Source organism: Halichoerus grypus, chromosome 11 (genome assembly GCF_964656455.1).
Source record: "Halichoerus grypus chromosome 11, mHalGry1.hap1.1, whole genome shotgun sequence".
Classification (NCBI taxonomy): Eukaryota; Metazoa; Chordata; class Mammalia; order Carnivora; family Phocidae; genus Halichoerus; species Halichoerus grypus.
The window spans coordinates 94,497,526-94,785,883 of NC_135722.1; the positions used below are offsets into that span (position 1 = coordinate 94,497,526).

Genomic DNA, 288,358 nt, shown 5'->3' on the forward strand with positions numbered 1-288,358 from the left:
GATAATACTTTATTTACAAAAAACAGCAGTAGGCTGGATTTGGCCCATGAGCCATTGTTTTTCAACCACTGGTCTAACCGGGACTTGGAGCCAAGCAGAGGAGACTAAGGCAACTTCATCTGCTGGGGTGGGCCTCCCTAGAGAGAGGTAAAATTTATGGTGAAAAAATACAAGGTAGGGGGGGAGATTTGAACTCAGGTCTTGGTCAGGGTCCAAACTCTAGGGCACAGTCTTGCTCTTCTGTAAAATGAAAGAGTAGCATCAGTTTCTAGAGCCTCTTCTCTGAGACTCTAGAGCAGAGGTACGTACCTAATTTGGGGTACAGAGATGCCCCCAGGAGTCTAAGGATAATATTGAGCCATCTGTGAACTTGGATGGAAAAACACTACATTTCTAGTTTCATTAATTTCCAACTGAAATGTGGTGTTTATTTCAATCACAAGCGCCGGCAACAAACCACAGTCATATCAATAGTACCTATGACTTTGTCTCCATTATAAATCACAGATATTTTCATAGCATGTTACAGTTGGAGCATATATGTTGAAATATCATCTATATTCTTTGAATTTATGGTAGCTATTAGCTCTGCAACTAGACTTTGTTATTTAATATGTTAATAGAGACACATATATATCTATGTCATAAATTGGGGGTTTGGGGATATTTGATAACTATATTTCAATATAATTAGATTTCTTTGTAATCCTATGTAATTTATTTTGCCTGTTAAAAAACAGTATTCTGAGAAGGAGTCCATCCCCTCTCCCAAAATGATTACAACTCCTGGTCTAGAGCAATAAGTTATTCATTTATATCTATCATACTGGCAAAGTATTTCTTTAAAAAAAAAAAAACCCTTCTGGGGGGAAGATGTGGCAAAATAATACTTCCTTACATAGCTGATGAAAATACGAATCGCTACAGTCTTTTTAGAAAGTAATGTGACAATGTTTATTAAAATTTAAAAATGCATATATACTCTCTAATCTCACTCCTGGGAACTTAGCTAATATAAATAAAAACATCCACACAAAAGAAAGAAGGCATATGCACAAGCATTGTTCAAAAAGATCAATAACAAACAAACAAACTTGGAAGCAAAGTGAATGCCTATTGTTAAGGAAAAGGTTGGGAACTGATGCTAGAGTCACACGATGGAGTATTATACAGTCATTAAAAAGAATGACTTAGAGCTCTATGCCCTGGTGCAATTTCCACGCAGTATCATTGAATAAGGAAAAGAGTATGATTTTATTCCGTTTAACTAAAATACACCTTGACAAAAGGAATGCTGTATGTATATGATGTGTGTCTGTGATTACAGGAGCATGGAGAGAAGTGAGGAAAGATATATTTGGGTATTAGTACGTGTTACGTGAGAAAAGGTGATGCTAATGGCGAGAGTGGCTGGAGAAGGAAGGGGCCAAGCAAAAAACAGAAAAGAAAGATCACACTAACGACGAAAACAGAGAGTATATATAATATGATTGCATTTTTGTGTGTATATAAAATTATGTTTGCATGGTTAAAAGAGAATTAATTCTCTCCAGCCCCTCAGAAAAAAAATCTATGATATCGGGTAAATGTAGCCTGAGTTTACCTTCTCTAGTTTACTGTCAATACATCAAGGATCTTTTGAATCCCGCTTTGCTCCGAACGGATGACTGGCATCGTCTGGCAGCTTTCTTGGGAATTGCGAAGATAAATCCCAACACCCAAAATGGTTTTATTTTACCCATGAATATAGCTATTTTGACACAAACAACTCATTCATTCATTTATTTGCAGAGAACCAGGAGTACCAGGGACTACGCTGAGCTCTGAGGATAAAAAGGAGCCAAAGGACAGGAAGGGAGGAGTATTTTATATTCTTCTCTGTTTCTGACTTGTTTCTTTATCGTCGTTAATTAATATCAAACATGGATTTTTTTTTCTCATTTCCTCTACTTACTCTTTTGCTGGCTCACCAAATTCTCACAAAGATAAGATCGATGCCCAGTACATCACAGAGAGTCAATAGAGGCTGGCTGAGCAATGCACGCAAGTCCACTTGTCACACCTTTCAAGGTCAGGAGGGAGTAGCGTGGCTCCGGCCAGTCGCGATCCTGCTCAATGACCTAGAAGCTCAGGAATCCGATCAGGCCACTTTGCAGAGGCCACCCTCCACCAACGGCCCATCAGTTTCTGTTCCGACGGCCAAGAACGAGAACAAAAGAAGTGAATGCCAGCAACCCTCAGTCTCCTTACCCGGTTCGATGACCTTTTTGTTTTTACTTCCCCAGTTCTATTCTGGGAACTGTTAACCCAAAGATAGTCTGATTCTCTCCCACTGCTGTGCTTAACTCTTAGGAGGGGAAAAGGCTCTCAGTGTTCTCTCTGCACAGAGCGGAGGATGAGAAATAATCCTAGACACGCTGGCTTCTCTATTATAGGTGGCAACCACTACCACCTGATAAAAATTATAATTCCTTACAGCCAGCGCCACACATTTCAAAGCGTTCCCTACCCCGTATAAAATTTCATGGGGTCCAGGAAACGCAGGCAGTATTTTTAGCATGAAGCCAAGAAGCTGAAGCTAGGTGTAGGCACGCAACTTGCTGGAGATGAGAAACTAGTCAGGCGGGAACTCCAAGCCATCCGCATTTCAGAGAAAATAAATTGGTGCAGGTCAGCACTGCCCAGCAGGTAGAATGCAAGCCACACGTGGAAGTTAACCTTTTCCCAGTAGCCACACTCACAAAAAGAAACAGCTGAAATGAATGGTAATTTTTTATGGAACCCAATATAGTTAAAATGTTATTATTTCATCATAATTAATATTTTAAAAAATGTAATGAGCTAGTTTACCTTCTTTTTTTGCCCTGAGTCTTGGAAATCTGGTGTGTATTTTACGCAAGGAAGACATCCGAATTCGGATTAGTCCCACCCATTGCAAGGAAGCAATAACCACACGGGGCTGAGGACGACTGCCCAGGAGGGCTCACACACAGAGGAAAAGGGGGAATGCGAGACAATAGATTGCATTTACAACTCCAGTGAAATATCTCTTCCAAAAGACAGTTGTGTCCAAGTGTTTCACCAGAAAAGGAGCCGAGTTCGGCCAGCATCGGCCCCCAAATGTGGAACTCGGGGCCCTGATGCCGCACTGGTGACCCTCGATGACAGGAGCAGGGCCTGCAAAGGTGGTGGAGAAGCGGCTCCCTGCAGGATGGAAGCTGGAGCAGACGTACCGGGGGCTTAGACGGCCTCTGTCAATAAGAACCTGGCTCCACAATAATTTTAAACCACAATGAGCCCTGACAGGAAACTGACCTAGTAAACCAGACAAATTACCGCTGCAGCCAGGCCTGCCTGCCTCCCACTCCATCCCCCAGTGAAACTCGAGCTCTTTGCAAGCTTCAGCTCTGCTTTCTGGAGGGGAAGAGAGGGAAGGCCCCAGAGAGGCAGCCAGCGTTCCGACAGCCCTAGCCACAAGCCCTGGAGTTCTAGGTCACCATCACATCCTCACATCTGGGCGAGAGCACGTACGGGGGAGTGCACTAGGGGTTGGGGTCAGTCCTGCCGTGCATGCGGGGTGTCTGTGAGCTGGTTGGTTCCCCTCTGTCGCCTCTCAGTTGCTCTATCAGAAAGTGGCCATATTAATGCCTGCCCACCTGGGACCACATGCGTTCAGGTGCGGAGTTCTTCGGGTAGTGAAAGACCATAATACTTAAGCTACATTTGGATAAGGCGGCCTGTGGCGGTCACATTGGGATCCTTGGGACCTTGGGTGGTGGCAAGGATGCCAGCGGAACACAGAGGAAGCCAAAGGGGAACAATAGTTGGAACATGAAAGTCCGAAGCCCGAGGAAGGGATCTTGTGTGAAAATAGCTCTGGGAGCTACCAGCCCCAGTGAGTAAGAAACAGCCTTTGGGTTTGGAGTCTACTCCATTTCTCTATCCCCTTTATAGACAGGAAGTCTGTGCTCCTACTTGACAATTTTTGTTTTTACTACTTTGTTTGTTTGTTTGAGAGAGAGAGAGAGAGCAGAGGCGGAGGGAGGGCAGAGGGAGAGGGAGAATCCCAAGCAGTCTCCCCGATGAGCACGAAGCCTGACACAATCCCATGACCCCAAGATCATGGCCTGAGCCGAAATCAAGAGTCTGGAGCTCCTCCGACTGAGCCACCCAGGTGCCCCCCTACTTGACAGGTATAATCAGCGAACTAAACTCAGATAAAGGTGGTGTCACATCAGTCTGTTGAAATAGGGCACGTGGGATTATTCAGAATGCACTAGACTGGTTGGTTCGGAGCAGTCACAGCACCTCTCTGACCCCTGTTACCTGTCCACAAAACAAGTCAAGGTGTGTTCTACCCGTGATGTCGTCTGAATCCACTTCCAAAGCCTCTGCGCGTTCTGCAGGCCCCACGGGCTCTTACACGCTAAGTGGACTAGTCAGTGCATTCTATGCAGGAAGGTGAGGTGGTTCTCTTACGATTTTCTCCTTGACTCCCTTTTTTTTTTTTTTAAGATTTCATTTATTAGAGAGAGAGAAAGAGAGTGAGAGAGACAGCACGAGAGGGAGGAGGGTCAGAGGGAGAAGCAGGCTCTCCGCTGAGCAGGGAGGCAGATGCGGGACTCGAGCCTGGGACTCCAGATCTGAGCCGAAGGCAGACGCTTAACTGACTGAGCCACCCACGCGCCCCTCTCCTTGACTCTTGTTCAAAACAACAAGGTGCTAGAAATGTGTTCCATGGGAAGTGCAGGGTGGCAGGTGCATGTTGAGGAAGGACAGGGCTGAAGACCAAGGAGCCTGGTCATTTAGGGAGCTCCAGAGACTTGCCACCCCAGGCACGACTCCTCCTGCTTCCACGGGCACCTGCGACCCGAGCACCAGCATTTGGGCTCCTTGCAGTCCATTGGAGTCCCCTCGATCTGCGGAATTTCTCAAATGCTCCACATTTTCTGGCTGGTTTAACACCCTTATGGAGGGGTTAAAATCTCAAATTTAAACTGTCGAAGCTGTTTAAGGTCAAACAAAGCCTCAATGATCTAACTGAATCCAGGTTCCTTGCAAAGATGCAACTGAACGCCGTAGTCATTTGCTTTTTGAAAATTCCCTCCTTTCTATTGATGTTAAGAAACCTTGACATAATCCTAGAAGGCAAGTAAACATACAATGAAAATCAAGGCAATGCAATTTCTTAGTAATGCCTTGCGCTTGAATTCATATATGTCATGGAAACTCAAAGCAGTGGTTCCTGGGGGGGAGCTGCTCTACCATGACCTGCTGGAACCACGTTGGGAGAGGCACTCAACACACCTAACCTTTGTCTTGTGTCTTCACCCTGATTTCTGATGTAAAACTGAGCAGTTTTCTTGAATCTCCAAGCCTCGGTATCGCTACCCGTAAAATGGAGAAAGCAGCTTATTTTCTACCCAGAATCAAGAATATTGGAACAACTCCAATTGGGAGTAAAAACACCAAACTGGTAAGAAGGACTGTGATAGGATTATAGATGATTTTTTTTCTTCCTTTTCTGACAATTTTGAAATTTGATTGTGTTACTTAAAGAAAGGAAATTTAACTTATTGTAAAAATTAATGTAAAGTAACTTGAAATTGATGAACTCCATATGAAGGCAAATCACAGTCAGTTCTTAATTATCCATGTGCCACTGAATTCACAGAGTGTTTTGTCTATACTCAATTTTTTTAATCCAAGTGGAACCCCCCTGGTCACTATGAACAACCTCTGAGACAACCTCAATCAATAAGTCAATCAAAAAATGTAAATACATGTGTTTATTTTGAAGATTTATTTATTTATTTGAGAGAGAGCACAGGAACCCGGAGCAGGGCAGAGGGAGAGAGACTCTCAGGCAGCCTCCCCAATGAGCACAGAGCCTGAGGCGGGACTCAATCCCACAACCCCAATATCATGACCTGAGCCAAAATCAAGAGTCTGATGCTCAACCGACTGAGCCACCCAGGTGCCCCGTACGTGTATATTTTGAACTGTGAGTTCAGCATGGTGGGAAATGCTTGGGTGATCTGGAGGGCTCTGGTCTTGCCCTGAAGAAATTCATGGTGATCTTAGAAAAACAAGACCAGGAACTCCTACTGGCTGGCACCTACTATTCAGCAGGCCCTGCTGTAGGTATGCCACTTAAGTAATCTGGTTGATGCCTTACAACCACGATGTGAGGCAACCATTCTTAGTATCCCCATTGGACAGATGAGGAAACTGAGCCCCAGTGACTGTGCTATGTTCATAGGATAATGCAGGAACCTGCTTATTATAGGAGGCAGGTGTGCCTGATGACATGATGAAACATAAATTAGAATAAAGAGGGATCAGCGGATAGAAAGCTGTGCTGTTCAATATGGTAGCCACAAGCCAATATGCCTACTGACTATCTGAGACACATCCCATGTGACTAAGGAACTGAAACAGAGTGAAATATTTCTCTGTTAAACACAACCTTACTGGGGTGCCTGGGTGGCTCAGTCGGTTAAGCGGCTGCCTTCGGCTCAGGTCATGATCGGGCTCCCTGCTCGGTGGAGAGTCTGCTTCTCCCTCTACCTCTGCCTGCCTCTCTGCCTACTTGTGCTCTCTCTCTATCTTTCTGTCAAATAAATAAATAAAAAAATCTAAAAAAAAAAAAAAACACAACCTTACTGCTTGGTAGGACTACATTTTACTTTAACCACCGAAAATTTAGCTCCCAAATTGAGATGTGTTATAAGTACAAAATACACACCGAATTTCAAACCCTTAGTGTGAAAAAGGAGTGTAAAATAATTCATTAATAATTTTAGTATTGATTAAATGTTAAAATGATAATATGTTAGATACATTCGGGTAAAATAAGGTATAGCAATAAAATTTTTCAGCTATTTCTTTTTACATTTTTAATGTGGCTACTAGAAAAATTTAAATTACAAACGTGGTTCTCATTGTATTTCAGTGGACAGTGCAGATACACAGTTTAGAACTCTGGGCATCAGTAAAATATATGCCACAAGACTTTTTTTTTATTAAAGATTTATTTATTTATCTGAGAGAGTGAGAGAGAGTGGGGGGAGGGGCAGAGGGAGAGAATCCTCAAGCAGACTCCCCACTGAGCATGGAACTCCACACGATCCCAGGACCCTGAGATCATGACCTGAGCCGAAACCAAGAGTCGGACCCTTAATTGACTGAGCCACCCAGGCGCCCCACAGACTTTTTCTTTCTTTCTTTCTCCTTTCTTCTTTCTTTCTTTCTTTTCTTTCTTTCTTTCTTTCCTCTTTTTCTTTCTTTTCTTTCTTTCTTTCTTTCTTTCTTTCTTTCTTTCGTTCTTTCTTTCTTTCTTTCTTTTCTCTTTTTCTTTCTTTCTTTCTTTCTTTCTTTCTTTCTTTCTTCTTTCTTTCTTTTTTTTCTTTCTTCTTTCTTTTTTTTTTTTGTGTTAGCCTGAGCTAATATTTCTTTAAACTAAAAATTAAAACATTCCAAATGATGTTCTTTGGCTGTTGTTTAGGATCATCCATAATGGTGTTATTTGTACCTTACACTTTGCAAAGCATTTTCACCCATAATAAGTAAGCCCCTATGTCTCTATAGTGAGATAGAATGGGGATAATTACCCCATTTTACAGAGCAGGACAGCAAGGCTAGCTAATCCCATTGGTAGTGAGGAGCAGAGAAGGCTTCAGTCACTTTTTCAGGTTCAGTTGCCCATCCTTCCTTGGCCGGAGGCTGCCTCAAACACACACTTGTGCCCATCACTTCTCACTTGCAAATCCAGAGGCCTCTGCCTGCAGCAAAATTGCTCAAAAGAAAAGGAGTCCAGATGGATTTCTAGGATGTTTCCTATGGATGCACAAACACAGCAATACATCAGCCCTTGGTATGCAAGAACATTGTTACAGCCTCTGTACTTCCACCAGAGGCTTTCTGGATGCTTGCATGTGTGGGTGCTGATCCAGCTGCATGCTCATCCCCTTTCCACACTCCAGCAGGCATTCTGGAGCCGGCGGCTTGGCTCCAACAGGCTGCTAAAGCAAGTACCTCCAGACAGCAGGAAGCCCTGGGAAAACGTGTGTCTTCTCTGCATAAATTGCCTACTTATCCCAGACCCACTCAGATGGGCACCATCTTCCTGACTCTACCTGGAAGTTCAAAATTGCTTGCTCAGCTCTTGGCCTCTCATGGCACCCTCTTGAGAACCCCTTGCACAAAAGACATGTGTGACCTGGGGCAAGCTGCATAACCTTTCCGAGCATTGTTGCCCCATTTTTAAAACGAGGATGATGATAACGGTCAGAGTTGACTCCTAGGGCCGAGGAGGTAAGGTGGGGCTAAAACGTAGTTTGGACCCTTATCCCCAGGCCACCTACTGTTCAGGGCAGGGTCAGGCAGAAAAAAGGGTCACCATTCTCGAAACCACTCAGAGATGCTATCTGCCCACTAAGTCAGTGCCTGCAAGGCCACCCACCCGGGGAGTCTTGTTCTTGTTGCGAAGACTCGCTGTGAGAGATAATGCAGAGCACACTTGGTCAGAAGTGACTCTTTCAGGATGCTGCAGTTCAGGAGCTAAGGAAGTATTTTCTCTCTTCATGGAACTTTCTCTCCCTCTCTGAGGTAATAGAAAGGAGATGACAGACGTGCTTCACCCCTTTCATTTGTGTCTGTTGCCTCAGTTTCTCATTTGTAGACAGAAATGACAGTAACGGGGCTCTTGTGAGAATTAACGAAGGGCCATGTGGCCCAGTAGCGAGCATGGGGTAGGCCTGCGGTGATTCTGAGCCTTCTTCCCACTTGCGGAGAGAGAGGGAGGAGAACAGCAAAAGGAGAGGGGCCTGAGCATCCCACGGATGTCCCTGACCTCCTTTCCTGAAGTCTCAATTCCTATCCTACCCCCAACTACAGACAGATGAGAGGCTCACCACTTCGCATTTGTCTGCTGGAGAATTCAGCCATGATCGGCCTACAGGTTCCACATTCTTAGCACATGGCACCCAGCTTTCTCTCGACAGGGACCCCCCTCTCACCCAAGTTGTAGCCACATTGCTCTGACTGCGTGCTAGATATTTGCACTTGGAAGATCAATCAGCTCATTCAGTTCAACATGAGCAAAACCCAAATGACCCTACTCCTTCCAAAATCCCTACCACCCCCTGCTCCCTCCTCTGGCCACCGGTGACCTCACTGATTTCACTGTGGTGGCAGCAATCAAGAGAGCTTCTACAAGGCCCACCACCAAACCTACTAACCTCACTGTGTCAGTAATCACATCATGCCTCTATTCCTATCCCCAGAATGAGCTGTCCCTCCTCCTGCCCCCAAGGCTGACCCCTTCCCTTCTCATCTTCAACCAACCCTCCCTTTCTCTCCTTAAAAGTCCCTTCTCAATGGGCCATTCCCACCAACCTACAAACTTAAAAACAAACTGTAACATCCCCCCCATTAAAAAAATTCTCTTGACCCCACATCACCCCTTTCCTCTGCTTCCTTTTACAACAGGAGCCCTCAAAATAAGTACTGATACTTGGTGTCTCTACTCTTCTATTTTCTCCAGAACCAACTTTTGTTAGGCTCTCTGGTCACTGCCATCCGAGGTCTTATCATCCCGTTGTCCTTGTCACCAGAGACCACTGTGTTGACAAATCCAATAGCTACTTCCAGTCATCATATGACTCAACTGATGATCAGCATTTGACAAAGCTAATGACTCTCTCTTAAAACACTTTTTTTCACCCTGCCTCCACAATGTCACTCTCCCTTGGATCTCTTCCTAGCTCACTGTTTATTCTTATTCAATCTCTTTTGCCAGTTCTTTACCAGCTTCCCAACCTCCAAATCTTGGAACATCTATTCCTCTTGCTTTGTCTCTTCTCACTCCCATGGTGGTCTCATCCAGTCTCATGGATTTAAAGAATATCTATACACTGACAACTCCAAAAATTATATCTCCAGGCCAGAGTGCTTCTCTAAACTTCAGAGTCATGTATACAGCTGTCTACTTGATTTTTCTTCTTGAAAGTCTCAAATGTAATATGTCCATTTTAGACCCAACCCCCAACACACACACACACACACACACACACACACACACACACACACACACACCCTGCTTTCCCCTGACATAGCTCCATCTTGGTAAATGCCAACTTATTAACTTATTCTTCTGGTTTCTCAGGCTAGAAATTATAGGAAGAACCTTGACACCCTTTCCATCTCTCATACTTCAAAACCAGGTCATCGGTTCTACCATCAAAAAATATACAGAATGTGTTTTTCACCACTTTTGCCATTATCATCCTAATCCAAACCACTATCCTCTCTGCACATCAGTGTTACAACTTCCAACCAGATCCCTGCCTCTCTTGTGTATTTCATTTTCCACCCAGCAGCAGAATGACAGCCATAAAATAAGGCAGATCATAGCACTCACTCAAAAACGTACATCCTCTGCCCTGTCCCCTTGAAAGTCTCATAGTTGACATCAGTCATTGGCATTTAGCACATCCTGATATACATCTTTCATTCATTCAACAAATATTTATCTTATCAGGCTTCCATCATATATTATCAATATTTTCTTTCCATACTTGCACCTGACCTATTCAGTTATGTTATAAACTCTTTGAGAGAGAAAACCAAGATCTCAAACTTATTTGAATGGTCTCTGCAAATTTATAGGTATATGTATAATTATTGATCAAAGAGAACGTGGCCTGTTTCATGCCTCTGTATAGTTATACATATTGTCCCATTTGCCTGGAATGCCCTCTTTCCTCCAGCTGTTACGATTCCCATCTGCTGGGCAAATTCTCACCCTTCTTTAAAAAGACAAGTGAGGCTGATCTCGCCCTCCTTTGGATATCCTCTACCTCCAACACATTTCACTTGTCAGGCTCTCATGTTTTTCCTGTCTGCTTTGTTTGGTGACTGATTTCCCCTCCTAAACCCATGGACAATAATATTTTATGATATATTGAAGTACTTTACATTCTTCACAGGAAAAGCACTAATTAAATCTATGCAGGTACTATAGTTCTTGTTGTGGCAAATAGATCCATGAACTTTAAATGCATATTCTCATTATTAGTACCTTATGTATCTAAAATGTGTTTCCTCCTTTTTTACCCTCACGACATCCATGTGAAGTTGCTATGGAGCATCCCCATATTGCATCTGAATTAATGAGTTCTGCAGTTTCATGCTTCTGTTGTTCTACATATTGTTCCATTTGCCCACAATGCCCTAAGAGTAGAAAGAGATTAAGTGAATTAATCAATAAAGCTATTCGATACACACTAAAGGTCCCCATTTTATTGCTCATATTTGCCATTCCTTGGCTCTCGCAAATGATATTAAGAAACAAAGAAGAATTAAGGAGTCTTATAATAATAAAAATTCTGAAAAATCATGAAGAAAAAGGTGATAGTAAAGATCATCCAGTAGATAAACTGGCATTTTCTAAGGAAACCACCTTGATTCGGATTTCGGCTCCACCTCTTTCTAGTTGGGTGCCCTTGGGCATGTTATTTTATATCCCTTATTCTCAGTTTCTTTATCTACTAAGTGAAGATGATAGAAGAAACTAACAGAAAGTATGATGACTCAAAAAAAATGATGTATATAAAATACTTAACATGCTGCCAGGCATGGAGTAAGCACTCTATGAGTAAATAGATATTATTTATAAACATTATTGTGTCAATAATGCAATATATGTTAAGAAAGAAAAAAAGAAGAAGAAGAATGTAGCAGGAGGGGAAGAATGAAGGGGGGGAAATCGGAGGGGGAGAAGAACCATGAGAGACGATGGACTCTGAAAAACAAACTGAGGGTTCTAGAGGGGAGGGGGTTGGGAGGATGGGTTAGCCTGGTGATGGGTATTGAGGAGGGCACGTTCTGCATGGAGCACTGGGTGTTATGCACAAACAATGAATCATGGAACACTATATCTAAAACTAATGATGTAATGTATGGGGATTAACATAACAATTAAAAAATAAAAAAAAAAAACAAAAAAACATTATTGTGTCAAAAGACCAGAAATAGAAACATGCTTTCATACTTAAATTCTGGAAACAGCTTAATAGTGAACATAATCTACTCTGGCAGAATCCTAGAAAATATTATTGAACAGATGACTTACGAAGAGAAAGAGGGGATATCTTTAGGTTAGCATAGGTTCAGATGACTAAGTAAAATCCACTAGTTTCATTTCCTGCTTGGAAAGGATTGTTAGGTGAATTAATGTGATTATACAGAGGTAGTATATCTTCATTTTTTGTAATGTTTTATACTCTCTTTGGTGATTTCTTTAGGAGAAATATAGGCAAAATGAGAATTCTGCCTGGTAAGCTAGTCAAAAATATATCAATGCCCATGACAGCGTAACTGATACCAGGCCTGCCTTCCTGTGGTAAATATCTAGAAAACAAGGCACGAGCAATGAAACTATCATCTTTAAACATTAGAAAACAGGCTTGAGTGTGATCCCTGAAGAAAGAGATGCAAACTAGATGAGTCTTACAACTCATCTTACTTTCATCTGAAAGTGTTTCCAAAGATCAGTACAGGAGCCTGGTGATGGGTATTAAAGAGGGCACGTTCTGCATGGAGCACTGGGTGTTATATGCAAACAATGAATCATGGAACACTACATCACATCTAATGATGTGATGTATGGTGATCAACATAACATAATAATAAATAAATAAATACGTAACCAATTTAATCATTAAAAAATAATAATAATAAAAATAAATAAAAATGGACACAAAAGGGAGCTTCTGGCTGGTTCATTTGAAGAGCATGCAACTCTTGATCTCGAGGTGGTGAGTTCATGCCCCACATTTGGTGTAGAGATTACTTGAATAAATAAACTTTAAAAAAATGAACATAAAAGATTCGAACAACCCCTTCACAAATAAAGATATATGAATAGCCAAGCATGAAAAGAATCTCAACATCATGAGTCATCATGGAAATTAGAATTAATTCCACAATGAGATACTACTACACACAGTCACAGGGGCTTAGCAAGTATGTAGAACAACCGAAACCCTCATATATTGCTGGAGGGAGAACAAAATGGGACCACTCTTTAGAAAATTGACAGTTTCTAATAAAGTTAAGCATATATTTACCTTATGGCTTATTCTACTGTTAGGCATTTACCCAAGAGAAGTGAAAGATTTGCCCACACAAAGACTTGTAGAGAAATGTTTGAGACTGGATTAACCATATTAGCCCAAACTGGAGATAACCCAAATGTCCACCAACAGATGAATGAGTAAAGAAATTGTGATAATTCCTTACAATGGAATACTCCTTAGCAATAAAAAGATCAAACTAATATGTGCTACCATGAGTGAATCTCAAAAATATACTCAGGAAACATAGCCAGATACAAATAATACATTGTATGATTTCTTCATATGAAATTCCAGAATAGGCAGTACTGTACTAATCATTAGTGACATAAAACAGATTTATGGTTGCCTGGGTCCAAAGAGGGTTGAAGATTGCCTGCAAAGAAGCATCATAAGCGGTAGAAATGTTCCATATTGATGTGGTGGCACTTACATGGGTGCATACATTTGTCAAAACTCATCAAAGTGTACACTTAAAATGGGTTCGTTTTAATGTATGTAATTTACATGTAAATTACAGGCATGCCTCAAAGATACTGCCGTTGGTTTTCAGACCACTGCAATAAAGTGGATATAGCAATAAAGTGAGTCAAATGAGTATTTTGGTTTCCCAGTGCATATAAAAGTTATGTTTACCCTATACTGTAGTCTATGAAGTGTGCAATAACATTATGTCTAAAACAATGTACACACCTTAATTTAAAAATATTTTATCGCTAAAAAACAAGAACTATCATCTGAGCTTTTAGCGAAACCTCATCATGGATCACAGGTCAACCATAACAAATATAATAATAATGAAAAAGTTTGAAATACTGCAAGAATTACCAAAATGTGACCCAGAGACACGAAGTGAGCAAATGCTTTTGGAAAAAGGGTGCCAATCGATTTGTTTGATGCGGGGTTGCTACAAACCTTCAATTTGTAAAAAATGCAATATCTCTAAGGTGAAATAAAGCAAAGCGAAATAAAACAAGGTATGCCTGTATGCCTCAATAATGCTGATCTTAAATCATCAAAATTGGTTACATAAATTGAACTAAAAGTACAGGGCTTTGTTCTCAACCTCACTGGAGTCTACGTTCTTTTATAGCAAGAAATTATATTTATCAAGTTTACGAGTGGCACATAGTTGGGAGAGTTTCTTTTATTTATTCACCCAACAAATATTCTTTAAGCACCCACTATATGCTAGAGAGTTAGGGCTATAATGGTGAAGAAAAAAATCAAGTCTCTATTCTTACAGCATTACAGTCCTCAGGTGAAGCAGGCACTAATCAAATAAGTGGAATGTGCAATTTTAAGCCAACAGCTCTGTGAAACCACAGAAAAAGGAAGGTGGCCTAGTCTAAAGGGGGCAGGGTCAGACTCCTCGAGGCTCCCATCCAGTTGAGAGCTTAAGGACACATGGGTAGGACTTATCTAGTTGAGGGGTGCCTTTTGCATTACAAAGTCCCAGGGTGGGAGAGGAAAGCATTTTGAAGGAACTAAGGGGAGATCAGTGTGGCAGAAGCCCTAAGAACAAGGGACAGAAGGAAGCATGAGCTGAAGCATGGAAGGCAGGGAGCCAGGTCAAAGCCATGTCCTGGGAGCAACGCAAGGGATCCTGAGCGGGAGTGATGAGGTCAGACCTGCGCCATGAGGGGCCAGCATTGATGTAGCAGGAAATCCACGAAACAGGATTGGCTGCTTACACTTGGGTGATGGCAGTAGGGAGGCGGAGTCGTGGTAACAGGAAGTAAACTGACAGTTCTTGGTGAAGGACTGGAGAGGGGGGTGAGGGAGAAGGAGGGGTCCAGGATGACAACCAGGCTTCTGCCTTGCATACCTCTATGGGTGGAAACATTCCTCACTGAGGTAACAATACGTAGGTGAAGAAGCAAATTGGGGGTGGGAGGAGATGAGAGGCATACCCAATCTCAAGTACCGGAAGGACACTAATCGGCAAAGTCCCGACATTTGGAAGATCTGGGCTGGAGCTGTGGCATGGCAGCCATCAGGGAAGGACAAATCATCCAAAACTTTGGGAGGACAGGATCACGAGTGGAGGTGTGAGCACAGAAGAGTAGGGGCCCAGGACAGAGCCCAGAGGAGAACCAACAATCGAGGCCCAGCCAGAGGACACAGGTGCCACAAAGACAATGACAAGGAGGGCCTGACAGGTAGGAAGAAAAGCAGGAAAATGTTATACCTTGGAAGCCAAGGAGGGGTAGAGAGCACTTGAAGGAGGATGCAGGTGGGGACCGCATCCGTTCTAACTCAAGGTTCCAGACCCATGCCTAAGGCCAGTGGGAGGGTGGCAGTAATAATGTCTAATATGATTGAGTACTTACTGTCCATTCTAGACGCTGTTCTAAGCACCGTACCCATGAATCATCTGATCCGAGAGCCTTTGCTCTGACAGCAACAATGGGTAGGAGAGGGGAAGCTCTGCTCTAGATCACCCTGCCAAAGCCAGAATTAACTCAAGACACCCGACTCCCATTCCAGTGCTCCTTCCCCCTACTGCCTTTTTACTGGCCTAGCCTGCCTGGCCATCTGTTTCTCCAAAACTGCCCGTCGGGCTGGGGGACCCAAATTCTCTCCACCGTGGAATGTGGTATACTCCAACACATTTCAGACTTGGGACTTGTGGGTCTACTTCCTGGCCCACCCTGAAGCCAGCTGACTCTCAGGTCAGAGGAGGAAGCGGCTGCTAAGCCAGCCTCCCGGGAAAGAGCATCTATTCCTGCAGCTGCCCCTCCCGCCCCCACCCTTTATTATTTCTTGATGATTCCACAGTTGGTCACAGGACTTCTGCAGGAGTTATTATCCCCGCAACCAGTGGGGGGATGGATAAGGGGAGCGTGTCTAGCTCAGCCCCCTGCAATTCTCTCCGCTCCCTTGCCAGCCCATCCCTCAGGCTGGCACCGTGCTCTTTCCTTCCTGGGCCTTATATAGTCACGCGGTTTCACAAGTACCAACCAAGGCAGACTGTCTGCCAGCACCTCTAACCACTCCGCTTCCAAGGCGATGGCTGAGGCGAGCTGCAAACTCCGCGTCCGAGCCAGACACCAAATAGATCTATTTTCTGCTTCTCCAGCAGGGCACCCGAGCCCGCCTCCAGAGCCCTGGGTCCCTTCCCAGCCGTGCCACGGGCACTCCACAGAGGCGTACCAGGAGCCCAGGACGCCAGGCTGCACGGGCCTCAGTGCCTAGGACTGGGGGGTGTGGGGCGGGGGGAGCCCGGCTGGCTGTGCACGGTGCACGTGGACGCGAGCAGGTGCTAACCACCGCCCTCTCCCTCTCCCTCTCCGGGCGCGCGCAAGGCTGCCTCTCTTTGTGTCTGCGTCTCTCCGCTCTCGCTGTCTGCGCCAGACTGGGTGGGGTGGGGGAAGCCGGAAGCGGCAAATCAACGTCTGGGTCTTGAAAAATGCCTAGAAGGGTGGACATTTTCATTAGAAGCCCTTGCACATTTGGAGAGAACAAGCCTGCATGAGCAGAGGCCTTCCCCTCCTAGGCCCCCCTCCTCTGCTCCCCCGCCCCCCACGCCCCACTCCCTATCACCTCACCTCCCCCTCCTGATTTCTCTACCAACCTCCTTCCTCCCTGGTCATCTGGATCTCGTTGTTCTTGCATTTTCCCAGCTGCCTGTCTGCATTTGCAGCCCTGCACGTGCACAGACACACACGTGCTCACGGTCCTCCCACCCCGGAGCCCCTTACCGCGACAACCCCACACCTTTCGCAGATTCATAAGGCAGTTCCTTCCCTGGCTCCAAGACCCCCTTCATAGAATGAGCCCTTTATTCCAAAGTCGGAATAGAAAGAGCCTTGGGTATAGTTAACTGTGGCAAGAGAAGCCACCAGGAAGGGCTATATTTTTGTATGGGAGAGTGGGTGGGCAACTTCTGCGGTTTGGGATATTTTAGTCATTTCCCAAAGAATATACTATATGAACAATCTATTCCTCCACTCCCAGGGCTTCCCTGCAAGAGGACTGTTACAAGGCATGTTCAGGGAACACAACTAATGAAATGTTTTCCCCTCACTTCACCTGAAGGCCTTTCACTATATTTAATTACTGTTCATTTTATATTTCACATGTGAGCCTATGTGCTGGGGGGAAAAAATAGGTAAAAATCTAGGACATTGTCACTTTAAGAAACTAGACTAAAACACCTTAAATGAACTCCGTAGCAGACAGATGGAAAAAAAAAAAAAGAAAAGAAAGAAAGAAAGAAAAAGAAAAAAAGAAAAGAAAGAAAAGAAAAAGAAAAAAAAAAGGCCCTTCTCCGGCCCTTACTGCTTTTGCCATTATTCATGATGTAATTTTTCAGGTGTTAGTTTGGCAGAGAAAGATTGGAACAGGGCTTGTTGCTAGGACATGAATGGAGAAGAGGAATCCCATTGGTTCTCTGGGACTTCACAGAAGCCAATGGGAATGAAGGGAATGGAAGGGGGGGAAGCCACCCAAAAAAAAAAAAAAAAAAAAAGACTGGCTGGACTATTATTGTGTTTGCTATGTTAAAGTAAAGTGGGGTACTGTAAATTTATGGGAGTTTTTTTTTGGTCTTTTTTTTTTTTTTTAAGTTGTAGGTGGATAGTGTTGTCTGATGGACTAATGCTGAAGAATGAGCAATTAAGAGGCAGCTTTGTTCACACTGTCCTGGGTTTCACTAATAGCTCACTGTCACCGGCAGTCTGGAGCAGTATGCAAACGAGGCTGGGCACATTTCACACCCTCACCCTGCTGCCACACACCGTTCCGGGAATATAATTATGCTCGAGCTGCGGGGTGGGGGGAGGCTTTGATGCTTCCTCCAGCCCCGATCACAATTAGGTGAACCCCAAACAACCTTTTGCAATGTAAGTGAAACGGCTCTGTGTGCGTAAACCAGGGGCTCAGCATGTTCCCAGCCCAAGGCTTCAGAGCCGCCTCCCAACAGGCTGCCCTGGCATCTCACGGCAAGATCTGGCCCAGCAAAACCTCCAGTTCTGATAACAACCACGTGTGCGCGCAGTGCGGCAAAGAATGTCGCCCCCAGGTTTCTAGACCGGGGCTATAAAACGTTCACCCACTTAAGCCGTTTGAGCCTCAGCCTCCAGGCTAGGAAAGTAAGCAGTTTTGTGTGCCAGTCATGCTCAGCTGCTTGATTCTAGAAAGTTCCTTGCAAACTTAGGCTGGAAGAGAAGCTTTGATCCCTGCAGGGCCCCCTCTTTCCCTCCACTGACTGTGTAGACTTGACAATCATCCACCTCCCTTGCCATATTCCATTGTCTGGGCTCCGGCTGTAACCCACACCTTTTCTTTAATAAATGTGCAGGGTTTGGGCTGGGTGACTTGAAACACACATGCAATAAATTGACTTCTTATTGGGTTATAGACCTGGCCAGTTTATTTACACCCTGGAGGGGGCTCAACCTCTGCCAGATTCCTGCTTCAGAGATTCTGTGGCTGGAATCCAGCAACATAAAAGGATTTCTCCTTGTAATCGGAGCACTTCTTAAGACCACAGGCAGTTTCAACCAATTAACATCTCTGATTGCAGTAGAAGATCTTAGGAGACTCAGAAGGACCAACAGGGTTTCCGACCACAAGCCTTTATTGGATCCATGGCAAGAATTGATCTGATTATCAATTTCTTTCTTACAGATTTCTGTGACTTCTGAGGTTGTTGAAGATTTGGGGGGATGGAGGGTGGGGCATGCACAGAAAATGGGAGGAGATAAAAAGGGAGATTTTTTTTTTTTTTTTTTAATCGCTCTTTCTTTTCCTTTCAGCCAAACAAATGCCAGGCTCATGCTCACGTCCACCCCTCAGCACTGACAGAAAACACAACTCCAAGTGCAGACCCTAATTGCACCCTTCAGGTGACAGGTAGTGTGTGTATGCTTCAGTTCAAAGCCAAAGTCGGGGTTGAGTAAAATCTGATTTCAGACAGTCAGCATTTCAAAATAAAAGCATTCAACCTTGAGCCCCAAAAGAGGCCTCCTTGCAGCCTTTTCCCAGGAATCCTGAGAGATGTACTTCAGACAAGGTCTCCACTCAAACCTCACTTTGTTCTGAGTTCTCATAAAACCTCAGACTGCTAACAAAGCTGCCCCGCCTGAACTGAGCGGAGGCTCCGGAGACTAGTGCCAGGGAGTACAGAACGCATGGTAATGATGTTGCAGGCAGCCAGCCCACACTGGGGACTGTGGGGCCGAGCAGCCACCAATGGGGACAAACTGTTCCCAGGAAAGCCAAAGGGAGGCTACCTGGTGCCTTCCCTCCCTCTATCTTAATCTATGCACCACTTAAGGGCCCTTTTACATTTATTGTGGAAATGGATAAAAATCATAAGCTGTGCTTTTCATGGGGAAAAAAGAGAGAGAGGGGGGATGATGGGTCCAGTTGAACAATCAATATTAGAGTTCTGTCATTGAAGCAATACGGATTGTATTCAAGGCCAGGCTCTAAATTTAAACCTCTAAATATGCAACATATGTATTATTAACTCTGTATAAAAGCATGGTCACTCCTTGGTGCAAAGATCTAACAAAGGCCCCCAAAGTTAAATGACCTGCTTAGTGACACCCAGGAAGCCTGGGTCAGGAGCCAGGATGGGACAGCCCCCACTCTGACCCAGAAAGGACTCTCTCCACCCACAAGCAAACTTCAGAAATGAGCACGTTTTCATTGCCACTGCGTGAACTATAACTAATTATGTTTTCCTGCAAGGGAAGCAAATTATATTGATTGTACAATAAAAGCTATTGTATATTCCCAGTATATTCATCATGACTCAGAAAGATGCAAAAATATTGACTTGCTCTAAATAGCATTTTCCTCTTGTCTCCAAGACAGCAGTTTTTAAGGCACAGGATGACCAGAGACAACTTTGGTTAACCGATCACAGGCCGGGAATGGGACGAAAGGGACAGGAGCTTGGGGTAGAGCCCCACCCACCGTTTGAGAATGACAGGGCGCTCTGAGGGGAAAGGACACGCATCTCAGACCTCACGAAAGGGTTAACCTGTGTTCTTCTTCCACATATGATTTTTTAAATTTCTTCAAACTCCCAACAGTACCTACGGTAACAGGAAAATAAGGAAGTCCACTGACATCTCTGAAAAGAAGGTGATTAATTAAAGTAATTAGGCTGCACTGAATTATTAAAATACCGAGTCTTCTGCAGGGACGATCAAAAAAGGCAGAACATTTTTGCAGTTCAAAAATTAAAACCATATTCCGGTTCATTAGCTGAGACGGGAACTCACACGTTTTAGCCTCCAATCTTATTCACAGATGTGTAAGTGTCTAATATTTCACACCTTTGTAATGGCTCTTGTAAAAATAAAAAAAAAAAGAAAGAAGAAAAAGAAAAAACAACAACCTGACTTCAATTATTTTATTGCTTGTCGTGCAGAGATCTTTCGGAAGAATGACAACGAGCCTTTCAGGTTTACTTTGAAAATGCCCCCCAGGCTTTGAAATGCCAGGTGTGTTGGGGCCTGTGACTAGAGTCAGACTGGGGACAGCGAAGGGCAAAGAGGCTCCTCTTAACACATTCTGCGGCTGCATCTTCAAAGCAGTCGGTGTCTCTTTCCTTCCTACTAAATGGAACTCCTTGGCCTGACTTTAAAATCTCTCCCCTTCCGTCCCCGCCCCAGGAAAACTCGGAGCCAGTCAGGCAAATCCACCCCATCCCTCTCCTGCATCCCCAGTCAGCTGTCCCTGGCCCTGAATGGCCTTTATGCCTCTCCGATGGGCCCCCAGCCCCCTCACCTCTCAGCACTCAGCTTCAGGTCCTTTCTCTACCAAGCCTTCCACCTTCTTCTCCCCGAGCCCCACACTGGGGCCCCAGGACGTTTATGATTTCATGGCAAACGTGATTACCTCACTCCCCGGCTTGAAACCCTTCAACTGCAACTTCCACCTCCAAAATCGACATTCAGGCACACTCGCCTGGTGTTCATTGCCCTCTGGAATCTGGCCCTGGTTTGTTTCTCCAACCAGAGATCCATGGTCCCCACTCTGGAGTCGGACAGCCCAGCTGAGCACCCCAGCTCTGCCATACACTCTGCTACTTTGGCCAATTGCTTCACTTCTTTGAGCCTCAACTGCAGCCCAGGATTGTCCAGATGATTGCAAGAATGGATGTATGCGAAGCACTTAGGACTGCGCCTGCCTTATACTTGGGGCTCTAGTAAGTGTTTCTTATTAACATTGTCATTAATATTATTTTTCCTCATCACAGATCCTGCCCTCCAGCAAACTCCTCACTATTCTACTTCGCTTTTGCATGAACATCCATTGTTCGTGAAGCCTAATAAACCTACCAGTCCCCAGGGCCCCCAGGCTAATGCCATGTTCTCCAAAATCCTGTCCTGGATTCAGCTCCGGAAAGCTATCCAGTCCCTAAACTTTGTCAGCACTTTCCCGGCCCCTTCCTGATGCTGCTGAGCACCATCTGCTTTGTATCACGGTTCTGCTCAGGGATTGGGGGTAGGGGCTCTATCTACATTCTACATCCGCTCCCCACTTACGGCAGAAGCTGTTGTGTTCATCAAATATTCCATGGGTCCTCTATTTTCCAGCTTCCCTTGCACGACCGTAGGGTCATATGACTAGTTCAGGTCAGCAAATTATAAGCAGGAGTGGCAGATGTCGCTTCTGGGCAGAGGGATAAAAACCAGTGTAACCACCCAGCCTTCTCTTCCCTCCTTTGGAAACCTCGCTGGTCACGTGTCCCCAGAAGGTATGACTACACAATAGAAAGCTTCCATCAGTGTGGGCCCCTGAATGACTATATGGGATGGACAACTCCTGGCCACCCTTGTTGAATGTGTTACTTGAGCAAGAAATAAACCTGTTGTGTTGTGTTAAAGCTCTGGAACTGGGGGACTGCTGTTACCTGAGGACCGCCTAGCTTATCCTGACTGTTACACCACCCCCTCCTTTTCAACCCTTGATTCAGGAGATTTTGCACCTAGGAGATATTTAATATTCAAATGCTGCATGAACAATGTACAGAATTCTTCTTTTTTGTAAACGTGCCTCATAGTTGAATGTTGCTCAATCCAATGTCAAGCCTCGTATTTTGACTCCGTACCTCGAAAGCACACTCTTTGTGGGCTTTCTCTGTCAGCCAAAGGACCTAGTAGAGCACTTGGCGTGTGCTTAGGAAGACCTGGTGGTTAATGAAGGGTCAGCCTCAGTTTACCGGGTCACCAGAATGCACTCCATCTGAGACCACAGTTTGGCAGTAGGAGCTCCCAGGGTGGCTGGTTCCTCAGCAGGTCCTTCTGACCCTGTGACTGGCCGGGGCCCAGGGAGATGGTGGCTGAGCTGTGTGGCCACTGTCCCAGCTATGGAGACAGAGGACAAAAGAGATGAGCTCAAGCTGGTTTTCAATGCTTTTTAACCCATACCTCATTAGTCAAGCTCTTGTTAGGGCTTTTGCTAAGTGGTTTATAATATAAGCATTCATGAACGTATAATGACCATGTTTCTGGAAAGTTCCCCATTTTCCCTCCTTTGCCCACTCTAAAGATTCTGATGTATGCCAGATGGGTAGAGATCTAGCTAGACACCGCCCCCCCCCCAAGTCATAGTGCCATTTTCTGCCACCTTCATCCCAGAAGGACAAACCAGGAATCACACGTGACTCCTCCCATTCTCCAGGGACCTGTGGAGGGAATCTAAGGAGGCAGTTTCAAGTCCCAGATCCACCTAGTGGGTAACTCATCATTTCTATGTCTCAGCTGCCATCTGCAAAAAAGGGGAGGAAAAAAGACTCCTCTTCTTTCCTTCCCCCTTGGGATAGTAAGGGATGCAATGGGAAAATGCATTTTCTTGCTGGCTTCTTAATAAAGGCTCCTATTCCCCAGCACATTCACAAAAATGTGCTGGAAAAATTTACCTTTCTGAGCTGTCACACATATCTAGAGTATATGTTCTTGCTCCCAAGGAGACTGCAACGCTCTAGGCATCATGTTCCCCTCTTCACTGTCGGGGTCATGGAAAGTTTTCCACATAGGGAAAGACTAGCATACCCATAGAATAGAAGCAGCTCAGTTCAGAAGGATAAGGGTAAACTTGGGGTTTCTCTACTGGCTGGGGTTTAAGAAAAAAACCTTAGTTAAGAGGAGGTAAATTGGGTCAACTCAGCTGGGGGAAACTCTCCCTCTGGGGTCATGCCATAAAACCGAGATGTCATAAACCCATTAGCCACCTCTCCCACTTGGAAAAAGTGGGAGGGGAGCTGAACTTCTTTAGAGGGAGGATAGCTCAAGAATAGACATCCTTGGGATGAGATAAGCTAACTAAACCGGGATCCTTTCCAGGTTGTGAGAACATTGTACAGAGTATCCAGGATTCAGGTCATTACCCTCATCCCGACTTGGAGAGTCCATGTACAGTAGATTATGCCACCGGTCCCAAGCATCTCTCAACTGCCCTCTTCATTGGTTTTATCTTGTGCCAGATACTCTCAGAGCCTCTAACTGCCCTGTGTCCTGTGGGGCCTTCCCCTGAGTGGACAAAACTAGCTGAGAGCTGTCAGAGCCACCAGGATGTCAGGCTGCTCTGAACCCCTACACGGGCAGGTTCAGGACATCTCAGAGCAGAAGTGCAGGATAAAGGCAACCGAAGGACATCTCAGCCAGGAGAGATGGGTTCGTCGGGTCACTGCTTAAAATGCAATGGGGAAGCAAAGCTGGTCTCTCAAGCCAGGTAGGAGCCAAGGCTGGTAATTAAGAGGTAAGTGACACTGGAGTCAGTGGGCTGGGAATTAGCTAAGCAGATGGTGGAGGTGGGAGTGCAGTTGCTTTCCCAGCCAAGTGCCCTTGTGCACAAATGACATTGTTGGTTAAGTGTCCTACCAAGGCTCCAGCTCTCGGACACGGCGACGCCAGTGTCCCCACTCCTGCAGTACGGAGCCGTGGGCATACCGCACCCACTCCTACCCGTCCCCCAAGTGTGAGAGACACAATGCCATCTCAGCCAGAGAGTTTGTTCTCCTGCGTGGCCTTTGAGATTTTTTTTTCCATTCATTACATAGTGAGCAAGTACCAATGATGTGCCCAGCTCTGTGCTCTACCCTGCTGATTCTAAAATAATTAAGACGTGATCGCGGCACTCAAGAAGTTGTCTATTCAGACGGACAAGTAAATAAGTACATTAAGCCGATAGAGTTTCTGAGAGAGAAACTTCACTTGGCTGACCACTGATTTTCTCTGAACACCATCTTCTCTAAGCTTCGGGGATACCACGCTCACCTGGTTGTCCTCTGAAATCAGTGGCTTCTCTCTCCATCTGAGTTTCCTCCACTGGATCCTTCTCCTCCTTATCTCTACATTTCAAAAAGTCCCAGGATCCTTCTGTGGTCCTCTCCTCTTTCAGATGATACCGAACCCCGTGACTTTAACACCATCTACATACTGACGGTTACCAGATTTCTATCTCTAGCCCAGACTTCTCCCCAGAGCTCCATTTCAGACATTCAACTGGTCATTGGCATCTGTGCATGGACGCCTAATAGCTATCCCAAGCCTACTCCCTCCCTATTCACTTATTAATTTCCCTCTCCCCAAGACTGTCCCCATCTCCCTCACCAAACCATCACTCCCTCAGTACATGGCAAGACATCCACCCAATTGCTCAAATAGAAAATCCAAGAGCATTTTTGCTTCTGTCCCTACTCTAATGTTCTTCGTCCAGTCCTTCAATAAATCCAGAATCAAATCCAAAATTTGCTGCTTCTTACCACCTCTTCCGCTCTAACTCTTGCAGTGGTTGTGGACCCCATCCTCAGGATATGCATATGTACAACCTTTTCCCACATAATTCCAGAAGCTTCACAGGGAGAGGCAGTTGTCAATAGATTTCAGGTTAAGAACCCAGGTCATTGGCTGCTATAAATGAGTGTTTATATCTGTTTAACAGTTTTAGATGTTAAGCTACTTAGGGACAGGAATCCTTCGTGTGATTATCTCAGTAGGACACCTGGCACAGTGCCTCATACCACTAATCCCTTTATTAAATCTTTTTGAATATAATATAGAGGACAAAATTAACCATTCATCCAATAAATATTTATTGAACACATACCATGTGCAGTGCCCTGTGCTGGTTGTCATGGGAATACAAAGATTTAGACAAAACATACAGAGAAAGTGAGTCAATAACACAGTAAGGGGTACGGACAGAAAGGAGAAGCCAGTTGGAGCTTTAGGGTCCAGCATCAGCAAAGATGCAGGAGTGAAATGGGGCAAGATAGGTTTGCTGAAAAGTAAGGCAACCCAACCTGGCTAGAGCAAAGGATTGTCCAGGGGCAGAGTGGAGCCATGTTTGGGAGGTGAAGAGTGGTTGAAACAATGCTCGAGCAATAGCTTTATATGGCTGAGTTGGCAGGAAGGACAATTTGGCAATCTTCAAAAAACCATTAAATCAATGAAAGATGCCAGGCAGCTTCGTTCATTGCCCCATTTTTATGTTGGAAGAAGGAATATGGGTTAGGTCAAACCACTTAGAGAGCACTGGGCATTGGGTATCTTATGTGGGGCATTGGAGCAGTGGGGTACTCACAGAAGGCACTGGACATTAGGGTACTTGTTGGGGACACTAGGCACTGGGGTATTTCTAGAGGTCACTGGACATTGGGGTGCTTACAGAGGGCACTTTGTAAGTAAGCTCTTTGAGGGTGACAATAACCATAATGACTATCATTGCTGCAGTAGTTAAGAGCTTAGAAAACACTTGAACATGCATTATCTTACTTAATACTTAAAACCTCCTACTGCAAGAGCTGTTATTCTTTCTACAAACAAGTAAGCGATGCGATCAGTATTTGAGGATGGAGCTGGCCCCCTATGATTAGAAATGAGTGTCATGCTTAGACACCTAGCAGATATTTAATAAATCCAACCCTAATTGGTGGGTTAGTGGGTGGTAGAATTAATAGTGGGAAGAAGTGACTTTGGGGAAGCCTCTTCATTACAACGCGAAACACAGAAACTTCATGCGTCACCGTAACTCAAGAAAAAGCCGCTGCAGGAAGACCTCTGGAAAAGTTGAGCAAAATTAACTTCAAATTTATCACTCCCTTTCATCGAAGGTGCCTGAGCTCTCAAAGATAAAGCTTACCAGCATTTTCTTTTAGCCACTTTGAAAATCTTGCTTGTCCATCTCTTTCATAGTGAGTGGGTCTTTACCCAGTGCTCACAGTTCCAACTCTGCATTCTGATGGCTGTGGATGGTTGGCACCAGAGTCGTGAGAAGAGAAATGTCCCAGAATAATGAAAGTGGACCATTTATAGCCTTCTTATTATCAGTCCTCTGAATGGTAAGCAGAAGGATGGCTGTTTCTGAAGCCGGAGAATTTAGAGATAATATTTCTAAGGGAATGGGTCTTGGGAAATTGAATTTACAACCGGACTACTCTTCTATTTTTTTTTCCTTTTTTTTTTTTTTTTAATTCTTGAGAGAGAGAGGGCGGGAGAGTGAGTGCATGTGAGTGGGGGCAGGGGGAGGGGCAGAGGGAGAGGGAGAGAGAGAATCTTAAGCAGGCTCCACCCCCAGCATGGAGCCCAACGTAGGGCTCAATCTCACAACCCTGAGATCATGATCTGAGCCAGAATCAAGAGTCAGGGGCTTAACTGACTGAGCCACTCAGGAGCCCCTGGACTATTCTTCTTTTGCATAATGACTTTCATTGAAGACACTCAACTGAATATAACCTCTCTCACCCTACCCATGCTCCTGCCTCCTGGGATCTCCCTCCTCTACGCCAATTCATCTAATAGAATCTGTGGATGAAATCCGTTCTGTGGTCCTACAAGAACTGGGGTAGAGATAGGATATAGATCTAGAAAGCCTTGAGGAGAAGGATCCATGTCTAACATATAATACCTTACCCCTATAGCACCTGGTGCAGTGTCTTATTCATGAGAGTTGCTCAATAAAGAATCTCACTGAATTGAAATGAGCCAAAATGGTTCTATGAGTAGTGCTCACAAGAGAGTGTGGCATGGGATTCTTTGGTCACAGACTTAGTCATTTGTAGGTGGAGGATTCTTGTGCTTCTGGTTTCAGGAGATGGACTAAAGAGATAAGAAGCCTCTCTATCAATAGGGCTGGGTCCCTGCGCCCAGTCAGGTCACCAGGCACTCATTCTTCATCAGTGGAATACCTTCACCAAAGCCACTCCAAGCTTCCCCACGTAGGATTTAAGCTACTATTTGATTCCACATGAAACTTTTATTCCCTACAAGAATCTCTCAAACATGGTTGGCTTGGTCCTGAATTATGAAAGTAACTAGAGACTCATCTCCTATCATTCAGCAAGAGGGGGTGGGGAGTGGGGGGGCAGGGACAGAGAGAATATTTTGAAAACAGGAATCAAGGAAACATTGCCAGGACAAAACACACAAGCCAACACAATTACTCGCCATCTGTTATATGGACTAGGGAGAGTTATTTAGTGATCAGAACAGACCCTGTGGTTCCTGGCCTGGGCTCTTGGTGGAAACTGCTTTGTGTTCCGAAGTCGGTGCCTTTGACTCACTCTCTGCACACAGTTTATGGGTGTGCGAAACGGAGGTGACACGGCCGTGCCCCAGCAGATGTGATGAGCATGGGTTTGCCATACAGACTGCACAGGAAGACTGCTCCAGCAGTCTTTTGATTTAATTAGTGTTTGCTGCGTATTTGCCGGATCTGCTAGTGAAAAGGGCCACACAGAGGAGCGAAGTCTGATTATTATGGTTTATGACTCAACTCCTTTCCCAAGCTCTCTGTTGATACATTTTGAAATCCCACTGCGATTTCAAAGGCAGAGTTGATCTCTTTTACATGCATCGGATAAACAGCTTCCCACTAGAGACTCTCACTGTCTTAGGGAGCCATATTTAAGACTCACACTAATACAAATAAACACAGAGATGAAGCTTCAATAAGGTAGACTCTCTGTGACCTATTTATGGCTGTTGGTTTCTACACAAGTAGTCAATTCTCAATTATGCACTCAAATAAGGAACTAATGGTGCGGAAATCTAAATGGATGCTAATGAAAGATACTTCTCCTTCTGTCCATTCATTTATCCACTCACTTTTCAATAAGCATTTACTGAGCACCTACTAAGTACCAGGGAGTGTGCTAAGTCCTGGAGACTCAAAGCTGACTCAGACAAGGTGCTTGCCCTTTAAGAACTCATGATCTAGTAGGGGAAATGGGACAAAGAAAATACTCACACCACAATATAGTAGGTATTATACACACAGCAAAGGTATGCAGATTTGCTCTGACAACATGGAGGAGAAATGCTCTTATCTTCTGCCCTGGTGAAGCCCCACTGACACCAATCCTGCTGAGGTAAGTCCCTGGCATGACCGGGCCAGAAGCCAGGCCACTCTCTTACGGTCCTGACCCCTGGAGCCAGCGAACCAAACCAACATGAAGAAGCCGAAGAACCCTGAGAACTTGGTAGGTACCCTAGCAAGCAGAGCCCGAGGCCAGTGCAATGAACTGAGCTGTGGAGCCCAAGGATAAGAATAAGGAGCACTAGATTCATTTTAGAGAAAGTAGTTGGAAGTGGTTGCTATCAAGACTCACTGTACGTGCCCCCACAACAGAGGCAATGAGTGTGAGTGAGTTTCAGGAACAGGAATGGAAAAGGCCAGAGCACCTAATTCTCTCTGCTGAGGTCGGGGAAAACTTGAGAGATGGGTCACGTGTGCTGGTTTTGAAGAATCCGCAGGAGTTGCCACAGAAAATTCACGAATTAGATAAATGAGCGACGGGGGTTACACAGCAGACAGCTGTGGATAGAGAATCACGTATACATCTGGTTGATCTCATTTTGAGAAGGCTAGAGTTTGAATTTGTTTCCTATGGCATTGAAGGCCACCAGTCATCAGACAACAACCAATATTTAAGTCCTAGTGCATCCCTTCACCTGCTTACTATCTTCCAGTTACCCTGGACTGATCCTTGGTCCCCAAACAGCCTCAGGCTTATGCTTTGCTTCTATTGTCCCCTCAGCCTGGAAGCCCCCCACCATGCCCTTTCCTATTGAAATAGGACACATCTTTCTATACCGGACTCAAACTCTGCCCCACCGAGTTAGGCATCCCTCGCCACCACCAGCACCCTAGGGAAAGGGAGCCATTCTTTATTCTGAGCCCCCAAGATTTATTACTTATACCTCCACTGGCCATCCTTTCTGCTCTGCCTTTGATTAACCACAGTGATGCACATGTCCTTTTGCCCTTTTTTGGTAAAGAGGAAGTGGTAAGTAAATGGTAAGCTCCTTGAGGAGAGAGATACTTCCTTTTTGTCTTGCTTTCTTACTTTGAAAATGCTTTATCTACAGAAAAGTTGAATAACTAGCCAAGGAACACCAATATACTCCATCCTTGATTCATACATCACTAACATTCTGGCACATTTATGTTTGTTTGTTTGTTTGTTTGTTCCTGAATCATTGGAAGGTAAGTTGCAAACGTGACACTCATCCTTAAATACTTGGGCATGCCTCTAATGAAAGGACCTTCTCCGATAAAACTGCAATATCATGATCACATCTAAGAAATTATCAGTAATCCCATATGCAGTCTACATGCAGATTTCCCACATTGTCTCCAAAGTGTCTTTCATAGCTTTTTTCTCCTTGGATCTAGGATCCTGTCAAGGTTCACACATTGTATTTAATTACAATGCTTCTTTAGTCTCTCTTTGTCTGGAAGAGTTACTCCTGAGTATGAGCATTTCTTACTCATTTTTTAAACAGAGTAGGTACTTAACAAATGTTGAGTGATGGAGGAAATGGGTGGATGGACAAATGAACCCCAGCGATGCAAGATCCCTAGGAAGTTCCTCCAAGAAGGGACAGAATTCTACCAGAGGGATTTACAGTGAGTGTCCTTTGTGAAATCACCAGGCCATGGGTAGGGGACTGAGTCACCGTCTTTCTGTAACTGCCCATCTCCAGACTTACTCTTTAATAGCCATGAGCTGGTCCTTAGACCACTGGGGAAATGGTTCAAGGGTAATTGACTTAGGGAGAGAAGAGAATCTGGTCTCTCACATCTGACTGAAGATGGGAAGGTCCCAGAGAGCAGGGGACTCATTGCTTCATGGAAAAGTCAGAGCTGGAAGAGACCTCAGAGATCATGTTTATCCCCCTGGCTTTCCAGGGGAGGGGACTCCAGCCCAGAAAGGTCCAGTAGCTCCTTCAAGGCCCACGGGGAACCTCTGCCCCTCACTCCCTATTCAGCTTCTTTTCAAGTTTACCTGGTCACCATGACAATAGCTGGGCTCTTTGTCTTTCTTGTTCCCAGTGATGAATGGTAATTCGCTCAACCTCCAAGCATCAAAGATCTCAAAGTATTGAAGCCAAACCTCTTCTCAGAAACCTTGTCTCGTAGAGATGAGCTAGTGCCTATTCCTGGCCCATGAAGGATGGAGTTATTCTGAGGGTCCTTACTGCCTCCAGTAAGAAAAGACCAAGAAGCAAACAGCACCTTGAGCAGAGCTTAAGGCTGAGGGGCAGGATGCCCCGGCCTCACCCTGCCTCTGCCATCTATTTTATCCTAAACACGTCAGTGAGCTTTAATAGGACCCACTTGCCTCACCCGTAAAAACAGATCATTTTGGACCAGTTATCACCATGAGGGGGCCTTTGCAGGTGCAAATCCCTTTTGGAAACAGAAGGGATAAATGAGGGAAATCGGTGAAGGGTGGTCCTCATTTCTAACTGTCTGAGTATATGCTTTTATTTAAACCAGAAAAACTGAAAATTCTTCAAAAAGCATTTGTTCTTCCCAAATTTCTTATAGCAACAGCAACACAGGTGTGTGGTTGTTGGAGAGTCTCACTGAACAAGGAGAAGCAACTGCATAGAAGAGATGGCTGGCTCTGTCCCTAATGGTTTGAAGACTGAGGAAAAGCTCAATCATCACGGAGGGGCCAGAGGTCTTATACAGAAATTCCAGGCTTGGACTTGAACTTGTGCGACCTTGGCTGAACCCCTTAACCCCTTAACTCTTAGAAACCTCATCTGTAAAACGAGGAAAGTTGGAATAGAATAGCAGTGATTTTTTTCTTTTCTTTTCTCTTTCTTTTTCTTTCTTTCTTTCTTCTTTCTTTCCTTCTGGATGTACATTATAATCATCTGGTTGGGGGAACAGTGGTTTGAAATTATGATGTCTATCCCTCCCCTCATTTCCATTCTGATTTCAACAGCTCTGGAGTGGGGGCCAGGTGATTCTTAAGTAGCCAGGGTTAAGATCCTCTGGATTATAGGATCTGAAACACGGATTCTCAAAAGGGAATAAAGTCAGTGTGGCGGTGAGAAGGAATATTGGAATTGCTTAACTATTCCTAGGGTAAGGAGACTGTGGTAAGAATTGCGCTCGCTTGTCTGCTTGATTATTTCTCCAAACGGAGCATCCCCTATGATCAAGGTGCATCTTACCACTGACAGTCAGCCTTTCCCCAGCAACCTGTGGGGACACATGTATTTTTCTAGCTGAAAGGGAAACAGCAGAAGGCTTAGATCCTTAAACATTCTGGAGGTGTTTGGCCAGCTGTGTGGAGGTCCCACCACCCTTCCTGTGTGTAATGCAGGCAGTGGGGTGGCCCCTGGAGTGGGGAGGAGGGGAGAGAGGTCCCAACCACATCCCACAAGATGGCCGATCAGTCTGCCTGCCTGCCCTACGCCAGCGCCAGCCCCCGGCTTCCGACAGGCAGGACTGGAAGCATCTGCCAGACGGGTGCCGGCTTTTGATCAGTACCATGTCAAGTCAGAGACCTGCAGGGAAACGGCCAGGCTCCCTGTCATGCTAGCAGACATCTTTCTGCAACCTCGAGAGAGGTGCTAGAGGAATTTGAGCACAGGTTTAAAAGTGGGGTGCAGGCAGGGGGAGGGAGGACGGCATGACGGAGAGTAGCTCCTCGCACCGGATTCTTGCATCTCAGCTAGGGGAAGCAAGACGTCCTTTCTTAGCTGGTCATTGGAGCAGATTCCTGGACTCTCGGCATGCTTTGCTACTCGGCCCCAGGGCTCAGAGTCTTTTAGCCTCAGCTGACACGTCTGTAACCCTGAGACCACCAGAGTGGGTCCCCCGGCTTCCCCCAAGTCAAGTAGCAGGGTGCGGCCGTGACTGACGGCAGCAGGCTGTTTATAAGACACTTGAGGGAGGGTTCCCGCAGATCCCCTCGCCAGGAGACTTAAGGAGGGCCTCTGTCTTCTAACTGGGTCCCCCGGGGCCTTGAGCTGGTGTCCTTAGGAAACCTGGTCTGCACCCTTAGCATGGACACTCGGGGTACCCCTCAAAGCTGTGTGTTACAATAGGGCGGCCCCTTCCTGAGTGGCCAGGCCAAGTGTAAGCAGAGGCCCAGGCACAGACAGATAGTGTGTGTTTTGTGTCTGAGAATAGGAACTGCGTGACTGGAGGGGCTCTTCTCTTAGAAAACCAAATGCCCACCAGTTTTGCTTATTTGCTCTAACCGTTCAAAGAGCGCAGAGGTCCCTTCCCAGTTCAACAAATAAATCCAGTTCCACTCTAGCAGGCTTCAGCCCACAAAGTTCTATTGTTACGCCTTCCCTGAATTTCCCCTGTTCCGCTCCCTCTTGGGCACCCCAGCCGCATGCAGGCTCACCCTTCTTTCGTGTTTTTTTTTTTTTTTTAGGATAAATCAAACTCCTTTTTTTTTTTTTAATTCTTTCAAAGGGTAAGGAATGTTGACACCCCCTGAAACATGCCTCTGATGTCTGCTTCAGACGGCTGTATTTGAACGTGTGCTGACGCAATCGGGCAGATTGGGTTAAACCAAATATTACAATTGCAAGAACTCATCTGGAACTAATAATTTTGAGGCCACCGAAAGTAAAAGGGCCCTGCTCTGGGGCTGGCCCGGGCCAATGCTGCCACCTGCCGGGGGCGCGGGGAACAGGGCGCGCCCGCCCGGCCTTCCTGTTTTGTTCGGGGCGCACTGGCTCCCACGCAGACGCGTTCACCAGCCAGCCAGCCAGACCAGGGCTATTTTAAAAAAGCTAGCGCCTCTCCCCAGCCCTTGGTGTAAAGATAGCTAGTCTGGCTGCCCTGGCTTTTCTCTGGGAAAAAAAAAAAAAAGACAACCTCCCAATTACAGAGCCAGGGCTGCCTACAAAGGCGGTTGCAGTTGGAGCTCGATTAAACATGTGCCCCTTGGATTAAACAGATCATGTGTCCGTGGCTCACTTAGGAGGAAGGCTCGTTTAAGTCAGAATTTTTATTTTGCGGGCGATGAAGAGAACGCACAACTCTGGGTTATGTCGGCACACTGCTGAACTGCAAGTCACATGCCAGATCCAGAAATGATGAAAACATCTGTTTTCGCTTTAGACCAGCGAGGCTCTGGCCGCGGGGAGGGGCGGGGGAGGGAGGGGAACGGCTTTGCTCACCAGCGCCATCTGCCGAGCCTGGTGTAGAAGCGCGTGCGGCCGAAGCACAATGCAGGTTGCCGCTCACCCCGGGGAAGGGGCGATCAACAGGTGGGGGTCTCTGCCCCGGCGATCACTCTGTCCTTGGAGGGCAGCCCCGATTTTTGCCCCGGGGACTGTGCAATTCCGTATTGTCTCGGGTGTTCACAACAAAGAGCTTTGTCCCTGGGGACTGCTCTGGGGCAGAGGAGGAGGAGAGAGAAGCAGCAAATGAATTCCCAGGTTGGGAAGGACGGAGGTAAAGGCGGAGGGAGTAGCTTGTTGGCGGTTTGCAGACAGTAAAATTTGCTGTTCCTTCTGGCTGAAATCTACCAGAACAAAGAAGCCGCACCGCGTCTCTAGGAAAACTCCCAGCTGCACTTCCCCCAGCCGTCCCTCTTTCCTGCTCTGGTGGCTTTTACTCAGCATGGCTGAGAATGTTCCAGTATTCACAGAGACCATTCTGGTCAGGCAGGGCTTGGCCAACCCTTTAACAGGAGATCCACCCGGCCTCATATGAATGGAGCGCTGGGGATGGATTCTGAATAGGAGCCATACTGACAGCCAAGCCACTGCATTCTTTCAGTGTTCAGCAAATATTTACTGCCTGCTTGCTAGGTGCCCGGCACTCACTCAGCACAACTATTTGTCATACAGCTTAGAAAACAATACAAATATGTCAGAGGAAAATGTATGTTGAATGTCAAGATGAGTGTTGGAGACAATGACAGCTGTGAGTTCAGAGGCAGACAGAGAATTCTAGACCCTGATCCAGCCCTTTCTCTGTGTTTGGGCGCATTTCTGAGAAGTCTGTTCTCCTAGTCACCCCTTGCGTATCTAATCCCCTAAATAACTGCTTGCAGTCAACCTGCTTTCAGCCCTAGCCTCCATCCTCCCGGACTTAAAGTTCACTCCTTCTCTGCCAGTTCCTGGGGAGCACGTTGCCAGAGGAAATCACCGCTAGGGGACCAGGGTCCACAGTTGGGACCGTCCCAACTGCATCCGGTTACCCACAATCAGAATTGGGTGGGTCCTATATTGGACTCCCAGGCGTCGTCCCTGGGCCAGAAGCAAAATTTTGAGATAGACCCTCAGGAATGGTGTTTCCCAAAAACTCACGGGGCCGTGAGGGTTCATCTAGAGGAGAAAGAACTTTGGTCACATGTAGAGGTCCAGGATGGCAGATCTCATTTACCTCCCTCTGCGATCATCTGCTGAACACAACCTCAGCTCTCTGCTGCCCGCTTCTGAGGTTCCCGGAGAAGTCTACTAATTTGAACTGAAGTCTATCTGTCTGCTCATTTTTGCCCACCTTACCTACAAACTCCCAAGTTCAAAGGGAAGCTGAGGTTCTCTATTGGACCCCAGTCCTTTCTGTTCTTCTGTTTTACCTGCAAATAAGTATAGCAAGAGCTGTCCTCTGGGTGGGTACAAAAACCTGACTCTCATCTAAAGGATGAGTCAGAAAAAAAAAAAAAAAAAAGATTTATTCCCATTCTACAGCTGGACAAATGAGAGTCAGCTCCGTCCGTACGGATTTTGCCATACACTAGCTCTATCCCCGGTGCCCACACCTGTTTCAGTAAGACTCAGGTTCTTCCATTGTTAGGATGTAATCCTCACAGCTGCGTCCAAGTCCGCCAGTCACCTGCCGATACCCCGGCTCTGGTGCTGGAAACTTACTAGTTCAGGGGAACCATGCACATCAATACAGTCAGCTTCAGTGTTTGTTTCAGGCCTGAAAAGATTAGAACAGGAGACTTCCTTTGACTCTGCTTTGATATTGATCAGCCCTGGAGAGTTTTGATGAATTTTCTTTGTTTTATAAACTGAGGAAATCGGGTCACTGACCCACGTCTTTCCAGGACTCTTTCTTTGACCCTGTTTCTCGTTTCTACCTGGTCTTGCAACAGGTCGGTGTTTTGATCCAGTGGGAGCTGGATGTGGCATTTTTCATGCTGCATGGACATCTGCGCACTCAGAAGTTAAGGTGTGTTGTCAACGTTCAGCAAAATAGAATCTCTGAACTAGACTCCAACAATAGGGTAGAAAAACTCCAGAACAAAAGAGGTGGTATGAAGATAAACAGCAGTGACTCTGTGCTCCACTAGGTGCAAGATGCCAACCTTCCAAACTGTTCTTCGAGTCCTAGCTAAACTCTCTTGTCCTCGTTATAAAAATAAATTCTATTGCCCCACTTCACTCTGTATATCTTGGTGTGATTCTCTTCACACAGAGAAGTAACCTTTCTTCAAAGCTCTGCTCTCCTAAGCTGTGCTGAATTCTGCAAGATCACTCTCCACATACAAGATTAGCACCTCCTTTCCAGCTCCAAAGAGACTATAATCCAAAAGCTGCTCTTTTAAATAGAGGTTTCTTTTATGCTTAAATTCCTAAATAAAAGGGACATCAATGCTATTGCTACTCTCCCCAGTTAAATCCGATTTGCAAGAAATGCTGCGTGCTCAAAAATCTGGGTGTGAGCTGAAGTCTGGGCTCCGGAGCACATTTGGGATTCTCCAGTCATTCTCTATCTGGAGGGCCCTCCAGTGGCCAGAATAATTCCTGATATAAACAAAGACCACCAAAGCAAGTGGTTACAACAAAGGCAGGGGTGGACGCTAGCCTACATCCAAAATGCTACATGTAAGCCCCACATTTTGCCCCATAGGGGTGTGTCTCATTTAAAGAAAGCCAAGACAGAATCACTGCTCACGGAAGGGAGATGTTATTTGCATGACAAAAGGACCCTTCACTTGATAAAAAGAGGCAGGTTTGAACTCCATTAAATGACAACTCCCTCTCATCTCTTTAAGATTCTATTGAATTTGCAAAAAACAAAAAAAACAAAACAAAAAAAACCCAGATTGACACACAAATTTCCAGAATGCATCTGTGCATAAAACATGGTATATTTGTACTCGATCTGCACTCCTCGACCCACCCCTCCCACATTTCCATCTCTGAAAGGCTCAGAAGCACTTTGACCATGAGACACAGGGAATGTAGATGGCGGTCAGAACACGTGGTGGTGAGATCTGAAGGCTCGGTGCAAGGTCAAGATCCTCTGAGCCCCGCGTTGCCTCTCTGGAGCCTATTTTCATAGTATGACAATAACAGGAGGTTGCTCTAATGTGCTTCCCTCTGGACTTGGAGGATGCTGCTGGTGTTCTAGAAGATTCCACAAGGTTTTCCAGAAGAAGCTCTGCCACATATTGGCATGTCATGTCTGGGAGGCGTGCCTCAGTTTCTTCTGGTGTAAGGTGAAGGGGTGATTACATAAACCAGACACACTGTTCTAAGACCTTGGGTTCCCAGCCATGTAATGATCTTTGTGCCCCAGAAGCACTGGGGTAGGAGCAGAAGGAAGAGGGAAGGGAGATTTTTCTCCCACAAAGTCCCTGGCATCCTTCTGACCCTCACCCCAGCAGCCCCCAGCATATGACCTGCAGCAGCCACGGCAAACGTACGTCCTGACACAGACCAAGGTCCACACACCCACCTTCACCCCTTTCCCCACTAGGCAAACTCCTACTCATGCCCCATGCCCCAGGTCTAATGCCAATTCCACCCTGGTGCCTTACCCAGCTTCCCCAAACCTAAGGCTTGCTTCATCCCCTTTAGGTCCTTTGTGCATCCACCTCTGTCGTGGGTCTTGGCAATGCAGATTGCCAAGGGTCTAGCCTGCAGATTGTGGGTGGCCTCGTGCCTCCTTTGGCTCACGTCCCCAGCGCTGAGTGTGGGGACTGCTGAGTAAATGTGGAATGCGAGGGGCTGCTCCTGAAAGCAGAGCTCCTCTCTCTCCATTCCCTGGCGATGGGGCCAACAATGCCTTCCCCAGGCCTGCCCTGACCCAGGACCATGGCACGCCACAGCCAGGGGCCGGGAGGAGCAGAATGGGGCTCGCTCTCACAGCGGCTGTGGGAAGGACGGAAGGGGGCACTCTCCCAGGTAATGTTCTTAGTCATGGCATTTGACATGCAGTACCTAATGCACCTAATTATTCAATTTAATCCTCACAGCATCCCTATGAGGTAGGTGCGAAAAGACCCTTATTTACAGGAGAGGAACTTTCAGTGCAAAAAGGTGAAGAAGACACGGGGCACCTGGGTGGCTCAGTCGTTAAGCATCTGCCTTTGGCTCAGGTCATGATCCCGGGGTCCTGGGATCAAGCCCCGCATCGGGCTCCCTGCTCGGCGGGAAGCCTGCTTCTCCCTCTCCCACTCCCCCTGCTTGTGTTCCCTCTCTCGCTCTCTCTCTGTCAAATAAATAAATAAAATATTTTTAAAAAAAAAGTGAAGACACCCTAATCATCAGCTCCCCAGCCAGGATTTGAACTCAGGCTGTGATCCCAGAGCCCAGACCCTTGACTGCTTGCAATTCTGCACAGAGAAAGTGCTGAGATTCTACACAAAAGGCTTCCTGATGCCCAGGTAGTGCTCAGCTGACGTGGGTCATGGGTTCTCCCTTGTTGTATTTGACTGGACTGAATGCTTCCTCTTCAGACGGCTGTGTTCCTTGGAACCTGAGTGCTCCCGTCTCCACCAGCCCTCTGGCTTGTCCCGGGCTCCTTGACTCCGGGAAATTCCTGAAAATCTTCTCACTCCTGATGTAGGCTGCAGGCTCTTGCCTCCACGCACCCCTCTAACTACCACCAGCCTACATGTAACCCTCCAGCAAACATCCCCAGCCCAGTTGTCCCTGAGCTCCAGGAATTGCCCAAACCACCCTCCCAAATGTCCAGGGCTTCTTTCCAAGCTCCATTGCCCCCCATAGCACCATCACCCTCAGATATACTGTGTCATTTAGTCATCTCTTGTATTCATTGTTTATTTTTTTCCCCCTCTGCTTGCATGTGCTGCTAATCCTTTAAACTCAACATGTTCAGAAGAGAACATGTTGTGTGCCCTGCCTTTCCTATCCTGGTCAAGAGCACCAGGCAGCCACACGGTTTCACAGGTGGGGAGTGGCGACATCATCCAGAACCTCGCTCTCCCCGGGCCCCTTCTCTTCTAGGGGCAGTGTTGGCCGCACAGAGTTCTCTGTGAATGGTGGGTCCCAATCATCTCTGTGCTCAAGGAGATCCCTTACAACCTGATTGAGAACAGCTTCCCTTGATGAGACACTGGAAGAACAAGGAAAGACTGAATAATGAAATGTGGGGCACAAACAACATTGAAGGCAGTGAAATCGGTCACAAGGAAACAAGTCTGGGCTACAATTACCATTCTCTGAACACCGTCTCCTTTCTGTGAATGCCTGTGGAAGCTGTGTTCATACACACCTTCCAACTGAAAGGCGCTGGTATGGGGCGCCTGGGTGGCTCAGTTGGTTAAGTGTCGACTCTTGGTTTAGGCTCTGGTCATGATCTCAGGGTCGTGAGATCGAGCCCCGTGTCAGGCTGTGCACTCAGTACGGAGTCTGCTTGTCTCTCTCCCTCTGCTTCTCCCCTGACTCACATTCTCTCTCAATAAATAAATAAAATATTAAAAAAAAAAAAAAAAAAGGAAAGGAAAGGTGTCTATCTCTTTCTCTCAGACCTCCCCACACCGTGTGATGTCACCTTTCGCATTAACCCACCCATTTTATGGACAAGAAAATTAAGGCACCGGAGGGATATTTGTCTCCATGGTCTCGGAGCCAGAATTGCAGAAGCAGGCTGCTGCCTCAGCCACGGGCCCTCCCCTGTGCCTCCCTCAGAGGTGCACCTATCCGCCCTGCCCCTCTACCTGAGCTGACTTGTGCTGTTCTCCAACTATGTGTTGGTTGTACTTTCACCTATCAAGGACTCTGCGTGGCAAAGATCACTAGTTGCCTGGCCAGTATGTTTCCTCACCTTCTTCCTTCCAACGAAAGCCCTCTTTTGGTCATTGGAAGTGGCAATGAGCCAGGCTGTGGGGGGCTCACTCTCCCACTGAACGACCTCTCCCAGACTCCTTGCAGAAAGGGAACATGGCTCGTTAGGTGGCGATTCTAAGAAAACTCTTTCAAAGGAGTTGGTGCAGCAGTGAGGTTCTTTTCTGCCCTTCCCTCTGCCTCTTCCTTGATGCCTGGACCTTGGGTGTGATGGCTAGAATGGGAGCCCAGGCCAGACTGTGGACCCTGAGGGGACCCAGAAGAAGAAAATCATGCAAGGGCTGGCAGTGTGGAAAGATGGGAAAATCCTGCATCTTGAGAGGCTGAAGCTTCTACAGCAACCACAGGATTTCTTTTACACAAAAGCAAACAAACCTTCCCAACGATGGCCGTGTGGGTTTTAGGCTATTCCTGAACCTCAGGCTCACTGAACCTCAGACTTGCTGATTCATTCTTCAAGAACGGGTTAACTCATTCCTTCTCTCGTCCAACAGATTTACTAAGTGTCAAGGAATGTTCAAGGCTCTGTGGAAATAGAACAAATGGGGAGCTCCAATCTCAAAGACTCTGTATGTTCTGCTTCTTCACTCCCACCCTACCCCAAGGGTCACCTGAGATCCAGGATGATGAATGACAGGGTTTTACTCCATGGCAGTTCACCTGGATTTTGGTGAGATCACCAGGCTTCACTTCTGAGCTCCCCGCTCCAGGCCTATGGCCTCCAGGAGAAGGCTGACTTATGCTCCTGGAAAGGAGAGCTCATCCTCTGGGCAGGCTCTCCCACCAGGGGATTCTCACGGCCACTTCCGGCCTAGATACCTTTGTGTGAAGCGCAAACCCACTTGAACTTGGAATGCCTATTAAGGAAGAGTGAGCCCCCCAAAGGACTGCCTTGGTCTGGCCCTTATTCAGAAAGTTTGCTACATCTTGGAAATATGTCCCTCCACTCTCATCTGTTCAATGTATCATCAACTTTTGTAGCTGTAAGGAATATTAAAGGTCATATAGCAACATATAACAAATCAATCTCTCGTTCTCAGGGAGGATATAGGGAAGTCACATAAATCTCTGGGCCCGCTCTTCCATCCATGTCTTGCGGTCTCCTCTAAGACACAGTTGGTCTGTTTTTCCTTCCTGTCCACCTCCCCCTAGAACCTCTGGGGCTCTGAACACAGGAAGCACTCAAAAAGCAAGCGTTGATTCCACATAATCAGATCATCAGCCAGTGTGGTGGGGGTTAATAATCTTGGGTCAAACAGACCTGGGCTCAAAAATGGGCCTCATTTTCTTGTATGTAAAATGAGAGATTATATTTACTTCAAGTTTTCATCTTAAATGAAATGGTCGTGCCTGCCTGGCACATCATGGGTCCTCAGTAAGTGGGAGATATCCACTCATCCATCTGCCCACCAAACATGCTTTTCCAAAATAATCTGGAGTTCAGAGCAGTGTCGTAAGTGTGGGTAACAGGAAAGAAGTAAACAGTATGGCCTTTAATTTAAGAGATCCTAATTTTGCCATCCAAGATAGAAGTTACAGGCATTTTTACCAAATAAGAAGGTACGATGGATTTCCTGTCAAAGTGTTCCCATAGCCATGGATCTCTGAAAACAGAAAATTAATTCTCTAACGAATTCTCCCATGTGATTTATCTCCGCAATAAGCCACATCATGCCTTAGGCCCCATGCGCCTGGGGCAGTTCCTCACAGAGCCCGACCTGGAGATTAACAGAAATGATCTGCCCTGTAAATAAACAATGGCACATGGCAAGAGGCTAGCCTGGACCCAGGGATATAATTCTCGCTCTCTCTCCTGCTGGGCCCCCTGTTACTGAAGTTGACAAACACCAACATTCAGGGAAGGACGCCATTGTGACTCTCCCATGGTCCTGTGTGGAACGATGCTATGTTCCCAACAGGCCACCTGGGGGTGAGGATGAAGAGGTTTCCACCAATGTTTCCAGGGCTGTCTGAAAGATGAGGCAAGGGGAAGAAATCCCACCGTGGGGTTCAGAGCAAGGAGGAGAGGGCAACTTGCTCATGTATGTTGTGGGGGCTAATTTTCGGTATCAATGAGTATGGATTGTAGAGCTTAGGATGAAGTGGTTAAGATGGATGTATCCCCTGTGATCCATCATCCTGTGCTAAAGGAGGGGAGCTGAGAAGCCCTGGGAAAATTTTAAAAGGGGGGCTCTTCAAAATTTTATTGTGTGTTTTGTAAATAAAAAAGATGGCCTACTTTTCATGTTTTGCTGAAGTTATCGCAGTCAGCCTTCATTTCTTGAGTATAAAGGACAGTGTGAGGTTACAGAATAGTATTTGGGTACTGGCATTCTTCACTCATCCTCTCTTCCAGTTGAGGAAGTCTCTGTGTAGAAAGCAATTGCCAAAAGGAAACAATGTATCGCATTATTAATACAATCTAGGTAAGCATGATGACACACTCTTCTATCCCCAGTAGAGTCTCTCTTAGAAGCTGAATTGAAGCCTCTGGCTTAGGCTCAATATCCGATTGGAGCCTCCTACCTCCCCCCGTGGAATCATGAGATGCACTAGCAGACTTGACTTCAGGCTTTTAGAGGTACGTACGACTGATGAGCTAACTGATGAGCCCAACTCCTAGGCAAGTCACATAACATTCTCAGCCTCAGCTTCCTCTTTTATAAAATCATTGATATCATCTACACAAGACTCACAATGGCCTCACCACGCAGAGACTCTATCCTATGTTGTGCTGGAGGGCAAGAATCCTATCTGTCAAATTCTACACTGTTCTTCCAATGCCTAATACAGGACCTGGAACAGAGGGAGGGCTCAGTAAGTACTTCTTGAATGAACATCGCTCTAGGATCCATGAATCAAGTAGGTGCCTTCCTGACCAGGAGGGTTCGAATCTTGCCAGACTAGAGCTTGAGACCTGACATTCAGGAGCTGGCCCAATCCTCAGAACTCTCTCTTCGTCCTACTCAAGACCTCTCTCTCCTAGAGACTGCAGATATTTAGAAGAGACTCCAATAGGGGGCTCTGCATCTATTCACGTACAATCCACATTGTTTACCCTCTAGGTCTGGCATATCTGTCTGCTGCAATTTAACACCTAGAGAAACTGTTTTTACCATTTAACACATTCTCTTCGAGTTGAAGTGGAGAAAAAGTTCACTATCCAACACTAAATACCTCCAGAGCTCTTCCCAGTTCCTTCTTTGCATTCTCTATACTGGGCACACAGACGCAAGCATACCACCTAGCCAGCCTCTAGCCATCTCTAGACCATTCCCTTCTCTTCCTTAGAATCCAGACACACCCCTTTCAGCTAGCCAGGTTCATCTGTACCAAACATGCTCAGTGTGGCGACCATGTTTGCAACCCATCTTCGGCTTGTGCATTTGTCCTATGCTCTCTTAGGTCTGTTCACGCTATTTTCTTGGGTGGGAGGTATTAATGGCTGTTTCTCGCATGTTCCGCATAGCTGAACACCGAACAGGGAAACCTTCATGAGCCACCGATAATGAAGTGACAATGCTCTTGTTCCACAGTTCTTCAGAGGAAGTCTGTATCGTAAGTGGTTATAGGGACTAAGGGAAAAAGGATATCACTCTGCTTTTGAGATCTGAATTCACAGTTACCTCTGTGGTTGGAACCAGGGCCTAACGGAAGTAGCTGAGGTTTGGGGCACCGGGGTGGCTCAGTCAGTTAAGCATCCGACTCTTGATTTCAGTTCAGGTCTTGGTCTTAGGGTCATGGGATCGAGCCCTGCCTCAAGCTCAGAGCTCAGCGCGGAGTCTGCTTGAGATTTCTCTCTCCCTCTCCTTCTGCCCCCCCACCCCCCAGCGTGCACTCTCTCTACATAAATAAATAAAATCTTAAAAAAAAAAAAAAAAAAGTAGAGGTTTGGCAAACTCCCGTATGTGAATTCAGTCATACAAATGACAACAGAATTGTAAACAGATGCAATTGCTCATATAAAGTGATAAAAGGACACACACCAAATGTTAACAGTGGTTTTCACTGGGATTACTGGAAAATCTCATTTTCTTCTCGGGGCTTTTCTTTTCCCAAAATTTCTATAGTGGATACAGATTCCTTTTATAATCCCCCAAATAAAGTGTTATTTAAAAAGGTAAACTAGGGGGGTGCCTGGGTGGCTCAGTCGTTGAGCGTCTGCCTTTGGCTCGGGTCATGGTCTCGGGGTCTTGGGATCAAGCCCCGCATCGGGCTCCTGGCTCAGTAGGGAGCCTGCTTCTCCCTCTCCTCCCTGCTCATGCTCGCTCTTGCTCTCTCTCTTTCTCTCTTAAATAAATAAAATCTTTTAAAAAAATAAAAATAAAAAGGTAAACTAGCTGGTTAAAATTAATTCCAAGTGTATACACCTAAATCGGGCTATCAGAAGGGTCACTTGGAGTGGCTATGTGAACTCATTAAAAGGACAGACTCTGGTACCGGGCTACTTGGGTTCAAATCCCAGTTCTGCCCCTTCCTAGCTGTTGTGAACTTGGGCAAATTTTTTACCTTTCTGTGCTTCAGTTTCCTTATCTATAACATAAAAATAGTAGTATCCTCCTTAAAGAACTGGTGTGAGGTTTAAATGAGTTAATATATAAGAAACCCTCAGAATAACGCCTAGCACGGAGCAATTCCGTATTTGCTATTGCCATTCATTGCCACGGTCCCACCACTGCTCAAAATGTTTTCGGGCGTTGGTGGTATAGTGGTGAGCATAGCTGCCTTCCAAAATGTTTTCGGAACCGCCTTTTGGAAGCATTGTATTCAGGGTCTTAAGCACATTCCCCTGAATCACTTTGTGCGGATACAGTGGGATCCCATTTCCTCCTTTGAGGAAGTGCTAATTCTTGAGAGCAATCAAGCTTATTTGGGGTTCAAAATAAGGTGTGCGTATGAAGTCAAGAACTTAATGCTCCTGCATTGTTCATCTACTACCTATGAAGAATTCCAAAAAACACACGCCGGACACACACCCAGACAGTTCAGCACCATCTAGGACTTGATCAACCCCTGGCTAACTAATAGGTTGGGTTTCTGCTAGCAAGAGGCTGAAAAATAAATTTTAATTACGAGACCTCTTCATTCAATCGATCCTGAGGGCTTTACCGACTAGCCTACAACCAACGGGCAAATTTCATAAAAGGCTGATTTACATTTAAATCCAAGCCTTTTTTCTCCTTCAAAGTTGCTGATGCCAAGTTTTAAGTATGAAATGTCATTGTTTTCATACAAATATTCCCAAACATTACCAGTTGTCATTTTGGCATTAAATAAGTTTGCGGCATTAACAATGATAACATTAGCATTTTTAAAAGCGTTAACGTCATTGTTCTTCTGTAAATTATTGCAGGCTCAAATTACCCTACACAGACTCTTAAAAAAAAAAAAATTAACGGGGCACTGGCATCAAAGCCAGTTAGGGCTGGATGAAAGGAACAGCAGTTACCTCCTTCATGGTCCCAGCAAAAGGACCATAATGGTCTCGTACTAGCCCAGTTATCGCCCTACAACATGTAGCAATGGTGTGTCCCACCGTGTACATAAATAAGTGAACAAAAGGTGCGTTAAACATTCTTTTCCCAAGATGCAAGGAATTTTGATAAAATCTAACTGGGTTGTCACAAAGGAAAAGAATTCTCTGTGTTCCTAAGTACTGAATTCTTTACAAAAACATTTTCCTTTTTTTTTTTTTTTTTTAAAAAGGTTTCAGTGATCTAGCATCTTGGGGAATATCGTGTTCCATGTAAATGATTTTGCAAAGAAATTTAAGTAGATCTCTTTATGTCTCCAAATGTCATTTGTCATCTTTCTGGGGGAAATCCTTTAAAATCGTGTTACCTGTGCCCTTAAATTCCCTAACCAGATAGTATTACTATTCTAGACCTCTAATACTGAAACCAAAATGGCAAAGCAGCATGGTGAATAAGAACACAAACTTAAGAATGGAATAAATCTAGGTTCAAATCCTGATTCTGCTGCCATTGATTACATGTGAGAGCTCAAAGTTACTCTCCCTCTCCCCCTCTCTTAAGACTCATTTAACCCCTCTTCTAAAACAAAGATTAATAATCGAAATCACAGGATCACTTTTAACATTAACAAAAGATGTTTCTAGGTTAGCACAGTGACTGGCAAAGCACAGGGGCACCATAGAAGGGAGCTACTATTATTCTAATTGAGTGAGCTACTAAATGTGTAGGACTGTCCCTATGGGGTCTATAGGACTTAGGGTAAATGGCCTCAAGTTGCGAGTTCCTTTATAGAGGGTTTGTGACAGCCTAACTATTCTTAGTTTTTCCTTTATCATCAGGCTGTCCTGCCTTTAGCAGTCTTCCCATTTTTAATTTGCTGTGAACTAGGGAACGAGATACAGCTGATAAATGAAGTCAGAATTGGGGGCTACACTGAGGTGTCCCCTAGGACTCAGAAACAATGTCCTCCCAGAGTTAAACTTCAAAACCAACAAATAGGCAAATTAATCTTATAGACACAATGGCTCTCAAGCCAGAAAGCTATTGTAACCCAGTCTCACTTTATTAAACAGTAGCTATATGATGTTTTAGTGGGAGGGGAGGAGTGTGCTCAACCACAAAACCCCAAGAAAGGGGAGTCAGTGACAGATACGGACAGTGTCCAAGCCCTGGCGAGGGGAAACTTTAGTGAGGGGACTTCAAGGATCAAGACCCCATTGGTGGGGCACCTGGGTGGCTCAGTCATTAAGCGTCTGCCTTCGGCTCAGGTCATGATCTCGGGGTCCTGGGATCGAGCCCCACATTGGGCTCCCTGCTCTGTGGGAAGCCTGCTTCTCCCTCTCCCACTCCCCCTGCTTGTGTTCCCTCTCTCGCTGTGTCTTTCTCTCTGTCAAATAAATAAATAAAATCTTAAAAAAAAAAAAAGACCCCACTGGCAAGACTTTCTTAAATAGAAAGGGATACGGGGATTCACAACCTGAAGGTTTCAAATACTAAGTGCATATGGAGATTATTCTTGTAGTGGAGCGTCATGTGTTCGTTCACTCAATATTTGTTGGGCAACCACCGTTCTCGCCTGGACCCCTTCCATCTCCTTTCTTCTGAGTCCATGTCACCAAGCAACCTTCTAGTTGTGTCTGGCTTCCTGGGTAGATGCCCCTATGGGAGGACGCACTGGCCGTGCTCACATTCTAAGCGACAGGACTGTTTCCCAGGATGAGCTAATAAATGGGCATTATTTCATTGCAGATCAGTCTCACAAGCTTGGTTAAAGTGTCTTTACCCACAAGAAATGAACTCACTGAGGTGCTGACAAATTATCCAAGCCTGGAAACCTAAGGGCTAGGCCACGACCAGGTAAATGCATGCCTTGGGGTTCCCCTGGGTGTGATGTATTGGGACTGTGTTCTGACTCTGGACGGTGATGGGGCGCAGTGTCTGGGGTTAGACTGGGGGCTGGTCTTGCCATTCACACTCTGGTTTCCCCTAAGCTGGTTACTTAACCTCTCCGAGCCTCTTTTTTCTCTCCTACAAAACGGGATGAGAGTCCTTCAGAGTTCTATTTTGCCTCAGTATTGAAACAAAAGCAGCAAACGAGCAGGTCTGCTGAATTCAAAACACCAGGCTCCCCTCCTCTCCCGTTCCCCGTGCTCCTGTCCTGACGGATGGGTCCCCCTGCCATTCAGTCACCCATCCGAGGAGCATGCAGGGTTCTTGTCGACTCCACTGCCCAGGGAAACCTGGGCACACGGGCTCTCTGGCACATGGAGCACCACACTGCGGTGCTTTCTTCTGCCTTCGTAGCAAACGGTGCCTCAGCCGATGTGGTGACAGTTTTATGGGAGCCACTGCTCCTGTGGAATAATTCTGTTTACTTCACAACAGCCGCCTGGACATCTGCCCACTCCTCAGCCAACACAAAGGCATCATGTGCTTCGAGGATCCACCGTCTGAGACCACCTTGTTAATAACAGAATTGTTCAGCTCTTAGTGTTGTCTCGTCTATGAAAGAAACATCCTTCTAAAACAGGCAAATCGAATGGTGTTCGGAGACTGTATTAACCACCTTTATTGCACTCCAAAGAACGACTCGAGACACATGTAGAGAGTGGATTTTCAGAGAGGTGTTTCCTTGACCCAGTTACATTTTTATTCAGTGAAAAAAGTTGACATTGAGACAAAAATTATCGTAAAATTGTGCAACAATATAGTAAAATCTTCAGCAGAAATCGGTGATTTGGAAATGTATCAAGGCAATTGAAATCATAAATGCCTAATTTCACTTTGGAGAGAAACAAGTATACAGTGTTTCACTTTAAATAAGAGCAGAGTAGGCCTTTATTTTGCTGCCAATACTTTGATTTTGCCTAAAGTTTCTAATAATTCGTAACAAGAGTCTTTAAATGAGAAATGACACGGGAGGACATCTGAGAATAATGTTCCACTTCGGCACTCATACTTGTTTCCACTGGCATTAGTACACATGAGACGAATACCATTCTTGGGTTACTTGGCTCTGAGGATTTAATTCCTAATATGGCTGCTCAAAATTAGTGGGCAGAAACATATACACAACCTATCCTCCCTCAACCCACATTCGATGGTGGTTCCCATTCTGAGAACGAGCTCATTGTCCGTGTACCCAACTATCCATCCCTCTTGCTATCTATTCCATATCTCAGTCTTGCATAGAAAGTAGTCTATATAAACTTAATGCACTGGCTCTTATTACATAAAAATTGTACCTGAAAGGCAGCACACACTCCAGTTAATAAAAATAACAGACTAGGAATGTCAAGATACAATCCCAACAAAGTGAAGATTCTGCACAAAGTTTTAAGAGTCAATTCTGAAAATCAATATGGAGATGGTATTCAGTTGACTTATCTCCCAGAACCCTTCTCTGACGGGTCTCCCAGCTCTGTCGAAGGAAAAATCTTCTCGGGGATTCACCATGCCCCCCATCAGTAGGAAAGTGACCAACCAAACCTAACAAGATGAGGTTTCTGCCCTTAAGGAAGTAGCGGGACTATAATCTTACAAGATGGAGTGACCGTTGGGTGGATATTTGAAGACAGGGTTCTCCAAGGGGAAGTGGGCGATTATCTCTAAGAGCCTCGCCACACCATCGCTCTCCCCAGTTCCCCCCAAAACAGCCACTGTGTGAGAAGGGGTACATTCCTTAAATGGCTGAAGCATAGCTTAATCTAGTAGGCCAGGATGATGGGCAGGAGAGAACACAGAGCTGTGTGTCCCACACCTGTCCCACCCAAAGGTCCCGAGGGATACAAGCAGAGGTGGAACCCCAGGAATCTCTCTTCCCAAAGTCCAAAGTTTCAACCAGTTACCCAGCATCATAACCTTGTACCCAGTATGCCAGGGCAGCCAGTAATTACTGGGACTTCTCACGTGTCTGGAAAGGTCTGCGTAGATGTGGCTCCTCCCTGGACTCCTCTGCAGATTTCTACTCTCTGTCATTTCATCCGCCTGGACCCGTGTCTCACAAGGCTCGAGGGGCGTTCAACACATAAAGGGGCAAAATCAGCCTCCAGAGAAAATCTGTACACAATCGCCCTGCCTGCCAAATTTTAGTGGTCTGTTAGTGGTCCACCGTGGTCCACGTGGATGCGGGCTTCTGACATTCTAATGTGCGCTGGGAGAGAATAAAACCTTTTCCCTGTACAGTGTGAACTTCTGAGGTGGCATCTTCAACGAGGTACAAAAAAGCCCCTTCTTCACAAACAGGGGCTCTGACTGGTCACAGTGAAGACAATTATCTGGTCACTTTCAAAGGCTGCACATACTTTTTGTCCTCATCTCCTAAGGTCACTCCAACCTCTGGACTCTCGCAGACGACACACATACACCGAAACCCCACAAAGCTATGCAGAGGGAAGGAAGAGTGCGTGCTTGAAAAGTTCATAAAAATATACAATTTACATGTAGCTGCATCTACCTAGCTTAGTCTTCAGAAACTTAGCTCTTCTGTGTATATAAAATACTCTAGCCCTAAAAGGCTGCTTTTTCTCAAACAGCACAGTGGCGTTTTCCAAGGAGAGGGGCGATGGCCAATCTATACAGTACTGTGCACTAAGCTTTGGGAGGCACTCGTAACAAGAACTGGATGCTCAGAAGTGTCTCCAGTTGCCGACTGGAGACACAAGCTCTGTAGAAAGGCTTGCGTATGGAATAATGGAAAATAACGTCTCAGAGCCTTTCGGATCAGCTTTTACGAATGCCAACAAAAAGTTGGCAGAAAAAGAAAAGGAGAAAATATACTTTCTAGTGGTTCAATTAAATGACTCTGCCTCCCACCAGACTGTTAATCTTTCAGCTACTTAAAGAGCTTTACGAAAGGGGTGGGGGTGGAGGGTAGCGCTTGGAGCTTTGAACAAAACCCCAAGACAAGATAAAGCCAAAGAAATTCCATTCTTTACAAAAGTCACAAAGGAAAGAGAGGGGAAGAAGGGAAAAAAAGGCTGGAAGGAGGCTCATCATGACCACCGCTTGTTAAAATCAAACAGAGCCTTACCCACACGACATACTACATGTCTACAGTTGAAAATACTCCTCATTCAAAATATATATATGTATATATATATATAAATTAAAAATTTTTAAACTAAAAAATTTTAATTGGCTCTTTGTTTTCCAGACTATCACTAGATAGAACAAATCTATATTCTCACCCAAGAATGATACTTTTGGTTAAAAGAAAGCAAATACTTGTGAGAAGGTGATACGGCGCACCTCAGAGGACATGGGGTCTTTACAAAGCTTGCATATAAAGGACACATATTCGGAAACATGACTTTGGAATATCCCCCGAGCTCCCTGCGTCTCAGCTGAGAGGTTCTGCGCTGAGGCTCCTACGGGAGTCACAACAGCACTGGACGTCGGCGTCTACGGCGCTAAGTCTAAAGGGCGGGCATCGGTCCACGATGGTCAGGTGGCCATGATGTGAATACCGGGGTGGCATTTAAAGGCGTAAGGGATAAAAGCTCAGCTTGTTTTATAGAGAGAATAAGCTCTAGTGGTGCCGCGACCGTAAATTGGATAGAACGGTCTCAAATCCGTCCAGCTCCTCTATCTCTGTCGGAGTGAACAGCACTCTTTAAACTGGGCAGGGGTGCAGGGGAAGGAGGCGGAAGGAAAGGAAAAAAAAAAGAGAAGGCACTGATCCAATTCAAAATGACTGCATATATCAGGTACACAGTTTTAAAGACAGTACGTGGCCACCTCAACACAAATAGAAAACTTTACATTCGCGCCTGGGTGGCTCAGTCGGTTAAGCGTCTGCCTTCGGCTCAGGTCATGATCCCGGGGTCCTGGGATCGAGTCCCGCATCGGGCTCCCTGCTCGGCAGGGAGTCGGCTTCTCCCTCTGCCTGCCGCTCCCCCTGCTTGTGCTCTCTCACTTGCTCTCTCAAATTAAAAAAAAAAAAAACAAAAAAAAAACCTTTACATTCGAGATTCTTCAGTGGTAAGGAAAACAAAAGATTGGCAAAGGACAAATTAGGTACTCTATCTGCCAGTGTATCTCCCGTGGCACAGACCTAGTACTCTCCCACAAGCAGAGTCATTTGTGGCGGTGACCACGACACCAGGGTATAATGCAGCAGTGTTCCCATCTTGCAGCAAGGAGAGCTACGTCTTGTGCAGAGGCGTAGACGGTAAGAGTCCATCCATTAACGTAAGAGAAGAAGCTGTGGCTTGCAGGGCCTTGCTGAGCTGCAGCTGTTTAACTGAAACTGAGCAATGATTCAGTGTGCTCTCCTGCCAAATACCACTATGGGACACACGAGTGAATAAAAACGGACTGTTTCCGGAATGGCAACAAAACTGCTTCTGTTCCCCACCCCTCAACCCTGCGACCCCTCATAACGTGCAGAGTCGGATGACCACGAAAGCCCTGCCTTATACAGAGTCCCAATAAATTAACAAAATTACAGAAAAGAACCTTCCCCCATAATACACACAAATACTTTCATATAAACTAAATCCAAACAAAATTTAAAATTTGAGCACACTTTCAATGAGGGGGGGTGGGAGGGATTTCACCCATCACCCTCTCTTGAAGTTTTTATTAAATACATTTCTGTGTCTTAGAAAAATAAAAAGAATGGCCAATTTGTTGAACCAAAATTATCTCACAGACTTAAAAGCATGCCCAGCAAGCACAGCCCTGTAAGACTACATTAATATGAAATCAAAGCAATTTGGTTACTGAAATCAACCTGGTTTGAAGTTCACAGTTGATTACTACAAAGTTTATTCATTCCTTGCTTTCCTTTTTTTGTTGTTTTTGTTTTTGTTTTTGGCCCATATAAAAATAACATATTGCAACTCAAAGTGCATCTTTTAAAATAAACCATCAACTATCTTTATCAAATAAAATATTTACACCATTTGGTTTCTAGTGAGGACAGCTTTCAGGCTATCACCATGGGGACGTCATCTGAAAATCCAGTTATCATGGGAGCATCTTCATCATCCTCCCCTAAAGGCAAAACAGTCGGTCCTTGGTGAGTCCCAGCGCACCTGCACCCAACCCCAACTCCCACCGCTCCGCCCCAGCCACCCCCGACACCAGCGTGAGCCCCAGCCTGGAAAATTGGGACCGCAGCCTACCAGGCGCAGTAGCCAAAGCTGAAACCCAGCTCAGCTCCCCCACTGACACTCTTGAGTCCACTTCTCCCCCATCAATGGGTGGTCAAGCTTATTTTAATGGTAGCTTGAACTTAACCAAGTAAAGAAAGTAAATCTCGTAGGAAGGAGAATCTTATTACCTACCCAAAAGTCCAACGGGTGATTTAGCTTCCCTAATTTGAATTATCCACACCCTATGTTAACACAGTGAAACCTCATGGTCTGTTTTCTCCCCTGAACCCACACTGCTCTGAGGGTAGGGATCTTAGAGGGGTTTAAGCTTTTTGAGGACAGCTTCCCAGACTAATGGATGTCCCCTTGTGGTCCCTGGTACAATCCTGTGCAAATAAGTTGTGATCCACATTCAGTGATCACTGTGTGGTATCACCATGGGTCAAACTCCTTTTGCCCCCAGTAACAGAAGCAAAGAATGCACCCCATTCATGCAAGGCAGACCAAATACTTGTACGAAGCAAGACAGGAAACTGAGAAGAAGAAGGAGCAAAGCTAATATCAAATGATCAATGAACGGGGAATTCACAAGTACTTTACAAACAAAAAAAATTATAACTGGTTTACAGAAAAAATAGGTATGTAAAATGACATTCAGCAGTCTGCGTTTGGGGAAGACCCCCAAAACACACCTAATTTATTATATTAAGTGGTCTACCAGCTCTATTAGCAGTTACTAATTTGAGCATGTAGACATTTTAAAAGGGATCTTTCTTTCTTTTTTCCATACCATGTTATGGATACATGAAAGAAGAATGGCCGAGGAGATTTCACTAGCTATCAGAAAGACAGACAGCCAGATGGAAAGGCCGTCTTTGGACAGAAGTCATCTGGGAAAGCGTGACTTTTTCTCTTGACTAGGCTCTTCCAAGATGTCAGACCTCCAGGTCCATGAAGGATGAGAGGACTTGGAAATTCTTGAAAATCTGCTGATACTTTGGGAGTATCCCAAGCCCAGGGCCTTCCTATCCTTCCTGTACAAGGCAAGCTCCTACCAGTTCTTCCGCAAGACCACTCCCGGTCTCAGGCCGGGACCACACCGCAGAAGAGACTACAAGTATTTTCGTATAGAAGCAAGTTCAAAGCAAAGGGCTCCAACTGGTTTAACCTAAAGCAGTGAGATCACTGGTTAACGAGTCACTCCTCGAGTGTCAAAAGATGAGCTTAACATAGGTATTTCCTAAGCAAGGAAGCGGCTTTGCAGGGGTCCGCGCTGGGAGGAAGCACCAGGGCAGCCTGCCCCACTCACCCAGGTCGTCCCCCGAGGAGAAGATGGCCGAGCCCAGCCGGGAGCTGTAGTGGCTATTGGCAAAGGCAGTGAAGCTGTTCTGCAGCCTCCGATGCTTGGTGTACAGGACCGCAAACCCGACCCCCAGGCTCAGCAGTATCAGGAACAGGATGGGCACCACCACGGCAGCAACATCAGTGGACCTGGCAGCCCGGAACGCTGACGCGTCCCCACCTGCCAAGGCAAGAGGCCCCACAGTAAGCCTCCGACGTCAGGGCGGGAAAACGGACCAAGCAACTCGGACCCCCCCCGCCCCCACCAAAAACGCTGCTCGTCGGCAGTGACCCAAGCCACCTGCCTGGTGTGGCATGTTCCTGCACGTGGCGCCTGACTGTTTCCCGACGCCTTGCCACGAGCTGACAGCCCACGGGCCTTGTGCATGCAAATACGGTAATTACATTAGCCTAATCACGGCCTTGTTGTTTATTTAGATAATCTCTTGGAAGGGAGACCTTTGTTGGGGTATCAACATTGATTTCATTAGCATTATTACTTAAGACCACTTGCTTGCCTTACATAAGAGGATGTGAAATCAGACCACTAATTAACGAGATTGCAATTATTTCCCCCTACTTGGCACCAAAGTCACTCTGAACTGCAATTACCTGAAGCTCCATTAAGTGATACAAACGAGATTCCTTTACTGCAATGCTGACTTAACAGCTCATGAAGTTTTGAGTTTTTTTTTTTTTTACTTAGATGAAAGAGAGAAAGAACGTTTCCATACACATTTCACATTTTTAAAATGCTCTTTGCAAAGCCAGTTAGGTGTCTATGACCTAACAATGATGCTCACTTGCCCATGTCTTAAACAAATTCCAGCTCTATGATGATGTGCTGGTAGATCTGCCCCAATAGGGCTCTAGGGCAAAGCCATCCCCCTGTTGGGTTTGGGCCGGTCTTAAAAAATCCTGGGGAAAGTCTGAGCCTGAGGGCAGGAAGTGGAACTTGGGAGTCAGTTTGAGCTACAGAAGCACAGTGGACTTTTCAGGTCCCATAAGGAGCCTCATCAGGCTTGAGGTCATTCCCTGGCATAGGGCCAAGTGGTACGGGCCAGACCTGTGCCTCACGGGGAAGGCTCAGTAGCTACCCAGGGACTCATCCCAACCAGATGTTCATCGAGATGGGCCAGAGAACAGCCATTTCTTGCAAGCCCAATCTAACAACTCAATATCCATGCCTTTAATTTCTCTCATTATTGACCTACCAGGAAAAGCTGGGGCAAGATCTTATGTCGTATGTCCCAACCTAACCCCAGCTGTGAAGTGGTAAATTAGGGGATGCTCTTAGCTGGAGCAGTCAGGAGAAACCAGCGTGGTGCAGGAAACAGGAATGAGTGGACCCCCTCTCCCCCCCACACCCCACTTCTGAGGGGACCCAAACATCAAGGGACAAGGCAAAGACTAACTGAGGCCTCACGGAGAGATTCTTTCTGCTTGACAATCTCAGTTTTATAAAAGCAACACTTTTTCCCTAAGTCTATTTCACAGTCGCTAATTGGTTTTACTTAAAAAGGAGGCTCTATTTAGGAAACGCTAGGTTAACAAGACTTTTGTTGTCTGTTTTCTGTAAGACCTTCTCAGAACCTCTAGTATGCTATGATTCTCCAAAGGGAAGCGGTTTGCAAGGTTTTCCTTTTAGGGAGGTGCCTGGGAAGCATGACATGTCGGAGCATACAACTCTAACACAAGATTTTGGCTTGAGCGTTGGTGAATTCCTGGCTGGGAGTAAATGCTACGAAAAAAGACCAGTGGCAAAACGTCTGTTGATATCCTGGCCAAGGTACTACGATACAAGAAGAATTTCTGTGTAAAGGAAAGGTTCCTCTCCGCCATCAGCATGACCCAGCACCGATATCTGTCAGTGTTCAGAAGACAAGACGCCAGGCCAAATTCAGGTTCTGCTCTGGACCGACAGCTAAGAATGGGGGAGGCTATAAAATCAGTTACTCTATGGGAAGGAGATTATTTACTGACTTGGAAGAACCACAGGGAACATTAGCATATTGGAGGCTCTGAAAAGTCCTGCAAAAGACAAACACTAAAACTCATACTCAACCTAGTCTTTCCCAAGCAGAATCTCCTTTTGAAACAAAACCTATTTTTTTAAATTTTTTATTGTTATGTTAATCACTAAACAAAACCTATTTTTAACCCATTCCCTTTCTTGAGCTTTACATTCAGAATGTGGTCACTTTGTAACCCCAGCTCCTCACAGCACACCTGGCTCAGGGAAGTATTTGTTAAATCAGTGCCTGATTAAATTGATACATAAGTGATTTTCTTTTAAACTGAAAGAATATTTTATTTTTTTATTTTATTTTTTTTGAGAGAATATTTTAAATACACTTTAGAAAGACACATCTTGGGGTGCCCAGGTGGTTCAGTCAGTTAAGCATTTGACTCCTGGTTTCGGCTCTGGTCATGATCTAAAGTCCTGCTTAAGGGTCCTCACTCAGCAGAGTCTGCTTAAGATTCTCTGCCTCTCCCTCTGCCCCTCCCCCTGCTCTTGCACATGTGCGTGCTCTTTCTCTCTCTCAAATAAATAAATAAAATCTTAAAAAAAAAAAAAAAGACACAAATTCATCAAACCATACTACATCCTTCATCAATTTCCCCAGAACTGAAGACGGAAACTGGACCCATGAGTGACTTACCAGACCCCAGCTCATCATATAGCAGGACAGCAGGCTCCCCACAAATCTGGCTGCCAAAAAGGCATCTTGCTTGCACAGTGAAAGTGTAATTATGACCCAATTTCAGGTTGGAAATTTTAAAGAAATTGTCAGTAGTATTCCCAAGGTAAGCTGAGATATTCATGGCACTATCAAACATGTGTATCTCATAGCCCTGAAAACAAAGACACAAGAGATTGTTCAGGATGTTAAATAAGGAATCTGACAGCTTCTATTACTGGTTCCAACTTTATGTGAGCTCCTTATTGCAGGCTTTTATAGATGCTAAAGCACTTTGGTTTTCTTACTAGATCTTTTTACATTACCACTGAGATACTGGATTCAGAAAATGGTAATTTTCCCATCCCAAATGTCTCAAATAACTACCATGCCCACTTATGAGCTGCAAAGTGGAAGTGAAAAGCGTAGCCCTAATAAAAGCCATTTTAACAAATATTCCAGTACACATTCAAAGTTCTGGTCAACAGTCCAGATTAATATTAAATGCCACAAAGAATCCGGACAAGTCAGCAATAGTTCACCGTAATGGGATTTGACTAATAATAAATCCAAATCACAGTGGACTCCAGCAGTGGGGTAAGAAAAGTCAGGACATTTCTCCGTAGAACAGCGTGTGGGAACTCCATCTGCAGCCCACAGCTCGCTCACCAGCTCCTTGAGGCTAATGGTGGCCCCAGACCAACCGGGCCTTGAATAGAAAGCCCTTCAAGATCGGGCTGGGATCAGAACTGACTACTGGACTTCTCTGCTAATCTCTAAGTATTCCAGTGTCAAAGCTACCAACTTCCACCCCATCAACATCAAAAAAAAAAAAAAAAAGACCTCCTCTCTTATCTCTATCCACATACTGGGCCCCACTGCATACTCACAGTCTCTTGGTCCCCATTCCACTGACCTGTCTAGTCTCTGAACTCTAAGCTTGGGGGGGGGGGCGGGGAGAAGGACGTGCCACCTGCTTATGCACAAACCCTCCCTCTCCTGGGAGTGAAGTATTGACCTGCCATCTCAACCTGAAAGCCAGGCTTCCACCACCTCGGAGGGATCCCCGATGACAGCCGGCTGCCAAACTGGGCCTCCCAACGCCTCCTGCCCCGAATCCCATCCCTGCATTCTCCATTATAAACTGGCATTAGTTATTTTCTATCTAATAAACAGTTTCTGTAGAACATTTGCCAAATACATAAAGGTATAAAGAAAAACATTTAAATGACACAAACATCAACCATTTATTTAACTAGTCTTCTTCTGTTGGACATTAAAGTTGTTTCTCCTTTCTTACTATCAGAAATAAAACTGCCCTGAATAGCCTTGCACATAAATTCGTGATGTACATCGTTTCCTTAGAATAAGATCCTGAAAGAACTGCTGGGTCAAAGGGTATGAACGCTTTTCATGCTTCTGATACACATTACCAAAGTGCCTTATGGAAGGCATTTCCAATTCGCATTTCCAGAGTGCTAATCTCCCCAACTACAACTCATACTGGTAATACTCTTCCCCTAAAACTTAGCCTGTTTAATGTGAAAGTGTCCTATCTTTGTGGTTCAGATTATTAGTGAGGTAGATCCTTCTTTTGCTTATGGTTACTGTAGTTTTTGTTTTGTTACCTGTACCTTTTTCAAAATCAGAATATTTCTGTTTTGAACTGCTTTGAAAGCTTTCTTTATATCTGTAAATATTAACCATTTACAAGTCACGGTTGGAAGAGTTGCGAGAATTTTCAAGTTTTAATCTAGCTGTTTCTGGCCTTACACTGTGACTGTTTACAAACCTAGCACCCTTTGCCGCCACCGAACCCCAAAATAGCCACAGCTGATTCACGGGGTCTCTATAGCTCCTGCTTTGTTGACCATGGGGACAAGCCAGGTCCACTCAAGAATCTGTCCACCTTTGGGTGGCAGATCTGTTCCCAGGTGACGCTCTTCTTCTCCTCCTGCCTTCTGCTGTGAATACAGTAATTGGTCTGCCGATGACAAAACAAAATAGTGTTTTCCGTATGTCAAGAGACTATCTTCAAGCACTTCCTGCCCCCTCAAACATCACTGGAAAGAAACTGCGAGGCCAGGTTGAGACTGTCCCAGGCACGGGGGCCACAGCCCTGCTCTCAGACTGGGGCTATGAAGGATGGGGCCCTGGTTCCGATGCTGAGCCCCATCCAGCTTCAGAAGGCACAGCATGGGCTCCAGCCCATTCCCGTCTTTAGGGAAAGACAAGTTCAGGAATGAAAAGTGCTTAGTGCAGAGATTCTCATCTTTAATGGGCAGTACAACCATTTCACTAATTAGCAAGCCCACAGAAAATGGTCCTTTAATTCTCAGGTTCACTCCCTTGCCCTATTCTTTTTCCCCTATCTATGCCAGCATGCTGTTAACGAGCTCATCTCTAAAACTGCATTTCAATTAGATTCCCAAAGTCATTGAGAAGGAGGGAGGAACTCACCCTGCTTTCATTAAAATGCTTTTCCTTCAAAGCTAGACTTTTCCAAAACAGAAGAACGTGGTCATTTTCTGTTATGATTTTTAAGGCATCAGGTGCAGATAATGAAACTGAAAATTAATGATGAAACAGAATATAGTTAGTGGCTATATACTGGAATCACTGTTTTCTTGTCTGTCATAGAGAGATTAGATAAATGCTAACTTGAGGGGCGCCTGGGTGGCTCAGTAGGTTGAGCATCCAACTCTTGGTTTAGGCTCAGGTCATGATCTCAGGGTTGTGAGATCGAGCTCCGTGTGGGGCTCTGTGCTGGGCGTGGAGCCTGCTTGGGATTCTCTCTCTCCCTCCCGATCACCCTCTGCCCCTCCCCCCACCCCGCTCGCACTCTTGGTCTCTAAAAATAAATAAATAAAATATTAAAAAAAAAAAGAAAAAATGTGCTAACTTGAAAGGCTAGGTTAAGGAAGAAATAAAACACCCGTGTTGCTTAGCATAGAGCCTAGCACATGGTAGACACTCGAACTGGCATCTCTTTTGTTGTTGTTATAATACCTTTAGCCAAGAAATTTGGACAGTACCTCATTTAGTGGTCCTCAGAGCCACCGATGGCCAAAACCAAATTGGGTGGGGGAGAGAGGGAAGGGAAGGGATGGGATGGACCACAGTTTCCTAGCCTTGCTGGACTTCTGCTCTGGTTCCGGTCTGCTTTCCTACTCTCCCTAGGGGCGCCCACACGGCCGGCCTGGTGGGGCTGAGCCTCCGTCACAGACACTCTGACACTGTGTGCTGCTGCCCAAGTACCCAAGCTCACTACCTGCTTTCCGAACCAGTCTGACTGCCGAGCCCACCGCGGGCTGGCAGCAAGGCCCCTTCAATCCTACTGCGCAGTTACTGGGCTCCCTCCTTGGCTACACATCACCCTGCCTCGAGGAACCATGTGATTTCAGCCCAGCTTCCCATCCTTGGCTTTCGTGGAAAATGCTCAGTTTTATTTCCTAACTCTTTTGGGTATTCCTGCTCTTCTCCCCCACAAGTGTCAAAACCAGCCAGGCAGGAGAGTGAAAAGAGACACAGGATACCCCCCAGTCCACCACCCTGCCCAGGCACTGGAAGCCCACCCCTCCGGGCCCGCTGCGGATGCTGAAGGGGGTGTTTGTACTTCCTGCTGTTAATGTCTAGGCGTCCTAGCAGCCCTGCGGGCCCCTTGCTGTGTGGGAAGGACCCTAATCTCTCTCCCGTTTACCTGTGGTGATTTTTATGCTGGAATCTTTGCTCATGTTCCCCAGTTGGACAACGATGTGGTATTTCCCTCCAGGTTCCAACTTGGTAAGGGTGTATTCCACAGTACTGTTGCGGGATTTTATTTTGTAGCTTCTGTCACTCTTTCTTATTAGATCTTTGACAGCAATTGCATATAACTGGGACAAGAAAAAGAGACCTTAATGGTAATCAGAAACTCGGTGCTTTTTCACTCTTTGCAATTCAGTGGCGAACAATGTAACCTAAGTGTATCAGGGGCTGTGACCCATAGCAACCACCTTCTGAGCCCTGCAGCCTGACTCTGTTCTCTGGAAAGCCTTTGGGGTGGCCAGGTCCAGACTTGGAACAAGCACTCACTCCCAGAACTGTGCAGAGAATTATTGATTTGACCCAAAAAAATGAGCCTAGGGAAAGTCACATTTATTGTGGCATCCACAGAGAGGTTGGAACAGGCAAGAGCAATTCAAATTCAGTGTTCATTGTGTCTCCCCAGCTGTAATAGTTCCAGGTAGTGTCAGAGGACACAATGAAAGGACAACAAATTCTACTTATTGTCTCCCGGGTTGCTTTTTACATATGTGGAGGCCAGGGCAAACACAGGGACATGTGGTAAGTACAGGAAACTCAATCACCAGGAAGAATTGGAGAGTCAAGGAGAGCCTGAGCAACCGAGTAAAACCACCCACCCCAGGGATGAGGGAGAGGGCACAGGGGATGGAGGGAAAAGCAGCCTGGGCCAAAGGAAAATGGGAGCAGTTTTCCAGAGTTACTGCCTCTTATTTATTTCTTAATTTTATTTTATTTTTTAGAGGGGGAGGAGAGGGCAGAGGGAGAAGCTCAAGCAGGCTCCACGCCCAGCACAGAGCTCGATCTCATGACCCTGCGATCACGACCTGAGCTGAAATCAAGAGGTGGACGCTTAACCGACTGAGCCACCCAGGCGCCCCTCATCTCTTTTTTTAGAGCAAGAGCCGGTCAATGTTTTTGTAAAGGTTCAGATAGAAAATACTTTTAGGTTTTGGAGGCCAAATGGTCTTTCCCAGAGCTATTCAATTCTGCCATTTGTAGTGTGAAAGCCGTCACAGATAAGATGTAAATGACTGGGTAGAGCTTGGTTCTAATCAACTGTATTTACAGAAACAGGCAATGAGCTGCACTTGGCGGGCAGGCCTTTGTCTGCCATCCCACTTTACAGGCTCAGGGAAGGGAAGGTAAGAAGGCAGAAAAGAACGAATAGAAAAGCGGGAAATAATGGGGGAAGGGAAAACTCCGAAGAGGCACTTATAAGGACCCCATCTTTGGGCACACAGATATGGAGACGAGACCTCCCAGAGCTCCCACCGCCAGGCCTAGCTTTCCCATGACAGCACCCCCTGCCCTGTCCCCAACCATGCCAAGAATAGTAATGGCTGGCTGGATACCCGGCCCTCTCACCAGGTCCTGGTTAGGAGAATCATACGGGGATTCCCACTTGATGACAGCTGAGGTTTTGCCAGTATGAACTGAATGCAGGTGACGAGGTGGGAGCCTGCTGTCTGGGATCATCCTCACCACAACGTAGTCGGAGGATGGCCCTTGGTAGGGCACCACCACCCGGACCTGAAATCAATACCACGGGGATGCATGGAGTTGGCACGAAGCCATTTTTTTCCAACAAAATAGTGACAGGTGTACACAATTAAAATTCAATCAGTACAAAAAAAGATACAAAATGTAAAATAATTCCCCACCTACCCCAGCTCTCTAATCCATTTTCCCAGGAACAGTAACGGTTTTCTATGCTTCTTTCCAGAAATGTCCTGTGCTTATGTAAGCACAAATACACGTGTGTGTGCATACAGATACATACTTATACGTATATGTGTGCGTACACGTAGCCTGTTTTTCTTAATATTTTTATACAAATGAGAAAATATTACACATTTTTAGGCCTTCACTTCTTTCACTTAATAAGATAGCATAGATTTTTTTCCACCTCAGTACTATTTCTTTTGAATACTTTTCCACCTCAGTTCTATTTCTTTTGAAGGGTTGCCCTGTATTCTTAACCGGTCTTCTCTTGATAGCCACTGGTTTCAAATCTTCTGCTATCACAAGCAACAGTATACCACACACCTTTTTCCATCTATCTTGGCACACGTATAAACATGTGGGCTAAGTTCCTAGTCTTGGAAGTGGAATCCGACAAAAACCATTTATCCATTCCTGCGAATGTTTATCCATTTGCCAAGTTCCCAATCCCCCACAGAGCTGCAGTTGGTTACCGGGGCATTCAGTCTGTTCTTCAAGCAGGAATCCGATGCTTTTACAGAAGAGGAAGCACCCTCTTGTACACACATGGATCCTAGAGTCATGCCTCCAGCTCCCCAGGTCCAGGGTCTGAGCTAGGAGCCCAGGATTTAAGCCATCCTTAAAAAATAGAAACTCCTCTGGACTCCCCAGTGTGGGAAACTTACCAGAAACAAATACTGCTCATCCCTACTGACAATGACTGTTTTGTTGTGGAGGGGAGTAGTCAAGCTCTTCGGATTGCGATACAGGTCAAGGAAGGATGTAGCATAGAAAATACCATAAACCTGGCAAACAGAGAGGATGGAAAAGGACATCAGCTCCGTGGCCAGTGACCTCGTTCTCTTGAAATCCCTAACTGATGCCCCTGTGAACAGCTTCAGGAGAGCTCAAAAGAGAGAAGTCTTCCTTCAGCATTTTACAGAGAAGGTACACTGTGGCAGGCACTGAACCCACCACCACCAAGATAAACATCGTGTGCGCTCTGTCCTCAAAGCACTCTTTTTTTAAAAAAAGATTGTATTTATTTCAGAAAGAGAGCGAGCGAGCGTGCGTGGATGCATGGGGGAGGGGCAGAGGGAGAGGGAGAAGCAGACTCTCTGCTGAGCAGGGAGCCAGTGCAGGGCTCAATCCCAGGACCCTGAGATCATGACCCGAGCTGAAGGCAGACACTTAACCTACTGAGCCATCCAGGTGCCCCTCAAAGCGCTCATTTTTGAGGAAGGAGGCACAGAGAAGAAAAACAGACACGATTATAAATGACAAGTTGCAAATACAGAGCATGAGATACTGTAGGAAAAGACTGCACGATGAGCCAGGGAGAAGAGCGGGGTTCTCAGCGAGCAGATGGCACGCTGAGAAACACGGCTGGTAGTGCAGATGGGGAGGAAGCCAATGCGTCTGTGGAGGGAGGTTGAGGAGGGAGGGCAGCGGGGCAGGCATGGGGAGCTGCCCGGAGGACACCCACTCTTCCTCCCCTCCTTCCTAGAACCCTGCTTCCTACTAAGAATTGCCTCCTGGAAGAAAATCTACACTTCCCACCTCCCTGGAAGCTAGGAGAGGCCACGTGACAAAGTTCTGGCCAATGAGCTACAAGCTGGGAGAGCCCACGTGACAGAGTTCTGGCCAATGAGCTGTAAGAAGAGGTGTCACGTGGGAGCTCAGTAGGTGCTGGGGGAAATGGAGGGAGAAGCCCTTCCTCCCGCCCTCCTGCTGCCTGGAACACAGATGATGGTGTGGCTTCAGACCTCTTGGACCATGAGCTGACCTTGAAGTTGGAGGCCACAGGCAGCCTGGGTTCCCAATCAAACCTGGTGCTGTAGAAACCCAGGCCTGCTGAAGGACTCCGCCTTCTTTTAATGAGGAGGGAAATAAACTGTTAAAGCCGCTGTCACTTTCAGCTCTGTTCTAGCAGCCATTCTTAACCCCCGCTGATACATGTGGAAAACCGGGAGTTTAAAGCAGGGTGGGGGTGTTTGATGGGCTTGGAGCGGGGGCTCACGGCTGTGGGGTTTATAAACGGGAGGTAAGGACTAAAGAAGCTTTCTTTGTCAGGCAGCATGGAAGAGCCCACAGGCAGGTAAAGACGGGGACTTGAAGGAAAGCTGTGAAGAAAGTCTGGAGAAGTCGTGGGAACGGAGGGCCCGGATCAGGGACGTGCACAGGGACTTCCGAGTCCCAGACAGCTGTGCATTTTCTCTAAGCTGCTCAGCAGCCAGGGCTGGAGAGGGAAGCGTACAGGGAAGGGGAACGGAAGTCCCAAGGGGGTGATGAGAAGGGAGCAAGTGTGGAAAGAAAGAATTAGGGGACTCCAGGGAGTGAGAAAGCAAAGCAAATGGAGCAGGACTAGGGGACCGAGGGCACGGAAAGCACAAGATGAGAGTGGGGGCTCCAGGCTCAGAAGCAGGCCTGGCTTCCGGAGGACAGGCCTGCAGCTGCTGGGGAGTGGGCCGGAGGGCTCTGGCCAGGGGCCAGGAGAGGGCTCCATGCGCCAAGGAGGCCAGGGTGCAGGCAGGTCCCCAGAGATGGACAGTGGCTGCGGCCATTCTCATGGTGGGGAGGGAGGACTGGGGGTGAGCAACCCGAGTCCACAGTGGACTGAAGTTGGGGAGAAGCTGAGAGCTTCCTAGAGGTGACGTTACCAGAGGGGAGGTGAAAATGTGCCAAGAACCTTGGGAAGACTCTCTCTACATTGGGGAAATGTGGGAAATAAAAGCCAGATTCAAAAAAGCACGTATCGGATCATAGTGCACCAAAATGCATACAGAATGACCAAAAAAAAGGACCTATATAGCGTGTCATGGGGTGGGGGGCACATCTGGGAGGAGCAGCCCAAGAAGGCAACCTGTGGGTGGGGGATCACATCGGTGGGGAGAGACGGAGTGGCTTGTCACTGCTGCTAATGGGTCACCATGCCTGTGAGACCAGGTGAATCCCAAGCATAGGAACATGCCCCCCTCATCACATTTATGGTCTGTTCCACAGCAAAGACCACGGGCGTTTTCTCTCAGATGCCAGGCCAAGGTGTGGACAGGGACGGCAGGTGCCTCTAGAAGGTAATACAGAACTGACCAAGAGGATAGTTTGTGTTTGCAGTAACAGAGGAGAAAGCCCCATGGCCTAGAATCAGGGGAGAGTCCAGATTGTCTCTGCAAGGGTCATCCTGGCTGACTTACCACATTCCTGGGGCCAGTCCAGGTACATTCCACTGCAGTTTGATTGATGGCCTTGGCTTTGAGGCTAGGAGCAGGTGGGCGGACTCCTTTGGTCGTGACATGCTCAAATGCCAGAGGACTATCCCCTAAATCAGTCTTGGCCCAGGCAGAAATCTCATAGGATGTATGAGCAGTCAGATTGGCAACTGTGAAAACAGGGACAAGAAGATGCCAGGAGGGAGCTGGAGGCGTCAGTCAAGAATCTGTGTCTTGACAAACCAGGAAACAGACTCTTAACTACAGAGAACAAACTGACTTACCAGAGGGGAGGTGGGTTGGGGAGGGGTGAAATGGACGAAGGGGATTAAGAGCACACTTATTTTGACAAGCACTGACTAATGTATAGAATCGCTGAATCACTAGAGGGTACATCTGAAACTAATATAAACACTGTTAACTATACTGGAATTAAAAGTAAAAATTTAATAAAAAAAGGAATTATATTTTGATATACAATGCCCTACTTTTTAAGCCTTTTTAAAAAAAAAAATCCCTACACCCAATGTGGGGCTTGAACTCATGACCCGAGATCAAGAGTTGCTTGCTCTTCCGACTGAGCCAGCTAGGTGCACTGACACTCTATTTTTTAATGCAATCTCTCAATTTAAGTGAGTCCCACATGTTGTAGGATTTTCATTATTTTACAAATTCATCCCAGCATTACTTACTGATGACTACTGCAAATAACACACGTACATGGGCATTGGGTTGTTTCTTAAAAAGCTGACCATCTGGTGATAGAAATTGGGACAACACTCCTAGAGAGCCATTTGGCCTTGGGTAAACATCTTGAAATTCTTCATGCCCTTCAATCCATATCCCATGGAATCAGAGCATGCAAACATCTGTGGGACATGATGTTACACATCACATACATAATCCCACTGTCCAGAGACAGGGCAATGGTTAAATAATGTGCATTCCATGAACTATTGTGCAGCCACTAAGAGTTGTCTCCAAGAATATTTAATGAGACTAGAAAATTCTTACAATTTTATGTTAAGTGAAAAAGGCAGGATACAAAACTACAGTTTAGCCTTGAACAACACAGGTTTAAACTCACGTGGTTTACTTATACTCAAGTTTTTTTTTTTTACAGTCCAGTACTGTAAATGTATTTTCTCTTCCTTATGATTTTCTTAAGAATATTTTCTTCTTGGGGCGCCTGGGTGGCGCAGTCGGTTAAGCCTCTGGACTCTTGGGTTTCAGCTCAGGTCATGATCTCAGGGTCGTGGGATCAAGCCCCACATCAGACTCTGCACTCAACAGAGTTTGCTTAAGAATATCTCTCCCTCTCCCTCTGCCCCTTACCCTCCTCCCCTCAAAGATAAATAGATAAATAGACAGACAGACAGATAGACAGATGAATATTTTCTTTTCTCTAGCTGACTTTATTGTAAGAACACAGTACAGAATACATACAGCATACAAAATATGTGTTAATGGACTGTTTATGTCATCAGTAAGACTTCTGGTCAACAGTAGCCTGTGAGTAAAGTTTTTTGGGAGTCAAAAGTTATATGCAGATTTTCTACTGAATCAGTGCCCTCTAACCCCCAATTGTTCAGGGTCAACTGTATTTAAACTGAGTCCACCTCCTTGTTTGTAAGACTAAAAAAAAACAACAGCACTTAAGAGCAGCTGCTACTGCAGGGATTAAAAAAGAAAAAGCTTGTAAAGTGTTTGGCACGATGCCTCGTATCAAGCTAGCCCTTAATATATTTCAGGCAACAGCTAAGAAGACTATATCGCTCCTGATTTGGCCAATTTCTGTTGGTGTGACCTTGAGACAATGAGATCACAGTCTCAGGAATTAGAAAGATGTGGGTTCCAATCCTGACGCTGTCGCCTTCTGTGGGAATTACTTTCTCTCTCAACGTTGGGTTCTCATCAGTGAAATGAGCATATCCCAATAGAACTATGACGAGGGTTCTATAAAATGGTGCACACAGAACACCTAGGTAAATGCCTATGCGCAGCAGGTGCACAGACACAAGAGGGACTGGGACACTACCTTCCCTCCTCCCTTAGCTCAGCTTGTTTGTCCATTCGCTCAACAAATGTGCACTGAAGAGCAACTCTGCCCCATGTCCTGTGTACCTTGTATTAGCAAAGGAGGAGCAAACCACACCAGAAAGGAGGGGCACGCATCTCACTCTCGGAACTTTTTTTTGGACCCCAAAAATAATTGGTATAGGGTTAATCTGGCTTCTTTCTCGTTTCTCCTCTTTTAAGCCCCCGACTTCCATTAAGGGCCAACGAGCTAGAGAAGGAGGCTGAGGAGCCACCAAGTGGACCCGCCCCCGGAGGCAGGAGTCATTCACAGTCTCTTTAATCTGCTCACCCAGAATGGCAGCCAGAGAAGAGCCCCTCTTCCAGGCAGCCCCCACACAAGCTCTGCCACCAGGAGGTCTCGATCTCCCTACTCCTCCCTGCTCACACACTGACTAGCTCCAAGGTGTTACCTTTGTGTGACAAGATGCTTCCCCGGAAGTTCAAAGTTCTCTTCTCTTGCTTGTGGGTGTCAAATGCCCAGAAAAGGTTCACCACATAGCCATTCACCTGCCAGGAACCAAGAAACATGTTAGGGGAACAGCACACAGCCATGGAGCAGAGCAAACGCAGAAGGCACCCCTTTGCTCTTGTTCCTTTAGGCATCTCCTTTCTTAAAATGGACGGGTTGTTTCTTTTGATCTTTAGACAGGTTCCCTGTGCGCGATCATTGAATATTTAGTTATATGGCACCTACTTCTAAAAACAAACATGAGACTGTAATATACACTATAGATGTGACAAAACAAACAAACAAAAAAACTGGTGCAGAATAAAAGGACAAGGGCCAATTCATAAAGGCAGAAAGAGGAACAACTTTAAAGAGAATTACCTTATGGTAATGAAGGATACATCTTAGCTCAGGTGATCCTTGCAGTCAAGGCCAAGAGGTCAATACGAAAGGGGCTTGCTTAGCTCCCACTGTCTTAACAGGAGCAAATAGACCCAGGCCTCAGGAAACATTACCTTTTCTAAGTCCTGAGCTCATAAAAGGATTTGATCTGAAGATCTTTAAATATGGGGTGACAACAAAAAAATCAAAATGCTTTCAAGAGCAAAGACTATATAGACAGGGTTCATGGAAAGGCCATCCCTTGCAGCAACGGTCTCTGAAGCCAAGGTCAGGCCACCAAATTGTGGTTCAGTAAGTGGCACGAGGGATCCGAAGGCTGTTTGTCCCACCACAGCTTCACAGACAGGGGAGGGATGTGAGGAAAAACTGATAAGAAAGAAAGAACATTATGGAAGGTGAATCTCAACTTGGAAAACCACAGGCACACAGAGGCTTATGGTGGAACGGGCCCTGCAGATGGGCCGTGCGGAAGGGACGGTGGAGCCAGAAGGGGAGGATGCATAGTGGCTGTAAGTAGATATGTTTCTAAGGTATCTGACTCTCTCTCTCTCACTGTGGGAACCTCTGCCTTAGTGCTTCGCACCAGGAAATCCAATAAAGCTGAAAATTACAGGGCATACATATTCTGTTAACACCAACTCTTTATTTGCACTGTAGCTGTGAACCATTTAATTATATGGCTTAAAAAAAAAAAAAAAAGGCACCAGGCTGAGGCAGAATAATTACACGAGAAGGACTCAAGTTGTTCTTCATGGGGGAAGGAACCAACCTAGTCCTGGTACTTTGGTTTTACTGGATCGAGTCATTCACTCTTCTTCCTCGTACTGTCCCAGGCCACAGCTGTTCCATCACAAGGAGAGCCCCACCCAACTGCCAGTTTGAAATCCCAATGTTACCTTTATGTCACTCTCCATGGTCAGGGTGAAGCTCAGAGAATTCTCACTGTAGCTGTCGATGTGGATATCTGGTGGTGGGATCACTAAAAACAAAAAAAAAAGGAATTCAAAAAGAGAAACCACGTGATGAAAAGTGAGGAAGGCAGGACTTCACAGCTTTCAACTCAACAAAGCGATTTTTTAGTGCAGGAGGAAAGGGCAGGTCTTTGGCTGTTCTCACTTGTCTCTTTTACTGCCGTTGTCCTAAAGCTGAGGGTGGATCACACAACTATCTTGGCTCCATCAGCTATCCTGGCAACTGGGTCGAGCAGAAAAGTTCCATGATGTAAATGCCCCCAAACAGCCCAGCCGCAGCCTGCTTCTGAAAAGTGCATGCATTCCAGCGGGCACCACCTCTCCTGGCACTAACCAAGTCCCAGAGGCCTCACGTCCTCCTGGAAGGTTGAGGGCATGATAAATCGGAGGGCATAAATTGTAAATACCCGTGTGGCAAAATGGAAAGAACGTGGCCTCTGGAATCTGGCAAACTTGAGTTCAAATTCCCATTTGGACACTTAGACAACGGTTCAAGTTACTTATCTTCGTACTAATGTTAACTCAACCAACGTTCCCTTTCTTTCCGTTTCCAATTAAGTCTTACCTATGACAGACTAAGGAGCTGGTAAGTCATTGGCATGGGCACGATGAAAGGGGCAGAGAGAAAAGACCCCTCTCCATTCAAGTGATGAGAGCATGGTGCTTACCATTCACAAGGTCTGCCCGTAAGATGGCGGACCGTGCTCTGCCAGCCATAATCCAAAGGGCTCAGTAGAATAACTGCTATCGGAAGACAGTATTTAAATGACAACTTGTATACTGGGCTGTTTAGCACGTCGGCTTCTTATATAGGCAAGGCAAGAGACACTCGAAGAAGTGGATAAGATCTGGTGGCCAAAGAGATAAACCAAAATCTAGAGGAGTCCCTCCAGATGATCAACCATGTAATAAGAGTGGGTGTGAGGAAGTAAAAAGGATATTAGGAGTTTCAGGTCGCCAACTCTGAGCAAAATAGTGCAGATGCTGCCGTAAAGCCAACCTGAAGTATAACCGTGGTGACTGGGGATATAGGTCACAATCCTTCCCAAAGCCAGTTTCCTTAGCTACAAAATGAGCACAAGAATACTTATAGGACTGATAAGGATTAAGGGAGATCGATTCACATAAAACAATAAGCACGGTGCTTAGTACATAAGTGCTCAATACATGGTTGCTTCTCTCATTATTAATCCCCCGCATCCGCTAATGAACGTGGTGCTCTGGCGGACACCATTGCTGCGTGTGTCCTCTGCATGACGTCATGGTGACACAGGCCCACAGACAGAACACAACTCGTACTTTCTGACTCCACACACCGTGGCCTCCTGTACGGGTCCTAACCAACACCCGTATGAAGAGCTGAGGCTCACCATCAAAATCAGACGAAAGAACTGTAAGAGACTTTCCAAGGCAGGCGTGATTTGTGCTCAGGGAATTCAAGGTACGTGTACGTGTCTTATTGCTGACCTTCCAGTGTCCCTTCTTTTCAGTATGTATGTTTTGATCGATTTTGTAGAGGGAAATGACAAACCCATCAAAACTCTAGGCGAGTGTGCACTCAGTACACTTTCTCTAATTACCGCCAAGCACCCTGTTACAAAGATCGGCTGGCCTCCTGCCCTGATCTCAATGAGCCCAAATTTTACAGTGATTCTCCATAACCTACAGCCCATCTCTCGCAGGTTCAGGTTAAGGTAAAACCCTCCAACCACACTCCATGTGAACACTCCTGTCCAGAAACGAAAGCCACAGGTGCCAAGGCTAAGTTCTGGAAACCACTGGGGAACAGGAGCCATAGTTGGTCTCCCCAAGTGTGCCAGAAGCCTTCCTTTTAATTGCTTTAATTCACTCCTTCATCAACGATTTCACCGGCTTCCTCCTCGACACCAGTGAGAGAGCGGAGGAAACCAGACGGGACCCCAGCCCTCGCAGGGCACACATGCCAGCAGGACGGCGCATGGGAGCAGGGATCTCAGCCCAGGGCAGGCAGGGCAGCCCGGCGGTTAGAGGTACAGGCTTTGGAGTCCGGAGGATCAGGCTCCTATCCCAGCTCTCTGCCGTTTACTGACTGTGCAGGAAGTGACTTAACTGCTTTCTAGTTCCTCATCTGTTCTTATAGATTTTGTTCGGAGGGTGCTAAGGGTTCGATGAGATGGGCCGATGTACGCAAAGCACTAGAAACTACCACCTCAGCATCGTTTGTCAGTGCCACTGGGGAAGTTACAAGTGTCAGCATGGCGCTCTTACAAACGCCATCCACGGACACGTACAAAATCATCCATATCTGCTGCGAGAAGGAACGAGTCCTTTTATTTTGGATATCGCACGTGAGCACAAGAGCTGGGCATGACGGCCTCTGGAAATCCCTTTGTATGTCTGCACCATAAGAACTGCGTGGCTCTGGGGGGAGAAGTGCCTTAGACAGCCCCCAGAGAAACTCTGTATCTAAAGCACTACGGAAACCCCTGGAGATGCGTGCATGTTGGCAGGGGGAAGGAAGTCGTGTGAAGTTTTCTCATCTATGCTTCTCCGTCTCCCAGTCGCGCTGAAAGTCATTTCCAAAGGGTTTCTATCTTCTCTCAATCTGCAAACGCTGGGATCATTTACCTTTTCCTTTGACGGTGGTAATGGATTTAGAATCGCTCCAGTTTCCTACTCCACGGCTCGTCACTGCAGCCACCTTGTCAAATCAGAGCATGAATTAGTATAAAATAAAGGCAATGTGCCATACAGTGAGGGTTCCGAAGGAGCTACGGGGCCGAGACTCTGGCAGTGAGGGTGACAAACAGTCTATGCAGGGGGATCCCAGACACGCAGAGGCCCCAGCCAACTGCAACAACGGCGGGGAGGAGAAAACAGTGGGATCTGGGCAAAGGGAGCTGTGACAGTGCAGGCATGATGGATTTCTGTTGATTGACAGGTCTCAGGTTCTTCTATAGGGTGGGGGATGGGGGGTATGTGCACCCGTGGGTCCATACAGACATAAACATACGTGTATATGAAAAAGGGGACTGAGAAAATCATCAGTGTCAGGGAGTCTGGGTGCACACTTAATGGTCCCAACAAACATGTTCTGCACAAAATCGGTCTCTTTTCTGCTAAAGGTATTGAGAGCATGTTGCCTAAGATCCCTACGATAGCAGCTTCTAAATGCCGCTTACCATAGCTCTGCAACACCCTGCAGCTAAGAAGCAGAAAAGTGGCAAGTGCAAGAGTAAAGGAGCTGGAACGCTAGCAGAAAATCTGGGTTAAAAGCAGGTAAAGCTGCATTACCATAAATTCTTGGTTATCTGAGGGAAATCTGATTTCAAGTTCTCTGTGGCACTGGTTTAAGAGACTGCAGTGATGATGACCTCCCAGAGCAAGGGGTTAGGCTTTTAGCAGACTACTAGTAAGTATCTCATAAAGGTAAGCACGGAGTTCTTGTGTTCTGAGACTGCCCAGATGGCTGAAATGGGGGCTGATACTCACTCTGACAGTATATGGAGCGTTGACCAGTAAATTCTTTATTTCAGTAAAGTTACTAGCAGCCCTCTGGGAGGCCCACATCTTGGAACCACTCCTGCTGTATTCCACCTAAAGTGAAAAGAAGAAATTATTAGTAAGGTAACCAATGGTCTGGGACATCCTGATACCTTACAAGGAGGCAGGAAGAGAGAGGGAGGTGAGATGCCAAGTGTTCTAATGGGTGGAACACGATTTACCCGGCTACATCAAATCAAGTCCTAGCCATTCAGAACACGTTTCTGCTCTGGCAGACCCAGAAATCTATTCACATAGACACACAAGGCCCGCCGCTCCTAGAAGTTACTTACAATGTACTCTCGGATGAGGCCATGGGTGTGGGTGGGAGGAAACCAGTGGGCCACAATCACACCTTCCTCTTCCCTGTGGAGTGACAGCTGGAGATTTTGAGGGGCGTCTGGCACTAGAAAAGAGTCAGCTCAGGGTTAAAACCCATCTGCATACTGGTAAAGGAGAGGAACTTTCCTGAGATTGAAACAAAGACTAGAAAGAATCCAGAGCCAGCATTGGGACCTATCCACCAATAAAGGCTGTAAGCTTGTATGCCTGCACCCTGCCCGCAGCCTGCCCACACCCTGCCCGCACCCTGCCCGCACCCTGCCTCAGGGTCACATGGGATGTGCTGTGTACTTCCTCCGGAACCTATTTCAATTCTCCCTTGCAGGCTTTGGATGACCGTCTGACACCCCCGGACTCTACTAAACAAGTGTTAACAAAATCATAACACACAGGTGTCAGTGAGTTTTGCTGTGCTTCACACCTCCGTGCCTTCTCCAGGCTCCCCCCGTAGCTATCCTGCCCTTGTGCTGGAAGCAACCAAGGAGCTTCAAGGAGCTTCAAGGAGCCCTGGTTCCTTTTTATGAAGAATGGCACAGAAGCCTCGATCTTAGTCACGGGTGTGCTCACTGCTATGGAAGTGTCATCTGTCTGGGCCTTCCCAGCTGACGGAGCAATTTATGTGATTTATGTGATACCAGCCTGCCTGTGGACACGTATCTCTAACTATTTTATACGTGAGCATCTGAACGTACATCAAGATCAACAGGAGTTCATACAGAGGTCTCCAACAGTAACCCAAATGTAAGCACGGGCCCTCGCAAATGCAAAGTTCACAAGACCCTAGGGACGAAGATCACTGGAATAAGCATGGAGTCACCTGACGTCAGCTACCGTGAGAGGCGAGGAAGCAGGGAATTCTCTAGGACATGTGAGTTTCGGTAAATCTCTTGAAAACGGAGCCTTAGTACTCCTGACGTGCCTCATATTTTAACAATGATGATCTCACAAATACTGAGTACTAGGAGATTGAAGGTAGAGACAGGAGCTAGAGAAGCTACGCAGAAGGCGGCCATGTTGGGCACGATCTGAAGTTAACTTCCGAAGGTAGCAAAACACCACGTGACCTAATAAGGAGAATATGTGCTCAACAGCTCAGGCAGGACCATCAAGCTTCGCCACAAATCTTCTGTATATATGCGGCCCGTGTCATTAGGTTCCCACACTCCTGAGTGTCCTTGGGAAACTCTCTGCAAATCCCACAGGAGGTCTTGGACACACCATAAACGGAAACTAGAATACTTACGTCCTTCTGGTGTCCGCAGAGTCACGAAGTCGTTGGTGTTGTGCACTTTGCTGAGACACTGGACCTGCACTTTGACCTGATACGTGGTGTCTGGCTTCAAGACTTTTAATATGGTGTTGGTTTTATTGCTGTGGGTCTCCACGGTCTTCCAGATGCCCTCTCCGACCACCCTGGCCAGAAGAAGAAAGATATGGTCACATCAGAGCAGTGTGGGGTCGCAGAGGACGCCGGGCTCAGCTAATGAAGAGCCGCTCTGCTCTGTGTACACCACAAGAGTTTGCAGAACGTCCAGTGCTGGTAAGAACACTGTTTTCTTCTCTCACGGCAAAGATGGGACCCACCTGTAGTAGACGTTATAGACACAACCAGCAGAGGGCATTTTCTTGGGCCGCATCCAGGTCAACGTTACGTCCCCAGAGAAGTCGGCCGTCCATTGAAGATTCTGTACTTTGTATACAGTTAGTTCATCTAGAGAGATGAAGGGGGAAAGGGAAAGAAAGTGGTATCTCACAAATCCTTGCGTTTCAAAGGACCCAAGAGGTCCCTTGATGTTTAAGCAGACCTACCAGGATCTAGATTGTCAGGCCACGGCCAGCCTCTTAAGACATCACAGAAAAAAAAGAGTTCAAGCCTTCCTATACGACCTTGCCCAGTGTCTCCTAAATTTCCAGTCACGGTATTTTCCTTGCATTTCGCCTCCTTGTCTACACGGAGGTAAGCCTGTTTCTCAAGAGAGAATTCTACAGGTCCAGGGACAATGTCCTAGCAGGATCCATTACTGCGACAGACCGAATGTGTGTGTCCCTCCAAATTCATATGCTGAAACCCAATCCCCAACGTGATGGGATCAGGAAGTGGGGCCGTTGGGAGGTGATCAGATCCTAAGGATGGAGTCCTCAGGAGATGAGATGAGCGACCCCAGAGAGCTCCCTCACCCCTTCCATCATGTGAGGACACAGGGAAGACGGCCGTCTATGAACCGGGAAGCGGGCCCTCACTAGACGTGGAATCTGCTGGTGCTCTGATCCGGGCTTCCAGCCTCCAGAACTGAGAGAAGTAAGTTTCTGTTGTTTAGAAGCCCTTCAGGCTGTGATGTTCTGTTAATGGCAGCCCAAAAAGACTAGGACAATTACTAAAGGCGCTCCAGACAGAAGGACTGCGTCCACCCCGCCACGAAGCCTGAGGCTCTGGGAGCGTGGTGCACCCGCACGAGGCGGGACAAGCCTCCCTCCACCGGGCGCTCCAAAACCGGGCAAAAAGCGGTTTCCCCTTCAGGCTGAGGAAAGGCTCACAAGGCTCCCGGCAGAGTGCCCGCGGCGGGTGGAGGCTGAGCCCAGGGCCCGAGGGCTGGCACTCACCGCTGCAGGCCCTCTCGTCGCTCTCGTCCGAGCAGTCCAGGAAGCCGTCACAGCGCTCCGAGAGCACGATGCACGCCTCACCGTCCTCACACTTGAACTCCCTGCTCGCACAGGTCAAGGTGCTGTGTGTGGCTGCAACACAGGGGAGGGCACGTTGTGCTAACAGCAGATCGTGTTTAGGAAAAGTGGTCTGCGCTAATCAGCTTCTGATTCAAACACGCCTCTGGAACAAGGACTAGTAACCCCCACGGTGGCACTGGGATGCCTCCTCATCTGACGTGAACAACAGGAATCCGCCTCCCGGAAGAGGAAGAGCTTTGGGGTCAAACGATCTAGAGTGGGTGCAATAATTTACAGGCTCCACAGTGAGTCACTGGAATTGGCCAGGGTTCAAAACTTCTGTTCTAGAATGAGAACAAGGAATCTTGTTTTCTCTCTGAGACACTGCATCTGCTTCTGAAAACCACACTTTGAGATGCAGGTAGAAAAACTGGGTAATGTTCTCGCGAGAGAACCAGCATGGTCAACAGGAATGGATAATGGATCCAGAATTATGTTCCTAGAGACAAAAAGATACAGGGGGTCGGGGTGGGGTGGAAAGTTTTAACAACTATCCTCAACCGGCGAGTGCTCACATGAATGACGAATTAAGACTGTGCGTGTCGCTAGTGTGGATGTACAGACTTCAATTAAATATACTTTTAAAAAGAGCTCTCTATTATAGTAATTGTCATTGAAAGAAAGGAAATGTGAGGCTTTTTACAAACTACAATCCCCCATCTCCTGGAAAATCATTGTATTATAGAGCTCTGTGACATGCTGAGCTGAAATTGGTTTGCCTTGGGGAGGTTGGAAGGGGGGGCTTGGTTATAAATAAAACTGCACTAGAGAATTTAGAAAACGTTGGAGACCCACTAGTATAAGAAACCCAAGATGGAATTCATCCTTCCATCTATCCATCCACCTAACCACCCATTCACCCACTTACCCATCCAATTCAACCAGCCACCCAGTATCCACCCACCCACCCACCCATCTAGACACCCATCCATCCATCCATCTACCCCTTCATTTATCCATCTACCCATCCATTCATCCACTCATCCACCCATCCGTCTACCCCTCCATTTATCCATCTACCCATCCATCCATCTATCCATCCACCCATCTTCCCAACCATGTACCGAACCAGTGAATATTCATGTAAGGCCTACCATGAATCAGGTACCGTTCAAGATGCTAAGAATATGGTGATGTGTACAACAAAGGACCTACCCTCACAGAGCTTACTTTCTATTGAGAGAAACAGTAAAAAAGTAAGCAAATCACTCTGTGGTTTTAGATAGTGATTAAAAACTACAAAGAAACATGAAAAGAGAAACAGTAACAGAATGATCGACAGGGGTCATGTCATGCAGAATAGTCTAGGAGAAACTCTATGAAGGGCATTGTTTTAGAAAATACCAAGATCCCCCTCCCAGAATTATTCCACGTGGTAAAATATATCCAAACAACAGGTGAGTCGTAAAGCTGGTAGGTGTTTGAGGTTTCTTTATGAAACATGTCTCAACGTTTTTTAAAGTGGGAAAACATAGGTTTTAGAAATAGAGAATACGGGGGGCGCCCGGGTGGGTCAGTTGTTAAGCGTCTGCCTTCAGCTCAGGTCGTAATCCCAGGGTCCTGGGATCGAGTCCCACATCAGGCTCCCTGCTCGGCAGGAAGCCTGCTTCTCCCTCTCCCACTCCCCCTATTTATGTTCCTGCTCTCGCTATCTCTCTGTCAAATAAATAAAATCTTAAAAAAAAAAAGAAATAGAGAATACGGTTGTTATTAATCTCTGAAAATCCTTAAGCTGATAATTAAACAGATGATTAATTGGCACTTGGAAGAGAATGTGGCGGCCTTCAGGGGCCAGTTTCTCCAAGAAGAATCTTGTCATGTTAATCTCATTTCCTTCTTTGATAGGGCTCTCAGATTAATGGATTGAGGAAGATTAGAAATAGAGCACATCTTGATTTTAAGACCCTTAACCAGGCAACATCCTTATGAATAAGGCTGATTTGGAACAGGTAAAAGAAACTTATTTAAAGAATGCCAATTAATGAATTAATCTCACCCAAGAGGAAGGTCCTATTTCATTTCCTCTGTTAATTATTTTCAATGTTCATCTTACTGTGCAGTTACTTATTTGGCTGAAATGTTCCTGTTATGATTTTGGGAAGTATGGGATCAATCTGCCCTGTTATCTTGATGTCCCAAAGATCCATTTGAATTTTACCCTATTCTCTCGTTTCCCTCTGTTATTTCAGAGTATTCCACTATAAGAACTTTGAACATGGCATGATGAAAAGGTCACAACCTTGCACAAAAAAACAAAAACAAAACAAAACAAAACAACAAAAAAAACCTAAATAAATATCCCAGTCTGGTACTGACAAGGTGATCTCTGAAGCTGATTCTCCTATCTCTAAAATGGAGATATGGGACGCCTGGGTGGCTCAGTCGGTTAAGCGGCTGCCTTCGGCTCGGGTCATGATCCCAGGGTCCTGGGATTGAGTCCCGCATCGGGCTCCTTGCTCGGCGGGGAGCCTGCTTCTCCCTCTGCCTGTCTCTCCCCCTGCTTGTGTTCTGTCTCTCTCTCTGACAAATAAATCAATAAAATCTTAAAAATTTAAAAAAAATAAAAAATAAAAAAAATAAAATAAAATGGAGATAATCCCAAAATCGCAAGGTTATTATGAGAAATGAAGCAGGAGTAATGAGGTCTCCTGCTCTCCAGAAATCCTCCCGAGCGGTGAATTCCTCTGAGACTACTCACGACAGTTGGCCTCGTCCTGGCCGTCCTGGCAATCTTGGTGGCCGTCACAGCGCTTCCAGTTGGGGATACACTTCTTTGGCTGGCGACACTCGAATTCAAATCGGTCACAGCGCCCGTGGTGAGTGGGAATGGAGGCAGCCGTGACATTTGCTGGAAGAAAAAGTTTTGAAAATTCACTTTCTGAGTACTGAGGGAGCTGGTCAGCAAGAGCAACCAACTCAACCTGGTAGGAAATTCAGGAAATTATGGTGCATTTGGAATGACGACGGGGGCCTGGAGACAAATGTAAGCTCTGGATAGGGAAGACAGATCAACAGGACACAGCCATCTAATCTTGGAAGCTGGAACGCAGACAGCGGTAAGTGACTCAGGGGACCAGAGAAGGCTGTAGCCCATCCTAAGCTGTCACTGCAGAAAGCAAAGAACTCACAAGATCAATATCACAGAATCTTCAAAAAGCTGAAAAATGGTATCTGTGAACAGAGAAGAGGAATAAAGGCAGTAAGGGAACAGACCGAAGAATGTTTGAGCAGCAGCAAGATTCCCTACGTGCCCTGCCCCTACCAGCCCCATGCAACAATCACCCTGGACGTCACCCCCCCAGAAGCCTGGAGGATTGTTACGTGGAGGGTAAAAGGGCTGGTTAGAAGGGCCTAGTGAAGAGCAAGAATGCCATACTGAAGAGAGGGGGTTAAACCCTCAGATTGCTGAACGCGAGGAGCCTGGTCCCCATCCTCATAAGCCCTGGCAGGAACACCTTTATTCCCTAGGCAAGAGATTGTAAAAATCTCCTCAAGGGAAATCGACCAGCCTCGGGAACAAATTCTCAAGCAACCCAGATCAAAAGTTCCCCACCAAACAGCCCCACCATGAAACTCAAAGCTGACAAGCCTACCTGTGTGCAGAATCTCTTGCATTTTTGTCCCCACCCTTAAACACAAGTAAGCAACCCAGGATTTGGGGAAAAACCTTTGACATGAAAGACAGAAGCGAGTACAGACCCCTTCCCTGCAAAAAAAGAACATTTGGAGGAAAGAGAGACTCTGTAAGAATAAAACCTCAAACATAAATATCCTCAATATGCTCAGAACATAAGAATATCTATTTCTGCATGAAAAAAGGACAGGATGCCATGCAAAAGGAAGAGTACGAGAAATTTCAAAGGTAACTGTAATGGAAAACTCAGGAGCAGAGCTGGTAGAGCTGAATCTTCCAGAAAATAGAGGGGGAAAAAAAAGGGGGGGATCAATTAAAAAATAGAAAGGTGACAGGACCACATCAGTAGATCTAATGTATGAATGACAAGAGTTTCAGGAAGAAAGAGAAAACAGAAAAGATTAATGGAATAATTCAAGAAAAATTCCCCAAACTCAAATACATAAGTTTCCGGAATGAAAGAGGCTATCAGTGTCCATCCACCACACTGGATGGAAAGGGTGCACATCGTTGTGAAATTTCAAAACACTGGAGCCAAAGGGTATACCCTACACGCTTCCAGAGAGTAAAAACACGTGACATGCAAAAGATCACAATCAAAATGGCTTTGGATTTCCCAGGAGCTGCTCAGTGACAGGAGCAATCCCTTCAAAATTCTGAAGAATTACTGACAACCAAGAATTCCAAACCCAGACCAACAACTACCACTCACATATGAAGACAGAAGAAAAACACTTTCAGAGAAGCAAGACCTCAACGATGCCTCCCACGTTCTGTTTCCCAGGGAACCTTCTGGAAAATGTGCTCTACCAAAAAAATGGGATTAAACTTAAAAAAAAAGAGAGATAGATAAAAGAGAGAGAGAGAGAAATGAAGAATGAGGGAGAGAAATCTGGGATATAGAAAACAGGATCTCGGGGCACCTGGGTGGCTCAGTCGTTAAGCGGCTGCCTTCGGCTCAGGTCATGATCCCAGGGTCCTGGGATCGAGCCCCACATCGGGCTCCCTGCTCAGCGGGAAGCCTGCTTCTCCCTCTGCCACTCCCCCTGCTTGTGTTCCCTCTCTCGCTGTGTCTCTGTCAAATAAATAAAATCTTTAAAAAAAAAAAAAAAAAGAAAACAGGATCTCCAAAATGAGAGAAGTCAAACAAGTCCTTAGAATGGAGAAGCAACATCCCGGGAGACATGTGTGGCCCAGGCACAGAGAGTGACAAGCACAAACCCCAAGCAGCAAACTCAGAAGACAAACACGTTGAAGGCTGTCTTCTCTGTGTCCTTGGCCTCTGCACCACCTTGTCACTGGACAAAACTACGGGAGGGTGCACTTCAACAACACAAGGGAGCAAACCAAGAAAAGCAAGACACAAGACCCAGGAAACAGCGACTCTAAACCAGGAGAAAGGGAAAAGGAGTCCCAAGGAGGGCAGTGAAGGCCCAGGGGCAGGAGGGGGCGGTGGGCGTGCAGCAGGCCTGGACAACACTGGGCCCAGAGAGGAGGATCCGGGCTGGTAGAAGGGATACCCCCAAGAGAAATTCTGGGGCTGAGAAATCATTGATACGGTGACCTTGCAGAAAGTGACCCCTAGAGGCAACTGAGGGGGGTAAGCACTAGCAGACGGCACACAATAACCTGAGCTAACAAATGAAACAACAAGAACCAATTACTAATTTGGGGATATTGTGCACATCCCATGGTTTTAACTGGATTTTCAAAGGGGCCTCTCTTACACCTAGAACCCCTCTGCTAAAACACGGTGCATGGGGAAAAGCGGTAAAAAATGAGGCTAGAAAGCCAAGCTAAGGCACATCACAACACTAATGCGTGGATAGTAAGGGGACCACCAGAAGGTTCCAGACCAGGGATGGCATGATCATGCATCCATATGCAGCCTCTTGGAAGATAAACTGTAAAGGGGAGAGACACAAGGCCCAGAGACCAGTTAGGAGATTTGCAGTGCAAAAACCAGATCCGAGAGCTGGTGAAGACCCAATTAAATTTGCCCTGATGACATACACACGAAAGAAATCACAGAGGCTGAAGGAAAGATGGAAATAGGAATCTGCTCCCTGCATTAAGCAGAATTTGCTAGAGCCTGTTAATATCTGCTCAGAGGTTTTAATAACCAAAAGACAATTTTGAGAGGAGAATCGAATCATTAAACAGATAGGTAGGTCTTGGGGGCCAAGGACAGAGATAACAAAAAATTTTACAATTTGTTTTAATTTGAGAAGCATTTATAGGATGCTATCTGCCTATTATTGGAATAAGCACAGGGGGGATTCAAAGTAGTATGTGGCATGATCCCAAAACATGAGGTCCGTATAATCGCTTGGAAAAGAAAGATGCCCATGCATGAGATGACCAGAAAGCAGTGCATGGCAGATCATAGTGAAGAATCTAAAGGACAACAGGTAAGTATGAGACTGGAAAAGAGATCCGTGCCGATTACAGGACTCCGTGAACGCTCCGTGGTGGTGGGCTTGCGAGGGAAGGTGACAGTGCACTTGCTCCAAGCAGGAATCTCAAACTTCAGCGAACCCAGCAGTCACGTGGGGAGCTCCTGAGCTCCATGCAGAAATCCTAATTCTGTAGTTCTTACAGACGCTCCCAAGTGATTCCATTACAGGTGGTCTCTGTTCCGTACGTTGATAAACTCTGGTGACATATCAAGGTCTCTTCTAGCTACAAAAACCATGCTTCTGTCTGCTGCGATGGACAGTGGGTTTCAGAGAGGGGGAAGTGGGAGGGCAAGGTCGAGGAGGACAGAGGTCTCTGGTAAGGCAGAAACTCTGCTGAAGGAGTATCAACAGAGAAGAAGCAGGTCTGTTCAGAGAGGATGAGGAGCCCGGCTTGGCAGACATGCAAAGTAATGGCAGGTAAGGAAGGACCTTGAAAATAGGACTCAAGGGGTAGGATCTATCCTTGGGACAAGAGAAAACCACTGAGCTTTCAAACAGTGAAGCACTGGGACGATTTAGTTTTAAAGGAGGAAAATGACTGCTGATCTAGAAGTTTGCTAGGAAAAGGATTTGCAAAGCGAAAACAACTGTCTATTCTCTTACTTTAACCGAGCCTGAAATAGAATCCCGCTCAGGAAAGGACACAGCACCCTTACCTCTGTTCTGCCTACAGTTAAGGGGGGGGCGCCTGGGTGGCTCAGTCATTAAGCGTCTGCCTTCGGCTCAGGTCATGATCCCAGGGTCCTGGGATCGAGTCCCACATCGGGCTCCCTGCTCAGCGGGAAGCCTGCTTCTCCCTCTCCCACTCCCCCTGCTTGTGTTCCCTCTCTCGCTCTCTCTCTGTTGAAAAATAAATAAAATCTTAAAAAAAAAAAAAAAAAGAAAACAACTGTCTATTCTCTTACTTTAACTGAGTCTGAAATAGAATCTCGCTCAGGAAAGGACACAGCACCCTTACCTCTGTTCTGCCTACAGTTAAGGGTCTCAGGGTTGACTCCCACCTCCCGCAACACGGTTACTGCCCATGCCTTCAGATGCCTGTCTGGGTCCGGCCACTAGATGGCAGTGCTTACCCTCCTTTAGCAGGATGGGCACCAACGAGCCAGCACCCCGTGAGTTTAACACACAGGCAAACACTTCCCCTGTAATTGCCATTGTAATTTCCTGTGGAGAAGGAAGCAAAGGGGGCCCAACCGCAGCCAAGGTGGGAAGCCGGGCGGCTGGCCTTCTCGTGCAGGAAGATGAGAAGGCGGTTAGAGGAGAGGAGACCCTCCAGCTCTTGAGTGCTCTGGAGGTGAGAAGCAGCCCGCACCACAGAGCACAGGGTCCCAGAAGGCAGGGGGCACTGAGCCGGGCCACTCTGTGCCCAGGGCGTACCCCCAGAAGGTCCGTTCCACAAAGGCAGGTGCCACAGGAGCGGGCAGGGCCAGCACTCACCAGGCGAGGGGCAGGCTTCTTCATCCGAGCCATCTGCACAATCCCGGTACCCGTCGCACACCCAGCTGTCCATCACGCACGCCCCGCTGCTGCAGCGGTAGTAATTGGGCAGACACGTAGAGGGCCCGGGAGTGGGGGATGGGAGGACATGTGAATCTGAGCAAAACACAAGCAAGCAAGAACACCCAAAGTGTTACAAGACGCTTGATCCCAGACCAAAATGTGTCCCCAAACTTAGCGTGGACGTCCCCGTTTGAGCTGCCCCAGCCCAGGGAGGCCAGCGTGAGGCACGGTTCTGATCGCAGCTCATCTAAAAATCATTTATAATGGGGTATCAGAACAGACCGCAACCTCTTCCCTTTCCTGGAGCAGATTCACCCAACCCCTATTATGTGATCTGTGTTAATATCTGAACGAGTTTGCTTTTGCAGGGGCTCAACAGGGGCTCAGTGCTTTTGCAGGCTGATGGAAGGAAGGTGACTCAGAGTGCGAGGGTGGATGGAGAACTCCCACTGAGTCTACACACTGTGCTGGTTACAATTCCACTGCAGCTGCCCTGAGACCCAGTTCAGAGAGGAGAACCCCAAAAAGGAAAGTAACGAGCACGCGTCCCACACCAGTGCTCCTCGGATACGACACGGCACCCGTATCACCTAGAGATCTTGTTACGATGCAGAGTCTGACTCAGAAGGGAGGCCTGGGGTGGGGGTCGGAGACCCTGCATTTCGCACAAGCTCCAAGCAGATGTGGATGCTGCTGGTCCGCAGGGCATGCCTGGAGTTGCCAGGCTCCAGAGCGCTCACTGTGGCCTGCAAAATATGGCCCTTGAAACAGGAGAAACCAACCACACTGCTTCTAAAGTGGGAGGGGGTAGAAAAGAACTCAGAGAGTTGCGCCCCAAATATCACTGAATAAGCCCGGCAGCGACAAAACCAACTTCAATTCTGTGCAGAAAGGGGGCCGTGTGCTGGTGTGTCCTGGTGACGGGCTGACCCAGGACCCTCACCTGCGCAGTCCCTCTCATCAGACCAGTCGCCACAGTCGTTCTCCCCGTCACATTTCCACCTGTTGGGGATGCAGTGGCCGTTCTCACACTGGAACTGGAAGTAGCGGGAGCAGTTCGGGGCTTCTGTGGGGTTTTCTGGGGAGATGAACCACACTGTCGGTCAGTGTGAACGTACACACCAACCAGACAGACACGGCCTCCTCAAGGCCCAAGTCCCCAGGCAGCCTGCACAGTCCTACCAGATACAGGTAAGGCGGCTTCTTGGACCCAAGCCCCATCTTCCTGGATCCCAGCTCATGCTTCTCTGAGCCACGCTTCTAGATCTTACAAATAATACCCAAATTTTCATTTTGACGCTTTACCAAAGGAATGATATAATTACTGACTCTGACCCAACAGTGACAACGACTCTATAAAGTTGTGGAATCTGTAACCTTTAGGAGAGGAGAGGGAAGCACTCTCCAAAAGATTTACCGTAATTCCTCTACTGTATTTCTTAGACATCACGTGAACTTCCCGACTGGGGAAAGAAAAGGAACCAGAACAAACATCCCCCAACACCGACTGGGGGCAGGCTGCCACTTCAAGACTCAATTCCTTACACAGAGATTCGAGAGCTGGCAGGAACCAGCGCTGAGGAAGGAGAAGGCAGAGCCTGCATGGGAGTGGGCTGAGAACGGCCTCCTTAACCACAGGCGGCACTGTGACCGGAGGTTAGGGACGAGAGGCTGAAGGTCCAAGCTCTTACCGCAGTTGGCTTCATCCGAGTAGTCACCGCAATCATCCATGCCGTCGCATTTCCAGATCAAGCTGATGCACACTCCGTTCTGGCACTGGAAACTGAACTCATCACAAACCTTGTGGAACTCGGGCTCTTGGGCTAGATAAGGAACAAGCATCCATAAATTCCAGGTTACTGCCATACTGAAGAGCTCAAAGTGGGACACTGCTTGGAAACGAGAAGAAAGAGCAAACTGTCCTCCACCAAGAGATAGGCCGGCTACCGGGCTCCTTGATGGCAAAAGCCAATTGAAGGCCTAACCCCCAGTAGCTCAGAAGGTGACTATATTTGGAAACAGGGTCTTTAAAGAGGTGATTAAGTGACAATCAGGTCATTAGGGTGGACCCTCATCTAATAGGACTGGAAAGAAAAGGAAAGCAAGACACAGACAGGCACAGAGGGGCACACTGAGGGAGAAAGAAGGCAGCCATCAGCAAGTCAAGGACGAGGACTGCAGAACCAACTCTAGACCCGAGATCTTGACCTCAAACTTGTGGTCTCCAGAACTGTAAGAAAATGCATTTTGCTGTTTTAGCCACCCAGGCTGCGGTCTCCAGTAATGGCAGCCAAGCAGACTAGCACGAGTCGCTACCACAGGCAGGGCCCAGTTTTAGGAGCGGGGCCAGGGCAGTGCACGAGACAAAGGCCCTGCTCTCATGAAGCCCACACTCCAGCTAGCAGAGACAGGCAGTCCAATAAATGCATTGCGCGCAAAGCGGTGACTCGTGCTGGGAAGACCCCTGGCACCAGGCAAGGGCTACAGAGGGATGGGTGCGCGGGAAAGGCCGGTCGGAGAAGGGGCTCTCTGGGCCAAGACCCCGGTCCTCCCACACCTTCCACTGATACGGACACCAACCACCAAAGAGCAGTACTTCTGAAGCAACAAAGGTCAGTCTTTCTCAGAAAGGGCCAGACTGGACCCTCAAGCAAGACCCGTGAACCAGAGCGGCCCAGCCCTTTGCAGTGTCTCCAGGGACTCGCCCCTGCACCCCCGCACCCCGCCCCCCACTCACAGCATCCTGCGAACTCCGCGTCCTCATCGGAACCGTCACGGCACTGGACGATTCCGTCGCACACCATGGAGTGGAACAGGCACTGTTGGCGGTTCTTGCACACGAAGTCCATGAAGCGTGTGCACAGGGGCTCTGAAAGGGGTCCGGGGTGGGGAGAAGGCCGTGAGCGCCCAGGACTGGGGGGGGCGGGTATAGATGTGCCCTCAGGAGACGCAGGAAGACCCACTTACTGGGCACTTCTGTGTGCCGAGCCCTGAGCTACAGCAACTGACCCTCGAGACAAGGTTATGAGAGATTTTACTGCCCGGCTGTCACAGGAGAACAGAGGGGATGGCAGCATTGAGTATTTTGCCCAGAGTACCCAGCGAATGAAGGGGGAGCCAACCAAAACTGACATCCAGACCTGGGTGTCTGCCGTCCAAGCTCACGATCTTAATCACTAGGCACAGAATCCTGGTTCTCTACTACTTTTTCTATAAAGGACCAGAGTTACGGACTGAATCGTATCCCTAAAAATTCATATGTTAAGGCCCTAACCCCCAGGGTAACTGTATTTGGAGACAGGGCCTTTAAAGAGGTAATGAAGGTTAAATGAGGTCATCCGGGGGAGAGGGTCCCTGATCCGACAGGGGCAGGGTCCTTCGAAGAGGAGACACCGGGGATGCGGGCACAGACAAACGGCCACCCAGGACACAGCCAGAAGATGATGGCCTTTGGACTCGAACTGCGACATCAGCCTGCCACCTGGGTCTCCAGCCTGCCGGCCTACCCTGCAGATTTGGACTTGCCAGCCCTCATCACCGCATGAACGGATTTCTGAAAATAAATCTCTCCCCAGAGATACACACATCCTATGGGTTCTGCTTCTCTAGAGAATGGTGGCTGACACAACCAGAGAGCGAATTCTCCAGGGTGTGCGAGTCCTACAGTCTCTATCATGACTACTCCACGCTGCCGCTCTTGTGTGGAAGCGGCCCCAGACAACACATAAACAGGTCATGACCGTGTTTAAAGAAAACTTCATTCCATAGAACGGCTTACGTCTGGGCTGGCTCTCCCCCACAGTCCATCCTGCTAACCCCTGCATCGCAACATCGGTTCTCAAGCTGGGCTGCCCATCACAATCACCTGCAGCACTTTTTTTAAAAATCCCAATGCCCGGGCCACGCTCCAGACGAATTACATCAGAATCGGGGAGGGGGGGAACCCAAGCACAGTATACTCACAGATGAGCACCACTGACCCAAGACAACCTCTGTGAGTCTAAAGGAAACTGGGATAAAAGAGTCACCTGGCCGAAAATGTTACCCAAGCAACACTAATAAAACCAATAAAGTAGGATAAGTAAGTGTTCAATTCAAAACAGTGGGTCGACTCCTGGAATATACTGCAACCAAACAACAGTGTTCACCGAGCTACGACCCATTCCGCCATCACCCCGCTGCTAACCCCCTCCCTGCTCCTCTTCACCCAAACTACGGTGCCCTGCCACCGTCAGCCTCTCAGAGTCCTGCACCAACTCGGGTTAAAAGCTAACCACCAGCACGTACAATTCAGTCCACTATATGCGCTTCCCCAGGGCAGGGAGAGGACTCACCACAGCGCTGTTCGTCCGCGCCGTCCGAGCAATCCCGCAGACCGTCACAGTGCTTGCTGGATGGGATGCACGTGCCATTCGGGCAGCGGAATCCGTTGCACTTCTTCTCTGAAATGCAATTCAACAACGGAAGGAAATGACGGAGAGGAAACAGGCAGGCACTCACATGCGTCGTTGTGCAGGTAGAAAGCTGCACCACCCCTAAGGAAGGTGGGTGACTGGTAACCGCGGCCACAGTTACCGATGCGGCACATTGTGCCCAGCAATGCCATCGTAAAAATGTAACCTACCCACCCAGGTGTAAAATAGTGTAAGTACGAGGTTATTCGTTGCAAGGCTCTTTGTAACGCATGGAAAACCGTCCACGTGTCCATTAATAGGGGACTCTGTGATGCCTTATTGTACACAGGAACACGAGACTGTCATAAAGGCACTGAGGAAGCACTCTGTAAAAATGTATCGTGGATACACAGTTGTACGAAAAAAACAAGTTACAAAAAAACATGCATAGCACACTACTTGTATACAAGAGAACAAGAATACACAGTACATTTAAATTTGCACATGTGCACAAAAATATCCCAAAAGGGTATACAACCATAATTTCCTATGTGGACAGGGTTGGAATTTGGCAGCTGGGGAGAAAAATGTTTACTGAACACCTCTTGATACTTTTTTTTTTTCCCTTTTGAACCATGAAAAAATGGAACCATGTTACCTCCTCATGAGTACATACTTTTAAGCAAAGCTTCAGTGAATAAAAAAAAGGGGGACATGAATTCTGATTATAAATCCTGGTCTTTGAAAGCTCTCATAAATCACCATCTTAATTCTTCAGGAATTCTAAACCAAAGCCCTTTTGGAGAAAGTCCATCCTAGAAATGTTAAGAATCTTAGGTTTCGCACTTAGTAGAGAATTCTTAGCATGAGATAACCCTTTCTCCTGAACGCAGAGCTACTGCCCAACGTTAGGCTTAAAAGTAAATTCTAGCAGGTCAGTCATGGCCACTGCAAACCCAACTCTTAGGAGAACGGTTCTAGGAGGGTCAGGTGTAAGGCAAGAAAATGTGTTTTAATCCCATAAAAGGCCATCATGGAATAGGAAATTATTCAAAGGACATCAAACAGAAATAGGAAGTGAGTATCATGAGTCGGGGAAATATTTAATGTTGCTAAGTATAAAAGCTCTTTTTAAAAATGTATAAAATTAAAATTACACGAGACAAACTCCCATTCATTAAATCAGTGAAAACAGCTAAAATGTAAGCTCAAGGGAGACTCAGGGAAACAGACACTACGCTACTGACAGATGCTTCGGGAATCATTGCTTGGAAACTCAATATGGAGACACTTAATGAGAATCACTGAAGTCCATCAGAACCTCTGACCCAGCAATGCCATACTGAGGAACATATCCTAGGAAGTATCTTCAAGAAAAAATAAGCCTTCATTTCCAAAGAAATGGATAATTTTACTACGCATAATAGTGTAAAACTAAAAACACTCAAATGCCTGACCAGGAAGCAACTAAGTAAGTCAGAGAAACACAAAGTGAATGTGCATCTGCCACGAAAATGCTGACTATAGAAAAATACAGACATAGGCAAACATCTTTAATACTTTGCCATGAGAGCAATAGGGCATACAACATTGCAGACAATGACTACAATCCCATGAAGATCTGGAAGTATGGTGTCAAGTAACAGGAAATATATATATATTGGTCTCTGCCCCTGGTTACTGGCACAGAGCTCTTGAAACCCTTGTAATTCCCTACGGAACAGAAGTGTCTCGTGTTCTAATGGGGCTACTCTGGGTGGGCTCCTGCATAGCTTTTGGATGGGGGCTGGTCACCAGAAAAACCATGCCATGATTAGAGGCTTGGAACTTTGAACCCCACCCCTGATCTTCTAGGAAGGGGCAAGGGATGGAGACTGAGGTAATGATCGGTCATACCTATGTGATAAAGCCGCTATAAAAATCCCAAAAGTATGGGGCTCAGAGAGCCGCCCAGGTTGCTGAACACAGAGATGCTGGGAGAGCGGCAGGTCTGGACAGGGCACGGAAGCCCCACAAGCCTTCCCCATACTTTGCCCTATGCATCTCTTCCATCTGGATGTTCATTCTATCCTTTATCACGTCCTTTTCTAACAAACTAGGAAACGGGTTTCCCTGCGTTCTGTGAGACATTCCAGTAAATCACTGACCCCAAGGAGGGGGACCTGGATATATAGGTGGTCAGTCAGAAGTATGGGTGACAACTTGGAGGCTGGTGACTGGCATGGGAGGCGGGGGCAGTGCTGGGGACCGCACCCCTCACCCGTGAGATCTGACACCATTCCAAGGAAGACAGAGTAAGGAATAAGTTAACTGGAGGACACCCCCCCAGCTGGTGCTGAAGAGTTACTTGATGTGGAAAACACATATGTGGTGGCCAAGAAGTGTTGGAAGTACTGTGTGAGCAGAATACTGAGAGCAAAGGAGAAACACGGGGATTTTTTTCCTGCCGACATTAGAAAAAAAGGATAATGACAGAGAACCTTAAAGTTATTTGGCATTGGGGCACCTGGGTGGCTCAGTCGTTAAGCGTCTGCCTTCGGCTCAGGTCATGATCCCAGGGTCCTGGGATCGAGCCCCACATCGGGCTCCCTGCTCCGCGGGAAGCCTGCTTCTCCCTCTCCCTCTCCCCCTGCTTGTGTTCCCTCTCTCGCTGTGTCTCTCTCTGTCAAATAAATAAAATCTTTAAAAAAAAAAAAAAAGATACTTGGCATAAAACAGAATTTCATGTATTTGCGTTTGTGTGGCGGCTATTTTGTGAAGGTAAGTGACGACCTCAGAGTTCTTTGTGAAATCAGTTACGCTGAAAAAGTCCTACCTTTGGGGTGGTGAGCCATTTTCCTACAGGATGGTAACAGAGTACTCTTAGTCACAAAGCATGCGATTTATACAGAAACTGTTGGCTAATTTCTGGCGGAACACTGGTCATTTCTGTATGTGGTGACCGTACTTAGCACTCTGGGTGGGTGAACTGGTTTCCGTTTCCTCTCTTCGAAGCTGTTATGGAAAAGCAGTGAGGCAAGACAGCTTGCCTGCCAACGAGGACAACACAACACACCCCTCGACATCCTACAGCAGTGCCATATAGAAGCTGGGAGGGTGTGTTCGGTTGTCCGCGTGGGCACCCGGGCGCAGCAGAACAGTACTCCAATCCCTGGCCCATTTGTTGCCTCTGTTCCTGAACGCCAGACACTAGGGACGCTCCAGGTGGAGGCCAAAGCATGGGCATTTACCGCAGTTCACTGGGTCCTCGTCAGAACCGTCTTGGCAGTCCATGTCACCATCGCATGCCCACCGCTGGGGGATACAGTGTCCGTTGCGGCATTGGAAGTTGGAGGCCTCGCAGGTGTGATAGATGGCTGTCAGCAAGAGAGAAGAGAGAAAGTGTCAACGCCACCCTCACCTCTGCTCCCCCACCAACCGCCGAGGAGCTGACCGAGGAGAGACAGTGCTGGGTAATAAGGTATGGACCAGAGTGCCGGAGTTCCTCCCTGGCCAGGAGCGAGGCACCTGGGGTTGCCCTGAAGGTGGGGTGCAGCCTCCTGATCAAGCAAATCACTTGACTCTGTGAGTCTGTGAAGTTACACAAGCATAGATGTACAGGTTTAAAAAAAAAATCATTCACTTTTTGCAACCACCTATGACGTGAGGGTTATTCCCCATTCACAGATAAGACGCAGCCTTAGAGGGGCGCCTGGGTGGCTCAGTCGGTTAAGAGTCTGCCTTGGGCTCAGGTCATGATCTCAGGGTCCTGGGATCCAGCCCCAAGTGGGGCTCTCTGCTCGGTGGGGAGTCTGCTTCTCCCTCTGCCCCTCACCCCGCTCTTGTGCTCTCTCTCACTCTCTCAAATTAATAAAGTCTTTAAAAATAAATAAATAAAAAGAATTAAAAAAAAAAACAGCCTTAGAGAGATTAAGAAACTCGCCCACGTTCACAAAGATAAGTAAGAGCCCCAGCGCTCTCCAAGTCCAAAGCCTGTGCAGTTTCTGCTCTGTCTTGCTACTTTATCTTCTTACATGAACCCACTCACTCATCCAGATTCTGTGGGACAAGGAGAGGTGGTGTGTGCTCCGGGGACCGCCTCTAGACCTGGTCCAGACCTGGGGGCATCAATCTCATCTATATTGACATACAAGGACCCCTGTAAGCTCTGAAAAGCTGTGATTTCGTAATTCTCAATAAACAACCCAATTGCAAATATGGAAAACTTCAGATCCAGAGAGCACGGAAGATTTATCCAAACTCACACAGAAAGGTCCCAGAACCTCCTCAACTTGTCTAACTCTCCCGACTGACATCTACCAGCCCACAACACATGGTGGCCGCTACAATCATTAAAAGAAAAAGACACAAGTGAAACAGTGCTGTTGTTATAAACCAACAGCCTTGTTTGCATACATGGGCTGAGGCCACCTGGAAGTCCTTTAGAAACATCTCAAAAAGACTAGTTCGAACGCAGAGTAACTGCCTCAAACCCAACCGGCACTAGTAACCACCTCTCCATTAGATTTCCCCTTCCTCTGCTAAAACAGAAAGCTGTTTGTGTCTCTTCATTGCTGAATGAAAGCCAGGGCTGGCCTTGTTTACCTCTGATATAAAATAATACAATCAAGATGGATGGGCTCTCTGTTAGCTTAACCATGTGAACAGGATGTCTTTGCAACAGATGAGGCAGAACAAACAAAAGTGGGTTACTGAGTGCGTACTATAGTTATTTATTCAATCAAGATGGTTGGCAATTGCTACTCAAGGATTGGGAAAATGGGCTTCCAATGCCCTCTAGAATTTCTACTGAATTTTAGGCTATTTTGTGCAGCAGTCTGAAATACAAAGAACCTGATTTTTCAAACCACTTTAAAACAAGTGGTGGTCCATGACCTGTTGTCTTCTTATCTCTCTGAAGATCAAGGCTATATGTGTAGTATGCAAATGGGTCTATAGGAAGTTTTAACATTTTACAACCTTTGGCACTCAGAATCCAGTAAACGTCTTTTAAAGATATACTTATATCCCTGATAAGAGGAGTACGTATACGTTGCATGTTACGTGAGCTTTTGCCCAAGTAAGCCATTGCCTGGAAGACTTTTGATCTGGTGGTTTTACAAGTCTGACAGCCCTTGAAAATATTCCTCAGCAAAGCCTTGCTCATTTTCATAAAATATACTGCTGCCTAAGCTCACTGCCATACTGATCTACTTGTTATTATTCAGCTTATGCATCTCATTTTTAATTGAAAACAATTTCGGAGTGCTAATGGAGTTTCCAAATGACCATTCTGGGAGGCATGCCTGAGATCTCCAAAATCTATCACAGAAGCTGAGCTCAGAAAGACTAATCAGTTTGTATAATTTCATTTAAGTGGCCAGGTATGAATGGAATTCTTAACACATTCTCTTTTTCTGAATTTTCCCATCTTCTGAGTAACTTATTAGGTCTCTGACATGGAGTGTCTGGTAATTAATACATGTTTAATTATTACCTTTTTCTTTTAATTATAAGGATGGAACAGATTGACTTTAATACAGACTAAAGAATGGGGGGAGAAAAATAAGAATCCTTTGCACGGCAGGAATCATTGTAACTGTGAGAAAGGATGGGCTAATGGGGTACATGACCATGAAATTAGAGGATCAGGATTTCTAATAGAGGCCATCACCCTACACCTTACTCTCGGACTTGGACAGATCTTCCTTGACTTCCTTCCGCTCTGGAACACTTGATCAGAAGCATTAACCAAATACAGGAGGGGCAGAAGAGATGGATGAATTTATATGGTAAGAAAGCACTTCCAGATTCATTACAAAGCGCTGGACTATGAGGAGGCGAATGAGGGGAGAAAAAAATGTGACTATCAATTCAACTTGTATGATGAATGACACAGAAATAATAACATAAAGCATAAAGAAAGGGCCCTGAAAAATAAAAGGCAGACTTTGAAAAAGAATCAGATAGAAATTCTAGATATAAAAAATATAGTCGTGGAAATAAATATAGCTCAGGGGATGTGTGAAACAGCCAGTCAGATTCAGCTGAAAAGAGAATTGTTGAACTGGAAGAGAAGACTGAGGAAGTAACTCAGATTCTAGCACAGAGTCAGAAGGAGAGCACAAATACAAAAACAGGAAGCATGAACAACAGAAGGACACAGCCCGACAGATGGCTGAAAGTAACCGCTAAAGACGAGACCAGAGAAAGCAGCAAACAGAGTTGAAAAGATCACGGCTGTAATTCCCCAGAACTGGTGAAAAACAAATCTTTAGCCGCTAGAAGGAAAACAAGACTCAGGAGCAGGATGAATAAAAATAATTTCACTTAAGGAGGTGAAACCACATAACAAGAACAAACAAACAAACAAAAACCTACAGATACCTGGAGAGAAAAGAACATCTGATTGTTGTTTGAACAGATCACCTGCCAGGAGAATTTAAATCAACACAGAAGAGGCCAGAAGGAAATAGAATAATCCCATCAAAACACTTAACGGAAAATTACTACCAACCGAGAAACCCAGATCCATCTGAATTCAGGATTGAGAGTGAAATAAAGATACGTTTATAGAAACAAAATCTTGAAAGAGCTTACTATTTGCAGACTCCTGTTGCAAGAAACAGAGAAAGATGTACACGGGGAAAGGAGACATCAGGTACAAGAAGCAAAGGTAAATGGTCACTAAAATATAATAACAATGATGAATATTAGGATTCTTAAAATGTACAACTAAAATACCAAATATTTACGGAGTCTGTTTGGAAGTCCCTGCAGGTCTCGGAGAGGGGAAAGTTACTACATGAAGACCATTAACCGCTGAAAGAACAGAAATTAGATGTTTAAGCTCAAAATCGATGCAGGGAGGTGGGGAGAGGGAATAAAGAAAACTCAGTCCCATGGAAAACAAAAAGCAGGGAGGACAAGAGCAAAGACCATGCACACGAGCTGAGGCCAACAGGAAATCCGTGGACCCCGACCGATTTTCTCTAGCTTTGCGGATGATTTAGTTTATTAGGTCAGGAAATGAAGGGACGCGCCACACATTCTAATGAGCTCGCAGCTGACCGCCAACTATTTTGAGATACCAGGGAAGGGGAATCATCTTTAATAGGTTTGGAAGAATAGTCACTGGAACAAGGGAGCAGGTGAGGTGCAAGCACTTTACATTTTCCCCAGACAGCCCTGCCAAAAAAAATCGGAGAAAATCAGGAGTCTCGGACGAACCCACCCATAGAAATGAGCTGTTAATTCATCCCGGAGGAGTGGCACATGCTGCTGAAACACAAAACTGACTAATGTGGTTGTGCTAACAAGATGTTCAATCATTTTGCAATTTACAAACTGAGATTCCCAAGTGTACCCCTCTAATTTATTAACCAATTATCCACCCGAGCCCACCGCTTCCAAACAGCACTCCGTGTGGTTCCTGGGCTGACGGCAGGACAGCAGTCCCTTCATGGACCCTGGCTTTTCCTCCTTCTGCAGGCCTTGCTTGTATTTGGACAGAAGCCTCTTCCCGCAGTCCTTCCAGAAGCAGAGGTGCAGACATGGAGATTGCACCAGAAAGGACAAGGAGCAAGTTTAGGGTAAGTTCATAAGGGGACAGAATTTGGTAACATCACAGATCATCCTGTGTGATGATACTGCATTTGAGGAGATCCATTTACTCCTGAAGGCTATAGAAGGCCATCTCCAAATGAAAATGAATGCAGAGAAGCACTTATGTAAATTGCCCAATGGGCAGAGGTTCTTGCCAGGTGCTGGGCACTGGGAGAATGCAAAGGAGTCAAAGGTCATTCCTGCCCTTCAGGAACCAGATCTAAACTATAGCATAACAACAGCCGTCTTTTTGTTTGCTTTTGCAAATTAGTAGGCATGCTTTGAGCTCCCGGGTGCTGGGCAGTGTAGGAACTGGTGGGGTATGCGGGGGCGAGGGAGATTAAGACAGGGGACTTGGGAGGTCTGCCACAAGAGTAATGATCCACGCCACGTGAATGAGAAGTTAATGCAGTAACAGTGAATGGGAAAACAAAGCCTAGAAGCAGATCTGCCCTCACCACAAAATGGAATATGAAATATGAAACATGAAATAACCTTAGCCCCATCACTAGAGGGATTTAAGAGAGAACTGAGTGATCATTTCTAGAGGTTGCAGAGAAAATGTACTCATCAGGTACTGGGATCGGATTTTATTCCTCCACGGTTTCCCCAATTCCTTGCTCTCTCTATTCCACCATACTGTAAAATGGGTCTCATTCACTCATTCATTTATTCATTCATAAAAAGTAGTGTAATGAACATGCATGAGAATAATTAGAACATGACCTCCACCTCACACCACCTAGCCTTCCTCTCATATTATTATGCTGTTCCCAACTTTATTTTTCATGAAATCTTACCCAAAACGGGTGCAAGCAGAGTTTAGGTTTGCAATGTTTGGGGAACTCTCGGATGCTCCATTCAAAATCATAAGCTAGTTCAGTGCTACTCAACGTGTGGTCCCCAGACCAGGGGCCAGTCTATAAACCGTGTATTACTGGATCCTGAAGAAATAAGCTCAAGCCAGAATGTGACCCGACCATATCACTCGGGGACACTTGTTTAGTTCAGTTAACGCTTTTTTCACAGCAAGACCTTCTCAGTGAAGAAAGCAGGACGTCGGTTTATCTTTCAGCACAAGCTCATCACAGTCCAGCTGACGGCTAAGGTCCATTTCCTAGCGCCCAGAGTCGACGATCACGTAGGGCTGCAGGGCGAAGCAGCACACACGCACCCACGTACTGCCAAGGGAGAGCAGGGATACTGACCAGTACAGTTGGCTTCATCAGACCAGTCCCTGCAGTCATTGTCCCCATCGCACACCCAGGAGGAGCGGATGCACATGCCAGAGCTGCAGCTGTATTCGTCACTCCGGCACTGGTGCATTTCTGCAGGTGAGATCACAAACACAGAGCTGTGAGGACAAAGGCTGACTCGGAAATCCGTCTCAAATCGAGCTCAGGCGTCGGCGCTCCTACGGGCTAGAGATGCGTGCATTATCCACATTATCATCACTGATCATCCGGAGACAGAGTGGACTTTAACCAGGGATGCCAGCTCATCGAGGATGGACTCCAGGTGTGCTGACACCCTCACATTCTGCTTTTAAAGATTTTATTTATTTATTTATTTATTTGAGAGAGGCAAGTGGGCGGGGGGGGCTGGGTGGAGGGAGAGGGAGAGGGAAAATCTCAAGCAGACTCCTCGCTGAACGTGCAGCCTGATGCAGGGCTTGATCCCAGGACCCCGAGATCAGGACCTGAGCCAAAATCAAGAGTCAGACGCTTAACCAACTGAGCCACCCAGGCGCTCCCGACACCCTCACATCCTTGCCACTGGTTGCCTCCAGGCCAAGAACAGCATTACCCATGTATCTCAGTGCACTTCACAAATATTGTCTTAGCTTGCTACGATGGGCAGTTTAGGAGGCAATGCTCCAGTTGCCCAGAGAGTAGAATCCTCGAGAATTCCCAAGAAACAGAAGCCTTCTAGAGACAGCGCCTGTGGTTCCAGAAAAGGAGTAATGAGAACTCCGAGTGAGCTGATCAGTACGAGATGCTCAGATTGGGGAAAGTGAGATCAGTGCCGAGCTCCCAACATAGATGAAACTGGGGACCTTCTGTGGGCAGAGCTCCAGGGCTGCTGGCTGCTGGGCTGCCTCTAGAAAGGTGGGTTCCTGAAGTAAATGAACCCCTGCAGCCTGACCAAGACTTGCAAGCAGGCTACACTGGTGACATCTTTTACAGACCCTGGAAATGTCATCCAAATGGCATTTCAAAGATCCTATGGAAACAGGGGTAGCCAAGCCTGGGGCCAGGGTGGCTGCCTGAGTTGTGTCATCCAGGAGACAAGTTGATGGTGAAGTTGGGGATTCAGATATTTGTGAAGAAACAGTCTGGAGACTTATGAAGAGGACCTGTCTCTGAGGATATCAGGGACCGAAACCCTGGGATGGATTCCAGAGACATTAGCATGAACAGGCTGTGAACAGAGAATCTGATGCGAGCCCAGTACGTGAGAGAGATGGTATCACTGCAGTCTCCTTCCTACTGAGCTGTGCCCTTCAACCCTGTGCAGGTACTAAGGAGGAGGTGGGAAGAATGCAGGGAAAACAGCCCTGAATCCCAAAGACTGCTTTCCGGAACTTTCTATTTTTACAAAGATGAGGGAAAATGATGGGACCCCCGTACACATAAAATTCCTCTGAGAGCCAGCCAAGGGGCATTTCCCCTGCCCCCCTCGTTTCAGTCCCTGGGGTCAAACGACCTGCTGGTGAAAAAGCAGGCCCCATCCATAAACACATGCGCAGCTAGACTGAACCTGACCCATGGGTGGGCAGGGAGAGCCACCAACTCATCACGCTGTCTGGGTCCACATCTGGCCTCTGTTCTCACTTCCCCTTCCCAGTCAGAACCCCTCCAGTCTGGTGCACTATGTGCACCGCACGACGTTTCCTCCTTGGACGGTCAGCAATGCTGGTCCCGCAGCAGGCAGGGCTGGGCTGCGCAGTGGCGAGGCTGGGAACCATGGGCTCCGGGTCCCCATCCTGACACAAATTAATAGTGTCACCTTGAGTAAGTCCCCTCAGCCATTTAACTGGAAATTAAGAGGACTGAACTAGAGAACCCCTATCACTCCTGGCAATTCCATCATACTGTTTTTCTAAATGTAAAAATTTCCATTCAGAAAACAGATGTTCGAACAACGTTTGTGCTATCTGCTGGCTTCCAGCGGAGTTTACTGAATTAGATTGGTTTAAAAAAAAAAAAACAAAAAACACATTCATAAAGGTATAGATCTGTGTCTTCAGGAGGCTAATCTCATAGCCACCCAGACATGTGGCCCAAGTCTATGTCATATAGAGCTGTTAATAACCACCTAGAATCAGTTAGAAATCTTCCTTACTATCACATTCATGCTTACAGCATCTCTGCACGGTAAAGCAGGGTCCATGATCTTTCGAATGAATCATTCCTACCAAGGGGACGGAGGTGGTCATAGAGCTGGGTCTCCGAAACCCTGATGGGGGCATCTGGGTGGCTCAGTCGGTTAAGCGTCCAACTCTTGGTTTCAGCTCAGGTCATGATCTCGGGGCCCTGGGATGGAGCCCCACTTTGGCCTCCGTGCTCAGCGAGGAGCCTACTTAGGATTCTCGAGTGCTGTCTCTCTCTCCCTCGGCCCCTCCTCCTCTCCCATGTCTCCCCTCCCCCCACCACCTGCACACACATGTGCATTCTCTCTCTCCGGAAAAAAAGAAAGAAAGAAAGAAAACCCCGAGATGCTTTCGGAAATCCTCCATCTGCAACTCACGGAAGCCCAGGGAGCAAGGGTGCTGCCTTGCTCAGGAGTGGGGTCCCTGGACATCATGTCCCCTTACCGCAGTGACTTTCATCGCTGTTGTCTCCACAATCATCCTCAAGGTCACATTTGTAGGACAGTGGGATGCAGGTCCCAGACTCCTGGCAGCGGAACTGGGTGTCCAGATCACAAACGGTAGTAGCTAAAAGGGAAGAGACGACATACTCATGAGGAACAATTTATCCCCCCACCCAATACACACATCCCCATGGAAAACGAACTAAAACAGAGAAGAAAGCAGATTTGAATTGCAGCAACAGACCAAAAATACAAAAAAAAATTTACAGCCAAGGAAAAGAAGAGCCTATCTTTCCATGGAAGTTTCCAGATGGGCACCGGGCTGGGAGGGTGAGAAACTGCCCTCCAGCTGGGAGAGAGACTGATGGGCCGGATCACCTCCTACGACCCCTAAGTCAGCAGCAGAGATACCTTCATCTAGACAACGACCATGAGGAAGCCCAATTCCACGCGAGAAGCTGGCACCTCCCCGTATTGATGACACGGGGAGTGTTGGGCAAGAATCTGGGCCCTGGCGTCAGGCGGGACTGGGTTTCAGATCCTGGCTCTGCCTCTGCCTCGAGCAATTAATTAACTTTAACCTCCTTGAGCCCGTTTGGGACACAGCAGGAGGAGGATAAGGTCATGTGGCCAAGCGCTGTGATGACAGAAAGACTAGATATGCATCTCAATTCTATAATTCATGTAACCTAACTGATCCGTGCCTCTGTTTTCTCTACTGTAAAATGGAGATAATAGAACACCTACCCCGGGGCAGTTTATGAATGTAAATGAGCAAACCGGTTTGGGACCAGAGCCCATTACATAAGGCTGCAAAACAGACTAGGCTCCAAACAAATGTCATGCGTCTTCCTTGTCCTTCCTCTGCCCTCCTGCACCAGAATGGGTATAGACGTAGACCCTTCTCCCTCTTCTAAGCAGAAAGTATCTGGGGGTAAGCACAATCCCTAGAACCCAGCAAAAGACCCTCCAGGCAAGGCTTTGGGAAGGAAGGCTGTGCTCAGGAGGGGCTGACACAGAAGGCACGATGTGACAGAACAGAATCCTGGGGGGGGGCGGGGTGCCGGGAAATGAAAAGCCAAGGGCAATGCTATACAGTGAGACATCCCAGCGGCTCTTATTTGAGGCTCCATTTCTTCTCTGTAATTGAGCTCATGGTGGGAGGCAGAGGATGAATACAAAAATGACAAGGCTGCAGGGGATTCACGTCAAAACCCGGAGCGCCTGACAACTACCCAGCGCAGGAGTCTGTGCGCGGGAGGGAGATGTGCTGACAACATCTCTCCCCGGCTCCCCGGTCACCACTCCCACTCTGCTCCCCAGGCGGCTGCCTTTCACTTCCCAGACAGCAGCCCCACCCAGTCGCAGCCTGTCCCTTCCCTGCAGCCCTGCCCATGGACGGCGCGCCTCCACCATCAGGATAAGCACGACTCTCCTCCTCCTGGATAAGGGAGCCACTCCTGCAGGTGCGATCAAGCACCACTCTCCTGGTTCCCAGGCTCCATATTTTAACCCCTGTACCCCTCCTCAGTGCCTCCCCTCTGCCAAGTGGAATGAATGGAGAAAGAGCAGAGCAGCGAGCAAGTCCCGGGGAATGTCAATCCCAGCTGACGCTGACACCAAACCAGGAGGAGGGCAGAGCCGGCTGCACACTTGACCCAGAGGAGCAGCGTAAACTCTGCGTGGAAGCCTGTGCGACCAGCACTGAGCTCTGGCACTGGGGGAGAGGGGGAGAGGGCGCCCCTCCTGAAGATGGACGGAGCTCCCTCTCTCAGAACACTGCACCAATACAAGATCCCCCCTTGTCATCTAGTGGAACCCAAAGCCCCTGGGTGGAATCCCCATCTATCAGACACAAGGTCATCTAGTTTAAACCTCTCTGCTTCCACTAAAGCCTAATCATGTCTGGGCAATCTTCGTGCAATGTGCTAATTCTAAGAAGCGTCTCCTCGCCCACCCCATTATGTAATAAAGTCCTTTCCAGGCTCGGTTCCAGTGTTGTTAATATTTATTGTTTTTAAGGAGCTCTGGCTCTTCCCCCACAAATATCACCCCTTCCTGAGACTCTGGTAGGTAGAGAAGGCTTTTATTGGTGTCCTTTTTGCAGAGAAGAAAAAACACACAGACAGCCTAACACTTCTCCAAATCTGCCATTCAGTAAGCTCTTCTCCCTGCCTGTGAATGGCATCCACTGAAACCAGGGAAAAATGATTAAGAAAAGGTTTGTTAAATAACCTCCTAAGCACCAGCAAGGGCAGCACATGGTTTTGCTGGGCCCGGACGAGTTCAGGGAGTTGACTGCTTCTAAGGTTGCTTTCTGGCTGGAGAGACGTGGGAACCTGGCGCGGACTCCACACATGGCTGGCTACATATGGCCAGCCCAGAGCCAGGAGTCACCCCCTACCCTGTTCTCAGAGCACAAAATGGTAAATGAGCTCCTGGATCCCCAGTGGGAAAATATTTGCAAGAGAAGCCTTCACACTGGTTTCTGGCTTCCCTGCTTCCGGTCTTCCTCCCATCCAGTGCCTTCTGCCCACTGCTTACTTTTCCAAAGACAAGAATCTGATCATATTATTTTAGTGGTTCTCAACGGCTCTTCTGAGTAAAGTCCAAAGGCACTTGCTGCTCCGGGCACCCTCACTAGCCCGTCTTCCCCTTGCCCCATGGCTTCCATATTCATATTATTGATGAGCCACACCAGCCTCCTAACCATGCCACACACACTCTGACCTCTGGGCTTTCATACCTGTTCTCCTGCCGACAACTATGTTCCCTCCACCTCTGCTTGCTTCACCTCTACCCACCCTTCAGGGCTCTCCATAAATACCTCCCCAAGTTTGATTTGTGTGCTCTTCCTGTATGCGTATGAGCTTCCCCATTATAGCACTCACTGGATCTACCGCAACTGCCCCTCTACGCTTCAGACTCCCCTACGGAGTAAACTCCATGTCCACCTGATCACCTGGTATCCCCAGGCCGAGCACAGAGCCTAGAACAAGGAGTCCTCAACAAATACTTGCCGAGTGAATGTATGAACATATTACTCACTGTCAGAGAGCAAAGCACCTCCTTAGAAGATAATGTCGAAGCTATCAAAAATTAAAACTTTGCAGTAAATAAATTACTCATTTTAAGTAGTTATTTGTCTTTAAACCCTGCTGAACAGAACCATGCTTTAGTAGTGACCCTTAGAAAGCACACAGTCCAAAGATGACGCTTCCATGTGCACAGATCAACGCCCCCACATTTCAAGCCAAACAAGGCATCATCAAGCAGTTGGAACCATCTCTCTGGAGCCTGGCAGGCAGCCAATATCCGCTGATGGGACGGCATACAAAATGAAACCTGTTTCCCATCTCTGAAAAGGCTGAATTTACAGATCAAGGGACGTCACCTGGTCACCAGCTTTATCACGGTGGTAAAGCCACAATGAGAGCCCAGACTGCCCGACTCAGCTCAGTTTCAGCCAGGCGATGCTTACTGGTAAACCCTTTGTAACAAGTAGTTCCCTTCCCAGTCGGGGCTGGGGTTCTCAATAACAACCTATATCTAAGTGTCTTCTCTGTTCTCCAAGCCCCATCAGCTCCCATGAGCATCACCGATCACGAGGGGCCACCGGCCGGCACCCCAGGCTTCAGGCCCCCCGCCCGGGCGGAGCTGGCTGGCCAGCCTTCCAAGGACGGTCCGTGCGCCCCCTCCCGAAAGCCCGGCCGAACCGGGAAGACTCACGGCAGTTTCTCTCGTCGCTCATGTCACCGCAGTCGTTGTCAAAATCGCACCACCAGATGCTATTGATACAGTTCCCGTTGCTGCACCGATACTGGTTACGGAGACAGGTGTTCTCTGGACGGCGGGCCGGGCACAGGAAACGAGACACATATTACTCTTATGGCTGGACCGCAAGACTCTCGCTTTTCACTGAGTTTCCATTTCTCTTCCTCAAACAGCACGCCTTACGCGGTAAAGAGGAACAGGGGTGCCAAGCTCACCTGCACGCGGGAGCATACAATAGAGGCCTCTTCCTGTCCTCTTAGTTACAATTTAAGGACAAGAGGCCAGCTGGATAGGTGTCAGGGGTGGTTATAATGGTGAAAAAGGACAGCAATGGTGCCAGTCGGGTCCAATGGGGAGATACCAAACATCGACATTATAAAACACCAGTTATACGAGGAACTGCTTACGGGGCTCTGTCTACACAGTACGAAAACATACGTGTCCCACATATTTGCAGCTATATGTATTTTGTATATACAATTATATATATCCATATATCTTCCATTTTTCAGCCAAGTAGATGACAAAGGATACATAATACTCTGACGCACAGAAAAAAAAAAAAAAAAAAAAAACATTGTTTAGTAAACCCAGACAAGAACACATGAAGGCTGGACTCGTGTTTGGGTCTCCAAAGGCATTCTAAAGGAAAATATTAAAAAGCCTTTCTCTAACTTAAGTGTTAACTCTGTTTCTTTCTAAATAGCTTTAAGATGATGTCTGGAGCCTGAAAGAGAATGTCCTGCGTCTAAGAAGGGAAGGGTCATCCTTTCTCCATGTGTATTTCTTATGGAAAAGGGACCACAGGGCTCCTTTGTGTGCCCCCCCGCCCAGGACTAAGAGGCTTCTGTGAGGAGGGAGGTTGTGATTCCAAAGCCAATATAACCTCGAGAAAAAAAAAAAAAAAGCAGGGATTTGGGCGCTTCCTGGAAGGGCCCCCCCTTTCCAGAGGTTCACCTCACTGACAGTAACGTGAGGCGGAGAATAAGAACACAAATCAGACAGGAAAGAAAGATTAAGACAGGTTTTTAGAGGAAAAAAATTAGAATCTATGTATTCAAAGGACGGGTGGGTGTGGCCGCTCGGGCCACTTGGTCACAGCATGAAGGGAAGCCTCAACGTCTGCAACATTGTTCTGAAGTTCTGGAGGTTTTCGGGCTGGCAGGGGCGGAGGGGGGAGGGGGGAACTGCTGGGTGAACCTCGGTGAGCTCGTGGAGTCCCACCAGTCCTTTCTCCAAGTCAGGTGTGGTCCCAACTTACAAGAAGCAGGAGAAGGGACGTGTGAGGAGAGGAAGACGGAGGAGGAGACAAAAAGGGGACGTCGAGGAAGGCCTGGGTCATCTGACATGAAACCAAAACCACAGCTATCATGTTTAAATAAGCCGCGCAGGGCTGCTCCCGATGAGGACTGAGGAGCCCAGGCCTTAGAACCCAGACCAGGATGTCTCTAAGTATCTCGTGGATTTCATTTTTACCGAGGGCATTTTCGATCACGCAAACACGGGGAATAGAGAGCGCTGGGAGAGGGGAGGGAAGAGGGAAGGAGGCCGGCGGGACGCACCTTCTCTGACGCAGGTGTTGTTCTCCCGCTGGTAGCCCTGAGGGCACTCACACATCAGGTCCCCGGACGGGAGGACGCTGCTGGCCACACCCTCTGGACACCGGCAGCTTTTACTGTTGTTGGCCCTGGGCAGGCAGAGCAGGCTGCATGGCCTGGACACGCAGGCATTGCTTCCTGGGGAGAAGACAGACGGCGGCCGCGGCCGGGTTAATCGGTGCCAGGGAGACCCCGAACGGGGGGCTAAAATCCAAGACAACCCCCTCATTTTACAGACCCGATGGCGCAAAGCCATGATGGGGCCCCGGACAAACATCCACGTCTCTGCTTCTCAACTCCTCCGTGCCCGAGTGCAGCTACCGAGCTGAACGAAGACCCAAGCACAGGGCCCTCATTAGCCTCAGTACCATGTGTCATGCAGTGAACCCACACAAGGACTAGTAAATGTGGACCTGTCCCTACTGCCAATCTTGTCTCTGGTTCGGCTTTCCAAAGAGAGTGCCAGGTAAAAGTCCGTAAAATCCTTCACTACAGTCTGGAGAGAGAACCTTTGTGGATGAACGGTGATGGAAAAGGTATTTTCCTATCCCCCACATCTTTCCGGGAAGGAGGGAAGAGGACACATAAATCATTTTGTAACAACTGGAAACACATACAACTATCGAGCAATATAAAAGCCACATAAATTATGAAATGTATACTTGTTCTTTTGGCTGTGACTATTCATCATCAAAATTGGGGAAAATAAACATAAATGCTTTGATAAAACTCAACTGATGATGCTTCTTCAGCTGTGCCATCTCACGAACAGAGAAAACGCCCCCTCCCCCGCCCCCTCCCCCGCCCCCTCCCCCTGAATCACATCCAAGCAATCTGTCTCCATCCAGCCAAGATTTTAGCTATGTCATGCCTACACTGAGCTGCAGGTGGGAAAACAGGGTTCATTAATGACAATCAGTATTGATATGGGTCATGATACACTCAGTAGCTTTGGAATGTTGGCACTTCATCAGTGTCTAACTGGCATACACATAAAATAAAAATTGCAGGGGCGCCTGGGTGGCTCATTGGTTAAGTGTCCGACTCTTGATTTTGGCCCAGGTGGTGACCTCAGGGTGGTGAGATCGAGCCCCGCGTCGGGCTCCGTGCTCAGCACAGAGTCTGCTTGGGATTCTATCTCTCCCTCTGCCCCTCTTCGAGCTCGCACATGTGCACACTCACACGCGCTCTCTCTCTCTTTAAAATAAATAAATAAAATCTTTAAAAAAATAAAAAGAAAAATTGTAACGATACAACAACAGTGTTGTTCCGATGCTAAAGACCAGAGAGTACGAAGCATTACCAAACAGATGAAGTACACACACCCACAGAGGAGAATCCATACGATGAAACGTTCTACAAATAATTCAATCCGCTCTAAAGGTAGAGTTACCATAGCAGAATAACCTGCTGACGAGAGCAGAAATGCCAGAAATCAATTCACTCTGACCTGTTCCATGGGCAGAGGCTGTTCCTTTTTCAGAAGTTACACGCCCTAGGCTACAGGGAGGAACACAGAGCTGCCGCTAATGGAAAACAACTCCAAAGGGATCTGGAACGTGTTCTCTGTATTCAAAGGACAACATATCATTTAATGTTCCAAGAAATTGAACAATAACAGAATCTCCGAAAAATACTCAGGGACAGGATGATAATTTCACGTGGAGCTAGGTCTGTAAAATACCACGACTAACGTGTTCACATGGGGAGCAAATGCTCCTGCTCAAAAAACCAAGAGCCACAAGTACGGAACCCAAAATGGGGTGCGGTATTTCAGGAGGCTGGTCTAGACAGAGATGTATACAGTCTGAGAGGCTGTCTCCAGGGCCAAACCCCAAACCAAGCAGACCGAGTCACGGACCCCAGGAGGTAGGCACGGCAGGAGCTTATGGGGTGCTACAAAGCCACAGAGAACCTGGGCGAGCATGGAAGGAGTATTCAGCAGAATTCCACCAGAACACGGCCACAGACTCTTTCTATAGGATGCTGCAGTCTCGTGTGGGCAAGGCAGGTAGATGTGACGAGTGGACAAGTGACAGTCATCACCTCCAAAGACGTCCCCTTTGAAGATAAAACAGCTGCATGATGTCTTCATGGGGCAGATTCAGAACACATTCAGATTTCCTCTTTGGAAAACTCCTCCAGAACTTGTCTAGGAGCCAGAAATGCTATTACCTTCCTTAATTATCTCTACGCTTGACAATTATCAAAATCAAATCCACCCCATCGAGTAAGTATTTGCCCTCACTGTAGGTATTTAAAAGCCCTGGCTTACTGCAGACTCTGAAGGACAATTCCCAGAGCTCCAAAATATTTTCGTCCATTGCAACACCAACTTGATATATCAACAACCTTGCAAAGTAAGCTCTTTAAAGAAAAAGCACTCTTTATGAAGAACAGATCCCAGTGACACTACATAAAAATCCACCAGACATAAAGATTAAGAAAGGCATCTGTTTATAACCAAATAACCCAAATGGACAAATGTTCCAAGTGAACAAAATTTTTATCACAAACAAGAATCAATCAAAATCTAGTACTTCTATATTGTTGTCATATACCAGGGCACCACTATTCCAACAACATATGATAAAGGGAGCAGAGCTTAATGGTTTTATCAAAGTCAAGCTCAAAAGTCCATTAGGCCATGGTTCAAATTCTTACCACTTACTAAATATGTGATGTAGAAACATGAACCTGACTTTCATGTCCTCATCTAGAAAATGGAAATATTAACACATGGGTTTTGGGAAGATTAACGGAGGTTATTCAAGCCCACAAAGCACATCAGTGTGTAATCCCTTAATATATGTAGGTGATCATGTGTATTATTATCTTACGCATGGCTAATAGGCAGTCCTGTATGTGTTCAGAGCAGACAACAAAAATAATAAAGATTGGCACCAGGGGTGGCCCATAGGCAAAATGAATTTGCAAAACAGTGTCCAAAAAAGCAAGCAGGTTAGAGCAAACAAGTTCAAGGCCGAGAGGCACCCACTGCACACAGGCAGGGCTGGCAGCCAGATGCCATTTCAAAAGCTTTCAGTGAACCCAGACTAGCCCATCTGAGAGATCTCAGCTTTGCTTCTCTGGCCCTGTGCCTGTGGGTGGGAACTCGGCCACGAGTATCCTGCTCACACAAGGGAGAAAAAGGGAATCCAAAAGGCCAACGGAGGAACGGGGGAAGGAGCAAGGAGGGGGCAGCGACTGGCCATGAGGTTGCACGGTCCCGGGTCTGTGTTCTACCCACCAGCACACATCTCCTCCAGCCAGACCCCAGGCGGACTCCCAGAATTCCTTCGGATGGTTTAAGTGAAGGTGACTCTTTCAGGCATGAAGAAGACAACACAGGCACATGCTGTGACCACAGACCATCCTCCCTCCTACTCCCCAGGACCCAGCTGTGACTGTGCATCAGCTGGAATGGGGCAAGCGACCAGCCGAGACCGGGGAGGGGGGAGCCCAAGGATCACGGGTTCACCGGAACATGGTGTTTCAGGAATGGTCGTGTGCTCAGCAAGCACATGCTTACAAGCACCTGTCAAAAGGAAGACCTGCTTTCCGGACTGAGCACTAACTCAGAGAAATGCTGATGATTCACTCAGCTTGCTAGCGATGCCCATCAGCAGGGGCTCAGGGTCCTCCATCAAACAAAGGCCCTGAGTTTCAGCCTTGGGACCCCAGAAGCAGGAGTCCTTCATCTCTCCCTATTTTAAAATAGGCACCTCCTCTGGGAAGGAGGTGACTCCTCGATTAACCTGGAACAAAGGCCCAGCTCCTACACTAGCAAGGGACCTTTGAGAAACCTAATTCGCCCCTGAGATGCCGTTCCCTGATCTAGGAACCGTGGATCATGATACCAGCCCCACCCACATCCCAGGTCCGGTGCAGTCCTAATAATAATACAGACTTACATTTCTAAAGTTCTCTACCGTTTCGCAAGGGTATTCTCAATGCTATCTTCACTGGTCCCCCCGCAAAAAACAATGATATCTATAACCATCTTTTTCCCCTTTGTCAATCTTCTCTTAGCAAAGCCAAAACCCACAAAACAACGTCAACATTGTGCTGCCAAACAGGAAACCTAGCAGTTTGTCAATAAAGGCGAGTCAGCAGAGCCAGGATGCTATTTAATCCTGCTGAGATCAACAGGGTGCTTCTTAAAGGGACTATTCTTCCCGGAGCATCCTGCTCTCTCCGTCCTGTAGAGCCCACAGTGTGGGTAGCACACAGAGGGAGAGGGCGGAAAGTAAGGAAGGAGGCTTTCTGCGGCACAGTCTCGCTCTCCAGGACCAGCAAGCAGGTCACAAGCCTTGGAGCAGCTCTTGAAGCCTCACCCAACAATCTTTAAGACAGCTACTGTCCACACCCACTGGCAGCTGGCCCCCTTTCATGACCTCTTCCAACAAAGACTGAGCCCTACCGAGTGCTAGGCAGTGGCCAGACTGTTGTCTCGGGGGGCGGGGGGGAGGGGCGCAGACATGATCTCCTTCTTCGTGGGGTTTAAGAGTTTCAGGCGGGGACACGTGAATTAATGCGTCATATAACGACGCCTCGCATGACAAGGGGGCAGGTGCTCAATGAGCCACAGGTCATCTGGGCAAGCGGAGGACGAGACAGGACTCCCATCGGCAGGCAGCAACTGGGGGCACACCCAGCCCTGCTCCCTGTGAGGTTGCCAGATGGGGAGTAAGCACACGCGGGGCTTCTCCAGCTGCAGCAGAAGCTACGCCACCCATCAGTCAGGGGCCAAAGGCGGGAGGAGGGTGTAATTACCCACCAAGCATCACACTCTAGGCAGGCGAAAACACGCTGTCTTCCAGCTGTTTGTGTACCGTTAGAAAAGCAATTAAGAGGTCATTAGGCAGAAATTAAATAATGGGCATGTTGTCACGACAATAAAGACGCAGCCTGTCAGCTCCTGCCCGGGCAGAGATTGCCCACGCCCAGCCCCTTCCTGGAGATCACAGCGAGGGAGAGATGAAGCCGGCGACGCAGCCTTCCTTACCAGTCGTCCTGCCCTTGTAGAAAATCTTCATGTCCATCAGCCCCGTGAGCTGACTCGCGAGAACCGCCACCTGGGAGCCGCTGTGTTTGGAAGCTCGGAAGATGCTGAGCTGCGACCAGTCATCCCAGTAGATCTCATTCTAGAAAGAAAACCTTTGCTCGTCAGTCCAGCTCCTGGGTCTCCAATCCTGGGCCCTCAATAAGAACAAGGGTTCACCCATAGAGGACACCTAACATTCCGTGGTGAGGGATCAGCCCGACCAAGATTTCCACTGAAATGCAAGGCAGTGGATTTGTCCAGACCTCACCCAAGAGTCACCCTGAAGGAACTGCCTGGCAGACACCACCTGAGAAGCATTCAAGTTTGACCACAGCCCAACCTTTCAGTTCGAAATCTGCTTCCCAGTGGCAGGAAAGACCAACCATTCTGTTCTCTAGAGTCAAAGCAGCAGTGGCTGGCCACACGGGTGGGACGGAGCCCATGTGAACCCATCAGGACACAAGGTGAGCAGGAGACGAAGACACCGAGCCCAAACTACTGGCACTCGAGGGCAAAAGGGGATTTTTCTATGAAACAACCTTTAACCTTCTGAACTGGGAACAGTGAGCAGCCCCAGACGCCTGGCAACTCTGTCTGACATCCGTCCAGATGCGCTAAAGAAAACAGTCTCAAATCCAGAAGTGAGCTGATTCTTCTAGAAGTTAGTCAGACAAGCATCTCTGCAAAAACCCAAGGTAGCAGCTCTTCACCTCAGCACGCTCTTCACCTGCTCTAACAGACTGCCCAAAGCTGGGAGCAAAGGAAGTCCCACCTTAAAGACGGCAATGGCGTAGGGGTGGGGGAGGTTGTCCAGGATGATCGAGCGCTGCTGGCCATCAAAAGTGATCCGCTCGATGCAGTCCAGGTAGGCATCTGTCCAGTAGATCCACTGGTCATCCACAGAGATGCCATTGGGCCACTTCACATCCTCTGACACAAGACGATGGACGGCAGAGCCATCCATATTGCTCCGATAAATTCCCGGCTTCAGGTCTCCCCAGTCGGTCCAGAACATCACCCTGGTCAAACCGGGAAAGAACACACATCACATCCGACCTAGGGAATCGGGAGTGAGATACTATCCCCAAGAGGTAAGAAGCCTCTCTAGAACTGGAAGGCCAGTTAGTTTGGCAGTATTATTATCATAAGCTGTAATTATAATACTTAACACCCTGAATTTCTTGCCCCAGAAATTTCTTTGCTGGAATTTATCTACAGATACAATCAAGTTATGTGACGACAATGTACAAAGACATTCATCACAGCATTGTTCATACCAGCAAAAAAATTATGTATGTGTTATGTGTGTATACACACACACATACACTTTTAGGTGAATATATGTGTATACACGCCAACAGGTTAATCTACAGAGAAAGTGATAGATGATGGTACATATAATAGAATATTTTGATGCCTAAAAATCTACATGTTTTCATGTGTGCTCACGTGAAAAGATCATCTTCAACCCATGTTAAAGGTTTTGAAAACACGCAGAACAGTAAATATCTACAATTCTATTTGATGCATGAGTGTGTGTGTGTCCGTGTGTCTTAAGGCTATGTGCTTGCACGTGGATAAAAAAGAATTCTGAATGATACACAAGAAACTACTAACCACGATTACCCCTAGGAAGTATGAAGGAGAAGGGTTAAAAGTGAAAAAGGAGGAAACAAATATTTTTCATTTTGTAAACTTCTGTTCTCTTAATATTTTTAATGAAGTACATATATATTTTTCCTTTTAAAAAATAGATCTCTCAATCATAAATACTAGAAGGATAGAAAGCCTAATGCAGAATTTTCTTTTAGCTATGTTTCTTTAAGTTAAGAAATTAATTTAAAAAACACCTTTGCATTTCCCATATAGCATATAAATTGCTAGTAAGAAAACCCGTGGGGGTTGGGCAGGGAAGAGATGGAAGGGATCATATGTTTGCATCATGCGCCAAACTTGAGATAAAGAATCCTTACGATATCTAACCAGGCCTGACGACGCTATATCTACGGCGAGACTTTTAATAATACCTTTCGTTGCAGAAACACCCCACAGATGTGAGACATCTGGATGTGGAGACTGATGCTTGCTAACAAAAGGGGAATGGAGTTACCTGACAAGATGACTGAGCTCTGGTTTCAAGACTCAAAGTCAACAGATTATTTCAACCGCAATCATCAGAAACAAGTTTGCGTCCGGCAGTTGGCACTTCCATGAGCAGACAGATGTCTGTTGGCAGCATCCGCCACATGCTGATTTCCTCTGGGGCCACACTTACCCGTCCTGGGGCAGGAGGACCAGAGCCCTGGGCCGGTCGAGCACAGAGGAGTTGACAATCGTGAGTCGGAAGTCACCATCTGGATTAGCCACCTGACGAGAAATAGGAGGGGGCGGGGCCTGAGCGGAGGCCAAGATGGATCTGAGCTCCTTGAAAGCCCACATCACAGTTTCCTGCTGGGCTACTGCCCACAGACACGCACCTCTGTGGGCGCCTGATTCCCCTGCAGACTCATCTGGGAAGCCTGCCCTGACTTCCGGTCAGAAGGAGCTGTTCCCTCCTCGGGCTCATGGGACAATCCTTACATGGTCTGACAGAGGGGCCGGCGCTGTTGCCCGTGCCCCGGTTCTGGGGGCATGAGGACAGATCTGCACAAAGTACTCAGGACGTATTATTTATTTATCCCACCTACGTTGCTCCACGCTCCAAAGCCACCAATGGTTCCACACGGTCCACAAAACAAATATTCAACGTCCCAGGCCTTACGATTAAGAATCTCCACAGACTTGGGCGCCTGGGTGGCTCAGTCGGTTAAGCGACTGCCTTCGGCTCAGGTCATGATCCTGGAGTCCCGGGATCGAGTCCCACATCGGGCTCCCTGCTCAGCGGGGAGTCTGCTTCTCCCTCTGACCCTCCCCCCTCTTGTGCTCTCTCTCTCTCTCATTCTCTCTCTCTCAAATAAATAAATAAAATCTTTAAAAAAAAAAAAAAAGAATCTCCACAGACTTTTAATTCTCTCTCCTCCATATTCTCTCTCGTCCACTTCAGCCCCGACAACTTCAGGGAGGCCGGCCTTCTCATGGTTCTCGAAACCTGACTTACTCCAACTTGTCTGTCTGCTCTCACCGCGTCCCGTCCCGGGCCTGTCCTCTGCTCCATAATCAAATCGCGTCTCTCCTTCAGAACTCCCCTCCGGGCCCAGCTCCTCAGCTAACTCCTCTGACCTGCCTTCCTCAACGAGCATCTACAGTTCTTGCCAGGGACTCATCTTACCATTTCGCACAAACGGTACCTGCGCGGTATGGACGCTTACTCTTTATGGCATCCCTCCGGCACCTGGCAAAGCGCTGACCACACACAGTTAAAGAAAGGAGAGACGCAGTAATAACAAGACCACCGGTGCCCCACTCAGTGCGTGTGAGGCATTGTGCGTCTTCTCACTCGCTTCCCCCAGCCACACTCTGAGGTGGACACCGCCCTCTCCTCAGGGCTCGGCTCGGGCGCCACATCCTCAAGGCCTTCCTGCCCCCTCCGCAGTCACACGATCACACTGCCCCATTGGACAGGCCCTCTAGGACTCATCGCTGACAGAACTGATAGACGTATGTCTTCAGTGGTTTGCTTCCTCCACTCACATCTCATCTCTCTCAGGACAGGAACGTGTGTGTCTCACCTACTCCTGTATCCTCGGCCTCAGAGCACACCTGGCAGGCGCCATGCAAGGAAGAGCACCCGTCCGACGACGGGGTGGATCCAGTCTGTCTCACAGACACTGGAAACTGAAGCTTCAGGGGATAAGAAACTCGCCCGAGTCACTTAAGCTACCAGAATGAAGACTGAACCCAGCTCTGGCGCTCGACTTTGGGACTTTCGTCTTGGTGACTTCTCCCGACGGTGACTCCCTGCCGCTACTGAGCTTTCCACGTGACCCACACGCCGTGTCCCCCCGTAGTTGGTACAAAGTGGGGTGGAGACAGTGAGCCAGGGCCTCAGCCTTGACTTCTGGGAGGTGAGTGTGCCTATGAGACCATGACTTTGGTGTTGGAGAGGCCCTTTCTTACCCTCATGTGGCCTCAGGTCGCTAAGCTGCAGATAAGTAAAGTGGGCAAATAAGAGCACTGTTAACAGGGTTGTCGTGAGAACTGAATCCAATAATTCAAGCAAAGTGCTTCCAACTGGGCTTGGCACAGAATAAGTGCTCGTTGTCATCAATAATCATAATCATGATCATGATATTGTCTTAATTACTCTAATCAACTCCAATAATACTAGAGCACTGACAATACAGCACTATACTAATGCTATGGTATTATATAATTATCATCATTGTTACCACCACACGCCTCAGCTAGCCAAAATAGAACCGTTCGGGGCATCTTAATGAAATCGCTGACGGGTTCAGGAATCCTGTTCTCACGTGGGACCTTCAGGACAATGAGCACAAATTCTGAAACTATCCTTTTCTTCCTTTCCCGGAGGCTCCGCTGGTCCACTCTCTGGAATTCTCAAAGAATTTCCAGAGAAGTCGGACACACTGGCTCCGCCCCCTGGGTCAAACCTGGCTCAAAGCCCAGGTGCTCCCCCTGCATGCTTAATTAAGGACCGCATGGGATACACATACCTCGATCTTTTTAAAGCCAGAGTCCACCCAATAAAGTAACTGGCTGAGGGGTTCAAAAGCCAAGGCTTCTACGGTCTCCAGGCCAGAATTGATGATCACCTCTTGCCCTGTACTCCCATTCAAACAGAGGCGCTAAAGAGAGGGTGGGAAAAAAGGCTGTGAGTACGCGAATGACCTCGTGCCAACTCAAGTCCCGTGGATGGCAACCCTTTACTCCACGGGCTTTGACCGGCAAGGGATGAGATGTCTTCTATCAGTAAACGTTCCACATGGGCGAAGCCGGTTTTTAACAAAGCTTTTCTAAAATGTATTAACGGTTTCCTGTTTCCAAGGAGACTCTAGAGCTACACAGAACTTAATCATTGATATTACTCGGCATCATCCTTATGAACGCTGATAACTGAACAACACTGTATCCCAATAATGAGGTCGGAGATTACTGAGAAGCACGAGTCTGTTTGCTTTTGAAATAAATGAAACCAGACTGCTGTTATTTTTAAGTTCTTGAGTCGGCTTTTCTAGGCTCTCCTCCCTTGGGAAGCTCCTGGCCGTCGGGTGCTGTCCCTGGGACAAGCTACACTGAGCGGTCGCTGGCGTCCCCCAGCCCCAGCCCCTCGAAAACCCAGGCACTGTAACATTTCTGCTGGGTTGGAAGTCCGGATAAAACTTGTTGGAATTGCTTTTCTAAAAAGAATTAAATAGGCAATGAATAAAGATCAAATAGCTCTCCTTTAAAATGCATGAGCTTGAGTCTATGGCTATCTATCTGGCCCGTGAGGGGATCTTTATAGTTCACTTGCTGGTTCTTGGCTGTGTTCCGAATAGCTGAAGTGGGTAATTACGTGAACTGCGGGTACGTCACGTGTTCCTGTATCATGGCTCGGGAAGAAGGTCGCCTCAGAGGCAGCTGGTATGATAGTAACTCATCATCCTATACTCTTAGTCCTCAAATCTTCCCGGCAGGAAAAGGGAAGTCTCACTTACAAGTAAGATGGCAGATTTGGGGCTCCCTTAGTCCTTCCTACGAGGACAGAGGTGGGCAGGGCAAGAAAATACCAAAACAGAAGAATGCAAGGTTTCATCCATCAGCCCTGAGAGGAGTTACGACTTAAAACGTCTAATACCCATTTCCCTAGGCCGTCCTGAAGGAAGCTTATCAGGATTGGGCGGTCACAAGGCACGGCCCCCACGAGCGGACCGAGGGTTGACATACCTGGATGGTGTCCAAGGCCAGGTCAGACCAATACAAGCAGTTGTGCTCATAGTCAAAGTCCAGGGCCACTGCGGCCCGTAGCCCCGTGAGGGGCAACTGCTCGGTGGCTCCCGAGGCCAGGTCATAGCGGTGGATGGACTTCCGCATGGCATACAGGATGAATTCGTTCTCCTCTGCACAGACACAGACAAACAACAGAGCGGGTGGACGAGGGGGATGCTGAGGAGTCCTAGCATGTCTGACCTTTTTTCTGCTCACACATAAACCTCATGGCGCAGATCAAGTGGAAGAGCATCGGAATCAAGACTGAGAAGGTGTGAAAAGTGGAAGCCCATTTCTGCCTTGAGGGGCAAGTTACTTCAACTCCTGTAAATCTGTTTTCTCGTCTGCAAACTGTCTTACTTGTTGTAATTGTTTTTTTTTTTTTTTTAATTTAGAGGCCCCAGTCATGCTCCAACATCCACGCTTCTGAGCTCGGCCCAGAAGTCTTTAGAGTCACACATGACAAAATAATTACCCCACTCGGCATGCTCTCCCTCGTCACACGACTGCATCACATGGCACCATAATCATGTTGAGGAGAGACCCTGAGTCACTGAAGACTTGTAGCTAATCTGTTTGCTCACCCATCCAATGTTATTCACAATGACATACAGCAATTACATCAACCTATTATAGTTTCAACAGTAACAGTACATTTGCCCCTGAACACTTACAAAACGTTGCCCAACACAATCCTCGCAAAGGTCCTATTTCTTCTTGACAAACCCTGTACAATGTCCACACTACGTCCCAGGCACCGTTCACTGGTATAATGACTACATCGTGGAAGGACCACTGTGAGCTCAATTTTACAAATGAGAAAACGGACAGCAGAGAGGTTAACGCACTCGAGGTCACACAACTAGTAAGTGGCAGGACCAAGGCTTGAACTCGGGCAGCCTGGATCCAGAATCTGTGTTTTACCCCCTACACAATGCTGCCTCTTGGGATAGAGAGGCTAATGCTGTCGTTTTTTTAAGACGCAGAAATAGAGGCCCTGAGTGCTTAAGAAGACTGACTGACTGACGTCAGACAACGAGTAACTAGAAGAGCTGGTGCTCCCTCTCTTCTGCTTAGGGAACAGCATGGAAAACATGCAGATCCTTCTACAGTGACAGAGATGCACAACATACCTGCATCCAGGTCTAACGCGACCACTTTGACGGCAGGCTGCATGTGGGACCTGATCCCCTCTATTGCACACCCGCACAGTGACCGTTTCTCTCTCTCGCCCCCGTCCCCTTCATTCAGTGAGTTCACACGCACTAGCTACCCGCTTTACAAGGGCTCCCACACAGATAATGCACCCCAAAAATAAATCAACCTACAGGTTTTGTTCTTTTTTTTACGATTTTATTTATTTATTTGACAGAGACACAGCGAGAGAGGGAACACAAGCAAGGGGAGTGGCAGAGGGAGAAGCAGGCTTCCCGCTGAGCAGGGAGCCCGATGTGGGGCTCAATCCCAGGACCCCGGGATCATGACCCGAGCTGAAGGCAGATGCTTTATGACTGAGCCACCCAGGCGCCCCTCGACCTACAGTTTTTAATAAAGGTAAGTTTGCCTTCTCTTCCTTTGGTCTCACTGCACTTCAAAAGCATCTAAGCCACCACCACATGGTAACCGATCTCTTCCTCTGGTTTTCAAGAAAAGCTTCCCACCGCAATTCCCAGTGAAGGGGATCGTTAAGATGAAACCTGCCGAGCCTGTAAATGACCCAGAAACCAAGGACTCTCATCGAAGCTGCCACGGAGAGCCACGGAGGTTACACTCACAGCAGCAAGCCTCCCACCCACGTCTCTAACGTCCACAAACCCCATTCTGTGGCTTCGGTTTTTCTTCTAACCAACTGATGCCTTTACAGCAGAGCCTGGGTCCAGAGAGACTTGCCTTAGGATTAGGTAGAGAGGAACGTTCTGCATTTCCGTGTTCAAAACTTAACCTAGGAAAGGAACAGAATTCTTGGCCAGTCCCAGCCATACCTGCGCACCGCCTGGACTCTGTGTTATTATAGTAATCATAAAGGAAGAAGGATGACTTCATTTTTAAAAATCCTTCCAAGATGCCCGGACGACCTCCTCTTTGCAAAGATGCTATAGTTCCCGTCAGCTCTAGGAAAGCTTCCTTTCCTTTCGTGGTACACCCTTGCCTTCATTTAGGAGGTGGCCTACATGACAAATGTGATTTTTCCACTTTGTTCCCTGTTCTATTTTCTCCTCTCAGAAAAGAAAATAGCACCTGGGTGGCTCAGGCATTAGCGTCTGCCTTCGGCTCAGGTCATGATCCCAGGGTCCTGGGATCGAGCCCGCCTCAGGCTCCCTGCTCCGTGGGAAGCCTGCTTCTCCCTCTCCCACTCCCCCGGCTTGTGTTCCCTCTCTCGCTGTGTCTCTCTCTGTCAAATAAATAAATAAAATCTTAAAAAAAAAAAAAAAGAAAATAGCTTTCCTACCGGTTTAGATGGCTTTAAACCGTTTTGTCCCTCGCTGAATTATCTCCAGAAATGTTTATTACAAAAGCATGTCTTAAGAGCAATCACTCAAACCCTACTCACCCAAACCCTCATCAATAACAGCTCTTGTGAGGAGCGTATTTGAATATTATCTGCTCATTTGCGGGAATCTGCTGAAGCCGTGTTCTTTTGAAGTCTCCACAGTGAGGGATGTTAATTACTCTGGTAATGATGGAAGATTAAATTAAAGAACTAATGAGCTTAGCATGAAAAACACCGGGGCACACTGGCAAGCAGCAAGCGAACAAGGGGGGCGCTCTGCCCCGCCGGGGGAGGCCCACACGCTTCTTGCGATCCAGCGGGCACTGACGGCTGTTCCATCAGACACCACGGCCACGGATGCGAGTGCGCGCCAACCATTCACCTTCACCGAGAGGTCAGAGCAGGAGGAAGGGCTCACAGGGAATAAGGAAGCTCTGCACGAGTAAGTACTAGAAACAGAGCAGGAAAGGAAAGATGCTAAGAGATTAACTATTTGCAAGAGTATCATCATTTCGAGACTAGATTGCAAATACCACACACCACTCACTCAACTTAAAGCATGTTTGGACCACACTCTCCCTTTACAGCGTATGCACTCACTCCAGAGAAGTTTTTCCTAATGAGCATGCATAATGATCCCCTAAAGTGATGGGAATGACACTCATTTGCCACTTGGGCAATATCCGAGGAAGAGCATGAGGCTGAAGAGTCTGAATTTGAGCTCTGTCACTTACCAGGTGTGTGACCTTAAATAGGTGGATTAACCCTCTTCTCTGAACATGCTTCTTTATTTTTTTTTTAAATGGAGCTTACGACAGGATCTGCTCCACTGGGTAGTGATAAGGATTAAAATGACGACACATGGAAAAGTACATTAAAATGTGTGAAATTCCATTAAAGTATTCATTATACTTATTATTATAAAAGTTAAGATAGACCACTTAGCTACATCCCCAAAAGACGCAAGTCTCTCTATATTCAACTCTGACAAACAGATCGAGGAACACATAAAAGCCTCCCCTTCACCCATCCCTAGGATACAAGAGATGCAGAATAAACACTTTTCAATGAACAAAAGGGGATTCCCTCAAAAAATACTTTCCATTCCTACAAAAGCATAAGGCTATAAATAAATTTGGTTTGGATACCAAGCTTAGGGGAAAAGGGGAGCTCTGTGATGCTTGTAATTTCCATGTCTTTCCTCCACTAAGCGAGAAGAGCCATGAGACTAGACCTGTGTGAGACTGTGAGGATGCTGTGGTGAGTATCTCAAGAACTCAAAGGCAAGAAACCACCTCTTACCTGCCAAGGGACACGGGACCAGTTCTCCTTCCAGTCGTATTTCAACGTCTCCTCCACTACAAGTGTCCCCAGAAATCTTCCGATAGCTGTCACCCCCCCCACCCCAAGAGCAAGAGATTAGACACAATCAGGAATAGTCATTAAGTCTCCATAATTGGAAATATATTTCCTATCCACGGACAATAGCGTTCATCTATTCATTTCCCTATAGGACAAGACGACATGTAATCGTTCTGAATTGGCCCTGCTTAGAGTTACACTGGGCAGCCCACCCAGTGGGGAAGCTGTCCTGGGCAAAAGTTTACATATAGCTCTCCAACAAACTCCTGTGAAGACACGTCCTTGCTGAAGTTTATGACTTAACACAAAGCTAGAGCTGCAGAGAAGCTCACAGATTTGCGTTTTTCTCGCTGAGGATAGAAGAGTCTGTAAACATCCTAATTCTAAATATTGCCCAAGCTCCCTGAGACCTGCTAGCTTGGAATCCAAGCACTTGGAGTATGAAAGGAACCCAGGTGGTCCTCTCTGCTCTCAAGCCCAGCGCAGACCCCTCGTGTCCCGGCTAAGGTGACTGGTGTGAGACATACCCTCTTGTTCTCCTATAAGTAGAGCCCACAGGACAAGGCACGGGAGGAGAGTAGGACTTCCCAGAAAACTCAGGATCCGGAACACAAACCTCTAAGAACAAATCTTCACTCATCTTGAAGCCGAAGTCACTAAAAAGGCAATTGGGGTTCGTTAGGGCCGTTGGTTTACATACTTGGGGCACGTCAGTACCAAACCCTGTGACTTCTCCCACAGCGCCTACCGCTTTAATGTAAGTTACCGAATACGTCCCTTTTAAGAATATTCACCTTTTTACATTAACACATTTTCAAAAGAAACTTTACATCTGAGCCATGATTGGAAAACCATGATCATATGCCAAAAATAAGACAAAAACAATATAAATCATTATACCAAAAACCAAAATAATATTAAATTTTTTAGCTGGATTCAGTTCCCTACCCAAAGACTCTGGGTCTGCCTGGTCTTTGTTAAGAGGGATTAGGAAATGGGGATTAGGAAATGGGGGTGCCTAGGTGGCTCAGATGGTTAAGCATCTGCCTTCAGCTCAGGTCATGATCCCAGGGTCCTGGGATCGAGTCCCCCATCGGGATCCCTGCTCAGCAGGGAGCCTGCTTCTCCCTCTGCCTGCTGCTCCCCCTGCTTGCACTCTCTCTCTCTCTCTCTGTGTCAAATAAATTAATAAAATCTTTAAAAAAAAATTTTTTTTTAAGTAGGGATTAGGAAGTGGGGGCGCCTCGGTGGTGCAGTTGGTTGGGCATCTGACTCTTGGTTTTGGTTCAGATCATGATCTCAGGGTCCTGGGATCGAGCCCTACATCGGGCTCCGTGCTCAGCACAGAGTCTGCTTGAGATTCTCTCCCTCTCCCCCTCTCTCTCTCCCTCTGCCCCTCCTACTCATGCTTGCTCTCTCTAAAATAAATAAAATCTTAAGGGGATTAGGAAATGTAAAAAGTTACTAGCACCCAGTGATCCTCTCTCCTTGATGTGATTAGAAGAATTAAAAAGGAAATTTAAAAGAATAACCTTTTTTTAAAATTAAAGATTCAATGTTATTTAAGATCATGTCCACGTACTACCTAAAATTACCTTGGGTGTCTCACCCTGCACTTCGGGACACAGTGCTTTGGTCCACGAGACCTTTCACAATTTGAGGGCCACATATCTCTGCCAAAACACCCATCTCCAAGGGCAGAGCCCCAGAGCAGGAAGCAGGGAAGCAAGGTCTAGTCCCAACTCTGCCCTTCACTGCATGACTTGTCCGGACTGCATTCAACAACCCCAAGATGAGGCAACTGCCCTAGCTAATTCCCGAAGCCCTGACCAAAACTTAAACTCTAATTCAAAGGAATTTTCCACATTGATGTGCTCTACTCAAAAGGCTTCATTTACTCTATTCAGTCCAATGAATACTTACTTAACACCTTCTCCACGAGAAGTATTAACAGGTCCATGGCTAAGTGGTTTGTGTTGTTTATTGTGTCATAATCCACATTTAGCAATTTGTAGGAATTTTTCAGAAGGGAGAGCTTTATTACTGTACTGAACAGGTCTCATTCATTAAATTAGGTAATTTTTACTGAACGGCTGCTTAAAATCTTTTTCGGGGCCAGGTGGAGCTTTAGCTAATCACATATTTGCCTCCAATGGCAAGCACCCGTTCTTAGGGGGGTTTCTTCAATCTGTAGGTTATGGCCTCTAACAGGCTGTGAATACACACTGGAGAGTCAAGCGCAGCTTCTGAAAGAGACTATCTCTGAAATCAGGGAACATACGGGCCAGTGGCTGGGCTTCCCAGAGAGGTCAGAAAGGACTGTCAGAAGCAACCAGACTTTCCAATGTAGTTGTCCCTGAGGAGCTGAACTAATGCAGAGACTACAAGTTCCCTCATTCTCATTTCCCCTCCTGCTATCAACCTTCAGACCATCTCTTTCCTCACGGCCACAGTCCAAGAGCCACGCAGTCCAGCCAGCTTCTTTCCAGCAGCTGCACAAACACAGGCCTTGGGCCATCACCCTCACGATCTCATGTGGCCTAAAGCCCAACTCCGTGAGGGGCAAGGGCAGGTGGTTTTCCTGGTCTATAAGAAAGGCTCAGCACCTCGTGGGTTTCCATGAGTCTGCTGGGGCGAGCGTGCGGACCAGCGGGAGCCAGGCCAGTTTACCAAGAAGGCACATCAGCCTCTGGTTTTGGTTTGTTGTTGTTGTTGTTTTGGAAGAAGAGGGGCAGATTTTAGAGAAAAAGCACAGTAGTGGTCATTAAGAAAAAAAAAAAAACCAAAGAGTTGTTAGATTTTCTTGCATGTTTTTTTACTTCATTTTGTTTTCAAGTAGTTAATGGGGATACGAGAGGGAGGAAAGAGAGCACTAAAATTTTGTTCCATCAAGGGCCTGGGCCTCTACAGTCAGGGGGACCTCGGGCCAGCAAAAACTCTCCGATTAGAATTACAATTCGGGGGTATCGAAGGGAGAGCAGAAGGCAGCAAAGGGGCACTGGAATGACACCTCTGGGAACATCAAACAGCTCTGTGGTTTTGCAGTGGGAGGGTCTACGCTGTTATCTTGGAGCCACGGAGCTTTCAAAGGTAATGCACATCTTGCACGGTCCAAAACCCTGCTGTTCAAAGGACAGGTTTACAGATAAGCAGCACCGGGATCAGCCGGAGCCTGGCTAGAACTAGAGAATCAGAGCCGGCATTTCCACAAGATCCCAGGTGATGCCCACGCACACTCGGGATCCAGAAGCACTGGTCTAGGGCAGGAGCTAGCTAAGCCTGGTTAGCTGTTCTCGCAAAGAAAGCTTTATGGGGCCACAGCCATGGCCCCATTCGCCACCTACATCTCCTTCCATGCTACCGTGAGCAGTCGTGGAGCTGCCCACAAAGACCATACGGCCGGCAAAGCCGAAAGCGTTTACTCCGTGGCCCTGGTCCAACCCCTGGACTAGCACCTATCAGAGGCTTCTGGCTTTTGTCAAGATAAGTGTGGCTTCCCAAAGCAAACTTTAGTTTTTTAGGGGCCTGGCAACTACTGAGAAATGAGTTACGTGCTTAGTTTGATACCCATGCTCTACAGAAGACCCGCCTCGCCTGGGGTGATTTTATGCGGGATTACAGACTCAAAGGACTGCCTCAGGGCTCGGAGATCCTATGCGCTTTCCAGCTAGAATCCTCTTCTAAAGCTAAGCTCTGTTCTGATCATCGACTCTCCTCAAAAGCCTTCAAAGACCCCCGCCTGCTTACAGAATAAGGCCCGTACCCTTTCTGTCTCCACCCTCCCGGATCAGCCTCAGCTGCACTCACTGGCCTCACTTTATACCTCCAAGGCATCCGAGCCGAAACTCCAATGCCTTCCCCGCCTCCACCCCTCCCCAAGGCGGCCACATCTCAGACTGCTCCCGTCCACAGATTCAGGTACTTCCTTAAGGCCCATCTCAAACAGCACAGCCTCCCAAAACTTCCCGATTTGCCAGAAGCACATCAGTCTCCTCCTTCCTGCCAATAATCACAATAAAAGCACCCATTCCTCCTCCAAGGTGTGTTGCAGCTTTCCCTCTCCAGCCACATTATTTGTGCGCTTGCGGCTTCTTCTGCTTCCCCCTTTCTCAGCCATGCCTTGGGTACTCTGCTTCAGGACGGAGGAACATACAAATATATATATATGGGCTGACATTCCCTCGTTTCTGCAGCATAGGGCTCCCCAAGGAAAAGGAGCGTGACCGACAATGGAATCTTGAAGCTGCCCTCATAGAAATAAATCCCAGGGTGATCTCTTCCTAAATCAGCTACTGCAGCTTCCCTAGGGTGTGACACCTCTCCCTCATTTCGTAGCTATAAGAACGAAATGGAATAAACTAGGCAAAAGGTGCCTAGCACAGAAAAAAAAATGCTTAATACCTAGTGACTTCCTTTGATCTGCCTTCTTTTGCTCAGGGGAAGGGACCGTGCCCTAGTCTTGGGGGCCACGCTGCTGCCTGAGGAAGACACAACCCAGCCCCCGGGGAACGAAGAAGAACCAACCATTCGTAGTCCTCTCGCGTACAGGAGCAATTGGATACGACCACCGGCCTGTCAAAGTCTTCTCCGTTAAAGCACGTGGCGTGGGGAGTCCTCCGTTTGAAAACGGTCTTGTGTCCTAGCAAACACTCGTTGCCCCGCTCATCAGATGGCGACCAGAGCTTGTAGTCGTTCTCTGTGCAGGGCACCCCTGGGGAAAAGGAAACGCAGCAGGAAGCATTTGAGGGAGACCTGCGCACGCAGGCTCTCCCGTCTTCCCCAGCCCCGGGCCCGAGCACCCGCGTCCAGCACACCCTGCTGCTGCTCGGCAGGCACACGGGCCTCTGCAGCTATCCCAAGCCTCCAATCAGCTTGCTGTGACGCCAGGAGGCACCCATGCCAATGGACATGGTACCTCCCGAAACAGAGATGCTCATCTCTGAGAAAGCTGGGCACCCTCTAAAAGCTTCTGAAATAATTTAGCAGATTCTGCAGTTCCCTCCAGAAGTAGGTATCAGAGGGGTTTACAGCCCAGGGAGTTCGGGTCAGGCTGGATCCTGGATAGATAGATGGTAGCCTTCAGGAGTATGGTTTCCCACCTGCCTCCCACCTGCTTCCTGGGCAGGGTGGGCACGCCTGGAAGCAACAGCCCAAGAGAGCAATAGACAATTCACTGTCACTACTTGGAAGGTACAGAATCTCCAGGGAAGGAGGCTGAGAAACGGCAGAACAGCCTGGATGATCGCTCCATGTTCACTTGGAATTTAAGTAGAGTGGTTTCTACAGGAATTCCAACGTATGCCTATGTCTACACTGGTACTCTATGTCTTCTTTATAGACATGTCTTCCATCAGATTACATGCTGCCTAAAACTGATGAAAAGCTGTCAGCTCGTCGCCATTCCCATCAGCAAGTACTTATTAAACCCTGACTGTTAAGCTCTCTGGCTGTCCGGTGGGTGGAAAATACACATGCACGGGACAGGTTCTTATTTCCGAGGACCTTATAATCTAGTTGATGGGGAATGATACAAACAGGGTGACGGACACAAATGCAGAATTCAGGGCGTGAGGAGTACGCTTATGCTCTGGACACAGAGAAGAGGGGGAGGTCCTCTGGTGGGGATATTAGCAGCCAAGCGCACTTGATCCTGAAACAGGGAAAGGATTTCAATCAGCGGAAAGTGACTGGGGAGCAGAGGGGACATTTCAGTCAGCTGGAAGGATTGCGCCCAGGCAGGAGGAGGAGGAAAGAGCAGGGCTGCAGGGGGCGGGGGGGGGGGGGTGGCGCGGGAGGGGGAACAGGGGAGGAAGGAAGATGCGGAGTCGCACCTCTCCCTGCTTCCTTGTAAGTCCTGTGCCTACCCTAGCGGACGCAGAGGAGATCCTAGACAGCTGGGAGGACCCTGCTTCGTCTGGTACCTGGCCATTCACATGGGAGTCACTCGCTTGATCTGTCAAACCAGAACCGCTGACTGGGAAGAACAGTTTTCATTTACTCACATGCTAAACACATGTATACCTAAGCTTACTGTGTACCAGTGATTGTGCAGGGAATGAGGGCACGAGATAACACAAGGTCCTCCCAAGAATGGCCTGAGTAACTCTCTTCGCACGTCCCAGTCACTCACTGCATACATGCGCACCTCCTTGCGCGGCTACACTCTCCGAGCTACCGAGGACCTAAGCTGATGCTCTGGTCAGCACGTTTCCACCAAAAGGGCCAAGGAGGCAGCGGCTTACCCAAGGCATCCGTGGCATTGACCTGAAGGATCAGCCAGTTGTGGACATTCTCTTTGTTGGAGCCAAAGATGGTGAAGACAGTGCTCTTCTCGCCGGGCTCCGTGAGGAGTCCGTACACAAACACTGGGCTCTCGGAGAAGATGAACGTTTTCCAGGTCTCCCCTTCGTTGGTGCTGTATCTGTCCAAAAACGAGGAAGAGGATCCTCGCGGTTAGAGTCTCTAGGGCAAAGGCTTGGTTTCCAGGTAACATTCTCTAGGGAGGGGAGCCAGGACTCCTTGGAGAAATGGCTGAGGCAGAGAACGTTCAGGGTTGTACCAGAAAGCAAGGAAGGGCTCAGGGACTAATGTGATGGGTGCAAAAGGACACGGCAGCCAGCTCGATGGAGCTCCAGCTGGTCAGTTTGGGACAATCTGAACATAAAAAGAAAAATGATGGTAACAGATTATACACTAAATAAAAATAGGGTAAGGGTCTCTGAATGATCCAAAAAGGGACAGAGAAGGGAAGGAGGGAAATGTTCTTCTTATATTACAATGCTACCTGATATAATGTGAAAACGATGACAGCATGAGAAAATGACCATCCATCACCCACAATCTAGTAATGAACCAGGCAACATGATCACTGGATGCTAAAACCACTGGGTGGAAGGAGTGCTGGGGACCGGGGTGTTCACATGGTCTAAAACGACCAACCCACAGATGAATCATTCACTACAAATGGGGAAATGCAATTCTACAGTGGACCAGAGTCACAGCCTCCACCAGACTCAGCACCACGAACAATGGCACAATCTAATGTTACAGGCCTCCTGGAGAAAGCCCTGCGGATAGCACATCGTCTACGTGCTATTCTGTACATCCAGACAATCTAGCATGGGCGACATTCTACATGGCAACTGGTCTGGATTCTTCCAAAGCAAAAGTGAGGCCGTGAAAAACTTAAACCAACAAAAGAAGGCAGAAGGCTTGTTACAAAGAGACTAAAGAGGCGTTAACGACCACATGCAATGTGTAAACCTTGACTGAATCCTGGATTGGGTGGGGGGAGGCAGCTGTCAGTATATAAATATAAATACAGTGGATAAGGGACACTGAGCTCCTGTGAATTTTCTTAGGTGTGATAATGGCATTCTGATTGCATAGGAAATTTATTTATGGGAGATACATGTTTTCAGTATTTAGCTGTGAAGGGGCATGATGGCTGCAACTTTGTTTCCAATGACTCGGCAAAGAAGGATAGACAGATGGAAAGACAGGCAGACAGGATGAACACATAACTGACAGAAGTAAAGCAAATTGGCAGAATGTTAACAACTGCTGATTCTGAGTGAACTTATGTGAGTGTTCTTTACACAATTCTTGTACCTTTTCCTGTGGTCTGACAGATTTTTAAGTTGGAGGAAAAAATATGTGCAGAGAGAACTCTCCAAGGAGGACTACCTCAGAACAAGAAAGCACTCTCTTAAAAAAAAATCAGCACTGAAAATAATTGTGCTGATTTTAAATTATCTTTTGTATTGAAGGGGAGGAGAAGGGGAAAATCTGCCTAACACTTACTTCATCACCCAGTACGCTGGCGATGTGTTCAGCCTGAGAAACCGCTCAGTGAGAGCTTCCACGGAGCTCTAGGTTCGGTCTGAAATCCTAACGACACACAACGTCTTTCTTTCACCTTTCCCCTATTTTTGAGATTTTAGTTTGACTCCCTCAGCATCCTCATCCTTGACATAAATCTTTTCACGACATCATGCGATCCAAATACTTCCTCCCCCGGTGAGATTACTAAAATGGATCTGCAAGAGGCTGCAGGTTCAAATGGGTGGGTTGGGGGGGGCCGCTACAAGGGAACATAAGTAATGAATGTCAGGGAGGACTAAGTGACTCCTCCAGAGATCTCCCAAAGAGGACAAATTCTCCTCTGGTTGAAACACTTTTGGTTGAAGCTAATTTTGAAACAGATCTGGGGATAAGTGAACTAGTTTGCTTGCCTTATTCCAGCAGCATCGGTCCATTATCCAGGCAGATGGGAGCCATCCATCTGCTCTGTGATAATGCTGGAAGTCCATCTATTTTCACATTGCTTAGTTAATTCGATTTAAGAGCTCCTCAAACCCCAGATAACCTTAGGAATTGAAGCATCCCATTTCTTGAGAGGTTCCCAGAGGACTCTGGGAGGACACTTGAATGAGACGAAGAAGCAGGTGCATGGCCAAGCACAGCCATGTATTCAAGCATAAACTGTGCATTTAGAAAATGATGCTTTTTCAGAATTTCGGGGAAGGGGCAGGTCACATTACCACTGCAATGGTCTGAGGGATCATCTACTCTGGACCAAGTTCTGATCCCTAGAGGAGGACTTGTTTTGATGATGTGAAAATAACAAGAACCTTGCAAGAAAACAAACCCAAGTGATCTCTGTGCTCCTCCAATCACAAAAGACCCCAACCTTTAGGAATGGAGGATTCAAAACGTCCAGATAAAAATACAGACATAAACCCCATGGTCAGAAACTCTCAGGAGGATGGGAAGGTCATTTAATAGAATAAATATAACCACAGATGCACTAAGTAAAAGAAGTGTTGACAGATACTCAACTGAAGACTCTACCATGTGGCTAGCTGTCCAGCTAGGTCCTTGATGAACTCAGATTTTTAAACAGCATGTTCATGATGAGGAAAGAGTCTTATAACCAAAGGCAAAAAAGTCAAGAGCAGCAGTGATCTGCTATTCTTACAGCAAGTGATCTGTAGGAACAGTGGCCAAACAACTTAAATTCAAAGTGAGTCAAATTATAAAAATAAGTGGTAGATTAGTGGGTCACCGGGATGGTGGGATGGTTGCCTGGTAAATTCTACAAAGAATTAGCAAAAAATTCTATAAAGAACTAGAAAGGATCATCCTTCTGACAGTCAATGGTTTAAATAGTAACAACAAGAAAAAAAAGTCAGAACCACTCAATTTCTATTTTGGTTGTATCTTTATCAAGAAGAATCATCTTCAAACTGGACAAGGCAGGAAAAAAAATCAGTGACATTAAAAGAAAATAAGCGCAAAAGAGTGCACGTTCTAGGGAATGGAAAGACTTAAAAATACGATTGCAGAGTTCCTTCTAAGAATCTCAGAAAGAATCCTGGAGAACAGACAGAGATCTCTCAAAGCCCAGAGGAGGAAGAACAGCTTTACTTCCCTAAAGAAGAAAAGGTGGTTTCAAGAATGGTAACAGCTGATCTGATGGGTCTTAGAACAGAAGGAAGTCAGTCAGGGATGGGATTCACATGGTTTCACATACAAGTCACAACAAACGAATCCTGTTTTCCTTTTCTCGTGGTAATCCTTGATTGGAAGAAGAGGGTAATAATACAAAACATTTCTTTTTTTCATAAGGATCTTTGTGGGCCACACAGCTAGATAAGATGCACTGTTGGTCAAGTAAGTCCCAAGCGTGCTGGTTGCTGACATATCGTGTGACCTCAACCCCAGATGAGACCTCTGGTCCCCACACCGCTCAACGCCTTCGTCAAGGATATGAATAACAATATGGAAGGTCAATCTATCAGATCTGCAAAGCAGACAGGGCTAATTGTACCCATAATGCAATTAATGCCAAAACAGGGTTCAAAACCCTTTTATTACATCAAAAGGAGAAGCAAAAATGAGAACGAAGTTCCACATGTTGTTTCAAAAACCCACCTGCTCAGATACAGGATGGAGAAAATCTGGTCTTTAATAAAATTCATAAGAAAAAAAGGATCTCTCTGTTTAGTAGTTAAACTGAACTTGAGCTACTGATATAAGCCACAGCAGAGATAGAATCTCAAAAATATGCTGAGTAAAAGAAGCCAAATACAAATGCAGGAAATTCTGTAATAGGCCCAACTAACCTACAGTGGTAAAAATATAATCAGACCATCAGTTGCCTCTAACTGGGGTAGGGTAGGGGCGGTGGTATTGGCTGGGAGGGGGCACGTAGGTATTTTCTGGGGTGATGGAAATTCTCTGCATCTTGACAAGCACCCTCCAGAAATGATTAAGTGGTGTATTTACAACCTGAGCATCTCATGGTGTGCAAATGGATACCTCAATTTTTTTTAAATAATTCAGTAGAAGCTAAAAAGTAGGGAGGCTGTCAAAAGAGTAAAACCAGTCTCGGGTGTTCACTAGCAGGAACTGAACGTCCCGAGCCATATCAGTATTAATCCCTGTATGCTGGGGTCAGACCTGGGCCCCACGTGTTAAAAGCATTGACATGGGGAGGTAGGCCTAAAGGACACCCAGGTGGTGGAGAGTTGGGATCCCATGGCATCGGAGGAAAGGAAGTGGAGCCATTTGCCACGGAATGGGAGACACGCGGGAGGGACTGGGGCGGGCGTGGCTCAGATACCTGCAAGGTGTTCAGGTGAAGGAGGAAACACCCTGTGTCTGTGTGTCCTGGGAGCAGAACCAGGCCCCCTAACCAGAAACCAGAGAGAAGAGAATTCAGGCTCTCTCTGACTTGAGGACTTTCCTTCATAAAGGAATAAATAGATAAACAGGGTGAGGGAATGAAGAAACGATCAACAAACCGTCCCAAAGCGAAACGAAAGCCCCTTCTGATCTGGCCACTCCCCATCACTCAAACTGTCCAAGCAAAGACTGGAAGATCTTCCATCACAGTAATCAAGAGAAAATGCGTGCAGGGGCTGGTGGAAGGCCAGAGCAGATGATGGGATATGTGTAGATTCCTGCTAGACCTCTCCCCATGCACAGCCCAGAGCAATCCGGTCCGACTTGTCCAAATCCACATGCATCCATCCCAGGGCCCTTCAGGGCCTGATCAGTGCACCCCATCACCCCAGGCTGGTCAAGAGCAGTCCTGCGCCTTTGCCCCCAAAATGCTTAATCCTGCCCCCACACCCCCCAGCTTCCGTTCTCACCTCCAATCTTGCTTCTTTTAAATTTATCCTCCTCAGCTTACCAGGGCCCCCTTTCTGTAACGCCACGTCTAGCCGTATCTAGCCACGTCGTTCCCCTACTGAAAACTCTAAAGGGACACTACCACTTCAAAAGCCAAGTCTGATCGCTCCAGCGCAGCAAGCGCGGTCCTCCAGCTCCTAGCCCCTACCTACACCTACCTCAATCCCCATGTCTCAGCACCTCCTCCCTGCAATCTGCATACTATCGGTACTAAAACCGTATACCTTCCATGCTGATTCATGCTGGGCACCCTGTGCCCAAGGTCTTTCTAACCCCGAAATGGCACTCCAACCTTGCTCAAGCTCCCTCTCCCCCATCCTTCCTTCTCCTGGCCCCCATTCTGTGCTCCCACAGCCCCCTGGGCTCCCTCTACCTTATACTCTACTCTGTTTTCATGGCCTGAATTTGCAAGCATATCCTACTAGACTGCCATGTGCCAGGAACAAACCCACTTACTCACTTTTCTGCCCCTGGCACCTGGCACCTTTCTTGGCACACAGAAGGGGCGTTAATTAACATTTGCTAAAGGAGATGAAATGAACTGCATTGTATTTTTTCAACCCCGTTACTGAGTCTCTTAACAGTTTAAAAGGTGGTAACACCCGATCCACTGTAACCCAAAGGCTAAAGAAACCAAGAGAGGGTGGAAATGTAGCAGGCGGGGGCGGCTCTCTGCAACTGTCCCACTAAGTGTTACCATTGGCATTAGGTGCTGCCATCAAGCATGCAAGTTAACTGCCATCTCCCAAGTTCTCGAACCGGGGCGTTGCCTCCAGAACTCAGGTCCTGAGAAAACAGCTCCTGGGTGTAATCTCTGCACGATCTTTGAGGGACTTCTGTGGGGAAGCCCTACGAAATCAGAAACCTCCCGTGGGGAAAAGACGCTGTTGGGCAAGTCCAAAATACTATTATTAACCACCAAGGACAGCATTTTGCTGGCAGGTAAACCAGCAAGAAGAAATGGAAATTGATCTTATCTTTCATGATCAAGCCAAAGAACTTGTGTTTGGGTTTTTGTTTTGTTTTGTTTTGTTTTTTTGGTCAAAGTTCAAGAACACAGCAGCCCCTTTTCTGAAGGACACAGGGATTATACATAAGAAAACCCTGCATCCCCTGAGCAGGTTCACCGTGACAGCATGCTGATCGGATGAATATGTGAATCTCCAGAATGGGTTCTTATTTACTCATTTCAGACATGCAGACACAAGAGCAAAACAAAGCGTTCCACTTCTTGCTCTCAATTTCAATTAGCAACAACAAAGGTAACAGCCTCAGTGGAGAGTCAAGGCAGAAGCTGAGACAAATAACAGTCAACTCTTCCTTATCTGGGCTAATCAGGGAAAGAAAGACATGAATAATGTAAAAGAACAACAACCGAAACGAAACGAAACAAAACAAAAGCCTCATTCTTATTTAAGCAATGTTCCAACCTCTGTCCCCACCAAAACTCTTATGAGAGTTCCTGATGTTACCCCGCATGGCTTTCTTCCCTAAGGCTCTGGGTCAGAATGCTCCCTTTCAGGGGCGCCTGGGTGGCTCAGTCGTTAAGCGTCTGCCTTCGGCTCAGGTCATGATCCCGGGGTCCTGGGATCGAGTCCCACATCGGGCTCCCTGCTCGGCGGGAAGCCTGCCTCTCCCTCTCCCACTCCCCCTGCTTGTGTTCCTGCTCTAGCTATCTCTCTCTCTGTCAAATAAATAAATAAAATCTTTAAAAAAAAAAAAAAAGAATGCTCCCTTTCAGAATAAGCCCTGCCCTGGCCTCTCTCTCCAGCTGGCTCAGAAACATAATAGAGCCACAGGGGGCATGAGCAGCTCCTGATGGATTGCCTCACTCACCTTTGCACACTCGGTACCTAGAACAACGTCTGGTTCATTGTCCGTGTTCAACAAACGTTTGTTGTCATTGACCTTAGATGACGTCTAACAGAAGTATGCTCAAGTTCCAGCTTGGGCCCTATCTACTGACAAGTCACATTATTTCAGAGGAAGGCGGACTGGGCCAGCCCTGGTGCCTCTGGGGGGCACACATCCAGGGGGGCCCCGATTCCTACTTGAGCTCCAGAAATTGTCATTACACAGAGGACGGTGGGAGTGGTCCCCTCAGAGCCATGCACCTGCCACACTTCCGCACCCCTTCCAGTTTTATAAATCAGTAAAGAAATAAGCAATCTTGGAAGACTAAGTGTGCATGACCTATTTATTGACCGATCAAACATTTACAAAGTGCCTGCGAGCCTGTACAGAATAGAAATACTGGTCAAAAGACCTTGCTAATGAGTTGAAGAATTCAGGCATATAATGAAAAGGTAACTGATGATAAGAAGCCCATATGTGATCAAGGCCCAATTAATGAGCCCGCCAATAAATGCTGAGACTCCAGGAGAGACATCACTGTGGTCAGGGAAGCCAGACTTGAAGGGGCCCGAAGCCCTAGCCCAGCAACAGAAACCCTTCCTCCACTCATGCTCGGTTATCACAGTAAGTCACCGCTGTGGTCGGAGACTATGAACTAGATGCAGTATTATTTCCTGCTTGTCTTCTGATGAAGCTGATAGCACACAGCGACAGGTCAAAAGCAGAGTAGCCCGAGAAGCAGCAAAAAAATCTCTGAGAGCAACCTACTGAGTAAATGCCAGGTGGCTACACAGATTTAGGCCAAGCTCTGACTGATATTTGGGACACATGCACCTGTCGAGAGGAGGCCGGAATATATCCTTCCTACTTGCAAGTGCTTTATTTGAACCATACGCATGGATACCTCCAAATAACCTGCAGAAATAGAAGGGGGCTACAGTGCCCATAACCCCTCCGGTCCACAAACCCCGCAGTCATTTTTAAGCATCCGAAGGGGGCATGGTGATTTTCTGGCAGCGGGTTTCTCTTCCCGGTCGTGTTTTGCTCCGGCTGCTGCAGCAATGACGCTGCGTTCCCTGAGCACATATGCACCGACAGATGGTGTCAGAGGACTAGAATCATGCTAACTACTTCACGGGAGCCGGCTTGGAATGCAAATGCCATCTGCAGAGAAGTTAAACAGGGAACCTCAGAAACTGACTCTACGATGGGACGGCCACACGAAGAATGACATGTATGCTGCCCAGGGAGCCAAACTGTGTCCCCTGCTGGCGTTCTCCCGCCGCCGAGTCCCCACCATCCCACTGTTTACTTGTGTGTCTTACCCCTGGAGGATGGGCTCCTGACGAGGGAGGGGACAGATCCTCTTTATCTTTAGATATGCAATACGCACTCCCCAGCACAATTCGTGCTTGCTAAAACGTGCCAGATGGGAATTGATAAGTTAATGGATAAATAAATAAATGGCAGGAGAGATGTGGGAAGCACAGGGCTTTGTGACTGTCCTCATCTAAGCACACACCAATGGGAAGGTGGATAGAGTGTTGTGTACAAACAGGACTTGCTCCCGGCTCTTGGCTCCACGCAGGAGCTGACCAGCGCCACACAGAGCCGAGAACAGCCAGACGCCAGTGCTTGGCCTCCCTCTGGCTTGCTTGAGGCCAACCTACTCAGCACAGGTGGGAAACCAGATGCTACGATCTCTTTTTTCAAACCGCCCAGCTCTCTCTTGCTGCTGGCCCTGTTTCTAAAAGGAGCAAAGGACGACAAGGCTTTCTTCTTTGCATTAAACAAGACCATTACCGAGGCCTCCCCACCTCCTATGGGAACACATCTCGTGGGTTCAGCGCAAATACGGGGAGAAGGGAGGGCCGGTCTGCCCCGACCTACCGTTAACAAAATTAACTTTGGTCCTAACTCACACAAAAATCCTCAAAGAACTTGTTCTGGTAACATCAGACTTGAGCAAGCAGAGGTGACAGACTCTCGACATGTTTGCTTTTCAGGGCAATACATGTGCAAAGAGTACAGAATGTAATTTAACGTCACTAACAAATGGGGGCATCCTCGGCAAGTTACTTTACCTTGCTGAGCCTCAGTTTTCTCATTTGTAAAACGAAGCAGTTAACCCCAAATGTCCTTTCCAGGCCCGTTTGTATGAATCCCGAAAGCAAATGTGTCAAGAGCGAAAGCCGACTGGTTACCAAGTAGGATGCATTCTGAAATTATTACTCAGGTATTATTATTATTTATTATTATTTACTGTTCTTCTTATCACTCCTTCTATGTCACACACAAAGCAAAGATAGACAAGTTGAAGTCTCTAGTTAATTTTTTAGTCATCATGAATTCATATTTATATAGAGCTGTATTTGGCCAGATCAATAAAATTGTATCACTGGTTCCTTCTGATACCCCCTTGAGATAGGAAGGACAGATCATTATTCCTCTTCTATAGATAAGGAAAGTTTAAATAATTTGCTGAGGTCAACAGTAATTTGCTGTCAACAATCTCGAGCCTATAGAGAGACAATCCGCTTGTACTCACAGACTTAAATTTCTGGGAGAGCAGTGTGATGTTAAGAGAAAAAGCTTCCTCAGAGACACTTACTTCAGCTCATTGGTTTCCATGCCCTGGGCGATGGCCATGATGATGCCGCCATGATCTCCCCAAGTGTAGTAGTGAGGTCCAGGAAGTGCCTGCAGAGGAAAAGCCAGTGCTCATACCACTGCTCTGGAGTGACTGGGCAGAAACCATGCACACCACACGGGCACACACACAAGCACACAGCAGCGATGCCAACCACTTGAATACAATTTTTCAGTTTCCAGAGCACATTCACATCCAGTCCCTCATTTGCTCCACACAACCGTGGGGATGGGTCAGCACTTCTCATAGCCCCATTTTTCCCCCCAAATGAAGAAACGAGGGTTCGTATTCAAGTGGCTGACTGTCAACAGCAGGGGTAGGAGTGAAGCCCCAATCTCGGACTCTCACCCGCCAGGGATTACAATTTAACCACCTGGAGTTTGAGTTCTACCATTATCTATACGTATAAATCCACGACAGCCCATCCTTCCTGCCGATTACAAGGGAAAACTTTGAACAAGATACAAAAAAGAGCTGCCCAAGGATGCTGAAAAGGAAACACAATCAGGCAGCTTGTGCAGGGACTTCAAACCTGAGGAGCCACCACAAGGTTGGGGTTTCCTGGTATGGCTTTGCCCCAACGGAAAGCCCCAGTCCTGGAACACCTCAGTCCCAGGTGGATGGCCACACCGTCAACAGAAACCGTTTCTGCAGGCCGGGGAGAATGTGGATGAAATGCCACAAGGGAGAGTATCAAAAAAGTCAATCCTCTAACTCTGTGTATGAACTCACACAAGCCTCACCCTAACCCCTAAACTGCACATGTGTGGAACAGACTGAAACTGGCACAGCAAAGGTTTAGCAAACGCAACGGAAAGGAACCTATGGTCTGAATCTAAGCAGATGCACTACATGCTAAAATGAAAATATCCACCTCCTCCAGTAGCTTGTATTCCACGCATGTCATTCACATGTCCAGGATACAACCCAAAATTACTCAACATAGACACCTGTCAATAAAACATGTCCAATTCTCAAGGGAAAAGGCAACCAACAGGTGCCAACCACAAGATGGTTCAAATGCTGGAATTACCAAAGACTTGAAAATAATGATCATAACTGTGTCTCATGCGGTTAAGGAAAACACACTTGAAATGAACAAAAGACAAGAATTCTTCCCAGAGAAGTGGAAGCTATTTTTTAAGAAAAGAATTTTAGAACAGAAAAATATAACATGTGAAGAAAGAAATTCACAAATGAGCCCAACAACAAAATGGAAATGACAGAGGAACTGGTGAAGCTGGTGATAAATATAGAACAGAAGAAATTATCCATTCTAAAGAACACACAAAAAAGAATGAAAAGGAAAAAAAAGCCCCAAAGACTGGGAGGATAATAATAAAAGGTCTAGTGTGGGTGACTGGAGTCCAAGAAGAATAGGAAAAAGGGACCAGAGCAGAAAAAAAATTTTTTCTTGAAGAAATAATGGCTGAAAATTCCCCAAATTTGGTGAAAGACATACATTTATAGACTCAAGATCAACCTACCCAAACAGGATAAACGCAAAGAAAACCACACCTAGATACATCACAGCAAAACTGCTGAAAAGCAAAGATAAGGGAAAAGATCTTGAAGCCTTTCGACAAAATGACGGATTGCGTGCAGGGCAGTGATGACTGAAATGACTGTAGATTCCTCATCACGAACCAGAGGGGCAAGATGACTGCAGCACATCTTTAAAGTACTGAGAGAAAATCACCATCAAACCAGAATTCTATTTCCAACAAACATATCTTCCAGGAATGAAGGTGAAACAAAGAGATTCTCAAATGAGGGAAAACCAAGAAAATGTGTAACCGTAGATCTGCTCGACAAAAAATGCTAAAGGAATTTCTTTAGGCTGTACAAAACTTACCAGGGGGACACAAGGATTCTCAGGAATGAAGGGAGGGCAAAAGAAATACCTGGGTAAATATAAAAGATCGCTTCCTTCCCCTTAAATTCTTTAAAACTGATAGAATGATGGAATGCAAAACGAAAGCAAAAACATTGTCTTGTAGGTCTTTTAATGTACTTCAATGAGATACATAGGACAACAATAACAGAAAGGTCAGGGAAAGTGAAAAGGGACTTACATGGTTACAAGGTTTCTAAATTTTATGTGAAGTGTAACATTATATTAAGAGCAATATTAATTTAAAAAAGACTATGAAGGGGCGCCTGGGTGGCTCAGTCGTTAAGCGTCTGCATTCAGCTCAGGTCATGATCCCAGGGTCCTGGGATCGAGCCCCGCAGCAGGCTCCCTGCTCCGCGGGAAGCCTGCTTCTCCCTCTCCCACTCCCCCTGCTTGTGCTCTCTCTCTCTCGCTGTGTCTCTCTCTGTCAAATAAATAAATAAAATCTTTTAAAAAATAAATAAATAAATAAATAAATAAATAAAAAAGACTATGAAAGATTAAATACGCATGTTGTAATTCTTAGAGCGACGACTGAAGGAAATATAATCAAAAAGACAATACCCAGAAGTAGAATACCAAAACCATCTAAATAATATAGAAAAGTCAGTAAAGGAAGAACAGAGGAATAAAAAATAAAGATCATACAAACATACATAAAATCTTGGACCTAAATCCAACCGTATCAATAATTAGTCAAATGCTAATGGTCTAAGCATTTCAGTTAAAAAGCGAAGCCTGGCAGAATGAATAAAAAAGTAAGACCCTCCTATACGCTGCCCATAGGAAACACTTCAAATATAGATACCAGTGGATAGACAGTAAAAAGATGGTAAAAGATATACTATTGAAACAGTAAACATAAAAAGGTTGGAACAACTATTTCAATACTAGATAAAACAGACTTCAAGACAAAGGTTATCACCATAGATGAACAGGGATATTTCATAACAATAAAAGAGGCACAAACAGAAAAGATAATTATAAAATGTGCATGTACTGAATCACAGAGCCTCAAAATACATAAACCTAAAACTGACAGGATTTAAAGAAAAACCTGGCAATTCCACTAGTTGGAGATTTTACCACTGTTCTCTTAGCAATTACTAGCACTAGTCAAAAAAAAAAAAAAGTCAGTAAGAACATAGAAGATCTGAACAGCAGGGTATCAACCACCTTCATATAAGTAACACCTTCATATAACTAACACTAACATCCGACAACAGAACACACATTCCTTCCTAATGCATATGATGTATTCAGCAAGAGAGGCCAAAACTGGATCCCAAACCAAGTCCCAATAAATTTAAAGGGATCAAAATCATACAAAGTGTATTCTCTGACTACAGGGCAATTAAATTAGAAATCAAACATAGTAAGATATCTAGGAAATTTCAAATATCTGAAAATGAAACAACCCTTTTCTAAATAACTTATCAAGGACAAAAAGCAAAATGGACATTTTGAAGTAATAAAAATGTTCTGGAATTAGAGAGTGGTGATGGTTGCACATCATATCACTTGTGAATACAGCAAAAAGCCACCGAACTCTACACTTTAAAGTGGTGAATTTTATGGTATGTGAATTACATCTCAACTTTAAAGAGGGACATTAAGAAATATTCTGAACTGTATGACAACAAAAGTACACTTCTAAATTTATGACAATAGTCAAAGCAGTATTTAGAGGAAACCTTAATAGCTTTAAATGCTTATATTAGGAAAAAAACATCTAAAATCAATGACCTAAAGTTATACCTAAAAAAAGCTACAAAAAGAAAAGCAAATTAAGTCCAAAGTAAATAAAGGAAAAGATAATACTAAAGAGCAGAAATCAGGGTGCCTGGGTGGCTCAGTTGGTTAAGCGACTGCCTTCGGCTCAGGTCATGATCCTGGAGTCCCTGGATCGAGTCCCGCATCGGGCTCCCTGCTCGGCGGGGAGTCTGCTTCTCCCTCTGACCCTCCCCCCTCTCATGTGCTCTCTCTCATTCTCTCTCTCTCAAATAAATAAATAAAATCTTTAAAAAAAATAAATAAATAAATAAAGAGCAGAAATCAACAAAATAGAACACAAACCAAAGAAACAAAGCCAAAAGCACATTCTTTGAAAAGATCAATAATATTGACAAACCACTAACTAAACTATTAAGCAAAACAGGAAAATCCCCTAGAGACCTTAAAAAAAAAAAGAAGAAAATACCTTGAGTCATTTAAAGCCAACAAATTCAATAACGCAGATGAAACTCACCAAAACTGACATAAGTAGTAGAAAATCTAAACAGTTCTCTATCTGCCAGAGAAACTGAATTTCTAACCAAAACTTTCCCAAAAAGAAGACTCCAGTTTCACTGGTGAGTTATTCAAGAAAAAAAAAAAAATCACACCACTTTTACACAAAAGAGGAATCACTGTTCAACTTGTTCAAGGACACCAGCCCAACACTAACAACAAATTTGAAAAGGACATTTAAGAAAAAAAAAAAATACAGACCAATATCGAATAATGTAAAAATCTTTAACAAACTATTAGCCACTCAAACTTAACCTTGTATAGAAAGGATAATATATCATAATTAAATGGGATTTGTCCCAGTAACTCAAGGTTCGTATAACCGTCAAGAATCAATGTAACATACCGTATCAGCTATGTGATAGTATGTTCTGAGAAGAAGTATGTATTTTGGTCTTTGTTCCAGCTCCTGGTCAGAGCTCCTAAAAACCCTTGCAATCTCCTGACTGTTGGGGGTGATGTGGGTCTTACACAGAAGCTCCTATATCACTGAGAACTTCCAGGATGATAGGAGAGTCTTTTGTTGGAATGAGGCAACTCTTGGTGGACTCCTGGACAGTACGGGGACTGGTCACCAGAAAGACAAAACATGATTAGAAGCTTGAAGCTTCCAGTCCTGCCTCATCCCCTGGGGAAAGGACAGGGGCTGGAAAGGGAGTCAGTAATCAATCAAACCCTTTGTGATGAAGCCTCCATGAAAAGAAAAAAGAAAAAAATCCCTAAACTGCAAGATTCAAAGAGCTCCCAAGTAGGTGAACACATCCATATGCTGGGAGGTTGGCACATCACAACGCCATGGGGACAGAAGCTCCCGTGCTCAGGATCCTTCCAGACCTTGCCCTATGTACTTCCTCATCCAGCTGCAGCCTTTGTGCTGTCCTTTACAATCAACTGGTAGATATAAGTAAATATTTCGCTGAGTTCTGTCAGCCATTCTAGCAAATTACTGAACCCAAGAAGAAGGGTCATGGGAGCCCCCTATTTATAAGCTGGTTGGTCAGAAGTATGGGTGACAACCTGGGACTTGCAATGAGTGTGTGAAGTGGGGTTGGGTGGGGCAGTCTTGTGAGACTGAGCCCCTAACCTGTGGGGTCTGTGCTAACTCCAGCTAGCTAGTGTCATGACTGAAATACAGGACATCTGGTTGGTGTCCAGAGAACGGGAGAATTGCTCACTGTGAGGGGAACCTCCCCCAGCATTTGGTATCAAAAGTATTCTGAGAGTAAAGGAAAAGAGGGTTTTTTTTAAAAATAATACACCATATTACATAGTGCTATATTATTACATATTAGGGAAGGGAAGAAAAGGAAGAGAGGAAAGAAATGAAAGACATAAAGATCAGAAAGGAAGAAATAAAATGGGTCCCTATTTGCAAATGATATGATCTCCTACATAGAATCTACAAAACTACTAACACTAGTAGACGCTTAACCATCTGAGCCACCCAGGTGCCCCAAGCAGATTCTAAAATGTTGTGGAAATACAAAGGATCTAGAATAGTCAAAGAAATTTTGGGGCGTCTGGGTGGCTCAGTCGTTGGGCGCCTGCCTTCGGCTCGGGTCATGATCCCGGGGTCCTGGGATTGAGCCCCACATCAAGTTCCCTGTTCAGCAGAGAGCCTGCTTCTCCCTCTCCCTCTGCCTGCCACTCCCCCTGCTTGTGCTCTCTCTCTCTCTCTCTGTCAAATAAATAAAAATAAAGATCTTTAAAAAAAAGCAATTTTTAAGAAGAACAAAGTTGAGGGGTGCCTGCGTGACTCATCGGTTAAGCAAACGACTCTTGGTTTCAGCTCAGGTCGTGATCTCAGGGTCATGAGACTGAGCCCCAAGTTGGGTTCTGGGCTTAGCTCAGAGTCTCCTTGACTCTCTCTCCCTCTCCTTCTGCCCCTCCCCCTGCTCGCTCACCCTCTCTCTCCAAAATAAATTTTAAAATCTTTAAAAAAAAAAGAAGAAGAAGAGGAAGAAGAACAAAGTTAGAAGACTTACCTACTTGATCCCAACACTTACGTTAAGTCTCCCATAATCGAGACAGCTTGGTATAGGTGAAAAGACAGACATATAGACGAATGGAGCAGAATAGAAAGTCCCGAAACACACCCATGCATATGGCCAACTGATTTTCAAACAGGCACACAGTCAATTCAAGGGGGGAAAGAAGTCTTTTTCCGTAAGTGGGGCTGGATCATTGCATCTCCATATGGAAAAATGAGTATCAAGCCTTCCATCACACCAGATACAAAAATTACCTCAAAATGGATCATAAACCTAAACCACAGCCTTCCCCTATGAAACTTAGGGGTAAATCTTTGCAAACTTGGGAGGGACAAACATTTCTTAGAACAACAAAGAGCATAAAACATAGAAGAAAAATCCTGATAAATCGGACTTCCGCAAAATTTAAAACATTTGCTCTTTGAAAGACACCATTAAGAAAATTTTTAAAAAGCAAGCCACAGACTAGGGAAAATACTCATGACACAGATATCAAACAAAAGACTTAACTTCAGAACACATTTTTTCAAAAAACCTCTTACAGCTCAATAAGAAGGCAAACAACTCAATTTTTTAAAATAAGTACAAGATGTAAACAGACGCTTCACAAAATGATTTTTAAATGGCCAATGGGCACATGAAAAGAAGCTCAACATCATTAGTCACCAAGGAAATGCCAATTAAAACCATAATGAGATATCACTGTGTACTCATTAAAATGTCTAAAATTAAAAGGACTGACCATACCAAGTGTTGGTGTGGGCCTGAAGCTATTAGAACTCTCAGACATGGCTGGTGGAAATGTAAAATGGTACAATCCATTTTGGAAAACAATTTGGTCGTTCCTTAAGAAAAGTTAATAAACACAGACCCACCAAGGTGTCCAGTCATTCCGTTCTGAGGTATCGACCCAAAAGAAATAAAAATATATGTCTATCTTAAAAAATAAGCACGTAATTAAATGTTTATAATAGCTATACTTATAATCAGCAAAAACTATAATGTCCACCAACAGATGAATGGATAAACAAATTGTGGAATATCCCTACAATGGGATACTAATGAACAATAAAATGGGCAAGAACCACCGATACATAAAACAACACAAATGAACTTCAAAATCATCATGATGAGTGACAGAATCCAGGCCAAAGGACTGCGTATTATGAGTCCACAATATAAAATTCTAGAAAATGCTAACGAATCATCTGGCAGGCATGAGGTAAAGGGAAGGATGTATTACAAGGGGGAACGCAGACGCTTTGGGGAGTGATGGAAGTGCTTGTTGTCTTCGTTGTGGTGTTGGTGACCGTGTAGTGATGATGACCGATTCGGATCAAACTGTACATTTTAAATATGCAGATGCCTCCATAAAGTTGTTAATGAAGAAAAGTGCAGAAAAGCAACTCAGGATCGGAGAATATGCACAACCCATTAGTAGTGGAAGGGGAACAAGAATTCTAGTCACCGATTTTCTAGACAACCTCTGTCCACCGCATCCCACCTCACCCCTCCCCTGCCACCACCTATGCCCCTCACGCCCCCAGGCTGTCCCTCTCACGCGGACACTGCTGCCCAAGGGGATTCAGATGCCCCCTCGCACAGACACGGTCTCAACCTTCTCCTCCCCTACTTCACTTTCTGCTCTTTCCAAAAATAAGGTTCCTTGTGCGATGGCTGCTTCTTGGCAGGCGTGAAGGAGGCCTGGAAGGAGGCACGGACAGCTGCCCCAGCATCAGCCAGATGATACCACTTCACTGGAGGAGGAACAAGACCCTGCTTTCTCCCCAGAAGGAAATCACTCACAGATGTTCAAATCCCAGATTACACCAACATCAGAAGGTCCAAACAAACCACAAGCCTATCCGCTGAGGAGAGAACACCCTATTTCAAAAGGGATGTCCGGCTCCAATGAAGAGGAAAGCAGACGCTTAATCCTTCCCATTGGAGCAGAGCAAGGATGCCCCCAAAACCCCAAACTGTTCACCCTTTTTGACTACTAGGCCTTAACAACCTCTTACATCCGAATATGTAATTATGGTCTCCACCTTACTGGCCAGTTCTTAACGTAGGCACACGCACAATGTCTGGATCCCAGGTCCCTCAGCCTGCGGGATGGGAGGCCCTAACTCACAGGAGATAAGACATGCGATAGGTCTCTGTCAACTGCACAGAGCCAAACAAATGTTGGGTATTATTAATGCTTTACATAGTACGTATTTAAATATGAACGTGTATATATTGCATTCCCAATAGGAAGCACCATGAGGGGACCCCTGGGTGGCTCAGTCGGTTAAGCGGCTGCCTTCGGCTCAGGTCATGATCGCAGGGTCCTGGGATCGAGCCCCACGTTAGGCTCCTTGCTCAGGGGGGAGCCTGCTTCTCTCTCTGCCTGCAGCTCCCCCTGCTTGTGCACTCATGCTCTCTCTCTCTCTCAACAATAAATAAATTTAAAAATCCTTAAAAAAAAAAAAAGCACCATGAGGCTGGCTGGCCCTTCTGAGAACCACATCCCTCCCACCATCACGCTCCGCCTGCAGAAGGTGCTCAATTAAATTCTTATCCCGTGATCTGTTGAGTTCTCCTGGTGGCTCCCCGCATATGCAGCAGAGCACCCCTAAAAGCAACCCTCCACAGAATAAGACCAACTGTACTTCCCTTGGCCTTCATAAGTCATGGGAGGCTGATGAAAGTTTTTTTTTTTTTTTTTTTTTACAAGTTTGGCAATTCTCTAATGCCCAAGGCCAAATTGGCGTTCGGGGACCACAGAACTAGCTCTACTCTCAGAACTGGTATCAGCAGTGCCTAAGGACCCAAAGCAGCTCTGCAGACTTAAGGCAAAAACAGTCTCCTTCCATAGCGCAGGGTGAAATGGAAGGGCCTGCCCGGCACAGCCCACCGAGGAGAGGCCTGACTTCTATTTCATTACGATACAATAAGAAATGGCCAGTTTCACACCAGATACCAGTACGACCACACGGTCATTTGCTGATAGATTCTGCAAATATTTATGCAGTGCCCACTTCATACCAAGCACTGCTAGGTTCTAGGGGTAAAGAAGTTAAGCAAAGAGACATTGCTTTGTCCTCTTGGAGTATTTAGTTAAATTCACAGACATGAGGGGAAGAGAAGGTCTGTTTTTGATTCAAAAGAATATTTTTGGCAACATCACGAGCCCACCTTACAAGGTGCGAACACAAAATCAGTGCAGCTGATGCTCACGTGTGGCTCTGGGTACCTTTCTTTAATTTTATAGTCATACTTGGCACCGCTGGCCTCGCCACGGGCCACACGTGTTCCTGAAAGGTGGAGGCATGACCATGTTCTCCGACAAACCAGAACCCAGGTTGGAGGCTGGGGGATGGGGGGTGGGGGCTGGGGAGGCGGGGGGGGGTGGGGGCGGGAAGCTGACCTCTCGCCACCGGGCTCCAGCACTGCTAGAAATGTACACGTTCGTCTTGCTAGCCAAGTTCTTTCCCACCGAACCTAAAATGCAAGGGGAGTCATTACTTTTCATTTCAAGAAGAGGTCAAAGAAGATGTCAGATACCTTGCCCAACCAGAAAGTCTGAGTCATATTTAGCAACTAAAGATGTCTCAAAACCACAAAGAGCCGTTGCTACGGCCCAGCTTAACCCCCGGGGCGGGGACAAGCACGGCGTACTTACCAGTGGCAATGATGAGACCGGGAGCGGACTCCTTGGACAGGATGGGCATCCTCCGGAGCTGGAGGTTGAGCAGCTGACTGAGCCGCTGGGCCAGGTGGAGGGAACAGCCCTGGGCGAGCTGCGGGACACAAGTTCCAGGCACGGTCAGCACGTGATATGACACGACCAGCTGCCTCAAAACGCGGAGGCCTGTATGCAGACAGGACAGCTACACACAGAAGGAAATCTGGCCCAAAGGAACCCAGACTCACGGCCCAGCTGTGCCTCACGGCCCCCCAGGTGGACATGATTATCTGAACCACATAAATGCCTCTCGTTGAAGAAAACAGAACAATACGAGCAAAACAGTCCTCCTGAGACTCTCAGAGAACAGCTATTAGAAATCAGTGTCCACTCAAGTAGGTCGAAAGCTGTCCCTCCCTCTGTTTTACCCAGAGATACTCTCACGTGACTCGGCACTAAAGAGAATTAATGATTTCGTGGGACTTAAAAAATAAGGCCGTAGAGATAGATTTCAAATACAGTGTAAGCAATTCCATCAGAGGAAAAACCAAGAATCAGAAGTCATAAAGGCTCACGGATAAGCTCCCAGATGTACCACATAGGAGACAGAAACACCAAAGGATCCACATTAAAACAGATTTTAAGTGGTCAGCGTTTGTACAAAGCACCAGCTCTGCTGTGTCCACTGCAAAACAAGTCATTCAAACTGGCCCCTGCCACTTACGTTCGGATTTTAATAGTTGTGCAAACAACGCTGTTTGCTGTGTGCTCATGCCAGATTCTCTTGGTCAGAATGTGATTGTCAAATGTTACTCAGCCTCGTCTGGTGTTCTAGACAGGGTAACTCTGTGTGCTTATGTGAACACGTAAAAACAGACATGGTTTTGCTACATACACTTACTTTTATAACAAAAGGATCTCTCTAGCAAATGTCCATTTTGCTAGCATCACAGTTTAGCAAATGAAAGCTGGAGCAAATTAGGTTGGGTCTCAAAGAAATATGTGCCAACTAACCTGTTCTTTCACCACCTAAAATCACAGGTAAAAACTAAAAGCTCACCAACGGTTGTATGGTTCATAAATAAACAGGTCAGTCAGGAGAATAAGCAGAGTTTTAACAATACCATTAATTCTATTTAACTAGGGCTCAGACCCCCAGCAGCATGCTCAAAAGCAGGCCACCCCCATCCACACAGGCTCGTGCAGAGCTCCCAAAATCTAGAAGCCACTCCGGAATAAAGAAGCACCTATGTATCTGTCTCTGTCTACTTATATCTTGCCTCTTTCCAAAGTTAGACTTGATGTACTAAGTCGACACCTGTTGCCAAATAGGGAAGAGTAATCAAGAAGTCCGTGGAGAGCAAGAGTCTCCAAAAAAAATTTTCCCAGGGGTCACAGCTATAGGAGAGTCAACATACTTAATCATGGACAAACAAAATTAAAAATTCCAAAAGATCAGGTAATTGTCTAACTAAATGTTACAGTTCTCCCAAAAATTACTACTACTTGATTTTTTTTCTGAGTTCCTTCTGCCTACCTACCTTACATACCCCAGATCCCTTAGGTGAGGCAAAAAGGAAGGAAGGAAAATCCAAAGAATGTTCATCCGAGGGATTAGAACAGAGCTGCTGAGGCGAGTGGGAACACTTCCTGAGGCCAAATAATACATTTTAGTATTCTCAGCTTTTCAGATGGAGCCACAGATTGGGAAAATTGTAGAATCCTAAATTATATTCAGGAAGGCATTTTTTTTTTTAAAAAGTTCCACAGAACTAAAAAGCTTACATCAGAGTTTCCCAAACTTTCTTGCTTTGCAGCACAATTGGTGTCCCCGTAAATTTTTTATAGCAGCCTCACGCCAGAATACCAACGTTTATTGTTTTACATAGTTGAGACCACACAACTTAATAAGTAGACATGTCCTAATAAGTTAGCGGCAGTTCAAAATAATGGTATGCATGCATATGTGGATATACACACATACACACAGAGAAAGAGGAGGAGAGAAAACAAAATCTTTATTTCACCCTTAAATATTACCACAGTTACTTATTACGGGATGCATGCACCTATTGAGTACTACACACCTTCTCTAAGTTTAGAATCATATTCGATCCCACCACTGTCATCTCCCGTTCCACCCTGATTTTCTCACTTGCTTTTTATCACATCAACTGCGAGGAAATCCAGCTTTACAAAGACAGGACGTCTTCCAAAGAAATTCAGCATGAACTCATGCTGAAACTCGGAACTAAACTCAAGATGGTACTTCCCATGATGACCAACAAATATGAAGTATCTTGTGTTTCCCTCAAAAATTTAAAGCATTCCAGAGTGCCCTTGGGAGTTCACTATGGCACCCCCTAGGTGCCCTGGTGTTGAGTTTGGGAACCGTAAGGGTAGCACAACAGGTAAAGATTTGTATGAAAACGCAAACAAGATGAAAGCATCTCTACCTCACAGTTGATTTTTTCTCCATATCCTGTGAAGGCTGGAGCCTGAAGGAACTCCCAGGTACCCCCTTTGTCAAAGGTGATGACAGATCTCATGTTCTCCTCATTCATAGAACCATTAATCAGAGTAGCGATGTAGACTCCTTGCAGCCCTTCCACACGGTGGAAGTCCGCAAACGGCTCATTTGCAAAATACCTACAGTAAGAGAAAATAAACAGCTGTGAACCTGAGGTGATATATCCTTGGTATGTTTTTATGGTAAATAACATAAAATTTAACTGTTGGAAAGTACAGAATTCAGTGGCGTTAAGCACATTCCCAATGTTGTGTTGTACCCACATTACTATCTCATTCCAGAATGTTCTCCTCATCTCAAAAAGAAACCCTGTACCCACCGGCAGTCATTCACCCTTTCGTCTGCCCACCCCGGGCCCTGGCAACCACCACTGAGTTTTCTGTCACTACGGATTTGCCTATTCTGGGTATTTCACATACATGGAAACATGCCTTTTTTATGGTTCCTTTCCCACAGCATAGTATTTTCAAGGTTTACCCATATTGTAACACAAATCAGTACTCTTTTCCTTTTTATAGATGAATAGCCTTCTCTCTTTCCTTTTCTTTTTTTTTTTTTTTTAAATGTGATTGTGTTTTAACTTTGAAGGCCAAGATGCTTATCAGATCAATAACTCCACGCAGCGAGTTCAGAATGCTGACTACAACACACAGAGCTGATGAGAGAGCCACATCTATCTCTTCCCTTGACGAATTCACCCCAAATCCTCCAGTGAGCCTCAGCAAACAGGAAAGAGTAAGCCAGACTTGCCAGACACCAGTCAAAGCGCTGGGGCTTACCAGCCGCAGGAATACAGCGCGAAGGGTTCCCCAGCCACTGTCCACACGCTTACGACTCATTATCCAATGCCCGGATCAGACTGAAGCCCATAGGGTTCCTCTCAGAAAGCAGAGCAGAATCCCCACCCAAAGGAGCAGGATAGAGAGCGAGGGTGGTTCTAGAAGCTTGAGGTTATACTTGTTAACAGTGAAACAGAGATTAAGCCCCTCCCAGGGCCTCTAACTACTATGCTGGGATACTGATTTCACTGGGAAGCAGTTTTGCCCTGAAATGGTCCACGCATTACAAATGGAACAGATCTCTGAGAAGTGCTAACTGGAGTTCACACGTGGCTTTGAAAACGGGATGTAAGTCCTTTATTTAGAAGGGTTCTGAGCCACTGGGCTTTGTAAAAAAAAAAAAAAAAAAAAAAAAAAAAAAATTTTAATTAAAAAAAAAAATCATAGAACTGCTTTTTTCCATTATCCACTGTACAAATCTTGACCTGGAGGCGTGCTCTGCCTCTCAGACAGAAAGAAGCACACTATAAGCTCTGAGGCAGAAAAGGGAAATTTTTTAAAAGCACTGACAAAGCTACTTCAGACTGAGCAGACTGAGAGACTGAGCAAAACCCTAAATAAGATACTGGTGTTGAGGGCGCCTGGGTGGCTCAGTCGTTAAGCGTCTGCCTTCGGCTCAGGTCATGATCCCAGGGTCCTGGGATCGAGTCCCACATCGGGCTCCCTGCTCAGCGGGAAGCCTGCTTCTCCCTCTCCCACTCCCCCTGCTTGTGTTCCTGCTCTCGCTGTCTCTCTCTCTGTCAAATAAATAAATAAAATCTTTAAAAAAAAAAAAAAAAAAAGATACTGGTGTTGAGACCACATATCTGACGTGTGGTTTCCTTAGGTCTACCGGGAGTTATTTTTCAGTTGCTTCCTTAGAAATCGGGTGAAGGTCTATCATCCACCTGCTCTCTGTTCATCTCAGCAATCCCGCGTTGGATTCCATCATCACGAGGCCGCCACCATCAGGTTTGCTGGCTTCCTTCAAACATGCGGGAGGTCTGGCCTTCTCTCAGCTAGATGAACTCTGCTTCTTCCCTCCAGTCACTCTCCTGGATTTTTGCCTTTCGGTTCCAAGCAGAAACCTGTCCTCTGTGCCTCACACGCTCCCCAGACGGTCCTGTCAGCTCCCCTGTGGTCCTGTGACAATCCACCTCACCCTAAGTGCCCTCTCTTCATCCATTTTCCTTACATTTCCTCTCACCGGCCCTCACGACAAGCACTTGTCCCCTGCTCCCCGGCCAGCGCCCCAGGGCCCCTGGGCCCCCGGGCCCCCGTCCTGCAGAACCCAAGCCCGCCTTGCCCCCCACAACCCAGCAGCAGGTCTTCCTCAGATACGCCGCCACCGGGCCTGACATTTCCTCTCCACACCTGGTCCTCCATCCGGACACCGCTTTCCATGAGATTTCTATTCGGCACATCTCACCAATGCCAGGAGCACCCCCGTTAAGAATTCCTTCTCTGGTCCTCTAAGCAAATTCGGACCGGTTCCTTGGCACCACACTTGCCTATTGAGTTCAAAGAACAACTCATTTCAAATACCACAGAAGGGCTGTGTTTTGTTTTGTTTTTTCAAATCAGCCTGCCCACGTAATCTGCTAATTCACCCTTATCCCATTTCATCTCGCTGAGATGCAGAAGCAGGTGACAAAAGTTCATGCAAACGAGCCCCTGTGAAGATCTTCAGTCCCTGAAATAAAGCCTGAAGAAAACAGCAAGAAGGTTGAGCCTACGCGGGTCTGTGAACGTAGACATAAACCTCTTTCCAGTTTCCTGACTGGACTCTACGCCTAGGCATGGCGGGGGCGTCCTCTGTGACCACAGAAAGGGCCGTGGGCATCTATGAGAGGGCCACACGGTCACCTAACTGAGCTTACTGCTTCCTGGGGAGCTTCTGGCTCGAGCTCTGCCCAGTCACGCGATACCCATCCCGAATACCCGACAAACGCGGAGGATCTGGAAACCTCTGGCAAGCTCTGATTTATCCACTCCATATAGCCAGAGGCTCTCAGACATGAAAAAAAAAAAAAAAATCAGAGTCTGTGAAAGGCTTGAGGAATAATGGCTCATAATTTTGATTTAAAAAGTAAGGAGAATATTATTCACCCATAAAAAGGAATGAAGCACCAACACAGGCTCCATGTGGACCAACCCTGAACATATTATGAAAGGTGCAAGAGGCCAAACCCAAAGGTCATATATTGTGCTGTGATTCTGTTTACACAGAATATCCCGAGGGGGGGTGGGGGGGAAGGGAGACGGGGGGTGCGGGGGGAGAGGAGACAAGGGCCAGAAACTGCCTAGTGGTAAGGGGTTTTCTTTCGGGGAGTGAAAATGTTTTGGAATTAGATTAAAGCTGGTGGTTGCACAACACTGTGAATGCCCTAAATGCCACCGAGTTGTTCATTTTAAAATGGTTAAGCTAATGTTCTGTGAATTTCCCCTCAATAAATTACTCTAAAAAAACATAAAAAACAAAAAAGGACACAGGAGCCAGCCCAAAGAGGCTGCCACTGACCAAACCAGAAAAACCTGAGGCTGAATCACGGTAGGAATGGTTTACAACACATTAACACGCACTGAATAATAAATAACTCGTGAGTCTATACTGGGAGGGGAAAAAAAAAGTAAGGCACAAAATAGGACATACCTCCGAAAGAGCCAAAACAGGGCGTGGAAAAGCACTATCAGAGAGAGACCAGGTAGAAAGTTCTCCCCTCGGGTCCTGTTGAGTCCAAACCCAAGGTCCCGCTCTTTCCCTTGACTCCTGCTCCTCACCCAGCCCTCCCCGACTCCCTGACTCAGCCCACGGGGGTGCTCCTGGCATTGGCCGTCATTCTGCCCACTGCTGAGCCCAAGCAGCTGCGGGCCCTTGACTCTCCACAGTGAAGCAGCAAATCTACCAACAAACCATCAGAATTTGCCCATTTCCATCATCTCTCCCGCTACCGCCCTGGGCTCACCCAACAGCAATCCCCGCCGGCTGGATTTCCATCACACTCCCCCAGCCAGGCTTCCTGCTCCCACTCTTGCTCCTGTCCAAGAGTCTACTTTGCACACAGCATTGAGGATGGCTTCTTAAAACACAGGTCACCTGAGTGTTCGTCTGAAGTTTCTGATAACAAAGTCCATTTATGTTTCATGTGCTTTCCTTTATATCACGCAGTTCACAACTTTTTCAATGGTTAAAAAAATATAACAGGTTAAATCAGATGATGTCCATCTTCTGGTCAAAACCCTCCATATCCCACTTAGGAAAAAAGTAAGTTCCTTTCATGCCCTCGAAGGCCCTATACAATCTGAGCTCTGCTCTCTTAGATGCTGTCCCTTGGGTTCTCTCCCTCCTCCTCCCGCTGCTGGATCCACCCTGGCCTCCTCACTGCTCCTAAAATAAACCAACAGAGTCCAACCTGAGAGCCTCTGAGCATGCTGTTCCCTCTGCCTGCAGTGCCCTTCCCCAGGCACCTGCTGAAATGTCGCCATCCTCGAACAGCCTCCCATGACCAGCCTGAATGAAGTAACAGGCTCCTACTGCCCTGTCCTCTGAACTTGGTTCACTTTGCCTCCCAGCACTCACCACCACCAGGCATATTACACGTCTGTCTATGTTCTGTCTTCCCCCACGGAGAACGAAAGCTCCACGGAACAGGGACCCTGTTTTGACTTTTCGTGGCTGGACACATGATCTCAGTGCTGGCCCAGAGCAACAGCATTCTTGTTGAAAGAGCTGGTGACTGAATAAATCACCAGCATGACGAGAGACCGCGGACGGCAATGCCACGGCCTGTGCCCTGGAAGTCATGGCCTCGGAGCCCGACCCCAGTGCCCACCAGCCAGCTCCAGCAGACGGCTCCTTCCCAGAGCGGAGAGCGATCCTCATCACAGTCAGACGCCTCACACAAGACAAGTGAGAATAGATGCCCTCCTGGCCCTCGAGGGTCACGGGTCATTCATCCCTCCTGAACCCCGGACTCCTCCACAGCCCACGGAACGTCCAATACAACAAAACAACTCCAAGCATAGGATGTCCTGATAAAGGATGGGTACCACTGGGGTCCTTCCACAGACACCCACAAAGCAATATTTGCAATTGCAATAAGAAAAAAAAAAAAAATGTCAATGAACCCGAGTTACTTGGAGGCAAGGCCCCCAGGGCTCCCCACGTCAGCTTGCCCTGAGCTGACATTTTCCAAGTGCCTTTTCCCACCGGCTCAGAGACCCCAGAGCCAGACGGGGACTGGCTGACATGGGCTGTGACTCTGAAAGTCACCCGGAGCGGCAGTGCTCAGCGTTGGCCTCACATCCAAGTCACCTGGAGGGCTCTGTAAAACCTTCAGCGCCCAGCCACACCCCAAACTGGTTAAACCCCACACCAGGCATCAGGGTTTCTGGCAACTCGCCAGTGGAACCCAAATGTGCAGCTGATGCTGAAAAACACCCACCGGGAGGGTGCGGGTGGTACTGACGTGAGACTGTGGGCCAGGGACCCATGGTTTCCTTACCTCACCAGCGTGTCACCGCCCGCCCCTCCTGGGCTGTAGTAGAGCACGTTCTCCAAGGACAGGGAGAACTTCAGCCCCTCTGCCTCCGAGATGTATAAGTTGGTGCGGTTGTTACTGTGGCTGACGCATACAAACACCTGGTCCTCGGAGGCATCTGCGATGTAATATTCCTTTGGAATCAAAAGTCGAAAAAGACACAAGTCAAAAGACCCACATGCGCGGTGGGCTTTCCCTCTGCACACTGAAGTAATGATTGCCAAATGTCCCAGTGAGAGGTATGGGCCCGGAGCCCACAGACAGCTTCCCAAATCCCCGTAAAGCTCGGCCAACTTTCTTTTTGGAGGAGCTGAGGCCGCCATGTAGCTGAAGCAAGCTGCTTCCTGGCAAATGGGGCCCAAAAGAGGGGGCCACCGAACTCCATAAATGACCTAAACACTTCAGTTTAGTTCATAACGTCTCCCTCTTTTTCCCATGAGGTCTATTGTTAGTACCAAGTACGATATACATTAATGTGCATTCCCTTTCCTCTAAGGTACTAAAGGAAGATGGAAGCTGTAAAAAGCAAAGAATGGACAAGAATCTTCTCCACCTGAGCTCCCAACCTTCCACCACACCAACTGCTAGTGGCAAGGCCTTCAAATGCCACCTCCTACCTGTGGGCACTTCTCTGATGACCCCAGCCCACCAGGATCCTTCCTATGATCTACGTTATCATACATACAGACTATATATGGTTTCCACCAAGCATTGGACTATATATGGTTTCTTCCTCTGCTTGGTTCTCTGTGTCTCCAACCTGTGTTTCTAAAAGGGTGGGACCCAGCTCTTATCCCCTTTTGTAATCCAGCCGCCTACTGTAAGCAACAGAGCAGGTCCCGAACAAATAACTCAGGGTCACCAGCTCCCCATTCCTTCAGTACTGGCACCCTGAGCCCACTGACTCTGGTCTCAAACTTCTCTGCCCATCCGTCTCCACGTAAAGCAAATTAAGGCCCCCATCCAGCTGCACTCTGAACAGTGAAGAGGGAAAAAAAAAACAGACCAAGATGCCCAAAGCATAATGGTTCTCTCTAGGGACCTATCTAGAAAGGGACTTCAGGGAGCCTCCATCAAAGATCTATCTACCCAGAAGGACGTCCCTGCAACACCCTTCCCCTGACCCCTGCATGCGGACATTAACACTTCTTTCCACCCCCCAAGCAGACCCCACTCACATTAATAGGATGTCTCGTGACAAACTGGGCTGCTCGCATGGGCTTCCTGCCAAAGGAGACCCAGAGCTGGACAGAAGATGGCTGCAGACTCCCCCAAAGATGCTGCCCAGGAAGAGGAGAAAAAAAAAGTTAATGGTGCCACATTACAGCCACTCCAAATAAGTGAAGAAGGAAACAGAAGTGTCAGACCCCTCCAATTCTACCAAAAACACGAAACACAGGGTGACTGCAAATGCACGTTTTTGCAACATCCGTGTTCACTCCGCAGCTCGGGCTGCACTCGCTTGATCCAGGACACCTGGTGTGCAACAGGTGCCGGACACTCCCTAACGTCAGACGAGGATGAAGGACAAACGGTACTGTGGCTGAAGCTGGGTGTGGGAGGGGGGTGGAGATTTAGCCAGGCAGCCCCCAGACCTGCCCAGGGTGAGGTCAGCCACACGCAGCGCATATAAAACCCACTCCCTTGTTCTTTCTCTCCTATGTTCAGGTTACAAGGATACTCAAATTCAAGGGCTTTAACTTGCACAAAGAGCTGAGGGAATTTTCGCTGATTCTCTTTTGCGACCTTTTAATACTTCTCATTGATGAACGTTTTTGCTGGCGTTATGTTTTCTTCGGTAGGGCATAGGGCATTGCACATGATGTCGGCCCTGTCACATTGTGTTTTAGAGATACTAGAGCACTGCTGGAATCTCGAAAATGTGTACAAAAGCGCTAGATTAAGAGCTGGCTGTACACCTCGGGAAGTCACTAAGCCTCTCTCAGTCTCAATTTATTCATCTATAAAACTGAGAAGCTGATTAGGCTCGGGACTTCTCTGTCGACGGGTGTCAATGGCCCAGGAATCCTATAAATACAAAGGCAAACAGTGTGTATAGATGAACCCATTCATCCCGCCGGGGAGGGTACATAATCTTTACCAGATCCTCAAAAGGGGCGATGATTCAAAAAAAGATAAGCAGCACCGTAAAGGCTCAGTGTGGGTTCTTCCAGCTCTGAAAGTACGGGACTGGGAACTGAGGCAAAATGTTGCACATCTATCCAGACAGAAAGGGACGCACACCATCATGTGGACATAATCACACACGTGACTATTAAGCTGATCGGAATATTGGGATTGCCAGCCAGAAGGGGTTCATTGGGCTTCATTTGTCCTTGACCATGTTGCTACTGTTTACTACAGATTTTAAATTCCTGTAAAGTAAGAAACATACCATACCAATTTCTCTTAACTATAACAGAACCGAATCCCCTGTGCTAATATATGCCCAATAAACACTATGTGAAGAGCAAGCTGATGAACGAACCTGAAGTTATTCTTGATTTATCTGAGCAGTATATATATATATATATATATATATATATATATATATATATATATATACACACACACATATATTCAAACAAATGGCTAAAAGTAGTCTGTTTGAAAGAAGCCAGGTAGGGAGGTACAAAAGACGGCCTTTCCAAAATGGCACATGGAAAACCATGGTAATAGCTTGTACTCAGTATGGGGCTGCAGGAAACGATGGATCTAATAAAAATGTAAAACTTATTACACCTGAATGAGAAAACAGTACCCAGCAAAACTATTAGGCATAGATCCCAAAAGCCCTCTTTAAGTCAATGAAATTTTATAGCTATTTATAAAGGTCAGAGGATCCATGTAAGTTACCCTATATAAATCCCTATAAATATATATGAATACACAGATGTCCATGAAAAACATACTTCGATGCTTTGTACTTTTTCACTTCTTCCCACTGTGGTTAAACCTTAGAAAGGAGCCACTTTTCTCAGTGACACTGGGGGGGCCATCATTAGTTAAGCATTCTTAACGAGTGCTGTTGGTTGGCACGAGAATTGAGAATTCATACCAAGGCCAGTCTTCCTCCATGGATGCAAAAGTCAGAGTACAAAGGTCATAAGAAACCTCAAAACAAACCAAAAAAAGAAACCTCAAAACACATGCATCCCACTTCCTTCTGGGACAATAATTCCTAAGCCTGGACAATTCAGGTTCACCCCTAAGGAGTCACTGTAATACTTTCTTGCCACCAAGAAACATATTAACAATTTTGTAGCACACTGTGGATTGTCAGATAGATGTATCATAAGCTCCTAATACTTTCCTCAATAAGCCATGGGTTTTTGTGGTGGTTGAGTTTCTCTTTACCACAATGACAAAAGTAAAACGTGCTCATGAGAAAGAAACATCCAACAGTACAGACAGATGTAAAGTAAAACGCAGACACTCTGCTCCCTACCCTCTACTCACTCCTCCTACCCTACTCCCCAGGGAGTAAAAGGGAACAGGCTCCCGTGGGGTCTTTAAGGAATGTTCTGTACCATCACCCCTGCGCATATTTATATAGTGACAGAGGATGCTACACTTACCCAACATCCATTATTCCTTCCTCCTTAGCAACAGGATCTTGACTGCCACCCTAAATAAACCACTGGGGTTCTCTACCTTTTGCATAACTGCGTGTGGCCATGTGACTGAGTACCAGTCAATACCCGTAAACCTAAGTGGTGTGTTGGGTTTCTAGGAAGGCTGCTTGAAGGGACTTAATCAGTGGGAAGGGGTCCTATTTTGGCCTATCTGTCCTTACTCTTTCTGACTCCTGTAAAGACTCAAAGGCTAGTATAGATGTCCTAGACCAAGAGGGAACGGTGAGGATGGAAATCATTAGTCAGGTTGGTGGAACAGAGAGAGGCCTGGGCCCCCAGTGTACCAGGGTACCAACATACGAGCCCTACACTGCCTACCTCCAGGCAGCACGGAGGAGAGGAAAATAAGTTTCTGTATTCGTTAAGCCACTTTTTATTTCTACTCTGTTACCAGTAATTGAACACAATGTCAATTTGCTACATGTAATTTTATTTTCCACATAAAAATATTCTTGTGCAATTCAACTTTCTTCATTAACAGAGTCTCTTAGGCATCTTTCATTTAACAGCTCATGGGCTCTGACATGATTTCCAGAAGCACTCTTCAGTGAATATACCTGTATATATTACCTTTGCCAGAACTACACAAGAATATCTGTAGGATGCCATTCTTAAAACCCCTAGGTCAAAGTTTTCATTTTTGACAGAAGAAATAGCCTTCCTGAAAGGCTATCCCAGTTAATATAGCTCCCAGCACAAATACTTTCACCAGCGTCCAGGAGGTATTTCAATGCTTCAAGTTATGCCGGTATTCTAGGGTCTGAAAATGTAAGATAAGATCTTTGTTTCATTTGGTGCTTTCATTCCGATAAGGAAAAATAAATTGATGTAAGTAGCTGAATAATCTGGATTTCAAAAAGTGCACTTATATTTATGTTTGAGATTATACCAAAGGAAACGAGAGGTCAAGGAGGAAAGAGCAGAGAGAACTAAATAAATGACACATTCTTGCCAAGTGAAGGCCACAGGATGTCACAGTGAGCTCTTCAATCGGACGTTTCACGGAGAACAGTGGCCAGAGAATGAGGGACCCCGCGGCACGTGGCGGACAAGGACACAGTCCAGAACAGGCTCTAGCATTCACGCCCACCTTCTCCTCTGAGACAGGGACAAGGGATCAGCAAAACATCATCATCCACATTAGTGTTGTTTATACTAAAATATTTATAGATAACATTTTATATATATTTTATTTATACATGTTTATGCTTTAAAAATATTCCAAGAAAGGGGCACCTGGGTGGCTCAGTCAGTTAAACGTCCGATTCTTCATCTCAGCTCAGGTCGTGATCTCAGGGTCGTGAGATCGAGCCCCATGTTGGGGTCCCTGCTGGGCGTGGAGCCTACTTCAAAAATAATAATAATAAAAATAAAATATTCCAAGAAAAAATAACCAGTGGGTACACAGCCGAAGAGAGATTAGCAAATGTAAATAATATTGAGGCTGAATGAGGGCACCTGTGGCGGTCCTATCAGTATAAACTGTGCTTTTATGTAGATTTGAAAACGTCCATAATAAACAGTTTCACAAAGTTAGTATTCACTGCAAGCACGTCAAGAATGGCTGAGGAAGGAACTCTGAAAAATCCACTCATCCGAAAAGCAACAAGAACACTGACAAAAATTCTCAAAGTCAACTTTTTTAGAATTCAAAAAATTAAATAAAGGCTTGCCAAAACCCAAAGAGCACTTATTGGAGAACGGTGTCAAAGCTCAGCAAGAAGAGCCGACTTTGTGGCCTCAGTCCCATCCCCTTCGCTCTAGCTCTGCGGTAGCCTCGGAAACCCACAGCCTCGCAGCTCCGGGAACTGTGAAAACCAGCAGCCGCGCGGTCAGTGGAGGGGACAGACTGTTGCCACGGCCAGCTTGAAACTGCATTCTCAGGTCTTCTCTACATATAACCTGACTCAGCTCGCTGCACAGACAGACCTATGGAAACAGAGACAAGTGTTTCACATCGCAGCTGCTAGAGCGACATGGCACCTGGAACTCACAAAAGGCTTACGGAAAAGCTGGGGAAGTAGATGCCCCTAAGAGGCTTTGATAAGCTCTGAAATATTCCAGGGACTCTACAAGGTCACACACGCAAGAGCTGTGAGTATGCTCAGAAGAGAAGCGAAAAGGGCCTAATCACTCATGGCTGGGTCTACAGAAGCAGGAACTGAAGGCTAAGGCAGAGTTGTAGATTGCACTAAAGGCAGGCCCCCCACCCATGCTCAAAGGCCCTCAGCAAAGGCTACCAGATGTACTGATTCAAAGCATTTAAGAAAAATCTCTATTCAATCATTAGCTAACCACGAAGCCTAATTATCAAACATTTCATAGCCACACACAATGAAGAATGCAAACTCTACAAAATTAATGAAGGAAACTCACAAACAAAACAAATACAGGCAACAGTAGGAAAAGGTAACAAAAACCATTTTGGGAAGGGGCTACTCTGATATAAGCAGTTGCCACCTTTTACCATCGAAAATGTCTGATTTTCAATAAAAGAATAAGACAAGCAAACAGCAAAGTATAGCCCCTACATAGACACCACACACACACACACACACACACACACACACACACACACACACAGTCAATAGAAACTGTTCCTGAGGAAGGCCCGATATTGGACTTACAAACAAAACATTTAAATCCCCTATCATAAATATGTTCAAAAAATTAAAAGAAACCATGTCACAAGAATTAAAGGAAAGTATGAGAACACAGTCTCACTAAATGAGAGTATCACTAAAGAAACAGAAATTATAGAGATACAAATTCTTGAGTGGGAAAGGACAATAACTCACAAGAAAAAAATTACCAGAGGGGTTCAACAAGAGATCTGAACCGGCAGAAGAGAGAGGCAGTGGACCTAAAGACCCATTAATTCTGATGATCCATAATAAACACAGATGAAATCTGAAAACATTATACTAGGAAAGAAAACAGGTACAAAAAGTCACATGGCATAAGATACTCTTTACATAAAATGTCCAGAACAGGCAATTCTATGAGGCAGAAAATAGATTCATGGTTGCCAGGGGCAGGGAGGGGAGGGGAATGGAATGGGGGTGCAGGGGCTGTAATTAGATAGTGATAAGCATTACACAACTTTGTGAATAAGCTAAAAACCACTGAGCTGTATACCTTAAAAGGGTGAATTTTATGGCATAGGAATTATATCTCAATACAGGTGTTATAAAAATTAATATTAAATTTATTGGTGTTATAGTTTTATTTATCATGTTTGGGTTTTATTGTTATTCATAATGTGTTTGGGTTTTATTGTTGCCTATAAATTATACGCATTAAGTGTTTATACCTAGCTTTATGTTTACATACATTTAAGTAACGTTATAATTAATTTGTCAATAGCTTGGTTTTGGTCAGTTATCCTAAAAAAAAATCACACTCCAATTGTGATCAGCTAACTTTTCATAGAGAAGCCCACAATCTTGAGATGATTACTAAGTTTTCTTGTTATCTCTACCAACATTAGAGACTTTAAATTAGCATAATGAAGACTAGAAATTGGTTTTCAATAGTGGTTGGTTGGTCAGAATAGCGAAAGTACAAATGAACTCTTTTGGGAGATCAGTGGCATGCAAGATATCTGAATTGGCCATAATATCCTGAAGATAACACTCTGGCATGAATAGGGCATAACAATTTAAGGAGGCCTGTAACCTGAACTTTTAGGGGTAATGTCCATGACTTATCAAGCTTTTACACGAGAGGATTCTGGTTGCCTGATGCCAACTCAAAGGGTAACAGAATCTGGCCTCTACAACAGGGTTGGTTTTCTGTAAAGATCCATACAGAAGTATTTTAAAGTTTATGAGCCATCCTGCCTCCATGCAACTATTCAATTCTGCCACTGTGACATGAAAGCAGTGATAGACAACATGTAAGCAAATGAGCACAGCTGTTTCAATAAAACTTTATTGACAAAAATAAGTGAAGGGCCATAGTTTGCCAATCCCTGCTCTAGAACATTGTGTCTGCATCACCTAGAAGAAGAGAGGAGATGCCATCAAGCCCATACATTAGGTCTTTGCTTACTGACATACATTTGTGCAAGAAAGGTGTGGACCTGGTTTTCGTGATAAGCTGGTAGTGAAGCTACAGAAGAGCGGCTAGCCCTCACTTACCTCCAACATTCTGGCAACTATTGATATCTACCAGAAAGAACCTAACAGCTGTCTATTGCCAAGTTGACGAATCAATGTTGGTCCAGTTTGCAGAAGTGCCTCTTTGCTGCCTCAATGGCCTATCATTTTGATGTAGACTATTAAGACAAGTAAGTGAATATCATGTCAAAAAACATGGAATAAAAATTAAACTTGGGTTAAAAAAAATATTAAAGGGGGGCCCCAGAGTGGTTCAGTCGGTTGAACAACTGACTCCTGATTTCAGCTCAGGGCATGATCTCAGGGTCGTTGGGTCGAGCCCCACATCGGGCACTCTGATCCGCATGGATTATGCTTGAGATTCTCTCTCTCCCTCTCCTACTGCCCCTCCCCCACCCCCTCAAATAATTAAATAAAATCTTTAAAAAAAAAAAATCAAAGGGCATCAGAAACAAAGCACATATGAAATAAGAGCCAGACTAACAGGGCACAGGGGTATTCGGAAGATTCAGACACCAGCTCCAGTCCAGAATCCAGATGGCTGTCCCCACGTGTTCTAAAGAGCTAACTTGCAAAGAATTATAATCGTTCATGGTACTGGAAAAAAGCAAAAGAGTTAATCACCCAAAACCAATTTTCTGTGGTTTTGCAATTAGCTCTTTGACTTTCCTAATTTGATTTGAATCCATTTAATATTAAGGTCCCTCAGAATTCCCCAAACCCAGGCAGCCTGAGTGCTAAGCACACCCCAGATAAGAAGTTACACTTGCAGACCTCACTATACTCCCACTGATATGGTTATCCAACCAAGGCCAATGTTGTTTATCCTTATGGCTCAGCAGTCTAATGTAATAAAAAGGAAGAAATTAAAAGAGAGAAAACACTCATTTTATCATCCACAGCCGGTTGGGTCTCTTCCCTCATCAACCCATCCAATCTACAATGATCCTTTGATGATAGAACTGACTATTATCGAAAGCTTCTGCATACAGAAGACCTCAGGGAAGAGCTTCTCAAATTGTGGAGATTCTTAGGCAGCCTAAGGATGCTGAGAAAAAAAATGCATTTGGGCCCTGAAATCCGCTTTTGGAACAAGTGCTCTTGAGTGATGGTGCTGAGATTGCTCCTAAGACCACAATTTGAGAAACACTTCCATGCAGTGGCCTACCTCATCTGGCCTAGAGCCTCTAGCTAACACCACTGGCCCTGGAATCCGGTGGCCCATCCATGTGCTGAAAGATGAAGCCAACACATGTTTGTCACCAATATCCTATAAATAAATAAACCATACAGAGAGGTGAGAATTGACCAAGAAAGTACTACTCCCCTAAAAAATCTACTGGCCTATGCTTTCTAAATCAGGTGGGCAGAGATGGCGTTCATTCAACTACTGTGCATCTGCTATGTATCAAGCATTGCGCAAGATACTGGGTACCACATCAGTGATGAACAAGGCAGACACAGCCCCTGATCTCACCACTGGCCAGGAATAACAATAAATTTGTTCCCAGCACCCTGCATATCAGCCATGGCGAGAGAACAGACATAGCTGTTAGGGTGGAACGGAGGGCTCAGAAAGCTCCCACTGGGATATTTCTTCAGCTCTTGGGTGTGACATCCAGAAAAAACAGGCATAAGAGGAATGCACAACGGCTCTCCACCTCAGCCCCAAAGCAGTCAGTAGGCAAATCTAAGAATCAGTCACTGTGTCCCAGGATCAAGAAATTAAAATCATATAAATAAATTCAGGCCCAAGGAACTAAAACAGAAAAGACCCAGGAACACTGAAAGATGAGAGGCAAACCAGGACCTTGGGACTGCCCAGAGGATGTCACAAGGTACCAGTCCTCAGGCCTGGTTCCCCACACTGCGCTCCCTCCTCACCACAACCCTGCCCGAGGCAATCCAAGGATGCTTGCCTTCTGAGCCGCTGTGTGTGTGTGTAAGAGAGAGAGAAAGTGATAGGCAAGGCAGGAAAGGAATGATCCAGCAACTGACCCAATGCAAATAGCCTGACAGAAGAAAAACTGCCATAATTATAGTGGCTTTAAAAAACATTTTGCAAAGTATGTAATGGGGCACCCCTCTTGCCTTTAAGCCACCCACATCTTCTCTTCTCTTCTCATCTCAACCTTACTCTCTGCTTTCCTTGCTGGGGAGGTCCTCTCTCTACCCTGGAACCCTACCAAAGGGAGTGGCCTGCTTCTACCTGGCCAGCTACCCATCATATATTTTAAGTGAGAATCTGGAGGAAAACATTACACCTGATTTTAGTCCCTAAGGTTAACTGTGACAGAAAGCAAAGCACCTGCCAGTTACCAGCGGCTGTCTGCAGAGCCTGAGGTCAAGGAGGGAATGGCCCCCATCAAGAAAATAAGCTACGGCACTCCAGGATAGCGGCCCAACCTGCTCTCCTCGGGCCGGTTTTGTTCCTTTACACAGGGCAGTGCAGTCGCCGCTTGCAACTTGAGTCAGTCACAAGGCAAGCCCTGTTAAATAATCAAGTCTGGTTTTAAATGAGCAAGCCTCCCCCCACCTCCCCAGCATCTGGCTCCATCCAACACATCAAATCAAGGGGAAGATTTTCCCAAAGGCTGAGAGTTAAGCTACTTACTGACAGCTGGAAGCTTAATCACTGCTTTTCTTAGAGCATTAACTCCCACTAGCCAATGACTACACATTCTATTAGCCATGGAAATTAACATGTGTCCAAAATTCCCAAAGACATTGGCCTAATCCAAAAGGAAATCAGGCAGCGAGATTAAAGCAAATTGCCACAGAGCCCCACCCCTCCTTTCTGTGTTCTTTTAATTGGGATGTCAAAGAAACACGTGTTTGACAAGGATGCTTGGCTACCAGGAAACAACCACATTCCAAGAGCCCAGAGACATCCCGAGTGGCTGTCTGAGCTTCTCCACTCCTCTGACCTCCCGGGACCATCCAAGCCCCACGGGAATGTCTGTCTATATCCAGTGCCCCTCAGTCAAGCTCCCCGGGGCGCGTTGACCCCTTCCCTGCATATTCAAACTCACCGGCTCCATCACAGAATGCCGAACCTCTGAAAGGAACTCAAAAGGAGTTTCCACGTTCCTCAGCGCCTTCAACTTACCACCACCTTTGTAGCAAACATGTACTTGTCCCGAAGCTGAAAGTCTTTCACTTCCTCCAGGATCATTTCCTGGTTCTCCCGGGACTGGAAGAAGTCCGTACTTCGGAAAACCGTGGAGTAGCCAGAGGGTTCGTGCCGTTCCACGTAGATGGTGTTTGGCTTGTCATAGGGATCGATACCCCTAGAGGAAAGAGAGCGGTTTCTATCATCACTCTGTTTAAGCAACTGGAGACACCGAGGTTCTGCCATGCAGACAGCCTGCTGGAATTGAGGGACACGATTCCACGCTCTCTGCCACAAACAGAGCCCTTTGGTTGCTCCTCGGTTCAGTGGGGAGGGAAAGTGATCGCCATTTGTCAAGTGTTGATGTTGTTACTGCTCTCTTCAAAGTGCCCTGGGTGTCACTCAAGGCAAGCCTTGGCCGTGCTTGAGATGAGCAAAAAGAAGGAAAAGTAAAAGGTGGGGTGTTTTGGAATCAGTAAGCAAGGGACTGCCTGAGGCTGTCAGTGAGTTTCTGACCTCAAGTGGTAAACCTCAGAGAATGAAGGAGTGTGTTTTCCCAGGCCCATACGCTCTCAGAACAGCTCTAGAAGAAACCACACGAGGAACCAGTGAGCCTGATCTTGCTAACAGGCCCTGCCCTTTCTGTCTGTCCGTCCTGGGCCACTGTCGCTGATCCGTGCAATCCGGAGTCATCCTACCAGTGCAAAGTCATGTTCTGCGAGGCTCCTTTGCAAACTCATTCTCACATGGACTGATCTCCCTGATGTCCTTCAGAAATTCAGAGCTCATTTCTCCCCCCCCCCACTCCCTGTGCTCCGTCAACAGAGCACCCCTCTGCAGGGAGGCCCCCCGCCCCGCCCCGCGTGCATTCTGACCTGCATGTTGAAATCCTACTCTTTTGAGGTCAAGTTCAAGGCCCCTCTTCCAGGAAGCCCTCCCCCAAAGCCCTCCTCCCTCCTCCCAATACCCACAATGTACCTGTGCAGTGTTCAATTTCAAGCCTTATGTATTAATGTTATGTGAGTTTCAAACAAAGGTAGAAAACTGTTTTGGGTGGGTGGATTTTGGAATCACTCTCGTGACTTTATACAATGGTGCTTCTTATTCACAGTGGTGCTTCTTATTCACTGTGTTCTATTGTTCACCATAATGTGTCTGAGCTTCCTAGAGAGAGTACAGATGCCTTTAAAGGCCATGTCTTATATTTCTTTTTGTCCTACAGGGCTCCCAGCTGAACTGAATCTTGCTGCACTGAATCCGTGGACCACAGTACAAAGGCTACTCCAAACTGAAAACTCTAAGGTTGACTTGATCGAACTCCCTCAAGAAGAATCTCAGAACAGGAGTCTCCCCCAAATAAGGCCCCCAACAACAGCTGCAAGGAGGACTACTCTGCCTCAGGTTTCCTAATGCTCAACAAGACACCAGGCCAGGCAGACCATTCAGCACACGGGAAAAATCAGGAGGAGAGCCTCAGAGGGAGGATGCAGGGATGACCCAAGGAAAGGCAGGACTCACTTCTGGACCTGTCTTTGCAGACTGACATATGCATGATGGCTCTCAAGGTAATGAAGGCTCGGATATAAAATTCCTTCAAAGATATACTGTCAAGAGAACGGGAAGGGGGGCGCCTGGGTGGCTTCATCGTTAAGCGTCTGCCTTCGGCTCGGGTCATGATCCCAGGGTCCTGGGATCGAGCCCCACATCAGGGGGTCCCTGCTCAGCGGGGTTCCCTCTCTTGCTGTCTCTCTCTCTGTCAAATAAATAATAAAATCTTTTAAAAAAATTTTTAAAAAAAGAGCACAGGAAGGAAGGGAGGGAGGGAGGGAGGGAAAGAGGAAAGGGGGGAAGGAGGGAAGGAGGGAGGAAGGAAGGAAAGAAGGAAGGAAGGGGGAGAGAAGAAATAGAAAACCAAAAGGCATGACTTTGGCCCCACAATCTGGAGTCTAAGCAGAGCACTGGAGAAGCCAGCAGGCTTGGCCCCAGTGCAGGAGACAACTGCTCATCATCAGACGCTCTGCGTGCGTATGTGTGGGGGTGGTGGCATGTTCTCTTCTTTTCCACAATTAGAAGTACTGATTAAAGTACTTCCTCTACCCTAGAGGATATGCAAATTAAAACAAAGCTGCTGGATATTTTTAAAAAGGCAGAGAGGAAGGGACCTTCACTCAGAGAATTTTGAGACTGAGCTCACCTCTGCTATTCTTTTCCTAAACAAAAGCCGTATCTAGAGATAGAAAGAGCTGCGACTTCCCTCCCAATTCTCTTCCGTGATCCCGCTGTGGACCTCCCGTTTCTGAGAGCCACTCCGCCTCCAAGCTCGGCTACTTGGCCATCGCTAGCTTCCACTACGGTCTGGTCTCTTGGCCCTCGTTTGAAAATTCCAAGCGTTGCTCCATCTGTGAGCACAATCAGCAGTCCTCACCGGGCCTCACCTACAACCCTTCCGTGGTGCTCGGCCAGGCACCCCTGAGTCCCTCCCCCACTGCCCTTCCACTGTCCCGCCTTGCCGATCTCCAGCTCTGGATTCCATAGACCACTGGTTTTCCAAATGCCTGCTGCTCCCAGGCTGCCCCGCATTATTGAATAAATGTATGCCATTATTCTTAGAGAGGTTAGATTACACTCTCACTTATCATGGGAAATCCTAGGGGAAAATCCTCCAAATGGCCTGAAATGCCCTGACACCAGACATGCAGTTATCTAAAATAAGATAGGCCAGGCCTTTCCCCTAAGATATCAGCATATGTGCACAGAGGCAAAAGGTACAACATACAGATTCCTCAATGTGATGTTCCTTTACTCAGTCATCCTGCTAGTGTGCCCTCTTAATATATGGTTATGTAAGCAGATGAAAGGGCAATCTGTCCCCTTAAAACACATATAAAGCAAAAGGAAGTTCTAATGGTACTCCTTGGGTAGAGGTTATACTTGGATAAGACTGTGGTCATAATTTCACTAAGACACTACAACCTGGGCCCAAGGAAAAAAACAAAAGGATCAGAAACAGCTGTCTCTTTGAAAAGGAAGTCCAATGGAGCCTGAAGATACTCAGCTGTAGGACCCCTCTACATCTGGGCTCCCTCCCATCTTCACTGTCCTCATTCACCAAGGAAGCAATACCAACTCAAAGACATTCCTCTGCAAACAGAGAGCTAAAAGAAGCACAGACAGTATGTACCACTGCATTTAATGAGGACTAAAAACCACATGGAAACCTCAAAACACAAATGATAAACTGAGAATTATAAATGAACACACACATGTGGTATCTAGTGTCACAAAGGCCGAACCTCAAATATACAAAGAGCTCCTGGAAATCAATAAAAAGACTAACCATTCAACAGAAAAAGGGCCAAGGGCATGAAAAGACATGTCATAAAAATAGAAATAAAAAAGACACGGGGCACCTGGGTGGCTCAGTCATTAAGCATCTGCCTTCGGCTCAGGTCATGATCCCAGGGTCCTGGGATCGAGCCCCGCATCGGGCTCCCTGCTCCGCAGGAAGCCTGCTTCTCCCTCTCCCACTCCCCCTGCTTGTGTTCCCTCTCTCACTGTGTCTCTCTCTGTCAAATAAATAAATAAAATCTTTAAGAAAGAAAAAAAAGAGGAAATAAAAATGACGCTGAAGCCGTTAAAAGATGCTCAAACTCATTCATAATAAGAAAAATTCAAACTAAGACTATACTGAGATACCCTGTCTTACCTAACACATTGGCTGTGGAGAGAAGCACAATTCTATGTTACTGAGATGAGAGCAAAATTTAACACTGTCCACAGATTTGGCAATCTCTACCAAAGTTAAAATTTCAATGCTTTATTCACTGGGGATATATCTGTGCACAAAACTGACCAAAGCCCCTGCCTTTGTAGAGCTTTCATTCTATCAAAGAGAAAAAGACAAATAATAAGCCTAATAATCCCATATTAGAATATGGTAAGTGTTATGCAAAAAAATAACAGATCAGGGCACAGGAAATGACAGGGGAGTAGTTGCAATTTTAATAGGATCCTTAGGATAGGCCTCATTTAGAAAGTGTTATTTGAGCAGACTTGAATGAGATAAGGGAGTAAGCAATAAGTATATCTTGAAGAAGAGCAATCTAGGCAGGGAAAAAAGCAAGTGCAAAGGCCCTGTGGTAGGAATATGCTTGGCATTAATCTGAGAGAAGTGATGGTGCATAAAGAGTTCAAAGTAGAGAGAAGAACAACATGATCTGACCTGTTTTTACGAAGATCAACCCGGCCATGTACTGAGAATTAACTGCAGAAGGACAGGAGTAGTAGTGGAAAGACCAGGTGGACAACTAATGAGTGACAGTGGTGGCTTGGAGTAAAGTCATAGCTGAGCAGTAGATCCTAGATATAAACCAGAGGTAGAGACAACAGGATTTCCTGATAGGTGGAATGTGTAGCATGAAACAAATACGAAATCAGTGATGACTCCCAAGTTCTTGGCCTGAGCAACTAGAAACTGAAATGGGGAAGATTCCAGGGGCAGCTGACTGGGGGCAGTGGAGGTCAAGGGTCAATGTAGGAGGAATCAAGTTTGCTAAGTGTGAAGGGTTTGAGTGACCTGCTGACCCAGCATGTCTGCTCCTGAGAATCTGTTCTGCCCATTCGCCCACACGTGTACAAGTGTATCTATTCAAGATTACATACTGCACCCTGTAACAGTGAAAGATCAGAAGGACGTACGACTAGCAACAGCTGTACTTCTGCCAGTCCAGCCCTATTGATTTCTCTCTCCTTCTCAAAACCCTATAGGGGCTCCTCGCTGCTTTCAGAATTCAGTCCAGATTCCTTTATCAACCACTGCATATTCGGATACCAATGTCCCTTCCCGAACTTCACCCAACATACTGTCCAGAAGTCAGACTTCGGGTTCTCCACCCAAGTACCAGTGTCCTCTCTCTCTGCCTTTGGCCATTCTGTTTCTTTCTGGAATCCCAGCCCCGCACACCTCCAGGCCCCTCCTGCTACCTCCAGCCTCTTGTGCACATCCTGGCTCAAAAGCAACCTCCTCCAAGGAGCTGGCTGGGATCTCCCCATCTGGAAAGACTAGTCCCCCCTCTGGCTTCTCCTGCTAGGTCTGTGACTTTTGTGTGTCTTCCATGATGTGTGTTCTGTACACAAAATGTCTTTTCTTGCCTCCTAAGCTGCAGTCTCCTTAATAACTATATCCATAAATTATTCAACTTCTTCTACCCTAAAGCATCGAACATGTTTCATATTCAGCAGACATCCAAAAAAAATATGTTATGAATGAACAAGTGAATGAAAGTGATACAGAGAAAAATCCCCACTTCTGTTGTCATGCTCGAAGAGTGAAGGTCTTTAGAAATTCTAATCATGCAAGTGCTTCAAGAGTCCCCTAGGTTCCCTGATGGACTGAAAAATGCAAAAGCTCTGTCACTTCCCTCACCAATAACCTTCCTCTCTCATCCCCCACCGCCCCACACAGTGAGCGTGTTGTACTCTCAGTTCTAATTCCCAGGTCTGGAATGTGCCTTTCCCGAACCACATGCTCCACATTTCAGGTGAGGGCAGGTCTGTCCTCCATGAAGGAGCTAGAACTGAAGAAAGGTGATTATGTAATTCAAACTTCTTAGATGGAGGACTTACCAAGAAAAGGACTTCACATGTTCCTGAATCAGGATCCAGGTCTGGCCAAAATCATCTGACTTCCACAGCTGCAAAGACCAAGGACAAGAAGAGATCAAGATGCAAGAGGCAGGGACACCTGGGTGGCTCAGTCGGTTAAGTGTCTGCCTTCAGCTCAGGTCATGATCCCAGGGTCCTGGTATCGAGTCCCGCATCGGGCGGCTCCCTGCTCAGTGGGGAGCCTGTTTCTCCCTCTGCCTGCCACTCCTCCTGCTTGTGCTTTCTCTCTCTGACAAATAAATAAATAAAATCTTTAAAAAAAAAAAATATAGAAGCAAGGGGCAGGCATAACCTGAACGGCAAGGCCATCAGGCCCTGCCATAAATAACGTGCGGTCTGGGAAGACGGGCCCAGAGATCAGCAAGGCCAGCTTGGTTACTCCAAAAGCGAACGAGGGTGGGGAGGGAAGGTGAGATCTGCACCTTCCCGTTCCTCTCCACAGTTACTAAGGCTTCAAGAATAACTACAAGGAAAAATGACTGGGGATTGTCTTCCATTTATGGATCATCAGAAATTACAGTTTACTCGACACTAGCCATCAGGGATAGTAAAAACAAAAGGATTACACTGTAATTTCTCACCTGGGAAATCATGTCCTTAAAAACCCATAATGGGCCACGGGGATTAAAGGTGAACCGAGGGGACCCTGGCTAAGCGCAGAGGTAAAGAGCACCAAGGGGAACCACTTGAATGCAAACGATACGGCCGTGAGTGATGAACTTGCTGGTCTTTGCCAAAGCCCCTGAACTTCCAAACACAGCACCTGAGCATTCCTCTGGCCCTAGTGACCACACAAGAAGAAGCAGAGACTAAAAACAACGTTCATCCGCATACACTGGTAAACTGACCCAGCCTGTACTTAGGTTACTCCCTAAGGCAAGGAAAGGTAAACAGATCATGTTTTGGTTAAATAACCTGCAAAGAAAAAGATATGTTCCAAGGTTCCTCTGAGCCAAGCCATTCAAAACTCCTCATGAATCCAATCCTACAAGGTCAACTGGTCTCATGGTATTATACCAGACCGATAGCCTCGATTTGGCAAGTTTCAACCTTAAGAGATAAATCCTACTTGGGCTCTCTCCCCATCTCACTCTCCCTCAAATCCAGATTTAAGGAGAAAAATACACATATTTATATTAAAGGCACACAAACACACACACATGTAGGAAAAAAATTTAAGTTAATGATAATTTCAAATAAATGGTACAAAAGCAGTATGTTGTTTGAGGCAGAGGATGGGAAAGGTAGAACAGAAATTCAAGATAGAGGTCCCAGTAGAGCTCAGACTCCAGGCTTTAGCTGGCTCTGTCTGAATAATTTCCAGAGTTTCGATGGACCCCCCCCAAACCCACAAAGGTGCATCGACACGGAGAAGGGCATGATGTCTGGCTACAAGGGCCTGCCGAGCGCTTGGCATTGCCCCCTGGCTGGGAGGCAGACGGAGAGTGCCAGGGAGATACGGTTTTCCTCAGCTGTGGGAATTCAACTAGTACAAAGTCTAAGCTTGGGAGAGGAGGAAGGAGGGGCTGGGGGAGGTCAGTCAGAGGACACACAATCCCCACGGGCAGGAACAGAAAACCGGAGAAGCCCACCTGACTGTGTTCCAGAAGCTCCCTTACCTGCTTGTTGGGGTGAGACCTGTCAAAGCCCAGGAGAAGGTTGGAGGCCTTGCTGTGCAGGAGGAGATCTACTGCGCGGAACGGGATGGAAAAGCCTTGGATAGTGTTGCAGAAGTCAAACGTGATCCAGAGGTACTGGGCGTAAGCATCTACAAAGATGTACTGCAAGAGAAACAAGGCAAGCTCAGAGCGGCACCTGGCCAGGGCTGCCCAATACCACCCCCCCCAACTCCCCCCAGCAGTGTGTGCGGGGCCAGGGGCCTGCAGGGCCCCCACTCGGCTTCCTCCCCATCTCCTGGCCAGGAGGAGATGCTGGTGCCCACCAAGCAAGGCTCTGGGAAGGAAGGGGTGCAGGACAGGCTCTCCTTTCAGCAGGTAATTGAGCTGGTCAAGCCTATTTTTTCTTTGAATTGACCTGGCCATTCTCACCCTCTGGCAGGTCACTCAGGCACCATCAGAGGATGACTGGGACCCAGAAGGCCTGCTCTTCAGACTGGCTGCACACAGGTAAGCCTGCTTCCCTCCCTCCATCCTCTGAGCAGCTACGGGAAATCCCTACAATCACACCCATCTAGGAGGATGTTCTGGGCACTAGGCCAGGGGACAGGGCAGCCCCGAGGACCCAGCTGCCAGTGGGGTCGGCCGCCTCACTCTGGGGCCCGGCAGGAAGAGCTTAGCGAGCAGGGGCTTCACTTGACTTAGCCCTGCACAGGTAAGTGGCCCTGAACAAGTGGGACTGCAGAGTGACCGCCAGCCTAGAGAGTTCTCCAGGAGAAAGGACCGAGGCAATTCAACTTCACAAATGTGCACTGAATATTCCCTGTGGACCGGATGCTGCGGGTGCCACGGTGAAAACCCAGAATCCTTACAGTCTTGCGTGGGAAAAAGATAGACGTGATCATGGGTGACTGTAACTCAAGGGAAAATGAGATTCAGTGGGGAACCACAGACAGAGTCCTGTGAAAAGCACACAGTCCAGAGGAGTTCCAGTCTGGGAGATCAGAAGTGACTCCAGGGAAGATCTGGCCCTCGAAGGGCAGGCAAGACTTTCAGAGGGAAAGAATATCCCAAGTCGAGGGCAGTTTGAGTTTGGGAACAAAAGGGAAAAAAAGTAGAGCACGGACTTGAGGACGGCCAGGAGGGCCTGTGGGAAATGTCTACGGAGCACAGATGGCAGCAGGCCTGGAATGCACACGAGAGATGGGAAGGGCAGCCTCCTGTTCCCGGAAGGGCGAGGGCGGCTCAGCGGCTCACCGTGAACCAGAGCAAGGGGGACCCAGCTCCAAGCACCAAGTCCCTGAAATCCCAGAAATCAACAATCCAAAGGAATCCGTCCAAGCACACTTCCCCTCATTGACTGCATCTGACCCAGATCAATCTTCTGCTCAGAATCCTTTTGGCACAAGCAGCTTAGGCATGTCCTAATACTCTGTGCTTGCCTGACACTGCGTCCACGTGTTCTTGCTCCTTCACCTTTGGCTTTTCCCTCCCCAATTCCCAGGAGTGCACTCTACGTGTTCTTTCTCTCGTGTTTCTTCCACGGCATCTAACGTAGAACTCCAAACTCTGTAGGGGCCTCATTAAATCTAACCATAAAGGCGAGTGAATGTTTTGAAAGCATAAACGACCACAAGCAAACGCAATGTTGTAAAAACAATTATGATCCTAAGAGGACCATCATCATTTTTGGCATAAAAGGCGTTCCCCAGAAATGATGGAGCCCATCTTCCTGCTCCGAAACTATCCTGGTTACTAGGGAACGGAGTGCTCTCAGTTTAGAAAGACTTCTCCAGACATCTATTCCATGGTTTCTAAGGTTTCACATTTGAAGATATAAAAATCATGGAGCCGGTTATAAAACGTATTATCTGTCATTCATGATAATAGCTCAATGTGTCCAGAACAGGGGCGCCTGGCTGGCTCAGACAGTGGAACCTGTGACTCTTGATCTTGGGGTCGTGAGTTCGAGCCCCACATTGGGCATAGAGTTTATTAAAAAAAAATGTGTCAAGAACACTTAGTGCATGCCAGGCACTGAGCAGACAAGCTGTGCATGCCTTAGCTCATGCTCATCCTCAGCTCATGGCATGCTTCTGGTACTCACAGCCAGGCAGTGCTTTCAATACAGTCTTCTCCTCCTTTACTAACTAAGGCACTGGAGCGCAGAGAGGTTAACCGGCCAGGGTGAGCCAGGAGGCAGCATCTACAGCCATTTCTGGCCGGTTCGGAGCCCACCCCTTCACCGTTCACCAAATCGTTTCTTCTCTTCCTCCAACAAAGAAGCAGAACTTCCGGAATTTCATGCCTAGGTCTCACCCTGTGCCCCCGGGCTCATCCACGCGCCGCCTCTTCTCACTCGGCTCCTCAAGTCTGTAGTGGCAGCTCCCCTCCCTGGCCTTGGGTGACCCCGTCTCATGCCAAGGCTCCGTGCCCCACACCTGACCAGCCCGTCCTTGACTCTCCTCCGGCTCCTTCTTCCCCTTCGTCGCTCCCCACCCCTGCATAACCTCATCACTCTTCCGTCCTCTGCTACGAACCTGCTCCATCCTCCACGCAGCTTCAACTACCACCGCTGAGATCAGGCACGTCAGGACTTTTAACCGATGGATCTACGGTCTGACCCTGACTTCTGACCTCCTCAGCATCTCCCCTCTGATGCGCCGAGATACTTCACTCCGTCGTCCAAAACGGCGTCCTCCGACGCCATCCGGCCGCGTCCCAAGCTCTCCATGTGCTACAGCTGCCCCAGGCCACAGTCCTCACAATGAGAGCTGGGGGTCCGCTCCATTGCCTTGCCTCGGCCCCATGCCCCATCAGCCACCCACCCAGTTATGTCTCTTCATAATCTCTGCTCTCCTTTGTATCCCCAGTGCTACCCATGTGGCCCACTCCCTACTGGAGCCCATGAGCAAACTGGGGCCGGGCACTGGGCTTTTTAGGCCCCCTTGTGTCTTCCAGGCCTTGGCAGGGTGTGAAATACTCAGAGGGCAATTACAACGTCTGGCTGAGGAACTGGGCAACATCATGCCTATATTACCACGACCCCCCTCATGACTTCCTGACCCCTCTCTAATCTTTCCCCTTTCCGATCCATCCTGCCTCTTGCCAGGACACGCATTTCCCTAGAAGACTCTATTTATAGCGAGTCCCCTATTCTAAGATCCTTCCATGGCTCCCCACAGTCCTCGAGGCAAAAAGCAAACTCCTCCATCTTCACCTGCCTGGTGTCTCAAAGTGCCCCAGCGCCAACCCTCCACCCCTGAGAAGTGAGTCTCCCCCCTGCCTGTACAGAAACCACAGACTGGCACCCTGACATCTCTGCCCAGGGCCTTCTCCCCCTCGCGGACTCCCACCAACTCTGCTCAGCTACTGGAACCAGGCCCGTCCTTGCAGCTCCATTTCCAATCCCCAGTACCCCATGAAGCCTTTACTTCTCTGACCTGACCTCACTTAATCCCCAGCCCCACCCCCCGTGGCTTCCCGTGATCACTGAGGCACAACTGTGACGTAACCACGCCACACGAGCACGGGACAGGAAGTGCAGCATGTCCCACTCTGCCGTGAGGTCCCTGGACTGCCTGCCTGTTCAGCCTCCTCGAGGCCAGCCCCACAGATTTGCCAGCACAGCCGACCTCGCAGGTGCTTCCTAGTCTGTGTGATTAGACTGTGCGATTTCAGAAGTGTCCTCAGACACCCCCACCTCTCCCGCCCTGTTTGCAATCACTGAATGTTCTGCTTTGGGCTTAAAACAATGTTTCCTCTTAAAACACAAATACCTCTAGAAGCATAAAATAAGCTACAGAATGCACCTCCGTGTTAGCCTAAGTGATTCTCTCCAGGTCTCAGCTGGGGGAACCAGGAGCACGATGACAGGAGGAAGGGCGGAGGAGGCAACGAAGGAACGTACCTCCATAAGGTGAGAGTGAAGGGAAAGACAGAGGGGCCCACCTCTCGAGGCTGGGAAGCCTAGCTGCACACTCTGGAACCTTCTGGAAGGAGCCCCAGACGTACTGCATGGCTGACCTCGGGTGCGCCGGGCGGGGCGGCGGGGTGTTGCAGCACTGCCAGGTGGCTAGGGCTGCACACTGCTTCAGGGAGGCAGCTGAGAAGGAAGTGGGCTGCTGCTGGCAGGTGCAAAAATAGACCCAAATGCGCACAGGACCCCATAGCCAGTCCATCTCCATCGCAAAGCAAAACCATTGGAGCGGAGCTTGCTTGCCTAACCAGCCCTTCCCGTCCCCTTCCACGGGCACACACCTGCTCAGGCTTCCATGTGGCCCTCACGGGACATCCTCACCTTTCCAAGCCGCTGCCCAAGGTCATTTCAACCATTTCAAACCCTGCTCCCTGACAGCGCCCCTCACGTCCGCACACAGGGGATGTGCCCGGGCCCAGCACCCTGCTGGTGTTGACAGCAAGGCACCCAGCCTGCGTGATTTTTCTCAGGAAGTGGTAGGTCCGGTGAGGCAATCTGCCTTCCAGGGGACAAAGACAAAAGTAACAGAAGTAACCGGCACAGTGAGAGTCACAGTTTCCTTCCTGAGAAGTTGGGGAGGGGTAACGACCTTCTTTGGGGAACCAGAAACTCAGCAGAGAATGCTGCATCTCTAACCCCACTCAGTCTGCTCCAGGCCTGTGCTCCACCTGTCAATAGGTTTTCCAAGAAGGTGGTTCCTCTTCCCTCTCCCCACCAACTCCCAAAGTACGTCCATCTCTCCCGTGAGAAGCCCAAGATGCCCCACCTCCCACACAGGGAGCGCCCAGGCTGCAGGCATGCCCTGCCCTTCCAGGACCCCAAACTCCTTGACGACCACGCCTGGAGTTCTCTTCTTGCTTGCCCCAGCGCCCTGGCCCTGCCCTGCTCCTTCTCCAGACCTAATGCTCCGAAAGCCCCTCTCCCCCTGCACCAAACCTGCTCTGCAAGCCCAGAACATCATCTTTCCTGTCTTCTGACTACTCAGACGTGCATGTGGGCCTAGCAGCTGCTCACCACAACCCATGACGAGCAGGAAGGAAGTCAGGACCTGCTGGCAGACATCTGTGCCCTTGTGGTAGGAGGTGAGGAGGGGGCAGATGGAGCTGAAAAAGAAGATTCCAGAGGGACCACAGAGTGGCTCCAAGGCCACAAAGGCAGTAAGGGTTAGCTCTGGGACAATGTGTAAAGATAATGATAATAATAATCGACAGGTACCTCCGGACAAGATGAGTAATCTGAGCATTATCTGCTCCTTGGAAGGCAGGGGGCACACAGCTCTATCCAGAGCAGATGTGGCACAGCCAGCCAGCCAGACCCCGGGGGCAGGGAGCCTCACCTCTCAGAAGCCGAGAGCAAATCGGGCAGCAGGGCCCACCCAACCTGGGGGCCCCAAGTCCCAGGCCTGCCCAACCAAGTGCAGTGGGAGGAGCGGGTGCAGAGGGCGGGCAATCTTGTCTCCAGAGCCAAGTCCCTCCAACACCTCTTCCTTGCTTTTCATCGTGGAGCGAGTTAGGTAAGAGGGGAGCTGTTCCTAACTGTTCCTCTGCTTTGAGATCATCAGGCAGGGCTAATATTAACCAGTATCTACCAGTAGTAGCTAGTCTAGTTAAAAAAAAAAAAAAATTATTTCTATACCCATTAGTACGTAGCTGCTTCCTTGAAACCCGAGAGAGGCCCCTCCTAAGCACCAGTGGCCCGGCCCCTTCCCCAGGGCCTGTCCACCATCCAGCAACTAAAAGGTTAATGCCTGGCCGGGCAGGGTGGCCTTCAGGACCCAGCTCCCTCCAGACTGGCTCTGTTCTGATTGGCCAGTGCCATTCCAGTGGCTAAATATTTTGAATAGAGGCAACCCGAGAAGCCAGTGTTGGGGGGCACCTGGCCAGAGGACCGTGCGGATCTTGTTCCTTTCTGGATGAGCAAAGAACAGCAGCTACCCTTACCTCGGAGCTTCCTGAACATTCTTAGGAGCAGTCATCCTGCCTCTGGAAACGAGCTAGGGCTCACCAGAGTGCGGGAGAGAGCAATCAAATACAACTCTCCAAGCTAAAGCAACCTAACCTTGCAGGCTGCCTGATTCCTGCCCTCTCGCCTCCGCCTGCCCCTCCGCCTCTCTGGGGGCCCAGGGCAATCTCAAATCAATGCTTCCTCCACATCCGACTGCCCGGGGTCTATCTACTGCAGAAACCGGTACAGGTTGGGGGTGGGGGTGCGCGCATGTGTGTACACACACACACACACACACACACACACACACACTGGTGATGCCCACAAAATCAAGCATCCGGCAAGCACCCTGGAAGATGTGCATCACACGGGTGGTGAAAGTCCCAGTAAACCCAGGTCTCATTTTTGCCACCTGTGAGACAGGCAGTTCATCGATTGGCAGATTTTCTTTCTGCACGTTAGCCTGACGCTTTGTCCAGAACTCCTGCCTGGCCAGAACCTGGCCTGCCCGATTATGCACGGCTCCACCCTGACACCTGTGTTCTGCTAGACTCCCCAGTTAGTGGAAAAACAGTCCCTGGCTACGGGTCACACTGCAGAGATGATGACAAGGAGCTCCTTCTCCCAGCCCCCCCCCGTTAGCACGGCGGACGTCCCGGAATTCAGCCCCCTGAAGTCCCGATGGGCGGGATGGCGCCTCCTTACACGCTTATTGTCCGCGGGGCTGTGGTAGAACTGGGCAATCACCACTTCACTGCTGTTGCCCAAGCCGAAGCTCAATTTCTCGGAAATTCTCTTGAATGATTTTCCATAGTCGTAAGACACGTACACCTGGATCAGGGAGGAGGAGAGGACAAAGAAGAGCTGGTGAAAAATGTGGCCGAGAGACCTCTCCCTCTGCCCGCACCTGTCAACGTCCCGCCCTGGATCCCGAACGATGTTCCCGACAGGTCCCCGGCGTCAGGACACGACAGATGTGAAGAGATGATGCGCCAAGGAGAAGCAGGGCACCTCTCCATCCACCCCCCAAGCATGTGGGGGGCAGGAAGCCCAGGAGTGCCACAGCCCCTTGCTGCCCGCCATACACAGGCTCCTTTCTGAGGCCAGGATGCTTCCTTGCAGGGGGGCCAGGGGGACCCACGGATGGAAACAATGATGACCTCCTCCCCATGGCCGGGTTGAGTGCCTAACCAATTACATCCAGAGGCAGACTGAATGTGGTTGTCTGATGGGGAGGGACCGGGGACTTGTTTTGCCATCTGCTGAAATGTCCCCAAAAGGTAATCTCATTCTTCAACCCTCTGCTGGGAAGGTCTGTTCCTCCGGCACTGCAGAGGATGGAAAAGGAAACCCTCCCAGGCCTCCACGGAGAAGTCCAACAGGTGAGAAAGAAAAGTGCTGAGTGATTCGATATGCACGGAGGTCGAATGTATAGGTTCGAGACGCCCCGGCCCCAGCACTCATCACGCTCGCTGATGTGGATGCTACTGCCCGGCGGGGGGGGGGAGGGGGGGTGGCAGTAGCCCAGGAGCCAGGAGCCGGGCCTCCTGCTTGCGGGACTCCAGCCACCCAGTAACCACGGAGGTAAAATGTAAGAGGAACTGTCACTCACGGCACGCTTCCTAGGTGCCAGATACCGTACTGCCCTCCTCGTGTGAAAGAGCTCAGGGAGCTCTCCCCCCAGCCCTGCATGGCAAATGCAGTTACTAAAATCACTTTCCAGATAAGGCGGCAGGGGCTTAGGGGATTAGTTTCTTGCCAGAGTAACAGAGAAGGTAAGTAGCAGCGTGGAAATGGGATCCAGGCTGCCTGCCTCCGAAGCCAGAAATCCCAAAGCCATCACACCTCCGGTAATGGATGGCGGGAGAGAAGCCACCAGGTATTTTGCACCTAGACGGACTACCTAGGCAATGTGAAATTAACATAATCAGAGGACTAAAAACAAGCCTGACAGGTGAACAGAATATTAATAATAGTTAGGACTGGGGTAAGTTCTAAAGGAAAATGACAGGTGAATTGCAACAAGAACGGGAACGGCTGGACTCATCCCAGCACAGGTATGGCCACCAGTACCCATTGATGCGACAGCAAACACACCTGAAGGGTTTGTCAGGAGCCAGGGGCTGTGCCAAGTGCCAGATATGCAAAGACATGGCCTTTACACACATTGTGAACGTACAAATGTTTGTAAGCAATAACCCTTGTAAACAATGAACTACACGAGGCAGGTACAAAGGGAAGCAAGAACACACACGGGGCGTTAATATTTATTAGATGTCAAGGTTAGAAGAGCACAGAGAGAGCCTCTGCCAATATCTGGGCCACAGTGGAAGAAGCCCCATTACGAACGCTCATGCTTACAACACACAGCGTGTCCCCAACTGCCATGCACACAGGGAGGGGCTGCCATCAAAGCAGCCTCAAAATGCAGCAGGTTGAGAAGCTCACAGAGGATTTGAGTGAGTAAAAAGACAAAGTGGTACCTTCTCACTTCCATTCTCCTGGCCCAGAATGGACACTGAGAGTCCCTGTTAGGCTCAGACACTAGATGTACTGAACTAATGGCTTCTCGAAAAGGGAACTCGGCCCCCTCCAGCTCCATCGTCCCCAAAATTGATAATCCACTATGAGTTACTTCCTCAGAAGCACAGAGGTGATAATAAGTCATATTAGGATAGTACTTTTCAGTATACGTTATCGCTCTTCATCTTAAAAAATTCTGTAGGGGGCGCCTGGGTGGCTCAGTCATTGAGCGTCTGCCTTCGGCTCGGGTCATGATCCCAGGGTCCTGGGATCGAGCCCCGCATCGGGTTCCCTGCTCCGCGGGAAGCCTGCTTCTCCCTCTCCCACTCCCCCTGCTTGTGTTCCCTCTCTCGCTGTGTCTCTCTCTGTTCTTAAAAAAAAAAAAAAAAATTCTGTGGGTCAGGCGCCTGGGTGGCTCAGTCGTTAAGCGTCTGCCTTCGGCTCAGGTCATGATCCCAGGGTCCTGGGATCGAGCCCCACATCGGGTTCCCTGCTCAGTGGGGAGCCTGCTTCTCCCTCTCCCACTCCCCCTGCTTGTGTTCCCTCTCTCGCTGCGTCTCCCTCTGTCAACTACATAAATAAAATCTTTAAAAAAAAAAAAATTCTGTGGGTCAGCCTCACTTTGCCTCCCTCGGTGTACCCAGAATATCGCACATTACTCAGTAAAGATTTCTGGAATTAAACATCACTATAAACCACAGAGTGAGGTAAATGAATATGTCCCACAAATGAATAAAAAAGAGAGTGACATGAATGAATCAGTGAGTGAGTGAATGAGGCATTATTTCCATTTAATGGATGACAAAAAACCAAGACTCAGAGAAGTTAATGGTCATATAGCCTAGAAGTCGACAAAACGTAATGGGTTCCCTCCAGTCCCTGGTCCATCTGTCTTTCCACTCTTGCAAGTTACCCTTCTAGGAGGATGCTCTCTGCTACAGACATATGGTACTCTGTTAAAGGGGGAGATCACACCCTGAGTCTGCAGGCCGGGCAGCGGAAGGAGTGGGGGGAAAGAAGGGGTAAAACACCAACCTTAACAAAATACAGACCTTTTCTGAGATCCTCAGCCACACCTCCGTCACTTCACACTCAGAGAGACAACAGCCCTCACTACCAAAAAGCTCTTCCTTAACATGCACCTGTAAACAATCCCCATCTCTTTACGACTTACACTTAATAGAAGTCAAGAGTAAGTATGTAAGGGCCCGTCCTACGCCTCAAGACACTTGTAAATGACTCATCAACCTGCCTCCTCTGCTCCAGGTCGAACCATCCCAACATGATATTTTTATCCTGTCCTCATAATTCTTATTTCTATTGGATTAACCTAGACCCTAAGCTCCACAGGGCAAAGACCAAGCTCGGGGCTGTGCACAGCTATCCACCCTCCTCCACAACGAGGAGCCCAGAAAAGGCCTCTGCCAGTGCTCAGATAATGCCGAGTGGGCTGACGGCCTCGTGGTCTCCACGCTGCACCCCCACGGTATGCTGTGCTTCAGTTCCCAGGGAGCGCCAGGTTGCCGGCACACGGCCCACTGTGCTCTCCAGGTGAATCTGGGCAAACATCCCATACTCGCCCATCTTTGTGCTCCCACAGAGTTTTTTTTCCTCCAGGCACAGGTTCTGCACTGATCAGTCCTCTCTGACTTCTCCAAGACATGACTTCCTAAAAGAACAGAATAAAATGGGAGGAGTCCCTAAAACTGCCAAAGTTGCTGGTTACATCACTGTCTCACCTATAAAGATGGTCCTTCCATGTGAGTGGTTTTGGATTCTCTCCCTACTTTAAAACAGCGTAATAATAATAATGAGAAGGACGAGAAGCAAGGAGGGGAAAAGGCAGAATGGACAGCGGAGGCAGGGAGGAAGGAAAGAAGGGTTGAAATGTACAGAAAACGTCTCCTTATCTAGCCCCGTTCTGAGTCCTTCACACCAGTGCTTCTCGAACGGTAATATGCCTACAAGTCACCCAGCACAACGTAGGTCACAATGCAGACTGTGATTCAGGAAGTCTGGAGTAGAACCTGAGATTCTGCCTTTCTAACCAGCTCCCAGAAAACACCCCTGGCTGCTGACCCACAGCCCACACTTTGGGGAGCAAGGTTTTACAAGCACTATCTCACTGATAGATGAGAAGACCAATAGAAGGTTAATGACTCGGCTCAGGGTCCGACTGCTAACGAATGGCAGAGCCAGGATTCAACCCCAGGCATTCTGATTTCAGAGCCAAAGCTCAGCGAGACACCAGCTCCACGGGCTCCCAAGTTCCACCCTGTTAGCAAGCTAGCCAGTGCTGGCCCTGCTCCCCGGTCCATCCTGGGGGGCACCAATCATAACGTCACACCACTCTGGGTGCAAAGGCAGCAAGTCCTACCCTTCCTGAAACCTTCCCTGGTTGATTCTGATCTTCCGGTGGACACGATCTCTGCAGAGCTCCTTGGCCAATGTGGCTGCACCTGAGTACCTTTGCAAACTATGTCAGGAGAGGGCGGAAACAGAGACGCGGGGAGGCTCAAGATAAACAATACCTATTGTCTCCTTTCATCAACCAGACTATCAGAGAAAAAGACGGCATTCCTTTTGGAATGCAGCCGCCAGTCCTCACGGAATCACACTTGCTACCAGTTCATCGGGACATTATTCATTTTTTTTTTCTGTTGAAATGCAAACCTTCCGGGATTCCAGCTTCCAGATCCGTCCCTTTTTAATATACTGAATATGCATGACTTGGCCATTCTTCAACACACACACAGCTCCTCGCTTACACTGGTCCCTTCCCTTCTGGACAGCTGACAGGGCCTTACAAACTGTGCTCCCGCTCTTCTCTCAAGAAAGTCGGGGTTGCTACGACGCCCGCACCACCAACTCCAGCCTCCGAGTCATAATTTATTTCTGCGTTAACATTTCACATCAGAACATCTCCGTTTCAGCTGCCAAGTCTTTAATGTAGCCTGTGTGCGGACGGGGGGTAAATCTCTGCCACTCCCATTTATTATCTCCGAGCATGGCATTTCCTTCCCGTGTAATCTTATCGTGTATTTCATTACAGAATGGTGTATCGCGTCCCATGTTCAATGGCTTCTCGGTAAGACACACCCAGATAGTTAGAGTGAGAATGGGGTTTGGGCAGACAGGCCATATGTGGGGAGACCAACCACCCAGGGTGACCCCCGGCCTGAGGAGGCTCCCAGGACGCAGGGCTTTGAGGGCAAAAACCCAGACGAGTGGGTCCCGTTGGCAACATGACACCTCACACAGCGGGCACATGATCAGGTCTCGGGAGCCACCACTGCGTGACCTCAAGCAGGCCACTTCATGTCTCCAGGCTCCTGTTTGTCCAGCAAAGCCATAATACAACGGTTAAGGTCTTTTACCTGTCTCGTAAAAAAATATTATCTAGACAAAGAGTTTTTTAAATGTATAAAAAGGCTAAGGAGGATTTCTCAACACAGTAGGGCCCAGAGCGGTGTCTGGTGCTCAAAAGGGGTAGCCATGAAGGGGTGTGCGGGCCGTGACTGCGCTGAGTATATACACAGGTGCCTCGGGGCCTCACGGGACCAACAGCATCCATACGCTGCCGTCTGTGCTCGCAAACCCTGGTCGCATTTATAAATAGGCCAAAGCCACTGCCCCAAAAAAAGTCCAGCCCTGCTCCAGAGCACGACATCCAAACTGGCTGTCAATGACCACGGTTTCCCACCCGCCCCTGCTCAGCAGCCATCCTGGACAAAAGCTCTACATTATAGCCCTTCTACGGCCCTCCCTGTCTGTGGCTGTCTCCACTGAACCCACTAGAAAGCAGCCACTGGTGCTCCCTCCAAGCACCTACCTAGGAGCACATCCAAGCCGGACAGCGGATACCCAGAGAGGGATCTCACAGAGACCAGGTCTATACTCAAGAATGCCAAGTTTCAGGTGCCTGGGTGGCTCAGTTGGTTAAGCGACTGCCTTCGGCTCAGGTCATGATCCTGGAGTCCCAGGATCGAGTCCCGCATCGGGCTCCCTGCTCGACAGGGAGTCCGCTTCTCCCTCTGACCCTCCTCCCTCTCATGCTGTCTCTCATTCTCTCTCTCTCAAATAAATAAATAAAATCTTTAAAAAAAAAAAAAAAAAAAAGAATGCCGAGTTTCCTTCGGGCTGATGTGACAGTGCTAGGAAATTCACCAGGAGGTTCCCTCTGGCCAGAGCGCAGAGTGAACAAAGCTCCACGTGGTGTTTCTTTGTCCACAGGTTTCACCCTGGCCACATCTGTCCCTGACCCCAGGCAGGGGCTGGCCCTCTTCCCACAAGGGGACGTCTGGAGCCAGGGCCACACACATGGGACCCAAGGACCAGCTCTGGCCCTTGTATAGGTTGTACTTGGCCCGCCCAGTATTTGTACAAACGATACATGAGCTGCCACCTTGTAAGACTCTGCAGTTTTCACGTAAAAACCCAGACCTCTGAGCTTCTCTCGGAAATCAGATCTGGCAAGGCCGGGCCCTACACGGCAACCGGAACTGAGACCGATGACAACAGCCCCTCCCAAGCACCAAATCCCTTCTACTTCTCAGTGCCTCACGGACACAGAGACCAAGGATCAATCACCGCGTTCAAATTAACAGGTGAATGCTTCTTGAACCTGCATCTCTATCAAAGTGGGAAAATGACACATTGGCCCAGGAGGCCACACACTTCAAGAAAAATGGGAGAGACCATTTTCCTCCCTGGAAGAAAGAGCGTGGTGAACTGGGAGGCAGGCTTCTCCTGCCACTACCCACCTGGTCTCTCACGGGCCTCTGAGTCTGTGACCCTTGGTGTCTCGTCTTCAAAGTACCTAAACTCTTAAACGCTATATAGAAAGCCAACCGTGAAAACCGAGAATATGAGCACATCAGAGTCAAGAACCCACCCCACTGGAAGGGGTCCCATCGCGCTCTGGGGCGGACAGGCAGCTCTGCCCGGAATGTGCTTCTGGCATTTTGCGGAGCAGACCCAACAATCCAGATCAAACCCGATCACTTGATAAAAGTAATCACACATCACACGGATCTCATTGCAAAATGGCCTGCACCACCCTCTGTTCGGCAAACGAGGGGTATTTATTATTGTTCAGATTCTCTTCCCTGTTGTAAAATGTATCCCATCCATTCATTCTCTAATTACCCACACTATTTTTTTACTGGCATGATAACCCCGCCAGATTCCAAGAGGGCATGTTGGTGGCCTCACAGAGGAGCGCCCAGACCAGCACCAATACTTACATCACTGCTCCTGGGCCTCGCCAGGGCCAGGCTGTCCCGGGCCAAGGCCACGATCACGTTGCTTTTCTCTCCAGCCCAGTGCACCACCATCTGATTGTGGGAATCATTCAGACTAACCTGAAAGAGATCAAACCGACACAGGAATTAGGACCCACGATGAGTGAGGGCCACGATATTCTAAAGCAAGACTCTCTCTCCTCCTTTGTCACTCAGAAACAGCTAAGATTCTGAGATCTGGAGCACAGGGCCAGGCTGGCCTATTTTTCCCCCAGTGCAGATTCCATAAGACACAACTTCCCCAAGAAGAAATACAAATTCCCTGCTATTTTGGATATAAGTGGATTGCAAAAAAATCTTCTCAGGCTCTCTCTGGCATAACCAGTGACTTTCTTATTCTTGTCTTTTGCGTAATCAATCTCCGGTTACTTTCATCCCTAACCCATACGGGGTCATGCACTCCCCTAAGGCCTTGAAACCGAAACAGACACATCTTCCTCATTCAGAAAGAGTGCACAGGCCAGAAAGACCACAGGCTTTCAAACCTCCGTTCAATCTGGTGCCCTGTCTGGCTGACAGGTGACATGGCTCATCCTGAGCGCCTCGCAAGAAGGAACAAGAGAAAAACATCACGGTACAAGTTTTATTTAATTAGTTTTGAAGGGTCCCAAGTAAGGAAATATTTTCCAGGACTCCCCAGAAATGACCTTCGAATTCTTGCTAACAGTAGTTCCTAGACTTCTGGGGTTTGTAAACCAGTAAGATGAAAATTAATTAAAAAGGCCAGCAGAGGATTGGTTGGCCAACTCCATTTTGCCAGGTAAGGACATGAACAAAAACAGCCACTGTGTCGAGCCGGACTTGCTGTTCTCTGAACCGGTTTCCTCTGCTCCCTGAAGACATAGCAGACTCGTGCCCAGGCTCTGCCTTGCCGTGGGGTGTGGCCTGACTTCTGGCCTCAGAACATGAGGGAAGGTGGTCAGGGCCACCAGCCCCAGCCCCTGCCAGCCCTCTGCCTCTTCCCCATCCGCAGGCCCCATTCAGGGCTCCAGAGCCCCAGGTGAGGGTGGAACCACAAGGAGGAAGGAGCCCACGTCGCCAATGAGAAAGCCCTCCACTAGTCAGTAACACTCGCTTTGAACTCCTTACAATTAGGGGATCCATTCATGCCACTGAACTTCTGGGATCCGTCCGTTATGCAGCTAGCCCTCCTAAGCAACATGACCACCGTTATCACTGTCATTTTTTATTTTTATTTTTTTTTAAAGATTTTATTTATTTATTTGTCAGAGAGACAGAGAGCACAAGCAGGGGGAGCAGCAGGCAGAGGGAGAAGCAGGCTCCCCGCTGAGCAGGGAGCCCGATGCAGGACTCGATCCCAGGATCCTGGGATCATGACCTGAGCCGAAGGCAGACGCTTAACGACTGAGCCACCCAGGCGCCCAATCACCGTCATTTTTTAAAGAAAGGACAGTTAAACACCGAAAACTGAATAAGGATCTCAGAATAAGAACAGTTCTTTTAGACAGTTTTGCTTTATGAAAAACTAACTCCATTCCTTTTATTCTCCCTCTTTCAACCAGACATGGACAGACAGTCCGAGGGCCAGCATCTCAGAAGCCCTGAGCTCACATTTCACCTACTCTGTGTGAAGAGCAAACCGATGACCGTAAGAAAAAAAATTCCGAGAGCTGTTGTTAACAGTCAGAATCAGGACAAAGCTCCCCGCCCCCCCCCCAAATCAGAAACATGCACTCTCCCTCTTGCTGAGCAGTGTCTGGGAGAAGCCTCTTCCACCAGCCTCTCCAACCTCGGCTGTCTGGGGCACATGTAGAAGGAAATCAAGCTTCTGGGCTCCAAGGAGCCTCCGCACAATCCCACCTGCATATCCCCCCACCACCCTCCCCTTTTGGGCTGATGCAAAGTCCAAGCCTGAGCTGATGGGGCCCTCTGAGCTGCCTTCCCGTGGAGGTTCTGTGGCAGAAAACCCTCCCCACACCTCCTTTCTCCTTTCTGTTCTGTCCCGCCACCGCCCTGACTTTCCCCAACCCCCTCCTCGAGGTGCTCTCAGATGTCACAAGGGAGAAGGCAGACACCTGTGCCACAAACTTGGCAGACAAGATGACAAAGGAGCGGATCCTTAACTACCCTGCTCTGACCCTGGAGCACCTGTGTTTCATTTGATCCAGGATCCAAATGCTTTTGGAAAATATCTGAAATGAGACTTCTGTAAAGAGAAAGACCTTTTGGTATTTTTTAGGAAAATACGTCATTCCAAAATGTCCCTTCTCGTTCCCAGAGAGATGTCCAGGTGGGCATCAAGAGAGAAGGACGAATGAAAAATAGAAGTAAGTAAATAATGTAACCGAGAATGCTACAGAGGAAAGCAGCGGAGACAATCTCCACCAGCAGCTCATGAGGCCTTACTCCAGCCTTCCCATTCTCCCACCACTCGCCCTCCAGCTCATGCTGCTGGGAAGAATCTAGAAGCATCTACAAATCAGAAGCCCAATAGCACAAGCACCCTGGGAATTCAGGCTAAAAGTCTTTGCCCTCCAAAGACATTCTCGCCCTTAGAACCAGAGGGGAATAAATAGTGAACGTATGCGAACATCGATAACGATAAAGGATTCGGCACCTGGAAGAATCACCCGAGTTCTCAGGGTCTGGCATGAAAGAGCCCACCAACACTTGACTCGGACAACCTCAGAACGGTCCCCCTGGCAGGTGACAATCTGAACAGGTTACAGAGCCTCCAGTGACGAGAGTGGGAAAGAGGTCTCAATGCTACGTGCTGAAGTCTTTCTCCTTAGAGGACACGAGATTTATGAGGCCCCTCAACCAATCCTAACAGAGATGAAGGGGTGAGAGCAGTGCAAAGGACAAGCATCAGAACGTCCAAGGGCTTTCTGACAAAGGAAGCCAAAGGCAAGCTTGGTGAAACACCTTTAAAAAAAATAAATAAAGGACTTGATAAATGAGACACAGTTAATTGGAGATGTCAAAGCAGCAGGGAGGGGCCCGATGCCTCCCCTCAGAAGGCAGAGAAAAATCACATGCCACCAAAATCTCCACACACAAAAACTGCATCATCAGCAACCCACAGCATCCGGAGGTACCCGAAGCTTCGGCCTGGCTCACTGGCAGTCGTTAATGCCCCAAAGGTCACCCGGCTGGGGCTCCCAAACCCAGCTGACAGAACCACCCCAGACCTACCGATTCAGATTCCTCTCTGACTGGGGCCCAGGAATTCCTGTTTTTAAAAGAGACGCTCCGGGTGTCCGTAATGCAGCTTATCTGGGGAGCAGTGAATCTAGTCCGTTCCCCTTCCTACTGGGACTACCTGGGATCCAACTGGTGGGAGCCGGAAGACTCACTGTTTGGGAGAGAGGCTGTCTTTGGGTATTTGGGGTAGTTGGTAAAACTCCATGATCTGATATACGCCATGATGTGGACAAACCTCAAAAACACCACGCTACTGAAAGAAGCCAGACACAAAAGGTCACAATATTGCCTGATTCCACGTACATGAAAGATCCAGAATCAGTAAGTCCATATAGATGGAAAGCAGACTGGTGGTTGCCAGGGCCTGGGGGGAAAGGGAACCTGGGGAGTTACCATTTCACAGGTAAGGGGTTCTATTTTAGAGTGATGGAACTGGGCAGGGGGGTGATCGTACAACACCGTGAATGGACTATACACGCCACCGCATCGTTCACGTGAAAGCAGTTAATGTTATGTGAATTTCATCTCAATAATTTTTTTTAAAAGCCTGTATCTGTGACCTGTAAAGAACATCATATTTCTGAGGTGCTGATCTAATACCGAGGAGCTCCCACTCTTAAGAAATGCTTCTTTCAGCTCATCTCGATCTTCTCTGCTACCAAAATAATGCAGCCCGAATGAGTCATACTGGAGGCAGGCTGAGGAGTGGGTCTCTGGCCAAAGCAATCCTTCAAAGCGCCGTCAGCAGCATCTGCAGAACCATGGCATCCCTGCAGGCCGCCGGGTCCCTGCTCGCTGGTCCCTGGTCCCCGGCTGGAGAAATGGCCACAAGCTCGGGGCCAGCATCCACTTCCAGCTCCCAACAATCGTCACCACCCCCACACTGAACACCCCTCGGTCCAAGCCACCCCCATGCTGTCTCTCAGCCCCCCAGCACACCCTGGCCTACCAAAGAGGTCAAATGATTTTCCTCATTATTCAGAGTGAGAATAAGAATCTGCTGCCACCCAAGCCCCAAGCTCTGGGTTGTTATAAATAGAAGGGAGGACAAATAAATTGCTTGTTGTATGGAGGTACTGATTGCTCATGCATTCACTTACTGATGAAGGCACTGAGGCCTACTGAGTGCCAGGCACTCTTTGAGGCTCGTAAATAATTTCTCCCCTTGTCAAGGGTACACAGAGCACTTCTGGGGGAAATCGGTGTCGCAAGTCTGACCGGTGATAAGATATTTACAATAAAACCGTCAAAATCTGTGTACTCAATTGAGGCTTACTCAGGAGGATGGGGTCCTTAATGGAACAGGCCCCACATCATCTCCATTCATTCCTTCTGCCATTACCTCTCGCAAATTAGTCAAACCCGAAGATCAGGATGTCCTAGACACCCACAGCCTGTGGTCCTCAACACTCCTACACAGCTTCTTTCCAGAACACAGGACGAGGAGGACAAACAAGGCAGTCTGGTTCACTCCTCTGCCTCGCTAGCAGGGAAATACGAAGAAGCATTTTTAAAATTCTGCAACGAAGTATAAAACAAATACCACGTCCTTCAATTTCGAGGACAGAGGCAGCTGCTGAATCCCCTGAACATCAGGGCAGGCCTCAGGAAACCAAAGACAGACTCCCGAGGCCCAAGAATAACAAGGTTTTCTCAGACCATCCATTTGCACGACCTAAATGCTAGGTATGCAAACGGCCCCTCCGTGTCCCCATTCAGTATAGTGTCCTCACTATATTTAGCAGGCTCATTACCCTCCCTGGGTGCTCCACCTCTGAAGGAGAGCTGGAATCTAGTTTAAGAACTCCCCACAGACAGCCCCTGCTCAGGGAGTGTCTGCTCAAGCATTTGACTTGGGTTTGCTCAAGATGCTTCACCCACAGAACTCATTAACTACTCTGCTGAGAAATTCAGGCTGCCCATTTTACAGATGAGCAAATAAAGAGAGAATGACCATGGATGATAAAAGTGAGCATTTCACCACCATCTCCCTTAACTGTAGTCATGAGCTCTCTTTAGAAGACAGGTAGGTATGTAGGTAGGTAGATGTCTTTTGCTTTCTCTCTACCAAAAGAATCGTATTTTCACTGACTTACAATACCAGTTCAGAGAGATTTACCTTTATTTCTGATCAATCCTGGGCAAGGAGAATCTAGCCACCCCTGACCTCTATATGTGGCAGCCCCTCCTGAGGAACCCCACTTTGTCATTTAGCAAATAGCAGCTTTGCTAATTCTGGAAGGTCTCCCTATTAAAAAGAACCTGTGAACAATCTCTGTCATGAAAATAATCACCCCTTAATTTACCAGCTGGTAAGTAAGAAAAAGAAGAAAACATCGGACCAAAAGGAACCTCAGAGAACATCTAAACCAACTTCCACATTTTGCAGATGAGGTTAAGCCCACAGAAAGAGTCAGAGGTGCTGTTCCACACGACCCCAGAGCAGGGCATACAGGCAGAGGCTACAACAAGCCCCAAACTGGGCTCTGTTAATCGGCTGCTGAGCACCTGAGCCCGGGTTAGCCTCAAATGAGGATTCACCTATGAACCCAAGCCATTTCCAAGAGCTCTGCAGGATGGCTTCACAACTACCACTTTCTCTGTCCTTCCTCTTTGGGTCTGCAGTTTCACCGTAAATAGCCCCCAACCTCATTCATTCATAAATATTTACTGAGCACTTATTATGCAGCAGACACTACGCTGGCTGTTAGGAAATAGGATTTCTGGGGGCAGGGGCATAACTTCGTGTGGGGGAAAGGGTGTGACTGCCCAAATACTGGAGACATGACCGACAGCAGGTACCACAGGGTAAGGGGAGAGGAGCTGGGGGAAATGGGATGGAGGAGAAAGATCCAGACCCAGGCAAGAGCAGAGCAAAAGCCAGAAACAGGGGAGACATGGGGACTGTCAGATTTGAAAAGCTACAAGAAAATTAGTGTAGCCAGGAAAGCCAAGGGGAGGGTAAAATTATAGGAGATCTCTAGGTTTTCAAGGGGGAAAAGAGAGTTCACAGCAAACAGGCTGTGGGTCCCTGGCTGAGAGCAAAGCTTTCACTGGAATATTTACAAGAGGCAAATGTACCACAGGACACTGGAGATGAGTCAGAGGCCTGGGTTTGAGTCTTGGTCTCTAGGACTCATTAGCTGCAAAACCTTTGGTACGTCGCTACACCTTTTTGGAGCCTCAAAATACCCATCTGTGAAAAGAGAAGGAGGATAATTCTTATCTTCCTGATTTTATGGGACTGTGAGAAGCATCCAATGAGAGGTTATCTGTGAATATATTTCATAAACTTCAAAATGCTGAAACATCACTTCCTTTTGTTGTTGGTCTATTATTTATACCAAAAGAAGTCATTCCTCGCAAAATGGCTCCATATAAAAAATTAACGTCAACATCACCAGGGCTGGGACCCAGAGGCCGACGGGGTTCCTGACGCTCCGGCGTACAGGTGGCACTGACTTCTAGCACTTTCCTTGCCCCAAAGGAACACATTTAAATCCCGCATCGAGCCCTCACCTTCCCGGTGGCTTCCTTACCACACCGAGGGAAGCTAATGGAGAGCAGAACACATCCCACCCAACAGCACGGCTGATTCCCCAGTAATGCGAGATGCCCTCTAAGTTGCAGGAGGGCAAGGCGCCCGCTGGAAGGCCCCCCGCACCTCTCTGTTAGCTCGACCCCTCCCCCAGCTCAGAGCAGACAGGACTTTCACCCCGTCCGAGTCCATCTCTCCTTCATCTGTCTCCTCTGGAGATTCATGGCCTTGTTTCTGCAAGAGCCCTTCCATCACCACCAGCAGCCAGATGCCTTGCCCAATCCAGCGAGCCTCGTGCACAGTGAACTGCAGGATTTTTTTTAAACTTCTCAGTGAGAGAACTTCAGGGGACTAAATACATACAGAGGAGGTAAGGCCAGGGGCCCGGTCTCCCGTTACACAAAGAATGGTTTCAAACACTTCAAGTGTCCCCAAACACTCGCACGGTTTCCCAGGCCACTCACCCACCTCCTCTCTGTCCCCACGCCCTGCCATCAGCTGGTTCTTCTGTGGGGATCCTTGGGCAGGCCAGCACTGGCCTTTCTTCCCAGGTCCCCAGGCCAATCCACATGGAACCACTGTCTAAGCATGCATCCCCTGGGCTAACGAGAAACAGGGTCCTCTACCATCTGGACCCCGACCCCATCCACAGCCCATCTCATAGGCACCCACTTGAGTGTCCACAAGGACAGCCTCCAAAGTAGTCTGACCCAAGGCTGCTTTGAACCCCAGCCCTCCAAGCTCAATGAGATCATCCCAGCTTTTCCCAATTTCTTCTGGACACAGACGTTTCCCAGGAGTTCAAAACAGAGTAAAATGGATTTCACCCCAGTACCAACTGGCGTCTTAAATTCCCAATTCAAGACCCACTCAACGGCTCAAACCCACATCTATTTAACCTAAGAATCACCCTAACCCCTTCCCCACTTCGATCCATAGTTATTCGGGGGAAAAAATTTTCTACTGAACAGGTTAGGCTCTTTTCTAAGTAACAGAAGTAATATTACTCACTTTCTTCATTTAAAAAACCAAAAAAGGGGGATGGGGAGAATAATACACAGCACGTTGGCCCCCACGCGGCCCAAAACGCCTATGATACAAGTACATCTTTTTATTGCCCTTGTCTGCCACTCGGATTTGGGACATAATCACATCAGCCTGCCTTTCTGAGAATTCGTAGCTGGGTTTTTAATCTAATTCAGGGGACTGGAGATAAATCATCGTGAAGGGTCCCGATTTTCCGAGCCAAGAGCTTGCAGCGGCATGCTAAGTTATGGGGCCGGCCGGGGGGGGAGGGGGGACCATGCAGTGATGAAGACCACACGCCCCGTGCTGTTTGTCTTCATGCCAGCCTGCAGGGTCGCAGGGATGAAAGACAGACCCAGCTCCGCTGCGGTAAGTCAATAAGTGCACAGGAAGCAGAGGGCAGGGGCGGGGAGGAGATGGCTACATCTTTCACTGCTCAACAGCCATGCGGGGTCTGCGCACCACGCCGGCAAGGCCTGGGCCAAGGGAGCTGTGTGTGCCAGGCCACCTCAAAAGTGAAGGCACAGGGGCGCCCATGGGTGGCTCAGTCAGTGAAGCGTCTACTTCAGCTCAGGTCATGATGCCAGGGTCCTGGGATCGAGCCCCGCATCGGGCTCCCTGCCACTCCCCCTGCTTGGGCTCTCTTGCACACTCTCTCTCTCTGTCAAATAAATAAATAAAATCTTAAAAAAAAAAGAAAAAGTGAAGGCACCGAGGTCAGCTTTCATCACCCAAGGATGGAAGGAGGCAACCGTGCAGAGGTCCCCCCCCCGCCCCAACCAGATGAACACTGAACCCACTGCATCCTCCACGGCCACTGATGTGTTCCGACCTACCTAGGAGAGGCCACTGTTTTCCAGACACCCAACCTGGCAGTCCACAGCCACCAACATCTGGCTTCAGACTACAGCCCTCCAGTCTTGTTTTTCCCCCCGCTGTCTGTGGTGAGAACAAATGCAGGCCTTTGCTGGAAATACAGCGTCTCTCCTGGGTGAAGCAGAGGTTGCCCAGCACTGGAGAAAGCAGGCCTCCCGCCACCCGTTAAAGCTACGCCTTCCAACACGGTATCCAAGGGCCACACGGGGCCATTTCAACTTCAATTTAAATTCATTAAAATTAAGTGAAAGAAAATAAACGGAATTCTTCGGTCATACCAGCCACATTTCAAGTCTTGCACTGCCATGTTTGCTAGTCGGCACGCTGGGCCACGCAGATACAGAGCTTCTCCCGCACCGAAGAAAGAGTTGTCAAAGAGCTGTGTTAGCAGATCCGCCGTGAGCCCAGGAAGACCGGGTCTTCCCGCCCTTGGCTGCAGCAGGGACACGATCATGGAGGTCAACATTCTTATTAACAGTGACCCAGTGGGTAACAGAATTTTGTGCTTATTTTTAACTCCCCACCACGGTCCTAACTGTTATGAAGCCCTATTTTTATGGGACCCACCCCAAAATGCACAGAGCATTCCTCATGTGATAATAAAAAACTGGGGGTCTCACAATGAGGTAGGAAACAACCCAAATCTTGATGCTAATCAGCCACCGACCCTGCCTTCTCTGATTTATAGCATTATCAGCCACTTCAGTGCTAGAAGGCTGCCCATGCCACTTCTTCGAAGGCCCTAGGCCCACAGGTCGATAAACCAATAAATTAGGTCGAAATTAACTGGGGCTCATTTTAAACTGAGGGAAATTGATTCTTGCATCTACGTGGCTGGACTGAATATGCCCTGTGCCAATGGATTTGGGTGTACCTAGAGAATACGTAGGAAGGTTCTGTACTCAACAAAGAAAATGCCTTACCCCTAGCAGCCCAGACCACTTCTGAAGAAACACTAATCCTCAAATATTCAAACCAAAATGTAGCCAGCTCTCTTTTCCTTTGCATCACAACTAATTCTTAAAAAATGGAAGAAAAGTTAGTGTAATACCTCAGCTTGAATCTATTTCTGTGCAGTGAACTCTCAATTATCCATATCTGAATTACTGTCGAAAATTCTAAACACCAAACTGGCTTTCCCTGAACACATTTATGCCAGCCATTTCACAGATCAGCTACTCGAAGAATGCAAGCTCATTTTAATATTCACCTAAGCAAAATTTAATCAGGAAGGTAAACTGGCGCTTTAATAAAAAGTCTAAATAGGAGCACCTGGGTGGCTCAGTCGTTCAGCATCTGCCTTCGGCTCAGGTCGTAATCCCAGGGTCCTGGGATCGGAGCCCCGCATCAGGCTCCCTGCTCCGCGGGAAGCCTACTTCTCCCTCTCCCACTCCCCCTGCTTGTGTTCCCTCTCTCGCTGTGTCTCTCTCTGTCAAATAAATAAAATCTTTAAAAAAAAAAAAAAAAAGACTAAATAAATATGCAGCAAAGGCAAATAGGTTACTTTTTGGATTAACCTCCCCTCCAGATTATTAGAAGGTTCCTGTCTGTCTGCTACAGGGGACAGGACACGGCTGACTCCATCCATCTCTGGCTCTGGGATTAAACAATGACAACACAAAGATGGCTGTCATCTCTAAGGAGGAACAGACCAAAAATACGACAATGAAATGACCCAACGACATCCGCCTTTGGCTTTGGGATATTAGCTGCGGTTAGGATCTGCGTCCTGGATCCCAGGTCTCAAAGCAATCGACTAAACATACCATTAACTTTATTTTACAGAACATAAAGAAAACATTCTCAAAAGGAACGCAAGGTCTTGAAGACCACCAAGATCCTTGGTCTCTAGGTTCTGACATTCTCACAGACCTGAGCTCTTCATCTCTAGGGAACTGCTCTCCAGCAGCCTGCCTGGCCACCAGGGCTACAAGGCGGCTTTCCTGGCCTGCAGGAACCCTCACAATGCGATGAGCATGAGTTTTCTTTTCCCGGGGCCTGGACGAAAAGTAACAACCTATCCCACACTATGACCCCTCACATAACTCCCTACCTTTTGACAGTCAAATGCCATAAATACATTGTGGAGCCAGAGTTAACCTCATTATTCATGCTCTCAGGGCCCATGGATCACAGAAAGCCACTGATATTACAAATTCCAAATTTTCTGTACCTCTGTGCCATACACGCACAGAATGTTTCTGGAAAGACATACAGAAAAACGGAGGACAGTGGTTGCCAACTGAGAAGAGGCAGCACATAGGGGACGCGAGAGGGAAGGAAATTTACTTCTCACCATATTCTTGTACAAATTTTAACTTATAGGCATGTATTACCCCCTGAAGGCTAAATAAACACGTTGGACGCCTTTTCGTTTCATCTGTTTACATTGCCCATCTCCTCACCCCTCCTCCGTCCCCTTTTCCTCCCATTCCTTCCACCTCTCACAGCCTCTGCCCACCATGCGCCAAGATGTACAAGCTCTTGATGAACTAAATGGTAGCCAGAGACTGAGCAAAGAGCCCCATGCGGTAAGAAGAGACGCCAAGTGGAACCAGGAAGTTTTTCAAGGTCACGTCCTTTACCGAGCCAACCCAACACACCTAGCAACTCTTCACCTACATGGAAGCCAATGTGAAACAGCAAATGCTTTGCCTTCTCATCTTCTGGAAGTAAACAGGTCAAGCATCCTAACTTCAGAATCAACCAGCCAATTCTTTCCCAAGCAAGTGTATCTGTAAGAATCTACTCTAAAGAGATCTAAAGCTGCACAGTATTCCACCCCCAAAGGAGGCTCTTTGTCCCAGGGCCTTGTGCTGTAACAGACACTTTACTTTCAGTCTCAATTCAGGACACTGAATACTCCCTGGCCTCTAAAAAGCAGGAATTATGAAGAGAGAGAGCTCATTGGAAGGAAAATAAACCTGTAAATCCTGTTAGGCTTTGCGCTTCATTCCAAAGGATTTTTCCCCAAAACAATACCATTAGCAATACCATGATGGCCCTAAAAGGGAGGATTCTGTACAACAGAATCCCAGTTCTTTATTCAAAATAACCCCCAGGACAGCACAGCAAAATCAGGACTCCACGATCCTCACCACCGCGAGAGCCAACTCATTTTCACTCTCTGTCTGTGGGCTCGCCGTGATCCTCCTTATAAATCCCTTTTCTGTAATTTGGATGTGCTTCCTACCCTCCAGGCTTCTCTTCTTCCAAGTGGGCAGTCGGTCCACAAATATTCATTAAGGGCCTCCCAAGTGCCAGTCACAGAGAAGAGAAAGGCTTGATCCATGCCCTCAAGGAGCAAACAGGGAGATGAGACAAACAAGCAATTATAACACAAGGCTGTTAGTGCTGTAACCAAGCTCAAAAGAACTCTTCCCACTGGAGCCTGGGAATCCTAGGAGATGTTCCTTGGATGCTGAAGAAGAGAACAGAGGTTCTGCAAGCAAAGACCGGAGTGGGGAAGACCATCTCAGGCAGAGGAAAAGCATGCATGATGATACAGAGGCATGGAGTGAACACAAAGTCAGGAAGAAACTCAGTGTGGCAAGAATTACGGAATCCCCCTTCTTGGACTTGGCCCCTTTTAGAAGGGGCTCAACTTCTAAACTCTGAACTTGGGCAGAAAAGTCTTAATATCTGATAGCAACTTGTTTTCGCCACTATTACCAGACTTTACTATTACAAACATGTCTGTACAGAATCATGGCAGAAACCAGTCTCCCACGTTAGAGAACGTGAGGACGACTGTGATCACAAGAACCGTGCCTAGTTTACTCCATAGGTTAGTGGAACCAAAGAAAAAGAACCGACCGACATGCCAACACAGGGCTCTAAGGAGTGCAGTTGGTAGCTCCCTGCAAAGCCCTCCTGGCTCCTCCTGGAAGCTGGTGGCCTTTAACAGCACCCCTCCAGCCTCTGCTTCCAGCCCTAATCTGCGTTGCCAGGCAGCCTCTTAACCTCACTCAGAGGTCAGAGGGCAAGAAGCTGCAGAGTGTCTGAGCCCACTGACCTTAGCCCTCCATCTCCGGTGCCTTCCCGTATCACAAACCTCTAACACCCCACTGTAGAGCTACAGCTGCTTTATTGTGTCCACGTGTATTTGCTCCTGTCCAGCACATGTCTGTATCTCCATCTGTTTTACCTACTCCCTACGTTGTAAACTTTCCGAAAGCAGGGATGAAAAATTCCCCACCCTCCCTCCTTGGCACGCCCATCTCTATTCAGAACCACACTCCCTTCAAGCGATACTGTGGGAGAACATTGCAATTCCTTAAGTTTTAGAAGTTAAAGGGGAGGGGGATGGAATGGAACTTGGCTTAGAGCTAGAAGCAGAATGGCCCATATAATTTATAGCCTGCACCCTGACACTTGAGAGTGAAGACAGTGCTCTCATAAGCAGCAGGGACAACTTATAAACTAGGTCTGGCCCAGGGAAAACAGAGGCAAATGGTCACCCTTGTTAGAAAGGTCATTCCAAATAGAAGAGTTATTCCAGAGCTCCAAGAGGGGCACACCAAACTCCTTCAGTCCCTGACTCTTGTGCCTGAAGCCTAAAGGGGCTTGTGGCAGAAAGCCCAGGACCAGGAAGTTCTTCCTTCTGTCTAACTCAGATCCTTAAAGATTCAAGTCGATCCCTCTTTTATTAACCTCAGGGCCTCAGAGAAAATGCTGCCCTGGGCCTTCAGCCTTGGTAGGAATTCCTCATTACGAGTTCGACTGCTAGCTCTCCATCCTTCAACTGAACCAAATTCAATCTGGCTGGCTCAGAAATAGAAAAGCCAAGGGTTTGGGAGTCGTTCCCAATGAGAACACAGTTCATCTTTAACTTGCCCCACGTCCCCAGGAGCCCTCACAAGCCAAACCCAAGGAAGAAATGGTACCTGTATGCACACTGTTGAGACTAGGATGCTCTGCCCTTATCCAAAACTACCCCTGCAGGGGACCTGAGCTCCAGGAAGAATGGACTCCCACCCCTCCCCGCTCCCAGCCCCCAGAGAGCTGGCTCAAGCCCACCGCAGAGCTGGGTGGCCGGGAAGACTCCATGAACAAGGCAGTCCCTCTTTTTCCCTCCCCTACTCAACATCAGGATGCTGCTATCCTGGTTGAGAGCAAGGACCTTGCTGTCTTCTTTTCCACATACAAAAAGAAGTCTCTGATGGGGGTGGGGAGGGCAAGAAGGTCGGGACCCACACACAAACAGAGCAGGCAGGCTCCAGCAGCTTTTGCCCACAGCAGTTACCTGCCCCTCAGCACACGCTCTTTCCCAGGGCCTGGTAGTAGATGGAAGTCAAGTGCTCCCACCCACTTGCCACCATCCCCTACCCACTAATTTATAGCCATTTATTTATTTTAGAAAAGAATTATTTAGGGAGCATTGTATAAAGAGAGGGCAACTATTTGATCACCCAAAGGTCACTGAGCCAACAAAAACTAAACAGGCAACCCTGCCCCACGTGACCTTGGGCTAGTCACTTCGCCTCTCCCGGCTTGCGTTTTTTTCATCAACAAAATGGTATAATCAGTGAGATGGTTTATAAGGTTCTTCCTGGCTCCAAGAGTTGAATATTTAAATCTATGTATTTCCTGAAGAAAGGGCTAAAGAAAATCAGTGTAGAGAGGCAGAATTCAGATTAACCTTTTAACTTCTGCTTTAACTGGTAAAATTTTGACTCTAGAAACTGTGCAAATTACCATCTCCTCTGGTCCCACTTTTTCTTTCCCACTGACCTTCTAGTTTTGCTGATGTCAATCTTAACCACAGGGCTCGGAGTCTCATGAGGCAATAACCCGGTCAAATTAATTTTGCCAATGCTGATACTAACCAACAAACTGGGTCTGTTATTCCTAGCAGTAAGTCTGGCCATAAAAGTGAAATTCATGTTACTTATGATCTAATAAGCCCATTGCCTGGACAGAAATAAATCACTCACTGAATAACAATGCCCACCAAATTCTTGCAGCCTTTCAAATCCCTAAGTGCCATGAGTTAATATTCTTGTCCAAAAATAAAGTCAGTATCTCAAAGGGGAAGGTGGAATGGATAGACCCCCCCCAACAAACAACAACAAAATCCAGCCCTTACACACACACACACACACACGTACACACGCGCCTCTCCCTGTGACCAGACCAAGATAGTCCCGCTTTCAGGTTTGCCCACCTTAACTGTGGTTAAAAATGGTTAAGTATGGAGTCCCCCTCCCTTTACTGCTTTGGGTAAGTACACTGCAGGCTACTCGCCTCCACTGCCAACTGACGGTACACTAAAGAAACCTCGTTTTTCATCCACATGTAAAATGAAGCTGCACCCCTCCTCTACCTGCTGGAAACTACGCGGGTGTGCACACACCCTGGGCAAATGGGCACTGCACCCCGCGAGTTACCTGGAAGGCGTCTGCTAAAATCGACAGAAAGGAGGAAAGATCAATGCAATTCAAGTGCGGACGGTCACACTCATGTGGGGGGGGAGGGGGGACAAACGCAAGCCGGGAAGTCCCCAGCGGTGCCTGCACCTGGGAGGCGACCGCATAGGATGGATGCGGGGCTGAGGAAGTGCGGGGAGAGGAAAGAGCTGGGGGAAGGCGGGTGGCCGGCCGCTCACCTGTCCGTACACCTTGATGGGCTCCGGCTGCAGGGCAGCGCTCCGTCTCCTCCGGAGTGGCTTCTCGTCCGCTCCCCGGGGCCCCCAGCGCGCCCACAGCCGCAGCTCGCGCGGCTCGCCCTGCACCACGCGGAAGCCCCGGTCCTGGGGCAGGGGCGCGCGGCCGCCGTGCAGCGTCTGCGTCCACACCTCGCACAGAGCCCCGGGCGGCAGCAGCGCGACCAGGGTGAATAGGAAGGGGAGTCGCGACTCCCTCCTGCTGCTCCGTGTCGCCATGTTCGGGCGAACGCTGCCGCAGGTGGCGCCGCCGCCAGGAGAGAATGTGCAGCGCGAGGCCGGGACGGCGGCTGGGCCGGGGCCGCGCGCGCCGCTCCCGGGGCTCCAGGCCGCCCGCGCCGCTCGGGGCCGCCCCGCTGCGCCCGCCGCCGCCGCCGCCGCCGGGTCCCGCTCGGCTCGGCGCGGCGCCGTCACGTGTGCGGCTCGCCAGCCGCGTCCCCTTCGCGCACTTTCTGCGCTCGGCGGCCTCGGCGCGACTCGGGCCCCTCCCCCGAGCGGGGATGGGGAAGTCAAGGCAGGGAGCGCCCGCTGGGGTGCGTGCCCATGCCCGCCGGCGGGCGCACCGCGTCGTCCGCTCTGCGGCAATCGAGAGTTGTGTTGGGGCTCGCTCGTCTTCCCCGGAGTTAGTTGCCTCCTCTCCCGGGTCGCATCGAGGTCGTCCTAAACCGTGGCGGCTCTCCTTTCCTGCCTGCAACAGCCCCGGGTCCCGTGCGGCCGCACGCCCACCTCCTCCGGCCCCCGCCGCATCCCCACCTCCAAGGGAGAGCCCCCGGAGCCGAAGAAAATTCGCTCTGAGCACGCAGAACACGGCAGCGGGCAAATCAGAGTGCAGATGAACCCGCCCCCATTGTGAAACTCACACGGTTTCTACTACTGTGGGCATCAAAACGTTCTCGACGGGGCCGCAGCCAGAAACTACCCTCGATCAAGCTAAACCGCCCAGGGCCCCAGCACAGTCACTCTGCCCCCTGCACAGAGGCAGTAACAGCAAGGGTACATCTGGCAAGTGACTTGCCATCCCTGGACAAGTGCACGGTTATACAACGGTTCCTTGCACAAGTGCATACCTGTGCATAACCCAGGGCCCCTGCGCAGTGGCTTGCTTGTGACCCTGCAGGGTGACCCAGCACTGAACCACCCTACCCTTTCCTGCAAAATGGACGTATACACGAGTCCGTTCAGCCTGCAGTCAACACCTGCTGCAAATCTTCTACAAGCCTGTGAAGCTTGCCACTGGGGGCAGGAGGGACAGACACTCAAAGAGTGAGGGGGACCCACGTTAACCCTAAATTCAGCTTGAGGACCCAGACCCTCTCTGAACCACCAGATACTATTCCTACAGTGGGAACTGCTGAGGCACACCCAAGGTAAATATGTTTTTGCAGGTTTGTAGGAGTCGCCAAGCCTATCCAGGTGGCCTATCCTCTATTCCATTTTATATTTCACTGTGCTCTGGACTCAGATCCTGGTTTTTGATAAGACTAAAGACAGAAAAAGGAGCAGGGCTAAAGGTGAGACTGCTTCTGTGGTTGTACAAGTCCTTGGTTTCAAGGGAGGAGGGGGTGATCAGTTCAGTTCCCCCAAATGCTCCTCGTTCTCAACAAACCACAGTTGCTTGATTTCGCCCCATCTGGAGCCCTCTCTGGTTAGCTTAGCAGAGCCCCTTCCCCGGCCCAGCACCACTTGCCAACGGAGGGACAGCCTTTCCTCACCTCCTTGAGCCCTGTGTTCTGCCACCCCACCCCCACCCCACGCCAGACTTGTTGGGGACCTGGCCTCACGTTCTGCAGTCCCCTACCTCTTCCCAGCTCCAGTTTTCTCCCCGAGTCAGGCTCCCCACCCCCCGCTTTCTGTCCACCTCAACGTAATCATAGAACCACCCAGCTCTCCCCACCAAGCAAATCACTTATCCACTGGGAAAGCCACGGAACCACTACCAGCTGCCACTCTCTATCTAGACCAGCATTGTCTTGTCAGGACCACCTTACCGGGAGTGGACCACCCTGCCGCCTCCCGAGACCAAGAGCAAAGACGCTGCCATCCCCATTCAACCCCCAAGGGAAAATGAGAGGACCATGGCTAGAGTCACAACACCCTGCTGATGATTCAATTATTGTTTCTGCCAGCGTATATTTCGTGAGAACCGTCTCTGCAAGAGCAAGTGTCAGAGTCCCAGCAGAAAACAAAGGCACTTGTCCCCTAAGCGTGGATTTGAAGATAAAGAGATGCTTCCCCCCACCCCCCAACCCCAGGCACAAACTGCTGGCTTGAGGTTCAGATGGCAATTTGCAGGGCCAGCTACTTGCTGATTTTTATTTTGATATGCAACTTGGAAGCTGGAGGCCTGGCAAGAATGCCCAAACATGGTTAATTTACTCCTTGAAAGCCCTCCTCTGTAGTCATTATCTACATTTGAGGCCATTCTCAGGTGGATAATCAGCAAAGTCTAAGACCATGTGTGCCTCCTAACCACAGGGCACGGTGGAAAACGCACTGAATTTTAAGTTAGGAGAACTACTTTCTAACTTTGAGGACTCTGTCAAATAAACTCACCAAGCTTCAATTTTCTTATCTACAAAAAATAAAGCCATCTTAATCCCTATCTATCACTCAGGACTGCTCAGAGTATCAGATAGAATCACAGAGATAGAATAAGTACAATTGTAAAGGCCCCAGATAGAAGTATTACGGGCAGGTGCATTGGAGACAGGCATTCTAGTCCCACCTTTGCAACCAAGTGGTCATGTGATTTTTGTCCTGGTCATCTCGCCTCTCTGGGCATTGGTTTCTTCACATGTGAAATGAAAAGAGATCTTGCAGCCCTGATCGTTCCCTGCCCCCTTCAGGATGCCCACCTGAGCATGAGATGAGAGTAGCTCCAGGTGAGGCCACCCAGGATAGGGGTCAGAGCTGAATTGTGCAATTAAGTAGATGTTCCTCCTAGCTTCGAACCCGGATCTGGGTTGTAAACAAGCCAGCACTTCCTCCATGCCTCCAAAATACCCTCAACATTGGGGTGGGAATGTAGACAGAGGCAGTTCCCTCATCCTCCTCTGCCCCAACGTGTTTGGCCTTGCTCTTGATGCGATGCAATATCATGAGGGAAATCAACATGCATGGGAATTTAATACTAGACTCACAGCTGTATAGAAAAGACTTGAGCTTTTCATCAGACTTTAAACTGCCCTCCTCTGTCCTTCTGCCCATCCTAGGCGATCCTGAGCTTGGGCTGGAGATAAAGCTAGGCAAAAACCACCCGGAGGTCTTGGGGTCCCACATCTTTATCCAGATGGAGTCACATTTAAAATAGTTAACAAGGGGGCACCTGGGTGGCTCAGTCATTGGGCGTCTGCCTTTGGATCAGGTCATGATCACCGAGCCCCGCATCGGGGTCCCCGCTTCGCGGGAGGCCTGCTGCTCCCTCTCCCACTCCCCCTGCTTGTGTTCCCTCTCTCACTGTGTCTCTCTCTGTCCAATAAATAAATTTAAAAATCTTTAAAAAAATAAATAAAATAAAATAAAATAGTTAACAAGGACAGCCATGAGGAGAAGGGAAAAAATCCCAGAAGCCTAACTGAACTTCTTTTTGTTCTCTTTCTCCCCTCATTACCTTCCCAAATACCAGGATCTATCTGCTCACCCTCCCCACCCCCACCCCCCAGGACTACCCAACTCCTATTCCTCCTCCAGGTTCCAAAGGCCTCCCTCTGCAGCCAGCCTAGGTTACAGGCCCTCACACTAAGGTTCCAAGTTCCCCGTGCTCTTTGATGCTTCCTCTCTGGTCATATTAGCTATTGAACTTCATTTTCCTCTCCAACCACAAGCAGCAGGAGGCTAACAACGGGCTTGTCTTGCTTTTGTCTGTGTTCCCAGTGCCCAGCATAATCCTGGCACAGAGTTGAGTGCTCAGTGATACTCACAGAATGCATGTGGATGAATGAAGGGGAGGGATGACCCCCCTCTGCCTTGTGGTAAGGGTTTAGGGCAGTTAAGGCACCGAGGCAGCTGAACGTTAGACCTTTTCTTACCACCATCTCTCCCCGCCTCACCACTTCTTTCTCCCAAAGTTGGCTTCTCTGAGTCACAACCAGACCTCAGAGCCACTGGAACAGAAAAGGGACCCCCCCCCTAACACTTGGGAGTGGTGAACTTTATCCCGCCACACATCACTTTAGCCAAATAACTATTATTCACCTCACCAGCCAGGGTAAGATAGAAATACCCTCCTGCCCCAAAGAAATAACACTTTCTTCTGCTGTTGCCAAAAATTCCTTTAGTTCAGGCAAAGTCTGGAATAATTGATGGGGTTGAAAATCGGATGCATTGAGAACATAGAACAAGTAACTTAGATTCACACTCTAGAATAAATTAAATTCAAAGAGGAGGTTCTGGAAATAGGAGTAACTTACTTTTGCATAGCAGCACTTTCCATTTATTTGCATAGCATTATAACAACCTTATCTATCAAATGTCATCTCTCAGCAACTGGTTCAAGTGGGCCAAAGCGGGCATTATTGACACCCCCATTTCACAGATTTTGAGAATGAAGTCTCAGAAAGGAAAGTTATGTCACTGGCCCAAAGTCATGCAGTTTGTGAGAGCTAGATTCAAACCCAGGCTCTCTGACTTTTTCTGCGGCGTCTGATTTCCCTGAGGCTGAGAGAAGAGCTGGTGTTTCAAGTCCCAGGTTGAGTAAGGCAATGAGAACCAGCACAGACAGGGGAAGACAAAACTGATCAGGTCCTCAGCCCTCCCTCTGCCAGGCCCTGCTTCAACCCTCTGGCAACCAACACCATCCTCCCCAGGTGCCTAGCAGAGGTGTGGCGCTCATTTGCCTTACTCCCCCACCTCAGGCCCATGATTGGGCCACAGGGAGAGTTACATTACAGAGTTCCCAAGTCAAATCCTGTTTGCTATACTTTTCTAGAAAAATGTAATGAGGGATTTTGTTTTGAATTTTCAAATGGGGGATTTTGCTTCAAAACCCATGAAGGAGCACAGGTTTTAAGAGGCTGCCCTCAACTTCTGGTTCCCCTGATTACCTAAGGGTCTTGCCTTGATCTCTCTGCAACTCAACTTCTTGAACTTTTACGACAAGAAAGTATTTAGACCTTTCTCACAAAGCCTGTGTAGCAAAAATATAGAAAGGTTTATTATCGTTATGTAGACACAAGGACAGAATCTCCTGACCAGACCGTTTGCTGAGGGTCACTGGGAAATTATCTCCTTCTCTATGAATCTAGAATCAGACTCCCCTTTCAGGGTTTGGACTGAAGGGGAGAAGCTAAAGTTGGAGATTCTTTGAAAACCCCTGAAAAATTAAAGATCTTTTTGGCTTTATTCAATGATTCACGATTCAAGCAGCATCCCATCTAGCAGAAAGAAGCTCCAAAGAGCTGCACAAAATAAAGAACATACAGGCAGAAGGGGGCAGGAAGAGGAAATGATTTATAAAAGCAAAGAATGGATTACTTGGTGGCAAGGTCTCCTTTCTTTAGGGGACAGCAGGGGTCTATCAGGCAGATTACCTTACAAGTGCTGCCCAGATAATTCCAGATTGACTGGTTTACGAGTCCATTCCTGGGGGAAACTGAAATTATAATGGATATTAAGTCTAAGTTGGGTGGCATGGGGCTTAGCACTGGTTTACGAGTCCATTCCTGGGGGAGACTGAAATTATAATGGATATTAAGTCTAAGTTGGGTGGCATGGGGCTTAGCACTGGTTTACGAGTCCATTCCTGGGGGAGACTGAAATTATAATGGATATTAAGTCTAAGTTGGGTGGCATGGGGCTTAGCACAAGTGACTCCATTTGGGGCCTGTTGTCTTTTTTTAACAGTACTTACCTCCTTTTCTAAATTATAAGTAGGTCTTTGGACCTATCCCCCTGTCTTGCATTTAATAGGTTATAGGCTACTGAGTTGAAAAGAATGGCTGAGGGCAGGGGGTGGAATGATTTCGAATTACTGCTCTAGGGAGACCAAATTTCCCATCCAACTGGCTACAACAAAGGATGCTAGAAAGATAGTGGAGGGTCCTGTCAGCACCAGGTGAATGAGCCTAGCCAAGAACAGTGAGTCCTTCCATTGCAACATACTTCTATGTATGATGCAGTCATTGCTGACCACCTGATGATAGGGATGATAGGGTACAATTGTCTGGAGAGGATCCAGCCACTACCTGCAAGGAACTTGAAGAAAGTGAAGACAGATAAACAAAAATAGCCTAATTTTGTGAATATGGTGTGAAATTAAGCAAGGAAGCCATTAGACTGAAGTGGTTCTAACACTTGGGCGGCTTCTGTGAGCAAACCAAACCCTAAGCCTGTAAATGCTTCAAGTTTAAGAAATCAGAACCTAAGGATAGCCCATCACAAGTAGCCAACTAGGCTTTAGGCTGTAGCCAATCAAATAATTACTTTTTTTTTTTTTTTTTTTGCTTCTGCACCTTCTCTACGTAAGTATTTTCCCCAGCTCCTGTCAGAGAAGCATTCCTAACCACTTATGGGTTGGCGCTGCCCAATTTGAATTAATTTTTGCTCAAATAAACTTAAAATTTGTCATATGCCCCCAGTTTATCTTTTAACAGAAAAAGCTGTGCTTTGGGGGAAAAAAAAAGATCAGTGTGTTTGGGGAAGGTGAACTGGGGAAGACTTTGTGGAAAACAAACCCTTTTGAAGATTTTATTTATTTATTTGAGAGAGAGAGAGAACATTAAGGGAGGGGAGAGGGGAGGGAGAAGCAGGCTCCCCACTGAGCAGGGAGCTTGATGTGGGGCTCCATCCCAGGACCCCAGGATCACGACCTGAGCCAAAGGCAGAGGCTTAACCAACGGAGCACCCAGGTGCCCCGAGAACAAACCCTTTTGAGCAGTGGTATCAAGTGTGTGTATTTGAACGTGTGAGAATGTGGAGGAGGGAGAAGACTGCAACTGCTGTGTCTAAGAGGAGCAGGAAGTTATTTTATGCATCTGAGGAAAATGAGGGAAGACTTCAAGGGAAGACAGTGGCAGCAAGTAGGGTGCGGGTGCAAATAGGCAGGGTGGTGCCGCAGGAGGAGACTGGGAAGGCAGGGGCCAAGGTGTGGGGAGAGCAGGACCTGGAATGGAGCACCTCATCTTACTCATGTCAGGACGGTGGTGCGGGGTGATTTGCGGATGCCACGCAGCCAGGGAGGCCTGAAGAGTGTCCTTCCATCCCCCATTCCACCAGGACCACAGCACATGCTCCAAACCATCACCTCATGGGGTACCTGTTTCCTGCCATGGGATCTTTCCCGGGGCACTACGGATCCTGCTTCTCTCTGCCTGCCATCCCAAAATCCATCCCACTGGAAATTCTATGTGGTGTCATCAGCTGAAGTAACACCTGTTATAAAGATCATTCCCACCAGACCCAAAACTGCAAGCGCTTTTAATGAGGCCCTGTATAAAGGAATACATTTTCTCCGAACCCTTAAACAAATTACATTAAACCCTCCACACCAAATAAATTATTGAAATGGTGATTAGCGTTCGGATCATACCAACAAAACTACTCAGGGGCAAATGCACTCTCATTTGCAGTTTGACACAACGCCAGTGTTACAAAATATCCCAACCACCTACGCTGAGAGCGAAGTGAAAAATCCTTTCTCTTGCCATGGTTATTTAAACAAGAACTTCGGTGCTAAATTAGCAGTGGATTTTTTTCGTATGAATTTTCTTTGCATTCTAACATTATGTAAATGAAAAACCCAACGAAGTGCAAATTAAGACTATTCTTAATTCTAAAAGGCCTGCTATTCTGTGATCATGACGCCATGGAATACTTCTCTCAGTCTGCCAAGCATGGTGTGTGGTTTCTTCCCGCCCCCCCCCGCCCTCCCCCACCTGCTTTAGTCGCCTGCCAGCAGGGGGGCACCTACTGTGTCCCCTTCTTCCTGCCCACTAAAGTCGGATCTGACTCTCCACCTCCCTTCCTCCTCGTGATTTCATCTTGGCGGGATCATTTGATCACATAAAGGGAACAAGAGGTTGACATGCGCCTAACCTGCTTCGGGGAACAGTGCGGAGGGACTTAAGACAGTTTGGACACTCAGGAGCCGGCTCAGCTGGGTTTCTATCCCAACTAGATCACGTCGGGCACCTTCTCAAAACCTACTTTTCTTTGCTTGTCAATGAATTGCCTACCTCTGCAGGTTTAAAGGATTGAATGAGATTATACATGTCGAGGGTTGGGCTCCAATCCTGAACATAAGACCTGATCACTCAATGAGACCTATTGTTATTTGTGAAGAGTTCAGGGCAGATGTTGTTGCCAAATGAATCTGCACAGCATTCAGCAATTGTCAGTTCGTTACGCAGGTTTATATGTGTCCCTTCGACCTCATTCCCAGGTGACACGTTGCTATAAAAGCAAGTTTCAGATCAGGCTCTGTCACATGCACACACATTTCTTAGCAAACACACACAGAGGCGGTCAGGACAGGCCCTGCTCCCGGGGCCTCTCTCTCAGACCCAAGGCCCTTGCAGGAACACCAGGACCCCGGGAAAATGCAGCAAGGTTCTGAGGCCAGTTGAGTCTACCAAACTCTTGGGCACATCAGGCAACAGAGTTTCCCGTTCGGGAGAGGGACAGGAGACCAGATGAACACCACCATTGAGCAAAACTCTGGGTTGGAGTTAGCATGCCATTTGTATGCTGGATTCTTCTTATAGCTTGTCCATGCAAGCCCATTCCAGCCAACCACCTTTCCAAAACAGCACTGATTTCACCGGTGGAAAACTATTTCTAATATCCCTTATGCTAATTCATGCATCATAGGATTCGGATTTAAATAAAGACGTTGCAGGTTCATGGGGGAGGGAGCCACCTCTGCAGCGGGCCATGGATCCGTGACCAGGGTGCTTCAAATGGCTGATCACACTTAGAGCATGGATTCCTGATTGGGACCCTTCAAATGTAAACTATATGCCCCCACCGTAGATTAATTTACACACATGTACATGACACTGTTTATATGAAAGTCTCTAAAAGTCAATTACGACAGTACAGCAACTATGAATAAGGAAAAGCTTCCAGTATCAATGGAACAGGAGAGGAATGTAAACGATTGTGATTTTATAATAAGAAATGCACATTCAGTCTTCATCTCATTTCTGGCACAGAGCTCCTAAAACCTTTGGAATTTCCTAAGTGACAGGAGTCATAAAGGTGTCCTTTATTATTCATAACAAACCCTGTTCAAACATCCCAGAGTGTATGTTAATGAGACGAGTTTTGGAAAGCCCCTAGGTCACCTAAGGACAGGGCTGGTTGCCAGGGGAACCAACCAAAGTCGGAGAATTGGAACTTTCAGTCCCACCGATTGTGAGGCTGGAGGTTAAATCATTGCCAATGGCTAATGATGTCATCAGTTGTGCCTATGGATGAAGCCTCCATAAAAACCCAAAAGGTTGGGGTTCGGGCAGCTTCTAAGCTGGTGAACATGTGGAGATGTGGAAACCCCCGGAGAAAATAGGGAAGCTCCACCCCCCCATACTTGACCCTATGCTTTCTCTTCCATCTGGGTGTTCCTGAATTATATCCTTTTGTAATAAACCAGTAACCTAGCAAGTAAAATGTTTCCGTGAATTCTGTGAGCCAATTAGTCAATGGGATGAATTTGTGCAGCCAATTAATCAGACCTGAGGAGGGGGTCGTAGGAACCTCCAACCTACAGCCAGTTGGTCAGACGCACGGGTGACAAACTAGACTTGCAGTTTGCATCTGAAGTTGGGGGTTGCGGCCATCTGAACCCTTCACCTGGGGGATCTGATGCTATCTCTCGGTAGATAGTGTCAGAACTGAATAAACTATTTAACCAGCTGGCATCACAGAATTGCTCCATGTGTGGAAACCCCACATATCTGGTGTCAGAAATAGTGGAGGGTATAGCATGAACAAAACACCTCAAGAGTGTGTTTCTCCTTTAGAACTCTAGATCTTCCTTCAATGGGTTTGTTCATGCCCATCATTTATTAAAGATACTTCAGCCTAGACAGTGAAATACTACCTCTTAGTTTGGGCAGCACCCCAGGGCAGTCATTTGCCCCAATCAGGAATTCATGCCTAAGGGGGGTCAGCTAGCATGCTAATCAGCCCCCACCCGGAGGTGGCCATTACAAGTGTTTGGGTTATTCTATCTCAGTCAATACCAGTGATTTTTTTTTTTTTTTGCTAATTTAGCATAACAAATGTTAAAAATGGATTTTCATTAGTGGCCTATTAATTAGCTTAATGAGTATCAAAAATAGGCTCTTGTTAGTGAATTCAGAAGTATTCAAGACATAGGGCTTGTCACAAATATTTTATAGACACACCTGTCCACCACAGGAACAGGTAAACAGGTGCAGGGATGTACCAAGTCCTTTAGCCACAGGGACGGCAACAGACTCTTGTTCTCTACATCATTGTGTTCGCTTGGGTCTGAGGATTGTTGCCTGTTAGCAACTGTAAGTTTAACTTAATGTTGCTTCTGGGATATTGTATCTGCAGCTAGTAAAGCACGTTCGAGTCAAGTTTGATAAGATCACCTAAAAAAGAGGTGAGACTTAACCTGCCCTGTTTCTAATAAATGACTAATGAATGTCTGCACGTGTGGCAGAATCTGCCATGTGATTTGCTGTCATTAAAATCTGGCAAAGGAGGTTACTGGCAGTGTTTTAGTTTGCCCAGGGCTGCCTTGACAAAATGCCACAGATGGGGGGGGGGGTGCAGTGCGCTGAAACAACAGAAATGTATTTTCTCACAGATCTGGAAACCAGAAGTCCAAGATCAAGGTGTCAGCAGGGTTGGTTTCTTCTGAGGCCTCTCTCCTTGGCTTGCAGATGACTGCCTTCTCACTGCATCCTCATATGGTCATCCTTCTGCGCATGCCTACCCCTGGGGTTTCTTTCTCTTCTTACAAGGACACCAGTCATAACGGATTAAGGCTCACCCTAAAGGCCTCATTTTAATTTAATTATCTCTTTAAAGACCTTATATCCAAATATGGTTACATTCCCAAGGTACTGGGGGCAGGACTTTTAACATATAAATTTGCCAGTGGTCCCAGTTCAGCCCGTAAGCGAACAACTAACCTGTATGCCTGCTTTAACTTGGCAGCCACCCTTATCTATTAAAAGAAACTGATGATGAGGCATAACCAAATTGATTGAGGTCAATTTTGACACGTGGTTATAGAGTGGTCAGCAAACTAGGGTGAGGTTAGGAGCAGTGAGTCACACAAGATTCTCAGGATCAGTGCATGAGCATGATAAAATTTCAGCTGCAGGCCACGGAGACCCAAAATGATGGCCTTAGACAGACAGTTGATTTCTCACATTAGATGCTGTGTCAGCCTTGCTCTGCAAAGCTGTCAGGAGTTCAGGCTCCTTCTCCCTGGTTGCTCTGCCATCCTCGGGTGCCTCCTCTGCGTGGTTTGCGATGGCTTACAGGCCCATGCTCATTCCAGACAGTGGGAAGGAGAAAGGGCAGAAAGCCAAAATGCACACATCACTTCTGCTCACATCCCCATGGCCAGAACTTGGTCAGATAGCCACGCCTACCTGCAAGGGATGCCAGGAGGTAGAGGCACTGCTCCGAGCATCTGTATGCCCACCTACAAATCAGAGGTTCTGTTCTCCTTGGGAAAACCATACTGGGAAATAACCAAGAATCCCTTCCAAAATTAGAGAGAGTAGTACTGGAGAGAGCAGGGCTGAGAATCCACAGCTAATCTTCAGTACTGGTGCTCTGGTTCTAAAAACGTTGAAATACTTGCATATCCACTGGTAAAGAGTCACTACTCTAGGCCCTGAGCACCACCCCCACCCTCCACTGTCCCAGTCACCCTGTCTCTCCCCCAGGACACCATGGACTTCCTCTAGGATCCAGTAAATAAATGATTAATTAATGTCTGGTCCACCAGGGGCCCTCCAGACCCTGATCCTGTCCAATGGCCTGTGTCCCTTCTGATAAGTCACTGCCCCTGTTTTATTGATTTTTAAGTATTTCAAATATAACTGGTGGGAGCAATGTCTAGAAATAATATTTTATGAAAAAGTTAAAGAACTAGGGATATTTAACCGGAAATGGAGATTTGGCAGGAGGAAGAGCTCAACCGTCATCTTTAAACATTTATAATAGGACACCTGGGTGGCTCAGTTGGTTAAGCAACTGCCTTCGGCTCGGGTCATGATCTCGGGGTCCTGGGATCGAGCCCCGCATCGGGCTCCTTGCTCAGCGGGGAGCCTGTTTCTCCCTCTGTCTCTGCCTGCTTGTGCTCTCTGTCAAAAAAAAAAAAAAATCTTTGCAAAAAAAAATTAAAATAAACATTTATTATAATAATAATAATCACTACCTTTAAATTTTCTTTAAAGTGTCAATTAGGAGCCAAGACCTGAATTGGGCTCAGTGCTTTATACATACTCTCTCAGATTCTCAAAGCAATCCTGTACAGTGGAAATTATTTTCCCTTCACTGATAAAGGCACTGAAGATCATAGACATAGAGTTATTTGTAGAAGACATAAAACCAGAGTCAAGGGGCACCTGGGTGGCTCAGTCAATTAAGCGTCTTGTCTTTGGCTCAGGTCATGATCTCAGGGTCCTGGGATGGAGTCCCACATCGGGCTGCTTGCTCAGCGGGGAGTCTGCTTCTCCCTCTCCCTCTGTCTCTCCCCCTGCTGGTGCTCCTTCTCTCTCTCTCATGCTCTCTTTCTCAAATAAATAAATAAAAATCCTAAAAAAAAAAAAAAGCAGAGTCAACATTCAAACCCCTGGATGTCTGGTTCCGAAGTGGGAAGCCTTCTCTCCAGTGTCATGCTGCCCACTCTGTGCAACAGGAAGCAGACATATTCACATGCCCTTTATAGAGCAAGACTGAGACATTACAGGAGAGCCAAGAAAGTTAAGTTCAAATTTAAAAAGAACTTCTAACCATCGAGCTATTCAAAAATGAAATGTATTGATGAGCTGATAGTAAATTTTATGAAGAAACATAAAGGACCTAGAATAGCCAAAGCAATCTTGAAAAGAACAAATTTGAAGGACTTACACCACATGATTTCAAGACTTACTGTGCAGCTCTAGTAATTAAGACAGTGTGGTATTGGCATAAATAAACAGATTGGAAAAAACAGAATCGAGAAATAGGATCACACATACAAAGTCAAATGCCTTTTGATAAAGGCATCAGTGAAATTCAGTGGAGAAAAGGAAGTCATCTTTTAAGTGTACTTGTATAATTGATATTTATATGGAATCAATGAACCTCAGCCCCCACTTCACATCATATACAAAGATTAATTTGAGATGGATCATAAACCTAAATGTAAAGGCCAAACCATAAACTTTCTAGAAGGAAACACCAGAGAATATATTTGCAAAATTGGCATGGACAAAGATTTCTTTGGATACAAAAAAATACGTAACAATAAAAGAAAAAATGATTTAATGTATTTTATTAAAATTAAACTTTCTGATTATCAAAATACATTGTTAGTAAAAATGAATAGGCAAGCCACAGACTGGGAGAAATATACATCTCTGACACAGGACTCAAAAGCAGAATAAAGAACTCCTACAAATCTATACTAAAAAGATGAACAGTATTTTTATTTATTTTTATTTTTTACAAACAATATATATTTTTATTTAAATTCAGTTAATTAACATATAGTGTATTATTCGTTTCAGAGGTAGAGTTCAGTGATTCATCGGTCTTATATAACATCCAGTGCTCATTACATCACGTGCCCTCCTTAATGCCCATCACCCAGATATCCCATCCCCCCACCCCTTGCCCCTCCAGCAATCCTCAGTTTGTTTCCTAAGATTAAGAGTCTCTTATGATTTGTCTCCCTCTCTGATTTCATCTTGTACAAACAATATTTTTAAATGGGCAAAGGACTTGGAGAAACACTTCATAAAAGAGAATGCATGGCCAATAAGCACATAAAAAAGGTGCTCAGCCTTGTTGGTCAACAGGGAAATGCAAATTAAAACCACAATGGGATAGCACTACACACCCATTAGTAAGGTTAAAATTTTTCAGTTCTAACAATACCATATGTTGGAGAGACTGTAGGGCAACTGGATTTCTTCTACATTGCTAGTAGAAGTATAAAATGGCACAGCTAATTTGGAAAACTGGCATTTTCTTATAAAGAGTCACCTATTTTCTGATCCAGGAATTCCAAAACAAATGAAATCTTACGTCTACAAAAATAATAGAGGAATGTTCATTGTGACTTTCTAATAGCCAGAATTTGGAAACGATGCCAGTGTTCATCCATAGGAGAATGAATACATAAATGGAGGTAAATCCATGCAGTGGGATATTGCCCAGCAACAAAAAGGAACAGACTATTAATACATACAGCAACATAGATGAATCTCAAAAATATTATGTTATGTGAAAAAAGCCACCAGAGTACACCCACTGAATAATTCCATTTACGTGAAGTCCAGGAATAGGCAAAATGAATCTGTGGGAATAGAAATCAGAATTGTGTCTTCCTGCGGGAGGAGGGAGGCAGGATGATTAAGTGGAAAGGATCCTGGGGAAATTTTCTGTGTGATGGCAATTTTCTGCAGTTTGATTAGGCCATTGGATACACAAGGTATATTTGTCAAAAAGCATCAAACTGTACAATAAGGTCTGTGCATTTTACTGTATGTAATTATACTTCAATTAAAAAATAAATTTAAATAAAAGGATCAAATTAGTTGCCTCTCCCAATATTGTGCTCCTTGGCATTGGAAGTACCCAAGCTACATTAAATGCGTGTCAGAAATATTGTGAACGGTTCAGATTTGAGAGTTCAGATTAAGTCATTAACAAAACATAAAAGATTTGAAGACCCTGATGTACATGATATTGAATTAATCGGATATTTCAGAAAAGACAGTATCTGTCTCCATCTTCCACTTTAGGGCACTCAACAAGAGTCAGGAAATTTATGTTACTAAACGCTTGAAAACATCTTTAAATGTTTGTGTGACGTGTTCTTTTCTGAAATTCTTCCCATAGCTGGCCTTATCTCTACTTCCCTCCTGACACCCAAGCCTTTAGCCATTCTATGTTCCTGTATCTTAGAACATGCAGTGTTTGCACAGTTCCTTTCTTAAACAACCTCCCCTCCTCCACTTCTCATCAACTTCTGCCCGGTCTCTGAAGATTCTTCACAGGAGTCAATGCACCAGTAAAACTTCACTACAAATGCTACTCCCTGCCCTTTGAGTTCTATGCATGTTTTAAGGCTTGCCTGCAGCATAGCATTTACCCTAGGCTAGAGGTTGCCAAGGTTCCTTCCAGCTCAAAGATTCTAGCTCTTTGAACACGTGGTTCCAGATTTGAAGAGTGGAGAGAAACGGTAGCCATCAGCAATAACATCTTCATCAGGCTCTACAAGAGGGGGACTGAATGAAAGAATGGGACCTGGGGGGATCTGCAGCTGATCCTTGAACAACATGGGGTTTCAGGGTGCCGACACCCCGTGCAGCCAAAAATCCACATATTACTTTTGACTCCCCCAAAACTTAACTACTAATAGCCTACTGTTGACCGATAATAACATGACAATAGATTAGCACATACTTTGTATATGTATTCAATACTGTGTTCTCACAGTAAAGCAAGCTAGAGAAAAGAAAATGTTGTTAAGACATTCATAAGGAAAATACATGTACAGCACTGTATGGTATTAAAAAAAAAAAACCCACGCGTAAAAGGACATGTGCTATTCAAACCCATGTTGTTCAAGAGACAACTGTATGTTGCTTCAAATCAGGTCAGAAGCTACAATGTCAGCTGATTAGTAAGAGGCAGCTGAGACTTGCAGCTTTGGGGCTGGATAGGAAGGGACTAAGCTCTGCGGCTGCATGAGAACAGATCTGTGTGTGTGCACTGGACATGAGGGTTTGGAAGGAAAGGATTTAAAAAAAAAAAACTCTAGGCTAAATACAGAAGCTAATATTTATGGAGTACTTTCTCTGGTGCCAGAGACTCTATACTAAACACCATGTATCCATTAATCTTATTTAATCCTCATTTTAACTCTCTGCAGAAAGCTTAAGTGGTGTGCCCAAGATTTTGCCACTAGTAAGTGATAGAACCGGGTCTCATTTCCGGTTCTGTTTGACTCCGAAGTCCATACTCTTGATCACTGGGCTCTACTGTGCCCCAGAAAGGAATTGCCTGTATCATTTTACACTGTCTCTTGGTTCCAAGAACCTCAACCAGCCCAAACTGACAACTTCCTTTCCCATGATTTTTGAGGTTATCTGAGAAGAAGCATCAACAGCATTCCCCAGTAACCTGGTCCAGGGTCTCTAATGTCTTTAGCCAGGGTACTCTTCTCTGTATTTAATCTGAGACCTCCCTTCTCTTGTTTTATCATTAGTAGATGAGCTTAGGGCTCCATTTATACTTAAAATTTCAGTGGAAGGAGGAAGATGCAGAAACTACTGCAGTTTAAATATTCTGGGACATCTAGGGGCGCCTGGGTGGCTCACTCTGTTAAGTGACGGACTCTCAGTTTCAGCTCAGGTCATGATCTCAGGGTCCTGGGATCGAGGCCCCCTTCTCCCCTGTGCTCCATGCTCTTGTAGAGTCTGCTTGAGATTCTTCCCCCCCCTTCCTTGCCCTCTGCCCCTCCTCCCACTCGTGTGCTCACGCATGTGCGTTTTCTCTCTCAAATAAATAAATAAAATCTTTAAATATTCTGGGGCATCTGAATCTTGTCAAGTTTCCATCGCAGAGTGGTCTAGAACCATATAAAGGAGGCTGATGAAAGGACACGATGAGTCAAAAAGAAAATGTGCATTAAGGAGATTGGGAAATGGGTTCATTCTCATTAAGGTATAAGTGCAGTGGACCACAGGGTATCTTGTTACATGAAGCTATAGTCTTGCCAAGGAAAATGGAAGGAACTAAGCTATGGGACGTGGGAATCATAGCAATGTTATGCTGAAGTTTTGCAATAGTCTTCTTCCCTTGGTCACTTTGTCTAAATAAACTAAAACCATGCCAAATATATTCAGCACCTGCTGGGAACTCATTTCTTCATCTTCTCTTCTTCCTTCTCTGTAGTGCATGTCATTGTATTACGGGGAAATCCTTGCTTTCAAAAACAGTGCTGTGAGAACCCAGAATACAGGTCCTCCTTGCTCAAGAGCCTGACCTCAGTCCTCAGAGTTGCAACCCAAAATGACTCAGACCAGTGAGTGGGTGAGTGGGAGGTTTTAAAGCTACACTCCAAGAGCTAGTACCAGGCAGAGCACACAATGAGAACTACATCACTAACTTAGCAACAGTTTGTCAGTTTTTTCTTTTAATCTCCCCAGTTTCTTCAACCAGATGTAAGAAATGAGACTCAGAACAAGTACATTTTTATAGAAACAAGAGCAGAGAGAAACAACCAACGCAGAGAGTATTAACCAAGACAAGGCTGAGGAAAACATAGGGGTACATCTGGCGGTCAAGGTGAGCGGGATCAGAACACCTAAGCGAACGAGAAAAGGATGAGCCATTTGTGTGCAACACCCGCCCCAAGTGATTTCTTTTTTTTTAATTTTATTTTATTATGTTATGTTAATCACCATACATTACATCATTAGTTTTTGATGTAGCGTTCCATGGTAAATTGTTTGCATATAACGCCCAGTGCTCCATTCAATACGTGCCCTTGTTAATACCCATCACCAGGGTAACCCATCCTCCCACCCCCCCCCCAGAACCCTCCGTTTGTTTTTCAGAGTCCATAGTCTCTCATGGTTCAACTCCCCCTCCGATTTCCCCCCCTTCATTTTTCCCTTCCTGCTATCTTCTTTTTTTTTTTTTCCTTCTTTTTTTTTTTTTAACATATAATGTATTATTTGTTTCAGAGGTACAGGTCTATGATTCAACAGTCTTACGCAATTCACAGCGCTCACCATAGCACATACCCTCCCCAATTCTATCACCCAACCACCCCATCCCTCCCACCCCCCCACCACTCCAGCAACCCTCAGTTTGTTTCCTGAGATTAAGAATTCCTCATATCAGGGTGCCTGGGTGGCTCAGTCGGTTAAGCATCTGCCTTCGGCTCAGGTCATGATCCCAGAGTCCTGGGATCAAGCCCCGCATCGGGCTCCCTGCTCGGCAGGAAGCTGCTTCTCCCTCTCCCACTCCCCCTGCTTGTGCTCCCTCTCTCGCTGTGTCTCTCTCTGTTAAAAAAAAAAAAAAAAAAAGAATTCCTCCTATCAGTGAGGTCAGATGATACATGTCTTTCTCTGATTGACTTATTTCGTTTAGCATAATACCTTCTAGTTCCATCCACGTCATTGCAAATGGCAAGATTTTGGGGTTTTTTTGATGGCTGCATAATAATCCATTGTATATATATATACCACATCTTTATCCATTCATCTTTTGATGGACATCTTGGCTCTTTCCGTAGTTTGGCTATTGTGGACATTGCTGCTATAAACATTGGGGTGCACATACCCCTTCAGATCACTACATTTGTATCATTGGGGTAAATACCCAGTAGTGCAATTGCTGGGTCGTAGGGTAGCTCTATTTTCAACTTTTTGAGGAACCTCCATACTGTTTTCTAGAGTGGCTGCACCAGCTTGCATTCTCACCAACAGTGTAGGAGGGTTCCCCTTTCTCTGCTTCCTCACCTACATTTGTTGTTTCCTGACTTGTTAATTTTAGCCATTCTGACCGGTGTGAGGTGGTATCTCATTGAGGTTTTGATTTGGATTTTCCTGATGTTAAGCACTTTTTCATGTGTCTGTTGGCCGTTTGGAGGTCTTCTTTGGAAAAATGTCTGTTCATGTCTTTTGCCCATTTCTTGATTGGATTATTTGTTCTTTGGGTGTTGAGTTTGATAAGTTCTTTATAGATTTTGGATACTAGCCCTTTCTAAGGAAGGAGAAAGAAAGGAAACTGAACCAGGCCAACATGTTGACACTTTGTCTCACCTGACAGCTTAAATAAATACACCAGTTCTAGCCTCTCCTCTTGTTGCCAATGCAACAACCACATGCACTTTGCACAAGTCTAGAAACAGAAGCCAGAGTTTCTGGCCATTGCTTAAACTTGTAACCTTTCCAAGCTTGGCCCAGGGCAGTTATCTATTGAGCAGACAGGATGGTGAAATTTCCCAAGGAAGCCTTTGGCTAGAACAACAAACAGGGCCACCCTAGAGGTTGGTTCCAGGTATAAATTCCCTGCTAGCATTGAGCTGCGGGCGGGGGTGGGGGAGCCCCAGCACTCTGCACTGCTCTGGGAAGGCTGGGTAAGGAAGAGCACAAAGGGGACCAAAGCTGTAGGCGGGTCCAACTTGGGCCAGAGGCCTTTTGGGATTTAAAGGACCGGAAGAGGGATAGAAAGGATTATAATAGTGAGACCGACCGATTACTTAGACTGGTTCAGGGATCTACACTTGGGCAGGCTTGGAAATTCAGTTTTATCAAAGAACATGCACTGATTGGGGCCATTAATAATCTTCTGGATGTTGTCCATTTGCCTTTCAGTCTCCACCCCTTCTTACCCTGTTCTGCACTCCCGCAGGCTGGCAGTATGAACCAATTCCACAGAATCCTCGATCCTCTGGCTTTGGGTTGACTGACCAATTGGAGGTCCTGGCAGGAGATCACTGTATAGCAAAGAAAGGCAGTCAGGGAGGCTATTTCTCCAGTGTTCCACCTTCCAGGTGGCTGTGGGTTAGCCATGTCGCTCTGCTGAAGGCCCAGCTTGTTTGGGCCACGCTCCTCCCTACAGCGCCCCTCCCTGGGTTCCAGAAACTGTTTTTTCTTGTCCCTTCAAGAGGACAAGAGGAGGCCTAAGAGTTTCCTCCTATTATTAATGCAGAACACTGCCCTCCCTATTCCTTGCAGATTTTCCACACCTCGTAAATCGCCACATATCAAACTCTCCTTAAAATATCTCATCTCATGTGCGACTCAGAACACTTGTGAGATTCAATCAACCTGACATTCAATCAACATCCGTCAACTGACAGCATGGAAATTAAGATGAGAATAACTGTCCCTGAGGTAAGTTTATATGCTCCCTATGATTTTATCCTCTAACTTTATTAGTTTGGACGGTTGCAAAGACAACTTTCAAAAGCTCTTAATTTTATCCTGTGTGTGATGCCTCAAATTTGAATAAGCTGCCTTCAGATGGATGGTTGTACTGGGTAATAATCTTGTTAAGTATTCGCTTGCTTTTTTTTTTACTCAATTGTGTGAGAATATAAAACTAAACTGTATTAAAACAGTAAGATATTGGGGCACCTGGGTGCCTCAGTTGTTAGGCGTTTGACTTTGGCTTGGGTCATAATCCTGGGGTCCTGGGATTGAGCCCCGCTTCAGGCTCCCTGCTCAGTGGGGAGCCTGCTTCTCCCTCTCCCTCTTCTCCCTCTTCTCAATGTTCTGCCCCTCCCCCCACTTGTGTGCACACGCTCTCTTTCTCTCTCTCTCTCACTCTCTCAAATAAATAAGTAAAATCTTAAAAAAAAGTAAGATATTAAGAATGACTAAATATTAATAGACTATAGTGCAGTGATTCAGAGTACAGATTTTAAAGGCAGGCAGCTAGGGATTCGAATCTACCACCTATTGGCTGTGTGTCCTTTGGAAAGCTACTTAATTTCTCTTAGTCTTGTTTTCATTCATTAAATAGTCAAAATAACTGTACCTACTCCTTATGGTTGTTGTGAAGGGTAAATGAAATAATATACATAAAATATGGGTACAGTGAGCACTTAAAAATGGCAGATATTATTACCATTATTAAAATGTTGTTAAAATAACGATGTACTTGAAAGTAATTTATCTCATCAGGTTTTTATGAATGTTAAGTGAGCTAATATCTTTAACGTGCTTAGAACAGTTCCTGGCACATATCTAAAAGCTATATGAGTGTTAATTAATACTTAAATAATATTTAAGTGTAAACACCTAGGTATAATTTGTCTCTGCCTTTTAATTATTCTCTGTCTCCTCTCAAACTACTTTTGGATTTCTCTCCAGGCTTAAATAGAAAAGAACCTTCTAACTTTATCCTGAAATTTCTCTTGGAGTCAAAAACCTTCCCGAGCACATGCATACTTGTTTCAAGTTCTGATTTTTAAGCTTCGGGTCAGTTTAGGGTCAAAAGTGATTTCAAACAAGCTTTTTTGAATATTTAATTCCTCACACTCCTGAATGAGATTTTAGCTCTTTTCAACAGGGATGGGGAAAGGGGGTGGGTAGGTTTCCTATGACTCCCTCCTGGGGTTTAATCTGCTGGAGCAGCTCACAGAACTCAGAAAAACAATTTACTTGTAGATTTCTTACAAAGGCTATTAAAGGATACAAATGAAGAGCCAGATGAAGAGATACATAGGGTAAGGTCTGGAAGAGTTCTGAGCACAGGAGTTTCTGTCCCGGTGGAGTATGGGATGTACCCCTATCCAGAACATTGATGAGTTCTTGTGCACCAACCCAGAAGCCCTCCAAACCCCATCCTTTTGGGTGTTAATGGAGGCTTCCTTACATAGGCAACATTGATTAAATCATTAGCCATTGGTGATTCAACCTCTCACCCTTCTCCCCTCCCCCGGAGGTCAGGGGGTTGAGGCTGAAAGTTCCAAGCCTCTAATCACTATGGTTCCTTCTCCTGGCAACCAGCCCAAATCCTTAGAGGCTTTCCCAGCTCGCCTCATTAACATAAACTCAGGTATGGTTTAAAGCTTGTTAGGAAGAAAAAAATACACCTTTGCCTCTCTTATGACTTATGAAATTCCAAGGGTTTTAGGAGCTCTATATGCCAGAAATGAGGACGAAGACCAAATACATGTTTTTTATTTTAAAGCACAATATTACATTTCTGTAACCAAGAAGGCCAAGAGGTGACCTGAGTTCAAACCCAGCTGGATCCAGCGGGTTCAAATGACAACATAAGGACTGTGGTTTTCACCACCTCTTAGTTCTACAGGCAGCTAGTTCTGTTGGCTCCAGACAGATTTTCTCCAGGTGACAGCGAAGATGATCACTAGTTATTCCTGGTGTATATCATCCTTAGAAGTAAAGAGAAAAGAGAGAACCTTCTCTCCCTAGCATATCATTCAGTCTGTATCGATTCCTAAAGAGGACTCTGGTGAGGTCACACGTCCATCTGTCTGCATCCAGGACAGTGAGCATTCTGATGGTTCAGCTGGAGGCAGGGGTCCCGAATAGTCACATGGTATGGGGAAAGGGCCTTTCTCAGAAGGAAGGCTTGGCGAGCAGCATAGCCCCATAGTTCCATTTGGCTGGAACATTCTTCTAAACTCTCCAATGCAAAGCTGTTTGAATACCCATGGAATTAGATGTACATTCTGTTTTGGGAAAAGGAGCACTGTGGGTTTGATGATATCGAGGACAGGTCAGAGGTCATCCTCTCCGCCCAGACCCTCTTTGTACTTCATGGTGGACCACTGGTTGATGATGATAATCTACCTCGCAATTTCAATCTCGATATAAAAAAAAATGGAAGGGTCACTCTGTTGTACCATCTCCCCAATTTACCCTCCTGCCTCCCCAGATAGTAGCTAAAGACACACCTGGGAGACAGAAAAGGAAAATATCTCAGCACAGATTAGGTCATGAACAACAGACATGTCTATTCTTTTATACTCTCAGTTCCCCAATCTGTTTTTTTTCTTTCCGTTGGGGTAGAGCCAAAAAGACAGAATGAAAAGACACCCCCAATGTATATTCACCATTCCTCTATGACAACCCCATGATGTCTCCTTATTCTTCAGTGAGGGGGTTTTTCTGACTGCTGGCTTTTATAATACATCCAATAGGTAGTTTCAATTTGATGATCAATTTTTTAAAAATAACTTTTTTGGCCCCCTGACATTTCAGCCATTTAAATAGAACATAATAGAATTTTCCAAAGAAATAAATGGTGATTTCTTTATACAGTTTCTCACATTCAAACACATTTGCATGCATGGTCCACCTGAAAAGCTATAACTAACGATCTTACACGAGATTCTCATTTTCCTCTTCCCAGAATCCCTGCCCTCCTCGTATCAATACTCTTTCAAAACCTCATATAAAATTCTTCCTTCCAGGAAGCCTTCCTTGATTAATCAATCACTCCCAGTGATTGGAGATACATTTCCAATTAGGTTCACCTTCTCTTGTTCATATATGGATTCAATTGGAGACACAGTTCCAATTAGATTCTCCTTCTCTTGTTCATATATGGATTCAAAGTTTCAAGAGTCTTAAGTTGTGAGTATATATAGGTTCCACTTTTCCAAGCAGGCAACAACTGTGTCCTTATAACCATCCCCTTATCCACAAGATTGCTTGAAGCAAAGACAATGGAGGAACTTATTTACTGGTATAGTGAAAGATCCTGGGCCCTGCAAAATGCCTGAGCTGAGGTGAAGATCCAGCTCTGTTATTTACCAACTGTACAGGGAAAAAGATCAATATGTAAAAGCTTAATTTTCTTACATGAAAAAGCGATAATAAAGTCTTGAGGATTTGTGTGATAATGAAATAGGTTATATATTCAAAAACTTTTAGGGATGCTTGTGGATCCTTCAAAAAGTATTTGTTTCCTTAGTGATGTGATTGATGGAACTACTGAGTCTGTGAAATAACTTTCACATTTGTTGTTGATGTTTGAAAATCTTTTCCAGAAGACAAAATCCTTTATGCCAAATTAGAAATAAGAAGAAAATGTCAAATGATCTTGGAGCAAGGAGCAATAAACTTAAATATGTGCTTAATACATGGCCACGCATCCCATCTCTGCTCTTTCCCTCACGGGATTGCACATCATGAACTGGTCAAAGTAAAATGTCCCACTCAGCCTGGGGCACACCTCAGAGTCCCCAACACAGGCCTCCTGACAGACATTAGCAATTGATTGGAGTGTGTCCACTCATGCTAACACGTACATCATTGATACCAGCTACGTTCAGAAGGGCAGGATTTGATTTGCGGAAGAGAATAAAGCAACACGCATTGCTCGATGTAGAGGTAAGAAAGGGCACCAGGGGAGAAAAAGGTACAAGTTCTCTGGCCTGATAGAGTTTCTAAAATGTTACTATTGGGGCCCCTGGGTGGTTCAGTCGTTAAGAGTCTGCCTTCAGCTCGGGTCATGTCTCTCTCTGATTTTATGTATTTATTTGGCAGAGAGAGACACAGCAAAAGAGGGAACACAGGCAGGGGGAGTGGGAGAGGGAGAAGCAGGTTTCCCGCGGAGGAGGGAGCCCGATGCGGGGCTCGATCCCAGGACCCTGGGATCATGACCCGAGCCGAAGGCAGCCGCTCAACGACTGAGCCACCCAGGCGCCCCATAAATAAATAAAATCTTAAAAAAAAAATGTTACTATTATCCAGAGAGGTATTCCTCAGGGCCCAGTTGAAAGGATTGCCCCATGGACTATTAAATAAACTAATGATTAATTGTGAAGTACTTGAAGTAACAGGACAGTAGGATAGGGAATAGCATGAGGAGACCTACCAGTGTGTGGAATGCACCTCTAAGGAGGTGACATTTGGACTGACATCTAAAGAATAATCTTTATGGACCAGCCATTCAAAGAAGAGCATGAAGAAGTAAATGGGAAGGTTGCAGGCCAGAATAAACTTGGGCTTCTCAAAAGGTTGTAGGAAACCAGCAGGGCGGGAGAAAAGTGAACTGGGGGTGGGGGGACGGGAATGGGTGACAAAGGATGAATTTAAATGGCTGGCAGGGCCAGATCACACAGAATTCTGGGACCTATAATGGGAAATTTGCATAGACATTCAAGGGCTTCTAGGTTAGTTACATGATCTTAGATAATTTTTAAACACCATCTCTGGTTACTGTGGGCAAATTGGGTGGGGGTGGAGGTGGGGATGGGTTAGGAATTCAATAGGAGACACATATTAGGAGGTTCAGTGAAAGAGGATAGTGGTTTAGTCTGAGCAACATGTGTTCTGAAGTTAAACTGTAGGACTTGCTGATACACGCAGCCCGGGGGACCAGGAGAAGAGAGGAACCGTGACTCCTGGTTTCTGGATGGTAGGGCCATTTATCCAGATGAGGGCTAACGGGAGGAGAAACATTGAGGGTAGGGGTGATTTTCTTGCAGAACAGGTTCATGTATCATTCAGTGGCCAGTTTCTCTTATCCAGTGCAAATTCTGGGCTTGGAACTAAGGGGGAAAAAATCTTAAGATCAAGAACAAGAGGGAATGTATGCTTGTATTTGGGCCATTCCTTCATTCATCTATTCAACAGATATATATTGGGCACCCATCATGTGCCAGACCCTCTTCTAGGTTTGGGGATTACCAAAATTCTTTCTGTCATGGAATTTATGTTCTACTAGTGGGAAGAGGGGGCATATGTGCACAAAAATAAGTATATAATATACTAAGTGGTGTAAGTGGTGATGAGTGCTACGAATAGAAGGAAGTAATGTAAAGGATAAAAAATTAAGCATGTGTGTGTGTAAGGGACATGGTTGTAGAGGTGCTTGGGTGGCTTAGTCAGTTGGGTGTCCAACTCTTGATTTCGGCTCAGGTCATGAGATCGGGGTCCTGGGATCCAGCCTCCCGTCGGGCTCTGTGCTAAGCACAGAGTCTGCTAGTTCCTCTCCCTCTGCTCCTCCCCCTGCTCTTGCAGTCTCTTTCTCTCCTCTCTCTCTCTCTCTCCAATAAATAAATAAATAAAATCTTTTTAAAAAAAGAGGAATGGTTGTAATTTTTTTTGTTGTTTTTAGAGAGAGATTGCACAAGCACGTGTAAGTGGGGTGGGGCAGGGGGAAGGGCAGAGGAAGAGAGAATTTTAAGCAGGGACCATGCTCAGTGTGGCGCCTGATACGAGCTCGATCTCACGACTCTGAGATCATGACTTGAGCTGAAATCAAGAGCCCGACGCTCAACCAACTGAGCCACCCAGGGGCCCATGGTTTGGTATTTTATATCTGATAGTCAGCAGAGCCTCTCTGATAAGGTGACATTTCATTGGAAAAGGGAAGAAGGCAAGAAAGCAGGCTACGTGGCTATCTGGGGGTGTTCCAGGTAAGGGAACATAAGTGCAAAGGTCCTGCTTGCTTGTGTTCCAGGAGCTGCGAGGCAGCTTGTCTGGCTGGTGCAGGTCACAGAGGGCCAGTGCAGGGGAAATAGAGATCAGAGAGGTAATGGGGCCAGTCCTTATTCGCCTTATAGGATAATTGTGAGAAATTTGACTATAAGATGAGGAGCCACTGACTTTACTGAGGACCCACCAAAGATTCTCATTTGCATTCCCTGTTCTTATAATAAATGAGGAAACATTTTATCCCTGGCAAATTTATGGTGAAGGATAAAAAACAGATGAAGAATGTAGACAGGAGTGTGTATGTGCCTACTAGCAAAAATTGCCTAAGCCAAAAAGATACAACATATGTCTTACTCAAGCCATTTCATCACTGAGCAACTTGGGATACAACCCTGAAGCTGGCAAATTCTGCTACAAGAGGTGTGATTTAGGGAAAACAGCAAAGTGCCATTTTTCTTTCTCAAGATTTCTCTACTGCCAAAAATCTTATCCATCCATCCAACCAACCAACCAACCAACCAACCAACCAACCAAATTTTATTGATCTTCTACATGTACAGCAGAGGACTAGGTAGTATAAATAGCTACAGATGGATGGGCGCCTGGGTGGCTCAGTTGGTTAAGCGACTGCCTTCGGCTCAGGTCATGATCCTGGAGTCCCGGGATCGAGTCCCGCATCGGACTCCCTGCTCAGCAGGGAGTCTGCTTCTCCCTCTGATTCTCCCCCCTCTCATGTTCTCTCTCTCTGTCTCATTCTCTCTCTCAAATAAATAAATAAAATCTTTAAAAAAAAAAAAATAGCTACAGATGGATAAGATTCTCCTATTCTGTGTTTTCTTAGATTCTATTTGGTCTCCATTAATTATAGGGTCAAACCAATAGCCACAATTGTTTACATCTCCCCTGTGATCCGGCTTAAGTAGACACATAAAAACCATATTACAAACTCTCCAACCAATCCTCAGGCCATACTCCCAACCACCTCCTTAATCTAACTCACACATCAAGCCAATATTTCCCTTGGGCCAGGTGCCAGACAACCAGAGACAGTCCCTATGCCCCAAAGCTCACTGGAATTATTCAAACTAGTCACTCCTCAGCTGTTTACACTGTCCTATCATATCTTTACCACAAAAACCCCAATAAAGGCTGTGGTCTATAGTTTCCCCTCACTCCTGCTTCTCCCTCCTGACCTAACCTGGTGCTTCTCCACGTGGACCTGTGTGGCATGGCGTGACCCCCTTCCCTCAGGAGTTGTAAGTAATAAAACATCTTTCAATGGCATTAACCTCTCCTTATTGTCACTCAATCACCTTTATAAAATTAAGACCCAATTGCAAACCATCTACCCAAAACAATTCCCCTCTCCCTCTTTCTCGGAGTCAAAAATCGCCTTCCCGGGGCGCCTGGGTGGCTCAGTCGGTTAAGCATCTGCCTTCCGTTCAGGTCATGATCCCAGGGTCCTGGGATTGAGCCCCACATTGGGCTCCCTGCTCAGCGGGGAACCTGCTTCTCCCTCTCCCTCTGCTCCTCCCCTTGCTTGTGTGCTCTTTCTGTCAAATAAGTAAATAAATGATCTTAAAAAAAAAATCTCCTTCCCTTTGTTCCTTACCTCTAATTTTATCTTTGTCATGACTGAGATATGGTTTCTTTTTTTTTTTTTTAAGATTTTATTTATTTATCCGACAGAGAGAGACACAGCGAGAGAGGGAACACAAGCAGGGCGGAGTGGGAGAGGGAGAAGCAGGCTTCCCGCCGAGCAGGGAACCCGATGTGGGGCTCGATCCCAGGACCCCGGGATCATGACCTGAGCCGAAGGTAGACGCTTGACAACTGAGCCACCCATGCACCCCTGAGATATGGTTTCTTTGCTCATGCAGGCTAATCCATGTTTTTCAGGCATTATGAGCCCTGAAAAATGAATGTGGAGCAGTTCTTGGTAGAACCATTTGCCTTTCTTGAAGATCACCGCGCCTTGACACGACCCCTTGTAGACTGCAGTCTTCCTCCGGCCCTGCTTCCATTCTCCTCACTCCGGATAGTCCTTGACAAAAAATCTAGAATATCTTCAGGCCACTGTTCAGTCTTAGAGATACATTTCCATTCTATTTAGTGCCTCAGAGAAGTCATCATGGTTAATATCTGCACTTTAATGCTCCCTCCTGAGCTATGGTTCATCCAGCTAAGTCATGCTTTAGTGATAATTAGGGAAGAGGTGACCGACATGGGGATTAGATTCATGGCTTAGTTTGTCTGGGAGATATATATTTTTTTACTGCTAATTTATATGACAAATCTGGGAGGCACTCTTGGCTAGCATAATTTATTTTACTGGGATGAGAGGTTGTGTTTTTCTAATTCTTCAGCTGAGCTTGCTGACCTGTATAAAGTCAGCAAAATCCAACAATATTGTTCAAGCATCCTTGTAGAATCTATGCTAAATACTAGCAATTGAGTTCAAGTAGATACAGTTTGGTGTCCTTTGACTATTCATATTGCAAAGCTGACACAAACATGAAACAGTTTAATATAATACCACAGAATATGCTCACGTGTTGTAATGATTTATTCACAGTTGCTTCCTAGCTAAAGTTTTAGCAACTAAGCACTGAGCGCCCTCCTCCCACCAGACCTGCTGAAATACACTAGAATTGCCTGGTTCTCACTCAATAATGGTGAGAACATTCAGTGCCAGGTTCCCAAGTCTGAGGCTTGGTCCTCCAAATGCTTTTACCCTGGACTTCCCTCCTCAGTGACTGGTAGCTTGGTGTTTTGTTTCGATATTAGGTTTCAACTGGCTAGAATGTGTTAAGTAACTTCCTTCTCCACAATGTACTTTAATTGAACCTCTTCTTCTTCAGATATACGGTAAAAGGTCCCTCAGGACACGGAAAGGCCATCTGGTCTTGTGGCACATAGCTGCATGCATCTCTCCATCCCTCAGGAGAGCTGTACCCACAGTCTGAGCCCCTCCGTCTTTCCATAATGCCAGTTGGAGCAGATCTTAACAACTTGATCCTGGGTTTTTATAGGTCAATTAGCATTTATCTGAGTAATTAACAAGCCCAGTTCCCCACTGTGCTAAACCTCTCAAAATCATACAAAACTGGACCTGTAAATCCTTAATCCCACTTCCCCACCCTGGCACGGAGCTTGGTGTCAAGCCATTTTGTGTGGGTTTATCCTTCAGAGTACAATAGGAAAATCATTCTGGACTTCAAGAAGGAAATGTCAAGACAAGAAACAGAAGGAGGCAAAGAGAGGTCATTGGTGCAACCATTAAAGAAAAACTTCAGGCTGCCAACTTCAGCTCTATAGGGAAATGGAGACTAAAGCCAAAGACAGATTTCAACCCCATGTCAGCTGAAGTCTAACGTGCAGTCACTCATTTGAGCTACAGCTTGAATTTATTTCTATGTATTTGTGACTTTGAAAATGCAGTATCAATCATGGTGCTTATTTCTCTTGGACTTGGGGCAAAAGGATTTGATGTTACTACAGTAACATTTCGGGGAGGGAGGTGGGAAGGAGCGAACAATATGTTCCCACATTTGGAGACACTCTCTCTCCCTCGTAACTGCTTCTTCTTATTCCTGTATGTAGGGATTTTGCAAATTAGCCATAAAAAAAAAAAAAATCCTATTTCTTACTCAGGCATCTACTCACACTTTGAAAAGAGAAAAAGGGCTTTTACTAGTTTGACATTAGCTAACTTACTGTACTTTATTTATTGGTAGATGACAGTACTTTTATGTATGTCTTATCTCCACAGTAGATTGTAAGCTTGGGGAAAGGGAGTCGCTCTATAGTAGTTATAGGACTATGGGAGCAATGCCCATGAGTCCGTATGCAAATGAGAATTGACATCCCCTCCCTTCCCCTGGGAGGGGATGAGCACTCATTCTCAAGGTGCTGCAATTGCTCAACTGATTTTGGAACATTGCCAGGGGCAGTCTTCTAGATCTTTCCATGAATTGCCTTTACTTCAGATCTGGTTCACAAGTCACCCCAAAATCAGTTTGGATACTTTACAATCATCACGAGTATTCATGAGTATTTTTTAAAGAATTATTGAGCTATCCTTTACATATAATAAAATTCACCCATTTTAAGTGTACATTTCCATGATTTTTAGTAAAGTTACAGAATTGTGCAAAAGTCACCACAATCCAATTTTAGGACATCTCCATCACCCATTTCCACCCTTAGCCCTGGCAACCCCTAATTTACTTTCTGTCTCTATAGATTTGCCTTTTCTGAATATTTCTTATAAATGGAAGCCTACAGAGTATGATCTTTTGTGACTGGCTTATTTCACTGAGCTAATATGGGTTTTTTTGTTTGTTTGTTTTTAGAGAGTGGGGAGAGGGGCAGAGGGAGAGGGAGGGAATCTTAAGCCGGATGCAGGGCTCCATCTCATGACTCTGAGATCATGACCTGAGACAAAATCAAGACTTGGATGCTTAACCAACTGAGCCACCCAGGCACCCCTAGCATGTTTTTAAAGTTCAACCATGTTGTGGCATGTATCAGTAGTTCATTGTTTTTTAAGGCAGAATAATTTTTCACTGTATAACTATACCACACCTGTTTATCCATTCATCCGTGATGGGTATTTGGGTAGTTTCCAGTTTTTAGCTGCTATGAATGAAGCCGTCTGAACATTCACATATAAGTCTTTGTGTGGACTTCATTCCTTTTTTATCAGAAAATATTTCTCAATTTTATATTGCCTCTACTCTCAATAGCTTTGCAACATTGAAAATATTAAAAAAACTGTACCACAGGATCCAAAGGTGATGCCCAAAGAAAAGACCTTTTGAAAATTCTTTCTACAGATAATACAATTAGACTAAGAATGGACCAAGAGTAATTGTTCTGAAGATCATATTCATTTGATATACAAACGCAGGTGTATTGGTTATAAAATAGTTCATCTATTTTATAATCTATGTGTATGGCTTAATTATACCACTCTTGTGAGTTGACAACAGTTTAGCACAGTACTTTTCAGATAGTAGCTGCTTAATAAATATTTGCCGACTGATTTAAAAACGCCCTCAGTCGTTCCCCTTGGAAAGTAAAATATCGAAAGCTTTTATTTTTAACAGTGTTTTTTCCATTTTGTGTAAACAACAAAAGCCCTCTGAGAGAACAAGACAAGCTATCCGAAGGGCCCAGGTCACAGTTATCTATCAGGCAGCCATATTGATCTTCCTTCAGCTCAAGCGGCAGGTGCAATTTCTCTGCAGGCTTGGAGAAGCAGGAAGCATTTTGTTGGGCCAGTGGGAGCATTTGGTCAGCCAGCATTATGTCTCCATGGGAAACAGTCACAGGAGGCAAGCTATCTCTTGGCAAGGGTCTCCCCTGCCCCTTGCTGGCACATTTTCTTGGAAGGTTGACTGGCCTGGATACGACATTGGCTAACTACCTCTCACTGGCTCTCTTGCACACTGTTCCAGGCCTGCGTGGTCAGATTCGGGCTGTGAACTCAACAGCTTCCAACCACAAGGAAACTAGAACCACTTCGTGGTCCTGGTTGCTGACATTTTAGCTGTCTTCTTGGCTCTGGGCAGCCGCTAAGGCATATATGCCGTGGTCTATGTGCTCTGGGGTGGCACTTAATGAAAGCCCATCTTTAATTGGACAAATGAAGTGTCCCCCTCTGGGTTTTCCCGGTGCCAAGAAAATAGTGCGTTAGAAATGCAGTCCGGGTGTCTGCCCCACAGCGCGTGTTCTGTGTGCTTCTTCTCAGGGAGCACGGCCAAGGGCAAGACCACGACAGGGTCTTTCAGTCAGGTTCTATCACCTCAGCAGTCAGCTCTTTTCCACTTTCGTTCTTTTTTTTAAGATTTTATTTATTTAGGGGAGCCTGGGTGGCTCAGTCGTTAAGCGTCTGCCTTTGGCTCAGGTCATGATCCCAGAGTCCTGGGATCGAGCCCCGCATCAGGCTCCCTGCTCCTCGGGAAGCCTGCTTCTCCCTCTCCCACTCCCCCTGCTTGTGTTCCCTCTCTGGCTGTCTTTCTCCCTGTCAAATAAATAAAAAAATCTTTAAAAAAAAAAAAAAGATTTTATTTATTTATTTGACAGAGAGACAGCGAGAGAGGGAACACAAGCAGGGGGAGTGGTAGAGGGAGAAGCAGGCTTCCCGCAGAGCAGGGAGCCCCATGCGGGGCTCGATCTCAGGAGCCCAGGATCAGGACCTGAGCGGAAGGCAGATGTTTAATGACTGAACCACCCAGGTACCCCTCTTTTCCACTTTCATGTGGTCATAAGTTGTTCCTGTTTTAATTTTCAAAGCACCTTTGTATACCTAGGAACTCAGCCCAGGTTTTAGAACTTAACATAAAATGTATTTAAGTAATTGTAATTATTTTCCACCACAAAATATTAAATTTCATTTTAGGAAATATCAATTAAAAATTCAATATACTCAACATTTTGTTTCATTACTTGTTTATCTCCCGTTAAAAAATTAAAAAAAAACTGTATCTTATCAACTTTATTCTTATAATGTTGTAGTTGTCTCTACTTTTCCTTTATTTGAATTTTTGGCTCACCTACTAGAGGGCACATCTATTTCTGTTGATCAAGTGCCTTTCCCTTCTGGGAGGAGTGTTCACCTTCCTCCCAATAATGCTCTGCCCCACTCTTGCAGCCATGTGATCCAAGTAGTGATTTCCTTGTCCGACTCTGACCCAGGGATGGGCAATGACCCAATTTGGCCAATCGGAGCCCTTTCCTGAAACTTTTCCAACTGGAACTTAAGGGGAAAGAGGATTCATTGCTCCTTGATCAACATATTCTCATATTTGCATAGGTAACTCTCAGTTGGGTATTGTCACTTGCAATCAAAACCCTAACTTACATACATACTCTTCTACAATCTTGACTGGTCTTTCTGGTCCTAGAACTTTATTACTGGCTTTTTAATTGGCAAATTAAAACAAAACAAAACACATGCCACAATACTTTTGCTTTGTCCTATTTCCCTTTTATAACCTAAGGATTTTTTTTTAACAACTCTAAGGTTAACAAGAGGGAAGAGATGAAGATAGGTGCTTAGAAACAGCATCACTATGCAATACTGCAGACAAACTGAGTGTTCAACTAGAAAAAGATTCCAAACAGCCTCTGAGAAAGGCGTAGTGGAAGTAAAGCAATTATTTGAAAAGCTGTTATGTGAAGAAAGAAGTAGAGTTGTCTGTCATTTTGCAGGGGAATTAATTCCCATGGTTGGAATTAGCAGAGTCCGATTTCTGTTCTTTATGAAGAGAAAATGATTTCTAATAACCAAAATGTACCCCAAACAAACAAGCCTCGCTTAAAAAGTGAGATTCCCAGGCACTTAGAGGTTATCATTTAAGGACTCCTGGGTGAGGGGCATTACCTCAGACTCTCCTTAATTTTTCAGAATCTGTGGTGTTGAAATGGAGATGGAATAGTAGGAGACAGAAAGAGGTCGGGAACTTGGGAGAACATCTCATCTGCCTGCAATGAGAATCAGGCTCCATCTGACATAGGAACAGATCCTTATCCTGCATCCTGCCACGCCCGAGTGACCGGATATCAACTTCCCTAACTTCATTCGTTAACATTATTTAAGTGGTGGCTGGAGGATCTTGTCTCTCTGGATCTTAGTTTTCTCATATAGGCAAAATGAGGAGCTTGGAGTAGCTTAGAAGTCTCCAGATCTTCCTGCTAGAGATCACAGGGGGAGGACCGAGAGGAAATCCCAAAGGATGGAGAGTTAAGGAAATGCAACCTCCAGTATTGTTAAGGCAGTTAGGTTGAACCTGAAAGGAGGCCAGACCCCATAATCAAAGGCACTGAGGCTTACAGATGAAGCTGAAGGGAGACACAGCAACACCAAAAAGTACTTAGGCTGGTCTCCCCGAACAGCGGGTGAGGCCCTGCTTATAAAAAGTCCCAGCTCGGGGCGCCTGGGTGGCTCAGTCGTTAAGCGTCTGCCTTCGGCTCAGGTCATGATCCCAGGGTCCTGGGATCGAGCCCCACATCGGGTTCCCTGCTCGGCAAATGGACAAATATAAAACAAATATAAAACAATAGATCTGAGGCTTTTTGTGTAGTTAATTTCAAAACTCTCAATTGGCTGTAATAGAGGATACTTCAATCAAAAAATCAATTTGAAGCTTCACTGATCATCTATATACCAAAAAAACTTTGTAATTCTCTAAGTAAACAATAGAAGAAACAAATAAATGCCCAACAAATTTCTCTGAATTCCCAAAATTGGAATGATTGTGGGTTTGGTTTATTATGACAATCTGCTTCCAAAGAGGCCTGCCGATTAAGGGGATTTGCCTGCATTGATTAAACACACATTTTATCTCCATTTGTCTTTATTCAGAATCAAATGCATCCATTTATCCTCTTCTGGGACTGGTGTCAATGAACCATTTTTCTTTTCTTCTTCAGTCAGCAACTATTTATCAGACCTTAAGTACTTAAATTGCCCCGCACTGTGCTAAGTATTTTAAGTACTGGGAACCAGGCCACAGCCAAGGATGGCTGGTGGGGTGGAATGAAGAGTCATCTAAAGAAAGGGAGTATCATGAGCCAAGACATGAAGGTCAAAATCTTAAATTGTCCACTCAGTGACCTTTGCAAGCTGTTGGCTGTGGGGCTTTGAAGCGGCCTGAGCTCTTGGTCCTGTGCTGAGATGCTTCAAAGCTTTATTTAAAATGTCTGGATCCCCATGAAGCCCCACTAAACCCAAGTTACCAGGAGATTTGGAGAAGACTGGGGTCGATGGGCTTCGTTGTTTATAAAATCAAGAGTGCTGGTAAAAGAAATAACGCATTGAAAGCTTGGAATCCTGAGAAGCTCATGGTCAGTATTAACCAGCTTTACTTCACACACCAGGTAGAACATCAGTCTGGCTGTAAATTTAAGCAAACTACGTTAGATAGGAACATAGACACTGTACACTTGTGTAGGTGCTGTTTACTCCATGGCATGAATAAATGTACCTGTAAGATGAAAAAAAAAATCTTAAGTTGGTTGGAGAATCCAGTGTGGCTGGAGTATAGGAGGTATGTGGGAGATAATGTGGGAGGTGAATATAGAAAGGAAGCTTGGAGCTAATAGTGGAGGGCCTGTGATACCAAAGGAGTTTGTCATTGATCCTATGAACCAGAAGGAGTTTTCCAGCAGGGAAGTGGTAAGAACTGCCCTTTTAGGCATTTGTTAGTCACACCTCACACTAATAAGTGGTAGCTATTATTATGTAGTAGTTTAAACAGTAATTAGGGAAAGTAGCCACAAATAATGTATTTAATAATGCAATGCCATTTCCCCAGAGTCTCCCCAATATGGTGGATTATCAACTATCGTAGTCTCTCTCTCCATTATTTAGGTCTTTCAATTCTCAGTGGTTCTCAATGCAGAGGTCTCGCATGTCATTTCATTAAATTCATCCCCAAGGATCTTTCTTAATACTATTATAAATAATACTTGAACAAATTATTTCCAGTTGTTCATTGCTAGTATATAGACATTCAATAGATTTTTTTTTTATGTTGAAATTGTATCCTGTGACCTTGCTAAATTCACTTATTTCTATTAAGTTTGGGTTTTTGGGGTAGATTTTTAGAATCATTTTCCATGTACACTACCACATTGTCTATGAATAAAGTACTTTTATGTCTTCCTTTATAATCTGTAAGTCTTCTATTTCTGTTTAACATTTCTTTTCCACACCTTTTTCACTGGCTAATATTAATAGAATTGTAAGAACAGCCATCCTTGCTAGTTTCCAATCAGGAAGAAACCTTCAGGCCTTTACCATTAAGTATGATGTTAGCCGTGGGTTTTTATAGCTGCCTCTCATCAGATTGAGGATGTTCCATTCTTTTTCTAGTTTGCTGAGAGTTTTAGTTGGATTTTGTCAAATTCTTTTGCTGCATCTATTGAGTTAATCTTATGATTTTCTCTTTTATTCTTCTAATGCAGTAAACGACATTGATTTCTATTATTGAACCAACTTTGCATTCCTATAGACAACGTACTTAGTCATGATGTATTATCCTTATGTATTGCTGGATTCAGTGTGCTAACATTTTATTAAATGTTTTTTTTTTTCTCATGTCTGTGAAGGTCAACTTATCTGTCATTTCCTTTCATCGTAATGTCTTTGTCTTTATTTTGATATCAGAGCACTTCTGGCTTCATAAAATGAAACAGAAAGCATGTAGAATGGATATTATTTCTTGTTTAAATGTTTAGACCACTTGATGTTGTCTTATAATGAAATACCGAGGCCCTGTTCATTTTTTTTTCACTGTTTTTTTCTGTTTGTGACCCCCACCTTCAGTCTCTGTTTCTTGAATCTTTCCCTTTTCCTTCTTATGCTACAGTTTGGAAATAACTCCCGTGCAGAAAGCTTTAGTGAATATGGAGCCCACCTAATGTGTTTTTAGTCTTTGAAGGATTTCATTCAGTTTTATCATTGTTCACAATATAGAAATAAAGTTGATATCTGTACTCCATCATGGTCAAAACCACAAGTCCAATATTACTATATTTTTTAAAGCTTGCCATTTACTGAGCATTTGTGTGGGAGAATAAACATTTTACATGCACTTTCTCATGTAACCATCACATCGCTCTCTGTGGCATATAGTATAGTGTTATAGATGGGTAAATGAGACTCGAAGAGATTAAGTAAATTTTCTAAGGTCACAGACTTTTTAGGTGCTATATTCAAAATTTAAATTCATCTCTTCTAGATTAAAAACCGAAGCTCTTAACTATTACGTAATTGTGTCATCCTATAAAGATAAAATTGATTTACATCTGAAAAACACTAAGACCCATGATTCATTGAATCAGACATGAGATTCAGACATGATTCAATAAATCAGTAAAGCAGACGTATTCACATTCCTAGTAAAGCATATTTCTATTGCTGTGGAGTAGTTAGCGAGTCATTTTCTTGTTTGATTTCACCCAATGTCCCATTTTTTTCTTTGTTGTTCACTATTGCAAGAAACCACATCTTGCCAGGTTTCTTTCCCCTTTGGATTCAAGAAATAATAAAGGAACTTCTTCAGAATGAAAGCAAGTGATCCCAAGCAGTAATTCAAATCCATGCAATAAAAACAAAGAGCACGAATAAAGATAATTATGTAATTTTAAAAGACAATATAAATGCTTCTGTGTTCTTTCTTCTCTTAACTGATTTAAAAAGCAATTGTATAAACTGGTATGTATAAAATTGTATGGTTGGGCCTATAGCATATGGAAATACAATATATTTGACAGTAACAGCACAAAGGTGGTAGGTGGGAGAAAAGCTGTCTTGTAGTAACAAAATGACACCAATTGGTACCCTGATCCACTGAAACAAATGAAGAAGACCAGAAATAGGAGATAAGGCTAACATAACAAACTGTATGAATATATAATTGATCTCTTTTACCAGCTTTATGAATAGACATTAATTATATAAAGTAACAATTATAACAATGTATTGTTGTGTTTGTAACATTTGTAGATGCAATATGTATAACAATAATACCCAAAAAAGAAGAAGAAGGAATAGTCATACCGGAGTAAGTTTTTTCACTGGAATTAAGTTAATAAAGTTAGTTCCGGTAAGTTATGGTGTCTATGGTAAGCTGTGGAGCAACTACCAAAAAAATAACTCAAAGCAATATAATAAAAAAATTAAAGGAACCAAAATGTTAAATAGAATATATTTACTGAATACAGTAAAAGAAGAACAGTGGAACAAAAAGATGTGAGCCATATAGAGGAAAAAATGTAAAATAGCAGATGCAAATCCAACTATGTCAATAATAACACTAAATATGAATAGATTTAAATACTCCAATGAAAAGGCAGAGATTGTCAGACTGGATTAATAAAACAATATGCAACTATATGCATCTACAGGACAGATACTTGAGATTCAAAGACACAAATTGGTTGAAAGTAAAAGGATGGAAAAATATATATCATTCAGACAGAAACCATAAGCAAGCTGGAGTGGTTATACAAATATCAGGCAAAATAAAATTTAAGAGAAAAAAGTGTTACTAAAGATAAAGAACATTTTATAATGTTAAAAGCATCAATCAATCATGAAGATATAATAATTATAATCATATGTGCACCTGAGAACAGATCCTCAAAATACATGAACCAAAAACTAAAGAACTAAAAGGAAAAATAAATGATTCAATAAGAGTAGTTGAAGACTTCACCACCCACTTTCCATAACGGATAGAACAACTAGTCAGAAGATCAATGAGAAAATAGAAGACTTGAGCAATCCTACCAAACAAACAACCCTAACAGACATTTATAAAACAGTCTACCCGAAATAGCAGAAAGCACATTCTTCTCAAAATACGTGAAACATACTCCAGAAGAGCCTATATGTGAAGCCATAAAATGAGACTCAACAAATCTAAAAGTATTGAAATAATAATCATATAGTGTACATTCTCTAACCACAATGGAATGGAGTTAGAAATCAATAACAAGAAAATTTGGAAAATTCATAATTCCCAATATGGGAAATATGTAGAAATTAAACTATGCACTCTAAGTAACTAATGACTCAAAGAAGAGATCAAAAGAGAAATAAGAAAATGCTTTGAGATGAATGAAAACAAAAACACAACATTCCAAAACTTAGGGGATGCAGCTAAAGCAGTGCTTCGAAGAAAATTTATAGCTGTAAATGCTTGTACGGATTCAACACAAACTCTATCATACTTCTAACTAGCTTCTTTGCAGAAATGAGAGATTCAACCTATAATTCAAATGCAAATGCATATGATAAACAAGTAATTACCGGTTGGTCGAACATTACATAAAAAGAAGCACAGGGGTTCTCGGGATACATAACAAGGGTCAGGTTAGGGCAGAAACGTGTTAGCTACCGAAAGTGTTTACCTGAAGAGGAAATCCCCAGATCTCAGTGGCATTGTCTCAAGGTCAACTCACCTGTTAGCTGAATCCCTCCATGGGTGAGAAGCACGTGGGGCCAGTGAGGCTGTTTTTAAATATAGCTCTTCTCACCAAAGTCACGCTCTCACCCAATTTCAGCGTAAAAGGAAATGGAGAAATGAACCCTCTCCCACGATGCTGTTAGAATTTAAATAGATATGGGCACCTGGGGAGCTCAGTCGGTTAAGCTTCTGACTCTTGATCTCAGCTCAGGTCTTGATCTCAGGGTCATGAGATTGAGCCCCACGTCAGGCTCCAAGCTCAGTGAAGAGTCTGGTAAAATTTCTCTCTCCCTCTCCCTCTGCCCCTCCCTGCGCTCACTTGGCATGCATGCTCTCTCTCTCTCTCTCAAATAAGCAAATCTTTTAAAAAATAAAATAAATAAAAGGTATTTCTATTATTTAATATATAGGGCACAACTAGTGTAACAAAGATTCAAATATGTGGCTTAATGAAGTAGAAATTTTATAGATAGAAGAATTCTCTCTTAGTTAATAGTTCAAATAATCCAAGGCTGAGAAAGGGGGGTTGAATATTAGTATTGGGTACTCAAGTACCTTCTATCTTCTTGCTCTGCAATTTTTAGGTTTGTCCACAAAAACAAAGAAGACTCATTATGACCACATGCCAGACCTTAGGAAAGGGGAGAGAGGGAGAGGGCACACTCCTTTCCTTTTAAAGGCATGAATGAGCAAGCGGTGGCATGCATCATTTCTGTTTCTATCCCAATGGTCTGAACCTAATTTAAGGGTCATACCAAGGAAGAGTAGAAAATGTAATCTTCAGTTGGACAGCCAAGGACCCAGCTAAAATGGCTATCGCCAAAGAAACAATGGGAGAATGGATGCTGGAGGAACAAGGGCAGTGTCCACACTACTGTTAGTGGATCTAGTTGTTAGAAAGTTCTATGATCATTGAACTGAACCTGCCTCCCTGACATCACCCTAATCTGCCCCTGGAGTCAAGCATAAACTGATCTCTTTTTCTACATGATAGCCTTGCATATATTTGAAGACACTGTAATTTCTCCCTAAGACATTTCTAGCCTAACGTTCTCAATTTCCTTCTTTATTTCTCATATGGCATGTTTTTCAAATTCTCATGACCTTGTCCAGTGTATTCTGTACACACTCTCATGGAACTCTTTAGGTAACATGAATAAAATAGGACTATCATCCTTCCTGTTCTGGAGAGTATATTTCAATTAATATAGCTTTAGATTGTGTTTTAACAACTGAATTCTACTACAGACACATGCGGAGTTTGAGATCAGTGGAAGAACACAGCTCTCTTTATCTCAGATCTAGCTCAAGTTAGGTCCCCATCTTATAGTCATACAATTGATTTTATGAACTTTAATGTACTACCAGTATATTTATCCTTATTATTTTTCATCTTGCTACTTTTAGCGTAAGGTTCTACGATGTCAATAAGATTTCATCTCCTAATCTATTATTACTTATAACTCTCAGCATAGATTTTTTAAAAAATTTAAGCAAGTTACAAAACCAAAACAAGTATTAACTCTAGAAAAATACAAAAGGTTGTACAACAAAGGAAACAATAATAGTATACTGCTCTTAATTCCTAGTAGTAGACTCTCAGTATACTACTATAATGAATAGTAATTAATGCTATTTGTGCTGTTACGATAATAAAAGTACTGAACACAAATTAACAAGTTGAGATGAAAAATAATGCAAGAGATGAAAAGAGAGGAGTCTAGGAGCATGAAATCCTCAACTTCTTTTTTTTTTTATTATTATTATGTTATGTTAATCACCATACATTACATCGTTAGTTTTTGATGTAGTGAAATCCTCAACTTCTAAAATAGAAGAATAGATATTACTTAAATTTGTAAACCAAGATATAATAGTATCAGCAAATTATTTATAAACAGAAATAAATCCCAGAAGAAACAGCTTATAATTTGAAAGTAAATGCATCTGAAGAGTGGGGCTGTGGACAGGAGGCATGCAGGCAGGGGGCAGCATCCTTTTCTTCTTTCCATTCAGCACCATTTGGCTTTTTTTGTTTTGTTTAGTTTTGTTTTTACTCTGTGCATTTATTACTTTGTTAAAAATAAACATTGATTTAAGAAAAAGAAACAGCTTAATTCGAATTGCTCAATAAGCCCCCATCTAGGAATCTATTAATTACATTTTTATGTGTCATTATTTAACATTTTAGAACAGGAAGGGGAAAGATGCCATTTTCTACGCAATATAACACTGCATTTGGTATGGCGTTATCACTTAACGTCAGGGAGATAAATTTAATCACCCCTTTGGTGTCCTATTGTTATGAAGTGACAAAGTTAATGCAATTTGCTCAGTACTCTCCTTCCATTATTAATGTGTCACTCAGAATAAGGCTCTAATTTTGTGAAATGACTTAATTTTTGTTCCAGTTTTTGAAATCATCATTTCTGCCAGTTGTTTCCAAAAAAAATCAGAAATTTGAATGAGAAGTAGTTCAGATCCAATTCCCTAAATTGTTTTAGCTCAAGAGGGAAGAAAAACCAAACTTTTCTTGGTGAGGAAATTTACTTTCCTTTATTTCTCCTAAAAATAATATTTTACCTTATAAAACCCAAGTGCTAGGAAACCTAGTGACCACCTAATCCAGACTCTTCATCTGTCACCTAAGTAAACTGAGGCAGTGAGAAAAGTCAGAATTATATCAGTACGTAATGATGCTAAAAGGAGCCCATTTTTTTCAGTGACCCAATTTTCTACCTATTTATTTTGGTGCTTTGGATTTTGGCTTAGGTTGTAAGAGAGCCTGGATCCTGTCTTTGGTTTGCCCCAAATGTTATATGTTAATTAGCATTCATTATTTAGCAGATATTTGCTTGGCCTCTATAGTGTGTGAAAGACAGTGGATTAACCAGTGAACCTAATTCACTCTTTTGAGAAAGAATTTGGGTATTTACATGTAAGACCTGGGACTCTGCATTCCTTTGCTGACCTTTGCAGAGTGTACAAACACTCCATGTACTCAGGTGGATTGAGGTGTTCAGAGGAATCTGTATCAGGCCTCCAGCCCCTGGGGAAGAAGACAACAATTCCCCAGAACAATAGACAGTGGCCCACAGCAGGGCTGCTGCAGCGAATGTGGGAAGGGTAGGGTTTCACAAGAAGTACCAGACACCAAAGGTAAATGTATGCCCTTGGGATCTTCATAGCTGTCATCGTGTGCATGCAAAGAAGCCTGGGCCGACTGTGTGATGTGAAACCTCTCTCAGTCATTATAGTACGGAGTGGCAGAAGAGAGCAAACATGATCATATGGACAGTGATGCTTTGAATGATGTGGAAATATAAAGTAACTCCTGTTCAGATCATTTTCTCTTTGCTATTATTACTGTGATGCTGGGGAAGCATCATGGAAAGACCCCAGGCTTCGGGACCAGACAAACCTGGGTTCAAATCCCAGCTTCATACCTTACCCCAAAGGAGACAATACAGACCACTTAAGGGCCGGCTCTGAGCTTCAGTTTCCCCTTCTATGAGACAGAGATCCTGTCCACCTAACATGTGGTGGGAAAAGCTCTGACACACAGTAAGCAGCCCATTAGTGGGAGCTATTAAAGTTATGTTTGTGGAACTCTAGTAGGATTCAATATAAAACTTGTAGGCTGGGAAAATGTCATTAAGATTCCTTAAAAAAAAATTTTTTTTTTTTCTGAAGAAACGATCATTTTCCTAACTCTGCTGGTAAGCTCTTGTTCCTAAGCAACTTGCAGACTCGGCCCAGATTAGTGACAGGAGTCTCTGAGTTGTCATTGCCAGCAAGAGATCATGTCCTGGTTTATCACCCATCCCCAGAGTTCTACCAGCTAGACAAGTGAACACCTCCATGACGTGGGGAGCAAGAGGTGGTCAATACTTTTTCTGCCTGTGAAGTATTTTTTGATGGTCTCTAACTGGTATTTACCCTAAACCAAATCGGTGTATAGCATTGTTCAGTTAGCTGTCTTTCATACGGGCTGCAACCCACCCTTATCGTGGGATGGAGAAACAGTAACCAAGGGATAGGAAGGAGGCGAAGGGTTCTCAAGGGCAGGAAGGGCCAGAGGACAGAAGAAGTTGCTATTCAATTGGTTTATAACATTGAAAATGTTCTGAACTTTCTTAAGAATCAGAATGGAAAGAGACATGAAGGGCATTTCAGCTTATCTAGGTGTGGGGGTCTTTCCAAAGAGAGTAAGTGCCCCTGCTTCTGGGGATCCAAGTTATTTCTGTGCTGTAATCACTTGTGCAATGGGATGCTGGCACCTTGCATCCTCAGCTCAGAGCTCTCGAACACTCCCCAGGGCAGTCTCAAAGAACAATTATGGTGGCCCTCTAGGGTTCATGAGGGTCCTGGGGGACTGTGGGCAGAGGATTTGGAGGCAAGGACTTGAAGCAGAAGCTAGGCCAGTGTCCCCTCCAGCCCTGATGAGGGCCTTCTGGGCTGAGGTCCTGGACCTGCTTAGGACACTCGTGTATTACCCCTCATTACGCTTCTTCTTGGCGTTCGCAGCCCCTGGCACTTTTGGGACAATATCCAGCTGGGTCCAACTCTCAGGAATAGATGCCCCCAGACTCAGGCAGGACCCCTTTCCATATCTCTTCCTCATTCCCTTTTTTGGCCTCACTCTCAAAAGCCCTTATTCTTCTCATTCACTTTTTTTTTTTTTTTAACTGTAAAAGTGCTCAGTGGTTCCCCCAAAGAGTTGGGTGGTTGGTAGATGGACTAAAAAGTCTGTACCGTCCTTAGCAACCCCCGAAAACCTGTTTATCTTCACATGGGGGTTGGGGAGGACTCAATTCCTAGAAACACAAGTTGACGTTTTGCCAGAGTAAAACAGTGTTTCGAACCCTTTCTGATGAGTCATCATCTACCAGGGATGGACAAAAAAACTTTTTGCTACAGCTGACAGGACATAAGCAAAATAGAAACAGGCAAAAGAACCCCCATACAATAGGCTCTTAATGGGCCGCCCTGCGAGCTAAGCTTTCCACGGCTTACCTTGTATACATTTCGATAAATGCTTTTTCTGCCCTATAAGAAAAGGGCACAGAAATGTGTCCTTCTCATCCTCTTTTCTGTCCCTTGTCACTGAGCATTGTACCTTATCCCTAACAAATGCTCAGTAAATATCCGAAGGCCCTGTTCATATCTTTTTTTTTAAAGATTTTATTTATTTATTTATTTATTTATTTATTTATTTATTTATGAATGAGAGCACACAAGGCAGGCAGTGGTAGAGGGAAGAGAGGGAGAGAGAATCCCAAGCAGGCTCAGAGCCTGACGTGGGGCTCAATCTCACGACCCTGAGATCATGACCTGAGCCGAAATCAAGAGTTAGATGCCCAACGGACTGAGCCACCCAGGTGCCCCACCCCCATGTCTTTATGGTTCCTTCTCCAATTCTTTTTTTTTTTTTTTTAAGATTTTATTTATTTGACAGAGACACAGTGAAGAGAGGGAGCACAAGCAGGGGGAGTGGCAGAGGGAGAAGCAGGCTTCCCGCCGAGCAGGGAGCCCGACGTGGGGCTCGATCCCAGGATCCTGGGATCATGACCTGAGCCGAAGGCAGACGCTTAACCGACTGAGCCAGCCAGGCACCCTCTTCATCTACATTTTAGTAAATAATGTGTATCTTTGTCTTAGGGTATGACTCAAAAAGGACATATTTCACTTTTGCTCATATGCATTGTCAGAACTTGGCCACATGGCTGGGAAATTTCGCTTTTATTTTAAGTAGCTCAGGTAGGCTAAATAATCCATACCCCCCAACCACTACCAACCAAGATACTCATGTCCTAATCTCTAGAACCTCTCCGTTACCTTCTGTAGCAAAGGGACTCTGCAGATGTGATTAAGCAAAAGCTCTTGAGATGTGAGGTTATTCTTGATTATCTACATGAGTCCAGTGTAATAACAAGGTTCCTTGTAAGTGGGGGACAGGAGAGTCAGAAGGCAGAGGATGAAAGCAGTGGTCAGAGAGAGAAAGAGAGAGAAATTTGACGATGTGCTGGTGGCTTTGAAGATGAAGGAAGAGACCACAAGCCCAAGAATGCAGGCAGCCTCTAGAAGCTAGAAAAGGCTTGGAAACAGATTGTCTCTTAGAGCCCCCAAAGAAAATGCAGCCCTGCTTTTCCATTTTAGACTTCTGGCTTCCAGAACTGTAAAATAGTAAACTTGTGTTGATTTAGGCCACTAAATTCGTGGTGATTTGTTACAGCAGCAATAGGAAACTAATATAATATCCATTTGCTCTGCTAAAATATCTGTTCCTATGGAAAAAGTAAAGAAAAGATGTTGGGGGATAGGTAGTAGTCTCTACCATGATTTTTTTTTATAGTGGTCTTATACCTGTTCTAAAGATCACCTCTTTCTCTTCAAGTTGCCCACAAACATTCTTTTGAAAAATCCCATCGTTTATCTTGCTGGGGCTCATTGCCAAACTCACGGGCCTGTAGTTCTAGGAGCCTTCTGAAGACAATTCAGTCTCCAGCCCAACTCTCATTGTCCCCGAGAGATAACCACTAAGGGTCCAACCAAGTTACGCATCCTCCTAGTACTAGTTGCAATGGCTCAACATCTGACACTGTTTGAAGCATCAGGGTGTTCCCCAGTTCCTCCATGCATTTTGGAGCCCCTGTCCCCGCCTATGAATGGTCATCTGCCCTTTCAGTGGGGAGATCACACTCCTTGAGACGGAATTCAGAAACAGCTCAGATGCTAAGGAGTTCTGCTTTCTTAATGGCGTCCACCAGCAGCATGCCATCAGCGTTCGACCACAGACTCTGAGGTTCTGGCTTATATGACCTTGGGTGGTATTAGATCATCTCCATGGCGTCTCTGGAGGCCAGGGCCATTGCTGCTCTCTTGCCCAATCAGAAGAATGCAAAGGATCCAGGTTTCTCCACAGGCCTCTTGGCATGGATTCATTGCCTTACAGGGGAGATCAACTGCCCATATTTTAGGCCTCCTTGCTCCCCGCAATAGTCCCAAGTTCTCAGAGGAATGCATCTGCTTACCTTAGTTCACCCAACAGCCACGGCTTCTTCTAAGAGCCATTTGCTCTCAGACAAGCAGCCTAGGGGATGACAGCCAGGATAATGGGGAAATCAAATCATTCTAAGGCTTAAAGTCTCCAAGAGATGAGCGCATTTCTGTTTTGTTCTCCTCACCTGCTCTGTGTTCTCTCTGCCAACACCCCCTCTGCCCCAGATTCATTGGCAGTCAAGGCAGGAGCCAACTGCCTACCGAGGCGTCCTCATTAAAATGCACCGCTCTTGCTAATTAGGAGCCAAGGTTCTCCCACGGTGGGCTTGGCCTGGGTATTGCCATTATCTTCATAAATAGACTCTTTACTTCTCAAATGGTGCTGTCATAGCCAGGCATTCCCGACCTGGCAAATGCTCTGCACATTCTTAAGTGGCGGAGGAAATGTGTTAGCAGGAGAAGGCAGAGACATTCATGCTGAAGCGGGGGGCCCTGTCCTGACTTCACCCCGCTCTGTCTGGGCAGCAGGCTGCCAACACAACGGCTGAATGTGAGTGCACAACCACAGTGTGAAGTGACCATATGGCCCAGATTTTCTGGGAGATCTTATTTCCCATCATTTTAATCTTTACAGTAAAGGCAACTGGTTACTGCATAAAACGCATAAATATTTTTTTAAAGTGCTCTAATTGTTTTACCTTTTAAGAGACTACTCCTATCAATAATACATTCACAAATCAGAGGGGAAAAATCGGATGAGTTCTTGGTCTCCTAAATATGCCTTATGAGAAGGTGTTACTTATTTAATTTCCTTTACCTACGAAAACCTCTCTACTATTTCTGCCGGTCTAATGCTTACCGGCCATTTCTAGTACTAGTTCTTTTGCAAGGCCTGTTCTGATTCCCTCAATTAAATGTAACCTCTGCCTTTTCTGCAGTGTCAGGGGACACCTTTCTGTGGGACACCAACTGTGTGTCAGGGCTGTGCTGAACACACATGATCTCTAATCCTTACGATGAACTTGCAACTTGCATGTTATCCCCATTTTGTAGACGAGAAGACTGAGGCTCGGGGACATCAAGAAATGTGTCCAGGGCTCTCCCTCAGCCAGAAGCCAAGCGAGGCTTGAGGATCTAAGTTGTAGTTCATGGTGAATTTCTCCTCTTACTAAATCGCAGACTCCTACAGGGAGGATCTTGTCTGTCTGTCTTCTTGGCATTTCCTTTCTGCCCGAGGCACTCAAGAGTGATGAATCAAGGAAATGCAGCTCTTGATTACAATTTAATTAGGGAGATAAAACATGTCTTCAAGAAAAATAACCATATTAGAAGGCAGTCTAAAGTGTAGTTGGGGGGGCACCCGGCTGGCTCAGTTGGTGGAGCACGCGACTCTTGATCTCGGGGTTGTGAGTTCGAGCCCCACGTTGGGTGTAGAGATGACTTAAAAATAAAAATCTTTAAAAAAATAAAAAGTAAGTAAAAGTGTAGTTGGTACAGGCAATATACCCTCTGCTGTGGATTTAACTTCTGCAAAACTTACCCTTTAAAGCTTCGTGCGGCTGATGAAGTTATAGGGCAAGTTGTGAGCCCTCCCCCTTAATGCTAGTGTTATAATGGAGCACTTCTCAAACTTGAAGGTGCATAAGAACCACGTAGGGATCTTGTTAAAATAAAGATTCTGATGCATGTTCGGGGGGCAAAGACTCAAGAATCTGCATTTCTAAAAAGCTCCCAAGTGATGTCAAAGCTGCTGGTCTTCCTGGCCTCACTTTGAGTACCAAGGCTCTAAGAAACTGAACCATAGACTGTAATTAGGGGAAACTGGGGAAAAGAAGGAGTGAGGGGAGATGTGGAGGTTAGAAGCCAGAAGGAATTAGAAATGGGCGAGAAGTACATGTCCCACATCTTTCCCTATGTTGTACCCTTTGCCTGGAAATCCCTTGTACTGACAAACTTTTATTTATCTTTTAAGACAGCTCAGAGGTCATTGCCAGGAAACTTTGCTGAACCTCCAGGCTCTTCTCCTATATGTTCATGATAATCAGTACACACATCAGTCCTGTCTATCTGCTTCCCTACCTAACTGTCCATGTCTTGAGGTCAGGGACTGTGCATTAAAGATCTGACACATGATAGGTGCTCTTTAAAAAAAAAAAAAAAGGATTTTATTTTATTTATTTTTAGAGAGAGAGAGGGAAAGAAAGCTGGGGGAGGGGCAGAAGCAGAGGGAGATAGAGAATCTCAAGCAGACTCCACACTGAGTGAGGAACCCAACACAGGGCTCGATCTGACAACCTCGAGATCATGACCTGAGCTGAAATCAAGAGTTGGGCGCTTAACCGACTGAGCCACCCATGTGCCCCTGATAGATGCTCTTTTTTTTTTTTTTAATATTTTATTTATTTGACAGAGTGAGAGAGGGAACACAAGCAGGGAGAGTGGAAGAGGGAGAAGCAGGCTTCCCACTGAGTAGGGAGCCCAATGTGGGGATCGATCCCAGAACCTGGGATCATGACCCGAGCCAAAGGCAAACACCTAACGATTGAGCCACCCAGGTGCCCCTGATAGATGCTCTTTAATGAGATGAGCTTACATGGAGACTGAGCGGCTGGTAATGAGAAGGCAAAGGTAGAGTCCTAGTGATGAAAAGGAAACAAAGTCAGGATAGTAAAGGAGTTCTGTACCAGTCATCTGTTGCTACAATAAGGCTATGTAAGAAACAACCAGAAAACCCAGTGTCTTAAAGCAATAAGCTTGTATTTAAGTCATGAGTGTATGGGTCAGCTGGACAGTTTTGCTGCTAGATAGATTCTCATGCATCTGCCCTCAGTTGGCAGATTGGCTTTGCTGATCTTGGCTGGGCTTTCTTGCATATCTGGGACCTCAGCTCAGGGCCATCACCCTAGCAGCTAGCCCAGGTTTGGGCTCATATCCAAGGCAGTGCTCCAAGAGATGGAGTGAAGTATGCAAGGTCTCCTGATGCCTAGATATGGATATGGTATAATACTACTTTTTTTTTTAAAGACTTTATTTATTTATTTATTTATTTGAGAGAGAGAGAGAGAGCATGAGTGGAAGGGAGGGGCAGAGGGAAAGGGAGAAGCAGATGCCTCGCTGAGCCAGAAGCCCAAGATTATGACCTGAGCCAAGGGCAGACACTTAAGTGACTGAGCCACCCAGGCGTCCCAGCACAATACTACTTTTGCTTCATTTTATTGACCCAAACAAGTCTAAAGGCCAGTCCAGAGTCAAGAAGTGGGGACATAGACTCTGCTGCTTGATAAGAAGAGCTACAAGTCAAAGAGGAAGCAAATGGCTATGCAGAGTAGAATAAGTGGGACCAGTTTTGTAGTCAACTGCCCTAATCTTAGATTGACTCAGACTCCTTGACTCTTAGTAAGAGCATGCAAATTCCAGGGCACACTAGTAGTGGGTCATGACCTTAACGCTCTCACCTTCAGGAGACAACTGGGTCTCAAACCTTAGCCACTCCTCATTATTTGCACATCAGTCACCCAAGGCAAATGTTCTTTCCCAGACTGGCTTCTTAGCTGGTTCCTCCCACTGTCCAGCTGGTGTGTTTTCATATAACTCAGACTTGGTCTAAAATTAAGGTGAGCAAAACATGATTAGAGAGGCGAATTTGTGGCAAAAAAAAAAAGTAAAACTGAACCAAAACGAAATATAAATACCTTTAAAGTTAGCTTCATTCAGAGTACCTGTTCCCACAATCCATGTAGATACTTAAGAGTTGTCTTCACTCATATGTAGAAAAAACAAACCCAATGAACAAAGAAAAAAAAAAGGCAAACCAAAAACCAGATTCTTTTTTTTTTTTAAGATTTTATTTATTTATTTGACAGGGAGATACACAGCAAGAGAGGGAACACAAGCTGGGGGAGTGGGAGAGGGAGAAGCAGGCTTCCCGCATAACAGGAAGCCCAATGCGGGGCTTGATCCCAGGACCCTGGGATCATGACCAGAGCTGAAGGCAGACGCTTAATGACTGAGCCACCCAGGTGCCCCCCAGATTCTTTTTTTAAGATTTTATTTTAATTAATTAATTAATTTATTTATTTATAGAGAGAGAATGAGTGGGGGGAGGGGCAGAGGGAGAGAGAGAATCTCAAGCAGACTCCTTACTGAGTGTGGACCCCAAGGTGGGGCTCCATCCCATGACCCTGAGATCATGACCTGAGCCGAAATCAAGAGTGGGATGCTCAACTGACTGAGCCACCCAGGTGCCCCCCCAAAACAGATTCTTAAATACAGAGAACAAACTGGCGGCTGCCAGAGGGGAGGGGGGGCAAGAGGATGGAGGGAATAGATAAAGGGGATTAAGAGTACACTGATCATGATGAGCACCATGAAATGCAGACAATTGTTGAATCATTATATTGTACACCTGAAACTAATATAACACTGTATGTTAACTATATTTGAATTTTTTTAGAAAAAAGAGTATATGTAAATCTTCCCTCACACATTCCCCTCCCCGCCCGCCACACTTCCTTCTCCCCAAAGGCAAACAATGTTATTTTTTAAATATGTCCTTCCAGAAATGCGCATATAATCAGATATACACAAATACATACATATGTCATCTCCTTGATTCTGCATTTTGCTTTTATTTTTTTCAATTAGCATTATGTCTACAAAGAGTTCTCCAAATCAGGGGTGTAAACACTCTTTGTTAGGGCTGCATGGTTTTCCATTGTGCGGCTGCATCTGAGGTCATGGACTCAGTCCCCCACTGACAGGCACCTCATCTGTTTCCACTCTGTTGCTATCGTGTGATCTCAGCCTGAGAGGACTTGAGGGAACACAGTGACGGATTCCAGAATTTGGCCCTGTGAATGGACGGGTGACAATGGTAGCTCTATTATCTTCTGATTGGAGTCTTTGTCTTAGTCTGTAACCTTGCCACATTAAAAACAAACAGAAAATTCCATGAAGACATTCCACTTGGCCTATGCCCAGCCATTTGGGGAACTTTATGTTCTCTGTGACCTCCAGAGGAAGCCATATGGGATACTGGGGAGCCAGGGAGTGAGCAGAATATGATTAAAAATACAGTCGACTCTGTTGCATTTTTAAAGGGCTGTCGAGGACTGTTGAAGGGGAATGCCAGTTTGTTCAAGCATCTCTCTGTGCTTAAGAGCTTTTCCACATTAGCGAGCTCTACTTTGCTCCTATCAGCACTTTCTGAGCCGGAGGGCGAGTGCCAGGTGTGCAGGACCAGTGTCCTGAAAAAACTATATGGCCATGATAACTGGACACTTAGGGATCCCAGAACACTCCAAGTCTTCTAAATGCTACACTTTAAGATTCAGGGAGGCCAAATGAGTTTGTATCTTAATTTGTCCAAAGCCGTGGTGTATACCAATTTTTTCCAAATGCCAACTCCTGCTGCCTCAGACTCACACAGTGCTGGGCCCCACCTCGTGGACCCCAGGAACCAGCCTGTCTGGAATCTATAACGAGCTCCCTGGGTAACTCGGAAGCATCGTCAGGACTGGGAGCCCTACCAAGGCAACAGCGCAGATAAACATGCCTGCATTTAGAAACCAGGAAGCTCAGGCCTTACAGACTTGATATGTGGGACACACCAAATGTTCTGCACTCGATCAGCCTGATGCTCAGGCATGGAAAAGATTGAACATTCTCTCTGGCTTCCAAGGCTCCAGAGGGGAAGCTCTATCCCCTCCCAGCTCTTGGTCAGTCAGGTTTCTGACAAGGATCCTGAATGTGATTCTGCAAAGGCGATCTACAGAGAAACATGTGATAGAGCAATGCTGCCCAGAGCACAAGTCCAATTCTCCCCTTCTGTCTTCTTTTTTTTTTTTTTAAGATTTATTTATTTGAGAAAGAGAGAGAGCATGCACACGAGCAGGGGGAGGGGCAGAGGAAGAGGGAGAGAGAGAATCCTCAAGCAGACACTCTGCTGAGCATGGAGCCCAAAGTGGGGCTCAATCCCAGGACCCTGAGATCAGGACCTGAGCAGAAACCAGGAGTCAGACGCTTAACTGACAGAGCCACCCAGGCGCCCCCCTCCCGCTCTGTCTGATGTTGATGGACACAAGCCATCAGGGTGAGCAATGGCACCCTGGGTAAGAGGTAGGAGGTTAGATCAGGCCCCGGGATCTGTCAGGCTGGCAAGAAAGCTAGTCTAAAGAGAGATTCTAGATATACGGCTGGGCCACAGTCCCAGGCAGGTGGGAATTGCTGATATGAGGTGGCCTTGCCCGAGGAAGAGCAGCTCCTTGTTCAAGGAAGTTGTACACACTTAGGCCATCGGGTGGTGTTAGTGGGAGGGGTGGGAGGTAGGTTCAGGTACCCCTGCACTCTAGGGAGAACTGTCTGATCTTAAAGCCCAGAATCAACCTGGGCAGCTCTGCTTTTCCTGGGGGGAAACTAGGCCTCCTCACCCACTCAAGGTCCTCAGTGTTGGTGGCTGTGGCTGCACCCACATATGTGGCCATGCAGGGGTATCAGGTAGGGCCTGTGACTGCAAAGGGAGCTGTTGATCCTGGGGCTGGATTGTCAGGGCTGGCTACTCTGCTAGACCTCACTTGCCCCTTTATGGAGGGAAGGTGGATTTTCCTACTTCTATGTAAGTGCATTGTTTAATTTCCGAGCTCCAACCGGGATTCTAGAGAAGCAGGCAATAACACTTTGCTATTTCAGGATGTAGCTGTGCAAATAAATCCTCTTTTAAAAGTCAAAATCTGTTTCTCAAAATCTTAACCATGCTTTGTACATAGTTGGTTCTCAGTAAGGGTATAGATAATTATCATCCTGAAATTAAGTGATATCTACATTTAAAAAGATAGCCTCTTCTGTGATGGAAGGACATGGTAATGTTCTTATATTTTCCAATGCCCTGAATCTACCCTAGAATATTTGCCCATAATGCCTTGCAATCATCCTTTATGCTTTGAAAGTATGCCACTTCCATGAAGGAATAAATGGATAAAGGATTCACATGAAAATGCCTTCATGGATTAAGGAATTTTAGGTAAATACTTCAGAGAGAACAAAACCCCCTTTCTAAAGCCCCTTTCTCTAAGTATCAATCCACACTTAAACCCAAGGCAACTGGAAGCACCTTTACTCTGTAGTTCCTTATAGCTGACATCGAGCTTCCTCAACTCTTGGGAACTGAGGCTCAAAGCCCAAGCCTGAGCAGTAACTGGTGTAAAGATTTTGATTACTGACAAGCTTTGGTCTTCCTGAGGTGGATAGGAAAGGGATTTGGGGAGATGAGGAAGACAGGGAAAGGAGAGAAAAGACAAAGGAACCCAGAGGGAAGAGAGTTTGAGTTGCCCATGGGTCCCACGCTTCCATTGCCACCAGCAAGCACATCAGGGTTTTCTGGGACTGGGTCATAACAGAACAGAGAAGAAGAAAAAGAAAAACGGACCATTTTCTCCAGCTCCCCCCCCCCAAGCATTCAGAGTCCCCTTCCTCCTTGTAGAGCCAGAATTAGAGAGCTTCTAGAACTCTCTCTTCCAGTTTTTGGGTGGCTTTGAGTCCAAGCCAGGAAATGTGAAGAGAAAGAAGTGGAGAGTAGGGCATTCAAGTCTGGTTCTGTGGCACTTCGAATTCTGGTCTTTCCCAATCCACCTGCTATCACTTATTTTCCAGAGTCCTCAAATAGCTGCCCTGCACATTCTTTTCAGTTTTTAAAGCTGCATTCACCGGGAGAGATGGATAGAGAGTGCCGTTTCATCTTCGCTTTGCAAGGATTCCATGTAGCTCTGCATAACAGACTGGGTTTAAATTAGCACTTGCTTTCATTCTGAGACGGGTCCACAAAAGCAAAAATTACAAAGGGAGAAGTTTATCTATTAAGGAAAGTAATGTAAGTTTGGTTTCTTAACTTTAGATTACTTTGCTTCCTCTTTAAGATCGTGGGCAAGAAAAATCAAAGTGAGAGCCTAATTACCGTGTAATGTGCACCTGCTGAGAAAAATGTCTGTGATGCCCTAAGGTGCTTAGAGCACAAAGTAAGTGTGATGACCTTGAGGTCAGAGTTGTAGTTTAAGAAAATAGTCTATGGTCCCTTCAGAGAGGTCCTTAATACATGCCTCAAGATTTAACTCCAACTTGCAGAAAAACCCTAACAATCCTGCTCTCTCAGAGCTTTTTTGCAAATACTCAGCGAGTTGCCAAGACCAGGATGTTCTTCATCAAGGACTTCCGAGGAGATAAGATTTAATTTGCACTTCTGTTGGCCTTGTTGGGGCGGGTGAATTCCAGGGAGTGATGTATGTTTTCTGTAAACTCAGCAAGCCATTGTTGAACGGGATTTCTGCAGATATTGTCAGTGGGAATATAATTTGGGTCAATGAATCATAAATTCTATTTTGGTAATTTGCCGAAGACAACATTGAGAACATAGCTATCCCAGTGGGGAAACTGGAAAGAGACATTCATAACTTTAACAGCATGGCAGTAGGGCAGGGAAGGGGGGGTGGGAGAAGGGAGACATTCTGCTCAACAGATTGTAGACTTGTTTTCAAGCAATTAGTTACCGAGCAGGTAGGATATTCTTTTTCCTCCAAGTGCTGGGGGTGATTATAAAGTAGTGACGATGGACTAGACAGCCACAAACAGGAACATGACACTCAAGGTAGGTGCCCTAAGATTCTCAAATGACTACTTCTGTTCAGTTTATCAACCCCATAAACTTGTCCCTTGGAACAAACCTATAGGCATTAAATGCAACAGCCTTGTGATGCTCTTGTCCTAGTTTCTCTAGGTTATAGAAAAGAGCTAGTTCATGTACTGGCTTTTCTCTCCTTCCTTTTGCTTCACAAAATTCAGGTGAAGCTATTGGTTCTAGGGGACCCAGCTGGGGCGGGGGGGAGGAGCAGTAGAAATGAGTGCAAATAAGGATGATTTTGTTCGTTAGATGTGGTCTTTCCTCAACACATTTTTATCTGCTTCACACGTGAAGAAATGGGAAAAAGAACAAGAACAAAGAAGCCCAAGTCATCGTTATTCATTCCAGGAATTAAATCTAGGACCCTCAACTGGGATGCCCTTCTGATTCGCGCATCGGGGTCCTGGAGGAAGAGAAGACTTGTACCTGAAGTTTGATGTAAAACAAAGGTCAGACAAATCTGGATTTACCCTCGGCTGCCAGTCTCCTCCCCAATCAGTCCTCAGAGCTTTGTGCAAGTGAGAACAGCTGTCCTTTGTTTCCAACAAGGACAAACAAGAGAACTGTAGTTTGATTGTGGTAGGCAGGATTTGGATTAGATGTGACAAAGGACTGTTAGACTCCAAGTATTGTGACGCAAAAGGATGAGTTATGAGGTGCTGGGGGGGATCCTGCTAAAGGTTTTAGAGACAGCTCTCTTCCTGGGGTGATCGAAGACAGTTCTTCTGGGAGGACCAATACATGGAGAAGGGAAAGAGAAACAACCTCCATTCAAAATGAGCCATGGCCTCCCCCTCATTGGGGAAGACTACTTCAATCCCTCATGGAAGGGGGACAGAAAACCACCTCCCAAAGTTTAAAAGACTCTCTTAGCACCAGAGCAACACCAACATCCTGTAGCTGGGCCTCCCAAACCTGGGTGCCCATTAGGATCTCTGGGGACTCTGCGTGCCATCCCGGTCCGATTAGATCAGAAAGTTTCGGGGTAGGGCACAGGCATTGAGATTATTAAAAAGCTTTCCAGGTGACTGGGAAGTGCATCCAGGGTTGAGAAGGGCCCTGTGAGAAGTAGAGTTGATATGTTATACCCTCTTTGGGGTCTTTCTAGTGGTTCCAACTTTGGTTGGCTGGACCAGGGAAGTACAAAATGTCTACTTAAATGTGTTGTTGCAGTTTCCCGCAGTTTGATTGCTGAGTTGGAGGAATGGCACCCCAGGCATGATGCTGTGGAAACAGGAGGCCCCCTGGCTGGTAACCTGAAGGGGAGCCACTTCAATAGCCTGGTTTCGAGAGCCCAGGAGGACAGCACTTGTGACACAATGTCTTCAAGGCTCCCTCCAGAGAAAGGGAGGCTGTGATCCATTGCTTAGAGTCAGGGTCTGCACGCTGCTGATTACAAGCCGTGGATCTGTCTCCAGCTATCACAGGGCAGAATGTGTACAATTTCCCAAACACAGGGCAACAGTTGTCTGCAGTACAAAGCAGACCCATTGTGAAGCCTTGTAACCGGGAATAGAAAGGCAACCGAGCGCAGGGGTTAGGAATCACAGTCCTGCATTTGGACCGCCCTCGGTTCAAGTCCTCCCGTGGATTAGCTTCCGTGCTCAGAGGCATTTTACTTAATTTCGGTTTTGGTTTCCTTATCTGTAAAGTGAGGATAATAATAGTAACTATCTCATGTGGTTGTGACGATTCAGGAAAATGATCAATGTAATCGTTGGTATTGCATTCAATTCGAGCGGCCTCCGTTTATTGTGTGGGGGTGGGTGTTGCAGCGGAGGCTGGGGTGCTAGTGGGGAGATGGGGGTTTCCCCGACAGCAGTGCAGGGGCGTGGGGGGGCCGAGGAGCAGGTGGGAGAGAAAGGCATGAGCCAGGATCCCTGGCTGGTGCTGAGAGCCGCTGTTCCAAGTCACGAGGCACACTGCGCCCTTACAGCTCCCATACTTGGTGGGGAAGGAGGGCACCCCTATTCAGGGAAACCCCGTGTCTGCTCCACTTGAAGAGCAAGTCAAGTCCTCACCTGGTCTTTGTCCTCGTCATCCCTGGAGATTCTGAGTAAGAAAAATTGGGGTGGAGCCAAGGAATCTGTATTTTCTTGAGTTCTCCCGGTGATTTCACTGCACAGACAGGTTCGAGAATGTTCGTACAATCTTCCCAGTCCAATTAAAAGGGGTCATGAAAGAGCCTCTGGCTGAGCCTGCTGGCTCAGTCTGGGTCTCGCCGCTGGAGATCAGCAGCTCAGGAGCCCCAGGAAACGGACAGCTGTGTGATCAAGTATCTTCTTCTAAAGAGCACTTGGGCCTTGATGTGAGATCACAGAGTCCTAGCACTTAAGATCAGATTCAACAAGTATACAGAATTCTTAAGAGGGAGTGAGGCAAGAGGTGATTTGGGGACGGGGGTGATGTGGAGACAAGAAGGGGGCTTTGGGCAACATAAAAAGAGAGGCCATGTGGGAGTCAGGCAAAGGGAGTACCTACACCAGGAGGTGGAGGGAGGGCCCAGGATGAAAGGAGTGAGGATCCCAAAGACAAGCCTGCTTCCTTAACCAGCTAAATACAACCTGGAAACTGCTGTTGACAGGGCATCTGCTGGTTAACAAGCATTGTGCCAAGTATTTTAACACCTATTTGATTTTCCACAGCAGTCCTACAACAAAGGCATTACTAGTACTCTCTGGCAAGTGCAGAAGTTGAAGTTCAACTACCTTGTCCAATGAGGTAGTTGACGGGGGGCGGGCATTACAGCCCTAAGGGAGGGTGCGGTTGGGCACGAGGGGCAAGAAGGAGCATCTTTGCAGAAAAGCTCCAGCTGGTGAAAGGGCTCCTGTTGTCTTTGGTCCTTTGTTTTCCTAGACCTGGCCCTCTGCAGGCAGTTTCAGCCCAGCCCAGTCCTGAGGATGGAAGGAGGGAGCTAACCCACGTACTGAGCACCGCGTCTAGGGATATTTTAGAGCGAGGAGCTACCTAAATATTGTCCTCTGCTTCTAGCAATGGCATGTGGTTGTCACCAATGGGAAATCTATTGACTAACCCAGCCTGGTCTGCACCACTGGGCTAGTTGCCGGTGATATTTGCACGCTGTCTTGAGCCTTCACAGACCCCGCTGGGGCCCTGATGCCATCCTACCTCGTCCCATTCAGCCGTCCTCCCTGTAAGTTGGGCTCTGTCCCCTGCACTGCTGCCACTCCAATAGAATGATCACTTGTAGATAGAATGTCACTGCTCTTCTAGCTTTAAATCTGTGTTTCCTGGAACTTTATGCTGCTGTGCCCTGTCCACTGGATTTCATCACCCGGGTTTGCCAAGCTTCTCTAAATAGTATTGACAAGGCTGTAGACTCTTGGGAGACAATCCTACACTCAGTTCATTCATTCATTCATTCATTCACTCACTCATATATATTCACTGAGCTCTTTCTATGCTTAAGGTGCTAAACCAGCAGTTGGCTAGGACTTGGGAATACAATGGTAAATGAAACAGTTCCACGTCCATGAAACTTAGAGTACAGTTGACCCTTGAACAATGTCGGGGTTAGGGACACCGACTCCCATGCAGTAGAAAATCTGCATATAACTTTTTTTATCTTTAAAGATTTATTTATTTATTTGAGAGAGAAAGAGAGCGCGAGAGCAGGGGGAGGGGCAGAGGGAGAGAATCTCAAGCAGACTCCTCACTGAGTGCAGAGCCCCACATGGGGCTCGATCTCATGACCCTGAGATCATGACCCAAGCTGAAATCAAGAGTCAGGCGCTTCACTGACTGAGCCACTCAGGTGCCCCGAAAACCTGCAAATAACTTTTGGCCCCCCAAGAACATAACTACTAATAGTCTACTGTTGACAGGAAGCCTTACCAATAACATAAATAGGATATTAACACATATTTTATATGTTATATATTCTATACTGTATTCTTACAATAAAGTCAGCTAGAAGAAAGAAAATGCTATTAAGAAAATCACAAGGAAGAGAAAATACCTTTACAGTATTGCACTGTATTTATTGGAAAAAAAGAAATCTGCATAGAAGTGGACCCACAAAGTTCAAACCTGTGTTGTTCAAAGGTCAACTGTATAAGCTCCTAGAGAAGGCGGCCGGGATACCTAGTCCCATGGATAAGGGTAAATCTCTGCAGGAGTATATTTAAGCTGGGATGGGTTAGCCAGACAGAGATGGGGAGGAAGAGGATTGCAGGCCTAGGGAAGAGAGGGAAGAGAATGCGTGATGACTAGAAATAAGATTTGGGGGTGGGGGGTCCACTGAAGAACCTGGAAGAGGGAAAGGGAGAGAGAGAATCTCAAGCAGGCCTCACACCCAGCATGGAGCCCAACCAGGGGCTCAATCTCATGACCCTTATGTTATGATCTGAGCTGAAATCAAGAGTCAGATGCTTGACCGACTGAGCCACCCAGGCACCCCAATGTGTTACTTTTTTTTTTTAACACATGTGTCACATTTTGGCATGAGAATCTGGCTGCCCCTCTCTCCCCACCAGCCCACGAGTTCTGTGAAGTCCCTGTCTTTACATTTTCAGGGCCCAGCCCGGGACACAGCACAGAGTAAGTGCTCAATAAATGCTGCACTGAGCCCAGGGGAGCCAGGGCCCCCGCCTTGGCCTTGTCTGGTGCCTTAGTCTTCCCCAGCACTCTGCTTCCCAGCTTGTGTCTGGAACTGGCTTGAGTTATAGCAATAATACTCTTCTAGGTAAGAACAAGGCAGTGATACCCGTAAGTACCTCTGAGTATCTTGATACACCGATCATTCAGATTTTGGTAGCTATGAAGTGTATCTAGGCAGAACTCTGAGGACAAGGTGAAGAGTGTGTTGACATCAAAACCTGCTCCATTTCTTTACTTGCCAGAAAAAACTCTGTAGGTCATCGGTTTTTTAGGTCCTGTGTCCCACGGGATCTAGATGCAATTCATTTTCTAATTGTTCTCTCCTAAAAAAAAAAAAAAAAAAAGCCGAGAATTTTAAGACAGATCATATTTATGAAGCTATTAAGAAAAACCACGTGCTTCATAACTAGCTTCTAAAAATCTGTTTCAGTGTAAGGTTCTCCTTGGCTTTCAGTGGATCTGAGAAAATCTGGGGCAAGGCTGTATTCAGTGCATCTCGCTGCCCCTGCTACTCTGTAAGTGACGGCCCATGTCAGCTTTTGCTTCTTTAGCTTTCCTGCCCTCCCCATGTTGGGGGATCTCCTTATTTTTGGACAGTCTCTGGCTTCAGCTGCCAATGGACACGCTCAGCGTGTCATTCTGCCCTTCAGGAGAGACAGTCCTGGTCCATCCTTCCCTTTACTACTTTTCCCTTCAGGTGTCCCGTACTTCAGTCACATAAATGACTTACTATTTCATACGCTCGCAGATGGAATCACAACACTCCTCGACCCCGTCTACCCTTCCCAACCTCCTGATGGACACACACAAAGGAAACTCAGCCCACCGGGGCTGCCATTACCACCACGACCAGTGGACATTTAATTAGCACTGAGCCATGCGAATTCACTCCATCTTCATCACCATCCTCCGAGGCAGGTACATCATCCTTACTTGAAAGACAAGGAAGCTGAGGCAGTCTGCTTCCAAACTGGGCCCTTAAGCATCCTGTTATGTTGCTTTCTGCGAACAAGCACTGGGCAGAGTGGAAAGAAGGTGACCTTTGAGGTTGGAAATTTCCTCAGCTTTGACATTTATTAGTGGAGTGACCGCGAGCAGTTTACTTGACTTCTCTGAGCCTCCATTTTATTATCTATAAAATAAGTAGAATTTCTACCTCGTAGTAATGAAGAAATAAAACCAGAGGCTCTCTCATTTCTGTTTCTTGAGTCAGCTATGGGGATTTATTCCTGAATACCTAGGCTGTGTCTTCTGAACCCTTGCTTGGCCCCATTTGTCTGAAGGTCCTTGGAGGCCCAAGGCCTTAAACTGCAAAGACCACAGATCTGAAAACCCTTGAAGGTTTCTGGAGGACCACTAAAGCCTTGGAACTTTAGTCCAGGGCCTCCAAGAAGGGGAGGTCCAAGGCGGGATTAAATGTGCAAGGACTTTGTTAAGGCAATGTCTGTATGAGAGAAAGGGGAGAGGAGGCTAAGAAGGACTAAGAAGAAGAGTTCTCAGATCACAGGTCAAGTCTGACCAGAGGTAGGAAAGTTGGGGAAGCCATCCTAGACTTCTGTGCAGTCTAAGAAAGGTCTGGCAAGGCGTCAGGGAGTCTTTGAGCCAACGCTGCTATCAGAGATGGTCAGCATCTCCCAGGAAGGGTCTGCCTCATTATCCTCATTTCACTCAGTCACTACCTGAGAACAACCCCTGGGAGGCAAGTCCTCTTTGCCCCACTGGATTTCAGAATATGGTAGCTGGGGCCCTGGTCAGTGATGCTCAGTGTCCCTCCCAAAGCAAAGTGAGGCAGTGATATAAAGGAAAAGAATATATTTCCTTGTCTTAAGGGTAGAGTATTATTCCACTACTTTTCTAGCAGCTGCAAAGTTTCTATAAAATAAAAGATTGGGAATCGTTTGGTTTTATGGTGGAGCGGTCCCATCTTTAATATTATAATACTAATCCTCATTGTCCCAGAGAATTGTAGAATATCAGAGCTGGCATCAGATCTTAGAATTTCCTTTACAATATCTCTGTTAAAGGGAGTCCAAGTGTCAAGAGTCCGTTGCGCAGTTTCACTCTTTCTGGGAGTGAAGAGTCGGGGCCATTGAAACCCTAAATAAGTGGCCTTGGCTATGGTTCTGCCTTTGACTGTGAGCCTCAACTTCCTTCCTGATCTCGTCCTACATCCAGTGTGATTCAACCTAGCTGTGAATTAGCTAGAATTTTCCAAGGAGCTTTTTAATAATACACATGCACAGAGCTCTTTAATCAGTGTCTCTGGGGGTGCGCCACGGAAATCCGCATTTTTCAATTCTCATGGCCAGCCAGGTGTGCAAACCCTGATGAGGCACATAAAACCTTCTGTTACGGAGGATGGTGAAGCCGGCAGGAAGAGATTTACTAGCTGCACTTGCATTCCAAACCAGGTTTTCTGCCTTGCTTGGGAACGGCGCTACCAGAGCTTCCTTATGTCTGACCATGTGTCTTTCATGGCTCAGGCTTGTTTGCAGGGGTCATTGCCAGGCCCGCGATTACAGAGCTAGATGGTTCCTTCTCCACAGACCTGGCCCTTGGCACCCTGAGAGGAGGGCAATCGAGATGTCTCTCTTGCATGTTTTCAGAGGATCTTTTACTAAAGGTCCAAGCATTCGGAAAGCGTGTTACCCTCTCTCAGTAGATGAGACCCATCTTGGTCACAAGGTCAGTAACATGTCCAACCCAAACAGACACTCAAAGGAATCTGACACAAAAATGCATATGGAAGAGGCACAGTCGGCCCACCCTCCCCGTGCCCTCCTGTGTTTATACTTCCTCCTGACAGGTGCCCTGCTGACCTCAGAGAACTGACCCCAGCTTCCTGAGAGCTGGCGGCCTACTGCTAGTTACACAGAACTCTTTTCTGGAAGCCCTCATTCCCCAGGCCCCTTCAAAATCCTTGTAGGTCTGGCTTGGCACCAGCCCAACCCCCTGGACTCTCAGCCCTGTGGCCCTATCCACCTGAATTCCTCCCCTTCCTGGCTTCTCACCTTCCTTCTCAGATCCCCTGGTGGCCCTGCCTTCTCCCTGCCTCGTGGTCTGGAGAAGGTGCTGGCCCAGTGAGTTTGGTGGCACGACCACCTCATTGCTCTGTTCCTCTCTTGCCCCCCTGTGGGCCTCATTTCTCTCCCATGTCACAAGCACCGTCAGTTGGTGACAGAGAAGAGAAAGGGCAGTCTTCTCATGGAGTTTAACTTTGTTATTACTCTTCCACTTAGTGACCTTGGAAAGTTCGTTTCTTACGATGCTGTCCTGACCAAGTAGTAGTTACTGTAATAGAAAACTCTCTTTTTCTCCCCGCTTCCCCCAACTTTGCACAAGTTCCCTCAGGATGATCTGCAGGATCAGCAGATGATATAAATACCTTGTCCATCTCAACACTGAGCCTCTCCACTGGACCTGGTGGGGATCCCTGACTGGGAGGCACACTGTGATGATCTCCTGTCAGGGTGAACTTCCTTTGGTCTCTTAAGGATTGACGATGTCTCATTTCCCTTCTTTGAGAGAGTGTCAGCCCAACCGGAATGCCAGTTGCCTCCCTAGGTCAATCCTTAAGGTGTTATCACCCAGAAAGTTAGAGAGAGCCAGCTCTCACGAAGGGTGGTGCCACCTGGCCCTCTGGATGAAGATTGAGTAGACAAGGCTGAAGTCTGAGGCTAAGGGCTCAGCTCTCATTGTGCTGGAGAATTGGCAGTGTTATGCCAGGAGGACTCAGTAATTGTCAATAGGCTTTAGAGAACAGGATTATGGGTCTGGCCAGAGGAAGATGAGGTATTGGGTGCACTCCAGGCGCTGACATTCTGTTGCTGCTCTGCCCTGGACATGTGACCTGTCAGTCATTCAGACATGCAGTACTTTGTAGAGGTCTCTTCTAAGCCTGGGCAGCTCACCATGAAGGAGATATGCAGGGCCCTGGGCCTCATGGAGCCAAGAGTCAGGGGATACTGATTGTCTCTGGGCCACTGTGCCCTCCTGAGAACGGTGTTGAATGACGAAAAGCCAAGTAAGTGGCTTTTTCTAAAATGTTTTGAGTATCTGGGAGATAAACTTTGATTTTGCTTTATCAGTTATTCCCTCTAGTGCCCTGCAGGCTGGGACAGCACACTGTTGAGATGTGAACGGAGATGCAAAAGGAAAAGGTAAATAGGTAAAGAGTAGGGCTGACTTGTCCCTGATGTGTTTAGATGGGATTGTTGACATAACCTCCCAGAGCTATGCCGTCCTCAAGGTACACTCATTATTCATTCATTCAGTCAGTCATTTATTAAACATTCTTGGTATGCCTACTGTATGCCAGGCACAGAGCTAAGTGCCAGGAGCTCAAAGTCAAAGAAGACATACGCCTTGACAGCCTTGACCCAGATAAGCTTGGCGGGCTCCAGTAATTGAGCCCGCCATGTTGAATAAGCAAGTGCATAGGCAGAGGGAAGGATGCTGTGATGAAGGCCTGTACAAGATACAGTAGGACACAAAAGAGAAGTTGGCCGGTTCTACCCAAAGAAGTCAGCATCTCTTGAACTGAGTTTTGAAGGGTAGGTACGAATTCACTAGGCAGCCAAGAAGTAGGCACAGGGGGAAACCTGAGCAAAGAGCAAGACATAGTAGAGAAATGACAAGTATGTTTGTGAAGCTGGAATATGAAAAGTGAAGATAGAGTATGAAGCGTATGGAGTATGATGCAATAGATGCAAAGATAGTGTTTAGAAGCATAAAGATGGCACGAGAGGTAATGATCAATGGTGAGAACAGATGAACCGCCCGCAATCAGAATTTAAGAGACTAACACGCAATGATAAGGAGTTTGGAATTATCCTGTAGATCATGTTGAGTCACTGATATTTCTTAGATAAGGAGATGACATAATCATGTTTGTATTTTATAAATATCTTATAAATCACAGCACATTATATGAAATTCCCTCTGGTAGCACCAAGAAGAGAGTGAAGGAAGTGAGGGTGAGACTAGAAACAGGGAATCTAGAGATGTATTTGTCAATTTCTCCAGTTAACATTCACAAAAGCCCAGTTTAAACTAGTTTAAGCTGAATACATAGATAAAGAGAGAGAAAGCTCTATAGTCGGTTGTAAAGGCTTCAGGCATAGCTGGATCCAGGAGTACAAACAAGGCCATCAGATCTCTCTCCATCTCTTTACTATGCCAGTTTTCTCTTTTCTTCGTGTTACATTCCGTCACACTATAGACAGATTGTGTCCACATGGCAGGAATGATGGTTGCTGGAACTCTCAAGACTGTATCTTGATTCAGAAGTGAAAGAGACACTCTTTCCCCCAGAATCCTTATATCAAATTTCATGGAAGCACTCTGATTGGCTCTGCATGGAACATATTCTCCCTGTGGGCGCCATGATTGTCCAGGCCCTAGTGATGTGCCCATCCCCATGGATTCAGAAGACACTTCCTCAAAAGAAAAGCTGGTTCAGTTATCAAAAGAAGGAGGAACTGAGGGTATATAGGACAGATGAAATTACATCTGCCACAATCAACTTCATTTAGGTAAAAACTAATGAAGAACTGGGCTTGTGGAGGAAGGGATAGATTCAATAACTTCTTTTTCTAAGATTTTATTTATTTATTTTAGAGAGAGAGAGAGCATGTGAGGGGAGGAGTAGAGGGGGAAGAAGAGGGAAAAGGAGAGAATCTCAAGCAGACTCCAAGCTGAGTGTCGAGCTGGAAGCGGGGCTCGATCTCACGAGCCTGAGATCATGACCTGAGCCAAAACCAAGAGCCAGTTGCTTAACTGACGGAGCCACCCAGGCGCCCCAATAGCTTCTTAAGAACCAACGTTTAAAGAACGGTTTTTCCCGTACATGAGAGTTTCTGTGCAAAGGTGGCTACTTCTGGCCGCCAGAACTCAGGGGATGGGTTTGCGGAGCCTGTCTGGGCCCCTTGAAGTTCAGGCTGCCTGTCAGGTGACCAGTTGCCCTGCTAGTAGGTTGTTGGGAGGTGCTGATTTCTGGAGCACAGCTTTCTTGCCAGGCTTGTTGGCAGGGGACACGAGGATGGTGGCAGTCCCCTCGGGCTTGGGGAAGGGCTGGTTGGCAAGGTTACAGGAGGCTCCCAGCTGCTAAAACTCTCTCAACTGGCTTCACGGACTGAGAGAGACTGTGGGGGCTGCCAAGGACATGACATTTCTCATGCTAATTAGGGAGGGAGGCAACAACCACAGTGCCGTGGATTTGTTTTTATGCTGAACATCAGGCTTTAGCTGAGGACAGGTGAGAGCAAGGACCTCTGCTTTTGCAATCACTCCCATAGTTTACGCTCCCAGAGCTTTGGTGTTGATCTTCGGTCTTCCAGTGGCTACAGGGTGCCTGACGACAGCCCCTTCTCATGCTGCCCCAATAGGGTCTCCTGGCCCGTCCTTCCGCCTAGAGCGGACCAGAGCTGAGACTGGGAGGACCCCTGGGAGTCAGAGAAAAAAGTCATCTTCTTGCTCTTATTAGTGAGTTAAACTCACCCCTGACCCTGAACTTCTTGAAATCTGTGGGCATCTTCTGCAGAAGAAATGCCTTCTATTTGCAAGCGATCCCAATGCTGTGTGCGTGTGTGCATGTGTGTAGGCGTACAGGGTGCAGAAGGGTTTATATGGCCTTGGAAAGATGTTCACAACATATTGTTAAATGCAAAAGAAAGTTCCCAAACAGTATACTATGTACCTGATGTCGCAAAATGTGGGTACTTGCATGTGGGTATGTAGTTACATACAAAGTCTAGAAGAAAATACACTAAAATGTTAGTAGTGGTTTTCTCTGTATCATAAGATTCCAGGATGGTTTGTATATGTAGATTTTGAATTTGGGCTTCTTTTATTTATTCTTATTTTTAAATTTTTCTTTAATACAATGTTATTTTTTTTAAACACAGGTATTCTATTTTTTTTCCAAAGATTTTATTTATTTATTTGTCAGAGAGAGAGAGAACACAAGCAGGGGGAGTGGCAGGCAGAGGGAGAAACAGGCTCTCTGCTGAGCAGGGAGCCCGATGTGGGGCTCGATCCCTGGGCCCCAAGATCATGACCAGAGCCAAAAGCAGACTCCTTGCTGAGCAGAGAGCCCGATGCTGGACTTGATCTCAGGACCCTGGGATCATGACCTGAGCCGAAGGCAGACGCTTAACTGACTGAGCCACCCAGGCGTCCTTTAATAAAATGTTATTATATGATAATAACAATACTACTACTAGTAACAAACACAATCTAGTATCAAATCCTATCCTGATACCTTTTTCAGCATGAGACCTGAAGAGCAGTCAAGATGGAACTAAAAGAAATCAAGACCCTTGCATTGGACTGAATGTTGATGTCCCCACAGAATGTATATGTTGAAATCCTAACCTCCAATGTGAAGGTATTAGGAAGCATGCCCTCTGTAGGTGATTCTGTCATGAGGCCATGAATGGGATTTAATAGGGCCTTATAAAAGAGGCCCCTGAGAGCTCTCTCATCCCGTCTGCCACAGTTAGAAGTTGGCCGTCCAAGAACCAGGATGTGGGCTCTCGCCAGACACTGAATCTGCCTTGATCTTGGACTTCCAGCCTCCAGAACTGTGAGTAAGGAATTTCTGTTGTTTATCAGCCCCTTAGTCTATGGTATTCTGTTATAGCAGCCTGGACAGACTGAGACAAACTTGAATCTAAAAAGATTCAAAGCACCCTGGCTCTCCATCCTACGTGAGCTCTTGTGTATGTCTGTGTCTAATGAGCAAGGAATTCCAAGTGGGTGGCCCCATCTTGAGGATCGGCATTCCCTGAGTCTATCCATGCAGGGAGTGAGAGAGATAGGGGATAACTAAACTGGCATGGGACTTGAGGCGAAGGTGGAGGTGGTTGGTATAGGGAGGTAAATACAAAGATGAGAAGAACGTTTGGTGGCTGTGTTGACTAACTGGAATGACCCATGAACAATGTCCTTGTGATGGGGCGATGCCACTGGAATAAAATAAATGGAACCCATTCCATTAAAAAAAATTTTTTTTAAGTTAGAAAAAGCCTTCTTATACTATATTACCCATCTCCCACCCAACCCCTATTTCAGGATCATAAACCCTACCACAAGAATTTGAGTTGCTAAGTTTTTTGGAGTCTGACACAGTTGGAAGTGTGAAATGCAGCCATCTGGCAGGCCAGAAAGCAAGTGGTTTTGAAATATTTATTTCCATGAAGCATTAGCTATGATTTTTAACCATGTATTGGGAGTTCTGAGCAGACTCAAAGCTTGGGGCTCTGGTCAGCCAGTCAGAAAACTTTGGCTGAGCCATTTTTCCCCTAAAAGAAAGCAGGTCTTAGGCTTAACGGCAAAATAATGGCTCCCCTTCTGCTTTGTAGGCCTTTTTGTATTTTTTGTAGGACTCTTGGTTGAGAGAAAAGTGTGCCGATGCTGAGATTAATAACCCAGGATACTCTCGTGGGCCCCATGAGCTTTAAAAATGTTTTAGAGAGCTGGGTGATCAAGAGGAGGGGGGAAATGTCCATCTTAATCTGTAGCATGAGTTTAAATTTGGCGCTCCCTGGTAAAGTACCTACAAGGGCCATTACCTTTTAGTAATTACACAATAAACAACTCTTCAGTGAAAAGGGCCCACTGGTTATGGGAGGCAGGCAAGGGAAGGCAGTTCGGTACCCTCTGAACAATAGCCACATCCTGGACCCGGAGAGACAGCCTCCCCTTTGCACCTGATTGCAGAGATGCTCAGCTCTGAGTGGACCAGCCCCTTTCCCAGGGTGGGACATGGGTCCGCTTATCCATATCTGGTAGAGTCATCATGTGCTACTGTTGTTGGAAAAAAATGGGAGCAACAAAGGCTGAAAGAACAAAGACTTTTTTTTTTTTTTTTAACATTTCCAGCTGAAGCAGTGAATATTGGATCACTTACATGGGAGATGTTCTTGGGGCTTTTCCAGATCATTTCAAGAAGGCAGGTGCTTTCTGAAAATGAGCATTCTGCTTCTGGGTTAATTTTTGAAGCCATCTGTGATTGATTTACTAGAGTGCTAATAATATTTTGCTTTCCTCTGTTTTTTTCCCCAAAGCATCCTAAACTTCTTCCCTAATCCTGTCTACCCAGCTCAGCTGTAGAGAGGCCAAAGTCACAGGCTGCATGGTATTTACAGTTTTATGGGAAGGTTAACTTACAGGCTGGTGGTTTTCCCCTAACCCTACTGTTGGGTGGGGAGGCGGATCTTCTGCTTAGAACAAAATTGCACCTGAGGTTTCAGGATTTGTATTAGGGGTCTTTTCTCCACCGTGGAAAATAAAATCACACAAGAAAAGAGTGGTAGGTTAGGGCTGCAGAGAAGGTAGTAAGAGGTAGTATGTCAACTACAGCTATAACATAATAGCTGCCAAGGAGTAGTCAGATCCTATGCTAAGCCCTTGTCGTGGATGATCTCATTTAATCCGCAGAGCTCTGTGAGGAACCTACTATTACAACCATACCTATGGTCTAAAAAGGTTAAGTAACCTGCCCAAGTTTTTTTTTTATTTTAATTTTTTGTTTATTTTATTTATTTTTTAAGGGGGGGTAAGAGAGAGAGAATCCTCAAGCAGACAGCAGACTCCCCACTGAGTGCAGAGCCTGACTTGGGGCTCGATTCCAGGACCCCGAGATCATGACCTGAGGTGAAATCTAGAGTCTAGAGGCTTAACCGACTGAGCCACCCAGTTGCCCCTGTTTTAATTTTTTAAATTGAGGTATGACTGACAAAATCGCACATATTTAAAGTATACAACGAGATGGTTTGACATATATATATGTAAAAATATATATACACACACTGTGAAATGGACACCACGATCAAGTTAATTAACACATCTATCACGTCACATGGTTATCTTTCTTTTTAGCAGGGGCGGGGGGGGCAATGCTTAAGATCTACACTCTTAGTAAATTTCAAGTCTACAGTACAGTATTACTACCTATAGTCACCATGTATGTTAGATCTACAGAACTTACTCACCTTATAACTAAACATTTGTACCCTTTGCCTAGTATCTCCCTGTTTCCCCATCCCCCAGCCTCTGGCCATTCTACTCTCTCTCTCTATGGGCTCTACTTTTTTTTTTTTTTTAAAGATTTTATTTATTCATTTGACAGAGACAGAGATAGCGAGAGCAGGAACGCAAGCAGCGGGAGTGGGAGAGGGAGAAGCAGGCTTCCCCCCAAGGAGGAGGGAGCCCGATGTGGGACTCGATCCCAGGACCCTGGGATCATGACCTGAGCCGAAGGCAGACGCTTAATGACTGAGCCACCCAGGCGCCCCTACTTTTTTTTTTTTTTAAAGATTCCCCATGTAGGTGATACCATCTGGTATATGTCTTTGCCCAAGGCTAATGGTAATGTAACAGGTTAATGGTAATAGGATTTGAACCCAGATCATTCTATACAATAACTTGTGTCCCTACGTCCAACACTATATTCTCTAGAAGGAGGTGGGGAGAAGGCATTTGACAATTACCCCATCCTCTTAAGAAATTGTCCTCTGAGTTAAAAGAACCATTTCCTGTCTTTAATCCAACTCCTAGCCCAGCTCTGGATCTAGAGCCCACACTCAGTGGTCTAGATGACCTTTAGTCTCTTTGCATTGTGGCTTATGGGTGTTCACAGAGCTTATTTGCTTAAAGGACTGAGGAATCCCCTGCCAGAGAATTTATCCTGAAAGAAATGGCAGCCAGAGGTGGGGAAATTCTTCGTGTGGTGCCAGCCACTGGGATTTGTCCCCTAATCCCATCTGAGTCCTACTGAGAACAAGGAAGGAGCTGATTATCTGGTCTATTTCCAGTCTTCTGTTGACATTACTATTGTGTCCACGTGGCTTGTTAGAGGTTTCTTAGAGCATCACAGAAGACACCTTTAGGGTTGTTTGCCCAACTAGCCCATTTTCCCTGACACTGCCATTTACAGCCACGGGGATGACTCTTGGCAGCCACAGTCCGGCATTGTGATGGTGCCCACTCCTCGCCGCACCCCACCCGTGCTACCTTGGGAAGTGCAGACGTGGGCAGCTGACTGAAGCTGAACCAGTCAGACTCCCTTCCAGGAACTAGGAACTGGGACTGAGAGAAGGTTAACGGCTGGACCTGCAGCATGTAAACTTGGGAGTGATTTCCACCAAGTGGATTGATGCACCAAGCGAGCTGGTCTTCAGAAGGGGAAAAAAAAAAGAAAAAAAGCAAATAAACTATTTACAGAGAGAAGAGCAGAGGCAAAGGGAGAAAGCAAATACAGATGGCTTTTCTGTCTCTGCTTGCAGTCCCCTTCCTCTGGCCCTTGGCTCTGCACACACCAAGTTTTGTTTCGTTTTTTAATAATAAATGAATTTTTTAATAAAGATTTTTATGTATTTATTTGAGAGAGAGAGAGCACAAGCGAGGGGAGGGTCAGAGGGAGAAGCAAACTCCCCACTGAGCAGGGAGCCTGATGCGGGGCTCCATCCCAGGACCCTGAGATCATGACCTGAGCTGAAACCAAGAGTGGCCACTTAACCAACTGAGCCACCCAGGCACCCCAATAAATGAAGTTTTAAAAAAGATGTATTTATTTATTTGAGAGAGAAAGAGGGAGAGCACGAGCAAGGGGAAGGAGCAGAGGCAGAGGGAGAGAGAGAATCCACAGACTTCTCCCTGAGTGTGAGCCCGACAAGAGGCTTGATCCCAGGACCCGGAGATCATGACCTGAGCTGAAAGCAAAAGTCGCCACTTAACCAAATGAGCCACCCAGGTGCCCCAAGAATAAATGAATTTTTTTTTTTTTAAGATTTTATTTATTTATTTGACAGAGAGAGAGAACACAAGTAGGCAGAGTGGCAGGCAGAGAGAGAAGGAGGAGCAGGCTCCCTGCCGAGCAGGGAGCCCGATGTGGGGCTCGATCCCAGGACCCTGGGATCATGACCTGAGCCGAAGGCAGACGCCTAACCGACTGAGCCACCCAGGCGCCCCAAGAATAAATGAATTTTTATATTAAACCATCTTGAGATGGTTTCTGAATGTGCAACAGAGAATTCTAACTTTTCTGAGTTTTATGAGTTAGGGCATAGTATAGTCTATTCATTGAAGCCATGGTGATAACTGTTTCCTCCATAGTTTCATTAATTTTGTTCAGTCCTGAGGCAACAGTTTATCTTCTTATCTCTTTCCATAAGGTGGGGAAGGAGGTATGGGGTCAGCATTACTGGGAGAGAAACAGCTTAACAGCAAATGTACGTTTAATAGCGAGCCTGTATTATTTTGGAATATGATTGACAACACATTATCTCACTCTTTTTTCCCCCTTTATCTAGCCTACAACCCCGAAGATGCTAGGAGAACAAATCTTGCCCACAAAAGCACTTGCTCTTTTTATGTCCCTTAAATGTGAGCCAAGAAGACTGAAGGTCTTTGCTTTCATCACAAATCAAACAGCTAAGCTGAGAGGCCTCCGAGGGTCTCACAACCAGCCATGGCGAAGGGAGTGAGCATGAGTGAGGGCCAGGTGGCTCTGGGGATAAATAACCCAGCTGTAGGGTCAAAAGGACTCAAGTCTGATGCAAAGTTTCATGAGCCCCACTGCAGTCTCCCTCCTTCCTTCAAGTCCCCTGGAGGGATGGCCGAGAGGGTACCATCACATCTAAATTAGTTTTCTAGAGCTGTCATAGCAAACTACCACAGACTGGGTGGTTTATAACAACAGAAATGTTTGGTTTCACAGTTCTGGAGTCCAGAAGTCCAAAATCAAAGTGTTGGCAGGACCAGGCTCCATCTGAAGCCTCTAGAGGAGGATCCTTCCTTGCCTCTTCCAGCTTCCTTGGCTTTGGCTGCCCCGAGTCATGTCTGCCTTTGTCAGCTCAGGGCATCTCCCCATGTGTCTTCACACTGTCTTTCATCTGCACCTTTGTATCCACTTTCCTTCTCCCTATCACGATATCAGTTGTATCCGATTAGGGGCCCACCCTACTCCAATATGACTTCATCCTAACTAATTACATCTGCGACAACCCTATTTCCAAATAAGGTCACATTCTGAGGTACTGAGGATTAAGACTTTAACGTATCGTTTTCAGGTAGGGGGAACAATTCAAATCCTGACATCATCCATGAGGGTTTGGCAAACTTGAGCTTGACTTGAGGCAGTATAAATGTCCCAAGGGGCTGACACCGTTGGTCTGTTAAGCTAGCTGATGAACCTCAGCAAATTTGGTGAATTGATTGGACAGCTTGTCAGAAGACAACTTTCATGAGGCCCCAAGGATGACAATTTATCCTAACAGAGGAAATCACTGGGCATGGAGACTTATTTAGTAGTGCTTTTTTTCTTCATTGTCTATGAAATAATACAGCATTTATAATAGATGGTGACTTAGATTCAGTGAAATCCAATCATACAAACTTGCTTGCTTCCCCTCTTTCTCAAAGTAGTTTATCCCAGTGACCTCAAATCAACTTCCTTAGGAAATGACTCTTCAACTGACTTTGAATTAATTATAAACAAATGATAGCTTTTGTCAAATGCGTTGATGAAAGAAAAGATACAGCATTTCCAATATCTACCAGTCTAGTGACCGTGCTTTTTTTTAAAAAAAGGCATTAACTCAATCAGCAACTTTTCATTGAGCACCTAGTATATACTAGTTATGGTTCTAAATGGGGATATGTATTTATAGTAAAAAAAACACAGATAAGGTCTTTGTTCTTAAGCCTTTTTCCCTAGGGCGTTGCCGTCCAATGGAAATCGAACAGAAGCCACATATGTAATTTTATTTTTTGAGTAGCCACGTTACAAGAAGTAGAAGGAAACAGGTGAAATTAATGTTAATGATGTGTTGTACTTAACTCAACATTTGCAAAATATTTTATTAATGAGGCATTTTATATCCCTTTTTATACCAAGTCTTCAAAATCCAGTGCATATGTAGCACATCCCAGTTAGGACCTAGCACACATTCAAGTGCTCGATAACCACCGTGGCTACTGTGTTGGTCAGCACAGAGGCAGGGAGTGGAGAGATAACAATACGTGGAGAGAGATAATGAATAATGAAAAGAAATAAACAAGTAAGATTTTTAGATAGGGATATGATCTATGAAGAAAATAAAATAAGGTCATGGGATCAAGAGTGACTGGATGGGGTTCTTTTATTTTTTATTTATTTATTATTATTTTTTAAAGATTTATTTATTTTAGAGAGAGAGAGCGTGCCTGCAAGCAGGGGGAGGGGCAGATGGGGAGGGAGAGAGAGAATCTCAAGCAGACTCCCCATTGAGCACAGAGCCCAACCCAGGGCTCCATCTCGTGAACCCCCCCCCAACCCCCTGACCTGAGCTGAAATTAAGAGTGCAATGTTTAACTGACTGAGCCACCCAGGCATCCCTGGATGGGGTTCTTTTGATAAAGTCTGTGATCAAATGGATGAGAAGGACCTGCTATGCTACATTGAGGTGGAAGAGGGCAGGGATAATGAGAACAAAGTCTTCGCAGCAGGAAAGCGTTTGGAACAGCGCAGCAACAGAATGAAGGTCAGTGTGGCAGGGGTAATGTGAATGGATGTGTGTGCAGTGGGAGGTAGGGGATGGGAGGGTGAGGGTGGAGAAGGTAGGAGGGGTGGGATGATAAGAGACCAGGAAGGAGAGGTAAGCAGCCATCTTGTAAGCACTGTAAGGATTTTGGAAAAGATGTTGATTTAAACGTCTCGTTTCTATGTGAAATCACACTTGTTTCTGGTGACTATGTTCATTTTTTAAGTATTCACACCCATTTGTTTAATAATCAGCTCTGGAATTTTGCTGGGGATTGAGATCTAGATTTTCCATGTGAAGTTTTCAAAAGCCATCCCTTTTCCCTTGTTGAACGTTGGGACGTCGTCCTTTGGTGTATCCCTTAATTTCCGTGATTTTCCATAGGTCTCTTGAGTCCACACCTGTAAGTTCCTCCAGTACTCAGGGATGTAATCCAAATAGGTCTGGAGTTGTAAACACATTTTCACTGAGTAAATTCTTTTCTTTACCAGATTGTCTCACATTTTTGCTTTCATTTATCGTTTTAGAGTATTTATACTCTTCAGTTCAAAGATGTCACTTGATGGAGAAGGCAGAAATACAATAGCAACTGAACTCATTCTGCTTTCTACTGGTTCTTAAAATTGTACCATTTTCCCTACCTTCTTTTTTTGCTCTGAACGTACCAATCTTGGAGTTTTTTGCATGAGTTTCAGCTCATAGAGCGTATTACTTTCTAAATATCGGCGCTTTCATTACTTCTTTGTCTTGGTATTTACAATAGTTGGTGGTGCATCTTCCTCCCATACCCCCACACATCAGGGCATTTTGACTCTTCAATTTTCCTTATGTCCAACATTTGGACAATCCTTACGTTAGTTAGGACTGTCCATTGAAAGTTAGTAGAAATACAGCTCAATCAATTTAAGCCAAAAGAAAATGGACGAGTTTGTATGATTGAGAAATTGACCGGTTTCAAGCACAGTAGGATCTCAAGTCTCAAAGATGTTAACAGGACTCTGTTTTTGGCTTTGGCGGTTTTTTTTTTCCTTTGGGTTTTCTATTTATTTTCATCCTCAGGAGGCTCTTCGGCTTTCCCACACCAACAGAAGAAAAAAAAAAAGTCTCATTTCTGATAGCATCAGCAAAAATCAGTCCACAGGGGGATATGGTGTTCTCATGGGCCAGGTTTGGGGTACAGGTCCCACTCAAGCCAGAAGGCCTACAAGTGGTAAAGGTGGTTCCTAAAGGCCTAAAAGTGGTAAAGGGAAAGATCTATCAGAGTTGTGTTGTGAGAAGAGAGTGTGGATATTATCTAACGCAAAATAACAAAGGGTCCCTACAGCCTGGTCACAGTGTGGCTGCTACTTGTTCTCTTCTCCCCATGCTCTTTGCCTGTTTAGCTGAGCTACATTAGATTTTTGCCTGGATTTTTGAAGAAAAGGCTCTTCGCTAGCCTTCTGGATTCTGCTTCTTCAACACAGCCAAATCACATGATTTCATGGGGGCACACTTAGTAGGAAAATCTATGTGAACACACTGCAACACCATGGACCTGATTCCTCCCAACTCCCCCTGCCCAGGTGGTGCCCCCCCCCAGGATAACCCTCTAACGTGTAGTTCTTAATGGGCCAGAATCTGCAGAGCCCACCAGACCAGGAAGAAAGTCAGAAAGCTCATCATTTAGAAGGGGCAGAGAGATACCATATTGAACAGGTGGGGCCTGGAATCTGATAGAACAAGAAAGAAGATCTGCATTGTATTGGACTAACTGATGTGAGGAACACAAAGCGATACAAGAAACATGGGCTAACCACAACGAACTCACAATATGGTAAAGGGAGAGAACCTCACAAGTATCTATGATATATGCGGGTATGTAGGAAGGGCCACACGACGGTCCTGTTCATATGTCATAGATGACTCGTAGCTGGAAGGATGAGGGAGGGCACCATGATAGAAATGACAACTGAGCTGGCCCTTGAAAGATAGGTAGGGTTTTATTGGCTAGGAGGAGAGGGGAAGGGAGGCGTGCCTGGCAAAGCGGGCGGCTCAAGCAAAGACATGGCAAGTTGGTAGGAGGTCAGAGAATGGTGAGTTGCCCAGATTAGCAGTGTCCTGGGTGGCTAGAGACAGACGCTGAGACCAAGTTTAGGCGAGACTGTGGAGGGTGTTGAATGCATTGGATTTGGGGGATTATGGAAATGTGGCACGTGACAAAAAAGCACAATTCAAAGGACAAGCAGATGTCCTCTGGTGGTCTGTAGGGCCATTTGCCTTTTCTGTGCCTTTTTTTTTTTTTTTTTAAGATTTTACTTATTTGAGAGAGAGAGATAGCGAGAGAGAGCATGAGCATGGGTGGGGTGGGGAGAGCGAGAAGTAAGCTCCTCGCCGAGCAGGGAGCCTAACTTGGGGCTCGATCCCGGGACCCTGGGACCATGACCTGAGCCAAAGGAAGACGCTCAACCGACTGAGCCACCCAGGCACCCCCCTTCTAGGGTTTCAGGAGAGCGAGAAGGAGAGCTCTTGAGATCTGGCATGGGGAGCCCATCTCCCGACTGCTGTGTGGCTGGCATTCTCCTGCCATCTACGAGAGGGAGCCCGCCTCTACTTTGGTAGCTAGGACTCATGCCTCCAGAACAGATTTGAGAGCCATCCTGATATTGAAGCCTTATTCTTGGCCCCATCTTTGCCCCCTCCAGCCAGGCTGTGTTTATTTGGGGTTTTCTGGTGAAACTGAGGTGGCCCCAGGGGCGAAGCAAGGTCCTGGGGCAGGCAGTGGAGACGGCGTGGGCCCTATTTGCATGCTCGGTGTGTGGTATAATTTCCCAGCTGGCCAGAAAGGTCAGCCAGGGGATCTTGGTTGTGAAAATAGAAAGGAGCATAAGTTGCTGACTATTTCTTTCTTAATTCATTCTCTCTCCCTTCTACCCTGGGACTGGGAGTTGGGTTATGCTTCTTGCCAGGACCGTTCCTTCCTTGTCAACTGACTGCCTCTCTTTCTTCCTTTCTCAAAAGGAAGGATGGATTTCTTGGCTGTATTTCTGATAGCTTCTGAAAGGCTTTCAATTCTCTGCTGACAGAGGCTAGCTTCAGTGTGACTCGTTCAGCATGACATGTTATGTGCGTCAGGACTTGGCCCCAAGGTGTCCCGGGAAACACGCTTCAGCAAGGCGGTCCCTGCTGTCTCCTGAGGGGTTGCTGAAATGGGGGGCGGGGGGCAAGCAAGGGCAGAGTTAAAATACATCTGCGTGGGGGCGCCTGGGTGGCTCAGTCGTTAAGCGTCTGCCTTCGGCTCAGGTCACGATCCCAGGGTCCTGGGATCGAGTCCCACATCGGGCTCCCTGCTCCGCGGGAAGCCTGCTTCTCCCTCTGCCGCTCCCTGCCACTCTGCCTGCTTGTGATTCCTCTCTCTCTCTCTCTGTGTCAAATAAATAAATAAAATCTTTAAAAAAAAAAAAAAATACATCTGCGTGGGGTGAACTGTGTGACCGGTGTGGGCGGCTTCTCATTCTCCGTGATCCCTGGCCGCTTGGACGAGGTGACAGATGTCTCTTCCCGGTTCAGAAAGTGCTGGGCAGTGAACAGATGCCCAGATGTCCTGTGGGGAGGATTCATTTCTATAAGACTTTCCGAGTCCTGGGCTGCATTTCACGAGCCTGCTCCTCCTCTTCCTCCTTTTGTTCTTTTGATGGGGTCGGATTCGGGGTCGATCTAAGAAACCAAAGGCAGATGCTGCTCCCCTAGCCCATCAGAAGAACAGGTACTAATCTGTGGGCTGGAAAGATGTCTGGACTTTGGTTGCAATATACTTGAGAAAGCCCCCTGCTCTGTGTGAAGGAAGCCCACGACTGATGTTTGTAAGAAGGAAGCCCACACTGCAGGTGGAGAGAGCATCTTACAGTCAGACAGACCCAGGCAAAAATCCCCAGCTCACCCACCAGCCTGTGAAACTGGCAAACCACGTTCAGAGCATCCGTTTCCATATTTGTTAGATAGGATACTAGCAATGCTCACGTCACGATGATAATGGGAGGAATAAACAAGATAAGGCATGTAAAGGGTTTAGCACAGTGCTTGGTGCTTAGTAAGCCCTCAGGAAGTGATAGGTACGGCTGATATGAAGGCAGTGGTTTTGCCTTTATTGTTTGGCGGTGATTAACCGAAGAGGGGGGAATGGTCCCGAGGCAGGTCTCTGCACGCCCCAGACTGCTCTGGCTCCCATAGTCCAGGCAGCTGTTACAAAATAGCATTAACATGGGAGCTAATTTAACACAGTATTAATTTTAAGATGCAGCTGGGTCATCCCCAGGCTCCAGTGCCTTCCCAATCACGTCTGGCACACTGCCCTGGAGAGACAGTCCTCTCTGTGACTTCCAGATCGACCTCAGGAGGGTGTTGGTGGCTCAGCGATCAAAGGGTTGTTAATTTTATATGCATACCATATTAACACACATTTTAAATGGTCTCATTAGTTTTTCTGCTGATATCCAGCTTTGAAATGATTGCTCTGACTGCAGAGCCCCGGCGGACACGAGCTCTCATGATTTTTAGGGGTAACACCCCCACACACCCATAAATCTAGGACGGCTGCCGTTGGGGTTTTTCTCTGTGGTTTAACTGGTCTATTATATTGGAGAGGTGGGAAGTCAGACACCACTGCTTTGATGTTTGGTTGGGATAAATGCAGGTAGAGCAAATCAATTACACAAATGCAGGAAGTGAGCAGGGTGTGTAGCTGAAAAGAATCGGGTGCTACAGTGGACCACAAGCTTGAGAGCAATCGGCATGTAACTCGATTGTGACTAACACTGATTATTGTAATTGTGTGGGTGTCTGTCCCTTATGCTCAGCCCAGTTAACCCCCCAAAGAAGCAACATTACACAAAGTAAGGACTCAGTATCTCTTATAGAATTTCAAAGGAGATTTTATTTAAGGCCAGCCCAGGGGAATATCCTTGCAACAACCCTTTTAGCTATGAGTGCCAGAATGTTACATTTTTAATTTCGTCTCTCTACAAGTCTTAGACCATTACTTCTCAGGGATTTCTTTTAAAATAAAAGTTAAAAATTACTTTATAAAGCCTTGATTGTTGAAATACCTGGCTGTGCATGGTGCTGTGCTGAGCCCCTTTCAAAAACAAAGGTGGGGGGAAGGGTGCAAAGCACTTGCACAAGAAGATCCCATAGTTCTAGGGTGCTCTCCCCTATCTGCAGTCAGTGGTAGGCAGCAGCGGGGCTGGTGGTTAGCACTCTCTCTGTGGCTTCCCCCACCCACTGCTCTAGAGGCACCCAGTCATGCAGGGGCACCCCCAGACCAGGCGTTTACGTTCCTCCACCAGCCGCAGAGCAGCCTGAAAAATGTTCATCTCCCTCTCTTTTGGACCGGTGCCTGGAACAGTGACCAGCTTCTTCGGGGGGTGCAGGGGAGGAGGCATGAGGGATGGGAGCTGAGGACACGGGGCCCGCCATCAGAATCAGGTCTCCCGTCAGAAACAGAGGCGATTCAAGGTCATTCTGCAAATTTACACAGCTGTCATCCTTGGCATGGAACCCTTGCCAAGGAAGCCATGGCTAACTCTAATCCATCCCGCGGGCAGATGACCGTGCAAACCCTCTGTATGTCTCAGGAGCACACCCGACGACAGTCTGGGGACCTTCCACGAGGAGCACCCCAGCTGCCGATGCAGAGCGGGCACTAGGCCAGCAGGTGCAGGCGCTTTGCGGAGGCGGTTCCCTATTCTGGGTATTATCTGATCCTCGCAGCAACTCTGTGAAGTCAATGTCATTATTCCCATTTTACAGATGAGGAAACAATTTGAAAGGTGAAGAGAGCTGTTGTCCTGGGTCTACTCAATAGGTGCGGGGATCGGGATTCAAGCCCAGATTCTCTCTGAAGCAATTCCAAATTTTCTAGGGCGACCCAGGTAGAATCTGACCAGTGGAGAAGCGGATCTGGTGCCACCTTGCAAACTCAGTGTCACTTGGGAAGTAGGGCCCACTAGCAGTTTTATTAACAACCGTCTAATATACTCTGGCTTATGGTTTTTCTTCCTAACACATGTAAGCGTTTGATCAAAAGGAGTCATTAAGAGCATCTGATTGTGTGTGTGTGTTTAAAGATTTATTTGTTTATTTATTTTAGAGAGAGAGAGAGAGAGCCCAGAGGAACAGGGGGCGGTGGGAGGGGGCAGAGGCAGAAGGAGAAGCAGACTCCCCGCTGAGCACAGAGCCCAACGGAGGACTCGATCCCAGGACCCTGAGATCATGACCTGAGCCAAAACCAGGAGTGGGCCGCTTAACCGACTGAGCCACCCAGGCGCCCCAAGATAATATGTCTTAAAGTATATCAATGTGTTTGAGGTATCTTATCACAGAAAATTTAGAAATACAGAAAGAAAAAATAAAAGAGAGAAAAAATTACCAGTTGCTTATAATCTTACCAAAATTTAGCATTCTGGTATTTTTTCATTGTACGTGCATATAAACACATGACAAAGTACAAATTAGACTAAAAAAAAATCTTGATTCCTATTACTCCTCTCAACTTTATATAATAAGCATTTTCCATATAATTAAGTATTTTTTGAGAGTAACATTTCAAAAACTTCCCACAGGTTCTGGGACATAGTAAATGTGTAGCTATTACTATTTGTGACACAATATTCCTCTAGATGAGTGGACTATAATTTATTTGACTTTCTGATTTTGATGAACATTTAAGTTGCTACCTTCCCCCCACTATAATAAACATTTGTGTCAAGAACTTTTTGTAAATAAAATTGTATTTGTGTTTAGGGGCGCCTGGGTGCTCTGTCTGTCGGGTATCTGACTCTTGGTTTTGGCTCAGGTCATGATCTCAGGGCCCTTTTTGGGCTCTGCACTCAGCTCAGTCTGCTTGAGATTCTCTCTCTCCCTCCCTCTCTCCCTCTCTTTCTCTAAAATAAGTATGTCGGGGCGCCTGGGTGGCTCAGTCGTTAAGCGTCTGCCTTCGGCTCAGGTCATGATCCCAGGGTCCTGGGATCGAGCCCCACATCGGGCTCCCTGCCCCGCGGGAAGCCTGCTTCTCCCTCTCCCACTCCCCCTGCTTGTGTTCCTGCTGTTGCTATCTCTGTCAAATAAATAAATAAAATCTTTAAAATAAAATAAAATAAATATGTCTTTTAAAAAAAGAAAATATTAAAATTGTGTTTATCACTATGTTGTACACCTGAAAGAAATGTAATTTAGCCAACTATACTCAAATAAAAATAAAAATAAAAATAAAATGTTTCTAAATTAATCATTAATTCCTTAGGCTAGACCCCTGGTAAAGAATTACGGGGTCAAAGCTTAGGCATGTTTTAATTTATTTGGGACACACACTGCCAAACTGCTTTCCTAGAAGGAGCATACCTGTTTAAATTCCCTTTTTTTTTTTTTTTTCCTTTAAGTAGGGTCCACGCTGGGCCTTGAGATCAAGACCTGAGCTGAGATCAAGAGTCAGAAGCTTAACCGACTGAGCCCCCCAGGCACTCCTACCTGTTTAAATTCTAACAGCATTGTGGGAGAGGGTCCGTTTCTCCATTTCCTCTCACACTGAAACTGGGTGAGAGTGTGACTTTGGTGAGAAGGGCTATATTTAAAAACAGCCTGACTGGCCCCACATACTTCTCACCCGTGGAGGGACTCAGCTAACAGGTGAGTTGACCTTGAGACAATGCCAGTGAGATCTGGGGATTTCCTCTTCAGGTAAACACTTTCGGTAGCTAACACGTTTCTGCCCTAACCTGACCCTTGTTATGTATCCCGAGAACCCCTGTGCTTCTTTTTATGGAATGTTCGCCCCACCAGTAATTACCTGCTTATCATCCATCCTCCCTGCTGGACTGCAAGCTCCACAAGACCCGGTCTCCTTCAGCACACTGAGGTCCAGCACAGAGCCTGGTAGGCAATGGGCATCCAGTGACCACTTGCAGTGGGAGAATCGCAGCTATGCATAAACATGCCCTCAGTTAAGAGCTATGAGCTGAATCATCCTCTTGTGGCTGTGGGGGTTTAAAAATGGAAGAAGTATTTCTTATATATGATCAAACAAGATAAGCAAGTTACAGGACATTCTGTACTTTATGATCCCAGGTCTGCAAGAGGCAGGAAGCAAGACAGAGAAAGAGGTAGGGAGGGGTAGCCAGAGAGCCAGAGACCATCACAGAGGTGGGGAGACCCAGGGAAAGACTTAAACCCTGAAATCTTAACAGTGGTCATCACAGGAAGGGTGATAAGGTTTCCTTTTTTGAGTTTGTCTGCATTTTCCAAAGACTATAATGCACGTGAGTTGGAAACGTTTTTTATTACAATTATTACCAGATCTCAAATACTTTGAAACCTGTGTGGTATGAATGGTGATTCGGCAAATGTTACCTTATTTACGGAGCCTCTTGCATCAGCTGGAGCCACTTTATTTATGGGCCCTCTTTTCTTACCAGGGCTGTGATTTTCACTTTTACTTGAAGACCCAGGGTGGAGAGGGTACAGAAAAGCTCTCAAAGTTCCTAGCCATCTTCCAGGCTGGGTTTCCCCAAGCCAGCCAATCTCTTCGGGAAGGCGAGGGAATGATCTTACTGAATGAAGAGGGGATCTAAGGTCAGCATTGAATAGATGTGTTGCTTTTCCCAGAGTTGGCTGGAAAGATCAAGTGACTTCCTCTAAGCGAGAAGTTACAATTCAATGATTAACAGAAATTACTCACAGCTTTACAGGCTCCAGTTCCTATTCCCCCAAGCGCTGGCCTCATTACCATCTCTCCTCTTCAGGGAACAGCAGTCAGAGAGCCCAGTCCCCAGGGAAGAACAGCAGACTTGCAGTTTATATGGCGAGACAGGTACTAAGGGGAGGCGCAGGTGGGGACGTGGGGGCAGGGGAGAGGGCGGGAAGGGGAGAAAGGGAGAAATGACAGCCTCTATCTCTGAGGGGCTTCTATTCTGTCCAGTATTTCTATTTACTGCTTGAAATTTTCTCTCCTCCTACCTTCCTCCCCACTCCACCCCCCGCCCCCGCCAGTGATTGTAGGATCCTATGGAGATAAATAAATAGTCCCTGGAAATACAGAATCCTGGCATTTTCTGAGCTCATATAGAAGAAAAGGTAGAATTCTTTTCGTCAGACATGGTTTAGAATGTGTGTTTCTCTTTCTGCCTCAATTTCTGGGCCTGTGTGCATTAAACTCATCAAACACTGCCTCAATGCTCTGGCTAGTTGATCCTGGATCTTTCACATTCTGCCCTTGGCTCCTGGTATATAATGACTGACTTACTTGGTTTTGTATGGTAATTCACATCACAAGTGATTATAATCCACCTTAGATGCCCTTTGGGGCTAAAGTGTGGTATATATTCATCTGTTCATTCACTTTTTTTTTTTCTACGGCTTGGGTAAAGGGTAAGCTGCTCTGACGAAAGCCTAGCCCTTTTCTTTCTAATATACACCCCTCGACGTAAGTGCCATAGGCTGGCAGGTGAGCAGGGGGCTCTGCCCCAGGAGCTCCTTTGAAAAGCCAGTTTCCTGAGCGTTGTGGACCCGCCATCGAATGGGGTGATGTCACTGGGTGATCCAAAGAGGGCCAGAAGCATGTGCATTTCAACTAGGCAAAGTGAAAGAGTGAAACTCCAGAGCAAACTGGTTATCTTTTAAAAAAAAAATAAGAACTTTATTTTTTAGAGCAATTTTAAGTTCACAGCAAAACTGGGCTGAGAGTACAGAAAGTTCCCATATACCCCCTCCCCCAACACATGCAGAGATTTCCTACTACCAACACCCTCCGCCAGAGTGGGACATTTGTTACAATTCATGAGCCTACATTGACACGTCATTATTATCCAAAGTCCATAATTTACATTACAGTTCACTCTTGCTGTCGCACATTCTGTGGGTTTGGACAAATGTATAATGACATGTATCCACCATTGTAGTATCATAATAGTCTCACTGTCCTAACAATCCTCTGTGCTCTGCCTATTCATCCCTCCCTCCCCTCTAATCCCTGGCAACCACTGATCTTTTTACTGTCTCCATAGTTTTGCCTTTTCCAGAATGTAATAAACTGGGAATCATACACTATGGAGCCTTTTCAGATTGGCTTCTTTCACTTAGTAATATGCATTGAAGTTTCTCCCTGTCTCCATCAGTCTCCACCTTGCAGATGGTACGTCATGAGACTTCTCAGCTCTCTATAATTGTGTGAGCCGGTTCCTCATAATAAATCTCTTTATATACATGTCCTATTTGTTCTCTTTCTCTGAAGAACCCTGACTAGTATATCCCGAAATACAAATCCTCTGTAGAATCCTAGAAATACAGTATCCCCATTTTGAGCTCCTTTTCTGGACTCTAAGTTCCTTGAGGGTGGGAATTGTACCTTTATTTATTGCTGAATTCATTCAACTACACATTTTTTCCAAATAACATATAACTTACCAGTAAGGATAGCAATAAAATAATACTTCTCATTTATTTAGTTTGTATGCTATGCCAAGCACTAATGAGCTATGTAATTTATTTATCTTATTCAATTTTCATACCACAAAAGATGAATGGATAAAGAAGGTGTGGTTCGTATATACAATGGAATATTACTCAACCATCAGAAAGGATGAATACCTACCATTTATGTCGATGTGGATGGAACTCGAGGGTATTATGCTAAGTGAAATAAGTCGATCAGAGAAAGACAATTATCATACGGTTTCACTCATATGTGGAATATAAGAAATAGCACAGAGGATCATAGGGGAAGGGAGGGAAAACTGAATGGGAAAAAATCAGAGAGGGAGGCAAACCATGAGAGACTCTTGACTCTGGGAAACAAACTGAGGGTTGCTGAGGGGAGGTGGGTGGGAGGATGGGGTAACTGGGTGCTGTGATGAGCACTGGGTGTTATATGCAACTAATGAATCATTGAACGCTACATCAAAAACTAATGATGTAATGTATGGTGTTTAACATAACATAATAAAAAAAAGTATTAAAAAAAACTAATGATGTACTATATGTTGGCTAATTGAATTTAAATTAAAAAAAGAAAAAAGAATAATAATCATACCAAACTGGTGAGAAAGGTAGTAGTATTCTCATTTTGCAGATTAGAAAAAGACAAGTTATTTGAGTAAAGATACACAGCTATAAGAGGTAGATCTAGAATCAGAAACCAAATCTGCCTGACTCCAAGTCTTACTCTTTTTTTTTTTTTTTTTGCTACTAATACCCTCAGTATACAAAACGCAGGTTTTAAAGGTCAATTATCAAATGAAGAGGCTTGTCTAGATGATCTCAGCCAGTCCATCAAGCATTTGTTAAGTACCTACTATGTATCAGACGATGTGCCAGGCGCTGGGAACACAAGGTTGAAAGGCATGATGTTTCCCTTAAGGGAAGGAGGCCAATTAATAGACATTAACTGCACTAAGGTGAATGCCTTGGGAGAGACATGGGAGTACAGAGGAGGGGCCCATCCTGGCAATTCATGGAGGGTTTCTGAACAGGGTCCAATCTGACTTGAGTCTTGGAGGAGGAGTAGAAGGTAGACGGGTGGCAAATGTGGGGAGAATACTCTAGGGAGTCCAAGCATGAGAAAGGGCACACAGACATGAGGAGACATGGAGGGGACCCTCCTTCTCCTTTCCCATGGTTTATGTCCATGTGGAGGAAGTTCCCCTATCAGTTCCTTCCCTTTCTCTCCCTTTACTAATCAGAGTGGCTTCTGATTAGTAAATCTGAGAAGAGTGATTTGAATATGCCTGATTCAGCTCTCTTTTCTTGTTAATGGTAGTGAGCTCCTTACTGGGAGCTCATGTTTGTCTCCTTCTGGGGTCCACAAAGAGAAAGCTCCCTTGTTTGCAAATAAAAGCCACTTTCTCTAGGGTGGACTTTATCTGTAATAAAGGGGGTATGTTGGTTTTTCACATGTGGTCTCTTTGTCATCTTACTTAATTGATTCAGAACTCTGGCAGGGAAGAAAGGTGCTCTGTAGTGGGCCTTCTAGAACACATGTAACGGGAATGTAAGGTGTAAAGTGAGAAGGGCAGGAGAAGATAAGTTTCAACAGATTTGGAAGAGCCAGCTCATGGGCTGCCTTTGTCTTAAAGGCCATGGGTGGGATCCCTCTGACTTTGGTTTTAAGGTGGGGAGTAACCCACTCAACTGCATTCTATAGATTAGTCTCTCTGGCAACAGTGTAGAACATGGATGTTGGCGGGATGACAGAAACAAAGTCAAAGGTGGAGAGACCAATCTGTAAGTTACTACAGCTGTGTGTATCAGGGAAGGTGAGTTACGTCGGGGGACAAAGCATAGAGGATGATCCAGTAGATGGCTGGGAGACCACATCGGTGAGATTTAATGATTGTTCACTTGTGGTGGAATGTATTACAATAGTCTGGGATGAGTCCCGGTTTTCTGACTTCAGTAACTGAGTGGATTATAATGCCGGTTACCAAGAGAGGAAATAGGAAAACAGTCTGGTTTGGGGAAGGTGAGGCCATGATACATGTAGTTTGAGCCATGCTGATTTTTATGTTCGGGATCTCCAGGTGAGATGTCCAGGAGCTTACAGTTGGGAAGGGATCTCAAGCCCAGTGGTGATGTTCGTCAGTCTGGAAGATTTCAGTTTGGAAGCCATCCAGCCTCCCTTCCAGGGAGGGGAAACTTAAAATCATGACTGTGTGAGGTAGAGTAGGAAAATAAAACAGTGGGCCAGAAGGAAACCCTTTGGGGAGAGCAAACATTTTAAGAAGTTGGCAGAGGAGCAAGACCTCAGGAAATGGGATAGAAAGGAATGATCAGACATGCAGGAGGAGAATTATGAGAGATGTCCAAGACGTAGAGAATTTCAGGAAGAAATGAAGTCAAACACAGCAGAAAAGCCCAGTTAGACTAGGGGTGTCCAGTGACAATTTGGAGGTAACGCCCTTGAAAGCAGTTTGAGTTGAGTGTCATGGTCAGAAGCCAGATGCAGTGGGTTGAGAAGTGGGAAGTGAAGACCCCATGTAGAGGGGCTATTTTCAAGATGCTTGGCTGGGAAGCCAAGGGGCCGTCAAGAGATACTTTCTCCTCTAAAAGTGAGTCTTAATGTAGGGCTGAGGGCAAGAAAGTAAATTTATAGAAGAAGGGGCATTATGGATGGAGCAAGGCCCCAAAGAGGAAAGGAGATAATGAATGAAAAGCTGACATGGGGGTAGAGAGTGGCTATGTGCATGCGTGCGTGCGTGCCATAGTGGGTGGTGGTTCTCTTGAACAGGAGAAGAGATGTCTTCTTCCCTGAGACCCTGAAGATGAGGGAAGGGTGTTTCCAAATGAGGTAAGCATTGTTTCGCTGTTGAAGTAGCTTTTGGTGAAGGCTGAAGTTCATGCCCATGGCCTCAGTTTTTTTGGTGAAACGGGAGGCAAAGCTACCTGCTGACATGGCATTGGGACTTGAGAAAAGCTTGGAAGTTTGTCATGAACACCAGGCAGAATGGGAGAGGAGACTCTAACCAAGGAAACACTTATCTACACCGGAGTTGGCCTGGCTACAGAGGACCGAAGACAGGAGTTTCCCACAGACTGGGTGCAAATGGCAAGAGTGAGCTCCGTGGTGTCCGAATTATTAGCGGTGGCAGGGAGGGCATGAAAGAAACAGATACACAGGAGGTCGTCAGCAGGTGGTGTTTTGTACAGTGACCCGGCTCTGCAACAATAACTAATATTTGAACAGCTCTCTACGTTTGGGGAAATGTTTTTGCAGACATAGTTCATTGGGTTTTCAAAGCAGCGCTGTGAGGCTTATGTTACTATACTCCTGCTCTGCAGAGACCAAGTGAGCCTCCCAGAAATAGGCCCTCACTCAAGGTCAGCCAAGTAGCGAAGGCAGGACTTCAAACCATATTTTTGGTCTCCAGGCCTCATACACACATACAGTTGGATATTTCAAGATGTCAGTGATTCAAGTCAGGAATAAAAACATATACCGTGGGTTGCTTTTTCTAAGAGTGAGGATGAGTCTTTTCTTCTCTCCCTGTGACCCTAAGTATGGGGCAGCCAGATGGCTCACTGATGTGATCATGGCCCACAGTGGTCCACGCGCACCCTGTGCTCGTTCACACCCACCCGCTACTCTTCTGCCTACAAGATTCTCCCCATGGATGTCTCCTGGCCAGTTCCTACATCTTTCACAACTCCCCCACCACCTTTCTTTCCACAGACTAAGCCAAAGATGCTATTTTGTGCTCCTAATAGTACCCCAGGCTCTTCCCTTATTCCATCACATTGAAATTGTGGCCCATACACCTGTCTCTCTCACTAGATGGAGAGTCCCCTGAGACCAGGAACTGAGTTATGTCTCTTTCCATCTCCATACAAAGTGCCTGGCACAGTGCTTGGTGCAAATATGGGTCGGTCACCTGCAAATATGGAAACTATGACCCTGTGGCATGATTCCCCATGGAAACCAACTAAGAACATCAGTTAGTCCTTCACACAGTCCGACTTAACTGTTCTTTTGCTGAGAAGGCAAGATGTGGCAGAAGTATTGAGGGGCAGATAATGAGCAAAGGCTTTCCTTCCTTCCCCCAGACTTGTCTTCTTGTTCACATTTGAAGGTCTAGTATTTACATCTATCTGGAACCTGACCACTTTTCCCCACCTCTACCACTGCTGCTGGTCCAAACCAACATCATCTCTGGCCTGGAGTATTGCAATAGCCTCCTCGCTGGTCTCTCCGCTTTACCCTTCCCAGGGGACAGCCTGTTCCCCACACAGCACCAGAGCGATCCTGTTACGGTGCAGGTCAGATGAAGTCGCTCCCCAGCTCAGGAGCTTCGATGGCTTGTTTTCTCATGCTGGTAAAAGCCAAAATCCTTTCAAATCCTTTCCGTGCTCTAGGTGATCTGGCCCTTGCAAACTCGTCGACCCACCTTCTATTCAGCTACACTGGTATCCTCTGCTATTTTTTAAGGCACCAGGCCCACTCCCACCTCAGGACCTTGCATGGCCTTCCCCTGCCTGGAATTTTCCTCCTCCTGACTTCATCATCCCTCTCTTCTTCTTTGCTCCCTTAGCTCTTTGGACTCGGGCATGTCCTTGGTATCACCACTGGCTCTCCATCACACATTATAACTTCTGACTCCTAACCCCTGACAGGGGCATCCATCCCCTGCTTT

The 288,358-nt window shown here is 46.3% G+C and overlaps 1 protein-coding gene and 2 long non-coding RNA genes across 4 annotated transcripts; 1 reads left to right on the top strand and 2 right to left on the bottom strand.

The window, feature by feature from the left end:
- Positions 1 to 7,067: 7,067 nt before the first annotated feature.
- Positions 7,068 to 16,839, bottom strand: LOC118533024 (uncharacterized). The gene is made up of 3 exons (XR_004916011.2): positions 16,717 to 16,839; positions 11,084 to 11,235; positions 7,068 to 7,839 (listed from the first exon to the last, which is right to left on the bottom strand). It is a non-coding gene; the product is annotated as an uncharacterized LOC118533024 (long non-coding RNA).
- A 30,668-nt stretch (positions 16,840 to 47,507) lies between these two features.
- On the bottom strand, positions 47,508 to 199,615 carry SORL1 (sortilin related receptor 1). 2 transcript variants are annotated; one of them, XM_036088009.2, is made up of 48 exons: positions 199,277 to 199,615; positions 184,008 to 184,124; positions 176,944 to 177,069; positions 170,319 to 170,480; positions 168,661 to 168,728; positions 163,033 to 163,213; positions 153,346 to 153,447; positions 152,132 to 152,301; positions 146,735 to 146,927; positions 144,276 to 144,393; positions 144,021 to 144,094; positions 134,396 to 134,484; positions 124,974 to 125,152; positions 123,256 to 123,442; positions 119,259 to 119,387; positions 118,672 to 118,757; positions 114,837 to 115,009; positions 113,624 to 113,755; positions 111,283 to 111,374; positions 109,780 to 110,026; positions 108,969 to 109,107; positions 103,925 to 104,098; positions 102,318 to 102,431; positions 98,590 to 98,712; positions 95,981 to 96,100; positions 90,419 to 90,544; positions 87,129 to 87,236; positions 85,532 to 85,663; positions 84,486 to 84,617; positions 83,738 to 83,872; positions 82,732 to 82,887; positions 77,900 to 78,049; positions 75,082 to 75,213; positions 74,065 to 74,191; positions 73,724 to 73,893; positions 72,432 to 72,544; positions 72,088 to 72,192; positions 71,224 to 71,296; positions 68,542 to 68,624; positions 67,206 to 67,302; positions 64,702 to 64,886; positions 62,194 to 62,313; positions 61,172 to 61,336; positions 59,721 to 59,895; positions 58,481 to 58,587; positions 56,003 to 56,195; positions 53,308 to 53,520; positions 47,508 to 51,897 (listed from the first exon to the last, which is right to left on the bottom strand). In XM_036088009.2, exons 1-48 carry the CDS (start codon positions 199,550 to 199,552, stop codon positions 51,830 to 51,832), a joined length of 6,636 nt encoding a protein of 2,211 aa, XP_035943902.1. In that variant the 5' UTR covers positions 199,553 to 199,615; the 3' UTR covers positions 47,508 to 51,829. The 2 variants fall into 2 exon arrangements, with proteins under 2 accessions (XP_035943902.1, XP_077914973.1); XM_078058847.1 differs by lacking the exons at positions 163,033 to 163,213; positions 168,661 to 168,728; positions 170,319 to 170,480; ... (1 more) ...; positions 184,008 to 184,124; positions 199,277 to 199,615 and adding exons at positions 156,755 to 156,900; positions 157,039 to 157,087.
- A 107-nt stretch (positions 199,616 to 199,722) lies between these two features.
- Positions 199,723 to 223,431, top strand: LOC118533026 (uncharacterized). Its single transcript, XR_013442563.1, has 3 exons — positions 199,723 to 200,700; positions 219,226 to 219,384; positions 223,017 to 223,431. It is a non-coding gene; the product is annotated as an uncharacterized LOC118533026 (long non-coding RNA).
- Positions 223,432 to 288,358: the final 64,927 nt, after the last annotated feature.

Coding starts and splice junctions, on each gene's coding strand:
- SORL1 (XM_036088009.2), bottom strand. CDS start 199,552: ATGGCGACACGGAGCAGCAGGAGGGAGTCGCGACTCCCCTTCCTATTC. Junction 102,432..103,924: donor CAACACCTGCGTCAGAGAAG/GTGCGTCCCGCC, acceptor CCCGCCGTCCAG/AGAACACCTGTCTCCGTAAC. Junction 96,101..98,589: donor CAGCGATGAAAGTCACTGCG/GTAAGGGGACAT, acceptor TCTCACCTGCAG/AAATGCACCAGTGCCGGAGT.